At 37.6% G+C, this 268,640-nt stretch overlaps 48 protein-coding genes across 69 annotated transcripts in view; 21 read left to right on the top strand and 27 right to left on the bottom strand.

Annotated features, from left to right (window-relative positions):
- On the top strand, positions 11,441-13,109 carry LOC18770439. The gene is made up of 6 exons (XM_020569106.1): positions 11,441-11,853; positions 11,971-12,095; positions 12,245-12,357; positions 12,499-12,576; positions 12,692-12,878; positions 13,051-13,109. Exons 1-5 carry the CDS (start codon positions 11,720-11,722, stop codon positions 12,836-12,838), a joined length of 597 nt encoding a protein of 198 aa, XP_020424695.1. The 5' UTR covers positions 11,441-11,719; the 3' UTR covers positions 12,839-12,878; positions 13,051-13,109.
- LOC18770038 (probable glycosyltransferase At3g07620) lies at positions 17,020-20,753 on the bottom strand. Its single transcript, XM_007204555.2, has 5 exons — positions 20,543-20,753; positions 19,060-19,972; positions 18,848-18,978; positions 18,362-18,710; positions 17,020-18,024 (listed from the first exon to the last, which is right to left on the bottom strand). Exons 2-5 carry the CDS (start codon positions 19,945-19,947, stop codon positions 17,356-17,358), a joined length of 2,037 nt encoding a protein of 678 aa, XP_007204617.1. The 5' UTR covers positions 19,948-19,972; positions 20,543-20,753; the 3' UTR covers positions 17,020-17,355.
- Positions 21,446-24,724, bottom strand: LOC18771627 (probable glycosyltransferase At3g07620). Of its 2 annotated transcripts, none has more exons than XM_007204166.2 (5): positions 24,577-24,724; positions 23,594-24,402; positions 23,375-23,505; positions 22,691-23,042; positions 21,446-22,367 (listed from the first exon to the last, which is right to left on the bottom strand). In XM_007204166.2, the coding sequence occupies exons 2-5, from the start codon at positions 24,350-24,352 to the stop codon at positions 21,699-21,701; spliced, it is 1,911 nt and encodes a 636-aa protein (XP_007204228.1). In that variant the 5' UTR covers positions 24,353-24,402; positions 24,577-24,724; the 3' UTR covers positions 21,446-21,698. The 2 variants fall into 2 exon arrangements, with proteins under 2 accessions (XP_007204228.1, XP_020423217.1); XM_020567628.1 differs by lacking the exon at positions 24,577-24,724 and having other exon boundaries at positions 23,594-24,102; positions 24,188-24,276.
- Positions 25,023-28,271, top strand: LOC18771248 (CRS2-associated factor 1, chloroplastic). The gene is made up of 5 exons (XM_007203723.2): positions 25,023-26,033; positions 26,275-26,402; positions 26,625-26,850; positions 26,951-27,078; positions 27,169-28,271. Exons 1-5 carry the CDS (start codon positions 25,199-25,201, stop codon positions 28,102-28,104), a joined length of 2,253 nt encoding a protein of 750 aa, XP_007203785.1. The 5' UTR covers positions 25,023-25,198; the 3' UTR covers positions 28,105-28,271.
- On the bottom strand, positions 28,776-31,792 carry LOC18770815 (sugar transport protein 14). Its single transcript, XM_007201879.2, has 4 exons — positions 31,413-31,792; positions 30,297-30,619; positions 29,588-30,217; positions 28,776-29,479 (listed from the first exon to the last, which is right to left on the bottom strand). The coding sequence occupies exons 1-4, from the start codon at positions 31,552-31,554 to the stop codon at positions 29,027-29,029; spliced, it is 1,548 nt and encodes a 515-aa protein (XP_007201941.1). The 5' UTR covers positions 31,555-31,792; the 3' UTR covers positions 28,776-29,026.
- Positions 36,351-38,491, top strand: LOC18771780. The gene has a single exon (XM_007204464.2). The coding sequence runs from the start codon at positions 36,994-36,996 to the stop codon at positions 37,963-37,965; it is 972 nt and encodes a 323-aa protein (XP_007204526.2). The 5' UTR covers positions 36,351-36,993; the 3' UTR covers positions 37,966-38,491.
- Positions 39,344-40,841, top strand: LOC18771538. The gene has a single exon (XM_020569038.1). It carries the CDS (start codon positions 39,717-39,719, stop codon positions 40,839-40,841), a length of 1,125 nt encoding a protein of 374 aa, XP_020424627.1. The 5' UTR covers positions 39,344-39,716.
- On the top strand, positions 42,491-46,230 carry LOC18771850 (ninja-family protein mc410). 2 transcript variants are annotated; one of them, XM_020568346.1, is made up of 3 exons: positions 42,491-42,672; positions 43,853-44,987; positions 45,490-46,230. In XM_020568346.1, exons 2-3 carry the CDS (start codon positions 43,985-43,987, stop codon positions 45,987-45,989), a joined length of 1,503 nt encoding a protein of 500 aa, XP_020423935.1. In that variant the 5' UTR covers positions 42,491-42,672; positions 43,853-43,984; the 3' UTR covers positions 45,990-46,230. The 2 variants fall into 2 exon arrangements, with proteins under 2 accessions (XP_020423935.1, XP_007203684.1); XM_007203622.2 differs by having other exon boundaries at positions 42,491-42,652.
- On the top strand, positions 47,064-49,053 carry LOC18770716 (E3 ubiquitin-protein ligase ATL42). The gene has a single exon (XM_007204432.2). It carries the CDS (start codon positions 47,499-47,501, stop codon positions 48,840-48,842), a length of 1,344 nt encoding a protein of 447 aa, XP_007204494.2. The 5' UTR covers positions 47,064-47,498; the 3' UTR covers positions 48,843-49,053.
- Positions 49,299-51,282, top strand: LOC18771506 (E3 ubiquitin-protein ligase ATL42). Its single transcript, XM_007203472.2, has one exon. The coding sequence runs from the start codon at positions 49,709-49,711 to the stop codon at positions 51,032-51,034; it is 1,326 nt and encodes a 441-aa protein (XP_007203534.2). The 5' UTR covers positions 49,299-49,708; the 3' UTR covers positions 51,035-51,282.
- On the bottom strand, positions 52,507-59,967 carry LOC18770567 (protein phosphatase 2C and cyclic nucleotide-binding/kinase domain-containing protein). Of its 3 annotated transcripts, none has more exons than XM_020568278.1 (16): positions 59,669-59,951; positions 58,083-59,369; positions 57,752-57,883; positions 57,421-57,651; positions 57,173-57,298; positions 56,762-56,824; positions 56,585-56,667; positions 56,031-56,262; positions 55,639-55,955; positions 55,396-55,483; positions 55,230-55,296; positions 54,501-54,778; positions 54,299-54,364; positions 54,056-54,177; positions 53,460-53,616; positions 52,507-53,367 (listed from the first exon to the last, which is right to left on the bottom strand). In XM_020568278.1, exons 2-16 carry the CDS (start codon positions 59,112-59,114, stop codon positions 53,119-53,121), a joined length of 3,243 nt encoding a protein of 1,080 aa, XP_020423867.1. In that variant the 5' UTR covers positions 59,115-59,369; positions 59,669-59,951; the 3' UTR covers positions 52,507-53,118. The 3 variants fall into 3 exon arrangements, with proteins under 3 accessions (XP_020423867.1, XP_007203986.1, XP_020423868.1); XM_007203924.2 differs by having other exon boundaries at positions 59,606-59,951; XM_020568279.1 differs by lacking the exons at positions 52,507-53,367; positions 53,460-53,616 and having other exon boundaries at positions 54,061-54,177; positions 54,299-54,347; positions 59,606-59,967.
- Positions 63,571-67,135, top strand: LOC18771013 (probable lactoylglutathione lyase, chloroplastic). Of its 2 annotated transcripts, XM_020567665.1 has the most exons (10): positions 63,571-64,064; positions 64,413-64,617; positions 64,736-64,860; positions 65,012-65,076; positions 65,236-65,448; positions 65,560-65,607; positions 66,024-66,131; positions 66,361-66,501; positions 66,606-66,676; positions 66,805-67,135. In XM_020567665.1, exons 1-9 carry the CDS (start codon positions 63,929-63,931, stop codon positions 66,627-66,629), a joined length of 1,065 nt encoding a protein of 354 aa, XP_020423254.1. In that variant the 5' UTR covers positions 63,571-63,928; the 3' UTR covers positions 66,630-66,676; positions 66,805-67,135. The 2 variants fall into 2 exon arrangements, with proteins under 2 accessions (XP_020423254.1, XP_007202109.1); XM_007202047.2 differs by lacking the exon at positions 66,606-66,676 and having other exon boundaries at positions 63,575-64,064.
- On the top strand, positions 67,789-71,773 carry LOC18769193 (probable RNA methyltransferase At5g51130). Its single transcript, XM_007204639.2, has 8 exons — positions 67,789-68,054; positions 68,568-68,682; positions 68,939-68,986; positions 69,751-70,012; positions 70,707-70,794; positions 70,966-71,031; positions 71,188-71,256; positions 71,376-71,773. The coding sequence occupies exons 1-8, from the start codon at positions 67,911-67,913 to the stop codon at positions 71,463-71,465; spliced, it is 882 nt and encodes a 293-aa protein (XP_007204701.2). The 5' UTR covers positions 67,789-67,910; the 3' UTR covers positions 71,466-71,773.
- LOC18771708 (casein kinase 1-like protein 3) lies at positions 73,833-77,676 on the bottom strand. The gene is made up of 15 exons (XM_007202065.2): positions 77,392-77,676; positions 77,273-77,313; positions 76,964-77,033; positions 76,732-76,880; positions 76,417-76,512; positions 76,244-76,314; positions 76,056-76,117; positions 75,916-75,979; positions 75,742-75,826; positions 75,541-75,667; positions 75,211-75,293; positions 75,050-75,107; positions 74,691-74,827; positions 74,410-74,591; positions 73,833-74,289 (listed from the first exon to the last, which is right to left on the bottom strand). Exons 1-14 carry the CDS (start codon positions 77,465-77,467, stop codon positions 74,418-74,420), a joined length of 1,293 nt encoding a protein of 430 aa, XP_007202127.1. The 5' UTR covers positions 77,468-77,676; the 3' UTR covers positions 73,833-74,289; positions 74,410-74,417.
- On the top strand, positions 79,404-81,593 carry LOC18769208 (transmembrane protein 234 homolog). Of its 4 annotated transcripts, none has more exons than XM_020567599.1 (2): positions 79,404-79,898; positions 81,342-81,593. In XM_020567599.1, exons 1-2 carry the CDS (start codon positions 79,526-79,528, stop codon positions 81,389-81,391), a joined length of 423 nt encoding a protein of 140 aa, XP_020423188.1. In that variant the 5' UTR covers positions 79,404-79,525; the 3' UTR covers positions 81,392-81,593. The 4 variants fall into 4 exon arrangements, with proteins under 4 accessions (XP_020423188.1, XP_020423190.1, XP_020423189.1 ...); XM_020567601.1 differs by lacking the exon at positions 81,342-81,593 and adding an exon at positions 80,503-80,531 and having other exon boundaries at positions 79,407-79,898; XM_020567600.1 differs by lacking the exon at positions 81,342-81,593 and adding an exon at positions 80,612-80,692 and having other exon boundaries at positions 79,408-79,971.
- LOC18769773 (probable xyloglucan endotransglucosylase/hydrolase protein 26) lies at positions 80,000-82,187 on the bottom strand. The gene is made up of 4 exons (XM_007203980.2): positions 82,019-82,187; positions 81,566-81,666; positions 81,098-81,291; positions 80,000-80,809 (listed from the first exon to the last, which is right to left on the bottom strand). Exons 1-4 carry the CDS (start codon positions 82,185-82,187, stop codon positions 80,401-80,403), a joined length of 873 nt encoding a protein of 290 aa, XP_007204042.1. The 3' UTR covers positions 80,000-80,400.
- LOC18771068 (aldehyde oxidase GLOX1) lies at positions 82,630-85,575 on the bottom strand. The gene is made up of 4 exons (XM_007203044.2): positions 84,660-85,575; positions 84,325-84,485; positions 83,646-84,220; positions 82,630-83,467 (listed from the first exon to the last, which is right to left on the bottom strand). Exons 1-4 carry the CDS (start codon positions 85,533-85,535, stop codon positions 82,869-82,871), a joined length of 2,211 nt encoding a protein of 736 aa, XP_007203106.1. The 5' UTR covers positions 85,536-85,575; the 3' UTR covers positions 82,630-82,868.
- On the bottom strand, positions 88,969-91,238 carry LOC18770139 (protein SPEAR1). The gene is made up of 5 exons (XM_007202788.2): positions 90,613-91,238; positions 90,362-90,472; positions 89,763-89,836; positions 89,560-89,650; positions 88,969-89,291 (listed from the first exon to the last, which is right to left on the bottom strand). Exons 1-5 carry the CDS (start codon positions 90,853-90,855, stop codon positions 89,175-89,177), a joined length of 636 nt encoding a protein of 211 aa, XP_007202850.1. The 5' UTR covers positions 90,856-91,238; the 3' UTR covers positions 88,969-89,174.
- LOC18769883 lies at positions 97,215-103,170 on the top strand. The gene is given in 7 exon segments (XM_020567957.1): positions 97,215-97,384; positions 98,320-100,037; positions 100,398-100,604; positions 101,192-101,903; positions 102,160-102,361; positions 102,364-102,421; positions 102,424-103,170. Coding segments are annotated over 6 exon segments (3,255 nt in total). The 5' UTR covers positions 97,215-97,384; positions 98,320-98,341; the 3' UTR covers positions 102,804-103,170.
- Positions 104,869-107,761, bottom strand: LOC18771017 (methyltransferase-like protein 5). The gene is made up of 9 exons (XM_007202512.2): positions 107,531-107,761; positions 107,391-107,447; positions 107,126-107,223; positions 106,854-106,923; positions 106,551-106,599; positions 105,746-105,834; positions 105,607-105,654; positions 105,352-105,411; positions 104,869-105,201 (listed from the first exon to the last, which is right to left on the bottom strand). Exons 1-9 carry the CDS (start codon positions 107,588-107,590, stop codon positions 105,106-105,108), a joined length of 627 nt encoding a protein of 208 aa, XP_007202574.1. The 5' UTR covers positions 107,591-107,761; the 3' UTR covers positions 104,869-105,105.
- LOC18769630 (auxin-responsive protein IAA27) lies at positions 108,188-111,419 on the bottom strand. Its single transcript, XM_020568496.1, has 5 exons — positions 110,638-111,419; positions 109,737-109,966; positions 109,105-109,243; positions 108,676-108,737; positions 108,188-108,567 (listed from the first exon to the last, which is right to left on the bottom strand). The coding sequence occupies exons 1-5, from the start codon at positions 111,132-111,134 to the stop codon at positions 108,530-108,532; spliced, it is 966 nt and encodes a 321-aa protein (XP_020424085.1). The 5' UTR covers positions 111,135-111,419; the 3' UTR covers positions 108,188-108,529.
- Positions 117,005-121,325, bottom strand: LOC18770919 (NADPH:adrenodoxin oxidoreductase, mitochondrial). Its single transcript, XM_007201957.2, has 13 exons — positions 121,027-121,325; positions 120,826-120,930; positions 120,497-120,610; positions 120,346-120,399; positions 120,093-120,209; positions 119,826-119,935; positions 119,664-119,737; positions 119,042-119,103; positions 118,686-118,884; positions 118,361-118,421; positions 118,152-118,219; positions 117,670-117,815; positions 117,005-117,492 (listed from the first exon to the last, which is right to left on the bottom strand). Exons 1-13 carry the CDS (start codon positions 121,147-121,149, stop codon positions 117,268-117,270), a joined length of 1,458 nt encoding a protein of 485 aa, XP_007202019.2. The 5' UTR covers positions 121,150-121,325; the 3' UTR covers positions 117,005-117,267.
- LOC18769105 (transcription factor bHLH68) lies at positions 128,928-132,973 on the top strand. Its single transcript, XM_007204295.2, has 9 exons — positions 128,928-129,715; positions 129,924-130,290; positions 130,767-130,841; positions 131,123-131,188; positions 131,497-131,562; positions 131,815-131,877; positions 132,044-132,088; positions 132,256-132,300; positions 132,441-132,973. Exons 1-9 carry the CDS (start codon positions 129,438-129,440, stop codon positions 132,573-132,575), a joined length of 1,140 nt encoding a protein of 379 aa, XP_007204357.1. The 5' UTR covers positions 128,928-129,437; the 3' UTR covers positions 132,576-132,973.
- LOC18771373 (bark storage protein A) lies at positions 135,326-137,404 on the top strand. Its single transcript, XM_007204460.2, has 5 exons — positions 135,326-135,585; positions 135,772-135,839; positions 135,922-136,077; positions 136,439-136,690; positions 136,782-137,404. Exons 1-5 carry the CDS (start codon positions 135,354-135,356, stop codon positions 137,118-137,120), a joined length of 1,047 nt encoding a protein of 348 aa, XP_007204522.1. The 5' UTR covers positions 135,326-135,353; the 3' UTR covers positions 137,121-137,404.
- On the top strand, positions 137,727-144,620 carry LOC18771534 (putative E3 ubiquitin-protein ligase LIN). The gene is made up of 15 exons (XM_020569354.1): positions 137,727-138,681; positions 139,614-139,862; positions 139,974-140,059; positions 140,185-141,345; positions 141,443-141,587; positions 141,756-142,010; positions 142,136-142,442; positions 142,569-142,693; positions 142,784-142,900; positions 143,003-143,134; positions 143,216-143,338; positions 143,423-143,533; positions 143,626-143,772; positions 143,952-144,197; positions 144,315-144,620. Exons 1-15 carry the CDS (start codon positions 137,881-137,883, stop codon positions 144,330-144,332), a joined length of 4,023 nt encoding a protein of 1,340 aa, XP_020424943.1. The 5' UTR covers positions 137,727-137,880; the 3' UTR covers positions 144,333-144,620.
- LOC18771684 (stachyose synthase) lies at positions 146,396-149,341 on the top strand. The gene is made up of 4 exons (XM_007203311.1): positions 146,396-147,877; positions 147,985-148,162; positions 148,284-148,651; positions 148,772-149,341. The coding sequence occupies exons 1-4, from the start codon at positions 146,396-146,398 to the stop codon at positions 149,339-149,341; spliced, it is 2,598 nt and encodes an 865-aa protein (XP_007203373.1).
- On the top strand, positions 149,857-152,323 carry LOC18770406 (protein NRT1/ PTR FAMILY 1.1). Its single transcript, XM_007203502.2, has 4 exons — positions 149,857-150,128; positions 150,246-150,463; positions 150,540-151,096; positions 151,393-152,323. The coding sequence occupies exons 1-4, from the start codon at positions 150,026-150,028 to the stop codon at positions 152,321-152,323; spliced, it is 1,809 nt and encodes a 602-aa protein (XP_007203564.2). The 5' UTR covers positions 149,857-150,025.
- On the top strand, positions 154,060-156,442 carry LOC18770596 (protein NRT1/ PTR FAMILY 1.2). The gene is made up of 4 exons (XM_007204798.2): positions 154,060-154,145; positions 154,276-154,493; positions 154,615-155,165; positions 155,530-156,442. Exons 1-4 carry the CDS (start codon positions 154,061-154,063, stop codon positions 156,440-156,442), a joined length of 1,767 nt encoding a protein of 588 aa, XP_007204860.1. The 5' UTR covers position 154,060.
- LOC18771860 (peroxiredoxin-2B) lies at positions 159,547-161,536 on the top strand. Its single transcript, XM_007202625.2, has 3 exons — positions 159,547-159,895; positions 160,091-160,170; positions 161,004-161,536. Exons 1-3 carry the CDS (start codon positions 159,741-159,743, stop codon positions 161,255-161,257), a joined length of 489 nt encoding a protein of 162 aa, XP_007202687.1. The 5' UTR covers positions 159,547-159,740; the 3' UTR covers positions 161,258-161,536.
- Positions 163,445-166,454, top strand: LOC18769730 (rac-like GTP-binding protein ARAC7). The gene is made up of 8 exons (XM_007202510.2): positions 163,445-163,871; positions 164,059-164,146; positions 164,275-164,384; positions 164,563-164,626; positions 164,716-164,780; positions 164,873-164,938; positions 165,088-165,194; positions 166,070-166,454. The coding sequence occupies exons 1-8, from the start codon at positions 163,773-163,775 to the stop codon at positions 166,098-166,100; spliced, it is 630 nt and encodes a 209-aa protein (XP_007202572.1). The 5' UTR covers positions 163,445-163,772; the 3' UTR covers positions 166,101-166,454.
- LOC18769628 (cyclin-dependent kinase F-1) lies at positions 168,210-171,066 on the top strand. The gene is made up of 2 exons (XM_007204278.2): positions 168,210-168,911; positions 169,992-171,066. The coding sequence occupies exons 1-2, from the start codon at positions 168,426-168,428 to the stop codon at positions 170,865-170,867; spliced, it is 1,362 nt and encodes a 453-aa protein (XP_007204340.1). The 5' UTR covers positions 168,210-168,425; the 3' UTR covers positions 170,868-171,066.
- Positions 171,643-174,875, bottom strand: LOC18771356. Its single transcript, XM_007202171.2, has 3 exons — positions 174,144-174,875; positions 172,575-172,827; positions 171,643-172,208 (listed from the first exon to the last, which is right to left on the bottom strand). The coding sequence occupies exons 1-3, from the start codon at positions 174,477-174,479 to the stop codon at positions 171,826-171,828; spliced, it is 972 nt and encodes a 323-aa protein (XP_007202233.1). The 5' UTR covers positions 174,480-174,875; the 3' UTR covers positions 171,643-171,825.
- LOC18769312 lies at positions 175,680-178,979 on the bottom strand. The gene is made up of 4 exons (XM_007204566.2): positions 177,178-178,979; positions 176,859-177,080; positions 176,639-176,730; positions 175,680-176,514 (listed from the first exon to the last, which is right to left on the bottom strand). The coding sequence occupies exons 1-4, from the start codon at positions 178,276-178,278 to the stop codon at positions 175,800-175,802; spliced, it is 2,130 nt and encodes a 709-aa protein (XP_007204628.1). The 5' UTR covers positions 178,279-178,979; the 3' UTR covers positions 175,680-175,799.
- On the bottom strand, positions 179,093-181,655 carry LOC18771638 (syntaxin-32). The gene is made up of 5 exons (XM_007202282.2): positions 181,010-181,655; positions 180,368-180,618; positions 180,101-180,276; positions 179,577-179,762; positions 179,093-179,456 (listed from the first exon to the last, which is right to left on the bottom strand). Exons 1-5 carry the CDS (start codon positions 181,257-181,259, stop codon positions 179,297-179,299), a joined length of 1,023 nt encoding a protein of 340 aa, XP_007202344.1. The 5' UTR covers positions 181,260-181,655; the 3' UTR covers positions 179,093-179,296.
- Positions 182,013-184,123, bottom strand: LOC18769416 (glucan endo-1,3-beta-glucosidase 8). The gene is made up of 2 exons (XM_007204467.2): positions 183,593-184,123; positions 182,013-183,255 (listed from the first exon to the last, which is right to left on the bottom strand). Exons 1-2 carry the CDS (start codon positions 183,937-183,939, stop codon positions 182,136-182,138), a joined length of 1,467 nt encoding a protein of 488 aa, XP_007204529.2. The 5' UTR covers positions 183,940-184,123; the 3' UTR covers positions 182,013-182,135.
- On the bottom strand, positions 185,146-189,066 carry LOC18771541 (tRNA (guanine(37)-N1)-methyltransferase 2). Its single transcript, XM_020569366.1, has 11 exons — positions 188,692-189,066; positions 188,498-188,595; positions 188,301-188,405; positions 188,060-188,122; positions 187,767-187,840; positions 186,928-187,453; positions 186,725-186,844; positions 186,343-186,501; positions 186,063-186,169; positions 185,750-185,824; positions 185,146-185,637 (listed from the first exon to the last, which is right to left on the bottom strand). Exons 1-11 carry the CDS (start codon positions 188,784-188,786, stop codon positions 185,590-185,592), a joined length of 1,470 nt encoding a protein of 489 aa, XP_020424955.1. The 5' UTR covers positions 188,787-189,066; the 3' UTR covers positions 185,146-185,589.
- On the bottom strand, positions 191,277-196,394 carry LOC18770918. 2 transcript variants are annotated; one of them, XR_002272568.1, is made up of 16 exons: positions 196,214-196,394; positions 195,793-195,870; positions 195,517-195,566; positions 195,350-195,403; positions 195,025-195,077; positions 194,840-194,912; positions 194,482-194,543; positions 194,068-194,136; positions 193,524-193,629; positions 193,054-193,124; positions 192,701-192,801; positions 192,523-192,618; positions 192,262-192,329; positions 192,140-192,185; positions 191,839-192,050; positions 191,277-191,744 (listed from the first exon to the last, which is right to left on the bottom strand). XR_002272568.1 is itself a non-coding variant. In XM_007202194.2 (15 exons), exons 1-15 carry the CDS (start codon positions 196,280-196,282, stop codon positions 191,970-191,972), a joined length of 1,077 nt encoding a protein of 358 aa, XP_007202256.1. In that variant the 5' UTR covers positions 196,283-196,394; the 3' UTR covers positions 191,698-191,969. The 2 variants fall into 2 exon arrangements, 1 of the variants encoding a protein (XP_007202256.1); XM_007202194.2 differs by having other exon boundaries at positions 191,698-192,050.
- On the bottom strand, positions 196,665-200,669 carry LOC18769335 (3-hydroxyisobutyryl-CoA hydrolase-like protein 3, mitochondrial). 3 transcript variants are annotated; one of them, XM_020569083.1, is made up of 11 exons: positions 200,289-200,603; positions 199,962-200,063; positions 199,709-199,755; positions 199,435-199,485; positions 198,535-198,669; positions 198,337-198,433; positions 197,970-198,099; positions 197,648-197,826; positions 197,381-197,508; positions 197,148-197,249; positions 196,665-197,001 (listed from the first exon to the last, which is right to left on the bottom strand). In XM_020569083.1, exons 1-11 carry the CDS (start codon positions 200,515-200,517, stop codon positions 196,900-196,902), a joined length of 1,302 nt encoding a protein of 433 aa, XP_020424672.1. In that variant the 5' UTR covers positions 200,518-200,603; the 3' UTR covers positions 196,665-196,899. The 3 variants fall into 3 exon arrangements, with proteins under 3 accessions (XP_020424672.1, XP_007202139.1, XP_020424671.1); XM_007202077.2 differs by lacking the exon at positions 199,435-199,485 and having other exon boundaries at positions 199,691-199,755; positions 200,289-200,669; XM_020569082.1 differs by lacking the exon at positions 199,709-199,755 and having other exon boundaries at positions 199,435-199,487; positions 200,289-200,605.
- LOC18769219 (strigolactone esterase D14) lies at positions 201,157-202,932 on the bottom strand. The gene is made up of 2 exons (XM_007202579.2): positions 202,287-202,932; positions 201,157-201,921 (listed from the first exon to the last, which is right to left on the bottom strand). Exons 1-2 carry the CDS (start codon positions 202,670-202,672, stop codon positions 201,453-201,455), a joined length of 855 nt encoding a protein of 284 aa, XP_007202641.2. The 5' UTR covers positions 202,673-202,932; the 3' UTR covers positions 201,157-201,452.
- LOC18769687 (fe-S cluster assembly factor HCF101, chloroplastic) lies at positions 206,544-212,190 on the bottom strand. Of its 3 annotated transcripts, XM_020568070.1 has the most exons (16): positions 211,963-212,190; positions 211,735-211,878; positions 211,053-211,201; positions 210,914-210,964; positions 210,425-210,580; positions 210,092-210,235; positions 209,869-210,011; positions 209,276-209,345; positions 209,046-209,141; positions 208,811-208,900; positions 208,614-208,667; positions 208,362-208,485; positions 207,946-208,070; positions 207,375-207,497; positions 206,996-207,064; positions 206,544-206,908 (listed from the first exon to the last, which is right to left on the bottom strand). In XM_020568070.1, exons 1-16 carry the CDS (start codon positions 212,030-212,032, stop codon positions 206,903-206,905), a joined length of 1,614 nt encoding a protein of 537 aa, XP_020423659.1. In that variant the 5' UTR covers positions 212,033-212,190; the 3' UTR covers positions 206,544-206,902. The 3 variants fall into 3 exon arrangements, with proteins under 3 accessions (XP_020423659.1, XP_020423660.1, XP_007204394.2); XM_020568071.1 differs by lacking the exon at positions 208,811-208,900; XM_007204332.2 differs by lacking the exon at positions 206,544-206,908 and having other exon boundaries at positions 206,987-207,064.
- On the bottom strand, positions 212,662-217,783 carry LOC18771407 (VIN3-like protein 1). Its single transcript, XM_020568069.1, has 5 exons — positions 217,627-217,783; positions 216,929-216,986; positions 215,359-215,995; positions 214,397-214,707; positions 212,662-214,298 (listed from the first exon to the last, which is right to left on the bottom strand). The coding sequence occupies exons 2-5, from the start codon at positions 216,957-216,959 to the stop codon at positions 213,106-213,108; spliced, it is 2,172 nt and encodes a 723-aa protein (XP_020423658.1). The 5' UTR covers positions 216,960-216,986; positions 217,627-217,783; the 3' UTR covers positions 212,662-213,105.
- Positions 219,730-222,300, bottom strand: LOC18771271. The gene is made up of 2 exons (XM_007202637.2): positions 221,532-222,300; positions 219,730-220,012 (listed from the first exon to the last, which is right to left on the bottom strand). Exon 1 carries the CDS (start codon positions 222,009-222,011, stop codon positions 221,535-221,537), a length of 477 nt encoding a protein of 158 aa, XP_007202699.1. The 5' UTR covers positions 222,012-222,300; the 3' UTR covers positions 219,730-220,012; positions 221,532-221,534.
- LOC18769741 (protein SODIUM POTASSIUM ROOT DEFECTIVE 2) lies at positions 222,802-224,921 on the bottom strand. Of its 2 annotated transcripts, XM_020567739.1 has the most exons (4): positions 223,550-224,921; positions 223,360-223,435; positions 223,011-223,158; positions 222,802-222,959 (listed from the first exon to the last, which is right to left on the bottom strand). In XM_020567739.1, the coding sequence occupies exons 1-3, from the start codon at positions 223,751-223,753 to the stop codon at positions 223,031-223,033; spliced, it is 408 nt and encodes a 135-aa protein (XP_020423328.1). In that variant the 5' UTR covers positions 223,754-224,921; the 3' UTR covers positions 222,802-222,959; positions 223,011-223,030. The 2 variants fall into 2 exon arrangements, with proteins under 2 accessions (XP_020423328.1, XP_007202743.1); XM_007202681.2 differs by having other exon boundaries at positions 222,802-223,158; positions 223,550-224,919.
- LOC18769780 (probable ADP-ribosylation factor GTPase-activating protein AGD14) lies at positions 228,906-236,084 on the top strand. 2 transcript variants are annotated; one of them, XM_007203721.2, is made up of 14 exons: positions 228,910-229,139; positions 229,579-229,686; positions 230,209-230,270; positions 230,464-230,551; positions 230,661-230,722; positions 230,795-230,891; positions 231,045-231,500; positions 232,146-232,718; positions 232,813-232,974; positions 233,472-233,576; positions 233,688-233,768; positions 234,409-234,655; positions 234,765-234,810; positions 235,389-236,084. In XM_007203721.2, the coding sequence occupies exons 2-14, from the start codon at positions 229,588-229,590 to the stop codon at positions 235,525-235,527; spliced, it is 2,217 nt and encodes a 738-aa protein (XP_007203783.1). In that variant the 5' UTR covers positions 228,910-229,139; positions 229,579-229,587; the 3' UTR covers positions 235,528-236,084. The 2 variants fall into 2 exon arrangements, with proteins under 2 accessions (XP_020423804.1, XP_007203783.1); XM_020568215.1 differs by lacking the exon at positions 233,688-233,768 and having other exon boundaries at positions 228,906-229,139.
- Positions 237,178-241,962, bottom strand: LOC18770813 (probable serine incorporator). 6 transcript variants are annotated; one of them, XM_020569224.1, is made up of 13 exons: positions 241,761-241,962; positions 239,942-240,131; positions 239,777-239,850; positions 239,508-239,667; positions 239,334-239,397; positions 239,150-239,236; positions 238,851-239,022; positions 238,698-238,771; positions 238,432-238,501; positions 238,082-238,153; positions 237,873-238,006; positions 237,693-237,766; positions 237,178-237,613 (listed from the first exon to the last, which is right to left on the bottom strand). In XM_020569224.1, exons 2-13 carry the CDS (start codon positions 240,108-240,110, stop codon positions 237,555-237,557), a joined length of 1,209 nt encoding a protein of 402 aa, XP_020424813.1. In that variant the 5' UTR covers positions 240,111-240,131; positions 241,761-241,962; the 3' UTR covers positions 237,178-237,554. The 6 variants fall into 6 exon arrangements, with proteins under 6 accessions (XP_020424813.1, XP_020424814.1, XP_020424811.1 ...); XM_020569225.1 differs by having other exon boundaries at positions 239,942-240,136; XM_020569222.1 differs by lacking the exon at positions 241,761-241,962 and adding an exon at positions 240,296-240,947.
- LOC109950176 (leucine-rich repeat extensin-like protein 4) lies at positions 246,960-250,377 on the bottom strand. Of its 2 annotated transcripts, XM_020567977.1 has the most exons (2): positions 248,601-250,375; positions 246,960-247,827 (listed from the first exon to the last, which is right to left on the bottom strand). In XM_020567977.1, the coding sequence occupies exons 1-2, from the start codon at positions 249,982-249,984 to the stop codon at positions 247,661-247,663; spliced, it is 1,551 nt and encodes a 516-aa protein (XP_020423566.1). In that variant the 5' UTR covers positions 249,985-250,375; the 3' UTR covers positions 246,960-247,660. The 2 variants fall into 2 exon arrangements, with proteins under 2 accessions (XP_020423566.1, XP_020423565.1); XM_020567976.1 differs by having other exon boundaries at positions 246,960-250,377.
- Positions 257,422-266,280, bottom strand: LOC18769220 (coatomer subunit beta'-1). The gene is made up of 26 exons (XM_007204257.2): positions 266,093-266,280; positions 265,845-265,865; positions 265,679-265,740; positions 265,450-265,504; positions 265,127-265,163; positions 264,720-265,045; positions 264,489-264,620; positions 264,225-264,373; positions 263,719-263,787; positions 263,365-263,515; positions 263,182-263,247; positions 262,763-262,951; positions 262,519-262,659; positions 262,340-262,414; positions 262,045-262,221; positions 261,835-261,926; positions 261,622-261,738; positions 261,341-261,455; positions 261,109-261,180; positions 260,649-260,845; positions 260,466-260,559; positions 260,142-260,248; positions 259,807-259,936; positions 259,183-259,351; positions 258,579-258,644; positions 257,422-257,897 (listed from the first exon to the last, which is right to left on the bottom strand). The coding sequence occupies exons 1-24, from the start codon at positions 266,093-266,095 to the stop codon at positions 259,211-259,213; spliced, it is 2,718 nt and encodes a 905-aa protein (XP_007204319.2). The 5' UTR covers positions 266,096-266,280; the 3' UTR covers positions 257,422-257,897; positions 258,579-258,644; positions 259,183-259,210.
- Positions 266,739-268,640, bottom strand: part of LOC18771335 (probable sulfate transporter 3.5) — a 4,041-nt gene continuing 2,139 nt past the window's right edge. The window contains exons 7-12 of the mRNA XM_007204169.2: positions 268,480-268,606; positions 268,086-268,372; positions 267,754-267,944; positions 267,560-267,642; positions 267,386-267,462; positions 266,739-267,302 (exon numbers count right to left, since the gene is read on the bottom strand). Of these exons, the coding sequence (XP_007204231.1) occupies positions 267,087-267,302; positions 267,386-267,462; positions 267,560-267,642; positions 267,754-267,944; positions 268,086-268,372; positions 268,480-268,606 (981 nt within the window). The 3' untranslated portion in view covers positions 266,739-267,086. The remainder of the gene's footprint in view (positions 267,303-267,385; positions 267,463-267,559; positions 267,643-267,753; positions 267,945-268,085; positions 268,373-268,479; positions 268,607-268,640) is intronic.

The raw sequence follows: 268,640 nt of genomic DNA on the forward strand, positions 1-268,640 counted from the left end.
CGTGTTGGAAGATTTTGGAGAACTTCAGACAGAAGCAACCCCACTGCAGTGTGACAATACATCTGCGATTGCCATTACAAAAAATCCTGTGTTCCATCAGAAGACAAAGCATATTGATCGAAGATATCACTTCATCAAAGATGCACTTCAAGAAGGCATTATTGACTTGGTGTACTGTCCTACTAAGGAACAACTAGCTGACATTTTCACCAAACCTTTGGCTAAGGATCCATTCAATTATCTCAGGAGCATGCTTGGAGTTAAATCAGCTCAAGACTTAAAGGGGAGTGTTGAATTATAAGCCTTAAGCTGACTTAAGAGTTAGTTAATTAGTTTTTTCTTTTTATTCTTGTTTTTTGACAAGTGTATGTTCTCCATTGGTTACCTAAGTGAACGGCTGAGATCATCTTGTGATGTAAGAGATCCAGCTACTGTGCATAACAGATATATTCCTCACACTATGTGTGTGAGGTTGTAAGAGAGAAAATATGTTGAAATGAACTCTCTGCTGCTACACGTATAGCAGACAGATTCTTTGCTAAATTCTTCTCTGCTTCTTTTTCCACTTATATTTTCTTTCTGCAAAATCTGAATACACTAACACTAACGCCGCCTAGACCAGCCTAGGGCCGCCTAGACCAGCCTAGGGCCGCCTAGACCCGCCTAGACCCGCCTAGCGCCGCCTAGACCAGCCTAGCGCCTCCTAGACCCGCCTAGCGCAGCCCTGGCCCTCCTAACGCAGCCCTGACCCGCCCAGGCAGCCTAGGCAGATTTTTCGTAATGCAGAGTATGGATTGGAAGGAATGGTTTCAACAAGAGGGGATGTGTACAGTTTTGGAATTGTAGTGATGGAAACATTCACAAGAAGGAAGCCAGCAGATGAGATGTTTGTTGGGGAAATGAATTTAAAGCAATGGATTGCAAACTCAGTATTACCAGATGCAGAAGTAATACCAAATTGTTCTTTCTGAGTTCTATGCTGTAATCACACTTTTATAAATTGCCTATGTGATTGTAGAAATGTGATGGTAGAGATGAGGATGATGGTGGTAAGACTCCTACTATAGCTGATTAGTCCCCAATCAATGAGCACTAAAGTCTGGTGGTGGTGAGTAAGTTAAAGTTGTAATTAACAGTCTTTTTTCTATTCTTTCATTTCTTTCATGATGGTTTTTATGTGTGTATTATGTTGATTGTTTGGGCTACAGACCAGTGCCTTTAGTAGTAATAGTCCGTCTGTTCTATTAAGTCTATTTTAGAGGTATTTACAATGTTAATTGAATTGTAGCCAACGAGTTCTTGCAAGGTCCTACAATATATTTATTTGCCAGTCTCTGAATATAAGAAATTGATTATATCCTTGAACTCATATATTTATTATGTCCCCTTTTCATGATGGATAGTTGATGCTCTTCATGAAACAACTAGTCCGATGGGTGCAAAGCATTGAAAGTTTAATGGTGATTCTTGCCCCCTAACCCAGCCCAATTATGACGCACATCATTTTCCCTTGTTTAATCGTGCTCTCCATGGCAGCCGCCGCTGCTGCTGGCAAATACGGCAACTACTATGATTTCGAATTTTACATCTTATTGATGACTTGGTAGGACTTGGCCTAATACCTAGTGCATGCGAATGAAAGACCTTGCTAGACGTAATTGTTATGAGCCCGTTGCACAGAAAGTTATCATCAATGGTCTATGCCCAATATATAATGATTTTAATGCACGTCAAAAGTGCGGATCAGCTTCAAATGCCCAAAGAGAGGTTGATGGCGAACAGTTCAAAATTGCGGTATTATATACTTCGTGAACATCCACTACCTTGAGCACTAGAGTTGGTAAACTTGGTACTAGAGTTGTTGAGTCATCAATGTTTTTATTTTCTTCGCTGCAGTTGTGTGTTTGGAACACGGATGGGAGAAGCAGGCCAGTAAATTCCTTCAGATTCCAAGTGGGCGAGATGCTGCTCCTCTTGCGGATACCCTGAGTTTAGTTTCACCTAGATCAGACACTTTTCCTGGCAGTTCATGAAAAACAGAGAGCCATATGTACGAAGCACCAAAATTAGAATGCCTGAAGCAGCTGCAATGGTTTATTTTTTGCTTAAATTTATCCGAGTATAAAAATGTTAGTATATTTTATTTTATTTATAGGCCTTGATCATTTCACGCATAAAGCACTGGCATAAGCTTGTATCTAGTAAGAGCGCAAGCAAGCATTAAGATCAATGTTTTGGTGATTGTGATGTTCTAGTGTGTTTAGTTGTTTGCTTTTACTATGTGGTTTGGGTTTACTTAGCGTTACTTACGTCTGTGGAACTATGTTTCTCATGTAGTGGGTTCCTCGAGAAGCTAGTGGTCCAATCACACATGCTACGCATTCCTGTGATAGCCAGTCAATTTATGTTAGCTTTGAAGATGGAAGTGTGGGGGTTCTCACTGCTTCTACACTTAGATTGAGATGCCGAATACTACCTACTGCTTATTTACCTCCAAATCCAAGGTATGTTCCTTTGTAAGCCAAGTGAAGATAACATAAAGGTTTTAACAGCTTAAGGGTGTATCCTCTCGTTGTTGCGGCACATCCATCTGAATTCTGAACCCATTACCCAATCCGTTTGCATTAGGACTTACAGATGGTGGAGTGCATGTACTTGAGCCATTAGAATCAGAAGGAAGATGGGGCACTTCCCCTCCGACTGAGAATGGTGCTGGGCCGAGCACAACTTCTGGAGCAGCCGGTTCAGATCAACCCCAAAGGTGACATTTCCATGTGCATGACTCCCAATGAAATGAGGATCTTCAGTGTATCTTTTCTGTGTGTGATCCCTTCTCCTGGTCTCACCATAGTTTATTTATTTATTGAGGGGAAGCTGCAGATTTAGGTATTTATAATTTTAAAATACTCTAATTAACCCAGTAGAATTCGTTATAGTAGCATTTGAAGGTGAGGCAATTTCCCTGCATTTAGGTTAATTCGAGAAGTGATGGAACCATAGTGTAAGTTTTGAAGACAACGCAGCACCATCGGGCAAAAGGTCGAGATCAGACAATGAGGAATTCAGCAAAAGATTTTAGTTGCTTTGGTTGGTTCGTGTCCAGACTGTTTTATCTCCTTTTTTATTCTAAAGTTGTTCACTAACATGATCACAGGCACGCACACTAGTAAAGAATTTAACATTTTCACGTTTAATACTCGTATTGTACACATACATATATATTTTTCATGTTTAATACACTTGATTGTTACAAATTTTTCAATAATATACAAAAAAGTACTCACATATTATTGAATAAAAATAAAAATAAAATAAAATATTTAAATCCTAAATATTTACTAAGTAAATAATATATAAAACATAACTATTAATTAAAGTAACTGAAAAAGAGAAATTCAGATTATGGTATTCAATGGGTATCGCCGCACGGCTACACTTTAAAAATATTTCTATTTATACCGTATAGCAGGTCGGCTATACTGTTGAAAAATTCTATTCACAGGGCTATACTAGTATAGCCGCTACTTTTTTTTATTATAAATATTTTAAAATTATAAAATTTGTTTCTTTACTTTTGTTTTTTTTCCTACTTCTTTAATTTACTATACGTAATCAAGTGATATCTTAGCCTTTTTTAATCACTTTGCTTAGTGATTATATTTTAATTATTATTTAATATAAAAAGATTGAAGAAAAAGAACACAAAGTAATTAATTTCTATTCATTAAGTCTTTTGTGAAACCGTTTGGGTGTCTTTTTTCAATTTCTCCATAGCCCAAGAGCCCTATCCATTATTATTGTGCCATTACTCGAGTATCTATCGTCCCTTTTTGATTTTTTTGATTTTTCAAAGTTATTACCCGTATAAATATTTTAGCACTTTCACGTTCAATAATGTATTATACACGTACGCACATGTTTCTCATGTTTAATACACGTATTTTTTACAAAAATTTAAGTAAGACACACAAAATCACGTATTATACATGTATTAATGAATAAAAGTAATATATACTTTTTAAAAAAGGGTATAGCCGTACGGGTGTACTCAGTTTTCCCTAATTGTTCTTCAACAAAATAGTATAGCCGCGCGGCTATACTTTTTGGTATAAAAATAGTATAGCCGGGCGGCTTTACCTCTTTGACAAGTGGGCTTAGGCCTTGGGCGGGTCTTTATATATATATATATATACAGAGAGCTTCCATTGAGGGATCCCTCAAATAAGCTTATTTGAGGGACACCCCTTGTAGGCCCCACTCCGGATTGTATTTCACTAATCCAAACCGTCTATTTTGTAGATACTCATTCAAAGATTATCCCTACAAAAAATCACTTGAATCCGATATCATTTGACCACTCAATTAAGTTATTGAAATTTTAGCATTTTCTTGAAGTACCGTGTTCATTGATTTTGTAAGACACAATTGGATGTCGAAACGGTTTCCGATTTGTCTAATTTTTTGTACGGATGATCTATGAATGAAGACCTAAAAAATAGATGGTTTGGATCATTGGGAAAAAAATTGTAGGATACCCTAAAGGGCGTCCCTCAAATAATTTTATTTGAGGGATCCCTCAATAGAAGGGGACTGTATATATATATATATATATATTTTGCATTTAAAAAAATAGTATGGCTTTACCTCTTTGACACATGGGCTTAGGCCTCTTTGACACCTGGGCTTAGGCCATGGGCCGGCCTTTTTATATATATATATAATAGTATAGCCGCCCGGCTATACTTTTTTTAAGAAAATAGTATAGCCGTTCGGCTATACTCGTTTTTTGCATTTAAAAAATAGTATGGCTTTGCCTCTTTGACACGTGGGCTTAGGCCTCTTTGACACATGGGCTTAGGCCGTGGGCCGGCCTTTTTATATATATAATCGTATAGCCGCCCGGCTATACTATTTTTTTGAATTTTTAAAAAAATCGTATAGCCGTGCGGCTAGACTCGTTTTTTGCATTTAAAAAATAGTATGGCTTTACCTCTTTGACACGTGGGCTTAGGCCTCTTTGAAGCGTGGGCTTAGGCCATGGACCGGCCTTTTTATATATATAATAGTATAGCCGCCCGGCTATACCTTTTTTGAATTTTAAAAAAATAATATAGCCGCGCGGCGGTACCCGTTTTCCCCCTTTTTTTGATTTGGAAAAAGTCTTTACTCCTTTGACACTCCTTTGACACGTGGCACCTAGGGGCTAGGAGCGTCCTTTTTTTAATATACATAGTATAGCCGCACGGCTATACTCTTTTTTATTTTAATATTTAATAAATATAAAATGTGTTTCTTTGCTTTTGTTTTTTGGCCTACTTCTTTAATTTACTATACGTAATCAAGTAATATCTTAGCCTTTTTTAATCACTTTGCTTAGTAATTATATTTTAATTATTATTTAATATAAAAAGATTGAAGAAAAAGAACACAAAGTAATTAATTTCTATTTATTAAGTCTTTTGTGAAATCATTTGGGTGTCTTAATTCAATTCCTCTATAGCTCAAGAGCCCTACCAACTACTACTATGCCATTACTCGAGTATCTACCGTCCCTTTTTGATTTTTTACATTTCCAAAGTTATTACCCGTATAAAAATTTTACCACTTTCACGTTTAATAATGTATTATACACGTGCGCGTGCGTATTTTTCTCTCATATTTAATACACGTATTTTTTACAAAAATTTCATTAAACGTGAAAGACTTGGGATCTAAACCAATGATCAAGGCAAGCAATGCCTCCACCGCCAACACCTCCCACACTACCCAATGCTGCACCAAAGAATCCAACTATTGAGCCAACTACAATTTTCCAACCAAACTTGATCTCCTGAACAACCAAAATACATATGTCAAAGTCAAAATACCACAACAGTAAACATGAAAGGAAGAATCATAAAATTTTATTGGAACAAGTCAAAATACCCTAAACCCTAAAAGTTATATCCCCTTTATGCTCTCTCTCTCTCTCTCTCTCTCTCTCTCTCTCTCTCTCTCGCTATGCGTGTGTGTGTTCTTGCTGGAGATGCATTAACTACGGTGTTTAAGAGAGATCAAACTCGCTGGTGGAGTAACTTTGAGTATATGTCTGCACAAAGTTCAGATACAGTTAAAATCATGGTGCTAATAAACCAAAAGGTTGTAGGAACAATGTAAGCATCATCTCTTTCTTTTCCAATTCTCGGAAATCTTATTTAAAAGTTAAATCCTTGAACACACTGTCACTCATATCTGAATACATGGCCTAGGCGGGTGTTAGGCAGGCTAGGCGGGGGCTAGGCGGGAGCTAGGCGGTATAGGCGGACGCTGGCGCCTAGAAGAAAGAAAAGGCCATTTTGGTACTCCAAGTTCTGGGACGAGATGACGATGGTGCTATGAGGCGAGAGAGAGAGACGACGATGAGATTGAAGAAGAAGCGAGGTTGCGTGTTATGTTTAGGGTTTAGAAAAGGGCCTGGGCGAGAGAGAAGGGCCTGGGCTTCAGAAAATACAACATTAAATGGATTTTGCATTATGAAATCACTAAAGTAACCACTAATAAGTAACAAATAACAAATAAATTGTGGTCAAAATGTTATTCCCTAAGAAGAGAATAATAAGTAGAACTGTGACCATCCAGTCGGCGAACATGACGTTGAAGGCAACTCCTATGCTGATGCCCAGCATGAGCATTGGCTGAAAGAGAAATGCCAGATCATAATCTATAAGAGGCATGTCCAGTGTTGGGTGCCTAAGTCTCAAATTGAAGTATACAGTTGAAACTGAAGCACCCATTATCATACCTGCATGACCAATAGGATGGCATATAGTTCTTTAATTCTGTCTAAACTGAATACATTAAGATTAAGTTAACAAGTTAAAAGAAAAGATTAATAAGAAAGGTGATTACTAACACTTGGAAATGGCAGTGGAAGACTTGGGATCAAAACCAATGATCAAGGAATTTTGAATCCAAACCTCTTCAGTGATTTTTCCTTTCCAAGGATTTCTTGACAAGATTTTCTGACTGACAAAAAGAATAGAGTGAATTTTGTCTCGCGTTGAACTATACCTAAGGAGGAATTCCCAATTCAAGAAAAAGGGGTCCCAAGATGAAACCGCCTCCCAGCCCAAGTAGGCTACCCACCATACCAGCTACTATCCCACAGCTGCAGTAAGGAAAAATCTGATGCAACTTCCAATTTGTGATTTCCTTTCCTTTGGATGCAATCACCCTGGTGCCTTTGCATAAGAATTTGGCTTCAAAGAGCGTAACGGAGACTGCAATTGGAACCTACGAAATGATAATATTTATGTTCAACTGGACATCATTCTTTTTATGTATGCTTGAGTGTATAGAGTTATGTGTTTCTGTAGTGTCCGTGAAAGAAATCTTACTACTCTGGTTGTTAACCTTACCTGCAAGGAGTTCAGGACCCAATAATTCAGTAACAAAAGTTAAAATCATGGTGCTTTGGAAGCAAATGCAGAGGTATTAGAAAGATGGAACTTGATTGCATTGCTAGTGATGTGATGATCGTATCTTTTGGAGAGCATTTTAAGGTCCGGTATGCGAATAGATGAGTTCCTAGAAAAGCTTCTTTAGTTGTACAGAACTACAGAGTAAAATAACTTACCTTAACAATCTGAACAATAAGAAAAGCCACCCAAACATTCACAAGCATCAATAACTCCTTCCAGTAAACGTTGTCGTCGTTGTGTGATATAGGCACCTGGATAGAATTGTTCATCATATCAATAAAACAACAACTGAAACCACTTAAAAATTGCAGATAACAAGGAAGTTGCAAAAGAATACAGGCTTAGAAGTTATGATATTCTTGGAACTTACCTGCTCATCTGGCAATGAAGCTGGACCACTAGGTAGCAGTTTATAGTCTTCTCCAGAACCATCCGCACGGCTATACTATCTCTTTTTAAAAGAAAATTAAAAAAACCGAGTTTAACCGCGCGACAATTAAAGATGGCCCATGATAGGAGAACAATATAAAAATGAGTAACAGATCATGATCCTAAACAGCTTGAATAAGTGGATGCATTGGGTATGCTCGGCCTCGGAAATCAAGATTGTGGGGATAATAATTCCTCATATATTATAGTCTCACGGTTATACTATTTAAATATATTATTTGAAGGCGTATAGCTGCGCGATTAATGTAACAGGTGGGCAGATTTCTGTTGTTCAAGGTCTTTTGGAAGAGCTGCCTGGAGAGTTTTTAAGTTACATGCGTTCCATGGACATGAAGCCACTCACCTTCCATGCAGCAAGCCAACCATCTACATTATAGGTTCGTTCTTCTTTACAGATGCAGTAGTTCAATCTCAAGAATCTGTTCATTATCAAACATGTTACTAAGGATTAAGTTCAAAGTGCTTTTTGTTTTGTTTTTGTTTTTAATTTCGTAGTGCTTTATCAGTGCACACAAACTCCAACAACATAATGAAGAAGAAGACTTAAAACAACTCAAGCTGCTTTCATTGGCCACGTTATGAATAAATTAATAATTTCCCAGTTACAAATATATACATAACATTGGGAGAAATTAGTTTCAGAACTGAATTACATGAAATAAAAAATAAATAAAAATTATTGAGCTATTTATTTCTCTTGACGAAAAACATAACTACAAGGACTTATGTGAGAGAAGAGCAGCATTTTCATGAATGACCACCCTCTTCCTCCGAGCCCTCTCCTCAGAGAGCATTTTCGCGATCCTACATGATCATGCAAATTAATGGACAAAACAAAAGTAATCAGTATGATAATTTATTGAATTTACACAACTTAATAATGAGAATAAAAGAGCAAATTTGTACCTCACGAGAGCCTCTTCATTTGTAACCTCAGGATAAACAGGCTCGAGTTTACCGATACCAAAATTCAATCTCGAAACCGGTTTCTTCAACAATGCCTCTCCAACTTTAACAAGATCATTCAAGTTTTCTTCTGTGGCAATATCCACAGAAGCAATGTTCCACTTAGTGTATCATCATTCATTTCCAATTCCATGCTTAGTTTGTGTTGTACATAATTTAGGCGCATGTATTTTGATTGTGTTACTTGAATTCAGAGGTGCCATTAGACTGAACAGCTTTAAGAAAGGAACGACTGAGGTACTCATTCATGTCACTATTTACTCTCATAAGAAGATCCAGCAGCTCTAAGTTGAGGCAATTTCCCCAGTAGAATTCCATCACTTCTCGAATTATCCTAAATGTGGGGAAATTGCCTCACCTTCAAATGCTACTATAAAGAATTCTACTGGGTTAATTCGAGTATTCTAAAACTATAAATACCTAAATCTGCAGCTTCCCCTCGATAAATAAATAAACTATGGTGAGACCAGGAAAAGGGATCACACATAGAAGATATACACTCAAGATCCTCATTTCATTGGGAGTCATGCACTTGGAAATGTCACCTTTGGGGTTGATATGAACGCTGCTCCAGAAGTGGTGCTCAGCCCAGCACCATTCTCAATCGTAGGAGAAGTGCCCCATCTTCCTTTTTATCCTAATGGCTTAAGTACATGCACTCCACCATCTGTCAGTCCTTGTGCAAACTGATTAGGTTCAGATGGATGTGTCGCAACAACGAGGATACAGCTTTAAGGTGTTAAGAGTATAGCCAAGCGGCTATACGATATTTTAAAAAAAAAAATTAAATAATACAAAACCCGAGAGTACAGCCGGGCGGCTATACTATTTTTTTGGGGGGGGGGGAGATACCCGTGTATAGCCGCGTGGCTGTACTATTGATAAATAAATAAAGGGACCCGCCTACCTCCTAGGCGTCCGCGTGTGAAAACACGTGTATCCAGGAGGCTATCCTAATTTTTTTTTTAAAATTACCCGAGTATGGCCGTGAAAAAAAAAAAAAAAAATTACCGTAGTAACGCCACGCGGCTATACTATTTTTAAGAAAAAGAAATACCGTAGTATAGCCAAATTAGCCATTATCAAGTGATGCTCTTTTTTTATTTTTTATCAGGAAAGTGATTCTTTATCAGGAGTTACGAACTTATGGAACAACGCACACTGAAAATCTATATCGACAAGGATGAACAAGCCCATCTTCCATCAACCAATACTCAAGGGGTTATATGCTTCAGAGGGATGGTTATTGAAACTGATGCGGGGATATAAGCGCTTTGTTGTGAAGGATCCACGAAAGGCGCATCTGTTTTATATGCCATTTAGTTCATGGATGCTAGAGTACACTCTATATGTACGTAACTCTCACAACCGTACAAACCTACGCCAAATTTTGAAGGAATATTCTGAAAAAAATTGCAGCAAAGTATCCTTACTGGAACAGAACTGGTGGAGCAGATCATTTTCTTGTTGCTTGCCATGACTGGGCATGCTATCCATGCATCTTTCCTTGTCCTTGATTTTGCTTGGGTGACTAATGTCTTCTTTGTTATTTTGATAAGATACAAAGAGAGTAGAATGAGATTCCAAAATGGTTTTGAGATTCATGACCTAAGCTTTCACTTTCAAATGAATCTTATCATATTGGCCCATGTGAATACCAAATCTAGTGAGGAGGTTGTTTAAACCGACCAAAGGACCATTTTCAAAAGTGGAACACCATATGTTGCATAAATGTGTGTTTGTTTGAGCCCATAATGACTGCAATTCCCTACATGTGTGTGTGTCTTTCTTTGTGCATGTATTATTAATATGAAAGGTTGGCTTTTATAGGCTCCATATGAAACAAGGCACGATATGGAACGTGGCATCAAAGCCCTCTGCAATGATGATGTAACTGGCGGCTTTAAAATAGGAAGGGATGTGTCTCTTTGGGAAACATATGTTCGTTCTGTGAGAAATCCTCTTAGAGATCTTGGAGACAAACCCCCTTCTCAGAGATAGATTCTTGCCTTTTATGCTGGAAATGTGCATGGCTATTTACGTCCAATTCTGATACAGCACTGGAAGGACAAAGACCCTGATATGAAGATCTTTGGTCCAATGGTGTTGCAATCAAAATGAACTACATCCAGCATATGAAGAGAAGCAAATACTGTATTTGCCCCAAGAGTTACGAGGTCAACAGCCTACGAGTGGGTATACTATTTATAAAAGAAGAAAAAAAAACAAAAAGGATATAGCCGCGCGGCTATACTGTATAAATAGAATTTTTCAGAAGTATAGCCGGGAGCTATAATTCATAAATAGAATTTTCGTAAAAGTATAGCCGTTCGGCGGTACTCTAGAATTTTTCAAAGGTAGAGCCGCTCGGCTATACCCATTGGCAGTCCTAGTGACCGCATCCCACACCTGCAGAATATTGAAAAATCGTAACTGACATTGAACTTGAACCTGCACAATCACTTTAGAATTAGTTAAGCCAGAGATCAAACCTTAATGACCCTATCCTAGGCGGGTCTAGGAGGCGCAAGGAGGGTCTAGGAGGAGCTAGGCGGGTCTGGGCGGCGCAAGGAGGGTCTGTGCGGCACTAGGCGGGTCTAGGCGGCGCTAGGCGGGTCTGGGTGCCAGGGTGGGTCTGGTTCTTTAGGATTTAGGGTTTGGGTGCCAGGGTGGGTCTGTCGTATTTTTTCCGGGTACGTGTGCCATTTTCTTCGTTGAAGCCGATATTTCGAGCAAGAACTGTATCAGATGCACCACCTTTTGAACCCAGGAATATTGCGTCATTGTAGGCACAGTTCTGCAGCCACTATATTTTAGTCTATTCTTTCACTTCATTTTCTTCTATGTTTATTGATGGGATTCAAAATTATAGCAAGTTTGAATTTGATGGGAAACTGAATCCTACTTTTGTGGAAGGGGCATTTAAGCTCCCATTATCAAGCATACGAGCATATCTAAAAGAGCCTATTACTCCCAGGTTTCACTTTCTTTTCATTTTGTTGGATTATCTTCTTAATGACTAAACATAATTGATCTGCTGTGTGCATTTTCTGTTTTAGTCTTTAAAGAATCTCTTTGCTTGTGTTCCTTGTAGGCTCGTGCGCGGAGGTTCTGCAGGAATTACCCGACCTGACAGGCCTGGACTTGATCTAAGTAAACAACCTCCTGCTGTTCGCTTAAACAAGGAATTGGATTTTATCCTGACATTCAAGTTGAAGGTTTCTTACTAATTCAGTGCAAGCTGTTTGATATTTTTATATATAATCAGTTTATCAAAATAGAACTTCTTAGCTCTTTTCTGTTCTTTTTCTTTTTCTGGGTCAGATTTAGCTCTTTCGATTTTGTACATTGATAAGTTTCGGAGCAAGAGGAGGATTTAATACGGGAAAGTGGAATACCATATACAATTGTGAGGCCTTGTGCATTAACTGAGGAGCCTGCCGGAGCAAATCTCATTTTTGACCAAGGAGACAATATAACGGTATATAATCAAATAGAAGATCACTATTCTCTCTTTGTTGTATGCCTGTGATGACATGTGTTGCTCTTTCTTTCCCTTATAATAGGAATAATATCTGAATGTTATGATTTATAGTATTTATATATATATATATATATGCAGGGTAAGATATCAAGAGAGGAGGTTGCTCATATTTGTGTTGGTGCGTTGGAAAGCTATGCGTCTGGCGAGACATTTGAGGTCACAGCCCGACTTATGTCCCTTAATTGTGTGCTGCGTGCTGTGGCTGTATTTTGCTATTTTTGGAAGTTAAAAGCTTTTGCAGATTCTGAGATGCTTATAAACTCATTTGCAGGTTAAAAGTGTTGTGCCATTTAGTGAGCCATTTACAGTGGACCCTCAAAATCCACCCCCCGATAAGGACTACAATGTTTACTTTAAAACTTTGAAAGATGGAATTACAGGAAAGGAAATCCTCGAACAAGATCCTGTACCAGTGTAATGTTTTGCATACATAGAGCTCTAATTTCAACCTTAACTCTGTAAGTATAATGGAGCTTAATATACTTCCATTTTCATCTGAGATAATTCTCTCAGCAATGAGTCAATGACTAATGAGAAGAAAATCTGTCAACATATATATATATATATATATTAATTCTCTCTCTCTCTCTCTCTCTCTCTCTCTCTCTCTCTCTCTCTCTCTCATTGCAGGTGTACATACTCGTAGCAGATGAAAAGCAGAGGCTTCTACGGGAACATACATAAGCGACTAAGTTCTGTAGGACAAATATACGTGACTTAAAATGTTTCACCTGAGATTATTTTTCCCTTTGGACTTTGTTCTTCTCCCCGGTTCAATCCACATTTAGCGTTGTGGCGCCTATAGTTATGGGAACTTTGATTTTTCAGGCCTCTTTAGCAATCACGGCCCCTTATACTTTGTTGGAACAAAGAAATTCTTTTCGAAGATGGGTCTAGCTTGCCATATTGCAAAAATTCACAGTGAGATAATGAGTCATTACTCTGTGAGCATTGATGACTGAGTTTTGTGAAATTTGTCTTCCCTTTTCATATGTTTTCTTGGATGAAGGCATATGTTGAGCACAATGCATGGGAACTCAAGCAATACATTGAGGAGCTTTACTGGGGATCCGGTAAGCGTGTGATGCTGTTGGGGCACAGCAAGGGCGGCGTTGATTCTGCAGCTGCATTGTCCGGCCTTACTATTTTTTTGAATTTAAAAAAAATAGTATGGCCGTGCGGCTATACCCCTTTTTTGCATTTAAAAAATAGTATGGCTTTACCTCTTTCACACGTGGGCTTAGGCCACGGGCCGGCCTTTTTATAAAATAGTAGTATAGCCGCCAGGCTATACTATTTTTATGAATTTAAAAAAAAATAGAATCGCCGTGCGGCTATACTCGTTTTTTGCATTTAAAATGGTATGGCTTTACCTCTTTGACACGTGAGCATAGGCCTACTTGACACGTGGGGAGAGGCCATGGGCCCGCCTTTATATATATATATATAATAGTATAGCCGGCCGGCTATACTATTTTTTTGAATTTTAAAAAAATAGTATAGCCGTGCGGCGGTACTCGTTTTTTGCATTTAAAAAATAGTATGGCTTTACCTCTTTGACACGTGGGCTTAGGCCATGGGCCGGCCTTTTTATATATATATATATATAATTGTATAGCCGAACGGCGATACTATTTTTTTGAATTTAAAAAAAGAGTATAGCCGGGCGGCTATACTCTTTTTTGCATTTAAAAAATAGTATGGCTTTATCTCTTTGACACGTGGGCTCAGGTCATCGGCCGGCCTTTTTATATATATAATAGTATAGCCGGCCGGCTATATTTTTTTGAATTTTAAAAAAAATAGTATAGCCGTGCGGCTATACGCTTTTTTGCATTTAAAAAATAGTATGGCTTTACCTCTTTGACACGTGGGTTAGGCCTCTTTGACGCGTGGGCTTAGGCCATGGCCGGCCTTTTTATATATATTAGTATAGCCGCCCGGCTATACGGTTTTTTAATTTTAAAAAAATAGTATAGCCGTGCGGCGCTACCCGTTTTCCCCTTTATTTTTTTTTTTAAACAAAGAGTCTTTACTCCTTTGACACGTGGCACCTAGGGGCTGGGAGCGTCCTTTTTTTTAATATATACAAGTATAGCCGCTCGGCTATACTCTTTTTAATTTTTAATATTTAATAAATATAAAATGTGTTTCTTTGCTTTTGGTTTTTGGCCTACTTCTTTAATTTACTATACATAATCAAGTAATATCCTAGCCTTTTTTAATCACTTTGCTTAGTAATTATATTTTAATTATTATTTAGTATAAAAAAATTGAAGAAAAAGAACACAAAGTAATTAATTTCTATTTATTAAGTCTTTTGTGAAATCATTTGGGTGTCTTAATTCAATTTCTCTATAGCCAAGAGCCCTACCAACTACTACTATGCCATTACTCGAGTATCTACCGTCCCTTTTTTATTTTTTACATTTTCAAAGTTATTACCCGTATAAAGATTTTACCACTTTCACGTTTAATAATGTATTATACACGTGCGCGTGCGTATTTCTCATGTTTAATACACGTATTTTTTACAAAAATTTCAATAAACGTGAAAGACTTGGGATCAAAACCAATGATCAAGGCAAGCAATGCCTCCACCCCCAACACCTCCCATACTACCCAATGCTGCACCAAAGAATCCAACTATTGAGCCAACTACAATTTTCCAACCAAACTTGATCTCCTGAACAACCAAAATACATATGTCAAAGTCAAAATACCACAACAGTAAACATGAAAGGAAGAATCATAAAATTTTATTGTAAAAAATACGTGTATTAAACATGAGAAATACGCGCGCGCGTGTATAATACATTATTAAACGTGAAAGTGGTAAAATCTCTATACGGGTAATAACTTTGGAAATGTAAAAAATCAAAAAGGGACGGTAGATACTCGAGTAATGGCATAGTAGTAGTTGGTAGGGCTCTTGGGCTATAGAGAAATTGAATTAAGACACCCAAATGACTTCATGATCTTTCCTCTCTTGGCAAATTCCAAAACAACTCCATGAAATGAGCTCAACCTAGAAGAAGGTACAGAAGCTTTGAGTATAGGCAGTATCGCTGCAATCCAAGCTGTTCTGAGCAACCCAACAAGAGCCATCTCCATTTTAGCAAAAACCCAGATCAGAACAGAAAGAGTTGAAAAAGGCTAGTCTCTACACCCTGCTGAAGTGCTCTGTACTTAGAGGATTAGGGGGCATAGATTCATCAAAACATAGTCTCTTTTGAAGTATGTTTGAAGTATGTTGGTTTTAGTTCTCACTTACATATTGACGTATGTTTGAAGTCTCACATATGTGTTAAAATATGCTTGCAGGGGTGCATGATTCCTTCTGGACTCATGCATGTGATGTGGACCAAATGAACGAGATACTTCTGGACAAATTTGTGGAGCTTTATAGCATGCCGATACTTGAAAATGTAAGTGAACTAGTCCTATTTCTCTTCCGGAAATTGGGTCTCATAAATTCAGATCTTTCTCTGGCTTGTTTAAAAGCAACTTGGGTGGAATGACTTGTATTTGACACAATGATTTCCCAAGGCCACTTAAAGTTCGTTTTGATGTCTCCTCACAAGGCTTCAAGATGAAGTAAGAACTTACGAATGCGTCTTCATTGTAGAAAACTTTTGCATTGAAAGACTGTATTCAGCTTCTCCCTAATTTTTACTATATGATATAATGTAATGGTCAAACTGCTTCTAATTGTTTGAGAACTTGCATTTTGAAAGTTGCTTTACACACATTTTATATGTAGACCCGAATTAAACTACTTATTTATTTCCATTGATTTTTTGATAGCTCTGCCTCTTCCCTGTTGCTTGAAAGTTTCCAAGCATCATATCCAGCATTGACTTTTCCTCCACTTGTAACATTCCACATCGACCAACGGAGAGGGGGTGATGTGCCTTATATCTACATGCCCACCTTCATCTAGCACGAGGCCATTTGGAAGCTCACTGGCTTCGGAGTCATGGGAACTCCAAAATTAAGCGAGTTTGGGCTAGAGCAATCCCAAAATGGGTGACCCACTGGGAAGTTGCTCGTGAGTTCCCAGAAACAAAACCGTGAGGGCATGAGAGGGCCCAAAGTGGACAATAACGTGCTACAACAGTGCCGATCCGGAATGTGATAATTTGGTATCAGAGCCACTCTACCGTGTGGTGCGAGTGTGTCGACGAGGACGTCGGGTCGACCAACGGACCTATTGCCATAAAAAAAAATAAAACAAAAAAGGACCTATTTACATCAAAGTTGGGGTGCAACCACTTTTCAAGTGATCCGTTCTTAGCGTATTCGTAAACCAAGAAGCGAGTTCCATCTGTTTCGCATGAAGTGCCCAGAAAACTTACCAAATTCACATGATTTACTTTCTGCAGGATGTTCAGCTCCTCCTTGATATCTCCCTTGCTTCTCTTTAAGGCTAAAACCTTCCCATACATAGTGCCTTTGTAAATTGAACCCCAAATTTTACAATGTTCATCAAGGTTCATGGTTGCCTCCATAATCATTTCTTTTCCGTACATGATTGGCTTACCTAGATACTGTGAAATCCCAGTAAGTAACTTATCCTGAACCATCTCCGGCTCATAGTTTGTGACCTTGAAAGGTTTCCTCTTATTTGATAATTTACAAGTATAGACCACCAAGACCGCTGAAAGTATAATCAATAAAGCAACTACTGAGCTTTCAATAGCAATGTGTAATTACCATTGACAAGGTGAAAGCTGAAAATAGTACATAAAGCTTTACCTGCAGTTATTTCATGGGCTAGATTTTTAACTGAAACTATTTCTACAAATTCACAGGGAGAATAAGAAGCTGATATATTACAGAGAAGAAAAACAGCCCCATTTCTATTTCTGGGACTGGCATTTACATTTCCACCTCTGCCGTCTGCTCTTAACATTTCACCATGCTTAAGCAACCTTACCGGATTTTTATCTGAAAAACTCTGTTGTACCAAATTGAGTGAAGAGTCATGTGGAAGAGATCATACTTGAGGGGCCTAGCATGCCAAAGAAAATGCTTTTGAACCTTCCTGACCCCTCGCTGCATCTGAAGATACTTCTCTTCCGGTATTGAAAGCAGTATCTCTTTCAAGTTTGGAATGTCTCTCTCAGCAAGAATTACTGAGAATGCCCCCCAATTCAAAACCTCAAAAAATGGCGGAACAAAATTGTCGGATATGATCACAGGTACGCACTCGTAAAATATTGCTTCGACCACCCGTGGGCTGTTGACCTCGTAACCCTTGGGGCAGATACAGTATTTGCTGCTCTTCATATGCTGGATATAGTTCATTTTGCTTGCAACACCAGGAGGCATTGGACCAAAGATCTTCATATCAGGGTCTCTGTCTTTCCAGTACTCTAGCAGAATTGGACGTAAATAGCCATGCATATTTCCAGCATAAAAGGCAAGAATCTGCCTCTGAGAAGGAGGTTTGCCGCCAAGATCTCTAAGAGGATTTCTCGCAGACCGAACATACGTTTCTGGAAGGGACACATCCCTTCCTATTTTAAAGCCGCCGGTTACATCAGCATTGCAGAGGGCTTTCATGCAACGTTCCATATGGTGCCTTGTTTCATATGGAGCCTATAAAAGCCAACCTTTCATATTAAGAATACATGCACACAGAAAGAGACACACACACACACATGTAGGAAATTGCAGTCATTATGGGCTCAAACAAGCACACATTTATGGACAGAACATGTGGCGTTCCACTTTTGAAAACGGTCCTTTGGTCGGTTTAAACAACCTCCTCACTAGATTTGGTATTCACATGGGCCAATATGATAAGATTCATTTGAAAGTGAAAGCTTAGGTCATGAATCTCATTCTACTCTCTTTGTATCTTATCAAAATAACAAAGAAGAAATTAGTCACCCAAGCAAAATCAAGGACAAGGAAAGATGCATGGAGAGCATACCCAGTCATGGCAAGCAACAAGAAAATGATCTGCTCCACCAGTTCTGTTCCAGTAAGGATACTTTGCTGCAATTTTTTCAGAATATTCCTTCAAAAATTGGCGTAGGTTTGTACGGTTGTGAGAGTTACGTACATATAGACTGTACTCTAGCATCCGTGAACTAAATGGCATATAAAACAGATGCGCCTTTCGTGGATCCTTCACAACAAAGCGCTTATATCCCTGCATCAGTTTCATGAACCATCCTTCTGAAGCATATAACCCCTTGAGTATTGGTTGATGGAAGATGGGCTTGTTTCCATCCTTGTAGATATAGATTTTCAGTGTGCGTTCCATAAGTTCGTAACTCCTGATAATGGAACAACTATTACTTTAAAAAGAATCACTTTCTTGTTAAAAAAGAAAAAAGAGCATCACTTGATAATGGCAAATTAGGCTTCAATGTAGGATTAAAATCAAATCAACTCCTATTTTAATTCCAATTACCTTTTAAACATAGAAACATTTCGAAAGAGAGGGGCATAAAGTTCTCGATCATTTATTGCAACAGGAGGATGCTCAATCTGTGACTTCACAGCTAGGATATCCTGGTCACGTACAGAGGACCATCGTGGTCTCTGCAACAAAATATAAGAAGTTAGGAACCCCTACATAAACTGATTAAGGGATGATTAGGTTGGCAACAGAAATATTTATACCAAAGAACGTGAAGACGCACGGTGCCGCACTAGTATATGATTCATCTCATATATTGATGTTATTGACTTTGGTGGCAATTCACTCTTCATCTTCTTCCTCCCAGGATTTGTCATCACCACAGAACCATTTTTTGAAGTCACAACATCACTTTTGAAGGAAGTAGAACCAACAGAAGCATTGGTCGCATTTGCCAACGAAGCTGCTGCAGGTAAAATGAGTGGAGAGGATGGAAAACCAGTCTTGACACCATCAGATTTTTTTGCTGTCAGATTTGAATTTTCTTTCAAAGTATTCTCAGTAGAAGTTTCATAGTTTGGTAACACAATCCGCTCCAAGGGGAAGCCATACTTAGCCACATTAGCCTTATCCTGAACAGAACCATTTTCTTGATTTTCAATACTGACTAATGCTAGACTTCCATTTGTGTCTACCACATTCTCAGACGGAAAATTGTGATCTACATTTCTATGAATGGTATTTGCAAAAGTATTATCTATCCCTTTTTCTTCTAATATTAAATCAATTTCCTTATGTACATCCTTTCCCTTCCGTCCACGATCATGTCCAATTTCTCCTCCAAGACCAGAGTTACCAGCAGCTTTCTCCACCCCACTAAACATTGAAACATCAATAAAATCCGAAGAAGAATGTACCGTAAGAGGATTGCGGACCATCACAGACTTGGCAGAAGAATGAATAGAGAAGACGCCGCTACCTTTGAATTGTTCTTGAACCTCATTCTGAGGCAACAGAGACCGAAGAGCATTTCCATAGGGAAGCAACAATGACTGAAACGATACGTAAGTAACAGCCAGTACTCCCAGAAGAAAAAGCCATCTCCCGGTTTCTACATGGCATATCTTAGGAAATTGAAATGAGTACTTCATACCAGGCCCTAATACTTGCCAAGTCCTGCATAAAGTTCCCACAATGATAAAATTATACATACAAATTACAATCAGATAGGCACCATAGACAACCCAGAATCACACATTGGAAAAATAAATACAAGAATTTGAAGCATTAATATTTGGAATTGTTAACATGTAATCAGGGTAGAGACCAAAACAAACAGTGAAGTTCATGAACAGTTAGAGAGCAGAGAGCACCAATAAAGCTAACTTTGTTATAGTGAAAAAACGGAAACAACAATTCAAAATCACCTCACTCACATCATATAAACATGATAGCAAAATCCTTAATTTAATTACCAAAAAACAACAATGAAAGCTGGCTGGCTGGCTCAATAGAGATTACTAATTAAGGCTAATTTAATAGTTATACACACATTAATTAAGCTTCATCATCAATAATGTAAAACAGAACTCAAGCAATTTCAGTTACAATTGGCAGGCATTCTAGTCTAGTTTATGAATCTATGCCTTATCTGAGTGACTGAGAAACACTAACATTCTGGAGGCATTAGCAACAAGAAATGCTATTCTTGTTTGGTTCCCGAGAAAATGAAAGACCATAACTGACCTGAGTATAGGAAAGCACAAAACTTGAGGCTGAATTTCCTTTGAAGCCAAACAGAAAAACCCAAAACTGAACAGTTCAGTATGTATGAGTATACCCCAAAAAAGGAAATAAGAAACCTTTTGCAAAGAACACGGCTTTTCTTTGTTTTTGGGAAGTAAAGAAGACGGCTTTTCCAAGTTTGGTCCTTTGAAAGTCCGTTTAAAGAAGGAAGAGCATCTCACTCTTCAGTCTCAACCAATTATTGATTTAATATACTTTTCCTTAAATGAAATATAAATTTTTACAATTGATCGGGACAAGCATTTAATATATATATTTTTTGCTGAAATTCATTGGTTTTTGTCTTCACTCTGCCATGACGCCATCTGGCTTACTTACTGTATTCATTATCTTTTTTTTTTGTTGGCTTAAAAGGACAGCTATAAAAGTGAAAGTACACTTTGGTTATTAGTTGTTACTCAATTTACACGACTGCCACTGTCCAGTGTTGACCATTAACTAACATTTTGGCATCCTCTGCTCTGGCGCTCCACTAGAAGTAGAAATACTAAATAACTAAAAAGTAGACAAAATGATTTCGTACGAACCCCATCAGCATCATTTTTATTTATCCTTTTTGGGTGGTCTCTATATTAGTGTTACAAACTTTTCTTTAAGACAAGGCCTCCCATATATATGAATTTTTTTGTATGAGCCGGTTGTATAATCTCTTATTGTCAGATCACACTACATATAATCCACAGGTAGAGCAATTTCTATAGGCGACGTGGGGGCGTAAAAAAGGAAGATATCCACGGGCGGTTCGTCCTATTCAGATATTCACGACCAAGAAGTACTGGATTCTCTTTCGGATAGGCCCTTTATGTGATCTTTAACTAACACTACTTCAAGCTCATAAGAAGCAAAAACACAATCTGTAGTTACTTTTTTCTTCTTCTGTTGAATATTTTGACACAATTGGCTATTTACATACACTATCCCCACTAAGCTAGAATTTCCTTGTATTCAGCTTCATTCTCAATTTCAGGGGCAAGAAATCATCGGTAGAGTCAGTCTGTTTTATAGCTCTCTCTTTCTTTACTGCTTGTTTACAGCAACCTTTAGTTTACAGCCACCAGTCTTTTTTAGTACCAGAGAACCTGAAAATCTCACATTTTCATCTGGTTTTTATCTGAAGAACTCTATTGTACCAAACTGAATGAAGTATCATATGAAATAAATCATACTTCACGGGTTTCTTGTGCCAAAAGAAATGTTGTTGCACCATCTTTACACTCGACATCATCGTAAGGTACTTCTCTTCTGGGATTGAAAGCAGAATGTCTCTCAAATTAGGGATATCCTTCTCTTGTACAAAAACTGCAAATGCCTCCCAATTAAATACCTCAAAGAAAGGAGGCATGTAGTTATCTGATATGATGACTGGCACACACTCATAGAATATGGCCTCAACTACTCGAGGTGTGTGAACCTCGTAACCCCTGGCACATATGCAATACTTGCTGCTCTTCATGTATTCCCTGTAAATTTTTTTGCTCTCAATATCATGTGGCATTGGGCCAAAGATTTTCATGTCAGGTTCTTTGTTCTCCCAGTAGTGTAGTAGAATTGGTCGGAGATATCCATGCATGCCCCCGGCGAAGAAGGCAAGAATAGATCTTTCTGAAGCCGGTTTTCCTCCAAGATCCTGCAAAGGGTTCTCAACAGAACGTATATATGTAACAGGTAGACTGGTGTCCTTGCCAATTTTGAAGTCTCTACCAACATTGGCATTGCAAAGAGATCTGATGCAATTCTTCATGCACTGTTTTGTGAGTTTTGGGGCCTGAAATTCCATATGACAAGGCTGTATTAGATAAAGGCTTTGATAGAGGATGGTATAATGCAGTTCAATATGACTGATAGTGTCCATTTTCCCCTTGAAAAGGCAAAAGGCAGAAACATATAGGAGAAAACCGCATCATTAGCACCCAAACTAACAGGAAGCACAGCTCCTGGATTAATAGTTATTCTAGACTAACAAATAATGCTCATGGTGCTGAATAGGATTTATACTCCACAGGAACTCATCAACTTTGAAAGAGAAGAGAAAGATTGGTGACTCTGAAACTATGACATTAAAATTAGATTGATGCATGAGAACCATACCCAGTCATGACAAGCAACAAGAAAATGATCTGCTCCTTCCGTTCTGTTCCAGAAAGAATACTTTCTTGCAATTAACCCAACATAGCTCTTCAGGTATTTCTCTAGGACCTTCTTACCATTTTTGACATTTTGTCCAGAAAGGGTCAACCTTAGCATATGCGAATCAAAGGGTAAATAGAATAAATGAGCTTTTTTCGGGTCCCTCACAACAAATTTTTTATTCCCCTCAACTAGTTTCATAAACCACCCTTCTGAGGCATAAATTCCTCTCATCAAAGGCTGATGGAATACAGGCTTTTCACCTTCCTTGTAGATATAAACTTTGAGCATGTGATCCATCAAGTCATAACTCCTGCAATAGAATACATATAAAATATCAAGATAAAATTTGTCATGGGTTTCCACAAAGAAGTCTACATTTCAAACTTTCAACTCCTTGAAGAGACAAACAAGGCAACATGGAATCAGAGCAATATTCACAATTCCATATCTAAATATAGGATGCTCATGTATCTCTACAAGCACGAAGAGAATCTGTAGAGATTGATAAGTCCCAAATTGAAAGTAAAAATATAGACATAACTGAAGCAGTACAAGCAAACACTAAAAGAAAATGAAAATAAAGCATTTTATACATGCATATACATAGTGGACAGATTAGGTATCTAAACAAAACGGGCTTACCTTATAAATTTGGAAAGATTTCGGAAAACAGAAGCACTAAGTCCTGGATTGTTCCTTATAATGGGAGCATTCTCAATCTCTAGTTTTGCAGATTGAAGTTCACGATCACGTGTAGAATACCGCCGTGGACTCTGGTGCAAATAAAAGTACAAGTGAGTATCCAGAAACTTTAACTCATTCCTTGTTGCCCAAATTGGAACCTCAAATTTAAATTCGTACCATTGAAGGAGAAGAAACAGGAATTCGAAGCAATAATGCATTCATCTGGGATAGTGATGTTGGTCGTGGATTCCACTTCTTTAGTATGGAAATACTAGTCATTGTAGAATTGCCATTCAAGGTGACTGGAACAGGCTGCCATAGCTCAGTCTTTTGATGCTCAATTTGGGTTTCTGTAGTTTGTTTCACATTGCCCTTTGAATCTGCATTTAAGGTTTCCGGACTCTCTGTAGAGATACCTTGCGATACAACTGGCACAATACCAGCTTCATTTCTACCTTCACTCACTGTTAAACCAGAGCTTGTTTTAGGTCCATTGTCTGCCTTGTAACTTTCATCTGTTTTTTCAGTCTTCTGTAAGGAATCATTTCTAAAATCGATAGTCTTTTCCTGAACAGAAATATCTTCTGCATTTCTATCCGTCCCCACCGGAAAATTCTCATCAAGGGTTAAATTCTTCTCCAACATGAGCTCCTTGTGTGAATTACTGTCATCGTCTGGTGCCAAATCTGAAACATCAGTATCATTAGCCACTAGGCCCACTACAACACCAACATTAGACTTGCTAGGCTTTGAGTTGTTTGAGCTGCTAACATTGGCAAAAACTGTGGATGTTGAAGTTGAACCCTTATCAGCAGTTGAAAAGTAAAACTTTTTACCAGAGGGAAGCTCAAAACACTCAGATGCAACTACAATAACAACCACCCCACCGATTATCAACAGCAGTCTCCGGATTTCAATGTTGCCAGCAATATCCATATCACAGAAATTGCACAGTCAACCACTTGTTTTTAACAACACTTCAATATCTGAAAGAAATTACATTCTAATTTGTAAATGGAAATTTGGCCAAATCTTAAAACAGGAAAAATTGTGATTTTATAAGGAACCTACCCAATATATTCAAATTTTTTTAAAAACCCATACATTTAAAGACTTTACAAGATCAAATGAGGTAAAGAATCAATCTTTCTATGGAGTACCTTGAATGTGCGAGGCCAGAAGAGATCTCTTCAGGCTTTGGTCAAGTGTCGGTTCATGGGTTCTGCAGCTGAAACTGCTACTACTACTTTGCCAATGCCAACTTATTATAATCCTAGAAAACTCCGACTTTGGAAGCGGAAGCAGCAGGTACTTGCTAAAATGACCTTTCTGTTTCATAGTATTACGGTGAAGCCATCCTTTCGTCATTCTATACATAAGTAGTAAAAACATGGCAAAAAGCAGAACACATAGTGCAGGCAGACATTGACCTACAACATGTGTCATGTCGTCTACAATGTCCGGGAGGTGAGGATCTAACTCATCTGAGTCTTCTGAATGTAAACACGGCATGTCGTTCTTTTTGTTTAGCTAACGACGTCGCTTCGAAGGGACTTGACACTTGGCCGTTGGCAGTTAGCGCCAAGCTAACCTTAAACCTCTCTCTCTCTCTCTCTCTCCCTCTGCAAAACTCAAACTTGAAAACCCCTACTATCAACTGCTCTGCCTCTGCGACGTCATTTAACTGGTTTGCATCTAAACCCAGCAAAATGCCTTCTTTCTTCTTAAAGTTGTAAGCTTTGGCTTTCAATTTGAGGATCCCAAATCGTACTTTCCCAGTAAATGGCGCTAAATTTGCCCACTTCCTGTCCAATTTTCGCGCCACTATTGAACCTGAACCCGAACCACAACCCCACCCCGAACCGCCCGCCCACAGAGGTCCGGTTCGCGCGGTGGAATAACGCCAACGCCGAGAAATTTAACGAGCGGCGGAGGGCCCAGCAAGAAATCGAGGACGATATCCGCCGCGAGCGCCGCTTCGACTCCGCCACCAGAATTGCCACTATTTACGACTCTGCCACTGACACCACCACCACGAGTGAAACATTCAAATCCGTAGGCACACCTTCGTTTCCCTCGAGCCCTTCCATCCCGGGCAAAAAATCCAAATACTCTAAAAACCCTAACCCTAAAGAATCGCACCCCGCATTTCGCCGAATTATTAGACCCACAAAGCTCTCGAAAATCCCAAAAGATAAAGGTCCAACAGTTGACAGAAAAGCCAACATTTCCGTCGGCGATGATGGCCTTTCGTACGTCATCGACGGAGCCCCATTTGAATTCAAGTACAGCTACACTGAGACTCCTAAGGTGAAGCCCCTTAAGCTCCGAGAACCGGCGTATGCGCCATTCGGGCCCACCACGATGGCCCGGCCGTGGACGGGTCGGGCCCCATTGCCTCCGAGCAAGAAGAAATTGAAGGAATTCGACTCGTTCCAGCTGCCACCACCGCATAAGAAAGGGGTTAAGCCGGTGCAGTCCCCTGGTCCGTACTTACCCGGGTCGGGTCCAAAGTATGTGAAGTCTAGGGATGAGATATTGGGTGACCCACTGACGCCTGAGGAGGTTAAAGAGTTGGTTAAAGGGTGTATCAAAACCAGGAGGCAGTTGAATATGGGTATATAATCTTGTTCATTTGACTTTATAGCCTTTATTTGTTTTCTTTCATTTGGAATTTTGATTCATTCTTGGTGAGATTGTGAAATTGGAGGCAGTTTTAATTTCAATTGTGGTGGTAGATGATGTGAGTTTTAGATTTAGAACTTCAAAATGCCAGAGATTTGTAGCCTCAAGTTTTCAACTTTGCAAACTAAGCTTATGAGTTTTTATTTTATGATTCTATTCATTCGGCTTTTTAGGTAGAGATGGTTTCACCCACAACATGTTGGATAACATACATGCTCACTGGAAGCGCCGGAGAGTGTGCAAGATAAAATGCAAAGGAGTGTGTACAGTCGACATGGACAACGTGTGCGAGCAAATAGAGGTTGGTTCTTCTTGCTGAATATGCTTGTCACTTGTGATTTCATGCATTCATCTTAGCATTGATTTGTGAAGTATATATGGCATGATAACAAAGTAGGTTGAGTAACAGCCAAACTATGACTCACTATTTACAAATATAAGATTACCAAAGAATGTCAGGTTGTTTGAGATTTGGTTTGTTTGTCATTTGAGTTAATTATTATTGGATTATATTGTTTGATAGGAAAAAACTGGAGGGAAAATCATTTACAGAAAAGGTGGGGTGATATACCTTTTCCGAGGCAGAAACTACAACTACAAAACTCGTCCGCAGTTTCCTCTCATGCTTTGGAGACCTATCACTCCTGTATATCCTAGACTGGTTCAACGGGCTCCTGAGGGTCTAACACTAGAAGAAGCAACTGAAATGCGCAAGAAGGGACGGAATCTGATACCAATATGCAAGCTAGGTACCATATGCTTATGCCTAATGTAATCTTTAGAATGGCAATAAGAATGTTTCAGTTTTGCCCTCAAGTAAACTCATAATGGTGAGTTTGTTTTTAACAGGGAAAAATGGAGTATACTCTGAGTTGGCAAAAAATGCCAGAGAGGCCTTTGAAGAGTGTGAATTAGTGCGAATAAATTGTACAGGGATGAATGGGAGTGACTACCGGAAAATAGGTGCTAAACTAAAGGTCTGCTATTCTTTTAGAGAACATTTCTCTTGTCATGATAATTTTCATAGCAAAGCATGCTAAGAAATTCTCTTAACTATGTGAATGCAGGATCTTGTCCCTTGCGTGCTAATTTCATTTGAACTTGAGCACATTCTTATGTGGAGAGGTCGGGAATGGAAGTCTTCTATTCCTTATCCAGAGAATGATCTCAAGGAAGTCAAAGGATCTGACGTTGATGATTCAACTTCTATTGCACCTCCCTTGGAAGGCCAGGAAGAATCAACATCATGCGCTTCTACAGTTTCAGTCAAGGATGCAAGTCTTGAAATACTCAATACAAGCACACCCTCTATTGGTTCTGAAGTTGTGGGTGCAGAGGAAAGTGGGGATCTATCTCCTTCACAATATGTTGAGCCATGTGCCACAGTTGATGGGGTTTCAGCTGTTGGAGGGACCCATGTAACTGAAACCATTTCAGATGTTGAAGATGATGAATCAAAAGCTATATTGGATCCATCTGGAATTGACCGCATATTGGATAATACAGGCTGCGCTGCTGATGAAGCATCACCAACTACAGTCACGGGGGGTCCGAGAAGTAATGAGAACCCACAATGTGCTTCAGTGAGCTCAGAAAATCTCAGTGAGCCAGCAAGGTCGAGTGGACCTTGTATGGAGAACGTGCTGTTACTTTTGAACGAAGCTGTTGGGAGTGGGAGTGCACTTATTTTAGATGATTCTGCCTTGGATGCCGACATTATTTTTCAAAGGGCAGTTGCCTTGGCGCAGTCTGCTCCCCCTGGCCCTGTGTTCAAGCATCATCGACCTAAGAAAGTAGCAGTTCAGAAGAGAATAAAGATTATGAAGCAAGAAGCCAGTGTTTCAGAAGTGAAAGAGATAACAGTTCCTGTGAAAAGAGGAAGTGAGAAGATTCAGATGAAGGATACTAAAGTTAAAAGAACAAGAGATTTTGGGGAAAGTCTAGATAATGTTGTACCACAGGGAAGTTTGAGAGTTGATGAACTTGCTAAGCTATTAGCATGAATTTTCTGAGATGTGATTATGAATGCCATGCAGAGTTTTTGGTGGTACAAATTTGGCTTCCATTTGACATCCCAATTTTTGTCAATTCTGACAATGCTTTGGTTTTCCGGGCCAATAGAACTAATTTTGGGTACATTATTATATTATTATTGACCATAATTATTTAATTGTGGGTTGTATTTATGTAGTTTTCATACTAATAAATATATGTCGGGTCACTGACACCGATTAGGAAAGAAATATTAACTTTTAAAAAAATTTGGTCAGAAAAGAGGGGAGAAAGAGGAAATTTGAACATATCCATTTAGATAAGGACGATGAACATCTGACCACTGTATATTTTTAACGGAAAGTTGGTTCATACCGAACGAAAAAGTTGAAAAAATTTCTTTTACGATATTTAATAATTGGATTTCTAAAATATTTAGTGCTACAAAAAGTCAGATGAAAATGCAATAATTTATAACAAGGTTATCCTGTATTCTTTGGATAAATGTCGCATCGCTAGTTAGTGACAAACCAAAACGTATCTGGTGATGCTGATGCTGATGCTGTCAGCAATTATGATGTTTATTTAACTTCTGGTCAGAAATTTTTATGCTGTCTTCTAATTTTCAATGGAACTCAGATGCTTGTTTGGAATGTTATTGCCATGACAAGAACAAACAGGATAAACATATATCCACGACCAGAGAGATGTGTAGTTACTATGAAAATGGAGGTTGTCTGCCATGCAGATATTACATTTCCAGGCCATTTTGGTTCTAAATTTGGCGACTTATCCCGGACCTAAATGATATTAATTCTTTGAACTTTTGAAACTGTTGAAACTAATTCTTAATTATATATAGAACTGCATTCAGAAAACAAACTATGAATAAGAAATCTGAACAATGTTTTCTTCTTGTGCTAGCCAGAGATTCTAAACTTGTGCTCCTGGCTTCCCATTGGGTCCAACTTGCTCCCCATCTCCTACTATTCTTTTCCAAAACCAGTGTTTCTGAAAGAGAAGATATATTTCTTCTATGGGCACCTGCTTTGTTTCTGGCAGGAGGAAGAAGATGAAGCTGCTCATAATCATTATCAAGCCTGCAAACAGCAGAAAAATCCCATATTGAAGATGGCATAGCGACGCGAGGAAGCACTGTGCTATCAGAGCTGTGAAGAGGAGATTGACACAGACCACCACACTCTGTCCAGCTGATCTTGTTTCCAAGGGAAATAGCTCACTTGGAACTAACCACCCCAAAGGACCCCAAGACCTTCCATAAGCCAAAACAAATATGCAAATGACAACAACAAGGAAGATCCCAATTCCTTTTGGGAGGACTTCTCCTTGTCCAAACTTCAGGGCTAGAGTTATGGCCACAGCAACCTGCATAGATTGAAAAAACAAAAGTATAGTGAGTATATGCAATAGAATATTGTAGGCAACCTGGTAACTAAAGTGAGAGTTTCTTAGTCTGCTTAAATGTGCATTTACCAAGCAGCATATCATCTCAGTTCCAGCTTCTAAGAAGAAAGCTCTTCTGCCAAACTTATCAACTAAAGCCATTGAAATGAATGCAGCGAGAACAAGCGCTCCACTAGTAATGACAGATGAATATAGAGCTGCCCCTGAGCCAAATCCCAAGCTCTGAAATATGACGGGTGCATAGAAGAGGATAGAGTTCATGCCGGTGAGCTGTTGGAATGCAGGAATTCCCAAGGCTCCTATCACCAATTGGGGACGATTTTTTCTTGCAAGTAGATTCCTGAACGGGTGTTTGATTGCTCGAGCTGCATTGCTGGCATCAACCAGGTCAGCATACTCAGCATCAACTTTTGTGGTGCCTCTCACTCTCTCCAGTACTTTTCTTGCTTCTTCTAATCTGCCTTGCTCTACAAGACTATTTGGGGTCTCAGGAAGAAAAAGGCCCCCAACAAACATAAGAGTTGCTGGGACTGTAGCTAAACCAAGAGACAATCTCCAACCCCATGGATGGATTTTATCGGTTCCATAGTTTATCAAGTTAGCTATCAGGATGCCTAAGCAGGTTGTCAGCTGAAAAAGTTGGTTAACTGCTCCTCGAATTTTCGCAGGAGCCATTTCCGAGAGATACAAGGGAACTGCCTGGATTATAGGACAAGAAAGTTGTTAGTAAATCAGAAAGATGCTGTCAATTTTCATTGGTGGAGAGCATTAGGCTTACTTGGTTTCCAAATCCAATGCCAACACCAAGAAATATTCGACCGATGATCAGCATTGCAATGTTTTTGGCAGCAGCATTCAGGACTGCTCCTATAAAGAAGCTGACTGCTCCAACAAGAATGCTGGCTTTCCTGCCTTTGTTTCTGGTAACATGGGAAGCTCCAAATGTTGAAATGAGTCCCGCAAAGTACAGGGACGATGTAAAGAGTGTCAGAATTTGGTTATCATATTTACAGTAATCTGTCTCATTGAGGTGCAGTTGCTTCCTTCTGTAAATTTTCGGGAAGAATTCCTTCAAGAAATCATCCATGGAAGTCACCCCACCTGAAATTTAGCATCAAAAGTAACATTCTTTATCTTGATTTTGGAATTATATGCCAAAAGAGGCCTCTTCCCCACAGTAGTATATAATTCCATTTTCCTTCCCTTAAACCTTGAAGGGTAACATTCTTTTTCATACGGAAAAACAAAAATCCTAAGCATTATGGAATATGCTTGTTGCAGATGGCAGGTATGCTTTCAATGTCTTATCTAAAATCATAGAAACTTTTTTATCTATGAAGGCTTCTGTCCATTTTTGTGGATAAGGAAATCACAGAAAAGGTATGTTCATTTTTGTTAGGTGAGGCAACACATCAGTGATGGTATGTTGCACCTAAGGTATTGTATTGAAAGACTTTGCAACCATTTGGAAAATGAACAGTACAGGAATAAAAAATCTGCCCCATAAATTACATAGAAGAAATGCAGAATTAGGATTTAGAATTCCTTAAAGCGTCATAATATGCTTTTGAGAACACAGACAAAGCATTCTATCATCATTTCCTGTATTTTTTTTTTTCTATGAAAAACTAGTTGAAAAAATTCAAAGTTTCAAATTTCACCCCCTGTCATATTCCTCCAACCTCTCAAATTAGTTTTGTAAAAACAATTTTAATGATCATGATATTGGTCCTTCAATATAAAACAGGTTTCAACTTGATCAAGAAAAACATCAGTCTAACAAACCTGCTTCACAGGATATGCTGATATCCATGAATTACAAACACCCAGATCAAAAGAGAATTTAATGTTTCAAATTTTATTTTAGAATCATAAACCTGTGAAAAGAACTGACCTGAAACACCCAGATCATAACCAAAGAGAGAGCCTCCAAGGGCTGCAACAATGCAAGCAAAGATGAAATACCCAGTAATCCTATACTCATATTGATGAGCCCTTTCTGATAGCACCCCATCACCTCCAAATCCTCCTGCCATTCTCCTAAAATCTGTTTTTCTCACCCTCTTTGCTTCTGCCTCTTGTCTCTGTCTCTCTCTCTCTCTTTCTCCAATAGGTCTGTTATAACCTTAAAACTAATGACTTACAGAAGGGAATGATGGTTCACTATGAGGGAGAGAAAGGGAAGGGTACAAGTATATATACACACAGGAAGTTACAGAGAGCTGGAGTCAACCAACCAACCCAATTAGATTGGACTGAAAAACAGCTCAATTTTATACTATATATATATATATATATATATTGGTATCAAATGAAAAAAAAAATCAGTGTTCTGTATCTGTTATTGTATCTGTTATCTTTTTTCTTCTTTTTTGCTACACATAATACAAAACAAGTAGAAAAAGTCAGAAAAGGACCTGCATGGACTAGCTGTATTATTTATAAAATAACTCAACTTTAATATTTTTTTATTATTACATTGTATCTTGAATTCAACTCTAATGGCTGGCTGTTTCCTCCATACCGAAAACCCAAGTAGGCCATGGACTCGTCATGCATTTTGTCCAGTTGACCTAAACTCCCCAGCACTTGATTATTATGATTAATTGATTATATTAATTCCATTTAATAATTAATTAATTTGTGAAGTAAACTATAATGGCCAAAAGATAAAAAAAAGATAAAAACGGTAAACTGGTAGAATATTTGTTAAAAAAGAAGACATGAAGATTTTCCTTTAACTGAGTGGTTTCTGTGGGAATCCGCATGACAGGGAAGAGTGAATTTCGAGATTATCCATCCAATATTTTGTTGAAAACTTTTGAAACTTGTAAGGAATAGTAACAGCTATTCGTTTTAAATTTCATCCCTACAACTATTTGGATAAGGAAGAAGAAGATGGAGGACGAAAATTCTGAGTATACTTTTCGCTGGCACGAACTAGAAGCGTTAGCCGTTATCCAATTTGGTAGAATAATCTTTGCCAAATGGTGAATTGTAATAACATGCAATTCCTAATATTCCCAATGGTCTTTTTGTTTTCTGTTTTTTCTTACAATCGTGGAAGGGATCGAAGCTTCACCTCTAACCACAAATTATGTAAACCATCTATGCACATAACAACCCAAAAAATAACCATCAAAGACTGGTATTCCTCATTGACCCCCCAAAAAATAAAACAAACTGTTGTCCCTCTGGTGAAATGTTGGATAAGTTATGCTACGTTCAATGGCTAACAAACATATATAAGTAATTTTTGACCGTTGATATATGTAGAGCTTACATCGGCATTTAAAAGTTGTATTTCGCCCACCGGCTAGCAAAATACTTTGTTATTTGGGCTTTTGTAATTGTATGATGCCTACTGGGTTTCTCTTTGGGGTTGGTAACCCTTTCTGGGCTTTAATCAAGTTTTTGTAAACTAATGTTTGTTGTAATAACTAAGGGACCCACCAACGAAATGAGGCCTAGGGCATTTTCAAGCAGCCCACCATTGGAGATTAAAAAGGACTAGAATCCTATACAATATCAAAACAGTCCCCCCTGTACCCGACATCCTCACACTCATATCAACTGTAACAGAACTTTTGTAAGACTCTACCGCCTTCTCATTGGTCATGGTCAAAAACTGCCAAAACTATCGTAAGACTCTGAACACCTTCTCATTGGTCACGATCACATTTATTACTTGAAGGCCAAGTAAACACCTCAAATACCCTAATCGTTTGGTTCCTTCGCAACCCTATTTTATTTCTTTTCCCCCTTCTCTTGTCCCCATCTTTACAACTAGCGGAGAGAGCAAAAGGCCAGGCATGACTAGTCAAGAAGACCGTGAAGAGCCCGGTTGTGCAGACGGAGAGATGACGAACGGGACTGAGGGTGCTTATCTTCTTCTATTTTTAAAGCATACAATCTTGAATCCCGAAACAGCGAGAGATTTGGAGCACATGAAGCGCAAAATTCTTTCTGGAATTGAGTTAAACTCACCCAGCAGAAGTAAGCGAAAAGCACTACGAATCCAAGAACCTGAAGCCCCGCGAGCCCGAGAATCCACTAATGGTGCTGCACGAGGACGAAGCTCACCTAGAGAACTGCAATTTCAACAACAAGAAAGAGGAGGTTTGTTCTATGGAAACTATGCCCCTCCTGATTTGCCACCAATTCCAAGCCTACAAAACTTAATCCAAGATTGCAGTAAGCCTTTTGAGAAACAGCTCACACGCAGTGATGTGAAAGAAGACCAATGCAGGCTCTCCATGAACAAAGAAGATGTCGAATATAACATCATGCCATTGTTGAGAAACGGTGACAACTTTAATGAAGGCATCGATGTGACAACTTATGACATGGCTGGCACCGAGTACCCAATGGTGTTCAAGATTTGGGCCACCAAGATTCATGTCCTCACTGGAGGCTGGAAAACTTTCTGTAATGATCTCGGACTGGTTGAGAACCAGGATTTTGTGACCTTGTGGGTTTTTCGCCATGTCGACAATGGAGGCCTCTGCTTCGCAATCCATTCAAGAAGGTTGCCGGTGTTCAAACCCATCAAGAAAAGAAGACCGATAAGGCAGAAATACCATTAATATTAATGGAGGTTTGCTTTAGGAGTTTGTCTTCATATTTCTTTTTTTTTGTTCTTTTTTTTTTTTTGGGCATAATGTCCATTTTGCTAGGAGTATTATGAATTTTCGGGCATTAGGGTTATTAGGATTTGATAGCATTTGAGTGGTGATAGGAATGACTTTTGAGAAGAGTAAATATATATGGCCAAATTTAAGATGTGAATATTGGTATGGGAATAAATAATATATATTAAAAAAAAGATATATTGCTTTTGGTTTTCATCATTGTTGTTCGTATGTTCCAAGAGCCTAAAACTCAAATTGACTTACGTTCACTGTAATTAATTTATTTTACCCCAGCAAGATGGTTAAAATTACAAGTCAGTAATAGTCTCCGTCAGTCAAAGTATATATGTTGTTAACAGTTGGTTGTTAATACTTAATCTGTAAGTCCAGAGACTAATAATTAATTTGGGCTCCAATATCAAGTAAGAACGAAAAAAGATTTCCATCAAGAAACCTAGTGGCCAGTGGAGGTGTCTAAAATATTCTAGATTATTTGGAATCACAAACACATCTCCGCTTATGTACACATATGCTAACGAAAAAAAATGAGATTTAACATTTTTTTAAAGTCATATAATTATTAGCTTGTGAATTAAAATCAATTAAGTTTCATATGACATACACATAGACCTAATATGAAAGTGAAACTTTATCTTCATAAAATGTTAATAATATAAGTTTTTGTTAACTATGTATACTAATTTTTCTAATATTTTATGTTAATGATTGGTTACATATTTTTAACTTCCGCAGTTGGATTGTATGGATGTTGCATATTAAATCTACCAACACATTTAATGGATACAATTAAATGGCCAAGATTAGAAATATGTATAGACATCCTTAACTTAAATACTTATTAGAGAATCCCCTATCAAAACATATTGATAAATGTTAATAATATAAGTTTTTGTTAACGATGTACACTAATTTTTCTAATATTTTATGTTAAGAATTAGTTACATATTTCTAATTTCGACCGTTGAATTGCATGTATGTTGCATATTAAATCTACTAACACATCTAATGAATACGATCCAACACATATAGTCATCCTTAACTTAAATACTAATACTTATTAGAGAATCCCTATCAAAACAGTCCCCCCCGTGCCCTACATCATGACACTCATATCAACTGCAACAGAAGTTTTGTAAGACTCTAACACCTTTGCCAAAATGGATTCGGATTCTTACACACAATTATTACTTGCCAATCAAGAAGACACACCAAATACCCTAATCGTTTGTTTGCTCCGCTACCCTCTATATATTTCCCCCCTTCTCTTGTCCCCAACATTAACAACTAGCCGAAGCCTTCAGCAAATCTGACTAGAAAACTTTTTTTCTTCTTCTCTCGAGAATCGTAAGAAAAAGTACGATATTTGGAGAGAGCTATAGGGCAGACATGGCTAGTCGAGAAGACCGTGAAGACCCCGGTTATGGGGACGGAAAGATGACAAGCAGCACCGAGGAGGGTGCTTATCTTCTTCTACATTTAAAGCATACAATCTTGAATCCCGAAACAGCGAGAAATTTGGACCACATGAAGAGCAAAATTCTTTCTGGAATTAAGTTAAAGTCACCCAGCGGAAGTAAGCGAAAAGCACTACGAATCCAGGAACCTGAAGCCCCGCAAGCCCGAGAAGCCACTAATGGTGCTGCACGAAGACGAAGCTTACCTAGAGAACTGCAATTTCAACAACAAGAAAGAAGAGGTTTGTTCTACGGAAACTATACCCCTCCTGATTTGCCACCAATCCCAAGCCTACAAAACTTAATCCAAGATTGCAGTAAGCCTTTTGAGAAACAGCTAGCACGCAGTGATGTGAAAGATAACCAATGCAGGCTCTCCATGAACAAAGAAGATGTCGAAAATAACATCATGCCATTGTTGAGAAACGGTGAAAACCTTAATGAAGGCATCAATGTGACAACTTATGACATGACTGGCAACGAGTACCCAATGGTGTTCAAGATTTGGGCCACCAAGGTTCATGTCCTCACTGGAGGCTGGAAAACTTTCTGTAATGATCTCGGACTGGTTGAAAACCAGGATTTTGTGACCTTGTGGATTTTTCGCCATGTCGACAAAGGAGGCCTCTGCTTTGCAATCCATTCGAGAAGGTTGCCCGTGTTCGAACCCATCAAGAAAAAAAGACCGATAAGGCAGAATTACCATTAATATTAATGGAGGTTTGCTTTAGGAGTTTGTCTTCATATTTCTGGTTTTTTTTTTTTTGGGCATAATGTCCATTTTGCTAGGAGTATTATGAATTTTCGGGCATATTGTGCCCCATTTAATTAGGGTTATTAGGATTTGATAGCATTTTAGTGGTGATAGGAATGACTTTTGAGAAGAATAAATATACACGGCCAAATTTAAGATGTGAATATTGGTATGGGAATAAAAAAAACAAAGAAATATTGCTTTTGGTTTTATTACTGTTCGTATGTTCCAAGAGCCTAAAACTCAAATTGACTTATGTTTACTGTAATTAATATATTTTACCCCAGCAAGATGGTTAAATTTACAAGTCAGTAATAGTCTCTTTCAGTCAAAATATGTAGGTTGTTAACAGTTGGTTGTTAAGACTTGTTTGTTAGTTATAACAGATTTAGTCCAGAGACAAATATGTAATTTGGGCTCCATTATCAAGCAAAGAAGAAAAAGATTTCCATCAAAGAAACATCGATCTCTTTAACTGTTTATAAAACCCAGTGGAGAAAGAGAAAAGAGAGAGAAAGAGCAATTACCTTCCATTTCCCATTTCTCTTCAACCAAATTAATATAATCTCCCAAAGAAACATTTTTCTCTTGCGATCAGAAGAAGCATAATGGCTGATGATCATAATGATGACCCCCCAAATGAATTTGCAGCAGCCTTTTCCAATTCTGAATCCTCCAATGACGAGTTGGAAGGAAATAATGAGCCTGCAGAAAATGCGCAAGAAGAATTGGCAGCAGCAGCCTTACAAGGCACTGAAGTTGAAGCCATTGTTGCACAAGAACCTGCAGTTGCAAGCCTCCAAAGCTCAACTCGGTTTCAAGAATCTAAAGTCATGGCAGCACATGACATGCCTGATCAACCGCAAGACTGAAGACCCCGGTTATGAAGACAAAGAGATGAAGGACAGTATCAAAGGTGCTCATGATCTTCTATATTTAAAGCATACAATTTTGGATTACAAAACAGCGAGAAAGTTGGAGCACATGAAGAGCAAAATTCTTTCTGGAATTGAGTTAAACTCACCCAGCGGAAGTAAGCAAAAGGCACTACGAATCCAAGAATCTGAAGCCACTAATGGTGCTGCACAAGGACGAAGAGAACTGCAATTTCAACAAGAAGGAGGAGGAGGTTTGTTCTATGGACACTATGCCCCTCCTGATTTGCCACCAATCACAAGCCTACGAAAATTAATCCAAGATTGCTGCAAGCCTTTTGAGAAACAGCTAACACCCAGTGATGTGAGTAAAACTCCCAGGCTCTGCTTGAACAAAGAATACGTTGAAAATCACATCAAACCAGTATTAAGAGACGGTGAAAACCCTAATGAAGGCATCGATGTGACAACTTATGACATGGAAGGCAAGGAGTACCCAATGAAGTTCACGACTTGGGGCACCGATCTTTATGTCCTTAGTAAAGGCTGGAAAACTTTCTGTCATGATGTTGGACTGGTTGAGACACAGGATTTTCTGACGTTGTGTGTTTTCCGCCATGCCAAGAATGGAGGCCTCTGCTTCGCAATCCATTCACGAAGGTTGCCTTTGTTCAAAAGCATCAAGAAAAGAAGACAAAGAAAGCAGAATTGAGATTGTGGACTGCCATTAATGTTAGTGGAGGTTTGCTTTAGGAGTTCCTCTTCATATTTCTGATGTTTTGGGCATAATGTCCATTTTCCTATGAGTATTATGAATTTTTGGGCATATTATCCCCCCATTTTTGTAGGATTTCATAGCATTTTCACAGTTTCTGCTTCATAATGCAGAGTACTGATGATGATCAGTTCTTGCTAGCTTAAAGGGGTTCAATCTTTTCATTCTTTAAATTGTCCCTATTGTTTTCCAGTACTAACGCAGCTGTGAATTTTTGTTAAGGATGTAGAAAGAAAGAATCTTAGTTTTACTTGTACTAGTTGTCATGGCAAATTAAGTGTAGCAAGGTAGCTCTTTTTTAACAGTGCATAAATTTTTGTTTACTGAAATATTGAATTCTCTGATTAGACCTCTCTGTCTATAACCCTGGTCTGAAAACCAGGTACACTACTTTCTTTAGCTATCTATTTTGTAAATCAACCAAAATCTCATGAAACATATACCCAAAAAAAAAAAAAAAAAAGTGTCTTCACTAGTTTACTGTAGCATGTAAAGGGATCAAAGCCACATTACCCCAAAGGGTATTGCTGCAAACAGCTCAAGGTTACAGACAATTCTGTAAAGAGATCAAATTTCAGGTTTTATGGACATTTTTTTGCTGCAAATTTGTAAGCAGAAATTGAAATAATCAGTATATATTAATCACTTTAAAAGATTGTCTGTACAAGTTTTCTGTAGCATGTAAGAGATAAAAGCCACATTACCCAATAAGGTTAATACTGCAAACAGCTCAATTTTGCAGAAAATTCTGTAAAGAGATCAAATTTTAGGTATTCTAGACATTTTTATGCAATTTGTTTGGATATGTGATATTATTGAGAAAGAGAGAGAGAGAGAGAGAGAGAGAGAGAGAGAGAGAGAGTTAAAGATAACTAAGAGTAACTAGACATTGACATACTGGAATTTAAGACCAATCGGAGCAGGCTCTGGATCCGACCCGCTCGAGCAACTAGTACTTCTAGACGATTTCGGGTTGGATGTGGATGCTCCAGCTCTTTGGTGGTGGATAGAGTCCATGGCAATCGACAGTGTGGGAGGGAGAAGAAGAGGAAGAAGAAAAAGGGCGCGCTTTGCTCTAGCAGAGATCACGATTTTGGCGCAAAAGGTTAGAAGCAGAAAAAAAGTAACTTGAGAAGCCAATAATACCCCTGCCTGCTAACTCGTCTTTTCATGTAGCAGGACAAAAACGACATTTAATATTTAACCTTGTGACAACCATGTTGGAATCCTTGCTTTGTAGGTTTTGGTTTCATCAATTTAATGTCCTTAAGTAGCAATGCAAAATAAATCATCAGCTATGAATATTGTCCTGCAATATTTTTCAACACAAAAACATTTACTTGATAATTTTACCCAGCAAGATGGTTAAATTTACAAGTCAGTAATAGCTTTCTCCAGTCAAAGTATATGGGGTGTTAACAGTTGGTTGTTAGTTATAACAGATTTAGTCCAGAGACTAATAAGTAATTCGAGATCCATTATCAAGCAAAAAAAAAAAAAAAAAAAAAGAAGAAAAGGGGTTCCATCTAGAAACATCTGATCTTTAACTGTCTATAAAACTCAGTGCAGAAAGAGAAAGAGCAAGTACCTTCCATTTCCCATTTTTCTTCAACCAAATTAATCTCCCAAAAAACACTTTTCTCTTGCGATCAGAAGAACCATTGTGAAAGAAAACAACACCAGCAGCCATGGCTGATGATCATAATGAAGGGCCCCCAGATGAATTTCCAGCAGTTATTTCCTATATAAAGCGCATGCTTTTGGATTATGAATCCTCCAATGACGAGTTGGAAGGAAATAATGAACCTGAAGAAAATGCGCAAGAAGCATTGCAAATGCTAGAAGAATTTCTTCTTGATCAGGAAGTGCAAGAAGAATCTGTTCCTGATCAGCAAATGCAAGAAACTGAAGTTGAAGTCATTGCTCCAGAAGAACAACCACAGCAAGTAGCACAATTTTCCTTCAACCATGTCCCTCCTCATCTCCTGCCAGTCCAAAGCCCCCGAGACGTAATTCAGTTTCAAGAACGTGAACAACTAGAACAAGGCTCCTCCTCTGGAATCAACAACTATGTCCCTTCTTGTACCTCATCAATCGCAAGCCTCCAAGGCATGGCTGCACAATCACAACAACCAGGACAGACTTCACTCTATGTACCTGGTTCTCTCCCAAGCCTCCAAGAGTTCGGTCAATTTCAAGAACATGCAGCCCAACATCACCAAGAAGCCATTGCAGCAGCACAAGGCATGGCTGCACAATCACAACAACTAGAACAAAGTTCGTCCTACAGAGGCTATGTCTCATTTGGCCTCCCACCAGTCCCAAGCCTCCAACACTCGACTCAATTTCAAGAACATGCAGCCCAAGAAGCCATTGCAGCTCTGCAAGTAGAACAAGGTTCGTTCTACGGAAGCTATACCCCTCCAGTCCCCCGAAGCCTCCAAAATTTGATCGGAAGGTGCAGCGAGCCTTTTGAGAAGCAGTTGTCAGGCACTGATGTGGCGTTGGGCTCAACTTCGCTGACCATTAGCAAAGAAGACGTGAAAAGGCACATCTTGCCATTGTTGAAGGCTAATGAAGTTCCTGAAGAAGGCATCCAGGTCACAGTGTATGACATTGCTGGTGAAGAGTACCCTATGCTGTTCAAACGCCGCCGCTATCGCTATTTCCTTGTAGGTCCAAAATGGAGACGTTTATATCAACGTCATGGCCTGGAAGGGGACCAACATTCTCTCACATTCTGGGCTTTCCGGAAGGTGCGACCTGAAAGCCTTTGCTTTGTCATCACTTGGAGAAGGTTGCCTGCCAGGTAATCACGAAAGGACAAGCAGAAGTCGTAGTTAGATATGGGATATTGCAGCATGCCAGCATGAAAGGGTGTACTAAATCAATGACATTTGTTTAGGTTGGATAAGCAATAGGAATGATGGTTCAGGAAATTGCTTTTGGTTTCATCAATTAATGTTCCTATTTCCCCAGTTTCTGCTTCATAATGCAGACTAGTGTACTGATAATCAGAACTCCTTGCTAGCTTAAAAAGTTCAATCTTTTCATTCATTAAATTGTCCCTATAGCTTTCCAGTGCTAAGGCAAATTAAGAAAGAATCTCACGAAACATATATGCAGAAATTGCAATGAATAGTTTACTGTAGCACGTAAGAGATGAAAGCCAACATTACCCAATCTCATGAAACATATATGCAGATAATTAGTTTACTGTAGCATGTAAGAGATCAAAGCCAACATTACCCAATAAGGGTATTGCTGCAAACAGCTCAAGGTTGCATAAAATTCTGTAAAGTGATCACCTTTAAAGTATTCTAGACTAATTTTGTATGGATATGTGCTGATAATATTAGAAGAAAAAGAGGGATAAAATGTCAAATGTCAAAATGAAAGATAACCTGAGAGTAACTAGACATTCACATACTGGAATTTAAGACAAATCGGAGCAGGCTCTGGATCCGACCCGCGCGAGGATCTAGTCCTTTTAGACGATTTTCTGGTCCGATGTGGATGCTCCAGCTCGAGTACACGGCAATCGACAGAGAGGGAGGGAGGGAGAAGAAGAGGAAGAAGAAAAGGGCGCGCTTTGCTCGAGCATCTTGGCGCAATCTGTTCAAACACGTGTGATTTATTTTGTTTTTGGAACCACACGTGAGAACGTATAAAATGAAGAAGTGTTTCTCTGAGGAAAAAAAAAGGCAAAAAAAATATGAGAATCCAATAATACCCCCTTCTCTAACTGGTTCTGTAACCGGTAACGCAGCAGGATAAAAACGACATTAGCTATTTAGCCTTATTCACCAATCGACCCCACAATCTGTTGTCTTATTTGAAAACTATGGTCAAATTGTCAATTAGTCCTTTTGCAGTTGAGGACATATGCAGCCACTTTTGCGGATATTCTTCTTCTTATTTTTTGGTTGTATACTAAGAAATAAAATTATAAGGAACATCCTCTAAGGATCCTAATACTCATAAGCTTTAAAGAAATAAACAACGGAAAGTTAGTAAACCATATACAAATTTACGTTTGTTATGACGAATAGTCGTCAGATCATTAACTACTATGTCAGTTTCAGTGACGAAATTACTCCAAAATCAAGAGTCGCTTTAGTCTCTTCTCAATAATTAACACTTTATTATATTCACGTGTTATAAGATGAAAATGAGTACTTTACATTTGGCCCACCCCCACCATATAATGCTAGCTCCACCCCTAATTGACATGCTTTATTTGAATAATTTGTAAGCTTTGAATTAAATCCCTTACTGTCATTTTCAGAGAGATAAGATGTTGTTGAGGAGGAGATTGAAATTCTTGTAACAATTACCAATGCAAATAAATAATTTACTGGATAAATTGCTTGTACAATTTCAATCCATAACTTTAATTAAAATTTTGCTATAAAAAAAAAAAGCGCATGACATTCACGTGCGGTCAGAAAATAGAAAAATGGAAAAGTAAAAAAGAGAAAGAGGTGGGTTTGATTGAACTCCATCAAATTTCTACCACTAGACCATACTCTCTGTACCAAATTTCACAACTTTTCTCTCCCCATCACTGTTCTCTGGACCAAGCAGCTGGATTTAGGGTTTCCTCTTTTCTCTTCGAACTCAGGTATCCCTTTGTCTCACCTGGTATGTGTCCCTTCTTATATGTTGGTATGTTTTATGGAAAATTTTCAGCTAGGCTGATTAAATCAGTTTTATTTCATTGATTTCCTTTTTGGCTTGTGAAATATTTGGGAAATCGATATTTTTTTAGATCGAATCTCATTATTCAGTTAATTTTCCATCTTATCTGACTCTACGTTGTTGAAATTCTGCATTTTTTATTGTTGAAAGTTCATAGCTTTGAATTTTGTCGATTTTTTATTATATATTTAGTTAAAGAATGGGATAATCTGGTGAGGAGCAGATCTAGGTGGGTACCCTTGTTTGGTTGCTAAGCAAATGGAGGAATATTAGACTTAACAAAAGTCTGGGTCTTATGCTCTTTATTCTTTTTGTTTCCAGCAAGTGGAAATCTTTGGCTCAAAACCGACCTGTATATATAGTTAGGGTCAGTTGCATGGATTTTATCTTTTGAGATCAGTAATAATTTATTCTTTTTGTTTCCAGCAAGTGGAAATCTTTGGCTCAAAACCGACCTGTATATATAGTTAGGGTCAGTTGCATGGATTTTATCTTTTGAGATCAGTAATAATTTGAGGTTTGAAATTGTGGGTTTTTCTTTCCCACTGTACCCATTACTAGATATGGTCTAAGATCTCGGATCTATTTAATCATGAAAGTCTCTCTGAATTGTTCTTTTTATACACTAGAATGGGCTGGTGTTTGTTTAAGGCTATCTTGCTTCTGTATAGTATGCCTCCACTAATAAGAATTGTCGCTGCAAAAGCAAGATTGATTATAGCTGATTCCATGAATGGCTGATTATAGATATGACTGAAATCACTATTTGTAGGAGTTGGGTGGAAAATGTTGGCTAGGGGGACCTCTTTAAGGCTCTTCTATTTGCGTAACATCAGTAATTTTTCTTTACTATGAAGTTTGGACCTAATTGTCTGGCTAATGATCTAAACTAAAACACTTGCAAAAGCCATTGCGTGTGTGTTGTAGTCCCACTAAACCAAATGATGGCTCCCAATGTAATTATTGTAAGCAGTGCTCACGTTCATGCCTAAGCAAGAGATGTTTAGTTATACATTGATATTTTTTTAATAGCCAATCCATGCATGATTACCATGACTTTGTCTCATCTCTGTGTCCTTGTTATGCATGGAAGTGAGGCATTGAACATTCATTGTTCTTGCAGGCATCACTTTTCAGAATGGTCGCTCTTTGTGTTGGTGTCGATGGTGTTGGGGATTTAGTCTGAAGAGAATAGACAACTGGAAGGGATTATTCTTGACCTCAACTGATATTCTTCATTTTCTTTCTGAAAAAAATGGAGGATGAAAATGGACTTGAGCTTAGCTTGGGTCTATCTTGTGGTGGATCATCTGCCAAATTCAAGGGTAAAAGTGGTGCTCCCTCGAATACTAAAGCAGAAGAAGGTGATAGAAGCAGCAAACTAGCGGATGATTTTAAGGACTTTCTTCATGGTGGGGCTCAGAAACAAGACTCAAGTAGTAGCTCTCAAAGAAGTGATTCAGTGAAACCTAAGGAAAACTTCTTTAATGACCTTTCCAAGGCCAATGTTGATGCAGATGCGTCAATCAACTTGAACGGGAGAGGAGTCTGGGTTGCCAACAATAACAAGTCTGATGAATTAGAAGAGGAAAAACGGTCAGAGGCTGGAAACAAACGCAAGAGTTTGTTCAACGAGATGAACCATCAAAAGAAGCATGAGAGAGAAACTCATTACACTGATATGCATGACAAGACGAGAACATCACACATTTCCATAACAGAGGATGGCTCAACTGCTGAAAATGAAGACGTGGCAGATTCTGAAGTGGAGGGTTCATCCTCAGTGCTGATTTCCCAACATGATGAGGGATCAAAGCGATTTGTTGGATCCGATGACTCTTCCGAAGCTCAGAAGGAGGTTCGCCGGTTTGCTGAATCAAGTGTTGTGGACCTAAATGGGCAGAAGAGGTTTAATATTTCAGCTGAAAATAAGCTTGGGAACATGGCATATGGCAGTCCATTCTCAGTGCAATCAGTAAACATGATGAACATGCCTTACTCTCTTCCTATGAAGGAGTCTAGCTCTGTTGGTGCCACCAGCACATCGGGTCATCCGATGCATGGAATGATGCAGGTGATGCCTACTGTGACTAGTGAGCGATCAGGGACTCAACCTGTGAATCCTGGAAACTTGCCAGTTTTGTTTGGCTATTCACCAGTCCAGCTCCCAATGTTGGATAAGGATAATTCTTGGGGTTTGGTTCCTCACACTCAACAATTCCATCCTTCCTATGCTGGCAGAAATCCACCAAACTCAGGTAACTATATTTATGTATTGGAAATTCTAGGTGTCCTTTGTGCATGCTGAAAATGAACAGCTCATGGTTGAATTGCTGATCTTGACCAGTTTACTGTCTGTCACTGCCTTGGACCCTGCTTAATGCAAGGTCCATGACTTGAACTCTGAAAAAGGTTCGAACTGGGATTACTTGTTTTTACTTAATGTGTTGAAGGCTTTGTGAACGAGTGACATGGTAATGGAAGGTTCAAGATGAGACTCGTGTCTATGATTCCTGCAAACAGATCTACATCAATGCATGTATTTTTCTTAAGAAACCATGGGAACCGCCTCTAATTTTATTCTTCTCAAGCTTTGCCTTACCTTGGTACTTGATTTATAATATAAAAAAATTGCCTTTCTATGTTTCTTGTACAAGTTTCTGATTCTACTGATCTTTTTAGTGTTGAAACTCATAGTATTGCTTCAGTAGATGAAGAAGACCCCTCTGTTTCTTTCTCACCCTTCTTGTATTGATGCAGCTGGGATGCAAGTAATTTCACATAATTCATCTGATGTAGCACAATATGATGGGAGGATGTTAGAACGTGGCAGAGGCGATGGCAAACAGAATGTCACTGAAGAGGGCTCCTCTTCTCAGGCAGAAGAAGACATGAAAGTAAACAGCACAAACCTCAGGATAAAAGATGCACCTGACCGCTCAACGGCAGAGGACTTCTCTCTTGATTTTTCAGCTATAAAACCAGGTATTGCTGCAGACATAAAATTTGGGGGATCTGGTTCCCGCCCAAATCTGCCATGGGTTTCTACCAAAGGTCCAGGCCCAAACGGTAGGACAATTTCTGGCGTTACTTACAGATATGGGGCAAACCAAATCAGGATAGTTTGTGCTTGCCATAGTTTGCACATGTCCCCCGAAGAGTTTGTTCGTCATGCAAGCGAAGAACCTTCTAATCCCGAAAGTGGCACTGGTATGGCGACGTTTCCAAATGGCAATCCTGCGGCCTCTGCTCAGAGCTGATTCTGTACCATGTGTGCGGTATGTTTAACCAAACTAATAAATATCAATACATGGTCAGGAAAACCTGGCGACGTTTCGGTATCTTTAACTTATCTCTGTACTTGTGTAGTAATAGCCTCCTCCTATCAGTTCCCTCATCTGCTGGAATCTAGTATTTGCAGGTGTATGTAATAATATTCCATCATTATTCCATTGTGATATTTAAGGCAAAATATTTCAGTTCTACCCTAGTAGTTCTTGAGCAAGGTGTCTTTACTTATAAATTCCGTTTAAACTTGAAGACAATCTTTACAACAATTCATGGAATTTCTGAGTTTTAAGCGTTATGCATGGGAAAATTTGTAGCAGTGTGTCTTCTTCACGGGGGAGAACCTGTGCAAAATCCTAAACTAAACAAATATTCGTTGCTTGTGTCAAATAACTACTGGATTTGCTTACTGCCCCACCATCCTCCATGTGCCTTCTTTGGAACACTGGCGGATTTGTTGTGTTCGTGTTTTGTTTCATACAGCTTGGTTTCCCAAATGAGTATCTGAAAATTTGTATTCTTTGGAAAAAAAAATATTAATAAATAATAAAATGAGGTGCCTGCATACAACAATTTTACTAGGGATGACAGGCCGTTTCCCTTGCTTCTAGGTCTATGACATTAGCAAATGCTGTTTTTATGGGCATGCTTAAATTAAAAAGATTACTTTTGAGTCTTTGACAGGGTCAGCAAAGCATTGCAAAATAAAGAAAGCAGCAAGTTGTAATTATGAATGCTACATGTTATTAAAAAAAATAATTAGTTTCAGTTTTATTGAACAGAGAGCAAAACCAATCTGAAATTATTATTTTTTTCAATGGAATTGGAGTTTCAACTCAATGAACTGGTCATCAAATTCAAACCAGTTCAAGGTTGCATGTAGAAAACACAAGTGGTTTAGCTGAGTTACTTTTCATGCCTAATTGATGTCCTAAGCACTGAGATCACCGGCCCGATCCTTGACTTTCTGAGCAATGCTAAGCAGCACCTAATGCACGCAGCTTATACGGCTTTGACTTTCATTTGTCTCTCATTAAGAGCCTTGATGGTTTTGATAAGATCTCTTAATTTAGTCAAATCACAATTAAGCAACTCTCATTTGCCATTAAAAAGCTTGATATTTGATAAGCTAAGCTCTCCAAATTTACTCAAATCACAGAAAAGTTGTCTCATTACTAAAACTCTGAGAAGACGAAGCAAATTACCATAAGAAGCAATATTTGTCCACATCCAATTCCTCCTCTCCCCACGTTCTCTTCACTTCTGAAGTCTAATCCTTTATATATTGCAGTATGAAAATGATTTATCAAATCTGGACATACAAGAAGAATCCAACAAAACTGACAAGTCACAAACCAGATTGACAAATACCCTTTGAGGAAGAGACTTTAAAAAGTCCACGCATAGCAAACCAATCCTCACCCTTTTCCCCTAAACTTTCCGACTTCTTTACAAACTCATATCTGCATATATGTATATATATGTACATACAGCTCCTTTTTTCCTTTACAGAATGCTTTCCAAAGATTATTAGAATTCTGGGCCAGTTTCAAAATTTCAACTTTCCAATGTTTCATTCAAGCTTGATTGTTTTACTTCTCAACTGTGTGGTCTTCCATGTTGAAGCACAAATCTCAGGGTCAAATTTTCCTTCTGATGAACAGTCAAATTTTGAACCAAGTGTTGCTGTGGTTATTGGTATTCTCGCTATCATGTTCGCGTTAACTTTTGTTCTCCTTGTCTATGCTAAGTTCTGCCACAGAAGAGCTTATGTTGGTGGCAACAATCACCGAAGAACAGAAGTTATCAGCACAAGCTCTCGATTTTCCGGTATTGACAAGACAGTGATTGAGGCACTTCCTTATTTCAGATTCTCCTCTCTTAGAGGGTCCAAGGAAGGTCTTGAATGTTCAGTCTGCCTGTCAAAATTCGAAGATATTGAAGTTCTCAGATTGCTGCCCAAATGCAAACATGCTTTTCACATTAGCTGCATTGATCACTGGCTGGAAAAACACTCAAGCTGTCCTCTGTGCAGGCACAGAATTAGTTCTGAGGACCTAACCTTCATTACCTACTCAGATAGCATGAGGGTCTTCTGGAATAGCCAATCAGAACATCGACAAGACTCAAACATAGAGCTCTTTGTTCAGAGAGAGGAAGATCGCCGCGGTTCTTCAAGGTTCAGCATAGGAAGCAGCTTTCGGAAAACTGAAAAGGCTGTTGATAAAGAAGAGGAATTGCTAATCCTAGAAGAAGGTGCTGATATGTCAAAGGAGGATCAGAAAATCCTGCACAAGCACAAACACAAAATTGTTGTGTCTGATCTTGAGTTTAAGAACAGATGGAGCAATGTGAGTTCCTCTGACCTCATGTTCCTAAATTCTGAGATGCTTAACACAATGTCAAGCAATAGATTCTCTTCCGCACGTTTAAATCATGAGCCTGCAACAGCAACGGGAAATGAGGAGATTATGAAGATTAGGGAGGAGATGGAGATGAAAAGATTGTTTGAGAATAAAGTTAGTACAATGAACAAAAATGCTTCAGCTTCAAGCCCGACTTTTCCTTCCACATCAGATTACATAGCAACTTCAGCCCATGCCTCAAGGTCTATGAATCAAGGTGAGAAAAGATCAATGTCAGAAATCACTGCTCTTTCAAGATTTGGGAATTTAGGTTTTAAGAACAGGAATAAGGAGCCTTCTCTGCTTGAAAACAATGTGAAGGAGGAAAGAATGAGGCGGCTTTGGTTGCCCATTGCCCGAAGAACAGTCCAGTGGTTTGCCAACAGAGAGAAAAGGACTCAACAGCCTTTAGATGTATAATATGGATCAATGCTTCCCTAGAATGTTGAATATTCTTTTCATGGAAGCATTCAAGTTTATAGACTTTAGGCAGTTTGCTTAAAAATTCAAGATGAACACACACACACACACACACTTTGAAAACTGTTTTATTTATGGATTCTTTGGCCAATAGCTATACATGTCAATAGAATTTTCTTATCAAATTCCAAAAACCAACTTCTTGAATCAATCTAATTGTATGTTGTTGCTTGCTTTTGCTTAGTAAGAATATTCCTCTTTGCCAAGAAAGGAACATAGGCGACAGCAAGTCATTACTAAAATTCTAAGACAAAGCAATCCAATTATCAAACTGAAACATAAGGGGGAGAAATTACCTGTGAAAAGCTCATAACCAAAATTTTCAATTTCTTTAACCAAGTTTCACATGGTATACTTGGTATATATGAAAGCATTAGTTTAATATGGTTTATCTTAACATGATTGATGTCATATGGCAGCTGCTGCTTATATTATTATAATGTAGGATGATTACGCAAGAAACGCCTATCGCCTACCATAAGAAGCCATGTATTGTCTACGTGCAATAAATCCTCTCTCACCTCTTCATCACTTCTTAAGTATAAATTACCTTACCACGCCGCAGTATAAAAATGATTTATCAAATTGGGATGGAACACACAGGAACAACCCCAGAAGAAATTCCTATCAAAAAAGAAAAACCCCAGAAGAAACCAAAAAAACTATTTTTTTATTTAGATTTATTGAGGAAGAGACATTAAAAAGTCCATGCATAGCAAACCCATCCTCACCCTTTTCCCCTAAACTTCAGGTTCTCCCACAAACATATATCTATATATGTATTATAATTTCTTTGTCTTTACAGAATGCTTCCTAGGATGATTAAAATTTTGGGTCAGTTCCAAGATTTCAATCTTCCAATGTTTCATTCAAACATGATTGTTTTACTTCTCAATTGCGTAGTCTTCCATGTTGAAGCACAATCCTTAGGCAGCAGCACAGATACTACTTCTGAGGAACAATCTAGTTTTCAACCAGGTGTTCATATGGTTATTGGTGTTCTCTCTATCATGTTTGCACTAACTTTTGCTCTCCTTGTCTATGCTAAACACTGCCATAGAGAAGCTCCTGTTTATGGAAACAATCACACGGGTACAAGACTTATCAGCACTAGCTCTCGATTTTCCGGTATTGACAAGACAGTGATTGAGGCACTTCCTTTTTTCAGATTCTCCTCTCTTAAAGGGTCAAAGGAAGGTCTTGAATGTTCAGTCTGCCTGTCAAAATTCGAAGATATTGAAGTTCTCAGATTGCTGCCCAAATGCAAACATGCTTTTCACATTAGCTGCATTGATCACTGGCTGGAAAAGCACTCAAGCTGTCCTCTGTGCAGACACAAGGTTAGTTCTGAGGACCTAACATTCATTACCTACTCAAATAGCATGAGGTTCTTGTGGAATAACCAATCAGAGCACCGACAAGACTCGAATATAGAGCTCTTTGTTCGGAGAGAGGAAGAGCATCGTGGTTCTTCAAGATTCAGCATAGGAGGCAGCTTTCGAAAATCCGAAAAGGTTGTTGATAAGGAAGAGGAAATGTTAATCCAAGAAGAAGCTGCTGATGAGACAGAAGAGGGTCAGAAAATCCTGCACAAGCACAAACACAAAATTGTTGTGTCTGACTTTGAGTTTAAGAACAGATGGAGCAACGTGAGTTCCTCTGACCTCATGTTCCTGAACTCAGAGATGCTTAATACAATGTCAAGCAATAGATTCTCTTCCGCACATTTTATTAATGAGCAGTTTTCAACTGCGGAAACAACAGGGAATGAGGACATTATGAAGATTAGGGAGGAGATGGGGATGAAAAGATTGTTTGAGAACAAAGTTAGTACAATGAACAAAAACAGTACAGCTTCAAACCCAATTTTACCTTCTACATCAGATGGCATAGCAACTTCAGCTGATGCCTCAAGTTCTATGAATCCAGGTGAGAAAAGATCAATGTCAGAAATCACTGCTCTTTCAAGATTTGGGAATTTGGGTTTTAAGAACAGGACCAGGGAGCCTTCTTTGCTTGAAAACAATTTGAAAGAGGAAAGGAGGAGGAGGCTTTGGTTGCCAATTGCCAGAAGAACAGTCCGGTGGTTTGCCAACAGAGAGAAAAGGCCTCAACAGCCTTTAGATGTGTAACATGGATCAATGGAAGCTTAAAGTTTCATAGGTTTTAGGTGGTTTTTGTTTATAAGTTCAACAGGAACAGACACACACTTTGAATTGAACACTGTTTCATTTATGAATTCCATAGTGAGCATTTTCAATTCTTAAGGATAATATTTTTCTTATCAAATTTCAAATACCAACTTCTTGAATCAATGTAATGATACATTGCTGTTTGCTTGACATATTTATAAATTTACAGTTCCCACATTTTAAAGTCAAATTTATTTACCATCTTTTAAAACATAGTTATCTAATTACCTGTAGGAATATGTCATGCATAATAATTTTAAAATAGGAGGATCATGCACTTTGAAACCATCGAAATAAAACTTTCATCAGTCTGTTATCTTCTTTTTTTTTTTTATATGTCAATCACCGGAATCTTGACATAAAAAATTAAATTTTTTTTTCCAAACCTATCTAAGCCGCTAGCGTAAGAGTTGTAATATTATAATTTATCACCGCTGTGGTATTGACGTAAGAGCTGAGCCTGCTTTATCTGTCTTCAAGGAAACCATCCATGAATTAACTTTGCATGTTTATGTAAATTAATTGTTAGTTTAGTTTATATATATATATATATATATTTTTTGTCCTTACAGGTTACAAGTTGGCTAGATACCCCATAATTAATATTTTTTATATATATTTTTCTGCTTTTTAAAAAAAAAAATAATGGTAGTTGACTCGTTCTTGTCTAATTCGTTTATTAGTTTAAGATTTATTATTATGGTTGTTATAGTACTTGGATTAAATTATTATGTGGAGTAGGTGCTCTCTTTTCCGTGTCATTATATAATTTGTAAAACATATCAAGGAAAGTATAAGCCAACAAAAAAGTCTAGCCTAACAGAATTATAGTTACTTGTGTGCGAAATTCCCCTACTCTTTAGTTTAGATTATTATTTGTACTAAAAAAATGATAATAAAAGTTTAGATTATTATTTGTATTAAAAAAATGATAATAAAAATTAAGCAAATCTGGCAAAATTTTAAAATTAATTTTAAAAGAGCATATTAAAGTTAACCCATTTTGAAGTGAGGAAATTTTCTTGATGATTGTTGCAGACCAACATTCGGCAGCTCCTTTTAATTATAAATTGCAGATTTCCTTCACTGCAAAATGTTGGTTCCATGTGGAGCTCCAAGTGGCACTTGCACCATTGAAGCAAGTTCGTGGACAGAGTGGAAAGAAAGATTGCAGCTAAGGGTTTGAAAGTTGGATTTGGTAAGCAAGCAGCATTAGCTCCACATTGAGGGCTTGAGACGACGTTGCTGGGCCTCCTATGAATGTAGGCAAATATAATTTCGTTGACGAAACTAACTTATTATTAGGAATAGGCCTGCACTGAAACCATGCAATAATTGACAGAATACGACCCTAGCAATGTCAAAAGCAAATTGAACAAGCAAAGCATCAGAGAAGATGTGAGAGGAAGATATAAATTTTGCTGGAGACCAATCAGTAAGGATTTCCAAAAATCAGAGCTCAAGTATTTACAACATAAAAGAAAATGGTACAAGAGAATTTGAATAGTAAACGATAAGAATAACGGATGATGGAAACTCGAGAAGCCACTTGGCTAAGTCAAATCAAATTTCTGTAGCTACTATTACAGAAGTAGAGTGGAAAGGTATAATATCATCAAGGAAGGAGCCCTCATTCATCTACACATATATGATATATGTATTTACAGAGGAGGGAGATTCACCAAAATCTCACCAAAATCAAAAGAAAAAGGAAGAGAAAAATCTATGAGCCGACCTCTCCACTGAACTAGTCAAAAGGCTAATTAGCAGCAGCCTGTGATCCCACAAGATATATACTCTTCTAATGCTACTATATATAATTGGGTAAAATATAACAGGACCATAAGTGAGTTTCAGGCTCAGTCACAGGCTTGTAACTCCTGCATTTCTTTCCTCGATTATTTTGTACGTCCTCGGTGGGTTGTTGTTGTTCAGCAAAGCTGTGAGTCAAATCTCACAGCAGTAAAGAAGGTCCACCTGCGAAATTGTTTACAAAGGTGGAAAATCCTCTATTTTTCATCCTACTACCAGTCATCAAACAATTCAGGATTGTCAAGTTCTTCTGCATTTCGAGACGGAGAAGCTAGAGGAACAGAAGAACAGTCCTCCGAGTGACTTTCCAAATGTTGAGTTATACGAGAGGTGATCTCGTGAGGAACAGGAAAACTACAGTCTCTGATCCCTTTCCAATCAATACCATCAAACCAGGGATGCCTTTTGACAGAATCATAACCTTGGCTTCCCAGTCTTGTGTCTTCATCAACGTCAAGTAACTGAACATATTATTAAAATTAAAAGTAAGCATATGAAATTTCCTTATCAGAAAGGGAGAGACAGAGAAATGATTAAACGATTCGTGCAATACCTTAGTGATGAGATCAACAACTTCAGGACTAAAAGCTTGCGGGATACTAAGCTGTCCCTTTGCAATCTTTGCAAATGTATCAAGCTCACTTTCTCTCCATGACCCGAATGGCATTTCACCCTGTAGCATGAAATATATCAAGACTCCCAATGCCCACCTGAAAATTTGCAAACAAATTCAGGACTGCAAAGGGTCTCAAAACGATACTGTGAAGACAATAATAAAATAAAATAGCATAAAATAGAAGAAAGAAAACAACCACAAATATACAACTTAGAGTCTGAATCCTAAGCCTTCAATAATTTCTGTTGAGCATATATTCTCGTAAATCTCACAATTACACTAAAGTCTAGCAGCATATATTCTTACAATAACATTTAAGTCTAATATAAATTTTTCTAATTCTATGAATATTTCTATCGAGCATTTCCCTAATTTCCCAAGCTCTCAAAGCCTCCATGCTATCTGATACTGAATAGATTTACTTTTTATACAATAATTTCTCACATTTTCCTCAAAAACTAAATATCCAGTTATCTACATAATATTTAGGTTTAGGATATACAAGGCTTGTACCACCGAAGTTACTGTATTACCAGTCAGCTGGGAAACCATGGCCTTTTCCCTGGACTACCTCTGGAGCCAAAAAGTCTGCCATTCCACAAATTGTATATGTTCTTTGGCCAGATAACTTCTTCCCAAACCTGAAGTCTACTAGCTACAATACAGCAAAAAATAGTAATTAGTGATAATTTAATCAACGTTTTCCCCCTTCCTCTATTTCCAACATCCGTTGAGATCCTATGAACACTATTTAGAATGAAAAACAGAACACCAACCTGTAAATGTCCTGTTTGGTCCAACAATAGAACATCAGGAGACAAGCCTCTGTAGAGAACGTCACTCTGAAAGTCAAATTTCAAAACCATAAAAAAATAAAAAAAAAGAGAGATGTAGAAAAAGAAACATGTTACAGAGAGTCAGAACAACAGGAGTGAAAAAACAAGGGGAAAGAAAATAAGCTATTTCCAGAAATTGGACCTTGTGGAGATCTCCCAAAGCAGCAACTAGAGAGGCTGCACAAAACTGGGTAGATGGTTCATCAAGGGGAGTGCGAAGTATTGAGGCCAATGGACAAGCAAGGCAAGTATTTAGCAGTAAGCCTGCATGTGTCTGATCAACACAAGTGCACAGAAACTGTGGCACACAAGCTGAAGAGCTCATACTCTTGATTAGATCCTTCTCTTTTAACACTTGTGCTTCCTTTCCTAGCCTCCTGACCTTTTGCTTTGAAAACCTTTTCAAACTAAGAAAATTTCCTGATAGGCAATCAGAATAAAAAAAAAGCATTTCGATCAGGTTATGTATACTGTTCTAAAAAGAAATAAATTCTTCTCAAAAGATTGCATCTAATAAGGTGTAATCAACTCCATGCTATGTAATATAGATCCGCCCCACTCCATTCAGTATATGTAATCAACTTCTCAAAATATGCAGTATATATAAATTCTCCTCAAAATTTTCTGATATTGGATCTAATATCCGCCCCACTCCATGCAACATATGTGATCAACTTCTTCTTTTCTTTTTTTTGTTTTTTGCTCTAACAATTGATACTTCAACCATTTCATCTCCCCCTCCCGAGAAACAGAAAAGAGAGGAAAGGCCACTTCAACATGAACAGAAATCATCAAGTAGAAGCCCAAACTACCTAAATAAAACCAAATATTAAAATTTACATCAAAAAAACCATAATAACAACAAACCAACCTGAATCTCTTAAACGTACAAGTCCAATCTCGCTGCAGTCAGTGCAATATAAACTTGTTCTCCACTCCTAGACAAGAGAATATATAGTATCAATAAATGAGAAGATAACTCAATTAGGAATTTATCTTTGGGAACATAACCACAAGCAGGGCACTGTACTCCATACCAAATCAGACAGCTCAACTTTAGTAAGAGCAGAAATATCAATATTCTTGACAGATTCCTTTGAAACTTCAGAAGGATAATCACTTGACCTGAATAGTGACAACAACCAACAGCGTCAGACATATGAAACAGTCATTAAAAAAAAGAATTTTAAAAATCGTTACATGTCATTAAGAGCTCCAAAGTTAACAAAATGGTAGACTGATTAAAATTATGAACTGAGATTCTGTAGAATGCAACATACTTCTGATCATCCTGAGAAAGCTTTGTCAAAGGGCCAACAACTGAATCAAACTTTTCCTTTGTTAAAACAGCACAAACGACATCACCCATAGCAACTGCACTAAACAAATCAATATGTTCGCCAAGAAGTACCCATTCACCAAAGTAGCTTCCCTCCGTCTTCTCCACTGAGAGCTCTTTACTGCTCTGAGGATTATCATCCTCTTTTTTATTCTCAGAATTGAGACTAGAGACAACAGGACTACTAACTGAATTTGCATCAAAAGTAATCCTCACTTTTCCCTTCTGTATGATGTACAACCCAACTAGGCCTTCATTCTGCAGATAAATATGAAGTACACATAAGATTAAGGAATACAGAGTAAATTATATTCTTAACAAAAGTAAACGTACCCCACTGACTATTGTCTGCCCTTCTGAGAAGGAAACCTCAGAAAGAGAATCGGCAATATGGCTCAGCTGTAAGATTGTCAACCTTGATAGGAGATCCACTGACCGAAGCAACTTCAAATATGACAAGTTAGAAAACTCTGACATTAAAATTCCGCGGAAGTCTTCTCGTTTCAAAGCCCAAAGAGTTCCACTGGTCACAGCACGAACAGAGGCCTGGAGTGGTTTGTTATACCTGTAGTACCATATATCCCAAAATTAAGTAAACAGGAATTAGAAATCACCAATCTATTATGCCCTACAAGAGGACACAAACAGATCAAGAAAAGCCAAAACAAAATGGATCTAACATGTTCCAGGACTATGCTTCCCATTTTCGAAGCAATGACAAATCTAAAGAAAATTTCCAATCCATAGATGTACATGGTATAAACAGTTTAATTTAGGTTCAATCTGTGCATTCCAAGAGTTAAGCTATATAGTCAGCTCACAGAAACTATGATAGTAGAATCATCTGCACCAACAGATAAAAAATAAGGTGGAAATAAATAACTCACATTAGTGCTAGCTCTCCAAAGGATGACAGTTTATCAGCTGTATAGTGCTGCAGAACCCTCGGAACCTCTCCATTCTTTTCTTCCTGCCATGATTGTATAACAGTCAACACAAATACTGGGGGTCCTCATGAATTAATCTCCAAAATAATTCAAGCAGAACAAGGATATGTTTAAGACCTGGGTTGCCAACACCTCAAATTCTCCACTGCCGACAACATAAAAGCAGTCACCTTCACCACCCTACAAAATACAACAATTGTTACAGGTAATAAATTCATGCAGATTGCAACATTTTAACTTTTCCATTTTTTACAAGTGCTGTTTTTGCAATGGATCAGCATTGTGAATGAAACCTCAGATAATTAAACCAATATGAAAACCCTATTGACCATTAATTTAAAAATCAAATTTATTTGAGCAGGGGGTCCCCACGTCACTTAACAAGGTTGTATTTGTTAATTCTCTTCATTTTGTATAAATTCACCATCCTGATGTTGTCAAAGCATTGAATCACACACAAATTGATAGTTTAATAAATATATCCAATCTTTTGCATGCAATCCAATAACACATAAGAAGAAAAGTAACCTGTCTAACAACAACATCCCCAGGTTGGACCTCAACCCTTTCCATGCAATCCAATAACACATGACACTGAGAATCAGTAAGTTTTCTGAAGAGAAAATGGTCGTGCAAAGCCCGCTCAATTTGTGCCTGTTTGGCACGAACAAAGGTTCAACGTAAGAACTCATGACTATAGAAATTTGTACCATTTCTTGTGTTTCATACAAAATTATGACAAACAGAAAGCAAAAGAGTTACGAAATAAAGTATACTTCTTCCTCCCAAGTCTTTCTGTGGGCTGGAGATGGAGGAACCCAAATTTGCCCATTTTCTAGAGAACTCTCAATCACACGGAGACGTGCCCTTGATAAATCATGTCTTGTGCGCTGGTTCCTAGAGTTCCAGCCAATAGTTGAAGGAGATTCTGATCCTGTAACCTCTACAACTTGAGGAATAGGTGGTCGTAAAGCAACTGCAGGAATTACTGATTGACCAACAGAAGTCTACAAGAAAAAGTCGTCATTAATCGAATACATTTGAGAAATAAATAAGATTTGCAAGAAGCCAATGCGCTTTCAACATTAAATACATAAATCCTCTTACATCAGTCAGCCCATTTACGTGCACAACTATCACTGTAATATCATCAGTACGAGTTTCATACTGCAGCCAGAGTTTATAAGATTCTGCTACAATTGCAGCACAAGCATCACGGGGATCCTTAAATTTTGCAACCTGTAAATATAGTAACAGAATCAGGATAACTAGAAAAATAGAAAAGGTGGAAAATCAGGATAACAAAAAACTAAACTAAACTCACTGTGCCCAACAATAAGGTATCACACGAAATTATAAACATTCAATGAAGCAGAGATAAATAACTCTTGACAATTCTACACTTGAATTGCAACAAAGTAAGAGCAGGATACCTTACCATATCAACCACAGCTTGGCTAGAAAGGAACTCAAAAACTCCATCACTAGCAAGAATAAAGAAAGGATGATTTTGTGTAAGCTCTAAAACCACGATTTCAGGGTTGGCAACAACCCCAATTGTCTCAGCAATCGAATCGCCAATACTCCTTGTAAAAGCTGTCCCAGGATACATTCCATTTGGCACCCACAGCCTGGGTGGATCACCATCATCACTTTCTTCAGTGCCCCAACACTGCACATCTGGATTCTTCAGCCCTTCAATCTGATCCAATGTAAGAACTCGTGCACCACAAAGCTTAACCCGTTCGAGCTCATCCACTCTAAATGGGGTTTGATCAATTGAAAGGTCCACGGCCACAATATCATTCCCTCTCCTCTCTGCTATAACAGCCCTTGAATCACCCGAATTCGCAATGCATATTGTCCTACCTCGTACCAAAACAGTAATTGCAGTTGTTCCACTCATACTATCATCCAAAATATCAGCGTGCATCTGAGAATTGGTTGCAAGAAACGCGGCATGGCATGCCTCAACAGCATCCACTTGAAACTTACTATTCCTGAGCAAATTCTCACACAACTTTCTTTTCACAAACTGTGAACACTGAGCTCCGAATTCTCCATGACCATCAAAGACCCCAAAGAAATGGTCATCTGGGTTTGTCCCAAATGGACTGTGGATGCAAAAGCTATCTTGGTTTTCCTTATCAAGAGCATCAGGGTAATACCCTCGCTGAGATAAATACGAGTACCGTAATTCGAAGTTCCCTGATGGAATGTTGACAGTTCTTGACCCATTTGGAGGTAGAAACTGGGATGAAACCCTAGAGAGCCTTGTGATGCCCACCTCAGCATCCCCGGCTAAGCTTGATTGGTTGAATTGGTCTCGAAGTTCAGCTACTTCGCCATTGGACGAGGTGGGAGAGAACACTGGGATCTCAGTGTTCCTCACATTTTGGCTCTCTTTGATTCTGGCTTCTCTTGGAGCGCAAATCTCTCCAATACAAGCCCTCGAATACACGCAACCCATCACTCAAAATTATAAATTGAAACCGACCCAAATGCCAAATTTACCTGAAGATTCATTAGCTTCAAGTTGAAACGAGCTCAATCACTGTGGTTGCTCTGCTTCTTTGAACTCGAAGAACCAAACCCAAGACTTTCAATTCCAATAAACACACTCCTTGGGTTAATTCTCAAGCTCTGAGACAGAGCTGTCGATGTTCATTCTTTTGGAAAATACAGGATAGCAAATGAGATTTGGCTACAACCTTATCTTCCACAGCTGCTCAGAAAATTACAGTTTTAGAGAATGAAAGGAACTGACCCACAAGAATTCTAAAGCTTTTATGATATTCAAACTGTTAGATATGGCACAGCAAATTGGAAAGTGACGTTTTTGATCTACTGTGGCTCATAACCGTTACAGGGGCAGGAAAAAACCGCAATAAAATAACAAAAACACAATAAAAATTAAAATAATATAACAATGGCAAGATTGGTGAAGGAGCAGTAGAGTACCAGTGGATTCAAATACACTTCTGAATCGTGAAAAATAATTTGAAGGAAGTAAAAAGCAGAGACCTGGGTTGCAGATGAAGCCCAGAAGCGTTTCGTTTTGTTTTTTCTTCCTTTTAACAGAGAAGATAGAAATGGCTCAAATGAGAAATGTAGAACTACCTGAGTGTGGTTTAAGCAGAGAGAGAGAGAGAGAGAGAGAGAGAGAGAGCAGCTGCTTTGCTTTGGGTTTGGGTTATGAGTTTGGGATCGGGGAGGCGCGTGGGGACAGAGAGTGGTGGGGGCAAGTGATTTTGTGGATTGTGGATTAGGCCTTCGTGTCAGTGTTGGTCTGTGCATGTGTACTCTCTCAGCTTTTGTGGACATTGCTCGCGCCACGCGCTGCAAGTCTATGACGGGTCGTACTCTACTTTCACCTTTATAGGAAAAATATCAAATATGGCAATTTTGGATCTAAATTCATTTTTTGGGAATTAGTTCTTTTCATCTATAGAAATTCCAGCATTGCTTTAAATTTGCAAAACCTTCATTTGGTAGATTTTAAGTACTTTGAGAAAAAGTCAACTCCAATGCATTGACTCTTTGAGAATTTTAAATCCTTTCCTTAAATTTTGAAAATTTATTAATTTTTTTTGGAAATATTTTTACTTACCACCCTAATCTAAGATGTATCATCATCACCATTCTTAATATTTGACACGTGTCTAAATGCATAACCATGATTAAATTTTTACTTCATATTTATGGAGCCATGAAAGTCAAGGAAAAACAAATATAAGCCTCCCATGTTGTTGTCAACCAGTTAAATTTGAATTATTTGTGTAGGTTTTCTATATCCAAAATTGTTATTAGTTAGTGTTTATATTGGGCTTTAGCCCTCCTCTCTAACCAAAAAAGAAACAAATATAAACTAAAAAGAGAATGAATTCAAGGTGAGCCTAAAATAATCATATAATTATATAAATGGTACATGAAAACGACTTCGCAGAATGCATCCCCTTGTCACACTTTATTTTCTTTTCCCATGCAATAATTCAATTCAAGTATGCTTTTACCAAAGTGTGTGTGCATGACTGATCTTCAATACTTGATTGAATGAGAAAGCCACCCACTTCACTCAACAATCACATAATAAACTTTCCCTAGTGGTCCTTCACTTAAAAAGGAGGCATGCCTTTGCACCTTGATTAACTTTTTTTTTTTTTTTTTGGTTCTTTCTTCTTTTGTATTTTTGTTATTGTTTTTGGCTAAATGGAAATTCATTCATTATCAACCAAGCCAACAATTTTGTACCAATAATGCATCTTGTCCACTTGATTTCATGCTAATAATGATTCTAAATCATATGGCACATTATGCCTTTTATCACATTGTGGGTTTAGTTGCAAATTATGTTATTTACATTAAATTCAACCTGTAAGTTTTTTTTATCATTTTTGATCCATTTTAATATTAAACCATATGGATGTTTTAATTTTTAATTTTTATTTTTTATACAATATATATTGAAAGATGGAAAAATCGAACTTAAGACATCAAGTGCATAACTAAATACTTTTAACCACAGAACTACAAACCCCCTTACCTATATGAATATTTTATTGATGACCTTGTAAATTACACATTTTAAAAGTTAAATCTCAAACGTCGCCTCTGCTTTTGAGTTCTAACTTTTGAGAGTTGAGCAATGATCAAATTCTTGTGTGTGGGGGGAAATGGTGGTGGAACACCACACCCCACAAGATAAAAAGGGTAATGTGCAGCTGTGGCATCCGAAAGATATTTTGTTTATTTTTATAAATCTTTTAGAAAGAAATGGATGAATCAGCAGAGGAGGCTTACAAGGAACTTTTAGTAATTGTTATAATAATAATTATTATTATTATTTCAATGAGAGAAATCCAATCACTGAAAGAAAATAATAATAAAAAAATCCAATGATCAAAATATTTCTTTGGCTTTAAAAAAATGTCACTAAATCTCTATTTTTTAAATTTGTTGTGTGCGTAAAATCATATCTTAACTTGGTAAAAAAGTTAAGAATTTGTGCTATGAAAAGGTTGAATAAAGTGGAATAAATAAAGCAAGTTTAACCGAAGAGTTAGGAATTTATTCCCATAAACTTCTTATCAACAACTTCTTTATTTATTCAGTAAGATTGAGTAATTAAAATTTCCGGAGACTTTTCTTTTCTGGTTTTTGGGTTTATGATTCAATGTCCTCCATTTCCATTTATAGAGTAACTATTTATGATGTTATCCGCAAGTCACATCAGCTTTAGACATCCCCTACCCCACAATCCCAACCCTAAACTTTATGACCACCGCCAAGAGAAAGACTTTCATGAAATAAAATATCATTATTTTGTTATTCTCAATCAATAACGCTATGACACGTGTAATAACACTTTCATGTAACATAACATTATTAGTCGAAAAATACAGACTATTACTATCCCTGTTACAAATAAGTTTTTCTCCACCGCCAAACACCAAACTTGCAATTATTAGCTCACCCTAATATTGCATGTAAATTGTAATCTAAAGATACATCAATTACTCAATGGGATCAACCTGCACGTCAAATGCCACATAAAGTAAAAGATGAAAAAATTGACCTATATTAAGCATCTTCCTACTTTCAAAGTTTCATTTTCTACGACTACGGTACACATCACATATTGCTTTTGTCCTTAGACCATTTTTCATGACATAACCATTTGTACGCAGGAGTGCACGCCACGTAAGAAATTTGAAGCTTAAAAAGCTAGTGGAGTCAAATACTCAAAATGCAACTTTTAATTTACTTTAGACTTGTAAACACGGGGGTTTCCCCCTGGATTCTTGATGTTCTTAGACTTTTCGCAAATCTATAATGATATGGTATTCCTTTAACAGATCTTGCGGGGATTCTTTTTGAGGTGATGTTGTTTGTCATGATAGATTTATTGTTGATTAGTGTATTGGGGCTATAGAATGACTAAGTGCACTTTTGATATTGTTTATTTTGAGTGATAAGTGATTTTTTAAAAATTTTGAGAAGTTCAACCCGTTTGGTAAACTGTGAGAATATCACTTATCGTTAAAAATTGCTGTGAGAGAAAGCTATAAGGAAAAGCAGCTAATGAGGTACTTTCATTTTCTTATTATGCAGGAATCAGTTTCGAAGAGACGCTGGGTTTAATAATTATGCGGCAATTATTTTTTGATTATGAATAAAATTAATACCAACAACACTTTTAACAAAAATTTTACCAAAGGCCAAACTGCTTTCTCTCACAGCAAATCTGACAGCGATTATTTTCACAGCACATCAATGCCAAATTGGCTCTAAGTGGCGCTTTCTATATCATATTTCACGATAAGATTAGCAGTGTTTGTTTTTTTTTCATCGGCGTTGTTTTAGATTTTTAGTATTGGTTTGTTTGGATAATAAAGTCTAGAAACTGTATGAATTTTTTGTGTTTTTTTCATCTCTCGTAATTCCAGAAACTTACTTGAGTTTACTAAGTGTTCTTAGTCTCTTTGAAGAGTCATGATGGTTAGCAACCAGTTTTATCCTTAATATCATTGGACTAAATTCGGGGAAACTATAGTTGTAGAAAGGGGTTATAGAAAATTTATTTTTAAAAGTGATTCTATCCAAATTGTTTCAGTCTTTTGGTTAGCTTAGGTCACTAGGGATAATAAAATTCTTTGTATTCTTTTTTCCTATTGATCTAATAAAATTCTATCGCCTTTTGAGTTTTTATTTATTTATTCACTTTAGACTTGTAAAGTTTGTATAAAAACCAAACTCCTCTTATATAATCACACTTGCAAGTTCCCAAAACGGTGGCGTTTTCCCTATAAATTTAACAATGAGGCTATTATTTAGTGGCCCAACTTGAAAATAAACAGAAGCTCAGACTCAGACCCAGAAGGCCCAATTATAAAACAAACAAACAGAAGCTCAGACTCGGGCCCACTTCAACCCAAAAAAAAGACAGGGGCCCACAGCGGCAAAACCTCGTCCGTCCACCATTGTTGGATTCTCCTAAAATCCAAATCCAAATCCAATCGAATAAAAAAAATTTAAATTGTAAATTGTAAACAAAGAGAAAAAAAAAAGAAGAAAAGAAAAATACTTCTCCTCTCACTTCACTCCACCAGGCAAAGACAGGCACGAGCCCTTTCCTTCCTCCCCTCCCTTTATTCTCATTCTCATTCCCTACCCAAAACAAAAAAAGGGAAAAAGAAAAAAAGAAAATTTTATATCAGAGCCAGTTGAGCCAGTGACTCACAGCCTCAGAGACAGAGACAGAGAGGACAGAGAGAGAAGATAGAGATGGTGGGGATAATACCCATGGCGTCCTCAATCAGACCCTCGCTATCTACGTTGAGGTTCGCTGGGGCTTCTCGCTTGGGCCTTTCTCTCGCTTCCTTCACTCCTCGGAGACTCGCTTGCTTTCACCTCGCTAGTGGTAAATAAAGCCTTTGCCTTGCTGCTACCCTTTTCTCTTAAACCCTAAATCTATTTGCTTTTTAGCTGAATTCATCGATTTTATGCTGAATTGAGATTTTGAGGCTGTTAATTTGGTTGTAATCATGCACAATTGATACTTGTATCGCAGTAATAGATTGAAATTTTCGTACATAGTTAAGAATTCATGGTTGAATTTGTGGAAGCAATGTATAAGTTGAATTGAATTAGAACGGGGTTTATGTTTGTGATTCACATCAGTTTACGGCATTGACAGTGTGATTGTCTTTATAGTATGAGATGGTTTTGTAATTTTAGACTTGCTTTATGACTTTGAGTTGTCTACCAGCTGTGCCACAGTCACAGTCTTTCGGTCTGAAAGCTTCTAAACTGTTGAGAGGAGATGGTAAAACCATAGGAGTGGCTGCTGGTGGGAATGCCGCGCAAGCAAGCACAACGGCTACCCCGGAAAATGTCCTAGAGTGGGTCAAACAGGACAAGAGGAGGCTGCTCCATGTTGTTTACCGCGTTGGGGATTTGGACAGAACCATAAAGTATGTTTGTTCACTGCAAATGGGAATATCCTGTTGTTCTGATATATTATGGTGTATTTGCATGATGATAATGAGAAAAAACGTAGAATTCAAGCATAGAAATTTGTTGTGCATGCAGATTCTACACAGAGTGCCTGGGAATGAAATTGTTGCGGAAACGTGACATACCAGAGGAAAGATACACCAATGCTTTTCTCGGATACGGGCCAGAGGATTCCCACTTTGTTATTGAACTCACTTACAGTAAGGCATCCAACTAGTTTTCATCAAATATTCCCAAAATCTAAAGCATTGGAACTTACGAAAGGCCTGCTGTGAATTTCTTCCATAAGAACTCGTCCTGCAAAGTAAATTCGTACTACTGATGTTCATTTTGATTTAATGGAACTTCCAGATTATGGAGTTGACAAGTATGATATTGGAACTGCATTTGGTCATTTTGGTATTGCTGTTGACGATGTAAGTCACTGTTTTACTATTATATTTTGTTTTTTAAGCATGCAGTCCTTTTATGACAATTTTGTTTTATCATGTGGTTACTAGTTTTGTAGACTGTTCTAGATTGTCTGTTCTTAATGGACACCTTCTATGATTTAACTTATGTGTTTGTGTGGTTAGGTTGCCAAGACTGTGGAACTCGTAAAAGCTAAGGGTGGCAAGGTAACACGAGAACCTGGTCCAGTCAAAGGTGGCAATACGGTAATCGCGTTTGTTGAAGATCCCGATGGTTATAAGTTTGAACTTTTGGAAAGAGGGCCTACCCCTGAGCCCTTATGTCAAGTTATGCTTCGTGTGGGTGATCTTGATCGTTCCATAACTTTTTACGAGAAGGTGAGAGTTGTTTTGGCACAATATGCTGTTTTCTTACCCTGTGCACTGCTAATATGTTTTGGAAGTCGTTTACTTTTAGTTCTCAATCCTTATTTCCTTTTCATGACCTAGGCTTTTGGCATGGAGCTTCTTCGCAAAAGAGATAATCCTGAGTACAAGGTAATTTTGCAATTTTTCTCCAGATCAATATATTGCCTTTTATTTTCTCTACACTGAAGTATTGTAAAAGAATTGTTGGAACCAGGATCCAGATTGGAATGTCTGGTTAATTGTTTTGACCCCTATTTCATCCAAAAATAGATTTAGATATGATGAGATATTAACATGAGATTCTAGATTGAGGCATGATGAGAGAAGAATATAATCTTTTCTAACATATAGTTTTAGAGATTTGAGCTTTTGATCATGTCACCATGGTCCCTACATGTAGGAATAGCTGGTTTAGTGTCTACCTTAATGAGATAACCTTGTGCTCATTACTTCTAGTATACAATAGTAGTACAAAAATCCTATACCTTTTGTCTTCTAGTACACTATACCTCAATGACATAATCTTGTGCTTGCTATACTTGTAGTATACTATAGCAATGCTGGGTTATGGCCCTGAAGACAAAAATGCTGTTCTGGAGTTGACATACAATTATGGGGTCACCGAATACAACAAAGGAAATGCTTATGCTCAGGTAAAACCAGGATTTCCCCCTTCCTCTTCTTTTGACTGTGTTCCCTCTATATGTTGTAAAAAGTTTTGCCTACGCTAGCATGCATGATTTCTTTCAGTTTTGCATGTTGTTGTGAAAATATTATTTTGTGTTCATCTCTTTGTTAATACTACATGAAAAATGATCTCTGTTCTTTTGCGACCCTTTTTTCTTGACTAATTTTGTAGAGTTGTTTCTTTTTTCTCAACAGATAGCTGTAGGCACAGATGACGTCTATAAAACTGCTGAAGCAATTAAACTCTGCGGGGGCAAGATTACCCGGGAACCTGGGCCCTTACCTGGTATCAACACAAAGATCACTGCTTGCTTAGACCCTGACGGATGGAAGTCGGTATGGTTCACGCCTTCACGCTAATTGTGTTGAATTACCTGATGGGCCTTTTATGTAGCTCTCAAGATGCATTTAATATTATCCATAAATATCTATCTGTGTAGGTACTTAAAGTGCATATAAAGTAAACCAAAAAAAAAAGCTGCAAGGCTTATGGGATTTATGCGGAGAACCTGTATGCTACTTGCATGATGTTTAAATGGAACGAAGTTTAGTTATGGCATGCCAAAAGTTGGTTGCTGGGTTGTTACCCCACTCCCTCATGATTTACAAGGTCTCATACATCTTTTTTTCATTTTGCAGGTTTTTGTGGACAATGTTGATTTCCTCAAGGAATTGGAGTGAGTTATAAGAGGTGCTTACGATACCGAGCTTGTGATATTGAAAGTGAAATTTCGGGCCAAGATGATCGATTCTAAGAAGCTGTTCTCTTGAAAGAATGTATTACATCCCATTTTGTAGATAAAATTATAATTAGCTTCGAATAACCATTGTAACAAGTATTTAATATTTATCACACGTTTAGCTTTGCAGTCATTATCAAAAGAAAAAGGAAAACAATAGAACGATGTTTAGCTTTGAATCTTTATTCTTAATTAGTTTGACTTTATATATTTAATTATTGTTTGGGTCATTCATCGGTTTCTTTGGGAAGGTATCCTCTCAAAACATCTTGGTGTAGCCATATGCAATGTTAGTTTTGCTGGAAGATTTCTCAGATCGGCGAGAGAGGGAACCTTTCAGTAAAAAAAATTAAAAATATATAAATCATAGTACAATACAAAGGGAAGATGATATTGTGAACCACTTAGCCAAGACAGTATATGTGTCCCATTGTTAGAAAAAAGAAAAAAAAGATGATGTTTGATTGGCATTTTTACCATATATTTGATATTCGTCAATTAAAAATTAGAAATAGTATTTGATTAAAAAAGGAAAATTGCTTAAAATGGTAACCATCGAATATTTTAAACGTATAGCTGCCCGGCTATACTCTTTAAATAACGTACGGCCGTGCGGCTATACATTTAAAATATTCGAATAAAATAGTATCGCCGCCCGGCTATACTCTTTAAATATTAATATATTTGAACAGTACAGCCGTGCGGCTATACTTTTAAAATATTCGAATCATATTTAAATAGTATAGCCGCACGGCTATACTTTAAAGAGTGCAGCCGGGCGGCTATACGGTTTAAATATTTTGAATATATTTAAAGAGTATAGCTGCGCGGCTATACTCTTGAAATATTAATATATTTTAAAAAGCAATTGAACCCAAACATCTTAAAGCTGTTCATATTAAAACCCTAAACCTCGTAGAAAAGCAACTCAGCTCAGCTGTTCATTCCCTCTTTCTCGTTCAACCAAACCAAAGCTCTGAACTTTTACAGAGCTTCTTCTAATAAATGCCAGAAGATTCCGCCATGTGCAGCAAACAGAAAGAGAAGAAGGGCGCAGAGGAACGCGAACAACAACATGTACAGAACAAAAGTAAGAAGCGCAAAGAGATTTGCCCTTACGGAAACTACAAACACTACTACGGCTATCGAGTAATTAATCCCCTACCCGCCACTTTTTTCCTTTTTGAATATTCTTATTGCTCTACTTGGTTTTCCAGAAAGCTTTGGCTAGTCAATAACTAAAAATGCGACCTTTTTGTGTTCCTTTTCTTTTAAGTAGATATGTGGGGTTAGTGGTTGATTGAATTTACGGGCACCCAAGTAGGTGCTTTTGTAAGTTTGATTGAAACATGGCATTTAATTTGAAGTTACTGGGGCTGTGTTCTGGATTTTAAATGCATTGCATGTTTTAAGCTTCTGGGTCGTTGGATTGAGTTTATGCATATTATTTGGACCTTTTCTGGAAAGGTATCCTGGGCTAAGTCTTGCCCATGATTTATTATTCATTGTGACCCAAAGTATTTGAGATAATCAGCTTATAAAGTCACTGATAAGTTATAGTTTCGGCCATTCTTCAGTCTGTAATTTTATAACAGTCTCAATGCTCTCCCTCTCTCTCTCTACAACAATGTGAAATCTTATTGCCTTCATATGATATTTTAGATTGGTCAAGAACTGGAGGAAGATCCTAGATTGAAGGTTTTCAAGAAGGAATGGTTCCAAGGCAAGGATTGTCTCGACATTGGCTGCAATTCTGGAATTATGACCATTCAAATTGGTACTTACTTTTCAGTTAAAATCATATTTGAAAATTTATTTTACGAGTTTTCTGATTATGCTTTATTGTCTCTTCTTCTTTTCCTAAACAAATGAAAGTAATCAATGCTTATATAATTCCATAGTCCCAGTCAGGGTACATGTAGTGAATTTCTTGGTTTTGTCTAGTTAGGCCTCTTTGTAGTTGTCGTTGAGATACTTTATTTATGTATGTGGTTCTCACAGTGGTATTAACATGTTTATGTACTTATATACAGCCAAAAAATTCTGCTGCCAGAGCATTCTTGGAGTTGACATTGACGCCAGTAAGATTCTAATCATGATCTCATATATGTTTGTGAAATTACACAGAAGTTGAAATATAAAGCTTTCTTCTATCTGTTAAATATAGTTCGAATTGTTGATATAATGTATAATGTTTTCTAAGCTCTTGTTGGCATGAGATTTAGGATGTAGAATTATGATATTATCTCTCATGCACAGTATCGCATGCTAACACACACACACACGCATGAACATCCACATATATGTATATGCATGCTATTCATTTTACATATTTCTACAAGTTATTCTTAGCTTACTAGTGCAGTATTCCCTAGGTACTAAATTATGTTGGACTATGCAGTAACACGTCATGTGGGTGCCTGACACCTTGAAATTGAACTTGAACTTGAAAGACATGGTTCAGATGATGTGTCTTTATATGTGATATCTGGCATTATGGCATAGTTTGAGCTTATAATTTATAAAGACCACAACAGATGCCCATTTGAAAAGAATGAAAACTTCATTGGGTTGGGATGCAGTTTGGCATCCTTCGCTCTGTGTGTGTGATCAGACTCAGCTTTTACACTACTATTTATCTAATTAGCCCAAATCCTAGTCAATTTGGCTACTTAAGTTCAGGCTAATTGGGTTAATATGAACTCTATTAGTAGTATTGATTTTGGTTCTCCAATCTGTAAACAGGTAGAATGTTGATGTGATGACCGTTTTAGGCATCAGGGGTTTCTTTTTGTGTTTTTTTGTATTGGTAGTCATAGATAATGTAGGTTTCATTATCTTCCAGATCGAATTCAGGATGCATACTGGCACATCAGGAAATTTTTGAAAATGGAGGATGCTAGAAAGGTGCCTGGAAAGTCTTCTAAGTTGGAGGATGCAAATGGTTCAGAGAGCAGTATCAAAGGTTCATTAAAGGAAGAGATGAAGGAGATCCCAAGGAATTGTTGTGCTGAGGAGAAAAATCTGCTTGACATGGTATCTTTCCAAAAAGAAGATTTTGTTAATACTCGTGATCCACCAAAGAAGCATTATGATACCATTCTTTGGTAAGCTCCTCTTTGTTCTTGGTTAATATGTTTGTTTCAGTCCTATTATGAAAAGCATGTGGAAACTTGCTATGATGTGTGCAGGCTTTCAACTATATATATAAGAAAAACAGTTGACTTATATTCCTTAAATTTGACTGTAACCTTTCTCATAAAATTTTTTGACTAGAACTTTTCAGTAACTGAACGAGATTACCAAACGAGAACAACATAAAGTATAGATTGCTAATCAGATCACTGTCAGAGACAAACAGCTCCAAATTATCTAAGTCATTGGAATACCATTGAGTTTTGAAATTTCAGATTTTTTTTTTCCTTTTCCTAAGTCTAAGAAGCTGTAACCAGGTATGTCTATCCATAAGCACTGAATAGTAAAACGCTAAGAACAAGAATCTATTGTGAGACAATTGGTGGAATCCCCACTGGCCGTACAAATATTTAGGAAAAGCCATTATCGTTACCCTGGTTTTTTTAAGTCTGCCTGTAATAATTGAACTCTAGTGAAAGTGACTTGCTTTCCCCTATCTTATAGATTGAAGTTGTAGTGGGTTTCTATTAATATATTTTGGGAGAAAAATTGCGTCATGATGCTTGCCTTTTCATATGCAATTACAAGCTCTCATTTGCTAGTTCAATTTTACTTAGCCTTACTGTGTTGCTTGCTTGTAATATTTATTTCTCTCCTGAAATACAGTTTGAGTGTAACAAAATGGATTCATTTGAATTGGGGTGATGATGGATTGATTACATTATTTACAAAGGTTTGGAGGCTACTAAGTCCGGTAATTGTTATAACTGTTGCTTTACCATTCATTTCCATTCCGTTCTTCTTTTCTTGTCTGCTATCAACTAACCTTGGAATTTTAGTTCAAGATAATCTTCATTTATAGCATTCCCTTGTTACAAGATGGCCTTGGGCAAAAAGTTTGAGGAATTCTTCTTCTTGTGAGCAGGGTGGAATTTTTGTGTTGGAACCTCAACCTTGGAAGTCATATGAAAATAATTACAAAGTTTCTGAGGTAACCTTTTTCTTTGCAGCTCTGAGTTCACAGCTATTTAATCACTACTAAATCAGTTAACAAGTCAGAAAGCTTTTCGATTAAGTACTTTAGGACTTGAAATTTTCATTGCTTTACTAAAATTAGGCCTAAAGAATATTTTGTCCTATTGTGCAGACAACCAGAACCAATTATAAAAATCTTAAGTTCCATCCGGAGTATTTTCAAGACTTACTTCTGGACAAGGTATGTTACAATCTTCTTATAGTTCAAATTCTTGATGAAGTGGCAATAATTTTTTGGGCATTTTCCCTAACTATTTGGTTGAGATCCTGGTATACCTGACATTTAACATACGATTACAGATTGGATTTAAAACAGTGGAGAATGTCACTTCCAGCGTGTCGGGCAGCAAAACTGGATTCAACAGACCAATTTTAGTGTTCCGCAAATGACTTAGCCTAGTAATGTACGAGGAGCAGGGTTGAGTGTTGATCCGAAAAGGAGGCGTAACTCAGACAATGTTGGCTGCATAGGTGAACTTTTGGTGGGAACCTTGACAATGTAGCCACAGATGTGCGTCTCTTACATTGGAAAGAATCAATGGGAACCCTGACACCATGTGTCAATTTTGTCAAGTGTTGTAAGAATCATACAGGCAAAAGAATGGAATACGTCCTGTCCCAATCTTGTAGTTGCTTCTAATACTGTACATATATACGTTATGATGCAATGCAATAGTGGTTATTAAATTTGTGAAGGGTAAGTTAATTTCCCTGCCCTACATACAATTCTGCATTGATCTCCGCCTTCCGCCGACCAATATGATTAAGGAAAACAAGGTTTTTACTGCTTAATATTGAAGTTTAAGATGTAATGTTTGACCTTGGTCAACAGAAGAAAAGGTATCCCTATGCATGAACTGTAAAGAAAACGTAACCCACATTAGGTGAATAAATGCTATGCCAGTGGGTATTTGCTCGTATTTATTTCCCATTTATCATAATTATTCCATTAACCGTTTCTTCTCACCCCCTACTAGTTAAGTCACTGTCTTTCTTTGACCTCGTGTTGTAACGTTTTGAGATAATACTGTAGCTTGCTCTCTAAGAAAGTACCAAAATGACTTGATGATTTGTTTATGAAAACCAATTTCTTCTTTTATCCATCCCCACGTTTCAACTTTGGCAACATGAACCATATGGCTGTTCACAGGGCTGAAAGAAGCAACACTCTCATGCAGTCATTGACTGTAGACCCTGACATCATGCCTGATGAGCTGGAGGAAGAGGAAGAGGAAGAGGAAGAGGAAGAGGAAGAGCAGTGTGCTGATGATTTATTCAATGATGAAGGGGTGAGAAAGAAGCTTGAGCTACTGGCTCAGATGGTTGGAGTTGACAGTTCAGAATCAGAAGCTGGGGTCCTGCTTGCAGCTGTTGTAAGGGTTATTAAGGATTTGACAGTCATTGTTCTTCAGTCTTGAGTGCACTGAAACTGATCATAGTTGTGATCATTTCTTTTAGATTCTAGAATTTAGTTGCTCTCTTGTGGATTAAATTAACCACATCTTTTTTGAAGATTTCTCAATTTTTACTCCTCTATTTGTCTTATTGTGGTTGCTGGCTAAATAGACTGTCGTTTTCACCACACCGGCACCACCAACCCCCCCCCCCCCCCCCCCCCCAAAAAAAAACTGAAACAGCTTCTCCACCAGCAAAGAGCTGGAGCATCCACACCCGACCCGAAATCATCCTACAGACCCATTCTATTCTATTGACAACCTCACAGTTGCGTTCAAGCGAGGCGAAACAAAACAATCTGGGACAACACTAATACATTTACCAGAAGACCCATCACAAACGACACTACTACATTGCATTGCATATGTTGAATGTTCCTCAATTTAAAAGCTGTAGGAGATATCTATATATATATATATATATATATATATCATGAGATACTTGAGCAACTGCACGGGCATGGCACCACCATCGGCATATATGTAATCCCCTTGATCAATAGATTCCTCTGGCAGATAAAAAATAACAATTACACAGCATTGGTATAGATGGCATAGATCAAAGATCTTTACTAAAACCAAAATCTTGGGTAATCCTGGACAGTCAAAGAACATCTATAAGTTAGTAATGTCCCCAGGGCTTCGGCTCCTGGATGGCGACTGCACCTCAAAGTTCAGGGGTGAGAACACTGGCCTTGATCCCCTTGAGCGCATACTACTTGGAATGTAATAACAGTAAGCTAGCAGCGCCACTCCTGAGTGATTTCCAAGGGAAATGAGTTCATGAGATTCCTTTGGCTAAAAAAGAACCAATAATGCAAATATATACATATTTTCTAATGACATCAATTAAATAAGGACTTGTTCCTCAGATGTTAGATCAGATATGTTCAATTAAAATGCATAGTGGGTGAAATGAACAATTAAGATAGAAACCTTTATGAGAGAGAGAGAGAGAGAGAGAGAGAGAGAGAGAGAGAGAGAGAGAGAGATGCATACCTGATTATAGACATCTGAGAGAGGAATCGGTATTGGAGTAATTTGGTAAAGTAGCCTTCATAACTGCCAATAGCACCTTAGTATATCATAAGTGCCTCTCAACTGTTTTCTGTGTTTTTCAACTTCTCAGATAAGTTTTTAAAAGGCAGCTGAAAACATGTGAAAGTGTCAGAAACAAATTTTCAGTTCCTTTATCTTAGTTTTCAACAGTTTATAATAAGTTCAAAACTAAAGATAGAAGCTTTTCCAAACATGACCTCTGACCACTTGTCCATTCTGACTTTTTGACACAACAGAAAAACAGTTTTCTCAAAGCCAATCAGGCCATGATGCTTCTTCATTCAAAATATATAATTTAACGTCACAACAGCCACTTTTAGGAATATTAAAATAGAGAAACACTGTCAACAACAATCAAACTGCAGAGAGACAACTTATTATCTAATAACAAGAGCGGGGGAAAAAATAGTATACACATAATTCATGTTACAAGAAAAACTTAAATACAAGATTGCTGGGACACTTATGAGATCTATGTACAGCACAGAATCCAAGCTTTGGGTATTCCGTATTTCGTAACCAACACATTTTTAGTCACATTAAGGAAAAAAAACATAACAAGCTTGCACCAACGAAGGAACTAACTCAATGTCTCCAAAGACGCGTCACCAAGATCTTCATGAATAGATTGCAAATTTGACCATTAAATCACCATAAATCTGCAGAGCTTCAAAGATGTGCTAGAATCTTCTGGAGCAAATCTGTTGTTAAAACACAGTGGACCACACCCAGTCAACAATGATGCTAATATGTCAGGTATTTGCTGCAATTAAGAAAGCAGCCACCCAAATAATGACTCAAGTATGGATCCAATGAATTACCATATTGGTCACTTGGCTGAAGACATGCGTTGCAGTGACTGAATCCAACTACTCGAAGGACCTACTTTACTGCCATGTCCATGACCAGTGTTTGCAGCTTCAGTGGGCAAAATAGGTTTTGTGGAATTCCTTCTTGAGGTGCCGGAAAATGAAGTAGACGGCTGGTATGCTTCATTTGAAATCTATAAAAGGAATTTTTATCCAAGGGTAATGAAAATCTAAAAAGTCACAGGAAGGAAGGAATATTAATTATTTACTTGTTCAACAGTAATATGACTTACATTCTTTTCAAGAGGATTATCATAATTCAAATTCCTGCCTGTTGATGGTTTAAATTGCATCCGAACACCAGGACCAGTGGCATTGTTTGATCTAATTCGATCTGTGACCTCAGCTGGATAAGAAGCACTAGCACCTCCTGCCAGTTATAATTACAAAGAAAAATGTGATTTCTGTAAATCAATTGATATTTGTTAATACATCAACTCCGTATCTCTCATAAAGTGTAACTAGACTACATGACGACATACAAAGTTGAATGCTAATAATAAAATTGTGACAAAAATAGGGGCTGCTGTCAAACTCAAATCAGAGAAGTTAGTTATCTGAGATATGCAAAAATCCATCAGCAAGATCTAACCTTGATGATTATCTACACGCACTGGCATTGCATGACTGTTGCTTCGTCCAGGAACTGGCTGTAACATGTGGATTTTCAAATTAGAAGTGCAGCGGTAACCCAATCCTGAAATACTTTACAACTAAAAATATCTAAAAAGACCGAACAGCAATGAAACTTACGGATAACTGAGACTGAGTTCTATTATTTTGTGACTGCTGGTACTTTATGATGGTCCAATCAAATATGTAATCAAATTCATATCCTGCCATTTGGAGAAAAAAAAACATCCACAGAATATAAAATTCATATCAAAATATAGCTCTAAAATGTTCAGTTAAGCATAAGAAATACATACAATTCATATGGCATTCTTTTTCATATTGGACTTTCAGTTAAACGGGAGATCATACAACATATGAAATCATACTGATTTAAAGCTAAGAGGGGGCTATGCAATGTAAAAAACTTTAAAATAGATGAAAAAATATATTGAGTTTGAACAGCACTACCTTCACGAGTAAACAAATCACGGAATAGGCGCTTTAAGAATCCATAATCAGGCCGCTGATCAAATGTCTGTGAGTGGCAGTAATGGAAATATGACGCAAACTCCACCGGGTGAGATTTGCATAGAACCTATGGAAAACAGCAGTCAGACCAGTTGACACCATATAGAACTTTCAAAGTGCGCATAAGTAATTGGCACACACCTCAATAGGGGTTGATAACTTCTTCTCACAAATTTTGTCATACTTTTGCTTTTTTGTGGCAGCTTTTAAACCCTGCCACGGAAGGCTATAAACAGAAAAGTAATCATTAGGGGAAAAGACAGAAGATGGCATGAATCATTTATTATAAAAAAGGGTTGGAAACAGATTATGTACCTTCCTCTGAGAAAATACAGAAGAACATATCCAAGAGACTCCAAATCATCACGTCGGCTTTGCTCTAAGAACAAGACACCAATAAGGTTAATGAGTATTTATTCCACCGAACTAATAAGGTTTAACATCATGCAGCTTACCAATTCCAAGATGAGTATTGCAGCTTGCATAACGTGCAGTTCCTGTTAAGTTTTTATTCTCCCTGTATGCAGTAAGGGGTAACGGGAAGAATATAAATCAATACAAAATTTGAATTTGAATATCTCAATTTTTCCTTAAGCTTTTCAGCAGAGAGGGGGAAAATGAGATTGCCATGAACTGGAAATACCTGTAAGGGATGTGACGATTGGTTGTGGAGTCTCGATATCTTTTTGCAAGACCAAAATCAATTATGTAAACCTGACAAGACAAATGCAAGAAGGAGAGTGATGACGACATAAAACCAAGAAATTAAAGTTGAAATACGTTCTTAAAAGGAAAAAGGCATAGAAGATACAGCACCTGATTTGCTTTTCGACTAAGACCCATGAGGAAGTTATCAGGTTTTATGTCTCTATGCAGAAAACCTTTCGAGTGCACAAACTCTATCCTCGTAATCTTGAATAACAAGATCAAACGAAAGAAATAATTAGTCAATTGACACGATAGTACACATAAAAAGTGCAACATCCAATGACATGAAGAAGATAAACTATATGAAAATCATTTGCCCTTCAAAAAAAGAAAGTTGAAATGTTCTGAAAATGAAAAGGTAGAAAAACAAACTAACTATATGCGCATGCATGAGCTCCACTCCGTAAGCTCCATAATGGTTACCATTTGATCGGCCAACATTAAGACAGTCTTGAGTGAAAACTTTCTCCCACAATACACAAACAAATCCTCAAGACTTGGTCCCAGCAAATCGAGAACTAGCACATTGTCCTCGCCGTCTATGCCGGACCATTTTATGTTCGGAATTCCACCTAGTTAAAATAATACAACACGATTAACCCAATAATGACATAAAATTATACATAAATCAAATATAAACGAATGAAGCACATACTTCCTCCTTGAAGGATATTGTATAACTTGGCTTCGTAAAGCAGTTGGGGATGCTTTGTTTTACTGTTCTCCTGCATTCACCACAAATTAAAATCAGACTAATTAGTTAATTTCATTAGTAATTAAACTAAAAAATTTGCTTCTTTGGTAAGTAGGAGTTCACGAAGCTTGAAGAGAATCCGAAAGAAAACTTCAAATTTCTAACAATGGATTTGCATATGCATAATTAAACAGTAATATATACTTAATAAAACTGAAAAATTCAAAAATAAGAAAGAAAAAACAGAGAGAGAGATAATTAGGAGCTCACAATCTTAACGGCGACGATCTCGAACGTCTCGGTGTGAGTAGCTGCAAAATGAATTTAACAATTACAGAGATCAGTCGCTGTTTCTATGATCAACGGTTCCGATTAAACCACAAACTCACCTAGGAAGATTTCACCGAAAGATCCGCTGCCGATCTTGCGGCCGAGCTTGTACTTGCCGCCGACGATCCGCTCCATGCCCGAATTCCACGGATCGGGTCTCTCAAATCATAGAACCGGAGCTATAGGTTCCAATTTTCGATCCGAATCCGAAATCCGATAAATTCAGAAAGAAAGAAAAAATATTTTCGAAAGTGCTTTTTTCCAAGTTGGAACTAAAAAACTGAGGCCACACACAGGCGGAGGCTGGGCAACAAGAGACAGATAGGACAGTCGTGGGGGATAAAGAGAGAAACTGGAGGGGTACTTTTGTAACTTTAAAATGGTGGAGACCATTGACTTGTTGACCAAGGAGGGATTTGTGTCGTAATGGATAAAGAGATACGGGGATTGTCGTTTTGTATGAGGATATTATTGTCAATTCGTTGTTTTACCGCCAAATGAATTACGGTAGAAAGGGCGGGTAGATCGGTTAGGTCAGGAACGTGATTCGCGCGCAGGTTTTGTTCCTGTACGGTGATTATAGACTGTTTTATTTTGTTTTCCAAACATTTGCTTATCTTGATTTTCCATGATTGAGGTGTACGGTGTACAATGGCTTGCAGCAGGGATTCACCGGACAGCTGGAATAGTCTCTTGCAGGTGATTGATACTTTCGCGCCGTCGCCGTCTTGTTTTATTGACATCTAAATTTGGTCACGTCGAAATCGGCGGCACAAGCACCAATAATAGGTGTAGTGGTTTACAGTGCTACCCTTGATAAGAGGCTATATTACGCTTAGGGGCTTTGAAGTGGACTGACTGCCACGAAAAAGAGAAAAGAAAAGCCTTCAGCGGATAGATATTCATATATGTCGACCACAAAAAGAGACTGATAATATATATATTTTTTAATGGAAAGAATTATCTAATCTTTTTTGTTTAATACCTGTAATTAGAAAATGATGACTGGTTGGGTGGAGATTTTTCCATCCAAATAGGCTCTTTAAAAGTTTTTGTATAAATTATGCAGTTGTAATGGCTAACTACGTAGTTTTTGTATTTGTATGGTTTTTCTTTACTTTTTTTATGGGAACCAAATTCCTACACTAAATTAAATTTGTTCTTTTAGTACAAGTGATTAAAGTAGAGGATTTTACAAATTTATTCATTGGGTGTCCGGGACTGTGGCTGCATGTGTCCTCAATTGCAAAAGGAATAATTGACAATTTATCCATAGTTTCAAATAGACAACAGACTGTGGGGTCAATTCGTGAATAAGGCTAACTAGTTAATGTCGTTTTTGTCCTGCTACATTACCAATTTACAGACGAGTTAGCATGGGTATTTCTTTTTTTCATGAGAGAAACACAACTTCAGTTTCTAAGTTCTCACGTGTGGTTCCAAAAACAAAATATTGCACAAGGTGCTTGAATAGTTTGCGTCGATTGCCATGGACTCTCTCCACCACCAAAGATTTTGGTTTCATGAGATTCTGGTTATCAGACCAGGATTATAGACAGAGAGGTCTAATTAGAGAAGGGTAGAATTCAATATTTCAGCAAACAACAATGAGATTCTTAATTTGCCATGACAAGTAGTACAAGTAAAACTGAGATTCTTTCTTTCTCAGCACCGGAAAGCAAGAAGTGATCATCAGTACTAGTCTGCATTATGAAGCAGAAACTCTGAAAATAGGAACACTAATTGACGAAACCAAAAGCAATTTCCTGAACCATCATTCCTCATCAAATGGACCTTATGTTGAGAGTGTTTGTCCCACATTGAAATATTAAGAGACATAGTCTGGATTTATAAGGTGTTGGGCTACTCCTCCCATTGCCACACGTGCTCCCACGTCACCCAATATGTGTCCACTTGGGTCTACCTATTTTCACATGAGTTAGCCAAATAATTTAATTATTTTTTCAACCCAAAAATGAAATTACTATTTGGGGAGATTGTTACCAAGGTTTTATGGAGGAGTTCGAACGTGGCAAGTCAATGTTTTTTATCCACTTACCCGTTGGCGTATTTTATTTTGTTTTCATAAGAATCCCAATTTCACGTCGTCGTTTCGCTTCGCTCCGTTCAGTTTTACATACTACCACCATCGAAGTCACAGAGCGGAGACAAAAAGAGATCAGATCAAAGCCAATGATCGGAGACGTTGAGAAGATGATCGCGGTGGGCCTCGTTTGGGGCGCCACCAACGCCCTAATGCGCCGCGGCGCTCTCCTCTGGGACCAAGCCCTCAAATCCTCCTCCTCGGCCCAGGCCCAGGCCCAGCCCGGCAGAATTCACCACAAGCTTCTCACTTCCATCAAGAGCTGGCTCAAGCTCCTCTCAATCTGGCAGTACACAGTCCCCTTCTTCGTTAACCTCTCGGCCTCCGCTACTTTCTTCGCTATACTCAGCCACACCCCAATCTCCTTGGCCGTGCCCGTCACCAATGCGACGACGTTTGCCGCCACTGCCGTCTTTGGGTGGCTCTTGGGGGAACAGACCCACCTCGGCCTCGCTTTGTTCGGTACGGCTTTGATTGTTTTGGGCATTTGGCTTTGTATCACGTAATTGGGATTTCATCTTTTCTGATTGATTAGGTAACACTTCAATTTATGTTTTCTGTTTGTAGAAATTTTACGCGTAGCTAGCTTGTTTTGTTTTGATTATTGATGTTTGAGTGTTTGGCTGCTCAGAAAAGAGAGGAAAATCAAGAGGAAATTTTGTCATTTTGTTGAAGAATGATACTTCGTTTTCTCTGAAAATTTATTGATTAAGGTAACTGAAATATAAGCAAAAGAATGAGACAAATGTGAATGAATGGTTAACAAGAAGGAAAAAAAAAAACACACACTTTGTTTGAATTACAGTATAATAAAACATAATAAAAAAGCTCAAACATAGAAAACCAAAAGAAAGTTGTTTCAGTTGTGAACTGAAAGAAGAAAACTGGTTAAGGCTGCAGAATCATTCATCTGGTAGAAACGGGATTCGGGTCTCTTTATATAGCTTGATTGCGTAGCCTCAAATCAGAATTGTTGTATAAAACATTCAGCAGGTATCTGTCCATTGAACCTTTTAGTATCTTTGCAGTAGTCATAGATCATGAAGCTATCTCTGACCCACTGCAGCTGGCCCCGCTTAGCACTGCTCAGCTGGCTGTATATAGGGGAGGTCCACCAGTTTGCCGGGGAAGTGGTGCCACATTGACTAATGCTGATGTCTCCGTTCCACTTGCAGGCTCTTGCCCTGAAGTTTCGAAATCTAGCCGTGAAGGGTGCACTGGTCCAATCTATCTTGACTAGCCCGCCTCTAGTTGCCCAGTTATCAGCATTCCATAAGCTTGAGTAAACCCTCATCCCTTGCTTGTTGGGGTAAGCAATCCCCTGGTTTTCATAGTTTCGGAAAACACGAATTGGTAGACTATCAACATACCACCTGAAATCATAGAAGAGAATTTGAGGTGTAGGAATTGTTTGGTTCCATGACGCATGGAACTAGTAGAAATATACTGTGAAATCAGGTAGAATGATTGTGGTAGTGAATCTATCATGTTTTTCAGGATCTTAAGAGAGATAGGGGAAAAATGAGCCTTTATTGGGGAAAAGCTTTTCAATTCAGAAGAGCAGTATGTATGCATGTGTGTCTCCAGTCAAACAGAAAAGGATGATTTTTCACCCTTTTGAGACTGCAAATGAAGGTGCCTCTACCGTAAGTTTAACTTACACAATTTCAGTGGGGTTCCAATGTATGGTGTAGTTGTGGAAATCAGCAGTAGGGTCAAACCAGAGATAAAATTGCTGCTCTTTGCTTCCATTTCCTTGTGTATAGACGTTTGTGTGGACAATGTAAGGTTGTCCAGAAATGTTCCCTAAGAATTCAAAATCTATCTCATCATGTTTGGTTCCTGTCGAGGATAGCTGCACAAATTTGAGTATGGACAATTTGCACATGTTAATTTATTATGCAGGTCCTTGTTTAGTCATCAATGGAAGGAGAAAGAATTTGAACTCTATTTGAAAAGTACGTGAAAGTGAGTTTTTCAACACCTCCCCTGCCTGGGATCTTTTCATCCACATTTCTATATTATCACCTTGAAAATAGCTGATTTGAATTAAGAATAATGAATCTGAGACACAAATTTTTAGGGTTTTTATGAAGTTTGTATCTTGCCCAAGTTAGTAAGTAACTTACATAGTAGGCTGTTACCGTCCCTGCGGAATTCCCAGGTACCAACTTAATGAGCATCTCAATGCTTCCGAATAAGAAGCCTCTCTTTGATTGAACAGCAGAACCTGCAAAGCAAAGGCAGAGTATTGTAGTCTGGTTAGAGAAGAAAAACCGACCTCTGTATGACCTTTTATTCATTTTGTAGATATTTCATCCATGTATATATTCTAATGAATAGATGAGCTAAACAAATTTAGTGCAAAACATGTTGAATGCCATATCATGGAAGGATCATGGACTAACAGTTTATGAAACAAACTAATCTGCCTATCCGAAGCTTTATGGATACGTGCAGTATTTCAATCAACCTTTATCCTGCAACATCTTGATGATGCAGATAATCTCTGTTTCCTAGCTTATTTATTTGCTTTGGTTTGAAAAGCTATGCCTATGATTAAGCACCTGGATGGTTCTAACCTGAAAATGGATCCAGCACGAGGTTAAGATCCTCGCCACCATTGCCTTGAATTGTAGCATGCTGGGTACCCCAGGTGATATACATACTCTTGGAAAATTTTGCATCAACCAAATTTTGATGAGACACAATGATGCATAGAGCAATCAGAAAAGCTTGCAAAACTGCCATTTTCAACTTCAGTCACAACTAAACTTTGCTCTCTTGTTTTAAAACAATTGAAACGGGAATGTCTTCTTGTTGGTTTATATATAAGTTGCCGCACTACAATAAATGATCATAGTCTCTGACTTACAATTTTTCTAATTTTTAGAAGAAAACATTTAATTTTAAGTATGCTCCAGTTAAATTGTAAATAATTTTATTTGATTAATAATAAGTTAAATGCTATTTGTACACGGGGTCGTGGTGTGGTGCCCCAATGTCATCTGCTGTATTTTTGTAAGAGCAGGAGAGAAAGGGTGTCAAGTTGTAAGTGGGGCTTAGCTGGGACGCGTTGTGATTAGGAGAGAGAGAGTCGTGCTTGGGACTAATTGTTTGTAGTAGGGTTGGCCAGCTGTGAGTTTGCTTAGACGTGCGGCTTGAGGTAAATACTCTTAATTACTTGATTTTTAAACGTATTTAAAAGACTTATTGACATTTCGTTGGATGATTTTACTTTAAAAAATCAAAGAATGTTGCATAAATCAATATGATACGTAAAGAACAATGAATGTATATAACTGAAAGGTTTGCTTGGTGTATATACGTACATAAAACCCAAGAAGCAAGATGGTATGATCAAGGATGATTAATTAATTCATTGATTGCTTGATTGTTGATGATGGACTTGGGGCTACGTACAGCCCTAATTTAATTAAGAATCTGCACCCAGTGACCCACGCTAGGCACACCCCGATGGACCACAAAAACCAGGTAGTACCCTGGCGGAGCCAACACGTTTGTCGCCGGGGCCACCACCTGAAGCTTGTAAACCCCGGGGCCAGCTTCTGTGAGCTCATTTTTACCCAAAACAAGCAACCTCTGGTTCATCGAGTATCCGTGCGTCGTGAACGGTGGCGAGTACATGGTGACCTTGATGTCCGCCTTGCCAACGGGGTTGTCTTGGAGCTGGAACTGGAGCGTGAACGGCTGCCCGTACTTCAACTTGGCGTCGGAGGTCTGAGCGATGACGGCGGGCCTGTGGGCTGCCAATGCCGGGTCCAGGTAAGGCGGCGAGAAGTGCTCCACTCTGAGTTCGGTTGGGTACTTGGCCTTGTAGTCGTAGCCTGGGTTGGTGTTGCTGCCTGCTACCAGGATTTTGCCATTGGGGAGCAAGGCCGCCGTTGAGTGGTACATTCTGGCTATTTGGGTCGGGGCTAGGTTCCTGAACCGGGTGCCCGCGTTGTTGTTGGGACTGTAAACCACGGGAGTGAAATTGGGTTGCTCCGCCAGGAACCATGCTGATGCGCCTGTTGAAAAAAAAGGTGGTCAAATTGCTACATTTATTTTAACCATGGTATTTATAGCATTCTCAAATAAAATGATTTTTTGTATCAAATCCTAATATTATATTAGATTTTGATTATGATTCTTATCATACATAATTGAGCACCTTGTAAATAAATGTGCGAAAAAACTAGGACGTACCTTGTTGGGCGCCGTTAATAATCAAGAGGTCTCCGGTGGGGAGGTTGAGCATATCTCCCATGACACGGAGAGAGGGCATGACTTCGGTGGCCCACTGTGGATTGGGGTCTGTGATCCTAAGCCTGCCGCAGTCTTGCAAGGCCGGAAGGAAGTTTCCTTTGCCTGCAAGACCATAAGCCTCGGGCTTTGCGCCACCGCAGACAATGACCTCAGCCGGGATGAGTGGAGCGTTGTTGGGGACGCTGAGGTCTATCGGCAGTAGCGCCGACATCCCTGATGCCGGGTAGTTTCGTGAACCACCCTTCAACACTGGAAACTCCTTGATGACTGTGTTGGTCTTGGTGCTGAGCAGGACGGAGCGGCTGTTGGCGAGGATGAAGAGGTTGCCGTCGGTGGACAGGTGGACGAAAGGGTAGAGGTTGTTTTCGTCTAAGTCGGTGGTCTCGTCGAGGAGTGGGAAGAAAATGGCTTGTTTGTTGACTTGTCCTTCCGGCGGCACGTACTCAAAGCTATATGACTTGCGACCACCCGCCAGGAAGAATCTTCCATCAGGTAGGGTCACCTGAGTTGCATACCTATGATCACAAATTAAACAACACATATTTTTAACAAAAGTTTGGAAACCCTAAACCAATTCTTGGTGCTCAAGAAATCAAACTGAGAATTGTCCAAGATGTACCATCTTGGTTCTGCCAACGCGTTTGGGAGATCCCTATAGTCACAATTTGGACATAAATCGAAGTATCTAACACTTCTTGTTCCATCCATCCAGCCACCAGTGCTGATAAAACTGCCATCAGCTGTAAGCCCTCCTGATGAGCACCATGGGTCTGTAGTGATCTGTTGAAGATCACCAAGGTCAGCTTTTGCTCATTATTGAAAACAGATTCATAATAAAGATAGAAAATTATCAAACCATTTGCCACACACGAATGTGCGTGGTGTTAAAATGCCGTCTTGTTATATTGTCATACTGTGAATGATTGATATGGCATTATAAGATTGGTATCGAACCTTGAGTGGCCTAACAGCATTGGTTTCAACATCATATTCAACCCCATGAGACCAACAATCTGTTTGCTGGACGCCCTTATCATCCTTGAAGGGAAGGCATTCTCCTCTGGGCAATTTGATGTTGGAAATATGAAAGGCTGAGGCATCGTACATCATGAGCTTGTTGTTTGGGAGCAAATTCAAGTGCATGGCTGACACACCTGCGTCCAATTTAACAACTTCCCATGCCCCCACGTATTGGGTTGGGAAGTCAGGCTGTGCAGGTGCATCCACCACTGCTTTGACGGGATTAGGCTTATTGCCGGCACCTTCGTCGGGATTCGGTTGCCCGGGATTAGGCTTATTGCCGGCACCTTCGTTGGGATTCGGTTGCCCGGGATTAGGCTTATTGCCGGCACCTTCGTCGGGATTCGGTTGCCCGGGATTAGGCTTATTGCCGGCACCTTCGTTGGGATTCGGTTGCCCGGGATTAGGCTTATTGCCGGCACCTTCGTCGGGATTCGGTTGCGCGGGATTAGGCTTATTGCCGGCACCTTCGTCGGGCTTTGGTTGCCCGGGATTAGGCTTATTGCCGGCATCTTTGTCGGCCTTTGGAATCATGTCGCGAGCTTTCCCAGGCTTAGCAAGATTTCTTAAGCCGACTTCAGCCGCGGCGTCAGGATCACCCCCAGCGGCAACAGCTTCAGGATCACCCCAAAAGGCGCCAAGGCGATGGCCCCGGAGCCAGTTGTGATGGCCCAAGAGCCCGTCTGGTACGTGGAAAGGGTTGCCAAAAGGAACAGGAAATTGGGGGAAATGGACTAATTGTGCATTAATGCCATTGATGATGAAGAGAAGAGGAAGAAGGCAGAGAAGCTTGGTGTGCAAGGTAGCCATTGAAGAATCTGAATTTCTTCAATGACTCGTTGCCTGCTGGTGTGCTTCTCTAATATATTTTGCTTCCCTGCTTTTCCTCCCCATCTCTCTTTTATAATTTGGAAGTATCGCCACCAATCGGTTTTGGGGTTCTGCAAAAATAGCATTGTGAATCATGCATGGTTGTGAAACCCTTGTTTGCAGGAACCCCTAAAGTAGCTAGCAACCAAACAAAGTATATACTGTCTCATATGAACGGGTTGTCACTCTTTTCTCATTTTGAATGTTTACTTAATTTTGAAATTTTAAAAACAAAACAACAAATAAACTTCTCACCAGTTCATTTTAGTGGTGTAAATGCCTGTGAAGGAGCCATTTCTAGCAAATGTCAATGGCATCCATACAATAAAAATTAGATATTTTGGTAATTGCCCCTTAAAAAATTCCAAAATATATCTAATTGATTTCCACCTCATATTGCATTTTAATATTTCGTGTTGATACCTTAATTTAAAGACATGACGTTAAACGGTGCAATAAACAAAAGAAATTATAAAGGTACAAGAAGAAGAATTAAAAAATTAAGATTATGTACGTAATTTTGCTCTTTTTGGACCCTGTGATTGTATTTAGACCGTGAATCCTCTAATTAAAATTATGCTCTTGTTCCTGGTTGTCATCACATTTGGGTTGGGTTGTGGATTCACTTTTTTTGGTTATCCATTGTACACATCTTATGATTTTTTTTAAAATAAAATATATTTTTCAACAAAAAAAGGTACAAAAAAAGAAAAAGAAGAAAAAAAACTCTTATCGATGTGTGTACGTATATAAGTGCTATTAGAGAAGGGGAATACCTAGAAAATGAGTGAATGATATTAATCACTTAAGCTACAAGTCTTCCGATTTAATATGAATATTTTAACATCCATATTTAGACATACATTTCCTCCAACATAGTTAAGGCACGTGAAACGATTTTGTCGCCATCTTTTGGCCACGTATACAAGGATTTGGCTTCATTTGTCAACCTTCGACATAGTTTGGAGTTGCAAAGAGGGGAAGATGTCGAATTACGTTAGGTTCGGGTTTAGCTTGTGTGACACTATGAGTTTAGCCGGTATGGCGTTATGACTCTCTTTGGGTTGCCCGGAGGATGTGGAGCAGTGGTCTTGCTTCTTATTTTGTTTTAGTCTAATAATTTTTAGGAACTCTTTATGAGTTTATTGTGGTTTTTTTTTTCTATTTATTTTTAGTTTTCAGCTTTCGATATATATATTTGTCATTTTATGTAGTTGCAATGTGAATTTGCAAGTCCGAGCACATGTGCTTATGGTTGATGAATCATGGATTTTAATCATTTTTGGGTTGTGCATATTTCTCTCATATCAATTCAACATGTTTTTGTGTTTAGTCACTGGGGAATATTTACCCATATTCTGCAACCATATATAGTTGCTTTATACTTTTGTTTGTTCATCAATAATAACTATCGCTTTCGCTTATTCTAAATAATAAAACATAAGAAGATTCTTATTTCTAGAAGCTGCACAGTAATTACTTGAGGTGGTAATTTTGTAATTGAGAACAAAAAGCTGTCGGGGTCCAGTGAAATAACAAACAGCTCTAGATCTTGTCCTTATATTGAACCAGCCCTCTGCCCAGTATACGTACTGAGAGGATGGCTTTAATCATAATTTGTTGGTGGGTGATTATTTTGTAACTGTATAATTAAGAGTAAGACAGCTAATGCCAATTGGTTAAAGTAGCTTTTGGAACAGCTTCATTCAAAGGACGCACGTTTGACCAAAAGGTCAACAATTACACGAGTTTTTTTTGCTCTTCACTTTCTGTTTTTGTTTTCTTTTGTTATTGACAAAACTCTGGGAGAGATTCTGCTCGAAGACTTTTTAGAAGCTATTAGCTATTTATAGTAATATTTCAGTACATTCTTAATTATTTAGAAGCTTCTTTAACCCATTAACAATATATATAGTCCATTTTTATCGAGACATCGTAATTCTTAAATAATTTATATGTGTGTGAATCTCTTTATAGGAGATAAATTAATGATTTTGTATGTGTGTAAAAACAATATCCCCCTTCATATCTATAAAATATTGTTTATTCCAAAAGCAATAAATTGATTATCAGTCAAATGGCTGTTACAGAGTTGAAATTACTAAGCCCTTTTTCGATTAGGACTCCATACTACTGTTGGCCAAGATAAAGAAGGATTCCAGAGTAGTCGATTTTGTGTCAACTAATCAGATCTTTTCATTGATTGACATTAAAAAAGTTGCTTCTTCCAGTATTTTTCACATTACATACTAGTGGAATCATTGACAGCTAATTTAAACCTGTAAAAGTGATTGATGGATCTTAGTATAGTGGTAACTGTCTATACTTGGTTGGAATGCAAGAACGATATATTTATATAAAGTTTGATTCCTAGTTGTGGTTAACCTATTGTAGTGGCATAACTTTGTTTTGGGGGTGTCGCCCCATTATTATTTTTACCGACAAATTAAACTTTGGGAGATTATCCATTAACATTGGGATATTTTCCAGTTTTCTTGGGAACCCTAGCTAATATAGATGCATGACTGTAAAATTGATAAAGGTCTTAAAGTTGTTCATGGGAAGAAACAATATGATTTCTCGCCATCATCATTGACACTGATACTATTAACTAGTCTGCTTGATTTGTTAATTATACCATATCACCAATAAACCTAGAAAGAATCGGGAACCTAATTAAGATCATGGAAGATCTGAAGCATTTAGTAGAGCTAGATCTTAATTACATAGCCCAATATATATATGCATGAATTTGAAACCAAATTAAGATTATACTCTAATCAATTTATTTGCTAGGATTAGAAGAAATAAAGAAGGTATGTATGCTGCTTCTATAAATATAGTTGTCCTTCTTGGATAAGCACAATTTTCTTGATGTCAATTGATAACACATACCAAAATGAAGGATTTCAAATTAACCACAAAAGAATCTGGTTAAAAGAAAAACCACAAGAAATATAACAATATAATCTTCTAACTAAAATGTACATATGATTTAGGTCGAGTATAAAATACAAGATTCTCCATTTATATTTTATGTACTGATATTGCGCTCATGACCGAAAAAGAGTATTACTGTATATGAAAATAAATTATTCTATCCGAGATGTCAAAGTTGTCGTTCTTACTTTTACCTAACATCACTTTAATATCCACTTAGTACAAGTTAATCAGTTTCCTTAGCACATTTTATTTATTAATTAGATTCCGTCCTTTGTTTTTATCTTCTTTGCGAAAGTATACTATTTGAACAGGAGGACTTAGAGAATAGAATAAGACATGAAAGTTCTGCTATATATCTTTATGTATAGAAGAAATTGTATAAGATCTACCTGGTATTTGAGGGCAATTAACGATTTGAGAAGAAAATTTCATCATTGTATTATGCAGAAAAAGTCAATAAACTTGCATTACATGAGCTCTTTTCCACGTGAAAATGAAAATGAAATTGTTGCAATTGCCTTGCCCAACTTGAAGCGCCATTTTGATCAGCTCGAAATTGCCAAAGTAAAAGCATATTGTGCTAGTTGCGAACTCATATGCATGCACTCTACTTGTGTTGCAAGAAATCAACAACACTTAAAGTGAGAGTCTGAGCTCCAAATCTAGCTCTTGAGTGTCACTTGATTCAGAGTTCTGACTGCTTGAACCCATCGAGCTACTTCTATGTTTTTTGCTCTTGTTGTGCTGAGAGTCCTATACATAATAATAATAAGATCAAATCCAAAAATGGGATCAACATTATATATATAGCAATGTGGAATTGATAGACTAATAGATTTGTTTTATCAATCAGACTCTCAAATTAGAATTATATCATTTTTAATCGAAAAAGACACGAGTACACATTATAGCAAAAAGACTGTATATGATGCAAGACTCGTTAAAACCTTGCTTTGGATGTTGTGCTACTTTTTTTCCTCGACTGAATTATATATATTTGACTAGTATAACGAGTGCTTACCTCTACTGGAGGCGGATTGAGAAGGTGTCTCGTCATGCTTGGTTGCACAAAATGTTGGGTGTCCAAGATGGCATTACTGTGGACGTCCCATCTGGTTTTTGAGAAATTTCACGAACGAAATTATTATTAGAAACAAATTGATTCAGGAAAAGAATTCCAGAAGGGTAGGTACTTATATAGTGCAAGTATAAGTATATACGCACCTTGCTGTTGAACTATGTGGGGAATTATCTCCACCATATATGATATTTGCTCTTTCATATTCACCAAGCCCCATCTGAAATAACCAGAGATTGGAGGGGTTATTACTTAGAAACTCTACAAGATTCATTAAAACCCAGATCACAAAATTCCGTTTCTTTTTGCTTAAGCATAAATTTCAGAAAGAAGAGAAAAGGTGAGAGTGTCTCTTGTTAGCCAGGGATGACGATGAGGATTTGGATATCATCTAGCTAGGGTTGGAGACAATTGAAGAATAAAATTAAGAAATTAAATTCCTACATAAGAGAAGTCGATAACGATTAATTTGTCAATAGATTTCCATATGCAAATTAAGAAGTCTCCATTTCCAACTACACGGGAAAAGAAAAAAGAAGAGAAATATTGCTCCAATTGGGAAGAAATTATGTCAAATTGGAATCATTTGATGTTGTTGGTGATGATGATGGATGAAGTTGGATATGACTTCATGAACATTTATATATATCCACTTATATATATATATATATGTGCATGGTGACTCATCAAGAAATTAGAGACCAAATTGAAAATCGTGAAAACATGAGTAAAACCACAAACGTACCATGATGTTGGGGTGGAAACCATAAGAGAGTGAAGAAGATGTAGAGGATGAAGAAGAAGAGAAAGAGGATGAGGGTATTGATGAATAAGCTGTTTGCACTCTTGTCTCATCCTGCATGTGTATGTATATATATCATAAGTAATCACATCAAAACCCTTGGATTTATAATTCTCTACAAACGAATTAACCCAATTATAAACTCAGAGAGAGAGAGAGAGAGAGAGAGAGAGAGAGAGAGAGTAGATACTTACGTTGGTGAAATTAGTGGAGTAGGGAGAGTGGAGGGAGGGGTGATAAGTGCAACCCAATTGGCCATGTAATCTGATCTTCTCCAATTGAGCCACTCCAAGCCCTCTCTGAGGTTGCTTTGGCTTGTCTGAATTACTCTTCTTTCCTTTCCTTGAAGATGAAGAAGAAGAAGACCCTCCTCCTCCATTTCCTCCTCCTCTTTGATCATTTCCCATGTTTGGCTCCCCAAAATAACTGCTCCCCATCTGATCAAATCTTCTCCTTGTCTGATGCTCAAACTACTTCACAGAGAGACACAAAGAAGAAGAAGAAGAAGAAGAGATTTTGAGAGAGAGAGAGAGAGAGAGAGGGTTTTGCAAATCCCAAACTTTGTGGCAGCAGGCGCTGAGAAATCAGAGATCTCTCCAGTGCCCTTTTTAAGGTGTTTTGCTAAGGCAGTAATTATTGCATCGCTGGATCAGATTGTGTATAGATTCTAATGTTTTATATACTTAGATTTTATGCTCCTTCTCTTTTGCCTTAATTTCAGAACTTCTATAATTTCCTCTTTTTTTTTATTTTAATGTTTTGATTTTGATAATTGCCATAATAATTACTTATCAAATATTTCTTTTCCTTTGGATGTGGACTTTATAGACTGCCACTTGAAAGCGATTGTATATATGATTTCAACTCTTAAAATATTCTCTATTAATAATCAAAATTAATTTAAACTACCCCACCACGCGCTGTAGACCAGTTGCATATGTCACTAATTCATACTGCCTGCAAACTAATTTATTATAAACATTTTGCTTCCTTATACACGAGATGGTGGTGCCTCACATCTTTTTTACAGTAGAATCTTTTACAATACATAGAAATAATCTGGGGTATATTTAATTGGTAATATCATATACAAGATTTCAACGCTCGATCATTTGAGAGCACATCAAAAATCTGGATCAATCCAACTATAACACCCCGTTAGTATCATATGAATATATATCATTTCTCCTTATTATGCAGGTTTAAACCTAAGGTGGGCTCCACATTGCATGTGGTTTCCAGTTCCATGATCAAATTGTCTATAAGCTTAGCAGTACCCTAAAAGCCCCAGCTGTAACATTCTTTAAGCAACTTATTAACAAAGGAACACCAAATATTATAAAATATATATTTTATATGACATTATGAAGCTTAGACCAAATCACTTTTAAATTATATAGATTCTATAAATCTTTTTGCAGCTTCATAGGGATTGCCCAAGTACTAATGAGGATTAAATGAAAATAAATCTTTAAGCATCTCAAGCAGCTTGCTAGCTGTGTAGATCCATCTTTATTTATTTAATCAAATTTCACCTTAATCTTTTCCATATATAAAACAGATTACTGTAAAATTAAAATATATATTGCTCAAACTGTTAAAATAATAATAATTAAGAATGGTAAATTTAAAATCAAGTTAAAAATTGACCAAAATATCGTGAGAAATTCGATTAGATACGTCGTTGTGAATTGGCTAAGGACCAAATCTAATTGAGCTGTTCCACGCATGATCTGTGGGTCATATTTTATGAGTTGTTGTGTGGTGGAAAGTGAGAATGCTCCATTTTCTTAAACACACATGTGAACTCGTGTAATTACCAAACAAACCTCGTATATTTCTCAAAGCATGTCATTAGTCATCTGTTTAGGGCGAGTTTGACTAGTTTAGGTCATAATACGAGTTTGCAAATTAGCTCCAATCGCCTAGAAATGACATTTATTGATCACATCGTTCACAAATAGTGTCAACTTATATACAAGTAGGTATCGCCTTTATCGACAAGATATCTCACCCGAATTAAGCTCTGCCAATGCCAAAGGGTAATTTGCAGTGAACCCTATTTCACCAAGCAAGTAGTTGCTTGATTTTGTAATCAACTTGATGATTAATTTAGATTAAACTTGGGAAGGAGGCAACGGTGTATCACTTTTATATAATTGGACGTTTAGATTAATTAAATATGCAAACATAAACAGCATGATGTTTTACTTGTAAAATAATCCAAGCTTTTTTTTTAAAAAAAAATATTGGCCATCTAAAATAGCAAGTAATCTTTCTGTTGAGTTTAAGTTTGTTCAAGTTCATAAACTCTATGAGTTTTTTGTCTTTTATTATTTCAAAAACTTAGTTCAGTTTGCTGGGTATTCTTGGTTTCTCTAGGAGAGACATGCCAGTTAGCAGCTAGTTTTGTCATTGATGTCATTGAACTAGATTCGGGGAAATTATGACGGTTGAAAAGGGTTATAGAAAAATTATTTTCGAAAGTGATTCTCTTCATATCGTTTTAACTTTTCGACTGGCTCAGATCACTGGGGAAGTGTTATTCATGTCTATCATATTGTTATTCAATTTACAGCCTTTATCGTCTATATTCTTTGTACTCATTATTTATATTAATCTAATAAAATTCTATTGCCTTTTCATAAAATAGAAGATTACAAGCCAAAGTCATGCTCAATTTCTACGGTCAAATTATGGAACCCGAATTCATATTGTAATGGAAAGTGTCTATATATTTGGTTTTGAACAAAGAATCGTATATATAATCAAATAAAACTACAAGATATTGACAAAGAACACATTGTGCCGTTCAAATCCAACAATTCATTACTCCTTTTCTTATATTCTTTTTTTTGGTGTTCATGCAACGATTTGCAAACCATATCCATTTATAAAATATATTCGATAACCGATGCTTCAAGCTACCTGTGAAAATTTTATTAATTCTTTTTTGGTCTGAAAAAAATGCATTAATTCTTAAAAACGTTAATATAATATACAAAGATATATTTAAATTTAGTAGCATTACTATGTAGACTATATGATTCAACTGCGGCTGAGAAAATTATAAAATCCAGGTCGTGAATCATATGATTAAAAACAATTATTTGTACAAACACTATGTAATTAAATTGGTTTTGTATTCCTATATTAATGTGGAGATGGTGTGATTTCTGGGGGTGGCCTCTATTAATATCATGCCATGTGTATCGTAGTCATGAGGCACTGACGTACGTACCACAATGTTTCTTACTTCATGATAATGATAACATAAATTATTTACTACACATACATAGCCCTAGGCCATTGATAGCGACATTAAATTATATATAGTTTTTAGTCACACACAATAGGAACAAGAAATTATATAGTTTACTAGATTAAAAAGCAAAGTGGTCATGTCATCGCTAATGATACTAGGGTATGTTTTGAAGTGCTTCTATATAAAATGTCTCGTTGAAAATTTAAGTAATTTCTTTATATACGTAACGGTGTGTTTATACTTATAAAATGACTAAAAACACTTCAACATTTGTTTTCAACACTCTTCAAAAGAAAGTAACACATCTTAAATTGGATAAAATTTTGGTGCTTTAAATCTCATTAGGAGAAAACGGGGAATATATATACATATTATCTTATGTTAATTGGGTTTGATTTGATGATAAGCGATGGAGTTTAGTATAGTAATAGAATAATAATAATGATAATGAGAAAGAAAGACAAATGGAAGTGGAGGGAGAGAGATGCAGGGAATATATGATATCTATTGTAGATTTGCAAGCACATGCAAAATTACAGAGAGGATTACTCCACACGATTTGCAATGCAAAGCAAAGCAAAAAGAAAGAAGAGAGACATGAAATGAAAACCAATATCCTTGGAAAACGCTGCGTTTAGGAATTGAAATTTGAAAAGCCAAATCCACCATCCACCGCTTCCATATCCCATCCAAATCACCTTCAAATCCCATATATTTTTATAAGATTCCCACATTTTAATTTAAATATTCCAATACAGCACACGGGGACTTGCACCAAACCAAACTTCTTCTTCTTCTTCTCTTTTTGTTCTGTATATTTATTTATTTGGTTAATAAGGTTAGAGAGAGAGAGAGAGAGAGAGAGAGAGAGAGAGAGAGAGAGTTGGGTTGGTGTGCGTAAGTGTGTATGTGTGGACTGATCTTTTATACAAATTGAAACACTCTCTCTGTCTTTCCAGAAACTTTTGTTGGATCAGTTAAAAATTGAGAAAGAATCCTCTGAGATTTCTTTTTAAAAAGTTTCAATAATGTATCACACTACTAGCTTTGCCATGCTACTATGTATGCTGATGCCCCATATTAATCTCTACATATTTATCCGTTGACCACATAAAAATGACCTTTAAAAAGCAACAACTTTAGTATCATTATTGTCATTTAAACATTTATCTATCCCTCTGTGTGCAAACTCATAGAGATTGGTAGGTCCATGAAGGTCTTGAAAAAGGAGATATTTTATTTACTTCGTTGTATAACGAGTTAACATTACAATATATGTAACCACGAGCGGGGTTATCACAGTGGTTGTGGTCCTCCTCCTTTCCCCCTCTTAGCACCTAAGGTCAAAACTCCGAAATTTCTTTCCTCCCAATGTAACCCAAGAAAAACTTAGTGATATATATATATATATATGTATATATAGGCCATTGCAACAACTTGTGTGGTTTGGTAGTGAGTTATGCAGGGGGTGTGCTTATAAAATAATAATGCTTTAATTTGCTGGTGATGAGCCTGTTCTTAAATTAAGCTGCATGATTGAATTTGAGAGTAGTTAAAGAAACCTTGTAGATACCTAGATCTCTTATGTATGTAGATATATATATATGCTAGCAATGCAGCCAATGCAGAGCTAAATTGAATTATATAATGCCCATGAATCAATGTTAAGCCTGGATTGGAGATTCTCTCATATCTTTTAAGACTTTTGTGCAATACAAAGTGCAAGAAGGGTTCTAAAGTGATTTGTATATAAAATGAGAGAGGGTTATATTAAAATGTAGGCACAACTGGAAATTTGGGGACCTTGGAAACTACAAAGAGAGCTCTTGTAGGAAAATTCCTTTTTTTTTCTTCTTAAAAGGGCCCCACTCATGACTTGGAAATGAAGCACAACATTAATGCAATTGTCCTCATTGTCTCCTCATCTCCTCTTTTCAAAACACCCAATCACAAAACCAACATCCCCAGTGCTCTTATGATCTATCTTGGATATCATTTCTGATCTTGTTTCATTTAATAATGCATAATTCTGATTACTCTAATCTTCAATTTTAAAACTCTACAATAATGCAATAGATATGGATTTAGTCAAATTGGATAAAATAGATGTGCTTTTTACTCTGTATCCGAGTTCGAATCCCCATTTCCATAATTTAAATTAAAACTATAATAATACACACTACCTACATCATCATTATATATATTTAGAGGGCCTTAATTTCCCGCCATTAATTCAAAAAATTTCCCTTGCTTTTACATTTAACTAACGGTTTCGTGTAACTTTGTGTTTCAAGAGGTCAATCTAGAGGCTTATTATAGACTAGCTCATTTCGCTTTGTTCCATTTAAATCGTATTTAGATCCTCTTACTATAATTCAGGATGTATTAGTTAGTGTCTTTTGTAAGTTTCTTTGTTTCGTAACCAAAAAAATAATGTTCAAAACATATACTCAAACAAGATCTAATACAAACAATTTATGCTAAAAATTAATATGCAACAAATCATTCTTTCATTCTTTCATAGCCTGGCAAGGCAACAAAGCTTCATTCTGAAAACTTGAGTTAAGAGCTGAACCCGATCCAACCCAATTATAAAACAAAGGATTCATTGGACTGCTCGATAATATTTCTTCATATATATGTTTCCTTTCCACGTGTTGGAAACTTTTATAAATTGGCATATGACATTGGGAATATCTTGCCTATAAAGTTTTTTTGTTTAACAATTTCGGAAACCATATTGTTGATGATGTCATCTCCATGCTTAAATGATTTAATTATAGCTCCAACCCATGCTCACATATTTATTTATTACCCTAGTGTTGATGAATCTATGGAATTTGCTTATGCTACCCAACAATGCCTGCTTCTTTTGTAAACTACACAACTTTATGTCTTGCTTGCATGCATGCATGTGGTCATATTGCAATTTTATATCCTCCATTCTTATTTCTAGTACTTCCCCACCATTATAAATATATGCTGCTGGTAGGTCTTGATCTACTTGTTTATCGTAGTGACCTTTTTCTCTCTCTCTCTTTCTTTCTTTTGTTATTAGTTTGTAAAGGTTATTATGGGAAAGTTGAAGAAGTTTAATGGGTATATATAGTTTCTTTTATTTTATTTAATAACTATCGTACGTGAGATTTGAATCTAAAACCTACTCCAATAAGATCGAGATTGAATACAACTAAACCAAACGACATTTTGGCGGAACCGCATATATTGTATTATATGTTAGAAATTTTTGTTTTTTTTGGGGTCAAAGTATTATGCTTTAGATTCATGGCCCAATTAGAATTTTGACTCTCTTGTGCTCAACCCATTAGTGAACTTTGTTGGGCTTTGTGCATCCAAATTTGTGGGCCTGAGCCTACAAGTATCTAAATTGGACAATTATGGGCCCCAGGAACCAAGGTTAGGAGATTCCGGTTTATGTGGCCCAGAGTATCCGATTCAAACCGGACCAGGCAGAGCCGAAGAAGCTCATAGTAGATTTTGCCTAATCTTCGAGCAAGCGGACAGTGCCACAAAGATAAGGATTTAAAGCCCCACCTTTCATTTTCCTCGCCTTACCAGGAAATGACTAATGAATAGGCTCAATCGCCAGAATAGCATAAGCTTCACACACTCGTAAACTTCTCGGGTTTACTTAAAAACTATACATTTGAAGTTCCAATTGGCTGAATTTTGCTTCAAAGGTACAAATTCAGCTGCATGCACTAAATGGGTCTTTGAATTTATACTCTTTTTGTGTGTTCGGATAAGTTTGCAATAATGGGTTGTTGAATTTATGTTGCTCTTTTTGTGTTCACCGCCAGTTTTCCTTGGTTTTGCTTTTAGATATTATAACTGGTTTATCTCTTTCAGTTTCTCTGTTTCTTTTGTTTTGTTTTGTTGGTTCTGTTTGTAAAAATGGATTCTTGTAATGTTCGCTGGAGTTCTTACTTCACTCCACTGTGTCATTGAATTGAAAGAGGAAGCTTGATTATTGTTTTTCAGTGATAGTGTGAAGGTGGAGGTATACCCGAATGGACTCTCTCCACAGGATTGGGGATAATTGTTTGTGTTTGTTCAGTGTTTAGTTTGATATGAACTTCAAATTTAGTTCGAAATACAAATGCTGATTTTGTTCAATGGAATTTTTGGGATGTGGCTGTCAAGTTCATTTGTTTGTTATAGGAATTTGGATGGTGATATCTATATTTTGTTTTCGTTGGCGATTAAAAATAATTAGCTAATTCAGACTTGATACTTTTGATTGAAAGTATCAAGTAGAACTTGTAACGTACTTTTGATGGAACCATGGGAGGATGTATTCTCATGGCTTGGGCTGTTAGCAATTGCAAATGTACTTTTCGTGGAACCATGGGAGGATATATTCTCATGGTTTTGGCTGTCAGCACCTGAACGTACTTTTTGAACCAACATTTCTCAATACATGAAATTCTATGACTCAGGTGAACCAGGTGCATGTATTTGAATTGAGACGTTATCTATACCTTCATGTTCATAATTACACCCTTTTTACTTTGCTCCATATCAATATCATTTCCATTATGCCTCACAGTTTATTGTCATCCCACTCCAAGATGAAACTTTTCTTACTTATTCATCATTTTGATACGCTGTGCAGGTGAACAAGGAATGAAGGACTTATGAAAGCAGCAGACTTAACCTCTAGTTTTCAAGTCAATATGACGCCTGTGATTCCATATTCCATAAGCAATGTCTCACATATTCCTGGAACTGCCTTTACTGCAAGAAAGAACGACTGTTTAACAAAATTCAGTATTTCAAGGAAATCCACAAGACATACTCTATCCCCAAAGAGTTTTCTTTTACCTTTTTCAACCTCTATCAAATTGCATCCATTGTACAACAGCAGGTGCCCTGTACATCATAGATCTAGAATCCCTGTATCTGCCGCAGGAACCGATGTAGCAGTTGAGGAAGCTGATTCACCAGTTGCAGATGCAGCTTCTATTGAAGCCTTGGATAATTCCTCCGATGGCAGCCCCAGCCCATCTCAATCTAGGCGTACAAAACCTGTTAGGAAAAGTGAGATGCCACCTGTGAAGAATGAGGAGCTGGTTCCGGGTGCTAGTTTTACTGGGAAAGTAAGATCAATCCAACCATTTGGCGCTTTTATTGATATTGGAGCTTTCACTGATGGCCTTGTACATGTTTCGCAATTGAGTGATAGTTATGTTAAGGATGTTGGAAGCGTTGTTTCTGTTGGGCAAGAGGTGAAGGTGACATTAGTTGAAGCCAATACAGAGACTGGGCGGATCTCTCTCACTATGCGTGAAGGTGACGATGGCAGTAAGCCGCAGCAAAGGAAAGATGCTTCTGCTAGTAGTGATAGGGCTGGACCTGGTAGAAGGAGTAGCCCAAAGAAAGGTGATAGGAAAAATGAGGTGAGGAAAACCACAAAGTTTGTTAAGGGACAGGACCTAGTGGGCACGGTAAAGAATTTGGTCAGGGCTGGTGCTTTTATATCTCTTCCTGAGGGAGAGGAAGGGTTCCTGCCTACGTCGGAGGAAGCTGATGATGGATTTGCAAACGCTTTGGGGGAGACCTCCCTGGAGGTTGGCCAGGAAGTAAATGTCCGCGTCCTGCGTACTACAAGAGGACAAGTAACCTTGACAATGAAGAAAGAAGAAGATGCTCTAAAGTCGGACTCCCAGATCAGTCAAGGAGTAGTCCACACTGCAACAAACCCATTTGTTCTGGCTTTTCGCGAAAACAAGGATATTGCTTCGTTTTTGGATGAGAGAGAGAAAATAGAGAAAGCAGCTAAAACAATTGCAACACAAAAGAGTTCAGAAGAATTAGAAGGGAAGGTTAATGAAAGTGAGTCCAACATTAGTGAAGTGCTGGACGAACAAGCAAGCAGTGACAAGGGAACTCTTGGAATCCCTTCTGCAGTGAATGAAACAGTTGAAAATGATGGTGCTGATGTTGGAACCAATGATAATGCCTTGAGCATTTCTGTGAACAACAAAGAGGACCAGGAAAGCCCAGTTTCTGGTTCAATTGAAACGCTAGAAACTACAGTCCAAACCATAGAAAAAGAAGAGGTGAATTCTGATATATTGGCTCCTGAAGGAAGTATATCTACCACTGGTTCTATAATAAAGGAGCCTCCTTCAACAGATGGAGTGGAAAATGATGCAAATGCGGATCCGTCTAGTGAAATAGCTAATCACACATTGCCTTCAGAAAGTCCAACAGTCGAAGAGGTCGTAGAGGGTCAAGTTGATGATACCATAGTAAAAGATGAACTGCAAATACAACCACCTGCTTCAGAAAGCGAAATTCCTTCTACTTCAATAACTAAAGAAACAAAAGGTTCATAACTAGGTTTTTTTTATTTAAGTGTTGTCTCTATATTGCATTCGAGGAAATTCCAAAAGCTGCTCCAAGTCTAAGATTCATAACTCGGTTTTCTATTTAAGTGTTTTCTGTATATTGCATTTGAGGAAATTCCAAAAGCTGCTCCAAGTCCAAGATGGTTACAACAAACATAAGATGTCTAATTTCTGCAAAATAATATGCAATTTTGTGACCAAAGACAAAATCCCCAATTATTATCTGCTGAAATTTTGCCTCATTTCTATCTATATGATGAAACACTGATCCTATTTCTTTCAAGTGATGGAAGTTCTGATCCATCTGAAGATTTAGCTAATGATCATGTCCTTTTGTCAGAAAGTCAGGCCACCAAAGCTGTAGATGACGTACCTGAAAACATTAGGGAGGAAGTGCAGATACAAACACCCGCTGCTGAGAGTGAATTGCCTTCTATCTCACAAGTGGAAGATGACAAAGTGGGAAGTACCCCTGAGAGGAATGGTGGTGTTTCTAATTCAAATGGAGAAACTGACAATCCTTCCCCGAAGGAAAGTGTGACTAAAGGTTGTTTTGCCGCTCATCTTGCTCATTTTAATGCATTTCAATTTTTTTTGCATTAAACCAGGTAAACAAATGAATAGTGATGACTTGAAAACTGATGGGCATGTTGTTCATGGATTTTATATAAAAAAGTGACCCAATAATTTTTAATTCTTTCAAGATGAAATTTAAACCATTAGACACTATGAGGATCTAGATTCAATACTCAGAAGAATAGAATTGATGTGTTGCGTTGAATGTTATGAATATTTATCTATTCACCTACCAAGCAACACACACACACACCACATGTGGTATGGAGTTTCATGCTACAAAGAATTGCTGTATTGTGCTACTGCTGCTTCCTAAAAATTTATTGGTTTTTAAAAGGATTGCACATATTTCACTGTTCACCACAATGCTTTATCTGATGCTGAAATCATGTTTCTGCTGGGCTAGTGAGGATGGAAAAAATCCTCATAGGATCCTATCTTAAATTTTTTTAACATTTTCTGTTAATTGATTGATTAGTCAATTCGCATTGGAATAGTGATCTTCTTGTATTAAGTTGTATCTGCCTCTAATTGTATGTTTGTATATATGGATTACAGAAACTATATCACCAGCTCTTGTAAAGCAGCTGCGTGAAGAAACAGGAGCCGGAATGATGGATTGCAAAAACGCTTTGTCAGAGACTGGTGGGGATATTGTTAAAGCTCAGGAGTTCCTTAGAAAGAAAGGCTTAGCAAGTGCAGACAAGAAAGCCAGCAGAGCAACTGCTGAAGGAAGAATAGGTTCATACATTCATGATAGCAGGATTGGTATCTTGCTAGAGGTAAACTGTGAGACAGATTTTGTTTCCCGGGGTGACATTTTCAAGGAGCTGGTTGATGATCTAGCCATGCAAGTGGCTGCATGCCCGCAAGTACACTACCTTGCTACAGAAGATGTTCCTGAAGAGTTTGTCAACAAGGAAAGAGAAATTGAGATGCAGAAAGAAGATCTTTTGTCAAAGCCAGAGCAGATTAGATCAAAGATTGTTGATGGGAGGATCAGGAAGAGGCTTGAGGAGCTGGCATTGCTTGAGCAGCCCTACATTAAGAATGATAAGGTGGTGGTGAAAGACTTGGTGAAGCAAACCATTGCAACTATTGGAGAAAACATAAAAGTGAAAAGGTTTGTGCGCTACAATCTTGGAGAAGGCTTGGAGAAGAAGAGTCAGGATTTTGCTGCAGAGGTGGCTGCCCAAACTGCAGCAAAACCAGCACCCACAGGAGGAAAAGAGCAGCCTGCTGCAGTGGAAGCCAAGGAAACTGTTGAGAAGTAAGTAACTGCTTGTCACAAATCCTGTCTTGCTTTTATATCAGAGCTCTGTAATACTGGGTCATCAATATATTGTTTTGGATTTTTTTTTTGGACTGAGTTTCTGTGATGAAAAACAGGAGTTCAACACTCAGTAGTGCCTTTATAACTTTTTTGTCTACTTGAGTTGCTCGGCCTTGGTTTTGACATGTGTGCTTCTTGCTGCCAATCTTTATCTTGTGAATGTCGTTGACCTACATTCAGCACCATATTGCAGGGCACCTACTGTAGCTGTCTCTGCCGCTTTGGTTAAACAACTACGTGAAGAAACTGGAGCGGGGATGATGGACTGCAAGAAAGCTCTCTCTGAAACTGGAGGCGACCTTGAGAAGGCACAAGAATACCTGAGGAAGAAGGGTCTCTCTTCTGCTGAAAAGAAATCCAGCAGGCTTGCTGCTGAATGCAGGATCGGGTCCTACTATATCATGACTCCCGCATTGGAGTTCTAGTTGAAGTGAACTGCGAGACTGACTTTGTTGGTGAAGTGAAAAATTCAAGGTGTTGGTTGATGATCTGGCAATGCAAGTTGTGGCCTGCCCGCAGGTGCAATTTGTGTCCATTGAAGATATTCCAGAGAGCATTGTAACCAAGGAAAAAGAGCTTGAGAGGCAGAGGGAGGACCTTCTGTCAAAGCCTGAGAACATTAGAGAGAGAATTGTGGAGGGGAGGATCTCAAAGAGGCTTGGGGAGCTTGCTCTTTTAGAGCAACCTTTCATCAAAGATGATAGTCTTCTGGTGAAGGACCTAGTGAAGCAGACTGTTGCTGCTCTTGGGGAGAATATTAAAGTTCGCAGGTTTGTTCGGTTCACTCTTGGGGAGACAGTTGAGGACGCAAAAGCAGAAGCAGCAGCCGAAGCTTGAGACAAAGAAGAAACTTTAAGTTAGCATGGAAGCATCGATCGGCAATGATGGGGTCTGTTTATTCATGGTGAGGCAAGAGCTAGAGGATAGTAAGAATGGGTAAAACAACTTTTAGATGGAAGTAATATGATTCTTTTTTGTTTTGGTTTTAGTATGTATCTGAAGCTAGGGCTGATCATGCTTTGCTTTATATGGACGTCAAAGGTACTGTTTTTGTCATCTATATTGCGAGAGAGAAGAGAGCATCAACCATCTCTGATATTTTTTTTTTCTTTGTTGCACCATTGATGGAAATACAATTCTGTTGAGGCATTTTTGGAAATAGTGTATAATAATATTTATATAAAAACATGGTTCAACACTGTCAGATTGCTTCTTCAGTTAATTCAGAACAAAAATTAGAAAATTGACTCCCAGAATTTTTTTTTTTTTTCTGATCTGATTTTATAAAGAATTTAAGAATTTTGGATATAATTATATGATGCAAAAAGAAAAGGAAAGAAAAAATTGTTTTCAGACCAATTCTCAGTCTTAAACTGCAAAAGGACCAATTGGCAATTTGCCAATAGTTTAGAATAAGACAAACGACCTTGGGGCCAATACTCTTAAAATATTATATTTAAATAGTAAAGCCGTCCGGCTATACTGTTAAACTATTCTATTTAAAGAGTATAACGGCCACTGTACTTTTAAATTTTCTATTTATAGAGTATAGCTGTGCGGCTGTACATTTCAATTATTCTATTCGCTGAGTATAGACGTACGGCTATACTGTTAAATTATTCTATTTAAAAGGGTACAGCCACGCGGCTATACTGTTAAAATATTCCATTTAAAAGGTATCGCGCGCAGCTATACGTTGATAATTTCTATTTATAGAGTATTGCCGCGCGGCTATACTTTTAAAATTTCTATTTATAGAGTATAGCAAAGAAACTAATTATATATTTTTAAAATATTTTTAAAAAAAATTAAAGAAAACCTGTCCTGACGAAATTTCGTCTGCAGAATTCTATGCCGGCAAATATTTGCCAGATTAGACGTCTCCTGACGAAATTAAACCGTGTCGACAAACACTCGTTGGGAGAGATTTCCGTCAAATTTAGCCGGGATATGTTTGTGCTGAAGGAATTTCGTCGGGAGAGGCTTAAAAAATTATATATTTTAAATTTTGTATCTTTAAGTCAATAAATTTTTATTTTTTATTTTATTTTTAAGTAATTAAATAATATCTTAGCCTTATTTAATTACTTTTATTAGTAATTATGTTTTAATTATTATTTTTTTTAGTGAATAATTAGTATATTAAATATTTCAAATAACTTCATAAATTATATTACTTGTTAAATAGTAATTAAATGTTTTTTTTTAAAAATTATAGAGTATAGCCGCTCGGCTATACTACAACTTGTTAAAACCTGCCTCAAGGCACACTCAGTAGTATATTGTCGGGTCCGGTTATGTCGTACTAACCATATATTGAGATCGAAACCTTAATCGTAAAATCCTAGGTGGAGTTACGCGAGTATCCAAGCTTAATCGAGTCATAAGTGCCCCACAATAGGCTTATGGTTGGTTCCATGCTTGAGAAATATTTTGAAACAAGTTCGTAAGCTAGAGTTTTTGGTTCAAGACTTGGATTCAAACTAATTTCGTGTAAATAATTAATTACTATTTATTAAGTAATAATAAAATATTTAAATATTCACTAAAAAAATTAAAAAAATGTATTACTAATTAAAATAATTAAAAATAAACTAAGATATAATTACATATATTAAATTAAAGAAGAAAAAACAAAAGTAAAGAAACTAATTTTATACCTTTAAAGAGTATAGCCTATACTCCTTCGCTGGACTCTCTCCATCAGCAAAGAGCTGGAGCATCCACACCCGATCCGGAATCATCGCAAACTCTCGACTTGAGGCACTCCCACCCCTTCAGACCCTCCAAAAGCTGCCCCAACATCGTCGTTTTATACAATTAGTTTTGGCGTGAACTATCTTGGCAAATTAATAGAACATAAATTAGAGATAGAAACAGAAATAAAAGAACTTTCACATTCGCATAATAAATTTGTATTTTGATCCCATTTTATGAACAATGAGATTTTGGATATAATTATATGATGAAAAGAAATTAACAAAATTTCAGATCGATTTTCAATCCAACTCATATGAAAAGCAGAACAAATTCCTACATCGACTTTTACATGTATTTTTGTTCACCTATACTACACAAATACATGATCTTTGCGCCAAAAGAAAAAAAAAATTACACCAAACATGAGCTTAATGTGGAGCTAGATACTCTTGGGAACAAATCGCCACAAGTCTACAGCAATATCTACCTCCCTTTTCTTGTGAAATTTGTACAGTTGTGGTACATCATATCGAAGCTGACGGAAAAAGGAGAAAACAAGATTAACTTTAATATCATGTCAACAACTAAAGCTAAAGCATGCTGACGCTCATCACATCAAACATATGTAATAGCGCTGATGTTTAGGAATCACAACCACGATTTGAAGAAAGCTATCTTTACCCACCTCACATATAACTTCAGCACTGCTGGCATTGAAGTGCTGCAAGGCTGCCCTTTTCACATGCTGCAATGACCAAAAGGGAAGTGATCACATTAAGCAATCAGTTTTATAAATAAATAAAAACCCTCTAAACGAATGGTGAGGACTGGTATAATAACCAGAAAGTAAATTATAATTGCACGTCAAAGCACGGCGTGGTGGATGTGCCTTGACCAGTTTCTTTCTAAATAACAAGAACTTTTGTAGCAAATGACTTACATCTCTCGTGGAAGTCTTGTGCAAGGAATAAACTGCTTGAGAAGCAATCTGAAATAATAATAATATGAGGAAACAATTATATTCGAAGAAACGAGATAGAAGAGATTCAACTTAACCAGAGATCAGTCCCTGCACTTACCTTCAAAGCCACAGAGAGAAAATCCATGTCAGCACCTTTTTTCCGAGTTCCAAATGGAGGATTCATTACAACAGTATCAACAACTTCAGCTGAATTTGGGATCAAGACCATTAGGTGAAGATAGAATTTGAAAGCATATGCCTGCTGAAATTATGTACTTTTAGGAATCATATTTGTATCTTAAATCATTACTGCAGCATCAAATTACATATAAACAGTATACTATTATTCAAAGCCTCAGATGACAACAGAAACTATAAGGGGAAATGTAGGGACTCTCCAACAAATAAAATAGCTGTCCAGCACATTAGATAATAAATAAACATCTAAAATCAATTAACCTAAAATACAAGAAATTGTAAGAGAAGCAACAAATTTTAATTATTGAAGCCCACGGAATACATGATTCCAGCAACACAAAGTCGACCTATGCAACACAGAAACCACAAAGTTCCCCAATTTCTATAACTAAATGATATCTCTAGCCAACACACAAGGTTTCCAATGGACAATAAATTCAACAAAACATAGTCAGGATACAATCTGCCGTCAAGCTGAAACATGAAACTCCAAACGAAGGATAACAAATGGCCACTTTGAGATATACAGCAATCATAAATATACAAACATTTGAAGGAGAAAAGGACAGAAACAGAACATGAAGACACTCTAGAGGATGAAAACCATTTCTGTAGAGCTTGCTAAAAGAATTAAACCAAATTTATCAACTAAATTATGTGTATACATAAATAGTTTCTATTAATACACACATAAACAAGACCTCTGAAGAGAGGGGTTCTCATACCTCTCAATCCTAAGTTCTTAATGTCACACTGAATATAATCCATGTCCAACTGCAGGATTACCAACAGAACAATGCATTAGTTGACCAGCACACAGAATGATTCAAAAGTGAAGGTAACGGGAAAGGAGGGGGTGTATAGTGAGCAAATGGCTGGAGTGTTTTTCAACCTTGAAATGCCTACTTATATGGAAGACAAATATATAACTACTGGCCCAAACCATAGTACTAAATAAAAAGTATAAATATAGCAAGCCATAGAGAATTATAAACATTACTATCGTCAAAATCAAAGAAGTGCTGTACCTCAAGCTCCTCTGCATTTAGTGATGCTAATTCAAGAGATTGAGAATCAATGTCAATGCCAATCACACGTCTGACCAAAGCAAGAAAATGTTTAACCAACAACTAAAATGAAGAAGTATTCATACAAAACTCATAAACTTTAGCTGTAATAAATGCCCTTCAATATTTTATTAAGTTGAACTATGAGAAATAGTTCTACTTTCAACTGAAACCTAAGTACCAATTAAATTTGCGAGGGACAGAAACAAAAGCAAGGGGAAGATGTAACTCACTCTGCATCCAAGAGTGCAGCTGCAACACCCAATGTACCACAACCACACCCAAAATCAGCCACTACCTTGTCAGTCACATCCCCGAATGAGTTCTCCGCCTAATCAATCAAAACCCGTGTTAGAAATAAAGCTCAAAGTCAAGTATTTTGCAGAAGACCAAGTAGATTTAAGCAAAAGGCAAAGACTTTGAGAAGAAAGAACGAGCTAGTTAATTTACACTATGAACTTTTAGAGAAAAATGAGGGAGTAGAGAGCAGAGCAATACAGTGTAGAGCATGCGAGAAGCAATGTGGGGTCCAGTTGGGTATTGTTCCAGCTCCGCCTGCATCAATGAATATCCATTCATCCATCAGTCTCTGTGTTTACGAGTTTGAGAGAGAGAGAGGGAGAAAGAGAGAGAGAGACCTTTGGGTTGGAGAACTGTTGGAGGCCACCAAGGAGGCCTTCTAACTGCTTCAGCTTCATCTTTCGCTTTGTGGAATCCTTCGACGAAACACAGAGGAGAATCAAAGATTCACCTTCCAAAAGTTCGTTCCCCTACTCTTTTCTTTCTGTGTCTTCCTATAAACCCTAATTTTCTAAGATTTTCCAAGAAAATTATTAAGTTTTTTTCCTTCTTCTTTTTTTCTGCTTAAGTTTTTCTAATCAAGTTTTACACTCCCTCCATTCTTGCCTTTAATTTTCGTAATTATTTAGCTCAATAAATATTTTTTATTAATTGCTCAAAAAAAGTGAAAAAATATTGTTGTGAAAAAACGTGAATAAATACTTGTAATATAATTGTAAAATATTGTTGGGTAGTGAATAAATACATCATTTTTTTAAAAAAAACATTGGACATGGCCCATTAAAACAACACCTTTTTTAGGCCCGTCCCATTCCTCAGTTCAATCTTTGGTTGTTATTTATGTTGTGAGAAAGCAGAGCTATATAGCAAACCTTTCTTGTTTTCTAGGTCTTGCAATAAAGGCTTCAAAATTTCAAAGATTTGCTTGTGTTTTTTGTGTCTTTTTGGTTCCACCTCTCACATCAACCCAGTGTACAGTTCTAAGCAAACCACACTACTATTTCAACACTACAATTAATTCCTTTTATGGAGATCATGGTCCACATAGAATTGCCATGGCAAACAAACCATTACGATACATAATGCATTGGCTTTAAGCAGCCAACTATCAGAATACAATAGAGGGGAAGAGGGCTAATTAAACTAGATCATTTTACAGTACCATATTTCCTACTAGAATGTCATATTTTGTTACACTAAATGTGAAGCATAAGTTGATATGAACAGAGTGCGAGGGCCCAATTTTGCGAACCATCCGGTGCTTTCGCCTTGATCATAACAGCTGCCTCCAACATCATTTGCTTAGAGTATTTGATCCATTCATGGTGATGATGCCTCTAATTACTCTTTTTGCACTTCTGCATGGCCCTTGGGGCTATAACAAACAGATAGGAAAACACAAGGATGTTAGTTAAGGATTTCATTTAGCAAACAAAGGCCTATTTATACACATACAAAATGATTGTCACATGACAGAAGATACCTAGCCCTATAGCCTCTGAACTCTTCATGATCCTCATCCTCTTGCATGTGTCAGTGAACATTCTGCAAGAACAAACAGCCACGAAACTTAGACGCAATACCTCATTATCTGTTGGTTTTGATTTGGCAAAACGGATATCTAGAACTCCTGTATGGATTTTCACAAAACCTCTGACAAAGCTATTAACATGCGTCCCTAGGGGTCTTGGCAATGCCAGACTGCCTGTACTCCACATTCTGATTATTGCTGTTTACTAAACTAAAGTGCAACGATAAGAATTCTCTTAGATGGAAAAACGTCCTTTGAAAATCTATTTTTAAGTAGGATAACAAGGAATAGTTCGAGTATTACTGAATCTTTACAACCTAATGTCTCTCTTGAAAAATGACCACATATAATGTACATATTATTTCAAGAAGTCGCACTTACTCCCACGGAACATCGCCAACTAGCATCCAATCTCCATCCTTATCTTCATAGGTGAGGACATATTCAGCACCATTTAGGAGATCCATTAACCGGCTCTCGCTCAGTCCATCTCTTGAAACTCCATGTGAGCCACATTGACCTGAACAAGTTTATATTAAAAAGGGAAACAAAGAATTTCTTCAAAACAAATGATGCTGCCAGCATTGTCAACAATCCTGAGTGCAGCAAAGCAGCAGAGAGGATGTAGATAAATCCACCAAAAGCCAATTGGGTTTATCTCACAAGACATAATATGAGTCTTGTGAGATAAACCAATTGAGTTTTTGTACGCATGAGCTTTTTTTGGAATTGAAAAACGTACATCCCCTTCCATGAATCCCTAATATACTTATACTAAGGCACATGCAAACATTCCTCAATTGTTTTCATTCATTTCCAGTTCTGAGAATCCAATTAAACAACTTTTTGTTAAGGTAAACATTTTTTAATTTTTCTCGAACTCTGATACTTAGTTTTTTTACAATGATCCAATTGCAAAAAAACTATTGACAGTCGCGGAAAAGAAATAGAGGACAATCATTGGCGCGTGTGGTGAACTAGAACAAATAATATGAGTTAAAAAGAGAAATTACCAATTGTAAAGCAGCTAAACATCTTTTCCAGCGCCAAAGATAACTCCACATAGCTGCCATATGTTTTGAGATCGACTTTCCTCAGGTATGGTGCACCATCCATGCTGACTTTAACGTAAAGACACCCTGGTCCCATCTTGCCTTCTGCATCATCATCATTTCTCGGAGGAACGGAAGCCATTGAATTCTTCCTGAAAGAACGAATTGGTGGCCATCCTACAACCTGTGCCCTGTCACACACACATGACAAAACAAATTAGATTTTACTATGAATATCTTAACTAAGAGCCACTATAACTTCTTACCAATGGAATCTATGGCTGTATAACATACATCAGGTTACAATTTCGTGTGGAGAAGTCCAGAAAGTAGTAATTTCAATATAATGAAACCTAGCTAACACCTGGCTTGTACATCTGAAAAATTCTTAATCTGTTTGGAGACAAAATTGGAAATATACATGCAAGCAAAGGGTGGAGAGGAAGAGCTGAGACCTTGACACAAAATCTTTTTCCGTACTTTCAAACATGGAAATAATTGAAATTATTCTCACAAAGTGGACATTTGGAAAGAAATATATGCAATATGAGAGATGCAACAACCATTCTACAAAATAAAGTGCATGAAAAAACATAGAATTGTTTAATTTAACGTAAAGGGACAAAGAAGACCTGCACAATTTTGTCTAATTAACCCACTGGACTGGAGGCTTCTTTAGTAACAAAAAGAAGACAAACTAAAAGATAATATGAAAAAAAATTAAGAACCAAGCAAAAAATTAATGAATGGAACAAATAGAAGTAATACCACAATTCAGCAGCCAAAATAATCATCTTTCTACGCACACAATTCTGCAAAGAAAAAAGGAAAAGGAAAAGGAAAGTGAAAGAAAGCTAATTACTTTGCTGCAGAAGCAGAAGCAGAAACCTGGGGCTTCTTCTCATGCAATGGCTTTGGAGACTGTTGTCCACCATCTTTCACGGCTGAGACAGCTAAACTTGTTGGTTGGTTGTTAGACTCAGACCCAGCAAGAGCTTTCCCACCATTAACACCTCTGGGAGAGAGCAAGTTACCACCTTTACCCATATCAACCTCAGATCCACCACTCCCAGAGAAAATCCACTTCCCGGAAGCTCCATCAATGGCGTCAGAGAAGCCCCTCTTGGCCCCAGAGACCAAGCCTTTAACCACACATACTGAGTACCCAGTCTTATCCTCCACTAACCCACCACCACAATCTCTGTCTGGGGACTCAGAGCCTGGCAAGCCCAGCCTCAGCTCAGTGGCTTTGAGGTTCAGAGCAGTCCCTCTGTCCCTCTCAGCAGACTTGTCAGAGCTTTCCATTGAAGAAGCAGACTCTGATAAGCCTATGTAATCATGCTCCAGTGACATAGACATGAAAATACTTCAAGAGTCCAAGACCCAGAAGAAAGCATTAAATGGATTTAAAATAAGAAAAAGAGAAAGATCAAGAGCTTAAATTGTTTCAGATTATATGGGTTTAAATTTATTTAAAGGATACGGTGTTGGTGAAGAAGATGAAAGAGAAGCTTCTTTGGTCTTTTGCTGCTCTGTTTTGTTTCTATATAATACACACACACACTCCCTCTCTCTCTCCCTCTCTCTCTCTCTCTCTCCCCCCCTCTCTCCCTCTCAGTCTCAGTACACTCAGTAGTCTGTACTGTAAACTCTGTAACTCAGAAAATGAATATAAAAAAGCAAGGAAAATGTGCGAATATTAAATTAAATTAAATAGACAGCTTGCAAATAAAAAAAGTGGAACCGTTTGGGTTTGGCGTTTGTCTTTTGGCTTTTGTAGCAAAAATAAAAATAAAAATAAAAATAAAAATAAATTTCTATGAACCTTTTTGGGGGCAACCACTCCGACAGGTCACAGAAAGTTCCCGGCAAACTTTCTATGTTTTATTGTTTTTCCATTTTTATTTAATATTATTCCAATAATAATTTTAAAACAGTTAATAATTAGAAAATTGGTATTTATCAGTGAGCGTGTGCCTTTTTATAGAGAAAGGGATGGGACGCAGAAATGTGTTCGGGTTTTCAAGAAGGATAGGGAAATCGCTGTGGGAGATGTTTTTGGCCGGTCTGGTGTTTGGATGCTCGGAAAGAAAAGGAAAAGTCGGGGGAAAGAGAGGGAATTTTGAGAAAGCTGACATCGAGAGGCTCAAAACGGCAACGGAATCCGAAGACCCACAAAAGAAAAAGAAAAAAACGGCAGTTTGAGAAAACTGAAACGAGTGTGTAGGTTGATAGAGAATTGTCTCTGTGATCCTGTGTTCGTACGAACCAGCTAGCTTGCTGTCGTTTGGCTGCTCAGAATTTTTGAATTTTCCTGGAAATTTTGAGGGTAGGAACAAATCAACGCCAACCAAAAGAAAGCACAATCATTAGCCAAAAAAGCAACCGATTAATTTTTTCTCTCTCACAATATATTTCTATCATTGAATTTTAAACGAAAATTCAATTTAGTCATCAAGAATTTTTTTTTAGTCAAACGTAAACAAATGATATAAAGAAAAATCACAATGTATCAAAATAAGCGTTTTGAATAATCCATCAAGAAAACATGTGAGAGTTGTTTATTTAAGTTAGAAAATAATTGAGAGTTTATTCTAACTAAATGAGAAATTGGACTAATAAAACAATGTCACATTTTTTGAAATATATTTTTAAGTATAAACAATAATCTAAACTATAAGAGATGAGATTTCTCATATACATGCAGACAACTAAGATGTTATTGAGATTTGAACTTAAGACCTTTTATATGCAAATTAAGACCATTTTCTACTGAGCTAGACCAAATTAATAGTAATTAATTATTATAAATATAAAATTGTTAAGAAAATTAGAATAAATTAATAGATTTTAGGTTGATTACAAATATTTTGAGAGCCAAATGATACTCACATGTGTAGTTACATATTATGACCTCGAATTTCGTCAAATATTCAATTAAAAGACTTCAATCAATCCAAGCCAAAAAGGGAAATTATGACACCTAAAATATAATTAAACATTTCTTTTTATTTTTCTTTGTTTTAAAAATTTGAGATAAAATTGGTATGTGTAAAAGTAATGTTTTGATTTTACATTGGAATATTTCAGTTTGGATATTTTAAATTTAATTTCCAAATATGGGCTATCCCGTCAATCAAATTCAAAGGCCAAATGGGTGGACCGCACTAAAGTTTGCACGGTTGCAAAGGAGGATGGGTTGTTGGGGGACAAACGGCGTTACGTTGTGTGGTGGATGCCACATTGCCACTACATAAAGCACCCGGTAACCCGTTGCAATGAGCAGCCGGCTCACCAATTATTAATTTCATAATCCATAATATTATTAATCTTGGGAGCTCTCACTCGCCTTCTTTTGTGACAGTTTGAGAAATAAATTTTTATGTTGTGGGGTCGCAAAAACAATGGAGTAAAAATTGAAACTTATTTGTATCCAAATCCAAGCTTATCCAAATCTTGAAGCAGATTTTAAAAGGAATTTCTTAAAGAGGATAAACCTAATCGTTGCTCTAGGAGAAAACTCTTAAAAAATATCTTTAGAGGCCGACCCCCCACCCTTCCTATTCTTTCATTTCTTCTCATTTCATCCCCTTTTCTCTTATTCCCTTTCTTTTCCCTCTGGATTCTTTGTTTTTTGTTTTTTTGTTTTATTTTGCGATGTAGAAACAGTCGTTGTGAAACATTGTCATATGATATAGTTATTGTCTTTTGGCCCATGCATGCAAGGATTTGGCTCTAGTTTTCAACATCGGATATAAATTTGGAGCTACAAAGCGGGGATGATGTCGGGTTGGAGGATGTGGAACGGTGGTCTTATTTTTTAATTTGTTTTAGTCTAATAATTCTCATGAACTCTTTAGGAGTTTTTTAGTTGTTTTAGTCTAATAATTCCTGAGAGGATGGTTGATAACTCGGGAATTTTAATCATTTTTTGGGTTATGCATATTCTCTAAAGATCAATTCAACTTGTTGTTGCGTTTGGTCACTAGAGAAGTTATATCCATATTCAGCACCTTAGTTGCTTTGTAATTATTTTTGTTTATCTTATAAATACAATACTATACTCTTTTATCAAATAAAATGTTGAAGCATATTTTGTGGAACTTCTTCACCCCCAAATGTGGAATTTTGTCAACAATTCTGATAATTCTATTTTTGATGCTCTACATGGTGTGGATGACGATGTGTCCTGTTAAGCACTTGTCAAATGAAGAATTGAACACCATAATGCAACCCGAAAATTCTTCTTCACTATTCTTTGAGATAAAATCTATCAAAGACAATTTTGGCTTTATCCTAAACAATTATCCTCTACGCTTTTATATCTACCGACATAAAAGAAAAAATCCTAAATAACAATTTGCATTACTAAATGGGTCATTCCTCCGTAAATCACAATTTAATACATACAAAGTTATCTTATTATTATAAATAAATTATGTACACGAATCGACGATGATTTGTCTAGAATAAAGGAGTTAAGTATTTCGGTTCCTACAAGTATACCGATGTAGCATTAAAAATAAAATTTAGAAGAAGCATGACTTATTATTGTAAGGAAAATACTTTCATACTTATCAAGTAAGTATGAGCTTTTATATTCTTGTCAATAACAGTGTGATATGTGTGCGTAAGTTTTTGTTATGTGTGTATTTTTGATGAATTATTTTTATATATGTGTCAAATTTTCTAAGTGACAAGAAGAAGGAGTATCTCCTTATTGATAAAAAGGCAAATAGTATCCTTATTGTAATTTCACATTTTCTTTTCTTTTCTTTTCAAAATTATGAACATGAAGAAAAAGAGAATCTCCAAAGAGGGCCCACAAAAGGTAGGTGGGCCTCAAGTACCAAACTGCTGCCTCTTGTTGGTGGGCCTCCAAAGGCAGCGGCATTAGTAGTAGTGTGGTGTTATGGAGCAGCGTTTGGAGAGAAAAAAAAAAAAGAAGAAGCAGGTTGTGGTGTCCAAGCAAGCAGCCAAAGCAACCCACTTTCTTTCTTTTAAGTTTTTTTAATTTTTATTTTTCTAAAGTGAAAAAAAAGGCTTTTACTTGTTTAGGCCAAGCTCAAGTGGTAAACTATATCAAATCCCATATAATCTAATCTTTGGTGGTGGTTGACAGGTTGTGGGCCCTCTCTTCCCTGTACTTTTGCCACAGTGATCCCATGAGGTAAACAACATGATAAGCTATGCTAAGGCCCTGCCTCCCTGCGGGCAATGTACATAAACCATATGCGACACCAGAAAAAGGGGAATTGAACCGAGAATCTCAAATGCATAGATAACTACCTTTAATGAATAACAGATTAATTACTGAAACCAAACAAGGCCTTTAAAAAAAGAAGCAAAAATGCCCAACTCCAACATGCCAAATGGTTGTCATAATCAGAGCAAAGACTTTCTGGTAAGGGTTAGGAGACAGCATGAATCTTCAAAATAGCACCCAGCCTGACCTGACCCCATGCTGGATTTGATTCAACATCAAAAGGAATAAATAGCTTTTCTTCTAGTCCTAAATGGGCAAATCCATCATCATAGCTATCTATGAATTATAATAAAAGATCAGAAACACTTGATCAGAAGGGGAGTGGAGCCCACCACCCCCAATAGAGTTAATAATAATATAAGATTATCATGATCTGAAAAAGCTATTTGTAATCTTGTATTATTATACCTTGAATTAAGTCTCAATGTGAATTATGATGTTTTATGTCTTTCAAGTCAATCACAAGTCACATTAGTTAGTTTTCCTTTTTCCTCCTCTTTTCTTCCCAAATTAGCTCTGTTCTTAGCTGGATGAACATCACCAATTTTTATATTCAGATTTATGGAAGAACACTAATTTGTGGAGGAAGAGTTACAAGTAGAAGACAAACATATTTTTTATCTGTCAGAAATCATTTGGTGAGAGAATTGCAGTTACACCAGAATCTGCTAGCAATGTGATTGGCATGAACTCTAAAGCACACTGACATGGCACATGCCTACCTGCAGCAAAAAACCAAATCAAACCAAACCAAGCAAAAAGGAAATGAAAGTTTGTATAATCAGTATCAAAATTCTACAATGTTTGAATTGATTCTCATATTTTGAAGTTGAAACAAAGATGATAATGGATCCATAAGATTGGGTCCCCATACATATATGTCAAGAATTATTGGAGTCAGGGGGAGAGCCAGAAGCCCTGAATCTCACTTCATGTACCTACCAGCAAAATAATTCAATTTATGTTGGTGGTTTGTCAATGTCACAATTGCCATCCTACATCAAAATCACTTGGCAAATCAACAGGGTAAACTGGAAAGTGGGTGATATTTCCAGATACAACATTTTTGTATTTGCCACAAAAGGCTGAAAGCCCTAAAGAGTGTGAAAGGAACTTCAAAGGTTCATTTGATAGGTCTCGGTGCAATTTAAGAAGATATCTTACACACTATTCGTAATGTGATCGCATCGAAACGTATAATTATAGAAATATGAATAGTATGCGACACATTCGTGTTGGGATTCACTATTGTCTTACTTTTCCTTCAAAATGGGAACTCTTTGAGCATTTGTCCAGCTGAATTTGACAATCTTTGTAGTGGAGGCTATAGTGTTGTGGATTTTCAGCAGAGCACGAGCATATGGGCGTGAAATTGAAGGCCACAAGAAATTCCACAACTCAATCATCCCTCGCTAGGCTAAGATAGGATCCAGATCCACCGTAAGTGTATACTCTGAGACTTTTAAGAGCAGCTAGTCACTGGAAGATGGCAGCTTTTGAAAGTGCTTGGCATGGAAAGACATGGTGGACTTTGACTTTATGCCTATATACCTAAAACCAATTGTCAACGAGTCCTAGACTTATGCATCCTCAACAAAAACTAATTACACCAAAATGCTTTGTAACAAGTGAAACGAATTTAGTTTCTTTTTCTTTGCCTCATTGATATTCTTCTCTCAAATCAAAGCTAAATATTCTGAACAAAAACAAGAGATCAAACCTAAATCTTACTCTTGAACACAATTAGAATTAAGTGAGTTTTTTTACCATCGTTGAAAACCAATGATTGTGTTTGCATGCAACATCTTCTTTTCTTTTTTACTTTCGTCACGTTTTAAAGATTTGTGAAAACCTTTGAATCTCATGTCGGTCGGTAAAAAATGAACCATAAATTCATCCTTCCTATTTTACCTTCATATGCATGTAAAAACATGGGTAGGCCTACTTGAACGAACAAGGCAAATGTTACAGAAACTAGCAAAATGCTTTTCATTTATTAATTATTATTTATAAATATTTGTGGGGGAAAGGGGGCATCAAATGAGTCAACAAGAAATACTCATGTTCAGCCAAAAAAGGTTTAATAACTGAAATTCATAAATAAATGATCTCACTCTTCTTTCTTTTCCTTCTTCAATTGTAATGTATCCCTCTAGCTCAAAAAAAACGTATAAGAAAACAGAAAAAGAAAAAGAAAAGAAAACAGAGAAACCCTGAAATGGATATTTACTCTCTGGCTACTTTCTGAAGCTCCTCCCACGTGGCTAATTTTTCCCTGGGCTTGTTTCTTAAACTCCCAAGCCTCCTTTCTTCTGAATCTATCTTTTCCCATTCACCAAATGGTATAACTCTAACATTTCGACTATCCAGCAATTGGAGGAGACCCTCCCTGCCTGCGCTTGATGATGATGCCAATATTCCTTGCTTAAGGTCTTCAGATATACTTGCAACCTGCCATGTTGATTAGTGAAGTGAGCAAAGCGGGCAATCACCCTAATCAAATCCGATAATCGGTTTTAATTATGATAGTTATTGGTTCCAAGATGCTACATGTGCCACTACTGATGGACATGAATACACCTTATTAACCAGCACCTTTCCATCTAAGTAATGTAAAAGACCACTTACAGTTTCTTCTGCACAATAGAGGTTTGTAGCAATGATCCCAGTTGGTCCTCTCTTCAACCATCCACATACATACAAACCCTTCTCAAGCAGCATAGGATCTCCAGATGTATCACTTAGAACTCGCCCTCTAACATTTGGAACCACGCCTGCAAAGAAGATCATCATTAAAATCCTTGCTTTGTCTCTTGTGGTCGATATAGAACCACTTCTGGCAAGAAGCTTATTTAGTAATTTTCCAGAAATAGGAAACATTTTGTCACAAATCAAAACTTCTATGGAACCAGGTGAATGAGGCCTTCTAAAGTTTGAACCAACTAAAGTTCCAAATCAGTTTGAAGTTTGCATTAGCATATCTGAGTGAATGATATTCCCCATAATTTGTACAATCTCATCAACTTTTATGCTTAAACATAGAGTTTTGAGGGAAACTTAAGATCCAGATAGAATAATATGCCTCACTTCATATAACAGCATCAACATACCTTTCCGATGATCGAAGGGTAATCCATCAACTGGTACTGATTTGTAACCGATGCTCTTAAGCACAATCCTGTAGAAGAAAGAAAGCATATTGCCACTGTTGTCAGCACCTCACATATATATAGTTACTTTATCACAAGCAACTGCACACACATTGCATGTGTATGCCTCTAGTATGAAATAGCAACGGCTGAATTTCAGAAGAAAGTACCCGCATCCAAGATCTTCAAACTGTCCAGTACCTGTAGCCATTCGTTCTCCTGGTCTATCACCTAGAAAGTGAAGTTGAAAGAAGCAATTTAGTCATTGTCACTTGGATGACCCAAAAAATAGAATCATTTACTTGTGTTATTGACAGCTTCCATAATTATTTCGAACTTGATGTTTGACCTCTTCCATTTTACCATAATTAGTTTTGTCATTTGATGATGATGTATGGTACAATCATTCAGTAATGTGTTCACATGTGATATGGCCTCACTTCATTGGAAAATACATAAAAACTTTTACTACAAATTATATGGAGTATAAATTACCTATGAGTTTTGTCTTCTCGAGTCTGACCCCAGAAACATGGCCACTTCTCTCATTAGACTCTAGAAACTTATCTGGTTTCCGAAAGAAAACAAAGTGCAATTCACGTGGATCTGAACAGGGGTGTGAAGCCCTAGTCGTGGCTGCCTTAGAGAGCAACTCATAAACCCTTTTTCGAATTCGATTATTCCTCATCTCTTCCTTACCAAAAGACAGCAACAAGGTACATGAAAATTACTAACAGTAAAGGAACTTAATAGACCACCAATAACAGCTTAGATTGCTTCAAAACATCAATTTCTATATTTAGCTATAACAGTAACCTTGAGAGAGACGGAGATAAGATCAACTTAGATACCTCATCTTCTGGGGTTGTGAGTAGATCAGCTTCCTTGATGTGAACATGCAGATCTTTGATACCTGAAAAACAAAGACAACAACTTCATTCAATTCCGCATATAAAAAACCTCTACAAACAAGATGACTGAGTAAAATTATAAGTGAGAATATGATGACAGCATTACACCAATGACCTATGACAAAAATATACAGACAAAATCTGATTGCAGATAATTAGAAACTACAAATACTTAGTCTTTTTTGGAAACTACTTATAATTATTACAGAAATAATCTTATATCTATTCCCATAAAACAAGGAGGTCAACACTTGGAAATTCATAAGTGATTTATAAATATCATACCATATGCAATACCAAGGACATCTTTCAAGTAAGATCAAGAAGGCCCATTGTCCTCTAGTCCAATCCCGCTGTAACATTGCAATTATATTGCAATGTCACCACCACACAATCCAAAAGTAAGTGTTATTTGAACTTTAAAATCCCCAGAAGTTGCATTGTCAAAAGGTCAAACGGACTAAATGTACTCCTAAAGTAATTACTTCTCAGCATAGCATCCAAACAAAACATTTTAGACTCCTTCACTTAGAATTAGAATGAATGTGATATTAAAAATCACCATTAATTTCACGCAGCTCTTTAGCAGTGCAAGCTGCTTGGGCTGGTCCCCGCCTCCCAACCAAATACACTTTCCTGAAATGACATTGACATCATTAAACATGAAACCCAGATAAAGTAGCAATTATAATGTCTGGTTATTCTCAAGATTGGGATAGCAAACCTTATAGCGCTGTCCTCAAGAGCTGCCAAAGCATGGCTCGCAATATCAGTTGTAGCCAACTCTGTTGTTGGTCGTAAAAGAATGCGTGCAACATCAAGAGCTACATTGCCCTGAAGCCAAAAGGAGCTGTTTGGTAGGGATAAAACTCCTATGTATTAATAAAAGTCTATTTGTTTGTGTTGTGACAAGGATAGTGAAGTACATTTATTAACTGTAACTTAAGAGAAGGTTAATCCTATTTATTAACTTGATGAAGTATGAAGATACCTGACCAAGAATTACAGCTGTATCAGAGCTCTTCAAGTCGGGGTTTAGGTATCTGCAATTTGGGTGCCCATTATACCACCAAACAAATTCTCTTGCTGCATAGACGCCACTCAAATCCTAGAAAGAGGTATAAACCAATTATTTCCCAAAAAAAAAAATTTGTATAAAAAACATTAGCTGCAATTCTATCCATTCTATTGATCAAAGAGCACCATAATATTAAAGAAACAAAACCAAAACAAGCAAAACATACTTCTCCAGGGATACCAAGAACTCTATCACTTTCAGCACCATAGGCAAGCACAACCTGCGTATTGCACACAATGTTGGTCAAACAAATAAGCATACCAAGAATGACATTGCCAATGCCGGCATTATTTACACATATTGAGTCAGAACCCCACCACGTCGTACAACTCACGAAGCTCAGGGAGAGTTACAGAGGAACCAAGAGTTACATTTCCAAAGAATGTGCAGCATTCATGTTGCGCAACCCGCGTAAACTGGTTGACCACAATCTGTTGCAAGTTATCTAATAAAATAAGCTCACATAAGAAATTTATTCCTCGCCACACCAAAAGAATCCAACAAAATAAACTGATAAAATTCACAGGATGCTCTTTATAAGAGGAAGTAAACTCGATTTTTGATAATGTGTGAGTTCACCAACTTCAATTTTCTTGAACTATTTTACGAAAAAAGAAAGAACTGAGACTAAGAATAATGTGGTCACCTTGGTTTCAGGATGATCAGGTGCTACGCCGGAGCGGACTAGCCCGAAAGGCGTTGGCAAACGATCAATGATATCCACCTGTGCTTCCTGATGCGCCTTCAGCATCTATTTCAGCTCAATTCATACCAATCATATCAAATTTCAATGCTTTATTAAAATTAATTTAACAACAAAAAACACACACAAATAGAAAGAGTTTACCTTCTCAGCAGTGTAGAAGCCAGCAGGTCCACTTCCGACGACACAGACGCGCAGAGGGTGAGAAGCAACGGTCGAGAAGGTTCTAGCGAACCACGTCCTGGCTTGAAAAATCGCCATTTTCATTGAATTGAAAAAATGAATCTAATCAAGTCAGTGAGCTTGAAAGTGTGCCTGAAGAATTTGATCCTCAGACTACGCCGTCGAGGAGGCGCCGACGGGGTAGCGAGCGTGTGGATGGGCAGAAGTGGTGCGGCGGGGATGTGGTCTGCAACTTGATTTTCGTTGCTGCTGCAAAAGTGGCATGTGCATCTCACGTGAGTCAGATTGTTGAGAATTATGAACGAAATGAAAGTCAAGACAGGTAGGTGGAAATCCGGGTCAGCTTTAGAACCCGGCCCATTGGACACGTTGAGATGTTGGGTTAAGCTGACTCGATTAATAACCTTTTCTTTTGACTAGAGGTGAAGCTCGCGTGTTTTTGTTTTAGCTCGCGTTGTCTTCTCAAATTTGTTGTTATTTTGGGCTGGTGTTAGTTAAGCCCATGATTTTAAATGGTCTAATATAAGCCCACTAAGTGAGCTTCTAATCCAAATTAATCAAGCTGCAAAAATAAGCCCATGTTTGATTGAAGACGGGATTAGTGCTAAATAGCTCAATCCTGTCCTAGTCAACATGCCCTTAATCTTTAAAATCTTGAGAAATAGAATGAATGAAGAGTAGAAGAAAAGAAAAGGGAAAAAATAAATAAATTATTTGCTGTTGGAACAAATAGATGCTTAAGAATTAAGATGTTTGCTAAATATAACACACCAAACACATTCACACACTAAAATACTTTTACGAAAATGCTAGGTATACTATATTTTTATACCACATTGTATATCACTTCTCTAACATAGGTGGGCCCCAATATATTGGTGAACTCTATCTCTATTAGAAAGATGATACACAATGTGATATGTCTAACATTACCCATATTTTTATTCACATGCTAAGGCTTCGCTTTTACCTACTTTTTAAGAGCATTAATGATTAACCACATAAATTACTATCCAAAATCCATAATTATGTGTTGACCCCAGCACATATCCACAAGACAATTGTGTTGACCAGAGTCAACATATGTCAACCGAACCAAAATGTCTTCCGTATAAAATATAAAGAAAGAAAGGAAAAAAAAGGACATATATGATGTCATAGTTGACGTGTAGGTGACGTCATAAAAAGGGTAAAATACGAAACTTATGAAACCGAGTTTCGTTTTAAAAATAAAAAAGAGGAAGGCATAATTACGGTGTGGGTCCCACGTTATCATTTCATGGGCAGAAATTACCAAAAAAAACATTAAAAACAAGGAAGAGAGAAGTTGTTAAAGGTCGGCATCCAGAGGCAGTTTTTGCTTTTTATGAGAAGGGGGGCAAATGGCTGGTAGTGGGCCTTCGGTTGGGTCCACCTCACTAGGGACAACATGGTCCATTACCTTTAAGTCCCTTTCACACCTAGAAAGCCCAATGAGAAAGAATTCTGTTCGTATAGAACTCATACGGACGGTCGCGCAAATTCGGGCCCACAACCGCCTCCTTAAAGTCTCTTTTATATATATTTTGTAATTTCTCAAAAACTACATCAATTTGATATTTTTTGCCTTTTTTGCTGGCTTAACCTGATTTGAACTTGAATTTGACTTCTTTGTTTTTATATGGAGGATGCCTAAACTACCATTTCATTCAACAATTGAATTAGGGATTTTAATCGCAATGATCGTTGAACTTATACTGAGTTTTATTTTGGTTATTAATCTTACTTTTTAGTCATTTTAGTTATCCAATCCAATCGCATGTATTATAATTTAGTCATTTCATAACATTTTTTGGTTTGTTTTTAAAAAATAATTGTGTCTAAATTGACAATTTTACACTTCTAATTGACATAATTTGATGAAAATACTAAATCGAATGACGTGCGAGAATTAAAGGACAAAATAAAACTTGGCACAGTTACAAATTTTTGCATACCCTCACACAAATTGTTCCCCCATTCTTACCTTTTATGTTGATAAATTTTTACCTTTCCCTCGATAAATCCAGTCCACCCCAACCCTTATTCCCAGTTCCCATTGGAACAAAAAGAAGTTCTAGTTGCCATGTGATTGGGTGGTCGCACGTGAAAGAGCTCAAAATTATTTATTTTGGGACAAAGAAAGAGCTCACGAATCATCATAAACTTTTTTATTTATTATGTTTTACAATTGTTTGTTTTTTGAATACCCACACTTTACACGTGTGGCAGCACGTGGCCGCTGACCCCTCTTGTCAGGCACGTGATCTAGCATGTGAGAGGTTTTTCCATTTACCTAATTTGTTTTCTAGCATGTATAAATAATTTATTTTTAATTTTATTTTTAATTTTTGTTCTATGATTGTTAGTACATTATTTCGAAATAAATTATGTGAAATATATTTTGGACTAGCTAAACGACTGTTCGAAAATGATGGTCCAACTCTAACTTGTCTCTTCCTTTTTTTTCTCGAAAAAATTGTTATTTCTGATTATAATCTCACTCATTCTTGTCATTTCTTCGTGCAAATTAATCATTTTAAAGTCTCTCTCGTTTGACTTTTCTTCTCTTTAATCACATTGGCTTTGACATTATGCAATGAAAAAAGCAAAAGTTGCTTCAAATAATTTCCTCTAAAGGAATTAATAAATGGTGTGGGTATATAATTATTATACAAAAAGCAGAAGTGGGGCTAAAAAGAATTATATAATATTTGGATATATAAGGAGACAAATTTGTGTATGATAATAAACTATAAAAAGCATGATGTGGAGATTATTGGGATCAGTATTGTAGCTGTATTTAAGAGAGAGAAATGTGATTGTTTATTCGCTACTGAGAATGATTGAAGGATTTGTTTATATCTACTGAGATATGGTCTTTTGTTTGTCTGCCAAGATTATTCCTTTCTAATATTTTACATGGATTCATTTGTTACTTTACTTAAATAATAACACTTTAGTTAGTAATGAAGTAGCATAAATACTAGAAGAAAACAAGAACATGAAAGACCATGTTCTTGCATATATGGTGAATTTTCAAGCCTAATACGTGAACAATATATATCGGGTGACGTGGAGCATGTATGGCCGTTGGACTTCCATACGTGGGCAAACCAGCTCTAATATCATGAATAAAGTTGATGTTCCACCTCAAAATCAATTAACAGTTAGAGGAGTAGCGCAACACCTTATAAGCCTTTTCAAGCTTTGTTAGCTTTTCAATGTAAGACATTTTTCGCTTCACATTCTCAAAATATTCGGGACACAAATTGAGGTGATTATTAATAATATTGTTTTCTTGTAATGAAGCTACAAAATAATAGTTTGGGCGTTTTAATTTGGAGAAATTCTAAATATTGATATGTTATGAGTTATGGTGTAGAATTAATAAATATATACATGTATGATAATATGATTTAATTGGTAACATGATGATCACACCAAAGAATTACTCACTTGTTTGTGTATCAAAATCAACTATATATTTTGGAAATGGGGGGCGCAACAAAGTCACATAGTTTTAGTAATTACTTGTTAAATATAGAAAGCATAAAGAGTGTTTTGAGCAGAATAAACCACTTACATATATTATGACCGTCACATACAAACACACACACACATATATATATATTTTCTTATTTAGATGTTCATATGTTATTACCGTGCAGATGTCATTGTAAATAAGAAAAAAAATAAGAAGAGGTAATAGAAAATACATAACATCCGCACATCCGCACAAGGAGAAAATTCAAATGTAAAAAATCTGTGGAACTAAGCAGATTCGAATGGAATTAGATCCTGAGAGAATGGTAATTAAACTTTGGAAATGATTGATCCTCTCAATAAACAAAACCCATATATTTTAGGATAAGGATAGTAATATGAGCATCGAAATGCGTGCACGCAATTGAGCCAAAAACATCATTTTCTTCCAGCAACGCCCTTGAATGTACTAGGTGTTCTTAATGAAAAAAAAAAGAAAAAAAAAAAAGACATGGAAACCGTTTAATTAAGAAAAAAGAAGACCTGAACAGTTTCTTAATTAGAATTAACAAAGCATTCGGTGCAGGGCAGTAGTACAGCAAGTAGCGTAAGTTTAAGGAAATTTGGATTACTTGTCAGTTTGATGTTGAAACTTGAAATTGACTACATGCTCAAATTTGATGAGTTTCTTTCATTGCGTTTTGAAATTGACTACACGAAAACTTATATATATTACAAAAGTAAAAATTATTTTTTCTTTTTTCCTTTTTAACATGATTATATAAGGATGACAAGTGGCTAAACATAAACTTGATTAATTATGATGGACTTAATTCTGACAAGTGGCATCCTATTCTCTTTCTCCTTTTTTTTTTCTTTCAACTTCTTAATTATTTACATATATATCTATATACTGTTGAGAGACTAACTCTACACCTTTGTAAGAGCATCCGTAACAATAAATTCTCTAAATCACCTATTTAGATAAAATATAGGAAGGAAGTGAAAAAATTCACTTCCAACCATGCTTCTTATTTAGCTCATAAAATAAAGAGATTTTTAGGAACTCTTAAATAGAAGGAGAGAGACCTCTAAAAGCTTCTAAATCCGAGGATAGATAATGAATTAATAGTGACTCCCTATAATTTATAAAGATGAACTATTTATGTTGAATTAAAAAAGAATTATAGTCGTTTTATGATTACCTAACTTAGAGAGTATGGTTGAAATCAAAATTTTATAGAAAGCTTCTAAAATAACTTTCATGTGTTTTTAGCTAAATTTTAACCAAAAAAACAGAGAGTTCCCAAGTTTCATCTTCAACATAATAGTTGCCTACATACAACTCTATAGTCAGCTGCAAAAGTGAAAGTTGGAGAAGGGTAGTGGAGTTCATATAGAACAGCACAAGAGAAAAAAAAAATTCATTTTAAAAACATAAAAGTTTTATAATTTCTATGTGTTTGTCTTCATTGTCATAGATGGGGGATTTGCCTACTTGTAGCAGTACCTTTTGGTTAAAGTTAGCATTTAAATAAGAAAATAATTAAACCAGGATTTTTATTAGGGTTACGGTTTACCCTACAAAGCTTATATTATATAAGATTAGCTGTCTAGGGATCATAAATGGGAATAATGCATAAATCTTAAAGGGGTTTATTAAGGCATGTGATGGAGAATCCAATGATCAAGCATGGCCTATATGAAACAAAAGAACACACCCTTTTATGGGGTTTATATTCGACTTCAAGGAAACGACATGCCAAGTTTCAAAAATGTCGATTTCATTATCAATTGCTAATTAATTAAGTTTTGAAATTAATTAATCCTTAATGATATTGAAAAACATGCAGCTTAACAGCTAGCAACTCGTACCATTCATTCAGCTCCTATATTGTCTACTGCCTGGGCCAAAAGAAAAAAAACAAGAAAAAAATCTTAGAGAGGTCATGATGATGAAGAAGGGTGAGGGAGGTGTTGCCGCAATGGGCAGAAGTTTCTCCTATTACTGTACTGTGATCATTAGAAGTTACAAAATAGTTCAATGGAAACAGGGGAAAAAAGAAACCCCACCGAATGTTACATCAAGAAAAATTTGAAAACCCCATTTTTATAAATATTATGTTATAAATTAGAAATACCTAAATGGTATTCTTATATAACGATTGCGTTTACATCGGTGTGAGTTATATGTCACGTCATTGATGTATGTGAGATTCACAATAAAGTTGACAATACATCAACGCTAATTGATTGATGATTTTTCACACCATACACGCCGTTTTTATTTTTCACTTGAAATATTTGGTATATGACGACCAACTAATGTAAACTTGTTGAAAAATCAATCTCGCAGATAAAACGTGATATTTGGTGCAAGAAATTTTGAGCCACAAGTTCACATATCTTTGCAGCTAAGGCCTCAATGAGGCAAGAACCTTGAACTTTCGGGTTTGGAAGAAGTGGCTATATAGAAAAATCAAAGTGCTAGTATTAGAGAGAGAAGAATATAAGGGAGGTAAGGTGAGGACAAAGGAAAGGTGGTTGTTCTTTGTTTGTTTTATATCGTTGGAGATTGAAGAGAGCCAAAGAATGAAAACTAAAAAGACGAGTGAGAAACTTGGGTGTGCTGGAAAAGACATGGCGCCCCCGACAAAGATTTTGGCAGTACGGACAAGAGACGCCCATTTTCACCCCCCCTCCCCTATGTGCCCAAAATAATAAGGCTATATGTTATGTTCCTTAGGCAAGCTCGAGATTTAAGGGTTGTTTTGTTTGTTTATTGCATTAAAATGCGGTTTAAGGGAATGTATGTCGTGGGAATAAATGATTAATTATACCACAGGAGAATAATTTTATTGTTTTTTTTATTATATAAATTTTGGTTATTGCTTCTAATAATATTGTGATTTAATTATTGCATGGTTCATGGACATTGTAATTTGCAATAGCAAGTAGCAGGCGTCGTCGAGGCCTTAGATATTAGAGGAATGGAAAATCAAACCTCGCATCTGAAGTGCAGGGGATGAAACTAATTAGAAACAAGTATGTCACCTAAAATAAAAAATATAAAACTTATGGTTTCCTTTTCCTATAAAAAAAAAAGAAAAAAAAAGAAAAAAAAAAGAAAAAAAAGAAGCTTATGGTGTCCTTTTAATTAACTTCAAACTTCTCCTTATTGCTTTTTGGGCGTCAATATTGTAGAAAGGTGACCGTTTATCAACATGGGGGTAAAGTCCAATCCAAATATAGAATAATCATAATTCTAGGAAATTGCAATCATTCTCTTGGAGACCTGAGATTAGGGATCTCCAAACCCTAGATATTGACCTCTCGAAAAGTGTACATATTGTGGAATGTCGGTCGTCTCTCTATACTCTCACGGGTTATATATATTTTCCTCATATTTACCACATATCTATATATTTTTTTAAATACCAGTTTAATTAGTTACAGCAATCTTACAAGCAGATAGGGTTACGACGCATACATCATCCACTAGAGTCTTCGTGGGTGACAACAATTCTAGTAATGCCAATGCTCATATTTTCATCATCTCCTGGACTATCAATTTCGTAATCGTCATTCATTCCCTGTTAATATTATTATCTACTTGCAAGTTTTCAATCAAAGATGATTAATTTTTAAGAAAGTCTTTTGTGAGGGCAACAAATAATTCCCGTCTTAGGACGTACGTAGACGATTCATTAAACGTATCTTAATATTTACGTAGAATTTTATGTCTTGAAATTGTACATGGTTTATTGACTCCTTGTACGTAGACGATTTATTAAACGTAACTTAATACTTACGTAGAATTTTATGTCTTGAATTTTAGGCTTTGCCTTATATATGTCGCTTTTCCTAAATCCGTAAATTAACAAAAATAAAAATTTAGGTTACGTATCAGGGATAAGGATTTTCTAAATTTGTATCGATGAATGACCTAAAAATATATCAATATATAATGAAAGCAAAATCAACAAGGAAAATATATTTCTAAACTAGATACATAACAATCAAGAAATCTAAGAGTGACTCGAAATAAAGTGGCCATCTCTAGATGGATATTTCTCTGTATTGATTGATAAATGACTCGACATGCAATGAATTAATACTCAGCATTTCTTATCATTTAGCAGATCAATTAAGTCTATTAATTAGTTCATCCCTCAACAATTAATTATTAAAGTCATCCCCGTTAGTTTTCTCAAATTTTTTGTTACGTTTTATTGTTAGGTTAATTACATCGATAATCATTCACCTACAACAGACAGTAAATATACCACTATGTCCTTGTCTTCATACTTATATAACCTTAGCAGCAGATGCCAGTTGAGTTGATGGGATGGAGAGAAAACTTGTGCACTCACAGTCACCCTAGTGAGATCCAATTTTTCGTTTATTTAATTAATTGGAATTGCTACCACCTTTTCTGTCCCACTTTGAGAAAAAGCAAAAGCAGAGAAAAAGCAAAGAAGGAAAAGAAAAACATAAAAGAAAGGGAAGAAAGAAAAAAAGCAGATCAGAGTAATAAAGAAATGAGCTAGCTAGAGAAAAAAAGAGAGAGGAGAGAGAGAAGGAAACAACAAAGACAAAGGTTCTCAAAACTCCATAATTATTCAAATTCTCTTAAAAACCGGACCTGGGTTTTCCCCCTAGTACTACTTAATCCAGTGCAGGAGGACCTCTCAAAGTTTCTACAAAGACTTGTTTTGGGAGCTTCAGCAAAAGACCAAAAAAGAGAAGCCAAGGGAGCCAGCTGAGATCGATATATATTAGAGAAACCAACAAAAAGAGAACAAAAGGAAGCTCGCTAGCTAGCCTATAACTCAGCTCTCGTTCAGAATCAGAAGATAATAAGAGGCATGAATAGAGGTGTTAATTTGCAGAGCTCACCGGTGCAACAAATGATGGCCGGAAACCCTAACTGGTGGAGTATCAATAGCATGAGGCCACCAACCCAGCCATCTGTTACTTCTCCTTTCTTGCCTCCTCCTCCTCCTCCTCCTTCTTTTTTCATTCCACAGTTCGTACCAAACACTTCCTCTTCTCCATCAACAACTTCTTCAGGACTTCCTTTTCCTTCTTGGCATATTGACGATAACATCCAGGAGCTTCCAGAGTCTTGGAGCCAACTCCTCTTGTAATTAATTATCTCTCTCTCTCTCTCTCTCTCTCTCTCTCTCTCTCTCTCTCTCTCTCTTACATGGCTGCCTGCATGCATGGTCTTTATATCATATGCTTGAAGACAAATGAATATCGTTTTTGTTATTTAGATAACATTTTGTTAATTAGTTCAAGGTTAGCTTATTATTAGTGGATCGGGGTTTGATTTGTTTTTCAACTGTCAGGGGTGGATTGGTAGGCGAAGATGAGAAGGGGGCTCTCATGAGGCAATTTCATCAAGCAAAGAATAAGCTGGAGAATTGGGACGAGCAAATATTAAGTAGCACGCAGGCTCCAAATGCTCCTGCTGCTGATGTGAAGCAAGAAAGCTCGGGATGCGGCAGCTTTGTGTACGGACACCAGCAAGGGGTTAATGATCACCAACATCATCAAGATTTTCAGTCGGCGGCTTTGTCTCAAATTATGCAATCAACTGCTTCTGCCTCATCCTCTCCTAAGTCTTCTTGTGTGACGAGTTTCAACACCAGCATGTTGGATTTTTCTAGCAAGTCAGATGTGAGGCATCCTCCACCACATCGATCCTCTGACCAGGTAATTAAGAGAGAGATCAGAGAGAGTCCATATTCTTGATATGAAAAATAAAATAAAATCACATATTCTTGATTTCCTAGGGTTTCGAAAATTCTTTCTTTTTTATTTCAGATTTAAATAGGTTTTTTAAATGCATGAATTAATGCGGATGAGTTAAGTGTATGAAAGATTTAGGGAGTCATCAAAAGGAATTATGATTTATGAGATGGTTTTCTCTTCTCAAATTTTTTGTTATTTTTGGGATTAATGTAAAGGCCTTCTCAACATTAAATTAATCCCATTTCTAGAATCACATTAACTTGGAGGAATGAATCAGCTTCCTTTTTCGCACTCTAAATTAGCCATAAATTTATTCATAGTTATTTTATTTATAAAATCTAGTTATATAATTTTATATGCTAATTAATCAACACAAGCCAATCACGATTCTTAATTTATTATATTTCCTTTTGGTTTTCTTTTTTCTCTCTCTAAAGTGTAACAGCACTGCAAATGGTGGTGGGGCGCTGAAGAGAGCAAGAGTTCAACCTTCTTCAACGCCAACCTTCAAGGTGACGTCTCTAACTGATCATCAGACGACAGATTACAGAAACCTCTCTCTCTCTCTCTCTCTCTCTCTCTCTCTCTCTCTCACATATCTTTCACACCAAGACACACACACAAACACAAAAACATCTGTAACTGTAGGTGGAAGTATATACTTGTCTTTCTTGAATGTCTATTTCTGATCAATCATAATGATTCTTTTATCTATTTATCCCCTCTTATCTTAACCACAAGAGACCTGCATTTATATCCACCTCTTATTTATATATCTTCTGTGTGCATTCAGGTGAGGAAGGAGAAATTAGGTGACAGAATTACAGCCCTTCATCAGCTAGTTTCCCCATTTGGGAAGGTATGCTAGCTCTACCCCTCTATCTTATGCAGCTAAAAAGCCTTCAAAATAAAGTTAATTAAGCTAATATATAGTTAAAAATGGAATAATATACTACATTAAGTACAATTCTTGGTATGAAAAAAAAAAACCCATTAAGAGAACTCTCCTTAAATAATTTCAGCACGAAAAGCCTGGAACTTTTTTTTTTGGTTCCTATTTTAGTAATTTACTAGTTGGAATGAAGGGTTTCCTTTAACCTTTAAGCATTAAAGAAGACATGGTATGACTTTGGAGGGTTGTGGTGTGGCTTTTTATCTCTTTTGCAGACTGACACAGCCTCTGTCTTGTTAGAAGCTATTGGGTACATCAGATTCCTTCAGAGTCAAATTGAGGTGATCTCTCTCTCTCTCTCTCTCTCTCTCTCTCTCTAACCTTTTGCAGACAACCATGGGTTGGTACTTGCAATTGGGGCTGGCACCCAGAGACACTCACACCGTTAAAGTTCCATTCTCTTCAAATTGTTCCTTTCAATTTATATTCTCTCTCTCTCTCTCTCTCTCTCTCTAGTTTTTTGAACTTGTAAAAATATACGGCTTTCATACGTGTCTTCACTTCATGGCTTCTCTTTTCCCCCTTGGATGCAGGCCCTCAGCTTACCTTACTTGGGCAGTGGATCAGGAAACATGCGGCAGCAGCCACAGTCTGCAGTAAGTTATAAACAAAAACAACATACAAATTAACCTATTCATTTCTCTCTTCCCAAAGCAATACCTCCATCTCTTCCTCTCTCTTCTCCCACGTGCAAGATTATTAATTATTAGTCATTACTTGATTCATTATCTTAACCTAATCAGAATTTGTTTTGTTAATTAGGTTCATGGGGAGAGGAATTGTATGTTTCCTGAAGACCCTGGTCAGGTATTTATATACACATATGCTTTACATCCTCAAAGGGGCACTTTGCTTTTTTCAGTATTGTGTAAAGCAGCAATATGCCATGCTCAGCTTTAAAGCTTAATCAAGTCAAACTAGCTAGTCAAATGCTAATTAAATTGCTAATGCTTTTGCATTATTGTTCTGATTAGCTGCTCAATGACCATTGCATGAAGAGGAAAGGAGCTCCCGAGCAGGTACTCCGACAATATGCATGCTTGATACAACAACATTCTCCTTTAATTTCTTCACGATCTTTCGATTATATAAAACGGGACGTAATTTTAATGAATTAAGCTGATTAATTAATCTGTTTTGCTGGTTAAAAACTTGTCAGGATGCTGATGAAGAGGCAAAGAAGGACCTGAGGAGTAGGGGGTTGTGTTTGGTTCCAGTTTCATGTACCCTCCAAGTTGGGAGCGACAACGGAGCAGACTATTGGGCTCCAGCTCTTGGCGGAGGTTTCCAGTAAATTAATGAACGCCATAGCTAGCTAGATAGCACACTCTAGCTATATCTATATCAATCGAAATCGAGCTTCATGGAAATTAATGATATAACATCATGAGCAGTCACTCTGCTAAAATCAAAAGGCTGATTGCTCATGATGCTATACAATAGTAATTTAAATCTCTGTATGTACGTATACATACGTACGTACGTATGTATCCCACGTATGCATGCATGTGTGCTTCTATTTGGGATTAGGAAGTCCTTAAACTCCCTAATTTTTATTAAGTTTAATTTATCTATAAATCTTCTATTTTGGATGCTACAACAATGCTAGCTAGCTGTTCTTGTATATTCTTTGGTATTAATTAATTAGTATGAGTACCATTAGTCATTTTAAATGTAGCTTTGATTGAATCTTATTCAGCACACGTGTATCAATTTGATGTAAGATATTATTCGAAGAGGAAAAGCCAGAAAAAGACCTAGCTAGCTATCGAGATGCTGGCTAAGAGCATCCCAAAGAATCGCGCTAGCTAAGGTACACAAATTAACCCATTTGTCCCAACATCTTGTGACCCCATGTCAATTCTATCGAACTATAATTCTACAGCATCTTCATGATTTGAGACGTGTCATCCATCAAATGGTGGGATGCAACATCACTTAGTTGGCATGAATGATATGACTTGGCTTGCATGTGTACGTTGGTTCGCATTTTCTTAAGTGATGAATGAATTTGAAAACCATGGGGGATTAAAAGTGGTAATAATCTTAATCTGATATGACTTGGCTTGCATGCATTTGTTTTTTCTCACATGTTCTTAAATTTAACGAATTTCAAAAATTTTCCTCAATGATGAATGAATTTGAAAACCATGGGGGACTATAAGTGGTAATAATCCTAATATGAATAAACGCTTCAAACTGTAGGGTTAGAAGGCTTATCCTTTTAGATTCATGGGTCGAACTCTTATAGTGAGTACTCACAGTTAATGTGACATATTTTGGTTTCTTTGCACAAACATGAATTTTCTCTATATACACACAACTTTCAGAATCTCATTATAATACATGAATTTTATTGACTGTAATTGTATAAATAATAGGGGTGGGCACAATACGGGATGACACGGGATGAAGGTCCTCCCGATGTCAATTCCGGATAGGGAAATCGGGATGGGATGACACGGGATGAGAGTTTTTGAGAACACGTTCAAACTATATCGGGCCCAAATTGGACCGGTATGATTCGGTATCAATGTTGATACCATAAAAAATCCTGCAAAAATTCAGAAATCTTGCAATTTTTATAAATCAAGCCTGATACAATTTGCAAACAATCAAGCTTCAAGAGTTTGTTTATACACTTTGGGGCTTTCCTTTTCCACCGGTTTTATATTTTATACACTTTGGAGAGAGAGAGAGAGAGAGAGAGAGAGAGAGAGAGAGAGAGAGAGAGAGAGAGAGAGAGAGAGAGAGAGAGAAGAAAAGATAAGAACAAAGGGAAGGAAAGCAGAAGAGAAGGAAGACGGAGGAAACAAAGTTGGAGTCGAAATGTTCATGGGAGAGGAGGAATTTGAAATTGGGGTTCATTATTTACCTGGTACTATTCGGTACAGTATGACATCAAATGGGATCACAAATCTAGAGCCGATGTCGTGCCAAACAGTAACAGGATAACACGGTATCATCTCGTTTACACTTAAACACCAAATGAGACGGCAAGAGATTGGCACGATTTCGAAATGGTTTCGATATTCCAGTTTTGATGCCCACCCCTAATAAATAATGAGTGCATTTTCCAAACCACGCAATTCATGGAAAAAAAAATCACATTTTTTTTAAAACATAGTTCTGAAAATGTTAAGTGTATCAATCCAAATATAATAATAATAATTTTGAAATCACAAGCCAAACATTCTTATTTAGAATGGGATTGGATCGGTTGACAAAGCCCACTTGGGCATTTACAGTAGCTTTGGGCTGGCTATGAACATAGATGAGCTCATCTATATGCATACCGGCCCAATCGGTTCAATATTTTCCACCAGTTGACTTCATCGTAGTCTAGTTGCAATATAACGTTACGTAACGTAACCTCCTCAGTCTGTCCATGTGGTTTTTGGGAATGAAGAAGACGAGATGAGAGAGGAAGAGAGAGTTGTTCAAGCAAAACATTTGAATAGTCTTCAACAGAAAAAACAAACCATAATCATTGTTTTTCCAATTAGATCAATTCATTTCTTGGTAGTACTTAGTTTAATCTAATTCCAACTTGCCTTAACAAATTGTACTAAGATGAAAACTAAGATAACAGCTAGACCTTTCAAACCGAATTCGAAAAGTCAGATCTTAAAACTATGTCACAAGTATAAAAAAATTGGTACCATTCAGCTTAATAAGTTGTTTAATAGACTAATTGACACGATCTATGGACTAATCAACTCAATCTATGGATGGTTCCATGATACATGCCACATAATGACCTCCTATAGTTTGGTGTGAGGTGTGAGTTGTTTGATTAATCAGTCCAATCTGATTCCAATTATTTATTTTTTTTGTTTTGACTTCACGCATTCATCAATGTACTATAAGATTCCTTGTGTTGACCTTCCTACATAGACAAATACTAATAAGAATATTCATCCTTGATACTTTTCTAAGTTAGTTGTTTTCACATTACTTGATTCAAACCTCACATGCTTTGTTTCATAGATTATAAATATTTCCACCACTGGGCACTGCAGCCTTGCAAAGGGTCATCGAGTTTTGGGGATTATTTAGAGTTTAGAGGGAGATGGGGAGCCATTTGAGGATGGAGTTAATGGTTTTTCTTGTATTGGTTTTTTTGGGGATTAGCAGCATAGCCTATGGTGCAGTTTCCCACACTACCATGAGAAAGATTGATATGTTAAATAAAAAGGGTCCATATTTGGGAATTGTGGTGCCAAATTTCTTTGAGCTGAACCCTCTTCTTCAATCCACAAGCTTTGTGGCTGATCAGAAGCTTCCCTACTTAGATTTTTCTGGTACATAAACATATCCTTTAAGTCTAAATTCCTTGGTTTGGTTTTCTTGGTAAAAAAGTTTCTCTGATGAAGGCATGAGTTCTTTTGTTGTTGTTTTTTTGTATTTTTCACATTGTACTCTCTCAATACACTGATTGCACTGAAAGAAAATGACTTGCAACAGCTTCTATATACTGAATTTTACAGGAAGAAGGTTTCGAATTGGACGGTTGGAAGACGAAAGTGTTATAATTGTTATGACAGGATTGAGCATGGTATGTTCATGCAGAACCTGTTTTACTTTGGTTTCTTTGGTTAATGATGCATCACATAACTGGTTTAGAAACCTATGACTAGCTTAATGCAGGTATCTCAACTCAATTACTGCTAAGCCTGTTCAAGGTGAAAGGTGTTGTGCACTATGGAATTGCAGGAAATGCAGATCCTCAACTCCAAATTGGAGATGTTACTATCCCTCAATTTTGGGCTCATACAGGCCTTTGGAATTGGCAGGTATAAAAATTTCTACTTCCTTTTTCTTCCATGTCCCTTCTGGTTTTCATAAACAAGGACAATGTAATCTAGATCAGAAAATATTGAATCTTTATTTTCTCTGGGAATTAAGCTAGTATGAAAGAATCAAAGAACCCCCCTTTTCTTTTAAATTCGAATTTTTAAATCCTTCCAATGATTGGATAAATTGATAGGTTGTTCTAAATCCACACCCTTTGGCTGGCTCATACATTACCACTTACAATACATAACTAACCTTTTAAGTTTCAGTGAAGAAGATGAAATATAATAACATTTGCCACACCAAATCTTATATATTCTCTAGTTTTTATATTTTCCATTGCCACTTGAATGCATGCAGAGGTTTGGAGATGGGCCCGGTAATGAGTTGTCCTTAGAATCATTTGGAGATTACACAAGAAAAGTTGGTCACATAAAATTTTCTGATTTCAACAACGAAACCAGAAATGGCAAGTCTGTTCCCAATCTTCTGAACAATGTATGGTATCAACCAGAAGAGGTCTTCCCAGTTCATGGCACTCCTGAAGTTAGGCAACATGCCTTCTGGGTTCCAGTCAACCCTAAGTTTTTTGCAGTTGCCAAGGACCTAGAGGTAATTGGCACCAACAAACCCACAAATTTTCTTTATATATATATTTCTTTTGTTGGTGTTTTAATAATTTGGAATTAATTTTGAAACACAGGATTTGAAGTTGGGGGGTTGTGTGAATACAACTTGTCTGCCAAGAGCACCCATTGTGGTGAGGGTCAAAAGGGGCATAAGTGCAAGTGTGTTTGTTGACAACAGAGCATACAGAGAATTCTTGAACTCCAAATTCAATGCCACTTCCATTGACATGGAAAGTGCTGCAGTGGCTTTGGTCTGTCACCAACAGAAGAAGCCCTTTATTGTAATTAGAGCTCTCTCTGATTTGGCTGGTGGAGGCTCCTCTCTCTCCAATGAAGCCAACACCTTTGCATCTTTGGCTGCTCAAAATGCAGTTGATGTTGTGCTTAGATTCATTTCCTTGCTGTCTTCATAGCTACACACACACACACACACACACCATATATTTCTATTGATTTGTTAAAATTTGAATAATTTATATTTAAAACTGAATTTGTTTTGTTTAGTTTGTTGTTTGTGCCTAGAGATTTTATCCATTTCCTTTCCCTTATGAGCTAATTATGCAAAATACATTTTCTTGAATGTGTCTGTCTCATCTTAGAGTTACTTCCTACCAAGGTACCTTCCTACCAAGTTTCAAATTTTTCAAAAATTCAGAATTCTTCAATCCAATAACCTGCAGTCTGCAGCAGATGGTAGCCAAATTTCGGCCGCACAACGAATCCCACGTGTCGAAAATTGTTTATTTTTCAATAGGAAAACCAGTGACAAATGGAAGAAGAAGAAGATTAATTAGGCCATCTTTGTTACCCTTTCACAAGAAATCGAAATGCTTGGCTTTGAGGATATAATAAACAGTCAAGCCGGCCAGGGCGGCATATTATATTTATATTTATACAGGCATCCTACTGTATTGTGACTGTGCCCAAAGTTTACTCAAATGGGTTACATTTGCCGCAGCATTTCGCAACCGTTGAAAATACTGCGTCAAATGACCAATATGTCCCTCCCACTTTAGCTTGTATCTGCTTAAAAAGGGCCGTCCAAGGGCAATTCCCGCCACTAATATTAAAAAACTGGTATTTCCGTTTAAAACAAGTAAAGCCCAAACCAGGGCTTCCGAAAACATTTTCATAACCATACACTACCATGAGTGGTAATAACTGACCACCACCATGACCACCACCACCTCCTCCTCCCAAATTCTCCGCCACACCGCCGCATTTGTATCCGAAACACTCTCCCAACCCGAGCTCCGCCGCCACCTATTCTCCACTCTCCGCCGCAAATTCCCCTCCTCTACCTCCCAAGCCGCCCTCAACCCTCTAAACCTCGCCGCGGAGACCCTAGAGAACACCATCTCCTCCACCAGCCCCGCCATTCGAGCCTCCTCTCTCAGCCTCTCTGAAAAGCTCCTCCTCAAGAACCCCTTGAACCCCTTCTCTTCTCTCCTCCTCTCCCTCATCTACGGCCTCTACCGCCGCCCCATCGAAGCGGCTCTCAGCCTCCTCGACATCTTCCACACTGACCCTTCATTCGCTCGAACCGAACTCGCCCCTGTACTTTTCGAAGAGCTCTTTCTAGTCCACCTCCTCCCGGTTCTTCATTGGTACAATGAGCAAAGAACACAAATTTTACCCACGTTGTCAACAAACGTTAGTTATGAAAACGACGACTGTTCCATATCCGACATGTCTATCGTTTTTCCATGCTCGAAATCTTTGTCGAAGATGAGCGGGGGACAGACTTCAGAGCTGAAGGAGCTGGAGAGCAATTATGAGAAAGTTCTTGATGAGAATTGCAGGGTTTTTAGTAATTACTTCAAACAAGTTTTGGAAAATAAAGATGCAAGTCGACTGATTGATCCACCCACAGTGATGTTGAAGAGGATTGAGAGGGTTGATCAAGTCAAGTACGGAGATGATGAACAGGGGATCAAAACAGAGGAACCCAGATTTGAAAACGGACGGTATAATGTAATAAATTTATTTTCTTTCAACTTTTAATTATTTTGGTTCATTATTATTGGTATTTTATGTTGACTGATCTTCAAACTTGGTATTTCTTCTTCTGGATCTTTGGCCTCTGCTCACTAAAACCTTTTTTTTTTTTTTTTTTTTTTAAGCGTTTAAACTAGTGAGTTTTTCCTAGGTAGATTATTTTGACTTTGTCAAACCAATGAAAAATGAGAGGGCAGCTACATGTGGTATTTTGTGGTATACTTTTTTTTTTCTTTTTTTGTTTACATGAACGTTGTTGCATCTGCCAGCTGGTGGCAAGAGGTATACAAAAAGAAGGTTTGTCTTATTGCAAAAACCTCATTATATAAACCCTAATTATTGTTATTAGGGCTCTAATTTATTTTATTGTGAGATTCGAGTCACCAAACTCCCATGGGTTCCAGACTGTTTATCATGCATTAATCAAAGCTAAATGCAATTTGTCCTGCTCAATTATACCTAGGTAGGTCACTTTATCATATAAATAAAGAGGACTGTTCTAAATATATTAACTCACACCTACTATTTTCAGCATATTATATGCTATCTTAAGATATATATCTTGATCGCAAAAGATCTATATCTAATGGTTTGGAGCAATTGTTACATCATGAAAGATTCTAGTGTGTGAGTCTAGTATATTATCGTCCATCTCAATAGGATATGTTGTGAAAACCCTTCAGTTAATTGGATTCTTTGGAACGTTTCAAAAGAATGTTAGGTATTATTTCAATTTTGTTACATAATTATATAAAGGGTTCATAATAAAAAAAGCAATGGGATTAGGAAGTTTGGGACATACTTAACAGTGTCTGCGGATTTTGATACATGACTTTGGGAGTGAACGTGTAACATGTGTTCAGTTTGACCGTTCTCTACGTGCTGAAGATTTTCTTGGACCTTGGCAGCCAATATGGGCTGAAGCAGAAGCATCAGTTGAATTGTTCAGCAGCAGCAGGGGAAGAAAACCCAAGTCTCCACCACCAGCTTATCCTCAAAGAGTTTATCTTAATAATATCCTGACGGTCCAGGAAGAATCTTCCTGGAGGTTGGAAGCGTCGGCCAATGTAAATTCAGATTCTGAATCAGAATCTTCGCTGGAGGACAACTCAGTTGGTTCTTCTTCTTCTTCATTGGATTCTGAAGCTGAAATTGAGGTAATAGTTCGATGCTAACAAGAAAAAGAACCTCCAGCTTTGGTCTGATAATACCTATGCTGCTGCGTTTTTTGTTTTGATTTCAGTGTTTTGCCTTGTTGAGTTTTATAGGAAAACAACAGAGAAATGGAGCTGTTTGAGGCTACAAAGAGCCAAATTCAAAAGCTAAAGCAGCCCATTTCTGCAGAGTCAAGTTGGTATGTACCCATCAATCAAACCTTATTTTGAGTACTTGGTATTGACAAACGCCACACATTAGCATATCACATTGTCTATTTTCGTTTTGTAATATTTTGGATTTGGATTTCTTCTTGTTTATTAGTTCTCCAGATCGGTTCATGGCAGACTCTGATAGCACCTCTGCTGGTGGTGGAAAAAATACACCTCCCAAGGACTTTGTGTGTCCCATAACTAGCACCCTTTTTGATGATCCTGTGACACTTGAGACCGGCCAGACATATGAGCGAAAAGCGATCCAAGAATGGATTGAAAGAGGGAACTCAACATGCCCAATTACCCGCCAGAATCTGCAGAGCACCCAACTGCCTAAAACCAACTATGTGCTCAAACGTCTTATTGCAAGCTGGCAAGAACAGAACCCTGCTTGTGCAGTCTTAAACCTATCGCAGAATACAAGCCCGGTGGTTGACCCAGTTGTTAAGTCCATAATGCCTTTAACTTCTCCTGACAGTGTTATAAGCCAAGCCAGCCTTGATGGTGCAGTTGGAGAGTTAAGACATTCAATTACCAACCTTTGTATGTCAGAAATTCTCAAGGAGTCTGAACTGGCTGTTCTTCGAATCGAGCGATTCTGGCAGGAAGCAAATGTGGAATGGGATATTCAGAGTTTGCTCACAAAACCTCCCGTTATTAATGGTTTCGTGGAGGTTCTTTTCAATTCTGTTGATTCCAGTGTGTTGTCAGCTGCAGTTTTTCTACTGTCTGAGCTCGGGTCAAGAGACAATGCTGTGATCCAGACACTGACACGGGTTGACTCTGATGTCGAATGTATCGTGACTCTTTTCAATAAGGGGTTGAAGGAGGCTGTGGTCTTGATATATCTGTTAAGGCATTCCATCCCTAATCTAATTGAGCTGGACATGGTGGACTCTCTCTTAATGGTTATTAGGAAGGAAGATAATGATTTGCTTAACATGTGTCTAAAGCCAAGAACAGCTGCAGTGGTTTTACTCGGGCTGATTCTTGGTGGCAGTGGAGAGGGCATTGCCTCCTCAATTGTTAATACTGTGGTTTCTGAAAAAGCACTTGAAAGAATCATTAGCAGTTTGGAATCTGAATCGGTAGAAGAGAGGATTGCAGCAGTTGGGATCTTATTGAGATGTATGCAACAGGATGGAAAGTGCAGGAACACAATAGCTGATAAAGCTGAGTTGGCTCCTGTTTTGGATAGCTTTATGGGTGCAAATGATAGAGAACGGTTTGAGATTGTTCACTTTTTCTCCGAGTTAGTTAAGTTAAACAGGTATATTTACATTTCAAGTTTGTTTGTGTTTATCCAAATCTTCAATGACTCTTGGACTCGAGCCGGCATGACAAACATAAATCTTTGTGTTAGACAGAAGGACATTCAATGAACAAATCCTGCATATTATAAAGGATGAAGGTCCTCTCAGCACAATGCACACCCTCCTTATTTATCTTCAGACAGCACTTCAAGACCAGTGTCCTATTGTGGCTGGCCTACTACTTCAACTTGATCTTCTGGTTTGGAACTCTGTCTTTCTTCTATTCTAGAACTTCATGAAATCTTTCCTTGAATTGATTGTTGGATTGTTAATTGCAGGAAGTCATGTTGCATTTAAGTAGCTACCTGCATTGACTATTTGGTTGTACTAGTGATTGTCAGTTAACAATTACTGGGTTGGTTTGCAGGCAGAGCCGAGAAAAATGAGCATATACCGTGAAGAGGCAATAGACGTTCTCATCTCATGTCTCAGAAATGTGGAGTTCCCTGCTGCTCAAATTGCTGCTGCTGAGACAATTATGTCGCTGCAAGGGAGGTTCACCACTTCTGGAAAGCCTCTTACCAGGGCTTTCCTTCTCAAACGTGCTGGCCTTGACAAAAGTTACAAAAGTAGTATGCGAATGGATCAACTTAGCAACTTTTCTGGAGAAGATGAAACTCTTGTGAGACTTATATAAAAATTTGCACTGCATTGCTTTAGCTTTTTTTATTTCCTTAGTTTTGGCAACTCGATCATCTTCATGAATCCATTTCCTGAACAATGTCCTTCTCTGGTTGACATCAAAAGGAGGAAGAGAAGGCGGCTAATAATTGGGAAAGAAAAATGGCATTGGTTTTAGCAAGCCATGAGTTTGGTCTACTTTTTGAGGCGTTGGCAGAAGGCTTGAAGAGCAGATATGCAGAATTATGTTCAGCATGTTTTGTGTCAGCCACATGGCTCGCACACATGCTTGATGTTCTTCCAGACACAGGAATACGTGAAGCAGCCCGGGTCTGCTTGCTCAAACGTTTCATATCGATATTCAAGTCTGCCAAGGACACTGAAGACAAAGCCCTCTCTATGCTGGCGTTGAACAGCTTCATCCATGATCCTGGTAAGAACAGGTCATCCTTGGATTTGAATGGGGAAATTGAAAGCTTCTGTTAATTGTATGAAAGTTTACTTATAAAAATTTCTAAATTTGGGACGAGTTAAATATTCTTGATGTTGTGAATTACAGAAGGGATTAGTGAGGTAACTTCTTCAATAAAGGATATCGTAAAAGGCCTGAGAGAGCTTAAGAGATCCACTCCCTTGGCATTTCAAATGCTAAAACTATTTTCTGAGGGGCAAGACTCTAGCGCAGTAAGTTGATTACAACCTTTGTATGCTATATACCTTGTTCCAGAAAGAAGAAGGGTCATGACAAAATTATATGTTCATGTTTGACAACAGGAACTGTGGGATCATAAAGAATTAGTTCAGGTAGATTGCAGTGAGAATGGAGAGGTTCTTTCATTAGTTTGCTTCAAGGATAAAATATTTTCGGGGCATTCAGATGGAACTATAAAGGTAACTCAACCAACAAGTGTAAATTTCTTGTTCTTGCAGATTCTTACATATATGGTTCCATGTAAATTTTTCTTGATTGCTTTCGCTTTCCAAATTCTGAAGGTGTGGACAGGTAAAGGCAGCGTACTTCATCTAATCCAAGAAATTCGAGAACACACAAAGGCAGTTACTAGCTTGGCAATTTTGCAATCCGGGGAGACTCTATACAGTGGTTCACTTGATAGAACTACAAGGGTATGGTCTAAATCTTGATACTTCTTGTGTCTTTATCAGTTGCAGAACTTTCAGACTAAAGTTTCTTCTCTTGAACTGCAGGTATGGTCTATTAGCAATGAAGCAATTTATTGTGTACACGTACATGATATGAAGGATCAAGTTCATAGTATAGCCGTCACCAATACCCTTGCTTGCTTCATTCCACAAAGTAATGGTATCAAGGTACTCAACGAAACTAATGGTTTGCTTAGAAGCAAGAAAAACCATGAACTTGCAACTAATGGTTTGCATGCTATTCGCTACCAGGTTCATTCATGGAATGGAGGATCCAAATTGTTAAATTCAAGTAAACATGTAAAGTGCTTCGCTCTAGTACATGGGAAATTGTATTGCGGATGCCATGACAGTGGTATTCAGGTAAATTTTTTTTATAGTGTTATAGTAGTTTAAACCCAGCTAATAGTTTGTTTCGCTCAATGTGCTGATAATCATACTTGTGAAACTCTCAGGAGATTGATTTGGCCACAGGAACACTCAGTACCATTCAAAATGGCACTCGGAAATTACTTTCGAAAGCAAATCCTATCCATGCCATTCAAGTTCACAGTGGACTTATATATGCAGCCAGTTCTTCTGCGGATGGAGCAGCCGTGAAGGTACCTTTCGTAACAGTATCTAATACCGTGCAAAATTATTTGTCTCTTGTATACATGATAGGACTGTCTTAAAGAAACTCTCAAGAAAATGAGTTTATGAAGCATAAAAATCATATAAATATATATAAAAATCAAAATTATTTGTCACTGAACTGTTTAATTCTTATGTATATGTCAAGATTTGGAATGCTGCAAACTTCAGTATGGTTGGATTTCTGCCAACTACATTAGAAGTGCGGACAATGGCCATAAGCTCAGAACTAATTTATTTGGGAGGTAAAGGAGGAAGTGTGGAAATATGGGACAGGGAGAAGCAGAACAGAATAGACACCCTACAAACTGGTACCAATTGTAAGGTTCTTTGCTTGGCTCTTGATGCCAATGAGGAAGTTTTGGTCACTGGAACTTCTGATGGCCGAATCCGGGTAAATAACTTTTTCTTCTTAATATTAATCTGCAAGAATTACTGGGATAATTTCCATGGTTTTGCCCTTTTTTTTTTAAAGAAAAAACTAACAGTAAAAATATATGCCGGTTTGCAGGCATGGGGGCTGAGCTAAGAAAAGGACTTGGTAACTTTGGTGGACGGAAATATATTTGGCTGGAAGAGCAGCTGAAGATAGATTATTTTTTATTTTATTAAAAAAAAAAAAAAAATTCTTTGCAATATTTCTTCTTTGTCAGGGAGCATTTCATGGAAAATATATATTGCTTTAGCCAAAATAAAGACATATCAGATGTAGAACACTGAGAATTGTAATGCGTTTTGTTGTAGAGTTGTACAGAGACTGAGTTTGCACAGAGAATAAAAGAAATTCCCAAGTCAATCTGATGATGAGGTTACCCAACTCAAATATATGTTGCACAAACTATTCTAAAGACGTGCATAGCAATTTACCCATGTTCTACTTTCTAGGAAGCAAACCACCAGTTGGTTTGTTTTTCATGTGATTAATGAAACAGAGAAAGTAAACACAAATACGTGCACAGCAATTTGCCATATCACCATTTCTTTCGGTGCAAACCAAATTACAAAGAGTGTTGCTAAACGAACCTTAAAATTAACTGAGTACACCATACTATCAAACTATTTATTGAATTACTAATTTACTCTAATATAAAATGATCAAAAAAGATATATTGAATTGTAAAACAAATACAAGTTTAATAAGTACACCATACTCACCATATTCAACCCTAATCAAACTTAGAGAAATTTTCGTATTGCTTGGTTCCAGTAAAAGGTTTTGTCAGTCTGTTTTAGTACAAGGATCTTGTTTCAAGTACCACCCAATGAGCTATATAGACTTTCTTATTGAATTCCGTCGTTCAAGATGACTGATGATGAATGAGATGGTGTTCCGAAAGGATCCTTTGAGTTTGACCCCGCTTCTTTGCCCACCAATCTTGATGAAAATCATTGATTTGAAAAAGGATAACAGAGCCATGAATATTGAAACGGTTTGTCTCGTGAGTTAAAGTGAAGGCAAACCTGTAATGGGTTATGGGAGAGTATGCACAGCTGAGAAATAGGAGAATTATGAAAGAGAAACTTCAATGCACAGATCTCCAAGAAAGGCAAATAGCAGCATAAAGAAAAATAAACAAATAAAATATTATTTTATTGTCTTATTGGAAATTAAAATTATGCACACTTTGATTTCCTTATAATTCAGTTTGTTTCTTGTGTGCATGTGCACTAAAACACCTTTGAAAAGAGAAGTAAGATGATGAAGCTTTGAATTGAAAGAGTCAGCAAATCTACTCGCATTGTAGCTCATGAAATTAAAGATTTTGATGCAAATCCAAAATTTGAAAAGAGGGAATGAATTTATGTAAAAAGAGAAACCTGATTTAGGATTGGAATTAGGGTGTTGTGTGATAGATTGTATTAGGGTGTATCAGGGGTATTTTTGGTAGTTAAATAGGATGTACTTAGTTAATTTTACATTTTAATTAAAATATTAGGGTGTACTTAGATCATAAGGTATACTCAGTTAATTTTAGGATTTCGTTTAGCAGCACTCATTACAAATCACTCTTCCAAAGCTCATTCATTACTTGCCTTTTTTGCTTTGTCAATCTCAAATCCAATCCTCTTTTTGTCATAATTACTTGCTTTCTTTGTTCATCCATGTTCGAATGTTTATAACGAAGTGTCATAATTACTTTCTTTCTAAGCCCATCTTCTCCTTGATCACCTCTCTTTTTATATCTTCCATATTAGTCAAGTGCATTAAAGATTCTGCTTACCAATTCTGACTCTGAGCTTATTATGTCTTTATCTTCATATGTTTCTTTGATTCTGTCTCATCTTGTCTCAGTATAGGAAGATAGTGTAATCGAAGATTATGCCTTCCAGATTTACAGCAGAGACATTGTAGGAGACCAAGATCATATATTTCCAGAACGTAATCAAACTACAGAATATTTTCATTTTCAACGTTCAGATTTCGTTTTTCCTTGATACCGAAGATATGACTTCAAAACTATCGACCCTCTGCATTCTATATAATGCTTTCTGGTTTTTCTTATCCTCCACCTTCAAACCAAGGCCTTCTGTTTGCTATCTTTGAGTTTCAGAACTTTTTGTAATCCTCTGTTTTGTCTCTGTTCTCTGCTCATGGCACCTCCAAATGATTCTTTAAATTCAATCCTCATCGTGTCCCAACCCGAGAGTTTGGAACAATACTTTGATCTTTCTAATGGAAATCTTAGTGTTAGAGGAGTTCCATTGCTCTCTGAAGTTCCAAGCAATGTCACTTTGAATCCCTTTTACTCAATCTGCCAGCCGTCTGATGATGTTCCACTTCCTCTGCTCCACCGTGTCGGTGCCTTGTCCCACAAGGGAGGGTTCCTTGGATTCAACAAGGAGGAGCCTTCGGATAGGTTGATAAACTCCTTGGGCAGATTTAGCGGCAGGGATTTTCTTAGCATCTTTAGGTTCAAGACATGGTGGTCTACCATGTGGGTGGGAAACTCTGGGTCAAATGTGCAACTGGAGACCCAATGGGTTCTTTTTGATGTCCCTGAAATAAAGTCCTATGTCATAATCATCCCCATTGTTGATGGCTCTTTTAGGTCTGCTCTTCAACCTGGCACTGATGGCCATGTCATGATCTGTGCTGAGAGTGGTTCTACCCAAGTGAAAGCATCGAATTTCGATGCCATTGCTTATATCCATGCTTCTGACAATCCCTACAACTTGATGAAAGAGGCCTTTAGTGCTATTAGGGTCCATCTCGATACTTTTAGGCTGTTGGAAGAGAAAACAGTCCCAAATCTTGTTGACAAATTTGGTTGGTGCACTTGGGATTCCTTCTACTTAACTGTAGAACCTGTTGGTATCTGGCATGGTATCAATGAATTTGCTGAAGGCGGTGTATCTCCTCGCTTTCTCATCGTTGATGATGGCTGGCAAAGCATCAATTTTGATGATGATCAGGATCCAAGTGAGGACGCGAAAAATTTAGTTCTCTGTGGGAGTCAAATGACTGCTAGGCTTCACAGGCTTGATGAGTGCAAGAAGTTCAAGAACTACAAAGGTGGATGCATGTTGGGTCCCAACGCTCCTTCATTTGATCCGAAAAGGCCAAAGATGTTGATAGGCAAAGCAGTTGAACTAGAGCATGCTGAGAAGGCCCGTGACAAGGCCATTCAATCTGGAGTCACTGACTTATCCGAGTTTGAAAGGAAAATTCAGAAGTTGAATCAGGAGTTGAATGAGTTACTTGGTGGAGAAGAAAGCAGTGTTTCTAATAATGGCTGTGAAAGAAGTCCTTGCGGGGCTGAAAGCTATGGGCTTAAGGCTTTCACAAGTGACTTGAGAACCAAGTTTAAGGGTTTGGATGATATATATGTGTGGCATGCTCTTTGTGGTGCCTGGTCTGGTGTTAAGCCAGGTGCAACCCACCTCAATGCAAAGGTCACTCCCTGCATTGTCTCTCCTGGACTTGACGGGACGATGAATGATCTCGCTGTGGATAAAGTCGTTGAGGGTGGGATGGGACTTGTTCATCCGGACCATGCTAATCTTTTATATGACTCTATGCACTCGTACCTTTCCGGAGTTGGTATCACAGGAGTCAAAGTGGATGTTATTCATGTAAGTCTTCTACACATCACCATTTTGATTTCTGCTCTGTGTTGTCTTGTATTGATAATCAAATTAATTGTGAACGCTTTATTTGTTCATATGAATTTTTCACGCAGACTCTTGAATATGTGTCCGAGGAATATGGAGGCCGTGTGGAGCTTGCAAAGGCTTATTACAAGGGGCTGAGTGATTCTCTTGTGAAGAACTTCAATGGGAGTGGGCTTATTTCTAGCATGCAACAATGCAATGACTTCTTCTTCCTTGGGACAAGGCAAATCTCTATGGGAAGAGCTGGTAAGAAAGTCTAAATAAATTGGTCTTAGTCTTGTGTACAACCTATATTTTCATTTTAAAAGTACCACATGAAATTCTTAATGAGATCATTCATGGATTATACTGTTTTTGCAACTTGCAGGAGATGATTTTTGGTTCCAGGATCCAAGTGGAGATCCTATGGGAGTTTACTGGTTACAAGGTGTGCATATGATCCACTGTTCCTACAACAGCATGTGGATGGGTCAGATGATAGTCCCTGATTGGGATATGTTCCAATCAGACCATCTGTGTGCCAAATATCATGCTGGATCCAGGGCTATCTGTGGAGGTCCAGTGTATTTAAGTGACTACGTCGGTAGCCATGATTTCGATCTCATAAAGAAGCTTGTTCACCCAGATGGTACCATTCCCAAGTGCCAGAACTTTGCCCTTCCAACAAGGGACTGCCTCTTCAAAAACCCTTTATTTGACAACAAGACTGCTCTCAAAATTTGGAACTTGAACAAGGTATATTGTGCCACTCAAATGTTACTTAAGTTTGGTATATCTTTGTTGGCTTGCTTGTTTATGTCCTTTCCCACATTCGATCGTTAAATGTTTTGATTTTTTTTTATACTTGTTTCATAGTATGGTGGAGTGATTGGAGGGTTCAACTGCCAAGGGGCTGGTTGGGACCCCAAGGAGCACAGGATCAAAGGCTATCCAGATTGCTACAAGCCAATCTTTTGTTCAGTGCATGTTTCTGATATTGAATGGGATCAAAACATAGAAGCAGCCTATTTGGGCAAGGCTGAAGAGTACCTGGTCTATCTCAACCAGGCTGATGAGCTGCGCCTTGTGACTCCAAAATCTGCTGCAATTCAAAGCACTCTCCAGCCGTCTTCGTTCGAGCTTTTCACCTTTGTGCCAGTCCAAAAGCTCAGCGATAGCATCAAATTCGCGCCAATTGGACTTACAAACATGTTCAACAGTGGAGGAACCGTCCAAGAGTTGGAGTACGAAAGTGAGGGTGAGTTTAGTGCCAAGATGAAGGTTAAAGGAGGAGGCAATTTCTTGGCCTACTCAAGTGGATGTCCAAAGAAATGTTATTTGAACGGTGCTGAGGTGGCTATCGAGTGGTCCGAGGGCAAACTGAACTTGAGTCTTCCTTGGGTTGAAGAAGCTGCTGGCATTTCTGAGTTGGGTTTTGTGTTTTGATGTTAGATGCTACTGAATTACTTCCTTTTCATTTTCTCATTTTGTGGGACTGAACTTGGCACTTTTGCAGTTAGGAAAATATGGCAGAATGTATCTCCATATTCATCCTCTTTATTAAATGTATAGTCTCTAAAGATTGATTAATATAAATTCACCCCCCCTTTAACTTAAATATAATTAATACCACAAATAGAAAATATTCGAAATACGGTGAATCATAAAACATACAATGAAATGAATCATCATTGTTTAACCTTCCATCTGTTATACATCACTTGTTTTCATCTCGAACCATCTCTTATTATGTGTACGTAGTCGGATTTCTAGTTGCATTATTTGTGTATGCATGCAGACAAATAAGATCGTTGGCCATTAAAATATATATGTCTAGAAACAAATTAATTTGTTAACCTTAAGTTGATCGACGAAACCTTCCACAGTTATATCTGTTTTCAAATTGCGGCCAGAGAAAGATCAGATCGATCACTACAGCCTTATGTGATAATTTTGTAATTATGTAGCGCGTCAGGGAAAAAAAAAACAAGAAAACAATATAAACGTTATTTAAGGCCATCTTTTGCATTGTGATGATTTAAGATCATGTATTGAGCAAAGCTTTAAATCTGAACCTCCATCTCTCTTAACTGCACTCTTTGATCATACATTCATTCCGAGACCAATCCGATGGTTGCAGTTGAAGAGATGGAGCTCTCTTCAGAGCAAAGCACGTCCACCCAACTGGTCACAAGCAAGAGGGGTGGCCTTAGAACCATGCCTTGTATCATCTGTATGTGAAATCTCCTGTTAAAAGTGTTTGATATTAACTTACTCACGAATTAGCGCTTGAGTATATATGTATTTCTACTTTGAGAAGCAAAAGTTTATGTGAATTTCATACGTGCAGCAAACGAGGCATTGGAAAGGGTTGCAAGCATTGGGCTTCATGCAAATATGATCTTGTACTTGTTATATGAATATAACATGGATGCCGCCACCGGAGCTAGTATCTTGTTCTTGTGGTCAGCCATATCGAACTTTACGCCTATCGTCGGGGCTTTTCTCTCCGATTCTCACTTGGGTCGCTTTTGTACTATCGCATGGGGATCAGTTGTTAGCCTGCTTGTAAGAAAATTTGCTCAACTTCTCCATACAATTAGTAATTTTTTTTTTTATACCAGATTTATGAAATTATTTGCAGGGGACGACTATGTTATGGTCAACAGCAATAATTCCACATGCAAGACCAGTCCATTGCAACAACCCATTAAAAGAAAAATGTGTCTCAGCAAACACAGCCCAACTGATGCTTCTGCTTGCATCATTTGGTCTCCAGTCGATTGGATCTGGTGCGATCAAGCCATGCTCAATGGCCTTTGGAGCAGACCAGATGGACAAGCCAGACAACCCCAAGAATGAAAGGGTTTTACAGAGCTTCTTCAATTGGTACTATGCTTCAGTTGGAGTCTTTGTCATGTTTTCAGTGACAGCCATAATTTATGTTCAAACGCAATTTGGTTGGGTTGTGGGTTTTGGGATTCCTGTAGGCCTCATGTTCTTGTCCGCTCTTCTATTTTTCTTGGGATCTTCCCTTTATGTTAAAGTGCCTCCAAACAAGAACTTGTCTGCTGGCCTTGTTCAAGTGATTGCGGCTGCTTGGAAAAACAGACACTTGGCGTTGCCAGTGTCACCAAAGAATTTTGATGCATGGCATTGTATCAAAAGTTCAAAGTTTGCCACTCCAACGGATAATTTAAGGTACATGATCATGTTAAAATACTATATAGTATATTACTAAGGCTTAGCTATGATATTTTATATGCACACGTCGTAAATGATCTTTATATTTTCGACATACGTGTCACCAGAGAAATATCATGCATATAATCGACTCATACAATAATATTACTTGTGGCTTAAGTTTGCTGTCAATGACTTCATTTCTTTTGATTACATCGGCACGAATCAAATTCTTAACCTATCCTGATATTAATTTGTCTGGCCTCTCTCATCGACTTAGTCTAATTTGCAAATCTTTGGCTCCTTTTTTTAAGGTGCCTAAATAAGGCTTGCATGATCAGAAGTCCTGAGCAGGACATAGCTTCTGATGGGTTGGCCAACGATCCATGGAGTTTGTGCACTGTAAGACAAGTACAAGAGCTGAAAGCACTGATCAGAATCCTGCCCATTTGGTCTACTGGCATTATAATAGCGATGACGACCACCCAACACTCATTCGCTGTGCTCCAAGCAAACGCCATGGACAGGCACATCCTGGGCAAAATCCAAATCCCAGCAGCCTCCCTTTCCACGTTTGCCGTTCTCACCCTGGTAATATGGGTGGCCATCTACGACCGGATACTAGTCCCGTTGGTGGCCAAGTACACAAAAAGACCGCGTGGGTTTACCTTCAAGCAAAGAATAGGGGCAGGACTAGTAATCTCTTGTTTGGCCACAGCTGTGGCAGCAGAGGTTGCAAGGCAGAGAAGAAAGATAGCAATTGAGGCGGGTTTTCTGAGCAACCCAGGGGGTATAGTGAGCATGTCTGCCATGTGGTTGGTGCTACAGTACTGCCTGTCTGGACTTTCAGAGGCTTTGAATTCAATTGGGCAGCTAGAATTCTACTACTCTCAGTTCCCAAAGAGCATGTCCAGTATTGCAATGGCTCTTTTGTCATTTGGGGGTGCATTTGGGAGCTTGCTTGGGAGTTTGGTTGTGAACATTGTGGATGATGTGACCAAAAAAGATGGTGTGAGTTGGGTTTCAAAAAACCTCAACAAGGGTCACTATGATTATTACTATTGGCTTCTTACTGTTTTGAATGTGGTAAATGTCTTCTACTTTTTACTGTGTGGTTGGTTATATGGGCCTTGTGAAGACAAAAATAATTGGGATGAGGAAGAAGAAGGCATGAAAGAGATGGAAGAGATGGAAAAATTGTCGATCAAGTCCGGCGAGTATGCGGTTGTCTACTCATCAGCTTGATTTAGCACATCATGTGTTTTTTCTTATATTTTCCTTTGAAGCACATCAGTAAAACTTGCTGAGCATAAAATGTATAGACTTACACAGATGTCAATCCAATGAGTTTTATGCTTCGAGAAATGAATCTACAAATGGTTTGTGTATTTGAATTAAAATTAAATTTGATTTCCAGCTTGTCTTTGAGAAAATTCCAGGAAGCCAAATTGAAACTCAATCACTTTAAGACATAGTTGCTGAAGTAACTTTGTTTAGTAATTTTAACCAAGTGGTTTGGCACCCGTCATCTAAAAATAATTTCCTTAATGCCCAAGGAATTGTGGCCACAGAAGGATCAGCTCGAGAATTATAGTCTTCAGATTTGAAAATTTGACAGAATAATGAATCTGATGGATGGGGATCATCAGCTTAGGGTTGGTTTGGTTGCCTGCAATTAGCTAGTGACATCAGATCATACCAGTCCTCACAAGCTTCTAGTAGTTTTTTTAAGTTGAAGTGCTTCAGAGTTGAAAAGCACTTGAAAGTTGAAAAAGTGCTTCACATATAATAAAATGGTCAAGAGACAGAGGAACAAAGGAAAGTTACTAATTCGGATTCTTCAAGGGCCTGCTTATGTGCAACAATCTTTACTGGTACAAAGCAGGTCTTCCTTTGACAAATAGTTACTGTTATAAATCAACTGAAATTTACATATACCCTTTTATTTATTTATTTATTTATTTAGTACAAACAATAGTCTAAACTATAGGAGAATGGGATTTCTCTCACACACACACAACTATGATGCCGTGAAGATTCTTTTTTCACTGGGGGCTAGACCCGTTTGCACCCTTTGTTTAACTTAAATGTTGATCACCGAACTCAAAGTAGCGCTTGACTGAAAACAAAGGGTGAAAAAAACAAAGCTACACGCCTTCAAGTTTAATGTGTATATATATATATATTATTTTCACACTTTCACACTCAAAAGTACTTCACTTTAGTGGATCATGCATACAGAAAGTGATACAAATATTCCCATGAAAATGTATTTAACAACTACCTTGTTTACATCTATGCATATAAAATTATGTAAAGACACATTAATAATCATGATCAACAGTAATCTAGGTTATTTCAAATTATTAGTGATGAAAAGGCACAGCAAAAATTGTAATTAGCGGCTTGTTTTCATCTTGAGCCAGCATTCTGCGACAGTGATGTAGGTTATTTCAAATTATTATTTGCAGTCGGATTCTGCTCAGTTGTATGTGCACGTAGACAAACGATAGTTGACCAATTAAAATGTCTTGAAACAAATTAATTTGGTCCGACCTCGAAACCATCCACGGTTATATCAATTTTGTATTTGTGGTCACAGAAAGATCAGATCGAGAATTATAGCATGCTGATGTTGCTGCAGCTGCTCAAAATACTGCTCTATTATTCTCTTTGGTGATGATAAACTCTATGCGACAATTTTGTAATTTTGTAGCGTCGGGAAAATATTGAAAACTAAATTAACATTATTTAAGGCCATCTTTTGCATAGTGCAATCCAAACTGGAAGATGCCGTGGCAGAAAACAAAATATAGTGAAAATGATTTGTTTTTTGGTTTTTTTAAATAGTAACAATGATTTATGATGATGATTGCTTAGTTGCTGTTGTCTTTGTCAAAGCTTTAAATCTGCCTGTCCATCTCTCTTAACTGCATTCTTTGATCATACATTCATTCTGAGACCAATCCGATGGTTGCAGAGATGGAGCTCTCTTCAGAGCAAAGCAAGCCCGCCCAACTGGTCACAAGCAAGAAGGGTGGCCTTAGAACCATGCCTTGTATAATCTGTATGTGACATCCCTTGTTAAGTATTTGATATTAACTTATGGACGGGTTAGCGCTTGAGTGCTTCTGTATATATGTATAATGTATTTGTACTTTGAGAACCAAAAGTTTATGTGAATTTCATACGTGCAGCAAACGAGGCATTGGAAAAGGTTGCAAGCTATGGGCTTCATGCAAATATGATCTTGTACTTGACATCTGAATATCACATGGAGAACGCCACCGGAGCTAGCATCTTGTTCTTGTGGTCAGCCATGTCGAGCTTCACGCCTATCATCGGGGCTTTTCTCTCCGATTCTTACTTGGGTCGCTTTCGTGTGATCACATTGGGAACAGTTGTCAGCCTACTTGTAAGCAAATTTGCTCAACTTCTCCATACAATTAGTATTTTTGTGCCTACTTGTCACATACAAATGATCAGAATGTGCTTATTTGACTTTAGGCTTCAGAGATTTATGAAATTATTTGCAGGGGGAGATTTTGCTATGGCTAACAGCAGTATTTCCACAAGCAAGACCAGTCCATTGTGACGACCCATCAAAAGAAAAATGCATCTCAGCAAACACAGGCCAAGTGATGCTTCTGTTTGCCTCATTCGGTCTCATGTCCATTGGATCTGGAGGGATCAAGCCATGCTCACTAGCCTTTGGAGCAGACCAGCTGGACAAGCCAGACAGCCCCAAGAACGAAAGGGTTTTGCAGAGCTTCTTCAATTGGTACTATGCTTCAGTTGGAGTCTCAGTCATGTTTGCAGTGACAGTGATAGTTTATGTTCAAGTTCAGTTTGGTTGGGTTGTGGGTTTTGGAGTTCCTGTAGGCCTCATGTTATTGTCCGGTCTTCTGTTTCTCTTGGGATTTTCCCTTTATGTTAAGGTGCCTCCAAACAAGAACTTGTCTGCTGGCCTTGTTCAAGCGATTGCGGCAGCTTGGAAAAACAGGCACTTGGCATTGCCACCAAAGAACTTTGATGCATGGTATAGTCCCAAAGGTTCAAAGTTTGTCACTCCAACGGATAATTTAAGGTACATGAACATAGATTGCATAATCATGTTTATTTTAGAAGTATAAGCTTATGGAACTTAGGCTTAGCTATGATCCTTTATGTTATATTGTACATAAAAACCAAAACAAATGAAACCCATATTTGAGGAGGAACTTTTATATGAACCTGTTATAAATGATCTTTAATGTCACACATACATGTCGCAAGAGAACTATCACATATGAAACCGGCTCATACAATAATGTTGGCTTAAGTTTGGTGTCAATAACTTAGTGTCTTTTGATCACATAGGAACGGATCAAATCCTTAACCTTTCCTGATATTAATTTCCCTAACTTTTCTCATCCACTTGGTCTAATTTGAATATTTTTGGCTCATCTAAGGTACCTAAATAAGGCTTGCATGATCAGAAGCCCTGAGAAGGACATAGGCCCTGATGGGTTGGCCAAAGATCCGTGGAGTCTGTGCACTGTTAGGCAAGTAGAAGAGCTGAAAGCACTGATCAGAATCCTGCCCATTTGGTCTAGTGGCATTATGATCGGGGCGACGATTGCCCAGCACTCATTCCCTGTGCTCCTAGCAAACACCATGGACAGGCATTTCCTGGGCAAAATCGAAATCCCAGCAGCCTCGTTTTCCTTGTTTGGCATTCTCACCCTGACAGTATGGGTGGCCATCTATGACCGGATACTAGTCCCATTGGTATCCAAGTACACAAAAAGGCCGCGTGGGTTTAGCTTCAAGCAAAGAATTGGGGCAGGACTAGTAATCTCTTGTTTGGCCACAGCTGCTGCAGCAGAGGTTGAGAGGCAGAGAAGAAAAACAGCAATTCAGGAGGGTTTTCTGAGCAATCCAAAGGGTGTAGTGAGCATGTCTGCCAATTGGCTAGTGCTACAGCACTGCCTCACTGGACTTGCAGAGGCTTTGAATGCAATTGGGCAGCTAGAATTCTACTACTCTCAGTTCCCAAAGAGCATGTCCAGTATTGCAGTGGCTCTTTTGTCACTTGGGTTTGGATTTGGGAGCTTGGTCGGGAGTTTGGTTGTGAGCATTTTGGATGATGTGACCAAAAAATATGGTGTGAGCTGGATTTCAAGTGACCTCAACAGGGCTCACTATGATTATTACTATTGGCTTCTTACTGCTATGAGTGTGGTAAACTTCTTCTACTTTTTACTGTGTAGTTGGTTATATGGGCATTGTGAGGACAAGAAGATTTGGGATGAGAGCGAGGGCACAAAAGAGATGGAAGATTTGTCAAAGTCCGGCGAGTATGCGGTTATCTTCTCTGCTTGATTTTGATACAATAGATATTGGAGAAGAGGAATTCGAACATTGAACTACAAACCCCTTGCATATTCTCTGTTTAGTTTAGCTCATGTGTTCTCATTTTTTTGAAATGTTTGCACACTAGTAAAACTTGATGAGCATTAAATGTAGACTTACACATCCAATGACTATTATGATTTGAGAATTTGAGTCTACACATGGTTTGTGTATTTGAATTAAAATCAAGTTGGTTCCAACTTGTTATGCGTGGACCGAATTTTCAGTTTTACATTCTCAGTTAAGCAAATCCCGGAGAGCAGAATTTTTACTTGCTTAGTTGAGTAGATTGGCATTGTTTCTCTATGTAGAGTGTCGCAAGGTGTCTATTGGTAGTCTGAATTTCTATTAGGGCCTAATATCCTTTTTGCTTATGGGCTTTAATGAATTAATTCTTAGAGCACTTCCACTCATGGTGTTATGACAAAGGGTAAGGGCAAGTAAAGGCAGACACTATTCATGTGAATAGTGCTTTTCCTAGCTTTTTTGTTGTTTTTTTTCCATCAATTGCCATGGCAATCCAAAGGCAATTACTATTCACATGAGATTAATAATAATAATTAAATAAAAAGGTTAGGTATGTATTTAAAAAAAAAAGATTCTAAATTTTTTGATAATTTTTCAGAATTTTTTTTCAATTTAAAATATTTTTTTCTTCACTAACGTCAGCGCCCTCAAGCAACAGCTTGAGTTGTTCTTGTCTTTGGGCCTGCCCCCAATTTTCATGAAGTCCACCATCTGCTCAGGCTAGATTTGTGCGGTAGAGTAGGTTTCTTCAACCTGGGAAGGGGGGCTTTTTGCCCAGGAGGGCACTGCAGTGGAAGTGCTCTTAGGGAAAAAAGGAAGAAAAGAAACCCACGCGATTAAATTTTCAGGTCTTTTTCGGGTCAATTCGCCATTACTTGTTTAATAAACGGGTAGGTTTCGAGTCAACCTACTAAAATACCTCTGTAACCTGTTTAACAAAACGATTCATGGTGAGTCAACCTGCCGACCCGCTAACTCAGTAAAATACCTATTTAACCCACCAAATACTCGTGTAACTTGCCAATCCGCCAACTTGTTTATTTTATTATTATTATTATTTTTTTTAATGTCTTTTAGTTGCTACCACTTAGCATGTCAACTCGATACACAACTCGAAACCCACTCGAGAAATTAGCTGGTCAACTCGACACGACACGTTTATTAAATGGGTCAGATTTGGGTTGAGCATTCTTAACACGTATGATCTTGATATGACGCGAACCCGATACATATTAATTATTAAATATTCTTTAATTTGATGGATTTTTTGCAGAGATGATCTTTAAATTGTAATTTTTAAAATAAATTATTTTAATTATAATTTATGTATAGTGAAATTCTCTAATCATAACATTACATACATGGAATGTACTTAATTTCATCATTATTATCATTTATTTTCTTCACAAATTCAACTACCTACAAGTTTGGCACCTGATTTTTTTTCTTTTTCTAATACCTATAAGAGCTCGTTTGGTTCAATGTTTAGAAACTTAATAATGGATAGGAAACTGTATTTTCATGTTTGGTAAGCCCACTCTCGATAATGGAATGTCCTTGGCTCATATTGGGAATCTTTTTCCCATGGGAAAACATGTAATGCCCTTTTAAAGATTAAATTACCCATATTCTAATTTTCAAATACTACTTTTCATTGATAACTTTGAATGATTAGAAAACTTAACAACTCCATTCCTAATCTTGTACAAATCAAACATGGAAATAAGAGAAATTACCTTCGCTGGTCTTCATTTCCCAACATTCCCGATACGAGAATGAACATCTTCCATATTCATCTCCCATTGTTCATTCCACAAACCGGCGTGTCTGCATGCAATGTTATACCCCAGTAGGGATGACATAAATCCTCATCGAATCGGGTCCCCAACTCTAATGAGGGGATATTTCAGGGGAAAATAAGAGGATGGTACGGGGATCTCCAAATTTATAAAATCCTCAATTGGGAACGGGCCAGGGATGGTATTGTTATTCTCATCTCTGAACATGGCCCGAAAAGTAATATATTTATCTTTAGGTAGTTTATAATATAATATAACCATGCATGATTATATAATATAATATATATTTAGTTTTGTCAAATTAAATTGAGATTATTTTGAGTCAATGAGTTGAATTTTATAATTCAATTAAATGAAATTTAGTTAAAAGATAATTTAAGGTGAAAAATTAGTGTTACAATATATGATTAATATTTTTGAAAAATAAAAATTGGGGATTCGGGGTGAGTTTTGGAGGTAGCTCCCCGACGAGGCCGGGAATTCCCCAAAAATTCTTAGGCCTTCTCCAACTCATGAGGGGCTAAATCCAAATTTTTCCCTCCAAAAAGTAACTATTTGGTTTTTGCCAGGACTCAAATCGTTTTTCTACCAACCCTCCAGACTCAAATTTTAAGTCCACAACTTTATTAAATTGTTTGAGAATGGTTTAAGTCTATTTTTTATTTATTTTTTTTTTATGGATAACTTTTCTTCATTCAATCTTTTTTAATAACTTCATAATTAAATTTTTTAAACAATTTGACCTAAAAAAATTGAAATTCCACAAATATAATTTGACCTAGATTAATTTAAAATATTGTTTTGACCATTGGATTTAAATTTCGACCATTGAATTTAAATTTCAGCCATTGGATTTTTTTTTTACCATTAAAATATTATAGATTTAATATAGATCGTTGATTTAAGTTGCATTTAGAATATAAAAAAAGAAAAAAAAAACCAAATTTCAATTGTTGCCATTGGATTCCAACGGCAGCTTCACAACAGCTTGACAAGTGGCTGGACAAGCAGAAAAACAGCAACAACACAGTTGGTCAACTGGGGCCCACGTCAGATGCTGTGCACATGGGGCTGTTTTAGGTGCAATGGGGCCTCATTGAATATTGTTGGGTCCAAATTTGGGTTTTCCCAAATTTTGGATCCTTCATTTTCTTAAATTGGGAGAGGCTTTGGGCAATATTTTGGGTTTAAATCATTGGGTTGGAGATGGCATTATAAGGGATAGGGAGGGAGGTGGTATTGTCATATCCGGCTCCGAAGGAAAAGCACGGACCCCAAAATGTTTATCAAATCCAGCTGAAAAAACCCCTCTAATCCATCACACTCTACTCCCTGTATAAAAACTCTGCACAGCGACTCGTGTACCCAAAGTACACATCCGATTGCTCCATCCTCCACCGTCGGATCAACCATTCAATCTCCAAAATCGTTTATCAGAAGCTATGGCTCCGATTGCAGTCGGCGATGTGATACCGGACGGTACTCTGTCTCACTTCGACGAGGAGGACAAGGTCCAAGCGGTCAACATCCACTCTCTCGCCGCCGGTAAAAAAGTCATCCTCTTTGGCGTCCCCGGTGCCTTCACTCCAACTTGCAGGTAAACCCTCAATATCTCAATCTTCGATTTTTGGGATAAAGAATTTTCTGTAAACCCTGTGTTTGCTTTGCTCTGAATTTATACAAAGCGAGCCAAATTTGCCCTCTTGTTTGATATATGTTAATATTTTTTTATGCTTTAAAGTTATTTGCTGAGAATTCGAGGTTGGTTTCTTCTGTGTTTATGGTTTTACAGTTTGAAGCATGTGCCTGGATTCATTGAGAAGGCAGACGAGCTTAAATCAAAGGGTGTTGACAAAATTCTGTGTCTTAGCGGTAAAGCTCTCACTTCATTTTGGTTTACAAGCAGCAACTGTAGTGGCACTTTTCAAGGATTATTCTTTGAATTTGATTGATGTGTGGATTCATAAACTAAGCCAAAACACTTTTCTTCAGTTGATCAATGATCATACATATTATTCTGATATGGTTGGCTTGGCTGGATCACAGGTTCATAATATCATAAATTATAGTGTTTTAGATAGTATTATGTGGGATATAAGAGTTTAAGGAGATTCATGATTCTTTGAAGACAAAGAACTTAACTTGAGTGAGGCAAATGCTTCCTATGTATACAGTTACTGATAGTAATTAATCAAGTGTTCTTAAGAAGAAGAAAAAAAACTAGTGAAGTGTTCCTAGATATTTGATTAGATCATCCTATGTTGCCCGGAACACCTATTGGATTATTTTGAATGAGTAATGTTTGCAGACTTGGGGTTAGTTTGTTTTCTATTCTTCTGCATTGAACACAAACACGGCTTCATAACATAAGATAACATTCGTGTTCTGTGTTATCACCCGCCCCTTGTTGCTGTGCATTTCCGGTATATGGTCATTAGATTACTTGATGCGGTATTGTCACGGGGTTGCCACATCAGTTTGTGAATGAGAAAGAATATGTGAAGTTTTTTGTACCCCTAACAATCAATCATGAGAATAAGATGTGACTTCGTCCACTGAACATATGTGTTTTCACGCTTACTTGGTGGTTTACTCTGACTGATCCATAGAAAATGTCGTTGAATTCGAGTCTATAGTCTCTACAAAGGAAATTTCATTTATGTGGAATCAGGTATCTAATATAAAGCTTTGGTTCCTGTTTGCAGTGAATGACCCCTTTGTGATGAAGGCTTGGGCTAAATCATTCCCTGAGAACAAGCATGTCCTTTTCCTTGCTGATGGCTCAGCAAAATACACCCATGATCTTGGCCTTGAGCTTGACCTTTCGGAGAAAGGACTTGGAACTCGTTCTAGGAGGTTTGCTCTCCTAGTCGATGACCTCAAGGTGAAGGCTGCAAATATTGAAAGCGGAGGAGAATTTACTGTCTCCAGTGCTGATGATATCCTCAAGGCTCTTTGAATATTCCCTTCTCCCACCCTTAGCTTGCTCCTCCTTTTATCGAGACTTGAGCCACCCCTTCTATATTGCCTCTAGCTTTTTTAGGCTATGTGGATCTTGAAATCTTCCGTCAAGTACTTTCTCTAATGAAAATAAAGGAGCTGTTTTGTGGGTTGGCATAAAGTTTCTTGCTCCTTGAAGGCATTGTTTCTGTGTTTACCTGCATATGGGGATACCTGAGGCAGGATATTCAAATATTGCTTGGGCCTAGAGCTAAATACAAATTAATTCTCTCTTTAACATCAGTATCAATTACCTAATACATATAATTTGGAACCCAACAAATTAACATACCAATTCATAACATTTGTTTTCGGCCTGTTACGGAGAGTTCAACATTTGATCATTTGTCCAAATATTAGTCCAAGTAAAGGACCTGTATTGAGTACGACTTTTTGTTGTTGTTTATTTATTTGAATAAGTGATAGTCTCTAGGGAGAGGGATTCAAACTTAATTATCTAGGAGAGGGACTCGAATTTGGATATCTGCGAGAGGAATTCGAATTTGGGTGCAGAGAGAAAAGATCACTGACCTTGCACGTCTGTTACAACTTCTCTTTCTTTTTTGGCTGGTACATATGAGGTGGAAAGGAAGGGGGAGGAAATATATCTTATTTTGACCAGATTAACAAATGGTGATTTTGGAATTTGGGTGATTGTGCCTGCCTACAGCTTCATTTCAACTGTGATAGTTGAACCTGGATCCTGTGGCCTTCCCTCCCACCAAAACCAAGGTGGTTGTTAAAGCTAAACATTTTAATACAAAAAATGACATATTTGTTTAAACTTTAAACGACAGAGGATCACCTAAGAACCCACAATTACTTGGGAAACTTGCATATAATCATTCAAACTAAATGAACTTGGCTGCATAAATGAAAAAGGCAATTCGATTGTGCAACGCAATCTGATGAGGTGTAAGCAAATTTCTCTCAGAGGAGACAGCTAAATCGTGGCTTTTTTTCGGGCATAGAGCCTTAACTAAGCAAAGCAAAATTTGTTATTCAAATGCTAATTGTTGAAAATTAACGGGGGTCTTGGTAAAACTGTTGAAACATGTGTATAAATTAGGGTTCATGGAAATTATTTCTTTTTTTGTTGAAAATTTGAACAGCTAGCTAATGTAAATTTGAGATGCGTGCCAAATCGGAAACCATGGTCGACGGCAATCAAGCATGTGGGTCCAAAATTTTAATAATCCTTCCAGGTGTTTGCATGTGTAAAAAAGGTAGTCCTTTGATGAATTTAAATGTCTTCGTCAGCGTAAATGACTTATTAGTGTAGTTGTTTAGAGTATTTCTTCATCATGTAAGGTTTTGGGTTTAAATCCTAGCATTTGTGTAGTGTGTGTGTGAGTTTAATGTGTTATCGCTCTTTTCAATAAAAAAAGTTATTATAAAAAATAAAAAAATTATAAAAAATTTATTTTAAAAAAAAGCCTTTGCCAGCGAATCCTTAAAAACCCTTTGTATAGTCTAGTTTTGAAATGGAGTGAGATTTTCATTAAACGGGAATAACACTTTTTGCTATTTGGCCAATAGTGTAATGACACATGAAATCATCACATTATTAGTTAGAAATAGCAAAATAATGATATTCCTGTTACAATAATGTTTTTTCGTTTGAAATGGATAGCCTCCCCTTTTCCTAAATTTTTGCTATAAAAAAAAAAAGCCTTCACTAGTGAAGCATCTATTAAAAGACAGTAAAAAACTATGTAAAGAAAGATTTACACACAAATGAAAACCTTTTTTTAATCTTTTGAAAATACAAATTACTTTCCAGTATCGAAAAGCACATAGAAGGGTCAACATGTCAAGGTTTAGAACTAAATCAGATGTGAAATTGTAACAAAAAATGATTCTCCCGTAATGATATATATAAATATCATAAGGAAAATTGTTCATCTGTAATGTGTTTTACCCAGAAACAAGTAACATTCTAGCTGGTTTTACTGCTCACCATTTTGGTTGTCGATATAACTGCAAGTTCTTTTATTAAATTCATTTCTTCCCGTCAATGTGACTGCAAGTTGGAAACCAGCAATAAGGGGACCAAGATGACCTATAGATTAGGTGCCGTTTGAGAGGGGCCCATTTTATGTAATTCAAAAAATATTTCTGTTGGATTTGAAATTTATTTAGAGGGACTAAAAAGTGCAGCTACACCCTTTGACCACAAACAAGACAACTTCCTCTTTCTCTCTCTTGCTTGCTTAATTTAAAATCTTTCTTCTTGAAATTGGAAATTAGAAGAGGACTTCTCCTTGGCTTCTATATCATCTCACACCTCAACACTCTGTTCTCAGCTCTCTTTCTACTTCTTCTTCCACTGCTTTTGTTTCAACTTTTTGTTTGAAGCCAGCCCTCTTGCTTTCTTTAAGCTGAACTTTTCAATATCATTTTACGTATATATTTGTCCAAGTTCTTTTGCTACAGAGCTACCAACTTCTGTTTCAAGTTGTGGGGTTGAAAGAATGAGTGCTTCAAAGTTCATTAAATGTGTCACAGTTGGGGATGGAGCTGTTGGGAAGACTTGTATGCTTATTTGTTACACCAGCAACAAGTTTCCTACTGTGAGTCCTTCAGCTTTAACAAAAGCTTTCTGTTTCCTTGTCTTTCTTGCATCTATGGATATTTCTGCCATGGATTTGCTTTTACAATTTCAATCTATTCTTCTTCTTTTTCCAGTTTACTTGTTTTGTATGCTGAAAATGTAACTCTCTCTCAATTTCTGTTCTTTTTTTTTTTTGGTTGTGGCAGGATTATGTACCCACAGTTTTTGACAATTTTAGTGCTAATGTAGCTGTGGATGGGAATATAGTAAACTTGGGGCTATGGGACACTGCAGGTAATCTGGTCTTTCCTTGTACTGAGTTTCCTTACTTCTGCTCTTTCTGGGTTTCATGGTTTGGAGATAGGATTTTGGTAAATTTTTTATTTCTCACAACTTGACCTTTCTTGTCTTTTGATTTAAAGGCCAGGAAGACTACAGCAGGTTGAGGCCACTAAGCTATAGAGGTGCAGACGTATTTGTGTTAGCTTTCTCTTTAATTAGTAGCGCAAGCTATGAGAATGTTCTTAAGAAGGTACCGATTCCATGGCCAATATCTTTTCATTTTAATAATTCCCGTCACCTTTTGGGTTGGGTGGTCTTTCAAATTGGGAAGATGAATAATGTTTCATCAAGTATTGAGTTTGTTTCTTCATAAACTGGGATTTGGCGTTTCACTGATTAAAGTTCATCCATTCTAATATATTTCTCAGTGGATGCCTGAACTTCGTCGATTTGCACCTAATGTCCCAATTGTTCTTGTTGGGACAAAGCTAGGTAGGCATCAACTTTGGCAATTTTGTTTCCCCAATAATGCTTTAGGGTGTTCTTAATATCACCATGCTTATATCTTCTATATATTTAAGATCTCCGCGATGACATGGGATATTTAGCTGATCATATGGGATCCAACATCATAACTTCTGCTCAGGTAATTGTTTTGTTTATTTTGGTTCTTCAAGATTGTTGCTTTCGGAAAGCATTTGGATTATGGAAAAGAAGCTCATTATGCTTAATATGCAGGGAGAAGAGCTGAGAAAACAAATAGGTGCTGCAGCTTATATCGAGTGCAGCTCAAAGACCCAGCAGGTAGACAACTTAGAAGAATAAAAAATTTAGGGGATATTTCATGTCTAATCTTTTTAAAGACGAATACGTTTGCTGAAGTTGTTAAATAGTATAAAGTACTTGCTTGACAATTAAGACTACTGAATTATGAACTCTGCTTGGTTGGTCAGAATGTCAAAGCTGTTTTTGATACTGCCATTAAGGTTGTTCTTCAACCTCCAAGAAGGAAGGATATGGCTAAGAAGAAAAGTCACCGAAGGTCTGCTTGCTCAATTGTGTAAGTACCTTTGTTGCTCTAATATTTTTTGTTCATCTTCAAGGGAAAATAATATGACGAGGTTCAGCTGTTCAGGGAATGAAAATAGTTCCACATAAGGAATTACAGACTGATCTATTTCAAGAACAGAATCACAACTCCTTGTGAGAGATCTAACTTTTTGTTTTGCCAATCGATAGAGATAATTACACGAGCATATGTAGCTTTCCGCCTCGCAAATCCCAATCCTTGCCCACTCTTTCTCGCGCTTGAATCTAGGATCCTGAACCCCAACATCTGCTTAAGAATTGATATGTGCCATTAGATTAACATGTCATTGGTGAAGTGAAGTCCATGTAGAAAGATAAATTAAACCAAATGCCGAACCAGAAAAATGGTCAGAACATGTGTCTTTCAATTCATAAATGTTTGCTGCCTTGGCTGGAGCCTACTGTGGTCCAAGAAACTGATATGGAGCACTTTAGGGATCAACATAACTGCGTTTGTCATATCCAGATATGTGCCTCATGTCAAAATAGCCAAAAAATTCCTGAATTGTAGATTTTGAAATCACACTAATTTTTTTTTAAGATAGCTGGCTCAGTTGGTAGAACTTTCTCTAACCTAGTAATCTAGAAAACGATGTGCATGAGACAGAGATATGGCTCATATGACTGATTATAAACTTTTTAGTATATGACTGATCATAATCTCTTTACTCTGGCTCACTTAAAATAGAGAGGAGGATAACCATTAACTAGTCATCCTCATAACCATCCACATCTTACTGTGTCTAGTCACTTTACATCCACATCGTTTTCTTGAATGATCCGTCTATCAATGCAATTTACGGGCATCTTGTGTAGTAAATTTTGTATTGCTCTTACTGATTGCAGGAGCGTTGTATGTGGAGGCTGTGCTGCTTAGGGCGAAGCCTGAGAAGGAATGCTAACCACTGCCTTTTCGAATATAAACGTTGTTTTACGGTTTCTCTTGGGGGGTTTTACAAGCTTAATCCTGACAGGCCATATATTTCTTATGTGTGTATTGTAGCTGAAGTATTTGAAAAATGTTTTGTTTTTATTTGGCAAACTGACTGGAAAGCGGAAGTGGAGGGAATTGTTCATTCTCTCATGTATTCTTACTAGGGAGGGAAATCTTTTCTTCAGTTCAGTGTATGGTTTTCTTCTGGTTTGCTTTGTATCACATTATCAATTCCTCGACACCCTTGAGCTATTTAGAACTTCATAACTAACTAAGATGGATCCTCTTTGATTTAAAGCGGCAATAATCTTGCAAAGACTTTTTAGTTTTAATGTCTGCATTTGGATCTTCATAATCTTATTAAGACTGCAATTCTCTGGTAACCGAAGATTGAAGAATTAATAAATGTAGTGAATACTTTAACTGACACCAACTCTCTCTCTCTCTCTCTCTCTCTCTCTCTCTCTCTCCCCTGAAAGACCCTAATGAATGAGGAGAGAGAATTAGATGTATCATAAATGGCTGCAGGGGGAGGCAGCTTCTGCTAGTCTCTTATGCAGCCAGGTAGAGACATTATCAATGCAGTGGTCCTCTATATATATGTATATGTCTGTGATGATTTTGCCCAAACAAGGCAGGCAGGGTGACCCTGCACTGCATTAATGATCAACCTACTATCTCTTGTATTTTTTACCCACAAAATTTGTAGCTTGCATTTCTTGGCTTTCACCTGCAGACTGCAGTGGCTGCCACTGGTTTCATTTCATATGGCTGGCTGTATGTATAATGAGCCAAGGCCCACCATAACTTCATTGCACCTACCAGTGGACAAAAATTCAAACCTTTCTAGGATTAAGAAACAATGAACAGGAAACTGAATCTTTCTCAGAAATCTTCATAGAATAAAATTAAAGGTGATGGAAAGTGACAAAATTCAAAATATTACAAAGTTTTTCAAATAGATAAGAGAGTTTTGGCTTTCCCCATTTATGTTTTTGGTTTTTTATCCGAACTTGTGAAGAATTTGAGATTTTGGGCTTGGGCTTGGCCTCTGGCCTTCGATTGTCACGAACTTGGGCTTGGCCTCTGGCCTTCTGTCGTGGGGTCAATTCATGACTAAGGCAAAATAAATAATGTCTTTTTTACCCTACTATATTACAAAAATATCAAGGTTGTTATTGGCTTTCTATGCCTTATTTGTGCTTGTTTTTTTTTTTTTTGGTTACATCGGGGCCCGTTTGATTCAAAGAACAAATTTAAAAATAAATTCTTTCCCAAAAGATGGGAAATTGAAGATTTATTTTCCACGTTTGGTAATATTGGGAAAGTAGCCGGAGATATCATTTTATTTCCCTTCCTATGTTTGTTTTGAGTAGAAATGGAAAACAAAATTTGTATAAATTTTCAATTATATCCATATTAAATCAAATAAAAAAAGAATGCATTTAATGATATATTGTAATTCTAAATTGTTAATTGGGACAAAATAGTCAAGAAAAATGTTTATTTAATATTGACTTATTTTCCCAAACTTTCTCATGAGAAGAGAAAATAAAACTCAAGTTGGGAGGATGGCTTCACTTTCCTCCTACTTTCCCATTGGTCAAACAATGATTTCTCATACCTGAACTTCCCAAACATGAAAAAGCAATTGATTTCTCATCCTCAAATCTCATTTCCCATGAACCAAACGAGGCCTGGGAAGAAAGACAACTTTGGAATTTCGATCCTGGGTGCCAAGCAGGGCAGAAAAACTTATATGAAATGGGGATAGCACTGTTTTGCTATCCCTGACCAATCACAGATTGACACATAAAAAAGTGATCACGCATGATCTACCATGATTGATTGAGAATATTAAAATCATGCTATCCCGGTTTCATGTAAGTGTTTCTCCAAGCAGAGAAAAAAGGGGAGGGCCATAACTTGTGCTTTCAATCTTGCAATTTTCTCAGCTTTTTAAATCTAAAATTATGATTTTATTCTTAATATTGATGGAAATTTGAATGGAAATTCAAAAAATTGATAGCGATTCCCTTGTTGTTATATTTTATATAGTTGAAGTTTTTAATTTAAAAAAATAAATATTTAGGGGATAAATTGATAATTATGTAGAGTTGAGATAACCCAAGAAAAAAACCCCTTAACACGTTTTGTATAAGCTTCACAAGCTATTATCGAGAAAAAGGGAAAAAAAAAAAAAAAAAGCTTCAGAATCAGAAGCTCTAACTCGCAAGCGCATTTCTTCTTCTTCCCCTTCCGATTGACATGGACTCTCCGCCAGCAAAGAGCTGGAGCATCCACAGCCGGCCCGAAATCATCACAAAGTATAAGATCCTCGAGCGGGTCGGATCCGGAGCCTACTCGGATGTGTACAGAGCCATTCGATTCTACGACAACCTCACCGTCGCGCTCAAGGAGGTCCACGACTACCAGTCGGCGTTTCGAGAAATCGAGGCCCTCCAGGCCCTCCACAGCTGTCCCAACGTCGTCGTTTTGCACGAGTACTTTTGGCGCGAGGACGAGGACGCTGTGCTCGTGTTAGAGTTTTTGACGACTGACTTGGCCACTGTGATCAGAAGCGCTAAGAAGAGAGAGGGTGGGATTGGGCGCGGGGAGGTCAAGAGGTGGATGCTGCAAATCCTATCTGGAGTTGACGCGTGTCATCGGAATATGGTGGTCCACCGCGATTTGAAGCCCAGTAATTTGTTGATTGGTGATAATGGTGTGCTTAAGTTGGCTGATTTTGGTCAGGTAATTTTGATTGCTCGCGGATTGCTTTTGTTTTGTTTTTTTTTTCTTTTCTGTTTTTGTTTCAGAAGAAAATTGCGAAACTTTGGTGTTTTATTGATGGTTATTGAGTCACATTAGGGGCTAATGATTCTTTTAAGTTTTCTAATAAGAACTATAATCGTGCTTTTATAGGTATGTAGTGGATTAGATTTTCTTGGAGCTGCTTTCGATCATAATAAAGTTGTGGATTTTCGTTTGTAACATGTTTCAATGAAAAAAGTTTTGAGTGAGAGAAGAGGACGGCTTTTAGGAGGAGCAAACTGGTTTAGTTTTCAATGCACTGGCATTAAGTGTCAGTCTATAACTTAAAATTCTTAAATTTGGTAACTGCATCTATTTTGATTGATTAGTCTTCCATTGTGGTCTAAGGGGTTTTGTACCGGTCTTGATTGGAAGGTTGGCATTTTACTTTAATCTTTATCAGAACTCAGATGATCACATTTGTCATATTTGATAGAATGATTTGGATAACGGGATTTTGATTTTTTTGACTGACTTTGAATTATGTGATTATTTGTTGTATGAAAATACAAATTAGATTTGTTTGGTTGTTTGTGTTGGAGAATTTTCGAGTTAAAATGATATCAGAACGATCTGGAATTAGTTGAATGTTAATTCTGAGGAAGCAAATCATCACATTGCTCTCTGTAGTTTGAGAAAGGATTGGTATCATCGTTCTTCATGCACTGGCTGCAGAAGATTGGCATCTTTTATGTGTAATACGAAATCATTCACTTAAACTCACTACTTGTTATGAAATGCCTGCCTGCTAACTAGCCATTCACTTATCATAAGTTGGAATTTTGATAGCTGCTAACTCCAGGGCTCCAGTCTTAACTAGAATATTTGTAGACTTGATTTTATCCAAAATGCTGACAAAGATGTCAATTTAAACATGTCTAACATTATGTTAGTACTTTTTCATATTTGGTTTTGTTTGATGCTTTCTACAATTTTACATTTCAACAGCTCGGAGTTATTTTTGTTATGTCCTCATTAACTTATGTAGGAGTGAACATTTAGTTTTGTCTCTATTTTTAGGCAAGGATACTCCTAGAGCCTGGATATGTTCCTGATGATGAAAACCCAGAACCATATGCACAAAGCACTCCCGGTCAATGTCAAGCAGGGTACAGAGTTCAAGAACATGGAACTATGAGCAAAGAAGAATATTTTCGAGTGTTAGATGAGGTGAAGGCGAAAGAACTTGATAAAGAAACAAGCGTTCCTGATGGAGATACATCTTGTCTAGCAACATGTACAACGAGTGACATAGAGGATGATATTTTGAAGGGTTCTTATTCATATGAGGCAGAGGAGGGTGGAGATGATAGAAATGGAGCTCTGACGTCCTGTGTTGGAACTCGATGGTTCCGAGCCCCAGAACTACTCTATGGATCCACAGACTATGGTTTAGAGATAGATCTATGGTCATTAGGCTGCATTTTTGCAGAGCTTTTGACGCTGGAGCCACTTTTTCCTGGAACTGCTGATATTGATCAGCTCAGCAGAATCATCACTGTCCTGGGAAACTTAACTGAGGAGGTGTGGCCTGGTTGTGTTAAACTTCCTGATTACAGGATAATATCATTTAATAAAGTAGAAAATCCAGTCGGTATAGAGGCCTGCCTGCGAAACCGTTCCCCCGATGAAGTCTCCCTGGTGAAGAAACTTATTTGTTATGACCCAACTCGGAGAGCTACGACCATGGAACTGCTTCAAGACAAGTATTTCAATGAAGAGCCTCTTCCAGTTCCTCTATCTGAGCTGCACGTCCCTCCCACCAAAGATATGAGTTCTGACTCTCCTGGTGGCTGGCAAGATTACGAAGATATGGGTACAGACTCTGATTTTGACGACTTTGCCCATGTGAATAAGACTACCACTTCAACTGGTTCATACATTCAGTTTTCCTGAGTTCAAAGGATAACGGTGATACCAATTGTTCTTGTTATTGTTATTTATTGCTTGGAAGCTTTTAGGGAATCAAAAGTATGGTTTCTTCAAATTTCAGCCTTGTTCGAGTGAAGTATTATTAGGAGAAACTCTCCCATGTGATGGCTAGTTGTAAAACTCTTCACCCCCAGAATTTTGAATGTCTTTTTTTTTTCTTCTACCCTCCTATTTAAAATTGTTGGAACTTATAACAGTTGTATTAATCAGCGGCCCAAGATTTTAAAAATAAATCCAGAGTGTTTACTCACTTTCCACTTGTTTGTAGACTTGTATCTATAAATCCCGATCCCCTCTTTTTGCAATCCTGAAGCCAAGCTCTATCCCCTCTTTTTGAAATCTATGCAAGGTGGAAGATTTCAAAATCAAATGGAGAACAATCAATCTTCCTTTCTTTTTGGGTTGAAAGCAACAACAATGGATCTTTCAAAAAAAAACCTCAAAGGAAAAAAAAGCGTATCAGGATGACACAACCTACAATTGCAGCAATTAACCCACATCAGTTCTTATCTCAAAGATTGCATTGAATTGAAGTATAACTTCGACTCCTTTATCTCAGACAGCACGGACTGATCAAAACAAAAATACCCTGAAGATAATTTGTTGAATTGGATAGATTATTGGAAAACGTCTTAGAACCCAGCACATGCTACACAGGAGTTGCTGAGGTCCTCAAGACGCACATAAAAAACACAAGCACTATCAAAAGGAAGACAGTAGTTTTCAAATCTATAAGCAATGCTGCTAGAATACGATATAACCATACTTTTCCTTTTTCTTTCAAGTAAAAGAAGTATCTCCTTAAAAGTGAAGTTCGCAAAACCACCGAGGTTTATTTTTCCATTCAACAAATAAACAAGAGTACAAGTTCATATAGAAGAAAGAAAAACAAAGAAACAAAAACTAAAGATCTATAGCCGGCTTACCGCACCGGCTGTTGATTGTAGTGGTTCTTCTCTTTTTTCTTTGCTGCAGCTAGCCTTGCATTCCTAGCAGCAGCTTCACTCGCAGCAGCTCGGGCAGCTGCATCCATTTCTTTGCTTGATTTCTTCTTCTTCATAGATGCCACTTTCTTTAGCCGCTCTTTAACATCACCAGCAGATGTATTTTCTCCCTTATCTGTCCCAGCATCTTCATCTGCTGCCGCAACATCGATGCCATCAGGCTGGTCCGGGGATTCTTTTGGCTCCTTCAATGACTTATCCTTCTTTTTCTTCTTTTTTGCACTTTTGCTCTCCCCGGTGGCATTCTCCTTCTTGTCTACCTCGCCATTTAGATTCTCTACCTTCTTCTCTTGTGCAATACCTGCAGAGAGAGGTAGGGGAAAATTCAGCCCATGTAAGAAATAACAAAAATCGAACTGATCAAATATGATGAAAGTTGCAAGAGTACATGGATCATTATTCCTTGGAAGAGATCAAATTTGATGAAAAGCCCAATAAATGAACGTAAGACAGAGGAGGGCATAAATTAGTTTTCCAACCTACTTCTTAACTGGCCAATTATCATATATAAAGATAAGGTACGTGGTTGATGTTTAGCATAGTATTTAAGCTTCCGGAAGTCAAAACTCATTTTGAAATAATGTTATGAAAAAAAAATCAGACGATACATACACAATTACTAAACAAGAACTGGCATGCATAATCATATTCATATAAGCAAAATTACCACTGGAATCATCTTGGCCACCGGTCTCGCTTTTGGCACCGTATCCTAGCTCTGCAAGAACAGCTTCAAGTTCTTCAAGCCCCTTTTTCTTCAGTTCCTTCTTAGAAAGCTGCCTTTCAGTATCCTTAGGAGCTGGAGAAGCTTCAAGGGGCTTCTTAAGTGGCTCAGTTTCCACTGGTGCTTCAAGTTCATTTTCATGTTCCTCGTCGACATCATCAACTTCATCAAGTCCTTCCTCCTCGCTTTCACTTACCTGGAATCCAGGATAAATATAAGAATTAAACAATCCAACCAGAGGAATAGTACTCACTCAAATGCTTTAGGATATTCAAAAGTACAACATCGACATCTCAGGTTTAAAGACTGATGGAGTTAGTTGACTTTACGAAAAGATAAATGATTGTTACATTAAGTTAATAGAGAAGCATATGTACCCTTAGAAGAACACACCCACACGCACACATTCCAGTTTACAGTTATCTACTTGATTTTCTTTGGCTATATCTGGGATACACACTGAGTTTTCACAATGAAACCATACAAGCTACTTGCAAACCTATCACTTTGCCTTATAAAAATAAGTTTTCATAACAGAAATCAATTTATTATATTACCATAATGAAAGCAACAAAAGATAAATTTCATTGCATCCACTACAGAAGGAGAATCATTTCCACGAGATGCAAGTAGACGCGTGGGTGAAGTTTCTGTCTCACGACAATGTACACATGTTGAAAGGAAACTGGTCATGGATAGGCCAGAGATACCAACAAAGGATATAGCTATTTTCTAACAGAATAATGGCAATTCAATTCCATGAAATGCAGGTACACGTGCAGGTGAGGTTTCTGTCTCATTACAATCTATACGTGCTGAAAGGAAACCGATCATGGATAAGCCATGGATTCCGACAAAGGATATAGCTATTTTCTAACAGAATAATGGCAATTCAATTCTAACAAGTCAAGGTGGCAAAAAGACAAAATCAAATGTCTCCACAAAAGCCACCAAAACCAAGTCATAACATCAAAGATGCATAACTTAACACGTGCACACAAAACTGAGTAGCTGATAAGCCTTTACAGGTAATGCAATAACGTTTGGACTCTAAAATATTCGCATCTACTACCGTTAGATGAAATGATTGAAAGAATGATACAAACTAGATAAGGATTCCACAAAATCAACAGATATGAATATCAATAAATTCCATAACTCCTACCAAATGTTATCATCAAAATCCTTTCAGTAATCATCATCTTAATCATTCCAAAAGTAGAAAAAAACAACCAAATGTAATTGCTTCGGCAAACGTCAGTGATATTTCACAGTTCCTATGACTTTTTTTCCTCATTAAATCTCCATATGTGTTGTCATGTCAATTTGCAAATACCAATTAAACAAAACTAAGCAAAAAAGCACCTCCTTTTACAGCTGCATCATGAAAAGGACCGATCATTTCCTATAACAGAAACAGATACATTCCCACACAAATGCAATGCATGCTTTCCAAGTTTAGCAATATCAAAATTAAGATCACGATGCAAAAAAATGGCCAAAAAAATATACCAGTTCACCGACTTCCACATGCTCAGCTTCATGCTCAGTCTCCTTGGCCACCTTTGAATCCTCACCAGCCCAGCCCAATTCGGGCGGAGCTGTAGTTGCATAGTAGTCGTCCTCGTCCTCGTCATCGACATCGGCCCACGATTTCACGTTGAGGGGCGCAGGGGCCCAAAACACCTCTTTTTCGGCCTCCTCAGGATTCTGAGCTGTGCCGCTTTTCGAGCTCTTGGAGGAACCCTTCTCGGACTTCTTCTTCTTCTTCAAGCTCCCGAGCGCCGCAAACACGTTGGTGCTATTCAGAACCACAGACTCGTCCTTTCGGTTCCCGCCTCCCACCATTTCTTAATCCAGCGTAAGTCTAGACTTACCGCGCGTTGCCAAACAGCAGGTTTTTTGAAGTTACGGTTTCGTGACGAAGCTCAGGCGCGAGCTGGAGGGTAAAATCGGAAATGGGAGAGGGAAAAGATTAGGGTTTGGGAGAATTTTGATTCTCAGATTGCTGTTGAGGTTGGTGAGGATCTGAGAACGGGAGAGCTGAAATGAAACGAATCGTTTTGGTGAACTCGGGTGACGAGTGAAGAGGGTTAGCAGAGTCTCCTCTGCGAGACAGCGAGAAAAACCCTGCGAGGCTTTCGTGACGACGAGTGAGGAGGAGGAGGAGGTGGCTTTGCGTATGTGTGAAAAATGTTGCGCTGGTTGAGTTTTTCAACCAACATTACATGGCAAGGGTGTGTGAATCGGTGATGGTCTTATAAAAGAAAAAAAAAAAAAAAATCTAATTCTGGGCTGTGGATGTGGGTGAAGCCTGGGCGTCGGATATGTCCGTGACCAAGATTTTGATGGGCGGTCATGATGGTTTGGTTTGGCGTGGGGCCCAGTGGGCTGGCATTTTTTTTATTGCGGAGGATTTTTCATGTGTGGAGAGAGAGGCCAGGATAAGTGCCATCTGGCGTGGCTTCAATGCAGATGATTGGGACCCACTTGTTGTAACTGATCCATAAGGACTCGTTTGTTACACCTTCTAAACTTTGTACCAAACAAGCTCTTCATAGTCCATGCCAAAACAGTAACACAAAAGTCGGTTGAGAAAAGTTTAATGTTTTTCAATTCATTCTCCGAAAATGAAAGATTACAATTAAAGATATGGCTTTCCTTTTCAAATTTATTCTTTGAAAATGAAATTTATAATTAAGATATGGCATTCATGTCCGTATTTACATTGTTTCTCAGTTAACGTAATGAAACTTGAATTTAGAATCTCTTCCGAAGCTAGAAAGAAAAATACTAGTGCTTTCGGACCAAGTATTAGTTGGTTTGAAGGTCAAACCAAGTTCAACACAACATATTCAAGTCTAAAATATGAATTCAACATGATCGAGTCCAAGTAAATCTTAACCTAAATCAATCCACTCTAAATTTTGTGAGCTTGAATTGATTGAGGTGATGAGCTTCTACATAACTGACCAATAGTGACAAACTTGCTATTAGAAAGAAGCAGAGTATAAACGAAAATGAAAACTTGCTTGCTAGACCCAGAACTAGAAAATTCAGAAGGAATCAATTATCATTTTCAGCTGAAAAGGATACAATCTGTTCAAATTCAAGTAGAAAATTTAAATCGAATTACAAAGACCAAAATAAGTTGAAATGGAAGTGAAATCAAGATGAAGCAAGGGGTGCATTGTCAAACGTTGTCCCGACATGTTGAATAACAAATCCATAGATCTTCCTCTTCAGCCTGTCAATCTTTTCATTAATTTGCTCATCCCTCTTTGACACAACTCGGTCCAACCACTCATTCACTCGTTTCAACTGTGATAAAACAGCTGCAATGGAGCCAGAGTCGAGAGGCAATTTAACACCATCTGCGGCACACTCTCCAAACACCCGAAAACCGGCATCCAGGGCCTTCTCAACGAACTCTAGAAACCACATTTGCATCTCGGACTGCAGACTCATTGCAAGCTCAACAGTATCTTTCATGCCACGACCCTTTGTCCACGTCCCAACATGAGCACTGGATTCTGGTGAAGAAGATGAAGAAGAAATCTTCATATGGGTTTTGGCAGGTGCATTGAGAGATTGTCGTTTTGACAAACTTTTCTGCAAGGTTGATGGAGGCTCATTGTCTTGGGTGGTAAGAAGAGAGACAACCCCAAGATCAGTAGCTAAGGCAGCTTCAACCCAAAGAGAAACAGATTTTGATTGCTCCGTTGGAAAGTTGTCATTATAAGGTGTATCAGCATTGTGGTTGCTGGCAATTGATTGAACAAGTGTTGTTGATTTAACAACTTCATCGTAGATTGAAAAGAACCGGTCAATGGCGGGCAAAGGGTTCCCAACCTTGGATGTGGAAGATAGTTCTGCGAACATGCTGAGATAGACAAAGGAGAATAAAATTCAAGTTCACATCAGTCACTAGTGATGAATGGTGATTATACAGCAAATGCAATCTCTTCCATGAATTCAAAGGCACACCATCGCAATGATCATATTACCTTAATTTCCTCACAAGAGATTCGGTAGCAATGGCCTCCTCCAGAGCTTCAGCTGCAGCAGCAGATGCAATAACTTTCCTTTGCAAAGCCTCCTGCAATTAGATAGCGTTTTGAATTAATTCATATCAATAACTTAATCCTTCTGTTTCAATGACAAAATTTATGTCTAATTAATGCATCTTATGCTCAATAAATTCCAAGATTAAAACCCCGCCATTACCTTTCCAAGCCTTGCAAGGTCTGAAGAGACTGCATCAAGTGAAACACTCCCATCGGTCCATTTTCTTTCATGAACAGTGATGCCCAGAGCTGTACAGCTTGGTTTCTCTTGAGCCAGGCAATCTTCAGGTGACCCAGATTTTGTTTTCTCATCGCTAGAAGAATCATCACCGCCACTAGGACTTCGACCATGAGCATCGCTCAATCGTCTCGAAAGGGCAGCCTGCAAAGATAGAAAGAATGAGGAAATCAGAATATGCAGAGCCATAAGCAAAATATTATAAACATGTCATTGCAAAGCAAGTTAAGGAAAAAACTACCTGAGTCCTTAAAATTGCTTGAAAATCTGGTTTGTTCTTGGACACAGACTTCTCTCTTTGCTCCACTGCCGGTGACTCATCCCAGCCCTTCCTGTGACTCTTTCCAGACCCAACAAGGGCTTCAGAAACCTTAGAAATCCCTGCAACAATAGTTGCCATCTTCTTCCTGGTAGCTGAGTCTTTCACTCCCCCAGACAACCGTCTACCGGGAGAAAGCGAAGCCCTGCGGGGATTCGGAGATGGCTGCCTCCGCCCAGTTGGAGACGGCTGCCGGTACCTGGACGGTACTATAATCGCAGGCTCCTTAGACACCTTGCGGTTCTCTTCCTTTGCCACAACTAAGCTCGGAACCACGCATTTTGAAGGCGCCGGAGATCCTGATCTCTTTCCTTTTCCCGCGGGTGACGGATCTCTCTCCGCGGGCGCCACATTCTTCTTCCCAACGGAAACCGACCTCTTTGCACCGGCCGGAGATGAAAACCTTGAAGCCGGCCGATCTGAGATCTTCTTAGGCTCATCCGAATTTGAATTTGAATTGGAATTCCCACCCAAATTCACGTTGTCTCGAGGAGCAAGAGGCTGCCTCGATGATCTTGTCTTCTCAATCTTGGCGTCCTTGTTGTCATTCCTAACAACTTGCTCCTGCTTCTTATTGGATAAGTAAATCGCCATGAAATCGGTGGACTGGTCGGAATCCGACACGGGCTGGATCACAAACTCTCGTTTTGAGGCGGAGATTCGAGCAACGAGAGGCTCTGGGGTACCGACGAAATGGTGGCGGCCGGCAATGGGGCGGATTCCGACAACGCGAGGAACAGGGGAGTCGAAATCGAAACGGTCAACGTAGGCGAACTGGCCGAGCTGCAACCGGTTGGTGAGGATGAGGTCGGTGTCACGATCTGAGAGGGAGACGTAGGTGGAGTTGAGGGAGTCGGAGAGCTGAACATAGAAGCCCTGGTTAGGCCAGAGCTCTGAGCCGGCGAGAGCAGGGACGATGCCGATAACTTGGAGGAGAGCCGAACGGTGGTCGCCGGTGACTTTGGTGGCGGAGTTCATTGACTGGAGAAGCTTCAGGAGGATCCCTGGTGTGAGGGACGCCATTGTTGAGCAGCTCTGTGCTTTGTGTGTGTGTGGGCGTGGGTGGGTGATGAAGAAGACTCAGAGAGGAGAGAAGAATATAGATGGAGAGGTTTGAGTGTATGTGTGAGAAAGAGCATTGGCTACTGAAAAGTGGGACCCAGTAGCTCATTTGGCCGTTACGAGATTTCAAATTCAAATTCCCGCTAACTGTTTAATATTACTATTACCATTGTTTGAATTTAGGTGCTACGTTACCGTTACGTTATCCCTTCCCTGTCTATCCATCCCAATTGAAAAAAAAAAAAAAAAAAAAAAAAAAAGTTAGAGAAATAGAGAAAGGTTAACTTCCAGTAGCAAAATCCCACGTCATATGGTTCCAATCCCAAACTTTTCATTTGACATTAAATCGAAATCATTTTTGTCTCTTTACTTTCCCACACTTCCATTCAACATTAACAATCTGAGCCAAAAATATTTTGTATATACTAATACTAGATGCCTGTGAATTGTGAAGTCAAATGTTTCATAAGCGCATAAATCTGTTTGATTTGGAACAATATTACAATGCACAACAGATAGCCGCCGGAGCTCTACTTTAAATAATGCGGAGAGGCAGGAAGCAAGTGCTCCAATGGGATGTTGAGTCAGTCTGCAATAAAAACTGCACACAATATACAGTATGCAGCTACAACTCAGGTCCACATACAAACAATCGTTCGCGAAGAGTGAAAATTTGGATGCATGATTCTCGTTGCGTGCAACGTATGTAGGGAAGTTGATTTCCTTAAGGTGGTGCAGAGTGGTAACTGCAACTCTAATGAGCTAACCCCATTCATTGTCATGATTATTTTCAAAACTACATGTTCACTAATCAGGAATACAATGTAATCCAAGAAAAATTGTCAAAAATACTTTACACTTCCTATCACAATTCACATGTAGTCCATACATGCCAACTTTCATATTTCAAATAACAGAAAATACAAAGGAAAATATCGCTTTGTTACTTTCCTTTGCTTTGTATAATTTTTACTCATCCTTATGCCGCAAAAAATAAGAAAAATATAAGAAATACAATAAGTACAAAGAATATCTTGATCATTAGCCATCGGTTGGATGATATACTGTTAAAGTACCTGGCCAGTTGCCCTTGTGCTCCTTCCACATTGGCCAGTGTGTCGTCCATATTCTCATCAATCCTGCCAGCCACAGCCCCAATATTGAGTATTTAACCAAAAAATTATTCTACACGCTTGTGTTTTCTGTTAGTGATGAAAGGTGAACCCATCCAAGTACTTTAACATGACTGCTAAACAAACCTGATTGCAAGCTCTCCTTGCTGAGAAACCATGGTTGCCAATTGTGTGAATATGCCACCCAGCTCATGAATTGTTGACTCCACGTTATGAAGAGCTTCAGCTCGGCTCTGCATATAGCTGTCTTGTTGTTCTACCTGTTGTTGCTGCTGTTGCAGTAATGGCTGAGATTCCATCTCTGTCTGCTTCCTGAAGGAAATATGAAACAATGCCATTGACATCTAAATTGAAGTCGTGGATCTAGGATATATGATTCACTACAGGCAGCATTAGGAAGATGACAGCACTATTTCTCTCCAAGTTCCAAAATGAAAGGGAGCAATCAAAAGGTTCCGTGTAACAAGTACACTGCTTAGCCAGTCATGGTTAACGATGGGATTAATATAGCACCGGAAGTTATAAAAAGAACAATAGGCATGTATTTGAGGCTGAGGCTCCTAATAAGAACTTGCCTTTAGAATATAACAATATGGTTACAATAACTACTTCTGTAAAACATGCTGATGCCTAGTGTAGTGGAAATTTACCTAGGAAATAACTGTGACGAAGAAGACGCAGAATCATTGGCCCATGGAGGAGGATCTTCCGATGCATTAGCAGCTGATCTGGCAGCAACTGGACGTTGGCGAACAAATGGATTTGTTGACTCTTTTGAAGTGCTTGAAGAAAACAATTGCCTCCTATTTTCATGAACCTTTAAATTCTGCCATATATAAACAAGAAACGTTGAACTTCGTATTCTAGTCAAATAATAAAGCTCATCAGACAACCATGTGCAGGGACATACAATATACCTCTGTCCGCATGGTGAGCACTTCTTTAAACTCTTTCGTGGTGCTCATTAGTCGGTTCTTCAGGTTATCCACAACCGTAGTTGAATGATTTGTGGTGTCACTCGAGATGTTTCCACTTTCATTTTGGGAATTGCAGGCCAGCTGCAGATCTATCACTGCTGAATTAAGTCCAGTAATATCTTGCTTTATAGCTGATGTCAGCTCTTGGATCTCCAGAGCTGGATCATCAAACACTGATGTCCTTTTTGCCACTGGAAAATATCAAAGCAATACTTGTGTTTCAACATGGGTCGCTCCAAATATCAGCAAGGCTCTCCATTTATGTAAACAAATCACAAAACAATACTAAATTATTGAACATCAATATTTAAAGACTAGATACCCCCATTGTTATACAACCATGAAATACTGGGTCATTCATATTCTAATTCCATCACAAACCTTTGCTTAGCATCCTGTCTCAGCATAATTAATTAACACTAATCAAAGCATATATGTATAAAGAACAATTACAGATCAAAATTTACAAATCCATTTTGACAGTGTGATCTCTAAAACACCAAACAAAACCAATTAACTTGTATAATTTAACATAATCAGAGATTAAGGAAAATTTTGGCAAATAGCATAGATTTTACATACATTGTGCGAGCTTGGTGAGCATGCGGGAAGTGTGGTGAATCCCAAGCCCAATCTTGGAGGCCCTTTTGTTGAACTCCGATTGAATCGAAGCCGCAGATCGAGATCCGTCGATCTTCGCGCCACTATTGCTACTCGATGCTGGGCCATCGTTGGCTGGCGTCGAGAAGGAGGACTTTCGATGCCTCTCTGTTATGCTCAGAAACTCCTGCGTTCGATCTCGGAAGGACGATTGCCCCGATTTTCCATGCATTTCTATACTTTTATTCACTGATTTGTAACAAAATTTATAATGAAAAAGAAATTTTTTGTACAAATTCTATTTCAACGCTCTGTTATGCTCAGAAACTCTGTATTATATTATGGAATGGAATTGATGAAATTAGATGCAAAGATTGGGTACTCTGAAACACAGGAGGCCCTTGAATTGGATCACGGTGGTGAAAATTTTCGCACTTTTTTATTGAAGGAGGTTTTTCTTTTTTCTTTTGGGCAAAATTTTTATTAAATGAGAGAGAAGGAAAGGAAATGGGTGAAAAACAGTAAATAAAGTTCAGTCTTATTTTTTACTTTTTTATTGGTGGCCCTCATTGCAGATAGAACATAGGAAGTCCAATAGCAACAAGAAGCTAAGGCCCAGGAGCAATTTAGTTCGACCCACTCCACTCTACTCTGTCTCTCTCGAGTAATTCTTGAGTGTGACCGTTGCAAGATGTTACAATTCACTCATGATATGATGCATGTAATTATCTATTAATAATAGGGATATTCTCAGATTGGGAAAGTACCTACAATATCACTTGCCCGTATATAACACGTGATGGTGTGACAATCGCATTCAACTATTTTACGTCTCTCCCATTTGTGTGATACTGTAGGTATAGGAATAGGATCAAGCAACTCCAAAGCCATAGGAATATCACTTAAGATTTAAACATATGAATTACTGCAATGCATTATCAACATTAGAGAAAGAATTTAAGAAAGAAATGAGCAAAAAATTTCAACTTGGGATTGGGAACCATGGATTATGCCAGAACAATCTGCTTTACAAGGTGTAAGCTATCATACTATAACATGTTTGATGTTTTGCTATAGCTAGGTTTCATGGCTTCCTAAAGAGCTTATGTCATAGCAGAACCAAATACAACAGATATCCTCCAACAATTTTCATCACCATGTGTGCAAGGCCACTGCTAGGCAACACTGAAGGACCACCATAAGAAATCATCACTGGAAACTGGCAGTCCCCAACAGACGGATTTTCATCAGTCACCACAGCCAAACCAGAGAAATCACACGTCCAGCTTTTCTGGCTATTCACCTGGTAATACATGTTAAATGCATAAGAAGCATTTCCCCGGAGGCTGAGGTTATTGCAAGAACACCCATAACCCAAAGCAGTACAATCTGAGAGGGTACAAGCATAGTCAATGCTTTTTACCAAGACCTCCAAATCTTTAGCATCTTTGTCCAAAACACACCACCTCTTCAGCATATAGTCTACATCTTCCACAGCTGCAAGGCCTTTATTTTCAAGAGAGCCTGTCAAATCCAAATTATACTTTGGCTTCCCATCATACTCAAATAGCCCCCAGTGCCTTTCAAAGTTTCCAGGAGCAATGCTTTTCGCATCTTCATCGATGAGGCTGAATAGATAGACATCAATTTTTCCTTTCCTTGCTGGGGTTCCATTTCCACTCAGGGAATGTTGAATCATTCCCTGGTTAAACCTCCTGGCATTTCTTATATTGGCATTTATGTCACCATCAGTTGGCCAGCCCACCTCTCCAACCATGATCTTCATCTCAGGGAACCCAGCTTTGGTCAGAGACCAAACGAGCGTGTCAAAGTTTGCGTCAAACACATTGGTGTACAGTAGATCACCATCCTTCATGGGCTTGGTTGTTCCATCAAAGAAAGCAAATCCAAAAGGAAAATATGTATTGCCATAGAGACTGAGAAAAGGATAGATATTGACTGTGAATGGAGCATCATTGGTATGTAGGTATTGGATGATCTCAATTAAGGAGTCTCGAATTTCAGGCCTGAAGTCTCCTGTAGATGGAACTGGGTCTGAGTCAGGGGAGAAGTAGATGTCGGCGTTGAAGGGGACGGTGGCTTTGACTTGTGACCCAAGTCCTGCATTGTTGAGGGCTTCTTGGATGTTCTTCAGAGCTGGTAATGTGGTTTTTAGATAGGTGCCATTGTATGTTTTAAGGAAGGGTTCATTGCCTACAGAAACATACCTGCAAACTCAATTGTCATAATAATTTTAGCATGTTCAAGGAATTCCTTAACATCATTCAGACATAATTGGAAACAGGTAACAGTCATAGTAACAGTTAAAAGAAGAGAGATAGAAAGCAAGGAGAACAAGCAACACCTCCAGAATCATGGGGGGAAAGAAATGAACTTCCCCATGATTTTACAGAAATTGAAGATAATCAACTGACAGGGTTTTGACTTTTGAGAGTGAGAAAAAATGAACCACTTAGGAACATAATGGCATAAAAAGAAAGAATAAGAATACAAACACATTGCAAAAATGGGTTGAAAATTAATCAAGAAATTGTGTGACTCAACTTGATATTGACTCCACCATTGGAGCAGTAACTGGTGACATTGGCATCGACCCAAGTAGCTGCAGCAACAGGATCTTGGCTCATCTCTTGCAACATGACATTGGGTACGGCCAGCATCACCTCAATCTGCGTCCCCATAAGAGCAGCTAATATTTTCTCTTCAGCTTCGAACAACTTGAGTTTATTGAACCCATTATCCTTCAGCATTTTGACCACCTTTTCTGGTGGGAGCTGGTGTGTTGCCATTGTTCCCCAATTGACCCCAAAGCTCGTGCCTTTTTGGGCCATGTTCATCAACACCAGAATTAGTACTATTTCCCAATAGACTCTTTCTTGTGCCATTCTCATTTTCTTTGGAGCTAATCTTAAATTTTTTTTTTAATTCTTCTTGAATCTGAATCTTTTTTGAATGAAGCAAAGAATCAAGAAAGATTTGAGGGCTCCAATGATTGAGGGACGCAGGGAGGGAAGAGAAAGGAAGAGGGGAATTCTTTTGGTTCTTTGTTCAACAATATATAGAGTGCAAAGTGAGTCTCTCTCTCTCTCTCTCTCTCTCTCTCTCTCTCTCTCTCTCTCTCTCTCTCTCAGGAATTTCAGTGTTAGGCTTTAGAGAACTTTGATGGGAAAAGCAAAAAAGAAATGGAAGATTCGTTCCTTAATTCAGTTATTCAGTTATGGTGGCCAGCCCATGCTAATTGTTTTCCAACTGAATAATATTATTATTCAAATTAATCTTAATATGAAAAATATTATGTTTGCCCTGTCCAAAAAGGAAAATGCCAACTTTGGGAAGGGAAATGGGAACATGAAGACTTATCCAAGACCAAGACCAAGGAGCAAAGATAGTGAGTGACCATCCATGAGAAGAAAACCATTGACTGATCTTTTAAGCAAACTTAAAGAGAATACTCCAAAATGCCAACTTTCCAGCCAAAACCTACGTGTTCATTTTTTCATCAATTTGCAGGCTCCTCCTTTGCGTTTGCTTTTATTACGTGAAAGTTTAACACTTTATCGTCGCAGAAAAAGGGATAGCTAGCATTAAGTGCCATTCCAAAGAAAAAGGATGTCTTTTAGTTTTTCTTATCAGGAAAATGCTACATTCACGCAAGGTACTACAACTTCCCCGATACCTCCGTCGTCGCAGGTTCCACACGTAGGAGTTTAGGGCCTGCGCTGGGGACACTTCAAGTCTACGGATGGAGTTCAAAATGACATTTTAATGTTGAAGTTTCCAAGGGATGGGCACAATTTGAATTTGTTAGGGCAATGCCAATGGGAAGCATATTCTTCCCCTTCATCCTAAACCCTACATACACAAAAGGTGAAAGATTGCTTGTGAATTACTCAGATTTTGTTGCCTCCCTTGTCCCTACAGCTTCAGTCTTTGAGACCAGTCGTATAAAATGAAAGGAAAGTGCCTCTTTTTCTTTTTCCTTCTTCTTTTAATTAGAAGTTGTACTAAATTATGATCTAGAAACTTACACGAAAATTATGTGCTTTAGTCATGCGTAACAATAACACACACTAACTACTGTCCTCATGCACAAACCATGAAATTAAAGGAGCGTTCTTAACCACTCAAATCATAAACCCCTTGCCAGATCTGTTCTTTTTGTTTCACACGGTGGTTTTAAAAAAAAGCACTCAAAACCTGGTACAATCAAAAGATATGAAGGCTACGACTGTCATACTGACTTTTCACAGATCAGATTTTGGTGATATGCCCTGATCAACCAATACAGTACACAGATTGTATGCAAAAATTACTGAACGATGAAAATTTTGAAACTTAATTGTTACATTTTTCAGAAGCAAGTCCATTTCATCTACCACCGTCAACATGATTTGCAATTTTTGCAAAATGGAAGGTTTCAAGTGCTTTAACAGACAGCAGTTGCTCATATAGTGCAGGGGATTGGCTTTCTAAGCTCTCAAAAGAAAGAGGCCCATTCGCGCAACTCCCTCTCTGTCAGCAGAATGAGAGACAGTGGCATCTTAAATAAGGCACCCTTCTGGCAGCCTAAAGCTTAAGCAAAACATTGCCTGTGAGATAAGTTGAAAGATCAGAAGACTTCAAGACAGTAAGTATATTTGTATATATCCACTATAAGCATATTTGTATATATCCACTGTAAATAGTTCCAAATGTTAATACCTTGTTTGGAGCGACATCCCTAACCCTATGAAATATTGGATCTTTTATATGGGCATTCAAACCGGACTCTGCCACCTGCATATAGTTGGAAACACAGGTTATGTGAGCGCAAAGGTGTTAGAAGAACTGGAACATGTATACAGCGGACTACTACACTGGCTCATTAGGGAAAAGGTCAATTTTGATCAATCAAAAGCCAAGTGCCTACACTACCAGTACACGTCAAAGACCTTAGAGACATTACCAATTAAAGGACTTGTGTAATTATCAGAAGCTTTTAGTTAGATTTAATAGCCATACAGATAAAACTTACTGAAATAATATATTCTTGCGTTTCAATGGCCCTTATGAAGCAATAGCAGTGAATCCAAGGAAGAGACCCCGTCCAATACTTTCTCTGGATCAGACCTCTAAATGCATCTGAATGAAAATGTGTGCAGATATTAAAAGCAAATTCACTTGTCTTACTTCTACTATTTGGTTCAAGCAGATATTTACTGAGGCAATGGTATTTGTAGTCAAACAAAAAAGGATGTAAATCCCAAGGGGTATAGATAATCAGATTCAAAACTATCCACAAAAGGCATCTGTACCTAGAAATTGAAGAGCAGAAGCAGGTAGATTCATTATCACATGATCAACATGCTCCCAAGTCTTAACATTGGAGATCTCAGGGCCTCTCATTCTCTTAGTCTTGCTTCCTTTTCTCCTACCAGCTACAAATGCACTAGTGCCATCAACACTTTCATTCTCTGCAAAGGGAAATGCAAGGGAATTAACTTAGCAATCCCAACCAAAATATATATCAATCAAAATGACATTGTACATGCAATTATTGTTGGAGAGGAAGGAAAATCAGGTATGCATCTAACACCAACAATAAGGATACTTAAACCTTATAAATAAAACAGGAAGCAGTAATGATTGCATCAACTTCAGTGATGACCAAACACATATTTGTGGTGACCATGATACCTGATTGACAGCTATCTGAAGGTCTTTTAACTGGAGGTACTGATGAATCAGCATTCCTGCTTGAAGCTTGTAAAGCGTCCCGATTACTAATAACAGTATCTGGTACTTCTTTCACCTCAACTGTGAGAAACCGAAGATTAAGAAGGTCACAAGTAACGATTCACGCAAACTGAAAGATCACAATATTTTCACATGTAAATTACCAGCTAGCCTTCCATTTTCAGATTTTGGTTCCTGATTGCCCTGAACGTTACATTTCTCACCAGTCTTCAGCATGGAGATATCAGAATCTGATTTTTCATCGCTGTTGGGCACTGTCATCAATTGAGAAATAAATTTTCTTGCATCAATATTGTACGCACGAACACGATTATCAACCTTGTTAGTTTCTGCATTGATCTTCAGATAACGGATGCTATCCGGATTTAAGTCATTTGCATACACTATGCATCCCTTCTGTGCTGCAGGGATAGCAAAAGGACCAATACCTGCAAACATGTCACATATGATTTCCCCAGCTCGAAACTGAGAAACCAACCTGATATGTTCATGCTCCAATCTTGAATTCCAATAGACCAAGCTGTAATCAAGCTTGAAAGTCGCTCCATATTGTTTCACTTCTGTAACCATATCATCTTCCCCTGCTAAAACTTCAAACTTTGGCACACGGAACTCATTTTCAATCGTTCCGACTTTATTAACAATTGTCTTGATTCTAGGATAATTTTTCTGATAATACAAAAAGGCCAAACAAGACATAAGTATGTATAAACATACTAGCATGGTACATTTTCTTATGATTTAAAAAATTGCATATATAAAGAGAATGCAAGTGTCGACACTAAGCTTACAATGACAAAAGTTCCAAACAATAACCCTTGCAAAAACAACAAGGCCTTGCAAGAACAAAGTGAAAGAGTAAAAGTCCAGCTGTGACAAACAAAACATTTTAACAGCATATATGGGGGAACACACTCCATGCAGATTATGAGTTAAAAATGAAGCTAGGTCAATATTGAGGCCGGAAGCGAGTGAAACATACATCATAGATAACTTTTGCAATGACATTCTTGTAGGAGAGTAATTCGTCATGAATATTCAGATGGGCAACATGACCTGCATGAGCATGAAGCAATGTTAGTCCGCATCAGATATCAACACGGTTAATCCCTGTATACTAAACTGATAATAAACACTAAACAAAGATTATCAAGTTTTGCGCAGTAACTTGGGATTGTAAAGCTATGTAGAAAATGTGCAAGAAGTTTGCAAACTCCTGAGTATGAAGACAAACACATAATGAGGAAAAAATAGAATCATGAAGAGAGTACTTAACTATAGTTTCGAAAGATGAAGGAACTTCCACTCCAGGAGGCAGAATCTGCTTCAATATATGGTCTGAAATCATAACAATCAGTAAGAAATTTGAACATCATTGAACAAATACAGGGTCAAAAATTCAAAATCTTATCAGTTAGAAACTTTGTATGCAATGCAAGAGTGGGGGTGAGTGTGTATGAGGTTATGCAAAAGAAAGAGATTAATGAAAAAGATACCAAAAAAGCATCAAATCGACCTGCACCCCAATATGAGTATCCAAGTGTCAACGAATATGGAACTACTTCAATCTTGCATAAACCCTTTAGTTCATCGATATTTTTTTCAGGAACATCAGATAGGTCTGCCTCACACAAAGAAAATTTTCAATTAGTGACAAAAATGCACATAATCCACAGAGATCTTATGAACACAAAATTTTGAAAACTTGTTTACCAGAATCTTGGACCCTCTCAGATAATATCATGTAACGATTTTTTTCGCATGTTGGGTCTTCGGTAATCGGTTTTATGCGGGGCTTATCAAGCAAATATCTGCAAATAAAATACCATCCAACTTATATAAACTATTACCATACAAAGCATTCCATTGGCAGCTACACACAGAGAGATGGAGACTTGCAGAGTTACCCATTTAGTATGCGAGTGGCGACCTTGCAAAGCTCACGAGGGATCCGAAGTGCCCACAGTTTCAAATGCACATCAAATTTACTTTCATCCAACATTTTCCTCTCTTTTTTGTAGAATTAAAAAAAAAAAAGGCCTAAAATTGAAGCATGAACTTAAATGTTAGTATCTAAAGAAAAAGGGAAAGTGGAAGCCGGAGTTTCTTAGACCATCGGCTACTGCGGTATTCCGCAGATTGTTCCGAAAGGGATTAGGGTTTAAGCAGTTCAAATGGCGGGTGGAAAACTATCCTAGTACGGTGTCGTTGCCGCGAAGAGGTTTTCGGGATCCTACTCAAACTAAATGGGCCCAATTTGAAAGTGAGCAGCCCATCTAATTCACTGAATTGGCTTTATTGCAAATGTGAGAGAAGATAAATGATGTAGGCGGGTGCGTCCTAGTTTTTCTCCCACACGGCATGGTTGTCAATCCATCCATAAACCTATACAGGTGCAAATGAAATTGCATACTGAAAATTCTTGTGCAAGTGATTCCAGTGTGACTTTTTTTCCTTCCCAGTTGTTCGATACTATTATTTTTTCTATACATTAATATTGAGAGAGCGTAAATATGAGCTTCGAATGCAATAATAATTACTCTTAATCACTAGAACTACAAATTCTTACATTAAAATTTTAATATTTTATTGTTAGGTACGACTTTAAAGTTTCCACTACCATATATAATAAGGATATCTTATTTTTGGACTATTTATAATCGAAATCGTTCAATTTTTAGTTTCTTTAAAGGATAATTTATGTGAATAATAAAAATACATAGTTGAATATCCATGAGAAAGTTGGGTGCGATTCCCTTACAATATAAGTGCACCCTCTTTCTGCTTGCTGACTTTGGTAATATTATAAAGCCGCTCAACCAATATATCCTTTCCCCATCTTATAAGATAGCTTGATGGATTACAATAGCTCAACTAATCAATCTACCAATTTTATTTATTCACAAATTGACATTTGACGGTAACTTCCACCAACCAAATTACACTTTATGCATTTTGGAGCTGGACTTGCTCATATTCTATGATATTTAGGGCTCTTTCGGTTAGAATTGGAGTAGATAAGTCATTAAATTTAAGATATATTAAAGAAAAAAATATAAAAGTAAAGGTAAATGATTTTTTCATTTTGGAGATTGGGGGAATAAATTATAAAGTGTTGATATCCTATCATTTTGTGGGGATTAAATGAGTAAAGTTTTCTTCATGAATAATCCATCTTCTACCTTCAACGTGTTACTTGATCAAAAAAATTTAATTTCTTCTTCTAACATGCTTCGTAAGTAACCAATCCAAGGCACTAATCGTGCCCATGATGTATGAAATACTCGCATTTTTCACTCCAACAGAAACATAAAAGGAAAAGAAGAAGAAAAAGGACCAGATATTCAATCAACCAACACAAAATAATAGTAAACGAGTCACTGTTTTCCATTTGGTATTTCTCCTTTCAATCTTTGAATATGTACATGGATTCACATGAAGCAAAAGAAGCAAATCTAAGGTCATAAATACAAAGAATCATTCTTTGGCTTTGGTGTATAATTTTGGCCTTGCCCTTGAAAATTTGAGTCCTTGACCCAAAAGCTCTATCACCAACCATGTTTTCCCTTAACCGCAGCTTTTCTTCCTCAGCTTTCACTTTGAACTCTTGGAGAACAGCACAAGCAATAAGACTGTGTGTGCCACGTTGACCAATCAATTTGGAAAATTCTTGGAGCTAGCTAGCTCTGGCTATTGGCTAATCTGATATGGAGTGGTCGTGCCAGCAGAGGAGCATCGAAACGCAGCGTCCGAGGATGTAGAACCGGGTCTTTTGGTGCTTCGCCATCATAAAGCACCGCTTTCGAAACCCCATTTTCCGGTGGATTTTCCGGCGGACTCGGCGTGTGACTTGGTTTTGGGGAAAATTAGGACTTGTCATGGAGAACTGGCGGCGGCGAAAATCGGGAGGCAGGAAAGACGAAACTACAGAGTTATTAGTGTTTGAACGAACACGGAATTATATGGTTGTGGTTTTGTTCTTTTATAGGCGATGGAGTTGTTGTGCGGACATATGCGGCGGTCCCCACCTCGTCAGCTTGATGTCATTTCATTGAAATCTAACTTTTGCCCAATTTTACATTATTGTCCATCTCCTATTAGGAGATAAACTCTCATACAATGAGGATAACTTTTTTTACTATCACGATCACTCATTATGTTATTGGTCGAAGATAATAAAATAATATTATTTTCGTTATAAAGTTTTATTTTATTTTGTTATTAGAGGCTTTGTGATTGCGTGCCAACAATATTGTCCCTTCCTCTTAATATCATTTGTATTCATATTCTCCTCATGTCATATATCCGAATTCCTGCATCTTAGGTGTATTTGAATTCTCATTTCCCCAAATACTGCATGTATAGAAAAAAAACAACACTTAAAAAACAAAGAAATACAAAATATGGCTATGCACACAACAACAATGATTAAATTGAACTGAAATTAATAGTTCAAGTTAGTAGTCTATTAAAAAAATAAAATAAATCTCTATGATACAATAACATGTATTGTATAAGATTATATAATTGCGTTTGTGCGACATTTATTCTGGTGATAATTTAACAATTGAATTGAAGCTTTTGTAACCATATAAAATGTGAAGGGCATTTAAGTAAATCAGCATGCAACGGAACAAGAGTCTGGTCAAAAAGATCTGAAGAAAGCGGAGAGAAGCCGTGTGGAAATGCCAATTGGGCCATGCACAGCCCCTTCTACTGTAGCATATTACGACTATCCCTCGTGGCATTTTTGTCCGTATCTACTATCGTCCTTCTATCTATTTATCCACGTTTTTCTGTTTCTTTTTACGCCTCTAGACGTGAGAGGCCATCACGAAAGCGGCATGTAGGTCGGCCGGACCCAGCATTGGGTATACGACATGTCGTGTTGTGATATTATATTACAGAGAACGTACCGCCGCCGACTTTATATGATTTGTCATAAACAAATAACAATAGCCTACAGCAAGTGGCAGCATTATCCTCTCCTGCTTTTATATGTAAATTGTAATTGAAAATGCAATTTAGAAAAACATACTGATAGGAGAACTAACCTGCCAACAAGAAATCAACCATGCAAATGAAGAAATTTACATTTTTTTTTTTTCAAAATTGTCATTTGATCTACTAACTATTTGAGAGAGTATGTTGTCGTATATCGTCGAACAGCGAAAATACATGACGTTTATGTTTTCTGGTGGTAATATTTGTCGAGGAGCTTCTCTGTGTACTCTCCAAAGGTAAGAGCACCATTCGGTGAAATCAACTGAAAGAGAAGACGATAGTTAAAAATGAAAGAAAGAGAAGAGAATAACGTGATGGTTGATGTGCATGCCTATGGTGGTGATGCATTACCTCTTTATGGATATGAATCTCCTCTGGAAAATTAAGCTTCTCATCCCTGCAAAAATGAATTATGCTTAACTACCATCAACCATTGCTTAAGATATAACATATGTGACCAGAGATGCACTTACCAGTCAGGTTGCATAAATAATGCAAATGTTGAACGATCAAGACTGCAAGCGTCCTCTCCCTTGGGTGCCTGTACAAACATCCAGTGAATGCTATTGGACATATGCCAAGGAAAACTTTGGTTCGGGGAAGAGAAGAGGTAAATAAGAACAGGGGAGTTACTTGCAGAAACTAGACATAAAGACTTATGTCTAGAGAACCCTGTTCTGAGCCAAGCTTAAGACAAAAAGTTTCAAACACATGGATCATAGTAGAGAAAGTACCCGGACACAATGAGGTGTCGCACAAAGATAACCTCTTGACAGAATTTCAGTGGTTTCGCCAATTTGGTATGCTATTGCATCTTCTCCAAAGACAACCTAATACATAAGCAATCATGGAAAATCATTATTGTCAACTGTATCCTCCATGACTAGAATTTTCAAGAATAAGAAGACATACTTTGACAATCTGATCTGTTCGCGTCCTGATATAAAGGCCAGCTCCACTATCAGGACATGGTATTTCAACAGCATCTCTCGTAAACATGGCACAGGTCAGTCCTACATATTAATTTGAAGCAGAAATTAGGCACATCGAAAGAGTCCCGACTAGATAATTGTAAGGAAATTATATGCACTTTGTACTATTAATCTATATGTTACTGCATGAACAGCATGAACACATCCAAACTTAATGTTCATGTCATACAAAGAATTGATTTGATGGGTTACAACATATTGCGCATGCATAACATGTTGAGCAATAAGCACTGTCACGAATTAATTAATATAATAACATGAGAAAAAATAAACCTGTAAGTGAACCATGGTCTGTATGCCATCCACACCAAGAAGACATGTCTTTATTATCTTCGGTAGAATTACTGCAAGTCGTAATTCACTTGTTAATATATTACCTCTGGGAGCCAAAAGATTGCATACCTCAGTACTATTTATTCTTTTAAACCTTGGTAACCAACTAATGCCATTCTTAACCTCCTTCCCTGATCATCTTGCCCATATTAAAACTGTTAATGTAATTCCTTTATATTAACTAACATGAGCATCATCTTATGCTGTTCCACTTTAAGGAATCTTGGTTTTAAGACTTCATAAAAGAATGGCACATTTCCTTCTTCTTAATTTCAACATAGCAAAATGAATGATCCAAATATTACCAAACCTGAGAGACAAAGAATTTTCAAAAAGAACTTAAACTTCACTACAAACCGACGCATTATCAGCTATGGGTGAATTGTGATGAGGACAGAAAAAATAATTACCTCTCTTTTGTGGAAAAGTAATAAAGTAGACGCCCTTTATGACACCGAGAACGAAAAAGTATTTGTTCAAGGCCTTCATCCTCACTCATTTTGATTGCTTTTGACACTGTTCAAGCACTCATCAAAATTTGTAAGAGTCATCCTAACAATTCCCTGAAAATCAATAACAGCAACGAGGTAGCAAGAAGACTATGGCATTTTGTTTGGCCAGGGGTGTAGAAAAGGTCAATATCATTTAGCTGTGAGGTGTCGATCATTCTTTATCCCTTCTACACCAGAGACGATAAATTTAAGGTTCTTTGATGCAATCATGTAAAAGGCTCAGAAATCTTGACGTAACCCTTTTCCAATATCATAGATTGTGTCATCTCAATTTCTTAAATCCTTAGGCCTTATGAATACTCATATTATGATACTTGTTTTCTGGCCGGGGAAAAAAATATTCATGCATGATAAATGTTACAACTCAAGTATAAAATGAGACCTGAAAAACAACATAGTTATGTTCTCTTGGAGTAAAAACCATAACAATATAAGACTTTACCATATCTGTCACAGTGAAATGCCACCATAAGCCCAACTCCAAGGATCAGCTTCCCAAGAGCTTTGAAGGCTACAAATCAAAAGGTCATATTCAGTGATAATAAAGCTAAATAAGACATTATATAATTTAAAAAGTGAAAAGGCATAGAATTAAGGACATTGCAGAACTTTCTTTACGAGCTATAATAACTCAGTTTGTTGTTGCATAAAGTAGACACAGTAATGAAATATAAATCACCAGTGGTTACTCGGTCACAACAGAGCTTTCAAAAAATACTTGCATGGCCATGGAACATCTATGAAACATAGAGCTAAGCAATCAGGCAAGCACCAGAAAGTCAACCACCATTAGGAGAAAAATTAAAGAATAACCACTTGTGGCCAAGAAAATCACATAAATTCAAGGGAAACATACCAACTTCAAGTTCTGGCAATTCACTATTAGGCCATATATTTGATCCACAGTATGATGGATACCTGGATACAGATCACAAGCAAAAATCTGAGAATACAAAGCACAATGCTCTGTCTGCGCAAATCTGTAATTTCTCAAATGTGTTCAATACTGCTAAACATGTTACAGCATATAGAAAATTTGGCCTGGCCAATTTTATGCAAATACAACCTTATAGGGAATGTATGTTAGCTATTCGTAACCATAAAAAACAATTCTAGCCAAACTTTTGTGATCTGAGCCATATACTGTGACCTCATACAAAATAAAATGTCATACATAATCAGATTATGATTTTTATTCTCATAGAGACTGTTACCTTTGAAGTAGATATTCATCTGTTGTAGGCCTATCTAACATTGGATTTGCATAAAAAGAGCCTTTTAACGTATCTGCGAAACCAAAACATAAACTAAAAAGAATTAATAACAATCATGTGACTATGCATGATTGTAATTGTTTCTTAGAGTTTGCAACAAGAAAAAAAAAAGGGGAGGGTGATACCTGGCTTTCCAGATTCCAGCTTCTCTTTTCCATGACTCCATCCAAAATTGTACCTACATATGGAAGGCGGGTAAAAAGAAGATAAGTCATGCATCTACCGAGAATGATGAATTATAGTTCTCATAAGATGAATACAACAAGTACAAACAGATTCCCAAGAAAAGCACTAAAGCTAGGTAAATAAATTTAAGAGTTGAGTCTGGTAGGGAATATTTTTGGAAACTCGCTATTAAATAAAGAATAGATTGATGTTTGTGTTTATACAGAAAATCTGTCAATGGCTTAACAGAAATCAAATCATAAGGATGGAACTAAAATGCCTTACCTACTATCAGGATCTTCGAGTTCCTTCTTCACCTCTTCCGGCAGATTGGCTAATCTAATTAAAAACAAATAAAAATTCCCATGAGCGGTGCTGTATCAAACTATCTTCCTATATTCATATGAATTTCTGATAAAATGAACATGCAAATCCTATGTAGAAGGTTGTACCTAGGTGACAGGTGTAGAAGATTTCGGCGCAAGGAAGAATATTCCGGAACCTGCAATTGGAAACTCAAGGAAACAATCACAAAGACACTAGAAAGCAAGTACTTATCAGTTCAATACAATATGATTATACAGCATAATTACTAATCAGGTTTAGCATGTAATAGAAAGCATAATCACTAATTAACAAAGGAAAGTAAGACTATCCAAAAGGGCAGAATCTAAAGAGAATAAAAGGAAAATAGAGACGACCAATTTAAAGGCGTAAAGTAACCATACATCGGTGATTGATAAGATTCCTAACCCATTAGGTCCAAAGCCTTCTTCAATCTTCAATGACAAGTCCGTGTTCTTGTCCTGCCTCAATCAATCAATCCATGAAACAAAAAAGACGTAAATCAGAAAATCAAATTCTTGACATGCGCGATATCCACGAGTTTAGCAGAGCAAAACATAGCAATTAAAGAAAACTAAGAATAAAACAAATAAGACTCCGTTTGGATGCTAAGAAAATAAGAATGAATTCGGTGCGGTTGATGATTACAACAAAAAAGTGAACAGAGAGTATATTACACTAATTTCGCTGAATTATGTTGAGTTTCTAAGCAACCAAGCATCAAATAAAGCTAATCAATCCGAACTCTGCTGTTCAATTTTCTCGGTAACCAAACAAACAAAATTGAGTGATAGAGAAGGTTACTTTGAGCTCCGAGTACGATATGGTGACTGGCGTGACGGTGGGGACGGTATTCTCGGAGGAAGAATGCATACTTTGTTATATTAAGGAAGAACGCATACTTTGTTATACTTTGGTACTCTCGGACGGTATTCTCGGTGCAATATATACTTACGTTATTATTACCTTATACCCATAATGCCAAAAGAAAAACTGTTGCAAGGTATTTCTGAATAAGGAGGAACACGAAGCCCACAAACCACTTGGGAAAATAGTCAGTCTATAGCGAGGGCCTCGCCCCGTTGTTGGGATCAACTACAAAGTTTGAGGAGCGGTGATTGTTCCTAACTGTTAAAAAAATTCTTTACTGAACTGCCCAATTGTCTTTTTTATTATATAAATATTTATAAATAGAACTCCTCTTTTTGTTCCCAAAATTATAGAAGCTATGTGACAAATTGTGAAAAGAGCCGCAAAAATTAATCACACATGGGTCTTTTTTATTTTTTTATGAGACGGCAGTACAAAATACATGAAAAGCGTCCAAGTGGAAAATGGTTTATTGACTTACTTTCCACCCAATGGCATCCAACAAGACAACCCGTCGGTCTAATGTTATTGCTGAAGCTATGATAGGAATTTTTTCTACAAATTTTATTTTGCTTTGGGTAACACAAGATGAAGATAGGTCGTTTTCACATGCCAGTCAGTCACACACTCAACTCCCCAACGTTTGGGCTCAATGGTTCGAACAGAGATTCCACTTCACTCTCATTAACCTCCTCTAACTTTGACGGGTTCCACTTCGGATTCTGCATGCACAATAAACACAAACCAATATTACAAATTCGTTTGATGGTCTAAAAACAAAAGGCACGGAGCAATTTTACAAAAGCATAAAGATTGTAACGATGGATTTATATTGCAACTTCCAGTTTCAATGAGCATATTAACTAACCTGGTCCTTGTCCACCAAAACTGCCCGCACGCCTTCGGCAAAGTCATTCCGCAAAGACGATCTTAAGGCGATGCGATATTCAGTTTTCATCACACCAGTTAACTGGATTTGGACAAGTACAGAATGAGTACACGTTATTTTCAGAACAGGCTAGCTACTAGAAAACAAAACCTATCAAAAGGAAGGCAACCACATGATGAAAGAAACAAAAAAGGTAGAAACTCCAGACTCACTGTGGATAATTGATTGTCATTTTTCCCCAGTGCAGATGCAACTCTGGAGAAATACTTTTGTGTCAAGTAAAGTGAAAAGGGAGCACCCTTTCCAAGACCTTGAAGAGCTTCATTAGCCCACTCCACCACTGCAACACAACAATGAATCACCACCAACAACAAAACAAAAAGGCAAACCACCATAACTGACAGTGACACCCAAACCTCTCTAAGAGACAAGTACGATAGATTTCATTTCATTATCAATAAATACATTCACAAACTTACCAGTAGCATCTGAACTCTGTTGATGCTTTTTAAGTTCATCAATTGTCTCAAGAACCGACTTATTTGCACCAAATGCTGAAGTTATTTGAGGCAAAAGCAACCTTAATTGGGCTTCAGAATCAGGGTTGCTGCTGAATTTCCCCAAAGTTGTTTCAATATCCTGATGTGGATCTTGGGAACTGCATCAACAATGGAGTTACTTTTATATCAACAAGCCATTTTCCAATGTGATGATGCCAACCAACTTTAACCCCATGTGCGCATAAAAATATGAAGAAAATAAAATTAAAAAAAGAATGTGGAAAGAAAATCAGAAACATACAAGTTGGTTGACAAAAGGGCCTCCTTTAGTAAACCTAAGTTTTGAGATGGCACAAAATGTGTCCCGAGGCCTACATATAGTGCATCTGATGGTGTTGAAATCCTTTTCCCAGTCAGTCCAAGATAAACACCTAGAAACATAAAACACTGTTAAACAACCATAGAACAAAGAATTGATTTATGAAGCAAACAGAGAAATCTTATACGCCATTCTCCTTATTAATGAACTACTTTACTTAAATTTTGTACTTTCTCCATACTTTCTGGTTGTAGTACCTATATGACTACTTTCTATAGTCCTTCAAAGCTGGAAAAACAGCTTACACCATTTTAAGGGAAAAAACTGCACGAGGATAAGAAAAGCATACCAACAGATCCTCCTCCTGGACTCTTAGCCGCTATGTGTGAAAACCCAACATCTGGGAACAAACCAATTCCATTTTCTGGCATAGCAAGAAGAGTCCTCTGAAATGCATCCATACAAGAGAATTTAAATACGCGAAATTCAGAAAGCCATTGCAAACAATTGACAAAATTGACAATATCTGTCTGACAAGGTAATTAACCTCTGTAATGATCCGGTAGCGACCATGACCTGATAGGCCAATTCCAAATCCCATTGTAATGCCATCCATGAAACTTACATAGGGCTTCTTGTACTCAGAGATTTTGCATATCAGAGAATACTCAGCAGTGAATACCTGCAAAATGTGCGGCCCAAATATCATATCAGTAACCTCTCATTCTTAAGAATACTACAAATGGTAGCTCAAAAAATAAATGCATGCTTTCCAACTAATACAAATGATATTACCCAAGTTCAAGTGCAACCAAAACCAAAACCAAAAAAATGACCAGATGTTGTAACTTCTCGAGAATGTCAAATATGAAATTCCCAAAGAACAAAATTGTGTATTGAGAATTAACTACCAAACAAATACATGCGGAATGCACAATCTTAGACATTCATACAATATTGAATCACCAAACCAATTAAAAAAACACAGAGCAGAACTCATATAAGTGAAATTCACTTTAAAAGGTTTAGATCTATCTCAACATCTTAAATGTATTTGGCAAGAAAAATACTTAGGATCACGTCCTAAAACCTACTAAATGTTGAAGATTTAGACCAAAACACGATAACAGTACAGACTTTTGTTTTTAATACGAACAGTGACTAAATTAATAAGAGTTAAATAAGTTTACACCAAGATATACACCATTATGATGCTAATGCACGAGTGTTGTTGTAAAAAGCACTTTGCTTGTATTAAGTCTTAGTCATCAATGGTTTTCAAGGGTCAATGGTATTGCTAGTTGTAAATTATACCTTCTTTGAAAATCACCAGAATTGCATATAAGACGGTAGAGAAGACAGTCGTCTTATATTATCTGGATTTTAGCAGAATGTATAAGGTTATAAGCCTGTTATTATCTATAGTTAAAAGGACACTCAACAAGACCTCAATCATATCCGGGAGTTGGTTTTTGGTTGTGATCTGCTTCACATCACCCCCTGCAGGTAAACTAAAATCTGGGTTATCAGTGAGACAACAAGCCAACTTAAGGGACGCCTTATGTTGTACAAAAATGCAAGATAAAAAGGAATGAAAGGAAACAATAAACAACATGAAATGAAACAGCTAGAATGACCAAGACCAACAACCTAACAAGAACCTAAGAAACAATTCTAGATCAAAGCAAGCGTAATGTAGAAACCTTCGGCACAAGAGGTGTGTTTTTGTCCTTTTGGATTTCAGCAACAACCCCTTTAATATCCATTCCTGCATTTACCATGATTGGTCACTCTCATAACCTAAGACTCAAAAACAAAAAATAACCGTCTAAAGAGCTAAACAGACATCTCTAGGAAAACTTATTTAGCTACACAGAATATTTTTTAAAATTTTATTACATGCTAAAACCGAAGTGTAAAATGGGCAAGAAAAAACTTCTCAAAAACGGAAACTCTATATCTTCTCTATGTTACCCGCACAAAACGCACGAGCTGAGCTGCTATCAACCAAAACGCACTTCACATTTGGGTCTGATTCCCATTCATCCAGATAACTTTTGTATTTAACATCCATATCTGCATTTTGAAACAGGTTCCACTTAAAAATATACAGAAAATTCTTTGTAAAGCTAACTACTTTGAAATATCTACCAGACATGACATTTTATCGCAAATGAACAAACGATCTTTAAATGTAATGTAATAACACGGAATTTTTGTTACTAATAAGATGCAATAAAATTCAAGCTTGAAAAAAACAGCTCCAATTTTCCAAATGCAAAAGCTTTTACACCTATATACCTATGTTCATGGCGTTGAGAGCTCTGGGGCGATCGAGGGTGATGACAGCGACGCCGTTTGGGTGAACGCTACCCTTGACGAACTCATCGGCGCTGGCCATGATCGCGAATGTTCGGAGAAGGAGAGGGGTTTTGGAGGCTTTGCACAGAGAGAGCTTCGAATTTGAGTTGAGGAAGAAGAAAGCGGACGATTTGCTCAGAGTTTGGGTAGCTCCGAATAAGCTTTGCATACTTCGGTTTTTATCTGGAGTGAGAGAGTCGGAGAGTGGGACTACATTGAGAGGGAGATATTTTGGTGCTTCTTGACCGAATTACCCTTGATGTTTCGGTTAAATTACCGGAAAAGAACTGCCTCGCCGCCAGTGTCCCGGAAGGAAAAGTTCTGACGGTGTGGTGGCGGGCAGTGATTGGACTTTGCTTTGTGGCGGGAGGGTGTTAATGGTAATTCAGGTTATAACAAAAATGTATGGCCCACCATTGGGCCAGCCCATTGATCGTACATGGGCTTAGTAGCCTAATTTTTAAAACAGCAAGCTCAACCTTGATTTCCATTTCCATTTCCATTTCATCTAGTTATTTTGCATTGTTTAAGAAAGAGAGTTGCTAAATACACCCAAAGATTTACTTACTACATCCAGTCCCCAATCTGGAATCTTACAAAAATAATAAAATTTGGAGTTTTGGTTGGGAAGCTCAAGGGCAAGTTGAAAATCTTGGATACCTTTTGGATACAATGTTCAAATTCTTGAACCCATGGGCCCACTCTAAGAAATATTAGAACTAGCCTAAAATCTTGGTTGGTGGCCACTTTGGATTTTTTGATGTTCATGTGTTCTTTGGAGGTTGCCTCCTCATTTACCAAAAAAAGGAAAAAAGATGTCACTTCATTGCTTATTAGCAAATAAAAACTCCAATCCAAACTAATATATACTACACATAACCAAACACAACATTGTACATGTCAAACATGGAATGGTACGAAGTACAAATGATATTAGGAAAGAGGAGAAGAAAACACCGGACTTCTAGTGTAAAAATGAATACTCTTATCTACTTGAGTAATTAACCGATTGCCACGGGTATCCATGTCTTGTCGCTTCCACCATATAATTATTCTAGCTATATAGCTCCTAATTAAACAAAGGGCAAACTAAAAACTAACTAATTAATTCACCCCAACGATATCTGGATCTTGATGATCAAATTTAAGGCCCAAGACTTTTCCCAGCACATCAAGAAGCTCAAGGTGGGCAGTCAACTGTGGGAAATGGCCATTGGTGTTTATAATCTCCACAGTGGACTTTCCCTTGATTTTCTTCTGCATGTAGAAGGCGACCGAGTTTGGAGCAACAATGTCAGAGGAGGTGTTGATGATGGTGCATGGAGTTGAAACCTGGTCAAGAACGTCTCTCTGGTCACTGTAAAAGACGGTTTTGGCCAAGGCCAGCGCAACTTCAGGCCTCATTCTGCGCAGGCACTTGACAAACTTGTCGACAGAGAGAGGGTCATTTGGGTCCACAGCAAGGGAAGCGAAGTAGGCAGCCCAGTTGTGATAGTTGGATTCTATGGCTGAGATGATTTGTGTAATATCTGACATCTCCAACCCACCTTCATAGTCTTCTGTATTTATGTACCTATATAAATATATTTATATTTATGCATTAATGGCATGAACAGAAATATTGTAACAAAAATAGCTAACAGACGTGGGCCATGACAGTGAGTTCCCCCCTTCACCCAAGTTCGAGTTCCCGCTATATTAGATTAACATAAAATAGTTTAGACTATCACTTCTATCAAAAAAGCTAGAAGAGGACAATTCTCATATAATATATAGCTGAAATTAATCTGTGGCCACAAATATATATATAGCTTATATCAAGTGTCTAACCAGAAAAGAAAAGTAGAAGAAACCAAAAATGAAAATTAAGGAGAAAATTAGAAATCAGGTAAATAAATTACAAAACAAAATATGGAAGGCTTGAGAGAGAAAGAGTACCTAGGAGAAGCTCCAATGAGGATGAGGGTCTTGAAGAGGTCAGGTCTGTTAATGGAAGCAATGCATCCAATCATACCAGACATGGAGTGGCCAACAAAGACAGTGGATTTCAAGTTGAGCTCATCCAAGAGGGCAATTAAATCATTTGCAAAAGCATCATAGGAAGAATATTTGCTAGGATCAAAGAGGTCCTTGTTGTTAACAGCACCTGAGAAAGGCCAGTCAAAAACAACAACTCGGTAATGCTCAGCCAAGTAGGGGACGATTTTGTCCCACACAGACTGGTCTCCTCCATACCCATGAGCTAGAACTATGGTTTCTTCACTTCCTGATGAGCCCATAATTTTTGTGTTTATGGCTGATGAAAGGCTCTTTTCTAGCACCATTTTTTTCTGGTTTTTTTTATGCAGTCCACCAAGAATAATCAAGAGACAGAAAGACCAAGAGAGAGAGAGAGAGAGAGAGGCAGGGAGTGAGTTGTTGACTTAGGATGATGAGAGAGCTAGAAAAATTGGGTTTGGTATTGTTTGCTCATTTGTGTTGGCCCTGGCTAGCCTCCATTTTATAGGACCACAGGAATGGATTATTGGGCAAATAAAGAGAAATAGGAAGACTTAGTGCCATTAATGATTGAGATTATATTGCTTGGTGGTGCTTGTTAATTAGTATCTTTTAATTTGTGGTAAAAAATTAAAATTAAAAATTATGTAGTTTATGTGGTTGGAGTATCAGATGTTTATATAATATATACATATAACTCTAAACTCTTGAAAAGAGAAAGTTTCAAAAAGTAAAGAACATGCGATGATGAATTTATGGTGGTCGTTGGGATCATTAGTGACCTTGACTTTTTGTTTCTGTAGACTGCCTCCACCAGATAGAAAGAAAGAAAGAGAGAAAGATCAGAATCCTGTGTGCTGAATCTTATTGTCAGCACGTTGTTAATGGCAGGCACCCTTTAAATCAATACATCAATTCTAATTAATTTTTACCACTGCTAAGGCTAAGGCTGATCAATTCTCTGTGTATCTGACAATAAGACTTGAATCAGTTTGGGGGTGAAAATTATGCAAACCTTAGACTCAGTTTAGTTTAATCTCTCATGATTTGCAATGAGCCAGAGCCACAGAAATTTGTTTAGCTGGTTTTGTTTAATGATGAAATATCATGCTGCTGGTTATATAAGAGAGAGGGAGAAAAGGATCTGCATAAGGTTTTGTGGGATCAATATGGAGCAAGCGTGACCACAAGAAGAGAAGAAGATGGCAACTTTACTGGAAGAGTCTGTCTGGTACTGGCCAGTGGGGATTTCATATTTAAGAACATGGTTCTTCAGACCCAAAAGGATCCATTTGTCTTTTTATGCTGATTGTGTTGTGACATAAGAAAAGTTTTGAGATAAGTCCAAGGCCAACCTTTTTCTCCCATTAAAGCTTTGCATGGCCCACCACCATGTTCTTTCTATTCATCATTTCAATTTTTAAACCAGATGCAGGAACCTGTATCATCAAAATCCAGACCTGTTATTTTCATATTTGATGTTTTTGCCATTTGGGTTGCCAATGGATGGATAGTTCCATCCAACTAAATTAATTTCTTGATCGATTTCAGTTAAAAATTTTCATTATGGCGATTCTATACCATAAAATAATTTATCATGTCAAACATGACATGACTAAGAAAAACTTATTTACGCCATGAAAGGAAAAAGAAAAACCGATCAAAACTGCGGTAAACTTAGGAGTTTGGCCTAGTATGAAACCTCTCTTCAGCTTATTAGGAAAGGAATTTAGAGATCATGCAATTGTGGCTACAATATGAATGATGTGATGGTAGATCTAAAAGTAGCCACTAACTAGTGGAAAAGACTGAAGAGTGGTCATCAACTTTCTATAGTAAATTAAAACCAACCTTCTCGTTCTCAAGGACAGAGATAAAAGACTTTTGGAAGATTATATTCAGATCCTCGCGATGGATTTTGTACTCTTTTTGAACAGATTTGGGGAGGGAAGATTCTCTTGTCAAAGTGTGTAGTAAAAAGGAAGAAAATAAGAAAAACAAAAGGAAAGCACAAAACAGAAAGCGAAAAGACCTCATCAATTTGCTAAAACAGTAATTTTCGTGGATAATATATGTACTTGTCTTTCACAAGTTTAGATATTTGGTTAAGTCAATTATTAGAATGTCTCATTTCATACGCTCTCTCTCTCTCTCTCTCGCTCTCTCTCTCTCTATGAAACTAAACCCAAGTTCAACTAGATATAAAAATCCATGTTCTGACAACGGACAAGACATTAATTGAACGCTATCTTGTTTGGATGGGAGAAAGAAATATAGTTCAAGAACATATCCTGGATTCCTGGGATTCTATATGATCAGAAAAAGCATCCTCAAGAAAAGAAGGGATTGAGGCAGTGGCAAGTTGGCAACCGGCAAGCAAAGATTTTGTCTTTTCTCTCATGCTCCAGTCACTTTTGGCTGAAAGTAACTTTTTTGAACAGTTCTTCAACTGTTGGAGTGTTTGTGTTGTTCATATTTCTATTCTTGGCATTTATGATGACATATATTATTGGCAATTTGATTTGCAGGAAAAAAAGAAAAAGAAACTTGTCATGCATGATGCATATTAGGACTAATTCAGTTCAAATAAATAATTGCAAATATTTATTGACTTTTTAAATATGAAAATTGACACAAAATCCCTCAGCCACTCAGGCTCTCTCATTTAACAGATGTAGAATTGATTAGAAGCAGGCCCCAGTTATGCCATGTGATGTAAGGCCTCGTTTGCAAAAACATGTTTGACAAGATTTGTCTTTAAGGCCACAAAGCCAGGAGAAAAGAAAGACATTTGTCTAGCTAATTAGCAAGATTTTGTTGACCACACAGCCAGCAAATAGGTTTAAAGTCTGAACCGAATCTTGGAATCTAAGAAGAAGCCGAATTTTGCCTTTTTACATGGAGGCTGCTCTGCTCATCCAAATTTACTGCTCTTCTTCTGCTCCGACAAAAAGTAGGTCAGGTGAATAGTTATATAATTTAATACATTTCACATGTGGATGGTGAATAGTTATATCATATATTTATGGGGCATATATGGTTGTTGTGAGTCTCATACCTAACATTAACAGGTCACTGTCATAATGCGTGTTTGCAGTAACATGGATGCCTCTCTCTCTCTCTCTCTCTCTCTCTCTCTCTCAGAGGAGAGAGGAGTGATGGGACAGCTGCACATGCATGCATCAACAGCATGGAGTCGATAAAACCATGACCATACCCATGCATGCCTTTGAGTAGAACTTGATTCTAAAAATCACCAGTTATGAGGTCTATTTTTCAGTATGAAATCTTGAGTCTAAATCCGTCGCTTCAAGAAAATACTTGTCTGTTCGGTGTCAATAACACTTGGTTGGCATATCCTCGTTTCAAGTGTCACTTTGATGGGATTAGGAGAAAATTAATTGCATGTTAGGACAAGAACTTAAAATGTTTAAAAGGCGTATGAACAAGCGGTTGCCTCATGTTTCATGCCGAAACTAATGGATCCAACCAGATTCCAGAGGCTTAAAACAAACTGGCATGGCCGAGAGAAAAGAAAAAAAAACAGATCGAAAAGGTGTACTGGGATGGTAATATCATCTTGTCTTGTGTCGCACACGGGCATGATTAAACTTAAATCCTGCAAGAACTCCTTTGTTGCAGACTGCAGTTGCCATTAAAGCCAAAAGTTTTCCAACTCGTTCAAAAGCAGAGCATTGACTGTTTCAAAAGGACAAAAAGGTGGTTTGAAAGTGTAAAAGCTAGTAAAGGCTGAGAAGGGAAAGAAAAGTAGAGAGAATAGTGGACCCTGGAAGAAAACTAAATGCGAAAAGGTCCCCATTGAAAACAGTTGAAGAAGACATTTATAGTTGCTTGTGCCATTCAAACACTCTTTCTAGGAAAAAAAAATAATGATAATATCTTTATGCAGATATGCTCTCATTTATTGCGCGGTTCCTAATTTTGATTAATACTGCAATAACAAGCAGACCTTTTCGAACTGCTTCCGGCTGTTGTTTCTGACCTCTTACTATTATGCTTGTCAGTTGCCTTTTGCATTAACTTTGAGGCTGGTAGGAGATGCATTCAATTTCAAAATCTCTGTTTTCTGATGGAGTGTTTCAAACTGGTTCATTTTGATCTGCGAATGGCTGGAAGTTTGTCTTTTCAATTTGCTCGAAGCAGATGAAAAGGATCATAAATACAAATTTCTGCAAGTAAAGTTTCCCTGAGACAATAAATACTTTCTTTTCTTCAAGATATACAAAGATCCATTTCAATTTGTGAAGAATTATATATATCAGATGATATGAACAAGGGAAGTACATGACTTGTTGAACTAGTAGGGGTTCAAGATCCTAACTTTAGAGTTTGAACAAGCACAAAGAGGGATGAAATTTGGAATGATGAAGACTAGTGGACCAGATTTAGTAAGATTTTCATTATAGGAATGGTCTTTTACAAATATGCCCCGAACCCAGGAACACCAGAACTCCAGTCTAATTTTTACAGAAAAACTAACTGTGTGTACTGTGTAGAAGAATCTGTGACATCCTATTAATATTCACTTGAAGTTATCATACCTGTTGAGGGCAGAAAAGAACAACATTAGTTTATTACCATTAAGGATGATGCAGTAAAAGAGATAAATATTGAGAATGTTAACTTGCCTGGGAAGGAACTCGTTGAGGAACATCAACTAGCCGCTCAATTGTCTGCAGCTGATCATAGGGTGCAATCTGCACCATTATATAAAAATTTATACATTGATCATAAACAATATATTTTGACTTTAGAAAGAAAAAAAAAAATGCTATCTGGGTAATTAAGCCATTTTGAAATTTGAATTTAGTCCACACTAATTGCAGAGATTTGGCTTGCTTTGCATTTCAGTCAAAAAGGAGTTAGGTTGTCGTGATTCTAGTGAAGTTGACACTTTCCTTGCATAACGCTGGTCCCTTTCATAAACTTTTCACAGTTTGCCAATTATGAAATCATCCATGATATGGTTTCTTTTAGTTGAATAATTCAAACAAGACTTTTTTTTACCTGACTAAAACCGTCTGGCCACGTTATTGAGACCGCATAATTTCCCATGGGCCGAATCTCTTCAGGTTCAATATCTTCTGGAACATCAGCAAACTGCAACTTTTGCTCCCCTGTCCACTCATCCTGATTTTTCACAAAATTAGCCACTGAAACATGTAGATTATTGGGAACTTATGACAACAATCACAAAATTCAACAACGATGATCTCTCAAGGCCTTTTTTTCTTCCTAGAAAGTAACATTTTGTTTTCTCTGAACCTTTGCCATTCAAAAGGTTTGGTCACTTCACTACGTTTCCCCATCAACTAGTCTCTTCAACGTTTTGTTTCACATGCATTTCAACTTACACTCTAGATTAATCCATTGACTTTATTAAAGCTACAGGTAAGAATTTGACAGCCGGATTATTACACTCTAGATTATTATCGCTGATGTGGAGCGGAAGAAGCATGGTATTGAAGGGTGAACGTCATATAACTAAACATAATCTGCATGTTATATTGCAGCAATAGTATGCTACTTTGACAACAAACTGTACACTTTAATGCTTCAAAAATAAATCTCCACATACCACACTTTGGGCAGAGCGGTCATTCCGTCTCACGGTTGCAGGATGGAGAAGAAATGCTTCATCTGAATCTGGTACCTTCACTCTTATTGCCTTGATAGATTTATCGTAGGTCACGGCTGTAGACACTAGAATGAAAAAAGATTGTATGTCATCAGAAAGAGACAAGTTTCATGAGAACAGCCCAAAACGAAACCATAAAACACACAGCAACTCTTAGTCAACAGCATGTGAAAGGAATAACAAACTCAGATATATGTTCCAACAGTGAGTGAATTGCAAGCCTCCAAACTTTGGCAAAACACAAAATTCTCAACAATACATAATTTCGAAGTTCTGAAAGTAAAATAAATTTTTATATGAAGTTACTGGTACTGGGGAAATGTTCTGATACACTTTTTTAACTTAAGATTGGATACCTTGTTGGCGAATCTTAGCACACTGTTGCACAACACAAATTCCGATGTCCTGAAATGTCTTAGAAACTTCACCTAGAGGATCAGCTACCACTTCAGGCGTTCCACTATCTCCAGAAGCAGATAGCTGCCAGATATATGTCATCAAAATTTTAAATAGGTTCCTATGTAGGACATATATCACATAGACAAATATTTTCCGGCTTTTTATACTAATAGAAACAAGTATGATTGACAGAGAAATATAGGACTTACAGTTGGTCTAATGGGAAGGTCAAACAGATTTGGGATACCGAACTGCTCTACAACCTGCAAACGTGTGCATCAAACTATTTCAAATTTCAAAATACATATGCTTGCACATAAAATTCTGCTTGTAGTGCACAAATTGCCAGTACTATGATTATCCAGATATTCTAGAAAGAAAGTAAATTCTTCCATAATATGCATGCCTGAGAGCCCGATCCTCTACCAAATGGGTAATAACGTTTCCCATCAGCATCAAAATGGCTCATATTCTCGACTACAGCAACACATGGCACCTAAATGTATGAAAATGAGAATAAGAACATGTTGGATAAAAAGGTTGTAAATGAAATTTAGCATGACCCTCACTATAAACTTGCTGCTACTTGTGATGAAAAGTTACTTTGTAATAATGGAGTATTGTGTGGCGGAAATACACACCTTAAGCTTTGAAAACATGCGAACTCCTTTTGCAACATCAATAAACGCCAGCTTTTGAGGAGTGGTAACAATAACAGCAGCAGTTAATGGAACAACCTGAAAATCCGACTTTGTCCAAATCAAAACGTAGAAATCTTGAATAGAAATAGATTTGGACAGAATATCCGCATAAACATACTTCATAAGATACTAAATATAAAAAGATAGCAAGCCAAACAGAAAAGCAGGACCTGGCACAAAGTAAGCTGAATATCACCAGTTCCAGGGGGCATGTCAACAACAAGGTAATCCAGCTCTCCCCTACATAGTGAAGTAATCAAATTAGATGCTAACTATGACCAGAACCATAATTTAACAATGAATTACAAAGATGTAAAAATTTATAAGGAGCCTTCGAACTAAATCTTTTAACTAGAATAATGGAGATTCATGCACATAAGCAATGGTTTCAAACTGAAAAAACGCACAGTGGAACTTCATAAACAAAAGCTTCACAACAATATTATCATTGGATGGCAGTTAGTGATAGCTTCTCATTTGCAAATCAGTAAGAAATGATGTCATTATATGATCTGACTAGCTACTTATGATTGCAATTTAGCAAGCATTGATGCCACTAACTTTGGACAACGTGAATTGGTAATTGTCAATAAATCCACCAAACTTCATCAAACTTTCATATTCTTTCTTAAAGCTACTTTCCTGCTCTATAGAAATATGCAGAACTTTGGCAGTGGCACACTAATTAGCTCATGAAGTGAGGATAATGATCAAAAGAGTTTTCATAAATGATGTATAATTTATTTTTGGAAACATGCCATACCACTCAGTTGTAGTTAGCAGTTGGTTGATAACCCCAGAAACCATTGGGCCTCGCATTATTGCACGACCTTGTCCAGCAAATCCAAAAGACACCAACTTCACTCCCAAGTATTCAGTAGGAATTATGGTTTTCTTCTCCGGATTCTACAGGAAGTTTTTAAACTGTCAGAATTGAAGCACTTTACTAATTACAAGAAAAATTCTGCTAAATTTGTTGGTATTACCATCACTAGTATTCGGTTCTCAGGGGAGACCATTGTCGGTAAACTGGGACCATAGACATCCGCGTCAAATATACCAACTCTAGCACCCATACCAGCCAAAGTATATGCCAAGTTTACTGCTACAGTTGATTTTCCCACGCCTCCCTGCATACATTTCACAAACAGCAGCAACAATACATAATTAGCAGAGAGGGAAATTCAAGCTACAAGATATGGCACCATCAAAAGTGTTACAAACAATAATCAAACAATAAAAATTGAACTGAAATATGAATAGCTCAAAAGCCACATACCAGCAACAGAAAGGAACCTAAAAGGACATGGAAAGTCTACCTTGCAACTAGAAACTGCTATAATATTCGAAATTGTCTGTAACCCTGCCGGAAGTTGCTCTGCATAAATGGGCCTTGCTGGCTGCGCTGACATAGTCACACTGACATTCTTGACCCAAGGAAGCAAATTCACCACCTCATTTGCCTTTTGTTCAAACTGTAAAGCAATTGAAGCTTGTTATGTTGGCTAGTTCCTAAATCATTTTTCTCATACAATTTCAATTGCCCATAAAATGCTACCAAAAAGAAGTATAATAAAGTTAAAGATTTTTCTCTCATGATCACAGAAGATCAAAATCATGCAACTGATGGCAACAGTTGCATCTTTCCATGAGAGCTAATTCATGAAAAGAACAAGGAAGAAATCAAAGAAATAATGAGACTTCACATAATTCCACTAGCAAGCAATATCAAACGGACTTATAAATCAAATCTACCATATCAAACATATGTGAGTTCTTGATAAACAAATAGTGACTGTGTCAATTACCATGTCCTTTATTGGACATGCTGGTGTAGTGAGCTCTAACCGAAAAGAAACCTGAGATAAAAAGTCAATATATTCTGGTAAGGACATTATGCTTTATACGTCTTCCATTGAAAATTTTCCCATACACGCTCTAAATGACCTCTCCCAAAGCCTCATTGATGTCCAGATCCTTCACAAATCCACATGAGACAATGTCTGTCCCGAAGTCTGGATCAATGATTTGAGACAATGCTTTCAGTACATCACTCTCAGCTGCCCCCTTCGATATTGCAGGAGCACCAGCTACATCTGAACGAAACAAATAGGAAAATGTAAAATAACAAGAAATCAATATCATCAGATTTCAAATAAATTTATTCACATTTTTGTCACAGAATTGTTACTCATAACATAGAAATATACATATGTCCATACCCATAGAATCACAACCTTCATTGCATTTTTCCACATTTATTTTCGAACGATACAAGAACATCTATTAAATCAAAGTCACAATATTTGGATCATTTAGTCCACTTCCTCTTACCTGATTTTATATCAAATTCTTAGCACTTTTAATATTGAATGCCAATGTCTAAACTTTGGAAACAATTCATTATAAAGATAAATTCTTTTTGTAATGTTTTTTTCTCAAATTTTCTGGCTTTCACTACATATAACTCTAAACAGCTCTTAATCTGAAACAGGGCACCCTTGACAAAACAAAACAACTCAAACTTATCCACCGCAATAAAGTGAATTGTGCAATATGGGAAAATGGGGTTGGTCAAGAAGCAGTTATGAGCTGCTGGGTTTGCTCAAAGAAGGTGGAGAAAGTTCACCTTCCAAAGAAGCAGCTTTAGCTGTGAAGGAGCTCAATGCAGAGCCTCTACGAGATGCCCATTTAGACCTTTCAGGTCTTTGCTGCTGAAGAGAACAGCAAATAGTTGATGATAATTGAAGAGGCTTCTCATATGAAGGCAGTCCTACAACAAGAACCAAACCAAAGTCAGTGCTTGAACTTAATCAAAAAACGAGAAGACACGAGCAGAAGGAACATAGCAAATCACCAGCTTCTTCGTGGGTTTTTACGTTTTGAAAGGAGAGGCAGAATGAAGAAGGAACATGAAGAAGTTGCATGTTTTTGTCACAGAGAGAGAGAGAGAGAGAGAGAGAGAGAGAGAGAGAGAGAGAGAGATTAAGAAATGGGAGGTGAGAAAAAAGCAGGAAGTGATGAGCGGCCAGCGTGAAGTGTGAACCTCATGTTTCGTATTTTGCGTGTCATGTGATGTGATGATATGTCTCTGGGTCTGAAATGTAATCTCATAATCTCAAGAATCCAATCCGCTTAGCCGAAACGACATCATTTGCCTTGTGTGCTGACTTGGCGCCTTTATAACCAATCTGGTTGCTCTGGTTTCGTTTCGTGGGGTCAATCAAGCAGCAGTACAGCCCACCACCTACAATTTCCACCGACATGTCGTTTGCAAGCGAACCGCGTGCCATTTTTACTTCCAATTAATTTCTTCTCCTAAGTAATCAAATATAATAAAATATTTTTGAACCCTTTTACTTTTTAATATATAATAAAATAATTTGATAATTGGCATTTTAAATGGATTAAAAATTTTAAAAAATGTCAAATTACCACCTAAGCAATCAAATCCAAATTTAGCAATTTGTTAGAGATGCTCTTAGAAGGCAAGAATCAAAAGCCATAATAATTCCCCAAATTCCTCAACATGGAATCACAAGGCGAAGACGGAACAAAAGAATAAAATGTAAGAAATGATGACTCAGAAGGAAATGTAGGGATGTTTAGTCCATGCTAAACTCATGTACCCTTCTTTGAATTTAAGAAGGCAATGACAGCAATGATTGTAACTAACTATATCTTCTTCAATGATTAAATTCTACAGCTTCAAATGTAACTAGGATAACTTCAGGGGCGACAAATGTGTCCTACAGCAGAAACCTTGCATACAAAGGCCTCCCTCCTTCCCAAGAAAAATCAGTGTCTTCCCAATCAGTGACCGAAATCTTTTAGCCGGACGAATCTTGTCCGCAATACGAATTAAATCACTTGTGACAATGACTAAGAAAAAATGCCTGTACAAAGACTGGCAAAATTAATCAAAGGCTATTTATCTGAGCAGAAGTAGAAATTAAAGATGAAGCATATAGTTATTCTTATCAGAATGCCCCGGCCTTATTTAATGCCACAGCTTACTGCAGAATCCATTCCGAGGCCTCTTGTTGGATACAATGTCTGAAAAGGAGTCAACTAACTGTCCTGCCAAGCTACTTGGATCATCAATCATAGTTTGAATAAAGGTATTAACCACCCTACGCTCCTGCTCAGTTGATCTCAAACTAAACCATGTTAGCAATTTCAACCTGAATTCCTGTGTAATGTGACCCTCACATTCCAGCCACCGGATTATTTTCACACAGTACTCGAAGTTCTCGTCCAAGCAATAAGAACTGTTAGACATATGCAATGGTGGCCCATTTATCAGTGTGCTGTCACAATCATGAATCTCTTCATTTGTGTTTGCTGCCCTCTTCCTGCAGAATTCCGCCCGGGAATCAACAGCTGGGACATCTCCATTAAGCCCATGAGTCCAGGTCTGCGAATCACCACTACCATGTGATCTTGCCAAACCATTCTTCACTAGGTCATGAGAAGCAGCATCGTCATCTGCTTCAACAGCCCGCTGCAGAGTGCATCCATTATCTTCATCTCTGGAGGATTCAAATGGGGGGGTTAGTTCTTCATTCAGATCAGGCACTGAAACAACATTTAAGTCAAGCCCACGTGAAACAGATGGCAACTGTTCTTGTGGAGTTTCAATTTTTATCGTGCTGCTTACTCCACAACATTTTTCTACATTGGCACTACAGAACCCCTCAGAGGAGCCTTGCTCTTGAGCCCAAGCCAGACGAAGTACCTTTCCAAGATCACGAACTTTAAATTCGGAAGAAGGACCAACTGCTGTTGTAGTTTTAGACTCTCTCTTGGCACTAGAATTTTCTTCGATGGTCGGATTCTCTTTCTTATGATTCCTGGAGACCGGTGAAATGGGGTTTTTGCGAATTATCTCAACACTCTTGGTGAAACACTTTGCCTCAGAGTGACCCAAGTCACCAGACTCCTTATAAGATATTATCCTAAATGTATACTCTGTGCAAGGCTGCAGATTGGATATCAAAATCCTTCTCTGAGATCTTGGAAAGATACAACTAGGCTCTTTTGTGTGTGATTCTTCTCTACTCTTGTAATACCAGAGCTTGTAGCCCTTAATATTATCAGACGACGCATTAGACAATTCAATCAATATAATCACAACAGAGGAAGATGCTACTTCTTCAAAAAGAAACTTGCAAGCTGCAGGAAGTGAACCCTCTGCAGAGGGACAGAAACAGAAGTAAACATTCAAATGTTCTATGCATGATCAAGAGCCAGTAAAAGGAGAAAAGAGACGAAGTAGTACAGTTTCCTACCTCTGCAATTTGGATCCACATTTGAAATATTGGCCAGCCATTCATCTGCTTTCTCAATTGCAAGAGAGCAGAGTTTCTGCACATCACTTGCAATAGAAAGTCTGCTGACTATCCCTCGTGCCATCTTTGCAGAAACGCCATTCACCGGGCCCACTTCTGTCTCTAGTTTAGACTTTGCTTCCTTCACAATCTCATACAGTTCTTTAAATCTTGAAGTCCCATCCAGGAGCCTGTAACTCAAGTATATCCTATAACAAAGTACATCAACACGACGGGCATCCTTTGCTACAATTAGCTGCTTCTTCCAACTTCTGCCAGAATTAATCAAATCACACCAGTAACATTAGTCAAAGGCTAGAAACCTATTAACAAAATACAAAGGTGTATATGCCATAATTGCTCACTATATTCGGGTGGAAGGTCAAAGAACTTTTCAAATTCGAATGGTACACTCACAAAACCCAATTTATCTTTTTTTCCTAAAAAAGAAAAGAGCCCGTATTATCTCAGTAAAATCATTTCCCAGGCAATACAACATTTAAGTAGTTGGACATGTATAACAAAATCAATGTTTATGCAAAGGCATCTCTTTGCAGAGGCGAATAAATTTTATTTTATTTTATTTCAAAAGGACTATAGCCCAAAGTTCTCGACAAAAAGAATTTATAGTGAATAGCAAACATAAAGAAAAGCACACATAAAGAATAGCAAATATAAAGAACATAACCTGAAAAAAGATTACTAAATGGGGGGAAAAAAAGGTTTATTTTTTAGAGCTCCCAAACTCAAAACATTTAAGTGACTCATGTGCCTGAAAAAAAAGCACAATTCAATGCTTCAAACCTACTTCCATAGTTGCAGAAACCAATTTGTAGGGCTGGGGAGAGAGGACAAAGGATAGCCAGTCATATTGAGTACTACCATTTCAACCTAAACTCACAATATGCAAGAGAATTACTTACCCAAGTATCCCAGAGACTTTACCACAAGAAGCGCAACAATAACTACCATCTAGCTGCATCAACTGCCCAAGATCAACAACTCCCACCTTTTCACGTTGAAGGGCACACTCAATGTGACAAGATAACCCACAGGAATCTCCCTCACCAGATTCAGATGTGCACACTAACCAAAGACTAGGGTCCTTGTTGTCATCAAACAAATGACAGATACAGCATGAGCACCTCTTGCAAAATGTGTTGTCTATGGGTAAAACAGCTCTACAAGCAGAGTTTTTACAGATCCATGAGTTTGAAGATCCAAAGTCTGGAGACTGCTCAGAAGCTGGTGAGAGTCGCATGGGATTTTCCCCCTTTCTGGCTTGCTTTTTGGGAAGATGATTATTCGGACTAGACGAAGCTTTCTTTGATTCCTGCTTCTTATTAGTCTTGTTAGAAGTCTTCAAAAGTTCGGACATTTTATGTTTTGATGAATTCAAGTTTTTCTTGTCCTTGTCAAAGCATGTTCGAAGAAGTTCCTTCTTGGGACCTGATTTCAGAAACTCTTGAAGGAGTTCTGGACTTCTTGAAGCATCATCTGAATGCCCATTCTTCTCGGGAGTGCTTTGCACACTGGAAGAGAGGCTTTGTATACCAGAAACTGGAAAAAGAAAAGAAAATGACAACAAAAATTAAGGGTAGGAGCAATTGTCAAAGCAACATTGTACCGCATCTACAACACAATAATAAGAAAGGGATAGGAAAAAATATAATTTGTTGTCAGAAACATAGCATTTAAAACAAGTGATAGAAAATAATCTGCAGTGATAAGGTATCTGTTAACAAGGTATGCAAAACCCAATCAAATTCCATTTTATCCTTCTCTACTCTTCAACGCATAAAACATTTGATTTACGAATAAACTAAATCCTTTTTTTGGTAACAAGATTCTCTACTTTCCAACTATCTAAGTTGGTTCATGCTTATTTCTGTTTATATCTCCAACAATATCTAGAACACTACATCACAATCCTCCATCTACAACAATTTAAGCTAAAAATCATCTCGCATCTTGAAAGAAATGAACATCTAGTCCCACTTCACAACAGTAGCTCTAAGCATCTGTCCAACAATTCTGACCTGAATTTCCCCTTCCTGAGGGACTCTTAACCAAGTAAACATAGACTAGAAGGTAGGTTTTATAGGGTGTACATCAGCAAAAAAAAATTAATTTTAGATAGAAAAGGTTCAATATTTAAAGATGAAATCCAACATCCATTTAAACAACCATAAGATTTTGCATATGAAAAGAAAGAGGAAACAAAAAGAACTCGAAAACAATCCAAGTGTCGGGCAATAAAAAGTCAAACTTCAAGTAGTGAGAGCGTGTTTGATACCACCGTTTCTTATTTATGAACATTGAGAAGAATCCAACATATCATTAGGCTACCTTGGACAGCGTCCTAGTGAGAAAGTTCTCCTTTTCTATTTTCTATTGATGCTATGCCATCAATTGTACCAAACATCCATTGAGAAACCATCATGGGAGCGTACAAACTTGAGATGATATGCATACGAAAGACAAAGATCATACCTTTAGCAAGAAATTTATCTTCGAAATCCATATTATGCAAAAGTTGAAGCAGACCTCCCTGCAACAATTAATTGGTAGAAAAACCTGTGCGTTAGAGAGAGCATAGACAAAGTAATTGAAGGGGGCATACTAGTTCTTCAGCTGGCATAATGTAGTTCATAGATTAAGCGAAATGGACCCAGAATCACACCAAATAACACCGTGTAGCTAAAAGTAGAAGCAACAAAAGTAAAAAAATTCAGAACTAAATGTGCTTTCCAAACAAGCTAGTTATTACCCATGCAACTAGAAAATACGGCTCATTCATAAAAACTGAAATTTTTATACAAAATATAAAAGATTAAATATATAAAATTAATGTAACAAGTTAACCACATTTATAGGAGCATATAGCGTTCCTTGACAATCTTTGACATGCACATTGTGTGAATTTACCGCAAATAAAGCAAACGCGTTTTACATAATAATAAAAAAAAACCGGAATAATTCGAGTACGAGGGGATTCAAATGGACAAAAGCAAATAAATATTAGAAATTCTAAGGTAAACGAAAATGGAGTTTGAGAATACGAAAAGCAGGTAAGAGGAAAACGCAGAAAACGAAAGCAAAAACGGATCTGCGCTGAGAAAGAGGCTAAAAGTCAGAAAATTTAAACGAAAGATACGAAAAGTAAAACGACGACGAATTGAGAGACGGACCTGCGAAGAATGGAGACGAACCCTAGGGTTTTGGCGCTCCTAGGCCGAAGAATTTTCTTCCGCAGAGAGCAAAGAATCAGACAGAGAGAGAAAGCGAGAGAGACTTCGTTTTTGTTAGTTGGTTTTGTGAGAGAAGTTTGTACGAGTTGTTCACGTTTTGGGAGAAGAGCGCTGGAGGGGAAAATCACGCGCGAACGACTCGCGTGGGGGACGCGGGTTCAGTAGGAAGGCGGGGTTGGTTGTGCCGCGCAGAAAAAGTACAAGGAGCACTGCCCGCCGATGTGATTGGTCGGTGTGTTTTTATGCGCTTTTAAGGCGCGTGAGAATGAATTATCCACAATTTTTTAATTTTCCCCAAAAAAATTTTGTATTATTTTGGTCATCAGAGCTTGCTGGAAAAAAGTTTGTAATTTAAGTCCACGTCATTCAGCATTTTAGACGATGTTTTTATTTGATGAGCGGTGATAAAATGTGAACCGTTGGATCAAAAGTTCAAATTTGATTGAGGCCGTTGACTGGGGGGATCATATCCGAAAATAGACCTATGACTTTACACAGAATCAAATCATATGGGATTAATGAACATTAATTAAGTCAAGAGTCATGGTTTCATACTAAAATCACAGGGATTAACACGTGTCGAAAGAATCTTGAAAGTTATGGAAAGAAATGGTCAGCCAAAGATACACGTCAAGCATGGTTTTGGTACTTTTCTTCTTTTTTTTAAATGACTGGTTCAACAGAGAGAGAGGCTTTATAGTTTATAAACTTTGTGCTTTTTTGTGTTGTAGAGTAGAGTGTACAGAGTGCAAAGTGCACTTTGCGCATTTCCCCCCAACCGTCCTTGTGGCTTCATTGGTGCGTGATTTGAGATGACAAGTCTTTATTTTGATGTCGGGTCATGGGCCGAGCTGGTTTTTGGTACAAAAATGGCCAAGATACTGGTCTCTCTTTCTCTCTCTCTCTCTCTCTCTCTCATGGCTTGCAACCATCTTTACAAGTTATGGAGTTTGCGAGAAATAGACCAACAAAATGTGGACTTTTCATACCACGTACCAACCTTGACCCATTATTTAGATTCTAAGAAAAATGCGGCAAAAGAAAAGGGGAGCAATTGAAATGTCAAAGAAAGGTAGCCAAGACAAAAACCATTTTACATGAATTTCAAGCCAGTCTCATTTAGGTCAAGGTGTGCAAGACCAATTTGACATGCATGCATGATGACATTAAACTAAGGGGATGAATCTTGCTAGGGTTGGCTCAGTCCACCTATGTGTGCGCATGTGTGCGTGGGCAATTTCTGATCGTTGATCAATGATCAATTATGAAAAGCAAGTGTGTCATGCCCGTACAGTGGACATGACATGCGGACATGATATGACCCTGATGTCATGCCTAACAAAAGCAATGAGCAATGTGGCTTGAAATACAACCCATTGTTAACCTAGCAACCATTCGTGGCACAATTGCACATTTACTCCGCTTGTGTCTCATGCACGCATGCATCTAACACCAATAACACCAGGTAGCCAACTACCATGACCAAGAGACATAATTTGCACTAGGACCACAATTGAATGGCCTTTCAGAATGGCCCAGAAACCATCTCTATTGTTCTCTGGTGGCCTTTAGAAAACCCCAAACGGTCACACTGACCACGTCTCAGAAAGAAAATGTTAACAATACGTCCTTGTAGGTTGCAAATGCCCAGTACACTCATTTTCCAACCACGTTATAAATTCCAAAAACAAAAACAATTATGTGCTTCTGCTGCTGCAAGCAATCAGAGTAGCAACTTATGGTGTGTCGGAGACAAGGACAATTGCCTTTAGTAAAAGACTATGAATGCATTACGCATGTTAAACCACACAAACCCTAAAGGAGGAGAAGCTATTTATGGATATCACCCACCAAACTTCGAAAAGTGATGACCTCTAATCTTTCCCCTACTGCAAGTCCAATCACAGCAGTTATTTGCGCTGGTTAATCATTTTCAAGGTAAGAAAAAGACATGTATAAACCAGGTTTTGAATAGTTGAACATGGTAAAGAATCTTATTAAAATGCTAACCATGCCTCTTCCCATGTGGCAAGAAACAAATAATTAGACAGTCATACGAATGTCAATATTAATAAATTAATATTTCAAATGGAGTCAACATAAGAAGTACCTATAAACCATCTTACAAATCTTAATCATCGGAGAGTAACAACAATGCAGGCCGTGGCATATATATACAAGATAGATGGATCACGATTTATTGCCCTCATAGTTCGGATCATACAAATATCTTATACCTAATTTGATTTGCTTACCTATCAGTCTTGGAGTCGACAACTGGACATGATCACATATTTAATTGATGGGCACCACAACTAGAGAGACCCTGCAAAGTGGGAATAATGACCAAAAGAAAGTTTGACATCAATTTATTAACAACCATGAAACATTTTAAAGTGGGTATATATATATATATATTGCAATGGTTCACCATTTCTGAAGTCAACAAGTTCATTTCACAAAGTTGGGAATCTACTTTAAAGATTTAATCCAATATATGGCGATGAACTGCTCTATCATTAGAAAACAAGAATCAAAAGGATTCCTCGATCTCAAATCAGTACAAAGAAGATGGCTTTAAGCCAAAGCAAACCAAACAAATCTGATGCATATATTTCATATACATCCCAATCAAAAGATCTCCAGCAATTAGCATTTTACCAGGAACAATGATTTACCTTCACGTGACCAAACCAAGATTCCAAAGACCAATGTCCACCATTCATATAAATCTGACTTCCAGATCTACTACTATCACAATAAAGGTTGCCCAGCCTATAACAAGTAGTGCATCATGCACATTCGCAGGATGCATTCAGCTCCAACAGACCAGAATCTTAGGCCCACAGCTATGACAATTTGTAACCAACCCTTCAAATCATTTCTATAAGTCCTGACCAAAAGTGAACCAACCAGAGAAAAGAAAATAAACCGCCCTCACCAACGACCTTGACGTTCACTTTTCACCAAGAACATGATATATCTTGTATGTTATGTTGTTGCTACTGTCTTTGCATTTAAAAATAATTTGCTTCCCTAGTAAGGAGCCACAAATAATTGGTCATGAAATTAACAACCATCCTTGTTCATAAGGTCCATAAAGCTTAGACCAAGGTATTTATATTAACCATTTGGTATCCCATGACAGCAGTAGTTTCCAAAATCACCAAATGAGTTAATGAGTTAATACCCAATTATTCCAACGGAAAGCTTCAGAGAGTAAGAAATAACCACTATATAATATAGTGCTCAATCCTAAAACCCCACTAATTGCAAAACCTAGCAAGCATCTCCACTCTCTCCTAAGACCAAACAATTTAATTGGTTTCAGGCTCATAGCAAAAACTATTAACAAGTGTAACCCTTGAGCAATGATTCAAGTTAGACTATTTGAATTTGGGAATTTGAGTCATTTCTACGCAAGATGCTGGACACTTTTAAAAGATTCAACTGGTTAACATTACCAACAAGTTGTTACAAAAGAGATGCATACTAACAAGCTAACATTTCTAGAATAATCCAATTTCAGATTTGATTCGGCAACTATGCAAGCTAAAAAGAATATTCACAGTCGGTCCATAAATAAATAAAAAGCATAAATTCGATTCCTTTAGTCTAAAGGAAGTAAAGTAAGAAGAACTCAAATTCATGAACAATTCATCAATCTGAAACATAGCTTTCAAGCTAACAACCACAAAACAAAAGCATTCCAGCTGAAAAATACCTCAATCACAATCCATGCATATACAAATCACAGAAGCACAAACTGAAAACCCTAACTACCACTCCAACGCCACAACCATCCGATTAAAACTTTGAAAAAACAAAATTAAACAAAAGCAAACCTGCTAAGAAGAGGAGTGGCGGCCCTCGCAAGCAGGGCTCTCGTCGAAGTTCTTAGAGGGGTACTTGGCGGTGACCACGCCGACCTCGAACACCAAGTTGTCGCCGCTCGACCTAATTCCAGTAATAGACCACCACTGGAAGAAGGCTCGGACGCTAATCCCATTGATCTCGGCGATTTTGCCCTGCACGATCTTGCCCGTGATCTTCTTCGAGTACGTGGCCAAGTAGTTATCGGGAGGGAGCGTCACCTTGCACGCGCCGCCGAGGTCGACGATAAAGTCACCGGAGGTCCGGTCCAGGGTGTAGTTTTTGACCGCGGAGGGTAGAAGCCCGATTGGGAAGCCGTAGTTGGTGAGCTCGGTGTGGGCCGGAGACGGGCTCGGAATTGGGTTCGGGTCCGGGGTTTTAGGGTAGGCGTTCTGGGTAGAGAAAGGTAGGAGGAGGAGGAGAGAGAAGCAGAAGAAGAGAGAATTGGCCATGGCGGTTTTTTCTTTTTTTCGTGTTTTTTTTCCTGTTTTGAGGGCGAATATTCTGAAGATATTTGAGAATGTGAGAAGAACTGAGAAGGTTGGCTCTCATTATCTGTTTTGGGCTTTTAGCGTGGTTTAATTTGTTGGCGCTCTGATAAGCCGCGCGCGCGGCGTTGCGCTGGCGATCAAAATTCTTAATCAGTTGGTAAGTTCGTGGAGACTTGATAAGAAGTGTTGTTCTCAATATTACTATACTAATTTGTATTTGACTACAGTTATGTGACTTTCTGCGGAGTGTTTTATGCCAAACGACTTTTCTTAAGCCACAATAATTATTCTTTTTCTTTCTTTAGAAAAAAGAACTTTGTCTGCTTATTTACAATTTAAAAGCTTAAAAATAGCATCCGATGGAATTGAGGTGGGTATATCATATGACATCTTGATTCTTAATGGTTCCAACTAAGATTTCATTAAAAATTAATAAAAATGAGTCATGTTCACGATACTAAACTATTTAGTGTCGATAAGAATTCGAACACAAGACCTCGAATGCAAAGATAGCTCGTCATTATCTAGTAACCAGGACTCGGAGGAAAACCAAAATAGTTTTGTTATCCATTCGAATGGGCTAGAGTGGCTTTTGCGTTGAGGCTTAAAAGAGAAACGTTTCTTTTGGGCTGCACTAGATGTCCAGGGGCCCAAGAAAATCACAAGGTTGTTTAATTTTGTTGTAGCAAAAATTAGAATTATTGTTTTTCTAAAATAAAATGGACCCTGTTTTCGACTTGAAGCTTCAAAGTAGTAGAACGGCAAAGTGGGGGCTTCAGCCCTTCTGAAACTGATAATATACAATGTGAGCGTACAATCAAAGATGACAAGCCATTGACAAGAACTTGCATATATGATATAGAATAGAGAGAGGCCTGAGCCTGAAAAATGCGGGCGGTATATTATATAGTGTACATTATGACAATGGACACACACATATATATATATATATTTATATATGTGTATATTGTTCATGGCCATCAGCATGGGGAGTTCCAAATCTCTGTATTTTTAACCTTCGAGACACTCTCGAGCACTTCGCGAGGAAGAACATCTCCAATCACAACCACCATCTTGCTTTCCAAGTCTACTTTGTACGATGTCACTCCTGTTTCATTTTAACAAGAATGATCACTCTTCTTTTTTCAAAAAGGATTAACAAAATAACATACAAAGAAAACACAGAAATTCGCAGACCGGTCAGATATTCAAGTTAGAAAATAATCTATAGCTACGCTACGCATATTGGTGGCAGATAATGTATAGGATCAGATATTTCAGAGTATATTTGTGTTTAAAAACAGGGTACCTTCAATCTTTGAGATATGTTTCTCAACTTTTCTGGCACAGCCATTGCAGTGCATGGAGACCCTTAACATCACCATCTGCATAAGATATATATTTCACCAAAAGCCCCCTCATGTTACAAACCATTTATATATTTACCTAAAGAGAAATAAAAAAGAGTGATATAGAATAGAGAGAAAAAAGATGGTCACCTTGGGCTTCAATTGAAACGCCAATGTCTGTTTTCCAGCAACAACATCCTTCAGTCTCAGAAACTCATCTTTCTCACCGGTTACCAATGGACTTCTTTCAAACTCGTCTTCGTTTTCCATGGAGTTCATGCAGAAACAAGAACTTGAGCCAGTAGAAGAAAGGCAAAACCTGTCTAGCACCCTGCCCAAACTAAGCTTCCCCATTTCAACCACAACAAGTTCTTAGCCAAAGAAACAAATCTAAAGCGAAACAGAATTTCCCAACAGAAGAAATCTATACACCGGATCTTTCCTTTCCACTTAACCAACCAACTGCCTCAGTCCTCCTAGTGTTGTAAATCCAAAGCAAACTTGTGTTGTGTGAACATTATAATAGGGTGGGAGCAGGAGAGAGAGAGAGAGAGAAGAGCTAAAGGTCAAATTTTCATTGGGGAGGGCAAAAGTTGAAACAGAACCCAATGAAGCCTATGAAGGAGGAAAGGGAACAAGACCCAATAAATTATAGTTACATAACTCAGCTGGTCAAAAAAATTTAGAAGGGGATCCAGGAACCCAGAAAAACACTACTTTTAACTGTAACCACTTCCTAGACCAAAAACAAAACCCCAACTAGATTTTGTCATGTGACAAACTCCTAAACAATAAATTCTCCAAAAGTCTGAATGAGAAAGTTCATGTGAGATGAAGCAGTATACTGCAAGTGAGCTCTCTCATGTGACAATTCTGCTAAAGAAGGGGGGGAAGGAAGGAGGAAAAAGAAAAGCTCACAGTGACCAATGGAGGAAGTAGCAACATCACACTTTTATGACATGTGATGATGACTACTAGGAACGTCCAAATTGGAGGCAAAGAATATACTTATATATAAATTAATATATAGCTGGATCAATGTGGATAAGCATCTTCGCTATGTTTAATTCAAGATCAATGAACATGAGAAACGTTTAGGTGGAAGAGATTGAAAAAAGAAAAAGCAGTAATATTTGGTGAGCATCTGAACAAACCATTGAACAATTTTACATCTACCTAACAACATGACCTTGTTCAAAAGCAGTTTGTTTAGTTTAATGCAGTAAGACTATTGCATCTAGATAAGTGCATGTTGGTCATTAACATAGTTTTTGTATGAGGATAGAAGAATCGTAGAGTAAAGTAGTGTGTGATTAGCCACCTAATCCACATAGATTAGGGAACCCCTCAAGTAACCCAAGAGTGCTTATTGTGATGATGGATAGTATAATTCAAAAAACACCACAAGACTTGAATGTGTTGACAGTTTTGTCTTGGCCTTCAATATGAAAATGGAAATGGGACAGACGGCCTCCCATTATTGGAGCCCATGAGCTCACTAATGTTTCTTAATAATTATATGATAGAATAAGTTCAAAAAAAATGAAAAATGAATGGTTCTATTCTCCACAGGTTGGTCCATGTGAAATGGTTCTTTATTATAACAGACCAATGAATGAACCAAATTTGAAAAAGCTAGTAGTGAAGTCATGTTAGGCACGTGTGGGTCACATGATTGTTGCTATGCAATAATAAAAATTGAGTGGCAAGTCGCATGTGGGTTCATCTGAATAATTATTTGTATAAACCAGCCAAAAGAGAAGGGATATGTTCTATCATGCAGGATGACTAAAAGGAAGCAGCACCACTCAGAGAGCCTGGTTTTGTAGGGTGACCAACTGTAGTGCACTTTTGGTCATGGAGTGATGGAGCACTGCACCACTGATATGACAAGATATGTGTATATATATCAGCAAAATTTCATCTTCTGATGCACTGGGAAGTATGGCCGTGGCAACATGAGGTGGCATTTATTAGGTTGCCCCACTAACACACACCCACATCAATGAGAAACTGAATAGCTAGAGCTCACTGTTGTATAGTGTATAGTGGAAGAAGACCTTGTATGACAATGGGATAGCATTGTTTTGCTATCTTCATTCAATAATGTTTCATCATGTGGAATCTTTATCACACGTGGTGAAACGTAATTGGTTGGCGATAGCAAAACAGTGCTATCCCGTAACTTGAAAGTTATTCTCGTATAGTTGACAGGTTTTTCAAACATGTGCATTGTGCAATGCAAGGTGTCTAATTTGCATTCAAATTCAAGGTAGCTTGAGAAACATGAGATGGCATATGTTTTATTGCTCAATTCCTTTTCCTATCAGGAAATAAAAATAACAAGTTGGAGAGAAGAAAGAAATGCAAGGTTATAATACACCACACGTCTCAATATTACCAGAAAATTCATAATAAAGGAAAATACAAAAAAGACTCAGCTCCCATCTAAGAATGGGATGAACAATTTACAATGACTCTGAGTCTGACTTTGAGTTTTTCTGATAATGGGTTCATTAATTAGCAACTGTCTATGCAATAAGAGGATTATGTACCTGGCAAATGGACGTGCAGATCTGACTCTACCACATAAAACAGGTCCAAGTACTCTCCAGGGAATTGTTTAGAGACAAACAAATATACATTACCAATAATGTAAAGCAGCATCTAAAGCTCACATGGCATGGCATGGAAGGTAGAATATAAGGTTTAATTATAATTTAAAGCACGAGCCTTTAAATAGAAGTCTCAGCCTACTTACTTACTGTACATGCTGATCATACTAAATAACAAAAAGCTCCAAGTTTCTTTCTCTTTTCGTTTGCGAAAAGTCACATAACCAAATCCCATGTGCCGGAGTTTTGTTTTCAAATCAAAGTTTGTAACTTTATTATAAATATATGCAGCAATGTGAGCAGCTAAACTGCTCAGTGCCAGAGCGGTGAATTGGTGGAGACCTAAAAAACTACAAAATTCAAACCAGTCTGCAGTTGAGCCCCACTGAGGAGCAAAATCCATGTCCAGAGCTATTAAAAATAAAAATAAAAATTAGACAGCCAACTCTACACCGACAACAAATTAATAAACTCAAAATAAACATATCAGGAGGCATTTCATGCGTTTCTTGTCCACAAAAACATATATATATATATATATATTAAGTACCTGAAATTGATATAAATCCATGGCCTCGAGCTGGGTCTCTCTCCGCCATCCTCTGTTTTCTTTCTGATTCACCCATGGCAAATTGGCAATGGCATTGCGAGTTGCGACACTCTGCCTTCTGTGAATCGCTCTCGTGCTTTGCTTCTTCTAGTAAGTAATTATTAATTCTCAGCCTCTAGCGAACCCGAATTTCCATATCATATCAAAGGCAGGCACTGTTTGCTTTAACGGCGCGAAAAGTGAAAGTCTGGTTTTGGGTCTTTGCCACCAGAAGCATTGACGACCGCGCCAAATGGGAAGCAAATTCCAATTTCACAGCGGTTTCTCTTTTTCTTCGAACCAACTGTTTCATAGAGAAAAAAAATTTCAATGCTGCTGAAGCCCATGCCCAAACGCGGGCCTCTAAACTCAAAAAATACGGAGGAACCAGTAACCCAAAGATTTAATGGGCTATACAGTTGGGCCTAGAATTTAACCAATAATAATAACCCACCTTTTAAGTTTTATATATATATATATATATACAGTCCTGATCTCTTGGACTACAGGGGTCCAAGAGATTTATGGTCACTCACCGTTGGATGTAAATTCAACGGTTCACTCACTCTTGCACTCCTTTTTAAAAACTTTTTTGAACCATTGGATTAATATCCAACGGTGGGTGACCACAATCTCTTGGACTGTATATATATATATGTATATATACGGTGATTTCTTATGAAGTTTTTATTTTTATGAGTGGCGGATGAGAATTCGAACTTGAGATATATCCTATAATATTGAGAAGATAGGTAAACTATAATTTTACCACTATGATAAGGTTAATTAACCTAGGCCTAGGTTTCATGTTTTTAAAATCCTCCCCAACTATGAAGATGTTAAGCCCACATATAGAAATATTCACTTCAATACATTGGGGTCATCTTATCTAGCTTGCAAGTTGCAATTATCATCTCAAACTAATATTGACTTTAGACTTTCTTTGTCCTCTATTTTTCTAGAAGGGAGTTGACTCCCATAATTCGTTTGTATCTAAGTGAGGAAAAAAAAAAGAAGGAAAAAAACAGATGCGATTGTTTTTATAAATTGAATCTTAAATATAGAATTTTTCAGTAAGGAAAAATATAACAATGCAAAGATGATATGGTCAAGTGTGTATTTTAATGCGACAAAATAATATTTTAATAATTATAAGTAAATGCCGTAGTCACACACATAATACGCCAATTTTAAAAGAAACTTTGCTTCTTCTTTTTTTTAATTTTATAAAAGCACTTTGGTATGCCAGCTAAACAAATTTTTATTTTTATTTTTATTTTTATGGACCAACTTAATGAAAGAATATATGCAATAATGTGCATGTAGCAGTGGCACAGCAAGTTTGCTTAAATACTGAATTACGTACTGACCAATCCAGAACCAGAACAGCAGCACAACTATACATGGAAATGAAACCACACAATCGGAAAATAAAGAGAATCAGAATAATGGAAAACAGCATTAATTTTCTACAACTAACCCATCAATGATAGTTTTGTATAAACAAAATAAAAAAGTACAAATCCGCGTTTTGTAATTTTAAATATGTGTGCATCAGTTTCACTTGTTGAATTACATATTTATTTTTCACTAATAGATTTACATTAATGCAAATGTAAGTTAGGTTAGTTGACAAAGACATGTATTTTGATTTTTTTTCTTTGTCAAACGATAGAAATATTATTGATAGAAGCCGAAAGGCTGGATTACAATAGCCACACAAATAACTAATCTCTTGAACCCATACTTAGACTCAAATAAAGACCCAATATAGATTTTTTAATCGGATACAAAATATATAATCATGGTTACGATACACCCCTTATTAATGGGTTATAAAAGATAATCACGGTTATGGTACTCCTCCAATCACAACCCTAAGAGTTCGAATCTAGTAACAAACCAATGTCACTTGGCTTTACTCTAGCGACTTTCTCACGAAAAGCTGAAAAACTCTCAAAGACGCGACTTGTTTAGTATGAGATATCATTTTGTCAAAAAAGAAAAAGATAGCTCTACATTGACACACAAAAAACCTATGGTTGAAGAGTTTGTGAATAATAAAGAAAAGTTATCAACAGCTCATGATTAACCCCCAAAAAATGAAATTGATTAAAAAATTGCGAGGATAAATTGACCGTTAAACATTGAGTCGCCTTGTATGACCATGTACTGTCGTTGTTTTAAAGTTGAACAAAATCTCCCGTCAATATAGGGAACGGCATGACCATAGGGACAGGGTAAGGCCCCGTGTGTCCGAAAACACCGTAAAATATCCCAATTCCTCATTCATTCACTCTCTCTCTCCTCCTCTTTCTATCTCTAACATTTAATAGGAAGCAAAAGCACAATTTGGTGAAGCTCTGAGCTGTACAACAGCCATCGCCTACAGACCCTTCAAAGATCTGCTGCCTCTCTCTCCGCGAGTTTCATAGATATACTCAAAGTGCCATAGCGTTTGGATCTCTTCGACGACGTCGTCTTCAGCTAGAGGACTGCAGAAGTAGAACAGCTTCGTCGTCTGCAGCAAATTGAGGTCAGTTCTATCTATTTCTCAAGGTTCTGTATGGACTCTAATTGGTTTTATTTGTTTTAGTGCACGTCGGCGACTCTGATTTTTCAGATCCGCTGCAGTACGTTAGTATCTAGTGTGGTCCGTTTGGTTGCTTAGAAACTGTTAGCTAAGAAAATAAAATTTGCACTCAGTTCTTTGTTCTTGGACCTCGAGTTATCGAAGCTTTTACTTGGACGTGTTTATCGATTTGGTTTAGTTTATGTAAGTTCACTGTTTTCTGGTATTGAAATGATTGTAAAACTTAAAAATCCGTGTTATCAAACTAGGCTTCTAGGCAATGAATTGGGGAATTAGTGATTTCGTTGTAATTTGGTAAAATGCTAGTTGCTAAGCTATCATTCATCATTGCGTCCTTTTCAAATTAATGTTTTTGGTAGTAACTGTGGCTTATAATGAATAGGAAGTCTGAATGGCTAGTCGAGTGAAGGAGGACGAGAAAAATGAACGAATTATTCGTAGCCTTCTTAAACTTCCCGAGAATCGCAGATGCATTAACTGCAACAGTCTGGTACGCAATTCTCGCATTCTTGTCCATTTATTGTTGGGTGCATTGTTTCATGGGCCACTTGTGCATTTGATGATTATATTGTTTGTATGTCATGTCAAGCTATGGATATGTAACTTGAGGTGTGATATTAGCATTGTCCAGATAGCGGAATCATAATCCGCCTTCATGTAATTCTAATCTATGCTTTCTTTACTGCACTGATAGGGCTCATTCTAGATCTACCAAAACAATGTTTCTTGTGTTCTAGTACAAGAATGCAGGTCAGATAAAGTATCATACAGACCATATATATGAAGCGTGGAAACTTTAGAAACAAATTAAGAACTGTAGTGCATATTTATTTCTCAAAGTTTTGTTGCTTCTTGTTAACCATTTTTGTAAAGGTGTTCTTGCATTGCAGAGTGGGAGCAATACATTGGTCATGATGATACTAATATTAGGGTTTTGAGTTCAAAGAGTGCATGTGCATATACTTATGTTTTGTGCTCAGGTTCATTTTTAATGTTATTTTCTACCAAGCAGGGGCCACAATATGTTTGCACGAATTTCTGGACATTTGTTTGCACAAACTGCAGTGGAATACAGTAAGTCATGATGTGCTGTGCTGCATTATTTCTTAAGAGTTATTCCTTTTCTTTCTATGTGTAGAAACAGAAGAGGGGGAGGGGGATGCAGGGGTATTTATTTAATTCTTTTTCAAGTATTCACTTTTAGTGTTTCTTGCACACTACTTGTTGGTTTGCTTGCATTGTATTAATTACATGAAAATGTTTCCAGTCGGGAGTTCACACACCGAGTAAAATCAGTATCAATGGCCAAATTTAGTTCACAAGAAGTTAATGCCCTTCAAGAAGGGGGAAATCAGGTATTCGTATGCATTTCTTCTGAGTTCTTAGAAATATGTGTGATTTTCTTTTTATCTGCTGCTAATCTTCTCAATTTATCTTGGGCTTGTCTCTGCTTCCCAATTACAGCGTGCAAAGGAAATTTATCATAAAGAATTGGACCCGCAACGTAATTCCTTTCCTGACAGCAGGTTAATACTCATTTTATTCTGTTTTACTTTGATAGTAATGACTACGGTTCTGATTCAAATGTTTGCTTCCAGTAATGTTGAGAGACTTCGAGACTTTATTAAGCACGTGTATGTGGATAGAAGATATACTGGTGAGAGAAACTTGGACAAGCCTCCAAGGGCGAAAATGGTAAGCTATCCTTTATCCCAAGATACATTATTTTGAATACAAGGTGCTACCATATAGACCTAAAGTAAACACACTGGTTAAGTGTATACTTATACCATGATGAAAGTGTTTCAAATGTCTCTGGGTTTAAGTTGTAAATTGCATGTCATACAGGGTGAGAAGGAAGACTCTTATGAAAACAGAAGACTGGATTCATATCAGGGAGGCTCTCGAAGCCCACCATATGATGATACATATGAACGTCGTTACAGTGAAAGGTCTAGTCCTGGTGGAAGAAGTTATGATGGGCAAAGAAGTCCTGGATATGATCTAGAAGCCCGGCAGTATAATGATTATAAGAAAAGTCCTGGTCGCCCTGAAATTGTGAATGATTGGCGTCGAGAAGATAGATTTGGAAATGGGAGGCGAAATGATGATCGCAGAATATCCGATGGAGATTCTAAGCTGGATGCTAAATCACCTGAACGACCAAGAGATCTAGATTCGTCCAGCCCCCCTATTGTACGGCCTGTTAGAGATATTTTGGGAGATAACACAATACCTCTCCGTATAATTGAACCTCCAAAAGCTAACAGTGCCAGGGCTGCTGATGGCTCTGTGCAGACACAGGTGAGTCTTCCTAAAGTATTCATTTTCTAATTGAACACTTGATGGTTTAGTAATGCATATGCCTGTATTACACCATTTTCATTAACATGTGAGGCCAGGACAATGCTTCAGCTGTTACGGGGAAGTATATATTGTGATCCCCTACATGCCTTCAATTTGATCATCTGTACTTTCCGAACTATAGTGATCAACAGTTAGCAGGAGCATTTTGTTTTCTAACTAATAAGTTCAGCTTTATGATTAAATTGGCTTGAACTAACAAATTCATACATTTCTGGTTTGTGTTGTGTTTTGTTACTTTGAGTTCGATTACTGCTCATTATTACCATAGACAAGTATATCATATATATGCTCTCTCTCTCTCTCTCTCTCTCTCTCTCTCAATACCTCCATTATTCCAGTTCAAGTTTTTACATTTATGTCTTTTTTTTCTTTTTCTTTTTCTTTTACTTTGCTTTACAAAGCTTATCATCATGCAACTTACCTATTCAATGTTTCACACACTTTTCCTTAATGATATATGTATTAGTTCTGTTATATAGAAGATGAGTGCATGCTGTTTTGTTTGGGATTTTCATTTTATTTTTATTTTAACTTTCCCATAATAATATACTAAACTTGCTCTTGTACTGTTTTTAATTGCAGAGAACTGCGTCGTCCAGCAGCTTGGGATCCACCAATGGGAATCCAGTGGAAGTGAAACTGGAGACTTCTGGAAGTTTAATTGATTTTGGTGCTGATCCTGAACCTGCTCCTGCTGCTGCAGTTCCTCAACCGCAACAAACTACTGTAGCTCAATCCTACCCACAGCCAGCAAATTCAACCAATGACAACAATTGGGCCTCTTTTGATGTTGCTCCAGAAGTGAAAGCACCTCAAGCTCCTGCGAATGTGAATTCGTTGGAATCTCTGCTATCACAATTGTCGGTTTCAGCACCTGGCCCTAGTTATGTTTCTGGAGCTACAGGTAATATGGGTGCTCCCACAATTGCACCATCAAGCAGCGTGTCTACATTTTCCCCTGTTGGTGCTCCGGTTCCTGCGCCAGGATTGGCTCAAGTATTCCCAGTCAATGGTGGTAGTTTCCTTGTTAAAGATCCTACTTCCGGGCAATGGCCTACCATGCAGCATCAGCAACCTTCTTTATACTCTGCTAATGGTATTCAGCCTGCTGCTCAACAATATATACCGTCAGTTGATGGAGCTTCAAGCAATCAGGTTGACCTTGTGGTGGTATTGTTGATATTGTTTTTGTATTTCGTTACAATTTTTTGATTTTCTTCTCCTTGTTTATTGTGGGCACTTTTGGCAGCCATGGAATTTAACACATCCCCCACATGCACAAGGTCAGCCAAGTATCTCTGCACCACATGCACAACAAGATGCCTCAAGATCTGGCCATGATGTTAGTACTATTGCATCACAACCTTCAGCTGGTGATGCAAAACCAAGTGGAAGAAGAGAACTTCCTGCGGTAATTATGTTTTTTATTGGGCTTTGTTGAAATCTTAATATATTAGTAAATTGGACTTTTTGGTCTCGTAGTTTAGGTCCGATTCCACTTTAACCCCTCTAATTTCAACTAGTTTACCCTATAGTTGCTAGCATTTTCAATTTACATTTTTTGTCTCATTCCTTTACAGAAAATGTGAACTGTTTCACTAATTTCACCTAGCCAAATTGACCAATGTGACAAATTTGAAATTGAGTGATTCTGAGGTGTAAATTCGTTTGCCTTTGGACCATTTTCAATTTTTCATAAACCATTTGACAAAAATGCAAATTTGGACATATTGAAAATGCTAGCAAACTATAGGGGTAAGTTTGTTTAAATTACAACTACAGGGACCAAAGTGCAATTGGACCTAAACTTTAACCATCTTTTTATTTATATGCATGCGTGCATGCATGTATGTATGTATGTATGCATTTTTGCATTTCTTTATTTATTTAAAGCTGAATTGATTGCAGGATATGTTCGCTATGAACTTTTCATCCTTTCCTGCACCAGTTCCTGGATGGCAAACTGGTCCTCCTCGTGCTATGGGGTTCGCTATGCAATATAACACTGCAGTGGTATTTTCTCAACTCAACCTTTTAAAGATAATGAGTTGGTTCTCTTCCAAAAAATAACTTGTATAAACCTTTTGTTGTTCTCATTGCATTTGAATCTCTATTTCTTTATAGCCCATGCCTACGTTTCAGCAGTCATCAAAGTCAGCAAACCCTTTTGATGTCAACAGTGAACCTCCAATACAAGCCTCAACAGTATGTGATTTCAATTCATTTCAACTGATCCTAGTTATTGCATTTCTATTGTTTGTGTTAGCTTGATATACATTGTTGGCCAATTCTCTAACAAGGTAAGCTTTTAGGATCATGTGTTTGTCTAACAACTTAAGCTTTTAAAATCTTGTGGTTGTCTAACAGCTAAGGTTTTAGAATCCTGCGGTCGTCTAACAACTAAGGTTTTAGAATCCTGCGGTCGTCTAACATGGCATTAGAGCTTTGGTTGTAAGAGGTCATGAGTTTGAAATCTTCAATCCTCATTTGCCACTCTTATTTGTCAGTTTGCAAGGATAGAGTCGGACGGTACCCCTGTATTCCTCTTTGTGTGTATCTGTCCGGCTCTATATGTGCAGGATGTGACAACATGTTGAGGGATGGTGTTAGCTTGGTATACATTGTTGGTTCGTTCCTAACAGCTTAAGTTTTTGGGTTCAATGGTTGCCTGATAAATTTGACTTAGTTTTCTCAGATAAATAGCTCACCATAAAACTTGCTTTGTTAGCTGAAATCAGTATCAAAGCATTTTTTTTTTCCCTTAACTCTACGTGTTCTTGATAACTCCTCATTTGATGCACAAATATATTTGAAGTTTCTTTGATGTGTTTTATCTGTAATGCAGTTTCCTTCTGCGGCATCCTTTCAAGCTGCCCTACCAAACGTCCAGTCTTTGTCCCCACCAGGTTTAGTGCGCACTTCCAGCCTCAATACTCCCTCATCAGCTTGGATGCCGCTCCAGTCATCATCATATTCGTCAGCAGTGCCTCCCCAAGCACCACAATATGCATCACAAGTGCCTCCCCAGTTATCATCGTATTCTTCAGCAGTGCCTCCCCAAGCACCACAATATGCATCACAAATGCCTCCAAGTAAGATGATGCTGGTTTCCTTTTTTTTCTTCTAGTAAATAATGAAAAATACTTTCTCATTCTCCCTTTTGTTGGCAATGAGAGCTGAATTGTGGTTTGATAATCTCAGGAGCCTACATGGTGCAACAAGTTCCAAGTAGCATGCCACCTTCCGGGTAACCATAAATTTTGGGTTTTTTCTTTTGAATATTTTCTTACTATATATTCAATAAACATTGGATAACATTAAACGCAAGTAAATTCTCCGAGTATTCTTATTTTTTCTTCAGTTTTTCTTTTGTACCTTATATTACCCTAGATTGGAGGTAAGTTAGGGGCTATTGGCATAGTGTCATGACAAGTAAAGCCCTCCAGTTAATTTCCTTAAGGTTCTTCTATATTGTATGATAGAATTGGGGTTAATTTTACTGGCCGTCACATGGTGTGGTTATACCTAGGTAGCTACACTTCTCTTTCAGAGGGCAGGTTCCAAGTTCAATCCTCATCCTGAAGTTTTCTAACTGATCATTTTTGTTTTCCTTTTTACTCGCTGTCCACCATGGTTTCACCAATGCGGGTGTTACAACATCGATTGGAACTTCAAATATTCTTGCATTTCCGATAAATAAGTTCTGCATGTGTTCTGTCCTTTAGCCCAAACAAAAAAATTATGCATGTGTACAGAGTAATTTATGCATTTAGATGAAGTGATCTGTTGATAGTGGTTTCCCTTACATAATCGTTATACTTGTAGGTATCAAGGAGCAGTGGGCTTTGGCAGCGAGGGTTCTGCTTTTGCTTCATTAAATACAGATCAACAGCTGATAGGTAGATTCTCAGCTCCTGCTACCCCAAATCCTTACTCGTCTGCTGGAGGAAATCCATTTGGGTAGATGCAAAGAACAAGGTGTCTCTAATCCCATTTAGGGTAAGCATCATCTTGTTGCTGCTGCTGCCCGTCGAATTGCCGGGTGGAAAGTATTGGTTTCTATCTTGGTAGATTTTAAGTTATCTGATGCTGCCTAAAGAGTTATTTGGATCATCCCCCCCCGGGTCAAGAGTCAGAAGGTCAACATCAGTCATGTACAATTTGTTTGCTGTTGTAAGAAAGTGAGAAAAAGAGTATATAGTTGAAAAGGGGATAAAGTGGTAGAGTTGCCTGCTTCAATGGGGACCCTAGGTATCTATTTTTCGCCCAGCCAAGCCATTCGATTGGGTGATCTACGAGTTTAATTATTTTTTTGTTTTAGCTGCCCCTTGTAGTTCTTTTTATGTTTCCATTTTTTTTTTTTTCCTGGTATGTTGTATGATTTTGCAATCTCTTCATTGTGTTGTGAGCTCATTGAGTTTATGGAAGTTGATGAAACAGTAACAATGGTTTTACAGTGAAATGCAGTTTGTATGTTAATACGATCAGATGATATTCTGTGATACGTATGATTTTACGGCCTTTGCCTTGGTGCCTAATTTCCAGTAATGTTGCAGCCTCAAGCTAAATATGTCTCGAATTGTGATAGGGTAATTTGTCAATAGCTTCGATTGAGACAAACGAGGTCGATCGATTCGTGAATAAGGCTAATGGTGTGTTTATTAATTAGGAATTAAATTCCACTTATGGAGGATTCCTGTTTTTATTTTACATCAAGGAATTGAAAAGTAAGTAAGGTTCACATAAAATTAGGAAATTGAATTACTGATTTTGGAGGAATTCAATTCTTAAGTGAGATGTGATATTCTAATTCATGGAGAATTAATCCATTAGAAATTCATATTTTTTTTACCTATTATATCCTCGCACAATTTTAAAAATTTAAAAGTTGTCATCTACTTTAACCTAACAACAAGGATATTTTAGTAATTAGAACCACTCATACCCCAATTCCATATGATTTGGGAAACAACTTCAATAGAAATATGGAATCTAACTTCCCTCAATCCATATGGTTTAGTAAACAACTTCAATAGTAATCCGAAATCTAATTCTCCTCGATCCAACTCCTCCTCAATTCAATTCCTCCTAATCTAATTACGGATGAATAAACATGCCATAAATAGACACTCTCGTTTTTACCCTACTAGCTTACAGAAACGGAAAGGGCATTATTGGCTTTTGGCTTTTCATTTGTGCTTTGCTTTCAATCACTCAAAGCAAACCGAATAATACAACCTTGATGTTCACGTTTCCAAGTGTAAAAAGCTTCTCACGTGTTCAAACCCAACCCAACCTCCTCTTCAAGAGCGCCCTTCTTCTTCTCCTCTCTACACTCTACTGACATGGACTGGAAATCACAAACTACAAGATCCTTGAGCAGGTCGGATCCGGATCCTACTCCGAACCATCGAGGCATGTCTTATGTTATAATCGTCTTATTAATTAGTTAGTTCTAGTTTAATATGTTTAATTAATTAGTATGTCAGATAATTTGATCAGTTTATTACTTTTGTTGTATTAAAGTTGTCATAAAAAAATTAAAAAAAATCGTCTAATCAAATGTTAAAAGAATGGAAACAAAATGATACAACCATGCACCAAACCATGGACCTCAAAAGGAAGACAAGAAGCTCAGTATCATCTAAAACCCTTCACTTAAAGACATTTGCTTTTCAGTATTGTAACATTTAACAAGATGCTACATTCTTCTACCATACAGGGAATGGATTTTCTCACACTATATGCACAAGGAAGTGTTATGAATTCACAACACTAGGAATCTGGGTAGCTTGTATGCTCTTTTTTTATACCTCCTTAACTTTTTACTAGGCCCTTAGATTAGAGGAAGGTGGAGCTGTCCATGACCTGAGGTTCTTCTTGAGTATGCACATAGTTTCTAACTTTCGATCCTCTCTTTGCCAAGGCTTAGACATTCCCACATTACAACGGTTGATGAATGAGGCAGATGTGAAACAAATTTGTTTTAACTTATGCAGATTCCGCCGTTTGTCTGCTCTTCCATATGATTGGAGCAACCAGCATCCATACTGCAAAACAGAAATTTCCTCTCAGAAACAACAATTTCCACATGACATCCAAAACTCAAATGCAGAATCTTATACTCACAATACACGCAGACAGCGATCCACTCGTTCACAATCCTCACCCATGTGCTGGCCCATCCCACATCAATTGTAAATCTGCAGAAGGGGAGCAACTTATTGAGGAACCAAGAAAGAAGAAGGGTGTTCAATTTATTCACAAAGATGTAAATTAATAGCGAAGTCACAAGACAGGAGAAAATACTTTTTCATGGATTGATGAGTATTCCAACCAATCAACAGCATTGCAAAGTACATTGCTCCTGTGGCAAACACGAAATGGAAGAAGCCATAACCATATGGAACATCATCCTCGGATTCTGTCTCGTCTTTCCTGAACTGCAGATACTGTCAGGTGCATTTTAAGGGAGCTATAAATGACCAATTAGAGGTTATTCGGGCAGTCGAGCAAACCTGAAAGCACTTAGAATCTATGCCCGTTGAGAATGTTGCAATAACCATCGCAAGTACGGCAATGACAAAGCTCTGTCAACAAATGAGTCATTGTCACATTTTGGTGTGGGAGACAAAAAAGAGATGAAAGTTCTGCAGGGCCTGTTGTTGGTCATTCCAATACATATAACGGAAGTTCTAAACCTTATGTACATGGTGCTATTAATGAAGACTACATACATGTTAGTGTTTATAATTCATCGTCTTCTTTGTTTAGATTCAAGATAATATCAGTAAAGGGGTGAGCCATAGAAGTAGCAGACTTAATATGCATTTAGAATTTATATGAACATCATTAAGTAGAGTATTACTATGATGGTGAGCCAATCTGTTTTGTTTGAAGCTTCTGCCTTCTTGTTGCAACTTTCCCCTGATGGCTCACTGCGCGTTAAAGCAAACAAATTTTGATGACAGATATTCTCTGAAAGAAATATATCAACCAAACTCATAGGCAGGTATAGACTTCATTCAAAGTCGATACACATTTCTTGATTGGAGGATCAAAACTGTGAAGGAAGGCTGGCATATCATCCAACAAGAATTTAAGTGCAGCTGGAGAAGAGATTAAAAACCCTACCTTCTAATGGCAAACCAGCAGATGAATACTATATAGAGCCCCATGAGCCCTGGAGTCAAAATTCCAGCATTCACCTATTTCAGGTGGAAGTTAGCAAGCAAACCAGATTAGAACAAGAATGAAGTAGAAGGCAAGGTGATAACCAGAACTTACTTTCGGGTGGAGAGAGACACTGGTCATGAGTTGTAGAAGTACTAATGTCCAGGTAATGAAGAAAATGTTGAGGAGGCAAGATGGTTCTGGGGCATACCATATGTACATCAATATGATCCCCGTTAAGCATAAAACATATGCGGTAGTTGCAAGTAGCATGATATGAATTTGGCTGCAGTGAAAACCTAAATTTAAATTAGCCGCAAAATCCAAGTAATGAATACGGCTAGTAGCTACATGGAATTTGTTTTCAATACCCAAACAAGCAGGGACCTGAGTTAGTTTAAACAAAGTCTTACCATCTTTCTGATTTGGAAGACTGACAACAATCGTTCAGCCATGTAATGAAACTTATTATGCTTATTAGCTGAATCAGGAGAAATACCCTGATAAACAATACAATACTAAAACTTGTTAAAACAAGACTAAGATTTTTAGTTTGTCTCCAACTTCAGGAAACACATTTCAAAAGAAAAAATTTACATGATAAAGACAGGAATTAATAAAAGGATAGAATGATACCCGGCACCAAAATGCGCAATCTCCCCTGCCAAAAGATTTGCATTAGTGACAAGAAATTGGGTATTTTTGAAATGAAATTAAAATGAATAAAGAAAAAAACAGTTTGAGGTTTTTGTGACATGGGATTATACTAACCATAGAGCTGAATGATTGCAGCAGGAAGCAAAAAGGGAATAATAATGAAAGTAACCCAGAGGACAATCTTGGCAGACCACCATCCAGATTGCCATGAATCTCTAGGCTCCTTCAACTTTGATGCACCAGCCGTCGAAAGAAACATTGTGAAATAAAACATCTGATCAAGTATTAAGGCTACATAACAAGTTTGGCATTTATATTGAAACCCTTCAAAGACTGATACTTTTTCGCAGGAAATTTCAAGAAAGCATAGCAGAGAAGGATACAAAGCATGCCAAGCTGACACGCAGAACCCCTTGTGCACCCAAACAATCTTTCACACCATGGCATCCTTTTAATCCTGAACTCACACTCACAGCAGCAGCCAAGAGGTGTTAATAAAAATGTAGAGCATGATATGAAGGAAAGGAGCAGAGAAGAGCGATTCTTACTTTCCATCTCCGTCAACACGTTGCCTCCATAATCCCGGACGGCCCATGCCAGAAGATTTGCTATTAAGAACATAAAGCCGTAGACGTATCTGGCCATCCAAGGATTGGAGCCATTGCGGAATTGGCTGAGCCATGACTTAAACTGGAGTTTTGCAGAACCGCTCTCCATTTCTACTCCATTCAGGCTCTCCTGTTCTTCACAGAAATCATCAGTTTAGCAAAACAACCAGTTGGGTTTTTCTCTCTGTCACTCTCAGTTTCTGTCTTCCCGTGCACAGTTGAAAAATACCACCCCAAAAAAAAGGTCACATGCATCATAGGAGCAGATACAGTTACCTAAGCGTCAAAACTGACCATTGAAATGTTGGGCTCAAATCTCAGCAAGTATTAGCAATAAGGGTTGTGATTGTGAGCCATCATAGATTCTGTCCGGCCCAAAAATGTAACTTAAAACACATACCTTTCCCCAACCCCATCTTTCTATTCTATATATAAGTAATAACACTATATCATCACAATACTTGTGCTGTGCACAATTTCCTGCCCAAAAGAAGCAACTTCTGCACAAAGTTTGTAAGTAATAAACACTCAAACCCATTTATTGATAAACATTATCCTTGAGGTAGTTGGTTTGTTCAGTTTTGCTTTTTGGAATGAAAACATTCTCAACGTCTCAAAGAAAGTGATCACAAGATATTAACTGTGATGCCTTTTCCAGTTGAGTTGCTGCCCAAAAGGAGCATAACAACACAAACGTGTATTGTACGACAAGAATTGTATAGTTGATGAGAGAGGGAGAGAGAGAGAGAGAGAGCTGAAGAGCATATTATTCTCCTAGTTGATTGATAATGGAGCCTGATTCTTTGCACAACAGTTCAAATCAAACCAATGCAGGAGCATAGAATAGAAGCAAGCACACACGCCAAATGGCTCTCTGCTTGAGGCTTTTAGTTTTAGACGACTTGTTTAGAGAGAGAGACAGAGCTTTATGATTGGACCCCACAAGTTCAGACTTTTTGATGAAGCAGAAACAAAGAAAGAATCTTTCATTTCGTTTATTTGTTGCTCCACTCCTGGGGGTAGGTGACGTGTTAGCCCAAGCTATCAGAATTTTTTTTCGTTTTGGTTTCTTTGCCTTTTTGTTTATTAATTGTATTGTTTTATATTATTAACTAAAAGACCATTTCTTCCAGTCCATGCGTGCTCTGTGCCTGAATATCTTCCCTTCCCTTCCACTGTACTCCAGAACTTACTTACTCTAGGACGATTATACCCTCAAACGCTATGCTAGCTCAGGCTTTTTTTTTCTTTTTTTTTTGGTGGTTGTACCCAAATGAATCTGGGTCCTTAAAAAGATAAAGAGCTAATATAAATATTTTGCTTTAGGCTGTGTCCAAAGAGCACAACAAAAAAGAAGACAACCCAGGAGAAGGCAAAGGGGACTAGTCCCAGAAAGTAATATATGAAAACAATTGACTTTACTCTTTGCTTGGTCGTTGAGAAAAATACAAAGACAAAATCAAGCATTTACGCCTACGGTACCCTAGTGATCATCGGAACAATGCTAAATAAAAAGCTTCTCTTGGGATTTGCAGTACAAAATGAACAGACAAAAAGAAACTGAAAATGTAATCAAAGAATCAAATTTGAGCAAACACCCAGGTACAAATCAATCACACACACACACAAAACAAGAAAAGATTCAGTCTTTGACTAGCTAGAACAACTTACAGAAATCAAAACAAAAAAGCCGTCGAGAAAATAAGACAGAAATTACAGAAATTGAAGGTTTGTTTTTTGAATGAATGAGAGAAAGTACCTGAGAAAGAAAGAGTGGGAGACCAAGGTGGCAAACTGGCAATGCACAAATGGACGTACGACAGAACAAAGCAGGACCTCTGAGACTCTCTCCCGGTTTTCTGTGTGTTTCAAAGTCTCTACGACAAAACAGAGAGAGAGAGAGAGACAGAGACAGAGAGACAGAGACAGAGAGCGAGAAGGGAAATTACTAAATAGATATAGAGAAAGCGAAAGAGATAGAGAGATATATATATAGTGATTGCTTTGGCTTTGAGTAGGTTTTGCTTTGCCTTGTTTCCTTCCTTTCTTTCTTTTTCCCGCCGTAAAGCTTTTACTGTCTACTCCGTTTCTCAGTCGTATCGTATCTTTCAAGGTATAAAAACAATTGCGTTACGCATTAAGACAAAAACAAACACTCCTTCAAACTAGTTTTTACTTCTTCTTTATTTCTGTTTGCTACAGAAAATATTAAAATGATGGGTAATTAATGCACTCATTAATCCTGATTAGGTTTAGTCCACGCCAAACAGATTTGGTACATGCCTAACATAATTATGTTTTAGTTATAATGGTTGCCATGAATCATGATCATGGCTTCTGTTTTTCCTAAAAAATACAAACCGTATATTCTTTTCATCTTTTCCGTAAACTCATTTCATAAGTATTTGGAATAACGACGTGCCAACAACAGTTTAATATTTATTTATAAATTCTCCAAATCAAAATTAACAATAATAATAATATGTTGATTGTTTTAATTAATTACAATAAGATGAGATTTTTTTTAATTAAGTAAAAATAATAAGATTGTTTTTTATTGACAAAATAATCGTTGCAAACCAGACGGACGACGATAATATCTAACGGAATATATATAGATGAACGTGAACATTCACTTTTCGATTCGGCGGAGCTCCATATAATTAATTATAAATAAATAAATAAAAAGAATAAATGCATTATTTTAAATATTTTAAAAAAAAAAGAAAAAAAAAAGAGACAAATGAAAGAAGGAATCTTGTATGAAGTTTCTGAGACTGCTACGTTATCTTTTATTTATGTTTGGATCCGTGCATGCACGTGCTCGTAACTTGAGCCACCATCACAATTTTAACAAATGAAATATTTAAATAATTACTTTCACTTTTTTCTTTTTCTTTTTTCACCCAAGATGGGTAATTTTCAAAGGCTGATGTTTTAGGCCATCGCCGTCAATCAAGGAGCGATATTCTGTTAAATCAAGATTTATACTTTATGTTGTTAATGGTATCAACTCACACTGGTCCTTTGCTCATAATTACGCATCCATAGGTCATCATAATTAAATCAACTATTAAGCCATGTAAAAAAAAAAAAATTTGGCAAAGGACTCACTAGTGTAATGATTTGGATTGGAGCAATTGATCTCTCAGGTATTTGCGAACTTAGGAATTTTTTAGCGAAGGTGCAATACAAAGAGAGCTAAATAAGAAAAGAAAAAAATTATTAAAACAAGAATAAACAAAATTGACTTTTGCTCAAGAAGAAAAAAAAATATACATCCGACTTACTTTGGATTGGCGTACTCAAGAAGGAAAAAAAAACCGCAGAATTCTTGTGATGCACACACACTTGATAAAATTGGATGATGTTAAATTGGTCTTTTATAAAGAGAACTCTCAATCCCACTTAAATAAAGAATTGTGCAAGTTTTATTAAAGTCTAATTAAATAAAGAGAACTCATAATTCCACTTAAATAAGGAATTATGTGCGCCCAATTAAAGCCCAAGCAATGGCAGGATTCCTGTTTTTTTTTTTTTTTTATAATCCCAGGATTTATGATGGATTTTTCAATGAGGGTAGGTGTAGTGCATCTTCTTACGTCTTAATAGATCCACCACTGCTCCCAAGCATTAAATTCGAATTCTAACATCCGATATAGTGTGAGTGAATTTAATATATTACTCGTCTCAATAAGAAAGATTATATTAAAAAAACAACTTCGGTTTTCGTTTTCACTTGCTTTTGGGTTCCAACTGGCCTGGTTTTGTCAAATGTTTGCAGATGAGATGTGATGTGACACAGAAAGGGCCGAAAGGAGTGGAGATTAGCACTGCCAAAAAGCCACAGGTGAAGACAAGAAAAAGTAAGTGAAAATATATAATGGAAGGAAACTTTGGTAGGAGATTTTGAAGGGCAGGCCTTTTTCTAGTTATGGGCTTTGGCTTAAAGATTGTTTGGTAAAGTTAATGGTCTCTTATTTGTATTTGTAGAAGCTTAGCTCAAACTCCAAATCTTTTTAAGGCCCAAAATGGTCAAGTGCAGATGTAGTATTAGTTGTTGGGCTCCTTGGTTCACTCAGGCCTGTTTCCATGACTAATGGCAAAAGCCAATTTCAGACTTCAGACTTACTTTTGGTTTTTTGATGGGTTTTGGGCTAGCTGCCTTTGTTCTTTTAATCTGCAACATTTCAATTTTTATTTTTATTTTTATTTTTAAAAACAAGTGATAGTGTAAACTATAAGAAGGAAGAGATTTCTTACACACACTATCAACTAAGGTGCAATGGGAATGGGGATTCGAACCTGAGATTATTAGTTTGCAAATCAAGACATTTTTCCACTGAACTAGACCTCGTTGGCTTTCAAATTTTCTTTCTATAGGTGAAACATTTCAATTATTGAGTCAACACTTGTACACCAAGCTGCATTAATAAGGCAGCTCTGCTAAAATTAAGTAGATGATAAATGATTCCTCGACTTTTCTATGCGAGAGACTTTTGTGGCAGGGAACTAATCAACTATGCCCATTAATTAATGAATTAATTAAGTAGATGGAGAATCATGATTAGCTAGAATTTGCCGGCCATCTTCAATAGTTTGCCAAATACTCTTTGGAAAAGTAATGACTTTTTTTATTAGAGCGCAAAGAAGAAAACAAAGAGCAATATTTTTTTTATACATATGGGTTATGGAAATGGCATCCATGTTTCTCTTCTACTTTTTATTTTTCCTCTGTTTGTGCAAGTACTTTTGTTTTTCAGATGGTCCTGAGATGACCTAATCACAGAGGCAGGCTGTCCAGAGAGAGAGAGAGAGGCCCATACATATTAAATGGCAGTTAAGTCCCTATTTCAGGTAATGCAAACAAGTCAACCAACTTGTTGCATTTTAAATTTTGCGTTACAAATATGATGTGAAAAAGCGCTAACATCCCATGTGGCTCTCCATCCAATCAGGCCCCATTTCCATTAAACATCACCATCCTTCGATTGAATTTTTATGCATCTTGTTTTCCTTCCACAGAGAACTAGAAAGGGACATGTGAATGCAGTCTAGCTTAGCTTTACTTCCAGTACAATAGAATGGCTCTAAAAATGTAAGCGGGCCAAAGTTTTGTACTTATTTTTAATACAAGCGATAGTGGGGTATGGGATTCGAACACCGAATCTCAAGTGCAAGAATAACTATTATTAACTACTTGAGCTATAAGTTTCTTGTAAAGTTTTGAATTAAAAGCATGGTTCGAAAAAAATATGTATATATCATCCTTCATGTGTTAAAAAGATTGCTACTTTTCCAAATTTCCATAACATGAATGAATATGGGAAAAATCCCACAAGAAATTTGAGCTTGAGTTGTTTTGATTCGCACTCCAATTTCCCAACACACCACATGATATATGAGACTTGACGATCCTCTCTGGTTTTGGGTTGTCATTTTCATGAAACAATGACAGGATCTTGTATATATATAGACAGAGGAGAGCCAATTGCTAAAATTGAGGGGGTGGGTGGTACTTGGCAGGGTGTAGAATAGAATTATGAGCTTCACTTGATTTTGGTATGCACTCTGCACGGCATGGGGTTCCAAGTTTGAGTGCAGCAATGAAAGACTGGCCAATTGTGAATCTACAGCACATGAAAGTTGGCAATATGTATGGGTCATCATCGCAATCAAGTACCAATTTATATGTATGTGGTGATGCTCTACGTGGATGGTGGCAATACAGCATTGGTGTAATGCTGAATCTGCCTTAGTGCCCCATATCAGAACTTTTTAAAGATGGATGGTTCCACTTCCACTTGCACACTTACATGGCACGTGCCTATTATAGTCACTAGAGGGATGGGAGCTAGAACTTTCGCTAGAACTTAGCCGAAAGGGGGCGAACTCATTGCCTTGATGAAATGACATAACCAGGTATGCAAGAAAAAAGACCTTCGGATGGTAATTACAAATAAGCTACAACAAGAAGTTGGCTCCAACTCAATTTTTTATTTCAAATGGAACCTCTGCTGCTGAGAATTGTTAATTGGAAAAAGGAGAAAGAGATTGTGTAAAGATTTATAACGAGAAAAGAGTAAAAGTGTAATGACAACAGTCAACGACAAAACACCATACATTCATGATGATGAATGGGAAGGAGTAAAAAGAAGGCCCGTTTGGAGCTTTTTCATGAGCAAAGTAGGAAAGAGGATTTCAAATTCCAATGGGGAAGAAGTGTGAGCATGAAGTAACCAGTTTTTTTGAATTCGAAATTTCAAATCCCACATTTGATTTGTTATTAGAATTTAGGAGATGCGCATGAATCATGATGATATCAGCCCCCAACAATGTTAGTTTAATCTAATGAAGAAAAACTCAGATCATGAATTGAATGTAGCACCACCCAATCTATATGAGACTTAGGTCCTACCATCATCTCAATTTGCTAATTGGGACCTGCACTCTCGATCGAAAATTAAGGACCCTCCACCGCTTCTATGACCTACCTATCACCTTGGCAAAATCAACAAAATGATAAAGCCATTGCCCTTAACTTAATCCCTGAATTCCTGAATTATTATTTTATATATATATATATATATGTATATAATATGCTGGCCACAAAATTCTAGCCTGGTGTCTCTGTGACTCTCTGCTGTGTCATTGACAAACACCAATGCTGCAATGTACATGGATTCCTCATCAATCCAAATTCCATTTCCTAGAATCTCAATTACACAAACAACAAAGTCTTGCATTTGCTGTATGATTCATACACATCAAATGCTGCATGCAATCACCACATGAATTCCTCATCAATCCAATTCCATTTCCCAGAATCTCATTGACACAAACAACAAAGTCTTGCATTTGCTTAATGAATGATTGATAGATTGATTGATTGATACAGACATCAATATTATTCATTCAACAACAACCCAACAAGCTTTTTTGGGAGACTGAGTGAAGATTGAACAAACGACACAGGCAGCTTTCATTCAATCTCATACCACAACAGAAACAAATTGGAAGGGAAGTGGAAACATGTAAACTCTGAGAATTAATACATGTAAACTGTTCATGATTATACTATAAAATTTGGAAATTGAGAAGAAACAAAAGTATGATTATGATATAAAAGAGACAATAACAATAAAACCCACCACAAACCCAGCAGCAATAGCAGCAGCAGCAGCAGAAGCAGAAGGAAGGTGCTGCTGCTGTGTTTGTAGCCTGAATTACGGTCTCCAAATGCATCCCTATACATACACATTCTCTGCAACCTAATGTTTTTCTGCCATTTTTATTTTCACAACTCAAATATCCATAACAATTTCAAATAAATATGGGAGAGACTTTCTCCTCTTACCTCTCTCTCACTCTATACTGATGATATTACATCTATGCTTTCACCTCTTCTCTGCTTCTTGAGACATTTGTTTGCCGTTGCCGAAATGGTGATTAACTTCAAGAATTGCATACAATCCCAAATTTCATTCTTTTTCTTTTTTTTGGTTCTTCCTCCACGAGCGACGAGAATTGCCCAAAAGAGAAAGAAGAGTTGGTGTGGGGAGGGAAGAGAAGCCGTGACTGCCAATACTGACTCTGGGTAGTTTTGTGTGATGTGACGCTCCAGGAAAGGTTAGAGGAGGAAAATTCTCAAAAGAATCATCAATAGAAGGGTGGTGGCGGAGGAGACGCGTATGAAACTCCAAAGATGGGTGGCAATGGGCCCTCATATACAGGAGTGGGAGGCGGTGGGCTTTCATAAACAATTGGCGGCGTTGGTGAACTGTAAGGAACCGGTGGGGGTGGGGAATGGTAGTGAACCGGTGGCGACGGTGGTGGTGGTGATGAATGAGGTGGTGGCGTTTCACATGGAATTGGGGGTGGTGGGGATGGTGATGGTGGGGGTGGGGAACTGTACTGAACAGTGGGGGTGGAGAACTGTATTGAACCGGTGGTGGAGATAAGGAGATTGGTAGACTGGTGGAAGTGGGGAGAATAGACAGGAGTGGTTGTGAGGTGAAGTTGGGGGCAAGTACACAATGGGAGTGGTGGTGGTTGTGTGGTGAGTACTCAATACATGGTGGTGGTGGGGAAGGTGGAAGGGGTGGCTCTATACAAAGTGGTGGTGGTGGTGGAGGGGACTGGTACACTGGGGGAGGTGGGGAATGGACGGGAGGTGGAGGTGATGGATACGGATAAATTGGTGGTGGGGGTGAATGTGGAGGTGGTGGTGGTGAATGAGGAGATGGGGGTGGAGGTGAATTGTAAAGGTAAGGAGAGGGTGGAGGTGGAGAGCTCAATGGAGCTGGTGGTGGTGGTGAATTTGGTGGCGGTGGTGGTGGGGGCCGCACACAATATGGTGGCGATGGTGTTGGTGGAGGTGGTGGCGATGGTGTCGGTGGCGGTGGAGGTGGAGGTGGTGGCGATGGTGTCGGTGGCGGTGGAGGTGGAGGTGGTGGCGATGGTGTTGGTGGCGGTGGTGGTGATGGCGATGGTGGTGGAGGTGATGGGGGAGGTGGTGGTGGAGGTGGTGGGGGGGAAGGTGAGGGTGGGGGAGGTGGAGGTGGTGGTGGTGGTGGTGGGGGTAGCGGTGAAGGAGGTGGTGGGGGTGGTGAGTAAACTGGAGGCGGTGGTGGGGGTGGTGAGAAAACCGGTGGCGGTGGAGGTGGTGGCGATTGGGGTAAAGCAACCGGGGGAGGCGGTGAAGGAACCACAACAGGCGGCGGCGGAGGCGGAGGAGGAGAAGGCAAAGAAGGAACAAAAGGTTTACATCTAAAAGACTTACAATCCACAGGCCTAGACAAGAACGACTTACACTTCGCCGCCGGCCTCTGCGCCGGCCTATTCGGCAAGCAATTCCTCTTATCATCGAAACTCGCCAAGCCCAGACACACCGGCGGCTCGCCGGTGAAGAAGTTGTAAGAGTAAGTGAAATTCTGCAGCCTCGGCAGCGAGCAAATACTAGCCGGAATCGTCCCAGATAGCAAGTTGTGGGCCACATTGAGCTGCTCCAAGCTCACCATCCCTCCAATCGTCTCCGGCAGCGAACCCAAGAACTGGTTGAAGCTCACATCAAACACCGTCAAGTTCTTGAGCATCCCAATCTCCTCCGGCAAGCAGGACCTGAACCCATTGTTCATCAGAATGATCTCGTTGAGGTTCGACATGTTGCCCAGGCTCGCCGGAACGCAGCCGTGGAACTTGTTGTTGGCGAGGACGATGACAGAGACCGGCGAGTTCCCGAAGTTATCCGGCAGATCGAACCTGAACCTGTTGTGGTTGATGAAAATGGCGTCCAAGTCCTTGTCGAACAGCTCCTTGGGCACAGTCCCTTCGAACTCATTGAACCTCAGATCCAAAAATTTTAGCTTTGGCAGCTGAAGAACAACCCGAGGAAACCTCCCAGCAAACCGATTGTTGCTGATATCGAGCTCAAAGAGCAGCTTGAGCTGCTTGAACTTGTGAGGCACAGTCCCGCAGAAGCGGTTGGAGTTGATGTGGAACAATGCGAGATCTGCAAGCAGCCCAAGCTCTTCGGGCAAGTACCCAGCAATGTCGCCATGGTTGAGATCAATCCCAGCTACGGTTCGGATGGAGCTGTTGTCTAGGGCTTTTGTGCAGAAGACTCCGGTGTAGTTGCAGACATTAGATCCGACCCAATTACCCGTGAGATTAAGCGGGTCGGAGAGAATGGCTTGCTTCCAAGCTTGTAAAGCTATGTAAGCATTTCTGATTCTCTGGTTCTCGAAAACCAGAGATGGGTCGACGGTGACTAGCTCGCCTCGGTCGCCGAACTCGTCCCTGTAGTAGAGGAGCTGGCGCTGCTTGATGTAGAGGGCTTCGGCGTGGGAGAGAGCTCCATGGCTGATAATGCCGTTGTGGTGGTGGTACTCCTGAGCACCACAGACGACAGAGAGTGATGAGGAGGCGAGAACGAAGGTGATGAGAAGAAGTGAGAGATCAAGGAGGGTGGTCTTCTTCTTCATCTCACATGAGACATCTGAATCTCCAAATGCCACTTTAAATTTGTTTAAGCTTATAGCTCACAAAAAAAAGAAGGAAGGAAAATTTAAACAGAAAAAGAAAAACCCCTTTTCTTTGTTTCTCTCTCTTTTCTCTGCTGAGATTGCAAATGGGGTTTTGGAGACCTTGAGATCTGAGAGGAAGAAAATGTAGGAAAGAAGAGAGAGAGAGAGAGAGAGTTTTGGGGGGTTTGGGGTTTGAGGAGGAAGAAAGGGGTGGGGAGGGAGTGGGGGCTGTTTTCTAGGGATTTTGGAGATGTGTGTTTGTGTAGTTTGTACTAGTGAAATAGAGAGAGAGAGAGAGAGAGAGATTACACATCAAAAGACAGCTAAATCACAGCTCAAAGCCCACCAGATTCTCTCTCTCTCTCTCTCTCTCTCTCTCTTCCTTTTATTTTTCTTCTCTCTCCCTCTCTCTCTCAAACTGCTCCTTTCTATTCTTTTTTCAGAATCCCATTCCCATTATTCAACTCTCTACAAGCTAAAGTTAGGAATAAAGTCATAAACCCCACTTTTTTTAACTAAAAAAAGAAATAAATATTACAAATTTGCAAATTTGGGTGGCTTATTAATAATATTGACCAATAATTATTGTAATGTTTATAAATTGAAGTTGTTAGGGGGAGTTGGTAGCTTGTAAATGGTTAATCTCAAGAGAATAAAATGAATTTTTCACGAGATGTGAAAATTTAGGAGCAATCTGTGGTGGTGGTAGATGAGAGAGAGAAGAGATTTCAATTCCCTTTATGGTGGTGGGGAAGTGAATTTGTTCTTGTCAGAACCGAGCAACACGCGCGAGTCTCTCTTTTCTCTCTCGGAGTAAATGGGACTGCTAGTAACGTTCTTACAAAATTACGTCATTGTCCTTGTGCGTTTTCATGTCTGAATTCTCACGGCGGCTGCAACACAATACGCATCGGACATTTGGAGGGCACTTGACCATATAATTAGAGAACAATAAATCAGTTTCACAACTTTATTAGTCAGTTGGCTTATTCCTAAAAATCACAGGCACAGGCTTCTTGTTCAATACTATTTATTCATTTTGACCAAAAAAATTACTATTTATTCATACATCGGATATTCTAAATTCAATTTTCTCCTTTTTCAATATAGCTTCATTTTTATTTTAAAAAAAATAATAGATTATACCATATGCATCATAATACTATTAATTTCTCATTTAAACAAATTATTACTATTAATTTGTTCTCCCTTGTACAAGTGCAAATATGATTAGCCATGCATAACGACATTGGCATGCATTTTCGCAATAGAGTATAACATTTGGTTTTAAAAAATGAATAACATTCTAAAACATTCTAAAATAATAAAAAGTGTAAGTTTTTTCTAAACCAACAAAGAGGGAAATGAATCCCTAGCAATGTTTGATCTCTCATTATAATTTTTTTGATAAATGAGTGATAATATTTTATTGATAAGATAAATAAAATAAATAAATACAAAGCAATTAAGGTGCCGAATATTGATAAAATTTCTCTAATGACCAAATCCAACAATAAGTTGAATTGATATGGAGAGAATACGCGCAACTCAAAAAATGATTAAAATTCATGAATTAGCAACCATAAACCCATGTACTCAAACTTGCAATAAAAGTTTGCCCTACAATTGCAAAAACGACAAATCTGTATCAAAGGGCAAAAGCTAAAACAAAATAAAATATCAAAAACAAAAAATAAACCACATCAAACTCCTAAATAGTTCATGAAAATTATTAGACTAAAAAAACTAATAAACAAGACCATCGATACACATCCTCTCGAGCATCCCGAATAGAGCCATAACGCCATACTGACTAAATCCATAATGCCGCACTGGTTTAACCCAAACACAACATCATCCTTACTTTGTAGCTTCAAGTCTATATCGAAGGCTGACAACTTGAGCTATATCTTTGCATGTAAGGGTCAAAAGACAGTAACGTTTCACAGCGACTACTTCAACTACATTACACACAACAAATAAAAAATAAATAAAGAATCCAGAGGAAGAAGGAGTAGAAGGAAAAGAAAGGGGATGGAGTAGGAAGACGACTAGGGTTTTATCAGAGAGCAAGGGTTTTCTTTCTCTCTCATTGCTTCAACTAACTTTTTATAAATTATCCATGACCATTGAATAATCTGATTGGTCCTTTATTAACTTTAGCGATGTCTCCAACTAATATTCCAAGTGGTTGAAGATCACCAATAATTTATGACATGAATTTTGAAAATAGATAGGCAGATTGCATTGTAACCAAGCCAAACTAGTTTTAACAATAAATGTTTAATAATTACTGTCTAATTCCAGCTATGATGTAATGTAAATCCACTGGCCGGCAGTAATAAAACAGATCGGATTAATGTAATGAAGGAATTTAGTCCTAGTCCTTTACTTTTCTTCATCAATTTCCCAAAACGGCAGCATTTATGGCAGAGGGGGTAGATTTGATTTGGATTGATGAGATAAAGATGTATCCCATGCATGTTGTTACCTTCATACGCGTCCTTATCACCGTTGATGCTGATGCACTATCATCATCATTTCTTTTCACCCCATCATCACCATGATGGTAAAAATCAGGAGATGTTTGTTTGCTGCTGCTGCCCTTTCTCTCCAGCACGTAGATGGGTCCCGCACCAAACTGAGTCAAATTCCAGAAAGCGACACAGTCACCATGCCCCATGCAACTGTGTGTTCTGGAGGGCCCACGCGTCACGTCTTGCTCGGCTGGATCGTCGGCGTTAATAAGGGCCCCACGTTCGTGTCGTGCACCGCGTCCCTATACGCGTCTGCACCCACCGCAACAACGCTCCAGTTGGGACCCTGGGATGTAAAAGACGATTATACCCCCCCCCTCGAATTTTTTCTCGAAACGCACACGTCACTGTAGACACACAAGCAAAAAGCCCCAACAACCGTTTTGCTAACGCGTTTTGAGTGTTATTTTTAATTTAATTTTACCAAAAATTTCTTTTAAATTGTTTGAGGTTGTGGTTGAGATTTGAATTTTGAGCTGCGGTTGTAAATTAACTGTGAAAACATGAGATCTGTGAACCCCCCCTTTTTTTTTTTTTTTTTTTTTGGTGACTGTGTGTGATGGGATTTAATGATTGATCTGATTTTGGTAGGGCTCCACTTGTCTCAAAATGTTGTGCATATCATATAATTAATTAATTTGTACCAAGATTAAATGATAGCGGCCGCACCGATCAAACCTCAGATGAAAAAAAAATCAAAACACGACCATTCAAATTTGGACTCTCGTTTTTCCTTTTTATAAAGAATATGACTCTATGAGATTGCACATTTGCTTGCATTGTCAACCTGATTATCTTTCGTTTTTTCCTTTTTTGGTTATCTTTTTCTGTGGGTGTGATGCATTGTCAACAACATCTAGTTTGCCCAATATAAAGGCTGAAATTCAACCCTAAAATGTCCATACGTTTTTGCTAAACATTATTTTAATGAAACATCAGCAATTCGAGAAATTATAGAATATGATGATATGATTACTTAGTATATCTTATATACGTATTATAAATATAATAATATAATACATATATAAAATACACCACGTAACCATACTACTATAGTATTCTATAATCACTCGAGCAAATTCAACTTTTCTATTTGGGTTCAGGTACTAATATATTGTTATTCTTGCACTTGAAATTTAAATAATTTGCATAATTGTCAACCAATTAAGCCGTTAGTTTTCAGACTCCCTCCAATCAACCACCTGTCCCATCCCAAATGAACGGTCAAAATTAAACAAACACTCACATGAATTCTCAAGCAATATGCCAAAATATATAATAATGCCAATGAATGAAAGCATGTTACATATAAATAAATAAATTTATGTATATATATATATATATATATTTCTGAGGCCTGCCAAGTCTCATCATATGACTCCATTTATTTATTAGTTTTCATAAGTTTTAGGTCTTCTTTTTTCGAATGATGTTGCTTTTGTAAATTGTAGTTTAGCCAGAAGCTTGGATGTTGTGTAAATAAATCCAACCACAAATCTTTATCTATGGATTCTGAGGATAAATAAAGAGACGTGCAGGCAGGCAATTTGTACTGACACTCATTTGTAGAACCCTAGTTTTATTTCATGAGAATTGTGCTTTTCTACTTTTATCAAATTTTTACTTTTTATGCATGCATGCATCAAAGATAAATTCTCATGCAACATCTTTCATATATCCATTTCAACGTAACTTGAGAAGAACAATTTATTAGATATAGCTAGGGTATCTACATATGAGCATTTTCTAGACCATCTACGGACCAAAAAGAGAGGTTCGGCTGCGATACGGCTTTGCGCTCGGTATGAATATACGAAAATACTATACTCGTTGGGTCGTCATGATTCATTAAATAGTAACAAAACATTTGTTGTGTGTCATAGAAAATTAGAGAGTAGTTATGTACGTATGGCCCCCCTCAACTAAACTATTCACGCATTCGGTCCCTCAATATATATATTTTCCTAGACACACTCGTGATCTTGATAACTCAACAAATATGATATGTTGAGGTCTAGTTCCAATCCGAGTGCCATGAACTGATAATTTACAGGTCATGAGTTGATCAAACTTGAAACCGTGTGGGGCCATAATTTTCCACGTAGGATACTGTAGCCAACTGAGCAGGACAAAATTGCCAGCCGGCAATCCCAGCCGTAAGGCTTAGTCATCACACTTGTCAATCTCAAACTTCAACTTGGTTAAGTGAAACTGGAAAAATCCATTTTTTATTTTTGGTGATAATCTAGACCGTTACCTAATATATACACATGGCATTTTAGGCTATTTTTTTTTAAGGTGTAGATATGGCCACGTAGCAAATTGATGACTCGTTCCTTGCCGCCTGAGCTTGAACAATTCAAAGTAGACGACATGTCGATCAAATTGGTCAAAGGAATTTAGAACTCGAAGCAAACCTCAAAGTCATGAACTGAACTCATCAAGGTAATATCCTGCTTCCTTGCTGGCTAAATTACAAAAGGTGGTGGAATTTGTTGTCCCACTTGATTTTCAATCTACGTTAACGTTTTTCATACACTTCAAAACTTTGCTGTCATGCATTAATATATATCTATTTTTTTTTCTTCTTTTATAATAGAAAACAAGCAAATTGCTAAGGAGTTGACGTCAAGAGATGAGTTCAAACTTCAAACAAATATATAGTTTTTTCTTTTGTGAAAGCCATTCTAGTTTTGAGCTTTGAGCCTATCTGAATGGCCAAAGAAATTAAAATATACGTATATGCGTATGACTTATACGGTCGTATTATATAGATGTATGTATTTTATGGTGTAGTAGGTAGAATGGACAGATATAATCCGTCATTGATGCATTGGTTTATTACGGTTTCTGCTTTTTCTATATAATTCTATGATGACAATAACAAGCACAATAATCACTGTGTAGTAATCATCTCCGAAATATTTGGTCAATAAAATAAAATTAAAAAAATTAAAAAGCAGCAAAAAGTAAAGCCAAAGAGAAAGCCGCGTGAGAAAAAAAAAAAAAAAAATTGAGGAGAGGAGAAAAACCAAGCGCGCCAATTGCGGACACAATTCGAGAGCGGAATTTAAGTTAAAAGAGTCTCTGCAATTGCATTGCTTGCAAGGTTTTCTTGTTAATTAGCTTAATAATAATAATAATAATAATATTGTATAGGTTTTCGTCGGCAGCAGCAGGGTTTGAATTTAAACTTTAAAAATGTGTTTTGTAACTGGTGTGAAGATAAATATGAGATAAACCAACTATTGATTCATCCACGCATTTCTTTCTGTTGCTTCCTAGTTGTACGCAAACAATCCACAACCAAAAAAGTCAACATAAATTCATGGTTGACGATGGATGGATGGATTTTTTGAATGTGAAACTGTCAAGTAAATTATGATTGCTCGGATTACATGGAGAGAGGTTTTACTTGAAAACTGAGTGAAACATCCTTCCTTCCTTCCTAGTAGTAGTAGGTACCAGCTTCTTATCAATTTTTAATTTTTTTATTTGAAAAAAGACCTGACCAGGTAGTCGTCAGGACAGTAAACTCACTCCTTTGCATTAAAGTTCGATTTCTTCTCTTATAAATTAGATTAATTTAAAATAATTTAGACAACCATTTATATAAAATAAAATAAAATAAAAAATAATATAGAGTTTGGAAATTAGGGTAGAGCCAATTAAGGCCAGGGGCTCAAAGCAGCTTCTTCCTTCCACCTTATGCTTTGTTGTCAAAGAGTGACATGTAGCTACCAGCAATTTTAATTTTGAATTCATGGGAAGGTCGAAAATTGAGGGTTACATCATGATGAGAAGGAACTGGACGCCCTTCGAAACAACGAAATAATAACGGGGTGGTCCCAAATACAACTGTCCGTTTAGTGCCATGTGGTGGCCTCTCATCTTAACAACAAGAACTTGGTACACTTGCAAAGATAAGATTAGCCTAGCCACCCTTTATGTAAAGGACCCCCTATGGTCTCTGTAAGAATGTGACACCATTGCACACTTTTCGTTCAAATAGAGCACATTTTTTGTTGTCTTCCAATTTGGCTCGGAGCTTTAGTTGTGTTTCGAGAAAATAACACTGTCACGAGATGTTATTAAGTTATATAACATAAACTGAGTAGACAAAATGTATGCTGTTTATGGTATAGTACATTGAAAATCTTTAGGATGTGTTGGTGTTACGATTACATTGAAAAATCATACAAAAGATAATGCAAATATACGAGGGCACCAAAAACTAATTCCTCCACTGTCATAAAAAGGAAAGAAAAAAAAAAACTATTTCCCCCACTAAAACTTTTCACCTTCCAGCAGTAGATTATAATTGGTGTTGCAGGAACTGCGAGGAAGGACAGATAAAATAAAGCACAAGATGGTAAGCATGCATCAATTATAATTCATCGAACCTAAAAGCAACTCTCACTTTTAGGAGCTGGTTTTATGAGCCGGCCACCTGCTTCTTTCTCGTGAAATTTATGGAAAGGAGCTCCACATATTTCCTTTTCATAAACCATGAAATTGTCGGCACATGAGAACAAACAAGCCTATTAAGATCAATTATAAAAAGGAAACCTAAAATCTCATTTTAGGGAATGTTCATACAATTTTATTAAACCCATACCATACCCATATCATTGAACTTAATGCACTTGTGGCAGAAGCCACCCACCCAGAACTTCATATATAAAACTTAAAGCAGATACAATTATACGAAAATTAACGTAACAAATACTTAATAAAGTTTAAAAGGTTTTGGTATCTATTATTTTCTGGTTGGAATGAGCTTCAGACAAGCCTTTCGTTCTTTGCAGCGAAATGCCCACTTGTTAGAAGGTAAACCAAATGATTGGCTATGATTTAAACATTCTTTAACAATGATTACCAACTTTATGAACACAAAAACGAATCAATCTAACCACACAAGCATAAAACACCAAAAATTAATAATATTCACGGGACGACGAACATTGAACAGGTCATAAAAAAACAAAACGACTTTCTCTAATGCTAAACACCACATCATATCATTGTACATGTTATACATAGGATAGAGATTTCATTTCATTTTTAGCTGCAAAATCACTGGCCATGGAAGGGAAGCAATCGGTCCCGGTCGGTTCTCTTTCTAACCTATTTATCCCAAACCTAACATAAGGAGTATAATATAAAGTGAGGAATCTGATCAAAATCTTTATAGGATTCAATACTTATGAGAGCCTTTTCTTCTTTGACATCCTTTGCATCTGTTAAAGTGAAGTGTCACAAGAATAACTAGTTGTAAAAGGAACTACATGAGAAACTTTCCAGGTTGTACACAGGAACATTTTACAAGCCACCCTGCAGAGAAAAGAAAAGGGGAAACTCCTGTGAAGGGTCACAAATCTAGAATTAACAAGGACAAAATTAGCAAATAAATTAGATTATGGCTCCTAAATATGAGACTAGCTAGCTAAGTAGAGCTAGCAATTGTGGAAAATATAACATCAGATGGAACCCACATGATGCCACAACGCCCTGCATTTCATGGGTCACAACTCAAGATGCATGAAAAGGTTTAATGATAGAGCAAACAAAGATCTTTCGTACAAATGGCAGATCTTTAGTAGGATTAACCATTGACACGGCTCAACTAACCATAGGACCAAATCCCCAACAGTGGGTCTGATTTTTTAAAACATATAAAGAATGAATTGAAGACAATCACACCTAGTAAGGTCCCAGCCTACGTTTCATGATAATGTTTAATTTTGAACTTCATTGATCTTCCAGTATGCTAAAGGATCTTTAAGGATGTAAACAAATGAGCACGCTCAGATGAAGGAACCAGCAAGTAATTTTGTACTTTTTTGTTATTTAATATGTTAATCAAATAAAACCTGAAAATTTTAAGAAAACATGTTGTGACTCCATGATCTCTTAACTGAAAATGAACCATTTATCACAGGTGAGTGACCGAGTAAAATAGGCTTGTGAGCAGAACTTAATAAGAAAATATTTTATATAGGAAGAATGTCTCACCTGAAGATCGGTGTATAACAGCTGGATCTAGCTGTTGTTATGAAAACTAGTGATGTGGCTTAAACACTGCAGTTTCAACAAAGAAAAGATCAACTATCAACATCAATTGACTTCTAAATAAAACCAATTATTAGATTGTTATGATGCGTGTCTGGAAACAGATCATGTTATACAATATTCAAAACACCACCAAATTCATTATTAGACACTATAATGATACAAAAGCAAGCATGCCTTTTCTTTTCCCCCTCTTGGGCATATGCAATTAGGTCAGGACCTGAGACTTGCACAAAATTTGAAGGAACATCAAACCTTACTAATAAACAACTAAAACACACTTCAGATGTAATGTTATTAGGTAATGTTTCGCGGGCAGTTTCTTTTTTTGTTTTTCTTAAAGACGTAATTATCCTCAAAGGATAAGAATGAGAAAGGCAGATACAAGGAAAAGAAAACAAAATTGTGGACACCAAAGAATTTCGTTATTATAGTATAGAATGAGAAAGAAAAAAAATTGGGAAAGAGAGCAGCAGCAACAACCACCATGATAAGAATGAAAAAGAAAAAAAACCAATTATGCATTTTTGAGCATTGAATTAATCACCAGAAATATTCACATTCTCCAATTGCCCTTATGGTGATGCTGTTCTCTCATCATTTACACCCAACTCTTCACCCTGGTCGCCATTTACAAGAACAACACCATTCGTTGAATCATCTTCCTCCTCAACAGTCTCACCTTCATCTTGATTTTCTCCATTCTCCTGTACCTCCTGGAACAAAGACGCACAAAACACAAATAAAACCACTAAAAGCATCCCTTCATGGAAAAAGATTAAAGAAAATTAACTAAAGAAATGCTGAAAGATAAGTCTGTTGATAGTTGACAAGTTTGCTCTAACTACAGGTTTAAAATCCTATCCACCATCTACAACTGGATAGAATCATCAACAGTGTGACAGAGTTTCAAAAACTAAGAGGTGAGAAACATAAACTTTTTGTTAATAATCACCCACCAAAAAGGAAAAAGGCCAAAGCAAACTTTAGCCGTAGTTTCACAAATTCCATGTCTGTTTTTTCACTTGTCTATATAGACTCAAAAGGTGAGTAAAAAAGTCAAAAAATATGCAATCATATAATAACTACGCAAATCAGCTTCCCTTATCTTTGGTTCAAGAATTTTAGCTCGATTAGAAACATCTATTTGTCATCAGTTGGCTTATTATACCTCTTGATCCAGATCTCCATTTTCAAATGGGGCTTCTTCATCAATTTGCATGCTTCTGAACCTTTCAACAAGACTAGTCGTTGACTTCTCAGCATAAATTGGGTATTGTTCAGCAGGAGGATGAATGCCGCTGCAAAAGACATATAAAAGCAATCCACAATGATTCAACAATGCATAACCGCAGAAAATTTATTGCCAGCCAGTAATTATGGTGATATCTACTGCAGCCCCAAATTAGATGGCACAATTTCCAATCTTGGATTACTCTGCTTCTGCAGCGCTAAAAAGTAAAATTATTCCCGACCTGATTTTGAACAGTGAAGAAGAGTGGATACCTATTTTCTGCACTTTTAGACTCAAGGGCAAGAGAAACTTGCCAGTCCTCAAACAAATTAGGATACTCTTGCGGATCCGCCAATGATTCTGCAGCTCTTTTATTGACCTATATCATATTGCAAATTTAAGTGCATAAATAAGCAAGAACTCAACTAGTCAAATATTTGCAAAAATCTTTCCTTTGATTGGTGGATAAGCATAAACTAGAAGATCCACATAGCATAGCAATTTCCTGTTGGTATAATTTCCTTTCTACATCTCAGATTTCACTTAAAGAGACAAACTCTGTTCATGAACTGAGAAAAACACTGTGAAAGTTTAACCTTGTTCAGGTCATTTCTCCAAATTGAAACTATCTCTGAGACCTTGCTTGGGAGGTAAGATCGTGCCATCAAAGCTGCTTCAGGTATCCGTTCACTGTAAGAAAAGATGCCAATGGTTTAACAAACAAAGATGACGACACTAGGAGGTTTAAGTGATCATAATTAGGGTTAAAAGAAATTCACCTTTCCAGCAACAGCTGGATACATTCTTCCACTTTACCCAGCATAAATAAGCAAAGGAAAGCAACATTATTCTTTCCTTGCTCTTTGGCAAGGGATGTGAGTTTTAATAATCCTTGAGCATCTCCAAGAGAAGAATAAAGAAGCAACAAGCCAGAAAAGTCCTTTCCATGTGATAGACAATCTTCAGCCATTTCAAGCTGCATCAGCCATTCAAGCATATGAATATGATTTTGGATGTAAAAATAAAATGTGAGGCACAGTATTTTTAGTCTTGAGAAAACTCATGACCTCAATTGATAACAAGAATATCTAATTCTTTCAAACAAGACAAGGGTATTTATGAGCTCTTTCAATCATGATGGGTGGATACATGATTCTGTATTCTGTAGGTGCTAGTGAATGTGAGGGTCTCCTAGTTTGTTTAATGGAGTTCACACAGAAGACAAAGGTGAGGGAATACCTTCCCAGTGGACATAGCTAATTCTCCCAGCCGCTTCCACTTGGATTCACTTTGCGCTTCTTTAGCAATTTCCTGTCAGAAAGAAGAAAACTTAACATCTTCAAACAACCAGTGAATAATTATTAAAAGGAATTTTTTGTATGAAGGAAATAAATAACACAGTTTATCTTCAAGTTAGCTCCAGAGCAAACCTATCTGACAACTTAGGAATAACAAAGTAAACATATCTCACCATTGCAATCTCAAGTCTACCCAGCTGTATAGCAAGATCAAATTTGTAGTCAGCATCTGTAGCCACTACCAGTGCATCCTCCAACATACCTCGAGATTCCAAAAAACGAGCCACACTGGATGCAAAACAAGAGTTGGATCAAAATGTCAGTCAATTTTCAAAAATTTCAGAATTTTTGAGTTTCTCTCAAGTACAAGAGGCAGGAAATGGAGCTGGGTTTAAGGCTCTATTTAATATCACTTGATGCACAACAGTTTCCAAAGCAAAATATGTTGTCCCACCTATTATGTTGCTCTGGAGGTATTGTTGGAAAGATTTGTTTTGCACGCTCTAAATCTCCACGTATAATAAGTGTTTTGTACTCGATCAAGCTGAGAAGCAAGGTGTATCCCATGACACTGCACACATAAGAAATATTAACACGTTAAAATGGAAAGTGAGAATGGCAAGAGTTTGCTCCCCTTCAAAACTGCAGCTTGCAAGCAAACACTCACTTAAACTCTTTATCAATTAGATAAAGACAACTCTGATTGGCAAGATAGCCCAACAAGTACATGGGCCGGTCTAGGTGAAACATTGTGGTCACCTGCAAAGTCATCGAGTCAAAACACCATCCTAAATCAAGTAAATGTTAAAAATCATGTATAAATAATGTTCTGAAAACTTCAAAACACTGGATTCTAAAACCTGCAAATGTTGCATACCTCACCACCAACACAATAATTTAGTCGCCAAGATGAGTTATTGTAAATGAAACAGTCCCCAACCCATAATCCAGTTCTGACACGCTCGTTTATTTCAAAGAGGAGCTCAAAGGCATCCTCAACACCTAGTTCATCAACAGGCCTTCCACTGTCAAAATACGATGAGACTATATCCCTCTGCCAAATAAACCACACTAAGTTAATCATGTGAATTAGTTTAGCTCACATGTATAGAAAGAACTACGAAGATTCTAATAAACATGGGATATGAGTGGTTGAATGGGAGAACTCTTACATTGTATTTTAGAACGTAAAATGATGAATCACTAGAAATTGCCACCAAATCACCGCTATCAGCCCAATAAACATTCTTGAACAATCAAAGCAACCAAAGAAGCACACAAAATTAGTACCCATGTGGCCAAATAAGAAGTCTGATAATGACATAAGTTCCTAGTAATTTTATTGTGATACCTTGACATTGACATCAATTCGTCTAATCAATCTGCATTCCACCCAGTCATAGAAGCATACAAAGTCATTTGAGCGCATTGCCAGTAAGACCCCTCCATAAATGTGTTCTACAGAAAATGTTGGTCGAACATTCTTCTTTTCCTGAACAGTAAAGTTCAATTCAACTCAATCAGATTTTCCCAACAAGACGATCCCATTGACAAGCATATTCTCAATGAGTTATACATTTTAAAAAGATCAAAACCTGGAATGCTTTGCTGAAAATTTTTATCCTTGAAGTAGATTCCCTAACAGCATATTCTCCATCAGATGACCAGACAAATTCCAATGCTGAGCCAAAGGATCTATTTCTCCATGCTAGACCTGTGTATATTATGTACTCACCATCTCCACAAACAACAACAAACCTTCCATTCGGGTTGTGCTGCAAACTCTGAAATCAAACACAAAATAAAATCCATTGTCGAAACAATTTAATTAAAACAAGGCATTCAATAGTCATATTCTTCTAAGAATCTAAAAGTACAGTGGTTCTGAGAAAATTAAAATATGCTTAATAAAGGACTGGGACTTCCAATCAAACCACTAAAGGTAGGTAAGCTGACACAACAGTGGGCATCGTAGACCCATTGGATTAAATGCTCCTCAAACACAGAAACTTACTTGAGGATAAAGGTCACAGGTTCCCAACTCCTTCACGGCCAAAGGCAATCTTTCTCCATCTGCAACCTGAATTTCACAAAAATAATCAAGGTTCAATATTTCAATTCAAGCAAATAAGAACCTCTATTTCTAGGACCATCTCAGGAAGAAAGATGAAAGTCTGAGCAAGTAGGGAGATTGAACCTCAAAATCTGCTCCAACGCTCTTGATATTCACAGTTTGAATTTCATTATGCTTAGCCCAAATAATTTTCCCACTACTATCCATGCTAGCAACTGGTACTTCTCGGCCAATTTTTACCATTATGGCTCCTTCATCATAACCAATTACAATCCTGTACACAAATGAGACATCTTATGAAATCATCATCTCAAAACAATAATATAGTGAAAAAAAACACCCACTCACAGATTCCAGCATGCCAAGGTATTCATAATAGTATAGTTTTGGTCTTATTCAATAATATATATCATATGCTAACTGGAACATTGGACGTATAGATAATAAAAAATATAAAAATAAAGACGAGCAGCTTACCGACGTGAACCTTTCATATACCCAAAGGCCCAAACACGTTCAAGCCCATAATTCAGTGTGTTTTCAAGCCTGAAAAGTAATAAGTCATGTCAAAATTTTCCCTTTATCTCTAAAAGAACCATTCTATCAATAACAAAAGTTTAAAAATATGCAGAGGCGTAAGGTGTAGATGACAGAATCTAATAGCCTATTCTAAAATGCAGATTCATTAGAGGATCATAAAAACTGAACAGTATGACTTATTCATTAAAGAGCTAAAAGTAAACATCAATAAATATAAGGCGAAAAAATGAAGTTGGCAAAATCTTTCAAGAAAGCAATATACTAATGCAGTTTTATTCTCATCCCATGGTGTAGGTGCATATAGGGCAACATAATACTTTACTTTCTGAGGCCTTAACACTTTAATGAAATAAAAATGATCCCTGGCAACAGAGAATAAATGAATTTGAGACACGAACTTCATCTCAAATAGCTGAAACACTACTTTGGAATTTAATATTTACCGATAAGTCGTTGAGTGCCATATTCTAACAGTTCCATCCTCAGAACCAGTAATTATAACTGGAAGTTCCGGATGAAAGCATACTGCAGAGACATTGTGAGTATGCCCTTCAAGTGTCTGAACACAAGTTTTTGTCTGATAGTCCCACACCTGTTTCCATAAATTCTAATTACAGTCTTTTCAAACTGCATATAAATGCATATACATTTACTGAAGTTCAGGCCACAGAAAAAAATTAAAGTGTCAGGAAAACAATATTGCATACCTTTGCAGTATGATCGTCCGAGCCCGTGATTAAGTAAGGTTTATCACCGCCAGTGAAGTAATCAACGCAATTTACCCCTTTCACGTGGGCATCCAACGTAAAATTGGGGTCAGGGGAGGCAAGATTCCAGATCTGGAAACAAGATGGTGATAAGCAATTAATAGTATGCACAACCAGATAATTTCTCAAATTAAACTTACATGGGTTAATAAAGAATATTTCTGACCGCACCTTTACAGTGTGATCCAGGGAAGCACTTGCAAAAGTATTGGTGTCTTTAGGATTAAAGGTCACTTGCATCACATAGTGGCAATGCCCTTCGAATATCTGAGTACACATCCAACCTTTTTCCCAATCCCACAGTTTGATAAGCATGTCATCGGATGATGACAAAACATATGGAAGTGTTGGATGGACAGCCACACATCTAATATAGTCTGAGTGTGCTTCAAACACTTTAACCTTATCCATCGTATTATAATTGTATGCACGTATGAACATGTCATCAGCTGCAGCTACTACCCACTGCTTACGCGCTACAAATTTTGCTGACCGAACTGCAAGTAGAAAATTTATACATCAAGTAAGTTATAATGTCAAGAACATGGAGCTTATGGAAAAGCTAATGTTTTAAGTACCTGGCAATTCAGAGACTTCAAAAGACTTTGCCATGCTCTGAAGTAAATCAGGAACATTACAGTCAGCACTAACAGAATTACACCCTCGAAAGAGTTAATATTAAAGAAACCAACTATATAAGTTCCCACAGACGAAGAAAAGATCATGAAAAGCTTTCTATGACTAGTAAAAAATCATTGGAATAAAAAGTCATTTCCAAGCATGGCAAATACAACAGAGAAGCAGTAATTTGAAAATGCATCCATTTCCACGAAATCACAACAGAGAAGCAAGATACACTCTAACGTGAGAGGAAAACTAGAATTGGACAAGTGCCACAAACCTGTGACTGGTAATTGAAAATAAACACGGTTCCTGAATACAGACTTGCAAGGATCCTGCCACAAAGGTATGAACAGTATAAGTGGTGGTCTCATGGAAATCTTGATTATAGATAAACAACTACCGATTCCAAATCACACTTTCTCAACGTCTAACGTCTTGCCAGTAAAATAATTTTGCATGTACAGAAATAGTGAAATAGCACAATATCAAGAACGTGGTGAAATTACCATGGTTCAGTTGGATGCAGATCCAAAGACTTAACTCTCTCGGTTCTTTGCACAAATTTTCTCTGCATAATTGGTAGTTATAGTAAGCAGAATATCGGAAATTCTCAAAACGAAAAGCTCAAAGTGGAAATGGATAACACAAATTCAAAGGAACTGAGAAAACTACCTTGATATCAAGCCTGAGAGGCTGCAGAAATCCCATAGAAACAGCAGACATTGAAATGGAAAGAGTTAGATGAAACCAATACGAGAAAACAAGAAGAAATGCATAGCTGAAGCTCAACTAAGTCACAAAGGCAGCCATAACTACGTTTTCACAATTCTAACATTCTCTCGGAAGCGAAAGAAGCATAAGCGAGTAAAATTGTGGTGACGTTTTCAGATCCAAGCTAAATTCAAAAGCGACGACGTTACCATTTTTATGAGCTTGGAGATGACAGGCTCGGACGGGAGAAGTTGGTGCAGAGCTCGAAGAGCGAAGCTGGAAGGCTTAGCTTTAGAGATCGAAGCCAAGAGAGTTAGAAGCAGAGGTCGAACAGTTTTCGCTGTGACTGTGAGCGCACGTTCGGTGAACAGAGTGTATATGTGTGTTCGTCTGCGGGAGAGAGAGATCGGGAGGCTAATGTGAGCTATGGGCTCAGGCTCAAATCCAACAACAGTATTTGGGCTTGGGCCTGATGTTGTGTCCAAAGCAAAACTTTCCAAGACCAAGAACTGTGAAGTTAGGCTCGGGCCTCATTTACTTGTGAATCCCTTATAAATCTTTACTATTTTCTAATTTAGACGTGTGTTCGCACTTTGACCTTTTTGGGCCTTCTTGCGCCATAAATTTTTGTTTGTAATTGTACTTTTCGTATAAAAAAAAGAACGGAAAGAAAAACACCATTAAATTAAGAGTTATTAGTGAAGTTGTTACAAGTGATGAAGATATAATGATATTGAACTTGGTTACCAAACTATGAAGCTACAGTTTTATTTTATTTTTTATTTTTTAAGTTTTCTTGATTAGATACATTTCATCCTTTCCAATGACTTCAAAAGAATTGAACGAGGAGCCGTATGAAGTGAAAATCTCATGTACGGTTCTGTAGAGTGGCAGTAAGGGTGACTTATCTGTCAACTTTTCCACTATCACCCCCAAAAAACCATTAAAACTTAAAAACAAAAATAGAGCAACAAATACTCTTGTCATGTATGGAAGCAAGAAAACCTATTTACACCTTATTTCCTACCAAAGAGAAAATACAGTTTATTTCCTATGAAATAAAAATTGGAATTTAATTCCTGTAAGGGAAAAATACACACTTTATTTCCCCTAGGCATAAACCCCAATTTGACAACTACAACATTCAGAATACTATTTCTAAGTAGCATATCAATTGCAGAATAAGAACCCTAAACAACAGCATCAAACTTGTTGTGATGGATCATCACTTGCATCTCCGGCGCCTTTCGATGAATCGCCGGATTCACTGGTGGTTTTCTTTGGCTTACTAGTTGAAAACTTGCAATTTTCAATTGCTTCCTCGATCGATAGGTAGACATTTTCTTTTCCAAGCTTGTCTATGAAATGTGAGGTTATCATCTTCTCCATCACCTTAAGCCTCGGGTTTATAATTCCCAACTAAAAACATGAACAAATATTATGAATATCATCTTTTAGTTTCCTTGTAACAATTATATTATTTGAGGAAAATTGTAGCTTACCTTAACATCATTTGCACTCAAGGTTTTGTTTATCTCCTTCAATGTTTCAAGGCCAGTCATGTCAATGGTTACAACTCCTATAAAACCAAAGTTTGAAACATTTAATTATAATTAAGTTAAAATAATTTATAACAGTCCACGATACATTTGTGTGGCAAATTTAATCAATCGTACCAGACAATTCTAGCACAACATGCTGAAGCTCATCTCCCGTAGTTTCTAGATGGCTTTGCTCATCGCGAACCCATCTTAAAATCCTATTCAAAATAATGTCAATTAGAAATTACATGTAATTTAATTAATTTAATTTAAAGCAATATGAATATATATATATATATATATATATATGATCATTTTGCAACTATTACCTCTCTCTGACATAGTTGCCATTTGCAAAGTAAATTGGGGAGCCAATTTGAAGCACGATGATCCCTGAATTCCTTGCTGCGTCAGGGTACTGCTCTATGTCACGGTATAAGACTGAGTCTGGTAATCTCCCAAGCTTACAAGTTCCTGGCCTGGCCACATAAAGGAGGGCTCGCACAAGACCAAGAACCACCTAATGAATTAACACCAAATTAACCTATAATTGTCACACTAATTTTTATACACGCGATATTAAAAGAGAAAAAATTCAAACACACAGCACTAAATGCATGAGTAACTGCTTTTAACTACTTCAGCTATGTGCGTTACTTACTGAAAGGCCGAGTCCCATGTCCATGCTTATGAAGGCAACGCCAAGGAAGGCAGCCATGCATACGACAAAGTCAAACTTGTCAACCTTGAAGAGTTCAATGGCTTCTTCATATTTGATGAGGCCAAGCATGGCGGACATAATAATGGCAGACAAAGCAACAAGAGGGGTATAGCTAAAGAGAGGAGCCAAGAAGAGAAGCACAAGTGCCATGAAAACGGCCATCACTGCGTTTGACATTGGTGTCTTAGCTCCCGCGTTGTAATTCACCGCAGTCTTTGAAAAGGGTCCTTTAAAAAATAATATGCATATTAAAATTAAAATCAAACAATTAGGTAGATATTATATAGTGATTATTGTTAATCAAATCAATTAGTTGGGAATTTAATTTAATTACCAGTGGTCAAATAGCATGAAGTGAAAGATCCAACAATGTTCATGAGGCCATAAGCTATCATTTCCTTGTTGCCATCAACGTTTTCATTTCTCATGATGCCAAAGCTCCTTCCAATAGCTATTCCTTCCTGAAAATTATTTAAAAATTAAGATATATAGATA

The sequence above is a fragment of the Prunus persica genome, chromosome G7 (genome assembly GCF_000346465.2).
Source record: "Prunus persica cultivar Lovell chromosome G7, Prunus_persica_NCBIv2, whole genome shotgun sequence".
Classification (NCBI taxonomy): domain Eukaryota; kingdom Viridiplantae; phylum Streptophyta; class Magnoliopsida; order Rosales; family Rosaceae; genus Prunus; species Prunus persica.

What these genes read in the sequence shown, in the direction of transcription:
- LOC18770439 (XM_020569106.1), top strand. Translation starts at nt 11,720, where the DNA reads ATGTTTATTGATGGGATTCAAAATTATAGCAAGTTTGAATTTGATGGG. An exon ending in CCTGACATTCAAGTTGAAGG is followed by an intron (nt 12,096 to 12,244) that starts TTTCTTACTAAT and finishes TTTCGGAGCAAG; the next exon opens with AGGAGGATTTAATACGGGAA. An exon ending in CGTCTGGCGAGACATTTGAG is followed by an intron (nt 12,577 to 12,691) that starts GTCACAGCCCGA and finishes ACTCATTTGCAG; the next exon opens with GTTAAAAGTGTTGTGCCATT.
- LOC18770038 (XM_007204555.2), bottom strand. Translation starts at nt 19,947, where the DNA reads ATGAAGTACTCATTTCAATTTCCTAAGATATGCCATGTAGAAACCGGG. An exon ending in GTGCGTCTTCACGTTCTTTG is followed by an intron (nt 18,979 to 19,059) that starts GTATAAATATTT and finishes ATTTTGTTGCAG; the next exon opens with AGACCACGATGGTCCTCTGT. An exon ending in TTGTTGCTTGCCATGACTGG is followed by an intron (nt 18,025 to 18,361) that starts GTATGCTCTCCA and finishes TGGCTTTTATAG; the next exon opens with GCTCCATATGAAACAAGGCA.
- LOC18771627 (XM_007204166.2), bottom strand. Translation starts at nt 24,352, where the DNA reads ATGGATATTGCTGGCAACATTGAAATCCGGAGACTGCTGTTGATAATC. An exon ending in CTGTTTCTTCTCCTTCAATG is followed by an intron (nt 23,506 to 23,593) that starts GTACGAATTTAA and finishes TATTTGCACCAG; the next exon opens with AGTCCACGGCGGTATTCTAC. An exon ending in TTGTTGCTTGTCATGACTGG is followed by an intron (nt 22,368 to 22,690) that starts GTATGGTTCTCA and finishes ATGGAATTTCAG; the next exon opens with GCCCCAAAACTCACAAAACA.
- LOC18771248 (XM_007203723.2), top strand. Translation starts at nt 25,199, where the DNA reads ATGGCGCTAAATTTGCCCACTTCCTGTCCAATTTTCGCGCCACTATTG. An exon ending in ACGTGTGCGAGCAAATAGAG is followed by an intron (nt 26,403 to 26,624) that starts GTTGGTTCTTCT and finishes ATTGTTTGATAG; the next exon opens with GAAAAAACTGGAGGGAAAAT. An exon ending in GATACCAATATGCAAGCTAG is followed by an intron (nt 26,851 to 26,950) that starts GTACCATATGCT and finishes TGTTTTTAACAG; the next exon opens with GGAAAAATGGAGTATACTCT.
- LOC18770815 (XM_007201879.2), bottom strand. Translation starts at nt 31,554, where the DNA reads ATGGCAGGAGGATTTGGAGGTGATGGGGTGCTATCAGAAAGGGCTCAT. An exon ending in TTATGATCTGGGTGTTTCAG is followed by an intron (nt 30,620 to 31,412) that starts GTCAGTTCTTTT and finishes GCTAAATTTCAG; the next exon opens with GTGGGGTGACTTCCATGGAT. An exon ending in CTGAGATGATATGCTGCTTG is followed by an intron (nt 29,480 to 29,587) that starts GTAAATGCACAT and finishes CAATCTATGCAG; the next exon opens with GTTGCTGTGGCCATAACTCT.
- LOC18771780 (XM_007204464.2), top strand. Translation starts at nt 36,994, where the DNA reads ATGATCATAATGATGACCCCCCAAATGAATTTGCAGCAGCCTTTTCCA.
- LOC18771538 (XM_020569038.1), top strand. Translation starts at nt 39,717, where the DNA reads ATGGCTGATGATCATAATGAAGGGCCCCCAGATGAATTTCCAGCAGTT.
- LOC18771850 (XM_020568346.1), top strand. Translation starts at nt 43,985, where the DNA reads ATGGAGGATGAAAATGGACTTGAGCTTAGCTTGGGTCTATCTTGTGGT. An exon ending in CAGAAATCCACCAAACTCAG is followed by an intron (nt 44,988 to 45,489) that starts GTAACTATATTT and finishes GTATTGATGCAG; the next exon opens with CTGGGATGCAAGTAATTTCA.
- LOC18770716 (XM_007204432.2), top strand. Translation starts at nt 47,499, where the DNA reads ATGTACATACAGCTCCTTTTTTCCTTTACAGAATGCTTTCCAAAGATT.
- LOC18771506 (XM_007203472.2), top strand. Translation starts at nt 49,709, where the DNA reads ATGCTTCCTAGGATGATTAAAATTTTGGGTCAGTTCCAAGATTTCAAT.
- LOC18770567 (XM_020568278.1), bottom strand. Translation starts at nt 59,114, where the DNA reads ATGGGTTGCGTGTATTCGAGGGCTTGTATTGGAGAGATTTGCGCTCCA. An exon ending in GCCAAGCTGTGGTTGATATG is followed by an intron (nt 57,884 to 58,082) that starts GTAAGGTATCCT and finishes CTATATTTACAG; the next exon opens with GTTGCAAAATTTAAGGATCC. An exon ending in GAAAGACTTGGGAGGAAGAA is followed by an intron (nt 57,299 to 57,420) that starts GTATACTTTATT and finishes CGTGCCAAACAG; the next exon opens with GCACAAATTGAGCGGGCTTT.
- LOC18771013 (XM_007202047.2), top strand. Translation starts at nt 63,929, where the DNA reads ATGGTGGGGATAATACCCATGGCGTCCTCAATCAGACCCTCGCTATCT. An exon ending in GATTTGGACAGAACCATAAA is followed by an intron (nt 64,618 to 64,735) that starts GTATGTTTGTTC and finishes TTGTGCATGCAG; the next exon opens with ATTCTACACAGAGTGCCTGG. An exon ending in CCATAACTTTTTACGAGAAG is followed by an intron (nt 65,449 to 65,559) that starts GTGAGAGTTGTT and finishes TTCATGACCTAG; the next exon opens with GCTTTTGGCATGGAGCTTCT.
- LOC18769193 (XM_007204639.2), top strand. Translation starts at nt 67,911, where the DNA reads ATGCCAGAAGATTCCGCCATGTGCAGCAAACAGAAAGAGAAGAAGGGC. An exon ending in ATAATTACAAAGTTTCTGAG is followed by an intron (nt 71,032 to 71,187) that starts GTAACCTTTTTC and finishes CCTATTGTGCAG; the next exon opens with ACAACCAGAACCAATTATAA. An exon ending in AAGACTTACTTCTGGACAAG is followed by an intron (nt 71,257 to 71,375) that starts GTATGTTACAAT and finishes ATACGATTACAG; the next exon opens with ATTGGATTTAAAACAGTGGA.
- LOC18771708 (XM_007202065.2), bottom strand. Translation starts at nt 77,467, where the DNA reads ATGGAGCGGATCGTCGGCGGCAAGTACAAGCTCGGCCGCAAGATCGGC. An exon ending in CAATACTCATCTTGGAATTG is followed by an intron (nt 75,980 to 76,055) that starts GTAAGCTGCATG and finishes TCTTGTTCTTAG; the next exon opens with AGCAAAGCCGACGTGATGAT. An exon ending in AGTTATCAACCCCTATTGAG is followed by an intron (nt 75,668 to 75,741) that starts GTGTGTGCCAAT and finishes TGTTTTCCATAG; the next exon opens with GTTCTATGCAAATCTCACCC.
- LOC18769208 (XM_020567599.1), top strand. Translation starts at nt 79,526, where the DNA reads ATGATCGGAGACGTTGAGAAGATGATCGCGGTGGGCCTCGTTTGGGGC. An exon ending in CCTCGGCCTCGCTTTGTTCG is followed by an intron (nt 79,899 to 81,341) that starts GTACGGCTTTGA and finishes TTTATTATGCAG; the next exon opens with GTCCTTGTTTAGTCATCAAT.
- LOC18769773 (XM_007203980.2), bottom strand. Translation starts at nt 82,187, where the DNA reads ATGGCAGTTTTGCAAGCTTTTCTGATTGCTCTATGCATCATTGTGTCT. An exon ending in CGTGCTGGATCCATTTTCAG is followed by an intron (nt 81,667 to 82,018) that starts GTTAGAACCATC and finishes TTTGCTTTGCAG; the next exon opens with GTTCTGCTGTTCAATCAAAG. An exon ending in GGACGGTAACAGCCTACTAT is followed by an intron (nt 81,292 to 81,565) that starts GTAAGTTACTTA and finishes AAATTTGTGCAG; the next exon opens with CTATCCTCGACAGGAACCAA.
- LOC18771068 (XM_007203044.2), bottom strand. Translation starts at nt 85,535, where the DNA reads ATGGCTACCTTGCACACCAAGCTTCTCTGCCTTCTTCCTCTTCTCTTC. An exon ending in GCGTTGGCAGAACCAAGATG is followed by an intron (nt 84,221 to 84,324) that starts GTACATCTTGGA and finishes TTGTGATCATAG; the next exon opens with GTATGCAACTCAGGTGACCC. An exon ending in TATTAACGGCGCCCAACAAG is followed by an intron (nt 83,468 to 83,645) that starts GTACGTCCTAGT and finishes TTTTTTCAACAG; the next exon opens with GCGCATCAGCATGGTTCCTG.
- LOC18770139 (XM_007202788.2), bottom strand. Translation starts at nt 90,855, where the DNA reads ATGGGGAGCAGTTATTTTGGGGAGCCAAACATGGGAAATGATCAAAGA. An exon ending in ACTCCACTAATTTCACCAAC is followed by an intron (nt 90,473 to 90,612) that starts GTAAGTATCTAC and finishes ATACACATGCAG; the next exon opens with GATGAGACAAGAGTGCAAAC. An exon ending in GTTTCCACCCCAACATCATG is followed by an intron (nt 89,837 to 90,361) that starts GTACGTTTGTGG and finishes TGGTTATTTCAG; the next exon opens with ATGGGGCTTGGTGAATATGA.
- LOC18771017 (XM_007202512.2), bottom strand. Translation starts at nt 107,590, where the DNA reads ATGAAGCTGAAGCAGTTAGAAGGCCTCCTTGGTGGCCTCCAACAGTTC. An exon ending in GCTGCACTCTTGGATGCAGA is followed by an intron (nt 106,924 to 107,125) that starts GTGAGTTACATC and finishes TGCTTTGGTCAG; the next exon opens with ACGTGTGATTGGCATTGACA. An exon ending in ACAAGACTTCCACGAGAGAT is followed by an intron (nt 105,412 to 105,606) that starts GTAAGTCATTTG and finishes TGGTCATTGCAG; the next exon opens with CATGTGAAAAGGGCAGCCTT.
- LOC18769630 (XM_020568496.1), bottom strand. Translation starts at nt 111,134, where the DNA reads ATGTCTATGTCACTGGAGCATGATTACATAGGCTTATCAGAGTCTGCT. An exon ending in GTTTAGCTGCTTTACAATTG is followed by an intron (nt 109,244 to 109,736) that starts GTAATTTCTCTT and finishes AAACTTGTTCAG; the next exon opens with GTCAATGTGGCTCACATGGA. An exon ending in GTTGGCGATGTTCCGTGGGA is followed by an intron (nt 108,738 to 109,104) that starts GTAAGTGCGACT and finishes TTGTTCTTGCAG; the next exon opens with AATGTTCACTGACACATGCA.
- LOC18770919 (XM_007201957.2), bottom strand. Translation starts at nt 121,149, where the DNA reads ATGAAAATGGCGATTTTTCAAGCCAGGACGTGGTTCGCTAGAACCTTC. An exon ending in CTGATCATCCTGAAACCAAG is followed by an intron (nt 120,611 to 120,825) that starts GTGACCACATTA and finishes AACTTGCAACAG; the next exon opens with ATTGTGGTCAACCAGTTTAC. An exon ending in TTCGTGAGTTGTACGACGTG is followed by an intron (nt 120,400 to 120,496) that starts GTGGGGTTCTGA and finishes TGCAATACGCAG; the next exon opens with GTTGTGCTTGCCTATGGTGC.
- LOC18769105 (XM_007204295.2), top strand. Translation starts at nt 129,438, where the DNA reads ATGAATAGAGGTGTTAATTTGCAGAGCTCACCGGTGCAACAAATGATG. An exon ending in CACATCGATCCTCTGACCAG is followed by an intron (nt 130,291 to 130,766) that starts GTAATTAAGAGA and finishes CTCTCTCTAAAG; the next exon opens with TGTAACAGCACTGCAAATGG. An exon ending in TTCCTGAAGACCCTGGTCAG is followed by an intron (nt 132,089 to 132,255) that starts GTATTTATATAC and finishes TGTTCTGATTAG; the next exon opens with CTGCTCAATGACCATTGCAT.
- LOC18771373 (XM_007204460.2), top strand. Translation starts at nt 135,354, where the DNA reads ATGGGGAGCCATTTGAGGATGGAGTTAATGGTTTTTCTTGTATTGGTT. An exon ending in TTATGACAGGATTGAGCATG is followed by an intron (nt 135,840 to 135,921) that starts GTATGTTCATGC and finishes ACCTATGACTAG; the next exon opens with CTTAATGCAGGTATCTCAAC. An exon ending in CAGGCCTTTGGAATTGGCAG is followed by an intron (nt 136,078 to 136,438) that starts GTATAAAAATTT and finishes GAATGCATGCAG; the next exon opens with AGGTTTGGAGATGGGCCCGG.
- LOC18771534 (XM_020569354.1), top strand. Translation starts at nt 137,881, where the DNA reads ATGACCACCACCACCTCCTCCTCCCAAATTCTCCGCCACACCGCCGCA. An exon ending in CAGCTTCATCCATGATCCTG is followed by an intron (nt 142,443 to 142,568) that starts GTAAGAACAGGT and finishes TGTGAATTACAG; the next exon opens with AAGGGATTAGTGAGGTAACT. An exon ending in GCCATGACAGTGGTATTCAG is followed by an intron (nt 143,534 to 143,625) that starts GTAAATTTTTTT and finishes TGAAACTCTCAG; the next exon opens with GAGATTGATTTGGCCACAGG.
- LOC18771684 (XM_007203311.1), top strand. Translation starts at nt 146,396, where the DNA reads ATGGCACCTCCAAATGATTCTTTAAATTCAATCCTCATCGTGTCCCAA. An exon ending in AATCTCTATGGGAAGAGCTG is followed by an intron (nt 148,163 to 148,283) that starts GTAAGAAAGTCT and finishes TGCAACTTGCAG; the next exon opens with GAGATGATTTTTGGTTCCAG. An exon ending in AAATTTGGAACTTGAACAAG is followed by an intron (nt 148,652 to 148,771) that starts GTATATTGTGCC and finishes CTTGTTTCATAG; the next exon opens with TATGGTGGAGTGATTGGAGG.
- LOC18770406 (XM_007203502.2), top strand. Translation starts at nt 150,026, where the DNA reads ATGGTTGCAGTTGAAGAGATGGAGCTCTCTTCAGAGCAAAGCACGTCC. An exon ending in GATCAGTTGTTAGCCTGCTT is followed by an intron (nt 150,464 to 150,539) that starts GTAAGAAAATTT and finishes AATTATTTGCAG; the next exon opens with GGGACGACTATGTTATGGTC. An exon ending in ACTCCAACGGATAATTTAAG is followed by an intron (nt 151,097 to 151,392) that starts GTACATGATCAT and finishes CCTTTTTTTAAG; the next exon opens with GTGCCTAAATAAGGCTTGCA.
- LOC18770596 (XM_007204798.2), top strand. Translation starts at nt 154,061, where the DNA reads ATGGAGCTCTCTTCAGAGCAAAGCAAGCCCGCCCAACTGGTCACAAGC. An exon ending in AACCATGCCTTGTATAATCT is followed by an intron (nt 154,146 to 154,275) that starts GTATGTGACATC and finishes TCATACGTGCAG; the next exon opens with CAAACGAGGCATTGGAAAAG. An exon ending in ACTCCAACGGATAATTTAAG is followed by an intron (nt 155,166 to 155,529) that starts GTACATGAACAT and finishes GGCTCATCTAAG; the next exon opens with GTACCTAAATAAGGCTTGCA.
- LOC18771860 (XM_007202625.2), top strand. Translation starts at nt 159,741, where the DNA reads ATGGCTCCGATTGCAGTCGGCGATGTGATACCGGACGGTACTCTGTCT. An exon ending in GCCTTCACTCCAACTTGCAG is followed by an intron (nt 159,896 to 160,090) that starts GTAAACCCTCAA and finishes ATGGTTTTACAG; the next exon opens with TTTGAAGCATGTGCCTGGAT. An exon ending in CAAAATTCTGTGTCTTAGCG is followed by an intron (nt 160,171 to 161,003) that starts GTAAAGCTCTCA and finishes TCCTGTTTGCAG; the next exon opens with TGAATGACCCCTTTGTGATG.
- LOC18769730 (XM_007202510.2), top strand. Translation starts at nt 163,773, where the DNA reads ATGAGTGCTTCAAAGTTCATTAAATGTGTCACAGTTGGGGATGGAGCT. An exon ending in GGGGCTATGGGACACTGCAG is followed by an intron (nt 164,147 to 164,274) that starts GTAATCTGGTCT and finishes TTTGATTTAAAG; the next exon opens with GCCAGGAAGACTACAGCAGG. An exon ending in TCTTGTTGGGACAAAGCTAG is followed by an intron (nt 164,627 to 164,715) that starts GTAGGCATCAAC and finishes TATATATTTAAG; the next exon opens with ATCTCCGCGATGACATGGGA.
- LOC18769628 (XM_007204278.2), top strand. Translation starts at nt 168,426, where the DNA reads ATGGACTCTCCGCCAGCAAAGAGCTGGAGCATCCACAGCCGGCCCGAA. An exon ending in AGTTGGCTGATTTTGGTCAG is followed by an intron (nt 168,912 to 169,991) that starts GTAATTTTGATT and finishes CTCTATTTTTAG; the next exon opens with GCAAGGATACTCCTAGAGCC.
- LOC18771356 (XM_007202171.2), bottom strand. Translation starts at nt 174,479, where the DNA reads ATGGTGGGAGGCGGGAACCGAAAGGACGAGTCTGTGGTTCTGAATAGC. An exon ending in ATGTGGAAGTCGGTGAACTG is followed by an intron (nt 172,828 to 174,143) that starts GTATATTTTTTT and finishes CCTGGATTCCAG; the next exon opens with GTAAGTGAAAGCGAGGAGGA. An exon ending in TGGCCAAGATGATTCCAGTG is followed by an intron (nt 172,209 to 172,574) that starts GTAATTTTGCTT and finishes CTCTCTCTGCAG; the next exon opens with GTATTGCACAAGAGAAGAAG.
- LOC18769312 (XM_007204566.2), bottom strand. Translation starts at nt 178,278, where the DNA reads ATGGCGTCCCTCACACCAGGGATCCTCCTGAAGCTTCTCCAGTCAATG. An exon ending in AAGCAATTTTAAGGACTCAG is followed by an intron (nt 177,081 to 177,177) that starts GTAGTTTTTTCC and finishes CTATCTTTGCAG; the next exon opens with GCTGCCCTTTCGAGACGATT. An exon ending in TCTCTTGTGAGGAAATTAAG is followed by an intron (nt 176,515 to 176,638) that starts GTAATATGATCA and finishes TGTCTATCTCAG; the next exon opens with CATGTTCGCAGAACTATCTT.
- LOC18771638 (XM_007202282.2), bottom strand. Translation starts at nt 181,259, where the DNA reads ATGCATGGAAAATCGGGGCAATCGTCCTTCCGAGATCGAACGCAGGAG. An exon ending in TGCTCACCATGCGGACAGAG is followed by an intron (nt 180,277 to 180,367) that starts GTATATTGTATG and finishes TATATATGGCAG; the next exon opens with AATTTAAAGGTTCATGAAAA. An exon ending in TCGTCACAGTTATTTCCTAG is followed by an intron (nt 179,763 to 180,100) that starts GTAAATTTCCAC and finishes TATTTCCTTCAG; the next exon opens with GAAGCAGACAGAGATGGAAT.
- LOC18769416 (XM_007204467.2), bottom strand. Translation starts at nt 183,939, where the DNA reads ATGAGAATGGCACAAGAAAGAGTCTATTGGGAAATAGTACTAATTCTG. An exon ending in AATGGTGGAGTCAATATCAA is followed by an intron (nt 183,256 to 183,592) that starts GTTGAGTCACAC and finishes TTGAGTTTGCAG; the next exon opens with GTATGTTTCTGTAGGCAATG.
- LOC18771541 (XM_020569366.1), bottom strand. Translation starts at nt 188,786, where the DNA reads ATGTTGGATGAAAGTAAATTTGATGTGCATTTGAAACTGTGGGCACTT. An exon ending in TTGCAAAAGTTATCTATGAT is followed by an intron (nt 187,454 to 187,766) that starts GTATGTTTCACT and finishes TTGTATTATCAG; the next exon opens with AAAAATTATCCTAGAATCAA. An exon ending in GGGATGTCGCTCCAAACAAG is followed by an intron (nt 185,638 to 185,749) that starts GTATTAACATTT and finishes CTTATCTCACAG; the next exon opens with GCAATGTTTTGCTTAAGCTT.
- LOC18770918 (XM_007202194.2), bottom strand. Translation starts at nt 196,282, where the DNA reads ATGCATTCTTCCTCCGAGAATACCGTCCCCACCGTCACGCCAGTCACC. An exon ending in ATTGCCAGAACTTGAAGTTG is followed by an intron (nt 194,137 to 194,481) that starts GTATGTTTCCCT and finishes TTTGATTTGTAG; the next exon opens with CCTTCAAAGCTCTTGGGAAG. An exon ending in TTATTTATGCAACCTGACTG is followed by an intron (nt 192,186 to 192,261) that starts GTAAGTGCATCT and finishes TCATTTTTGCAG; the next exon opens with GGATGAGAAGCTTAATTTTC.
- LOC18769335 (XM_020569083.1), bottom strand. Translation starts at nt 200,517, where the DNA reads ATGCAAAGCTTATTCGGAGCTACCCAAACTCTGAGCAAATCGTCCGCT. An exon ending in AACTCCCGGATATGATTGAG is followed by an intron (nt 198,670 to 199,434) that starts GTCTTGTTGAGT and finishes CACATTTTGCAG; the next exon opens with GTATTCACTGCTGAGTATTC. An exon ending in TTTTGGTGGACAAGGACCAG is followed by an intron (nt 197,002 to 197,147) that starts GTTAGTTAATAT and finishes TTGTGCATGCAG; the next exon opens with AATCCGAAGTGGAACCCGTC.
- LOC18769219 (XM_007202579.2), bottom strand. Translation starts at nt 202,672, where the DNA reads ATGGTGCTAGAAAAGAGCCTTTCATCAGCCATAAACACAAAAATTATG. An exon ending in CTCATTGGAGCTTCTCCTAG is followed by an intron (nt 201,922 to 202,286) that starts GTACTCTTTCTC and finishes ATATTTATATAG; the next exon opens with GTACATAAATACAGAAGACT.
- LOC18769687 (XM_007204332.2), bottom strand. Translation starts at nt 212,032, where the DNA reads ATGCAACTTCTTCATGTTCCTTCTTCATTCTGCCTCTCCTTTCAAAAC. An exon ending in AAAAACCCACGAAGAAGCTG is followed by an intron (nt 211,879 to 211,962) that starts GTGATTTGCTAT and finishes TTCTTGTTGTAG; the next exon opens with GACTGCCTTCATATGAGAAG. An exon ending in TTCAGCTTACTTTGTGCCAG is followed by an intron (nt 209,142 to 209,275) that starts GTCCTGCTTTTC and finishes TCGGATTTTCAG; the next exon opens with GTTGTTCCATTAACTGCTGC.
- LOC18771407 (XM_020568069.1), bottom strand. Translation starts at nt 216,959, where the DNA reads ATGGATTTCGAAGATAAATTTCTTGCTAAAG. An exon ending in AGATAAATTTCTTGCTAAAG is followed by an intron (nt 215,996 to 216,928) that starts GTATGATCTTTG and finishes TTCTTTTTCCAG; the next exon opens with TTTCTGGTATACAAAGCCTC. An exon ending in TGTGGATCCAAATTGCAGAG is followed by an intron (nt 214,299 to 214,396) that starts GTAGGAAACTGT and finishes GTCCCTCTGCAG; the next exon opens with AGGGTTCACTTCCTGCAGCT.
- LOC18771271 (XM_007202637.2), bottom strand. Translation starts at nt 222,011, where the DNA reads ATGGCCAATTCTCTCTTCTTCTGCTTCTCTCTCCTCCTCCTCCTACCT.
- LOC18769741 (XM_020567739.1), bottom strand. Translation starts at nt 223,753, where the DNA reads ATGGGGAAGCTTAGTTTGGGCAGGGTGCTAGACAGGTTTTGCCTTTCT. An exon ending in CGTTTCAATTGAAGCCCAAG is followed by an intron (nt 223,436 to 223,549) that starts GTGACCATCTTT and finishes TATCTTATGCAG; the next exon opens with ATGGTGATGTTAAGGGTCTC. An exon ending in ACATATCTCAAAGATTGAAG is followed by an intron (nt 223,159 to 223,359) that starts GTACCCTGTTTT and finishes AAAATGAAACAG; the next exon opens with GAGTGACATCGTACAAAGTA.
- LOC18769780 (XM_007203721.2), top strand. Translation starts at nt 229,588, where the DNA reads ATGGCTAGTCGAGTGAAGGAGGACGAGAAAAATGAACGAATTATTCGT. An exon ending in GCATTAACTGCAACAGTCTG is followed by an intron (nt 229,687 to 230,208) that starts GTACGCAATTCT and finishes TCTACCAAGCAG; the next exon opens with GGGCCACAATATGTTTGCAC. An exon ending in ATGGAGCTTCAAGCAATCAG is followed by an intron (nt 232,719 to 232,812) that starts GTTGACCTTGTG and finishes CACTTTTGGCAG; the next exon opens with CCATGGAATTTAACACATCC.
- LOC18770813 (XM_020569222.1), bottom strand. An exon ending in GTGTCAGCTTGGCATGCTTT is followed by an intron (nt 239,668 to 239,776) that starts GTATCCTTCTCT and finishes ATACTTGATCAG; the next exon opens with ATGTTTTATTTCACAATGTT. An exon ending in TAGATTCTAAGTGCTTTCAG is followed by an intron (nt 238,007 to 238,081) that starts GTTTGCTCGACT and finishes CAGTATCTGCAG; the next exon opens with TTCAGGAAAGACGAGACAGA.
- LOC109950176 (XM_020567976.1), bottom strand. Translation starts at nt 249,984, where the DNA reads ATGAAGAAGAAGACCACCCTCCTTGATCTCTCACTTCTTCTCATCACC.
- LOC18769220 (XM_007204257.2), bottom strand. An exon ending in TGAAGTCTCTGAATTGCCAG is followed by an intron (nt 265,046 to 265,126) that starts GTACTTAAAACA and finishes TTCTACTTGCAG; the next exon opens with TTCGGTCAGCAAAATTTGTA. An exon ending in GCGTTGGAGCAGATTTTGAG is followed by an intron (nt 263,248 to 263,364) that starts GTTCAATCTCCC and finishes TGTGAAATTCAG; the next exon opens with GTTGCAGATGGAGAAAGATT.